General features: G+C 39.0%; 5 protein-coding genes, 1 long non-coding RNA gene and 4 other non-coding genes across 13 annotated transcripts; 4 read left to right on the top strand and 6 right to left on the bottom strand.

Annotated features, from left to right (window-relative positions):
• Positions 1–317: 317 nt before the first annotated feature.
• LOC121957425 (solute carrier family 45 member 4) lies at positions 318–44,325 on the bottom strand. Its single transcript, XM_042505996.1, has 14 exons — positions 43,394–44,325; positions 16,887–17,075; positions 13,014–13,193; positions 12,608–12,798; positions 12,325–12,511; positions 9,318–9,773; positions 8,940–9,211; positions 8,661–8,822; positions 7,736–7,835; positions 7,550–7,630; positions 7,335–7,465; positions 7,125–7,193; positions 5,734–5,888; positions 318–4,881 (listed from the first exon to the last, which is right to left on the bottom strand). Exons 1-14 carry the CDS (start codon positions 43,719–43,721, stop codon positions 4,701–4,703), a joined length of 2,682 nt encoding a protein of 893 aa, XP_042361930.1. The 5' UTR covers positions 43,722–44,325; the 3' UTR covers positions 318–4,700.
• Positions 44,326–44,340: 15 nt separating this feature from the next.
• LOC121957427 lies at positions 44,341–69,344 on the bottom strand. Its single transcript, XR_006106773.1, has 3 exons — positions 69,222–69,344; positions 66,469–66,551; positions 44,341–44,627 (listed from the first exon to the last, which is right to left on the bottom strand). It is a non-coding gene; the product is annotated as an uncharacterized LOC121957427 (long non-coding RNA).
• Positions 69,345–74,771: 5,427 nt separating this feature from the next.
• On the bottom strand, positions 74,772–103,919 carry dennd3a (DENN/MADD domain containing 3a). Its single transcript, XM_042506965.1, has 30 exons — positions 103,739–103,919; positions 99,075–99,163; positions 97,856–97,999; positions 97,555–97,690; positions 96,357–96,472; positions 96,148–96,278; positions 95,941–96,052; positions 95,677–95,796; positions 95,391–95,489; positions 95,148–95,267; positions 93,841–93,953; positions 93,254–93,409; positions 92,992–93,088; positions 92,756–92,859; positions 91,457–91,662; positions 91,209–91,368; positions 89,871–90,027; positions 89,424–89,646; positions 87,530–87,609; positions 86,467–86,646; positions 86,124–86,294; positions 84,157–84,286; positions 83,690–83,797; positions 80,755–80,852; positions 78,206–78,360; positions 77,788–77,854; positions 77,555–77,627; positions 77,324–77,442; positions 77,031–77,168; positions 74,772–76,314 (listed from the first exon to the last, which is right to left on the bottom strand). Exons 2-30 carry the CDS (start codon positions 99,156–99,158, stop codon positions 76,120–76,122), a joined length of 3,792 nt encoding a protein of 1,263 aa, XP_042362899.1. The 5' UTR covers positions 99,159–99,163; positions 103,739–103,919; the 3' UTR covers positions 74,772–76,119.
• Positions 103,920–105,510: 1,591 nt separating this feature from the next.
• trnah-gug lies at positions 105,511–105,582 on the top strand. The gene has a single exon. It is a non-coding gene; the product is annotated as a tRNA-His (tRNA).
• Positions 105,583–106,130: 548 nt separating this feature from the next.
• On the top strand, positions 106,131–106,202 carry trnah-gug. The gene has a single exon. It is a non-coding gene; the product is annotated as a tRNA-His (tRNA).
• Positions 106,203–108,659: 2,457 nt separating this feature from the next.
• On the top strand, positions 108,660–186,599 carry ptk2aa (protein tyrosine kinase 2aa). Of its 4 annotated transcripts, XM_042506100.1 has the most exons (35): positions 108,660–108,820; positions 128,412–128,438; positions 136,359–136,603; positions 138,393–138,562; positions 140,598–140,685; positions 140,928–141,007; positions 142,849–142,911; positions 145,956–146,010; positions 152,847–152,987; positions 153,542–153,619; positions 153,748–153,855; positions 154,721–154,838; positions 155,735–155,765; positions 157,566–157,630; positions 157,959–158,045; positions 161,070–161,087; positions 163,619–163,675; positions 167,279–167,376; positions 168,333–168,417; positions 168,512–168,612; positions 169,579–169,694; positions 170,041–170,141; positions 170,551–170,640; positions 170,735–170,939; positions 171,453–171,564; positions 171,670–171,744; positions 173,853–173,960; positions 174,585–174,695; positions 178,491–178,553; positions 179,120–179,159; positions 180,337–180,440; positions 182,763–182,918; positions 183,163–183,243; positions 184,673–184,758; positions 184,854–186,599. In XM_042506100.1, the coding sequence occupies exons 3-35, from the start codon at positions 136,403–136,405 to the stop codon at positions 184,969–184,971; spliced, it is 3,210 nt and encodes a 1,069-aa protein (XP_042362034.1). In that variant the 5' UTR covers positions 108,660–108,820; positions 128,412–128,438; positions 136,359–136,402; the 3' UTR covers positions 184,972–186,599. The 4 variants fall into 4 exon arrangements, with proteins under 4 accessions (XP_042362034.1, XP_042362031.1, XP_042362032.1 ...); XM_042506097.1 differs by lacking the exons at positions 108,660–108,820; positions 128,412–128,438 and adding an exon at positions 133,121–134,100; XM_042506098.1 differs by lacking the exons at positions 108,660–108,820; positions 128,412–128,438; positions 157,959–158,045 and adding an exon at positions 133,122–134,100.
• Positions 186,600–187,933: 1,334 nt separating this feature from the next.
• Positions 187,934–188,006, bottom strand: trnav-cac. Its single transcript has one exon. It is a non-coding gene; the product is annotated as a tRNA-Val (tRNA).
• A 1,029-nt stretch (positions 188,007–189,035) lies between these two features.
• On the bottom strand, positions 189,036–189,108 carry trnav-cac. Its single transcript has one exon. It is a non-coding gene; the product is annotated as a tRNA-Val (tRNA).
• Positions 189,109–189,956: 848 nt separating this feature from the next.
• Positions 189,957–196,901, bottom strand: sf3a3 (splicing factor 3a, subunit 3). Its single transcript, XM_042506101.1, has 17 exons — positions 196,678–196,901; positions 196,516–196,563; positions 195,822–195,874; positions 195,563–195,668; positions 195,396–195,468; positions 194,464–194,555; positions 194,287–194,369; positions 194,029–194,167; positions 193,868–193,936; positions 193,702–193,769; positions 193,385–193,492; positions 193,206–193,275; positions 192,958–193,122; positions 191,510–191,620; positions 191,296–191,386; positions 191,149–191,204; positions 189,957–190,238 (listed from the first exon to the last, which is right to left on the bottom strand). Exons 1-17 carry the CDS (start codon positions 196,771–196,773, stop codon positions 190,161–190,163), a joined length of 1,506 nt encoding a protein of 501 aa, XP_042362035.1. The 5' UTR covers positions 196,774–196,901; the 3' UTR covers positions 189,957–190,160.
• Positions 196,902–200,314: 3,413 nt separating this feature from the next.
• Positions 200,315–270,979, top strand: LOC121957836 (ubiquitin-conjugating enzyme E2 E2-like). Its single transcript, XM_042506623.1, has 6 exons — positions 200,315–200,442; positions 206,501–206,698; positions 213,928–213,978; positions 256,295–256,427; positions 263,664–263,811; positions 270,262–270,979. Exons 2-6 carry the CDS (start codon positions 206,508–206,510, stop codon positions 270,357–270,359), a joined length of 621 nt encoding a protein of 206 aa, XP_042362557.1. The 5' UTR covers positions 200,315–200,442; positions 206,501–206,507; the 3' UTR covers positions 270,360–270,979.
• Positions 270,980–271,366: the final 387 nt, after the last annotated feature.

The raw sequence follows: 271,366 nt of genomic DNA on the forward strand, positions 1-271,366 counted from the left end.
GTTGCATAATTACAAAAAAAAAATAATAAAAATAAAATAATACATTCAAGTTTGGTTGGTCAAATTCAGATCTAAAAAATTTAAGTAGGGCCCAGAAAAAAAAACAGCAACATCCAGAATACCCAGGGCAGGTCACGCAACTGAGGTTGAATGTTTTGACTGAATAAATCTGACTGACGTCTGAATTATTATTTTTGTTATTGTTATATTATTTTTTTTTTTTTTTTCAAAAAATGCTTGAATATTTAGACCAGTTGAATTTGAATCTGGCTTTTTTTAACTACTAAATTGAAAGAAAAAGGGAAAATGGTGAACAAAATAACTGATTTTTTTAATCTGAATTTGTGAATATAACAAAAAGAAAAAATCAGGTTTTGAAACTGCAACTCAAGAAATTTCCTATTATAATTTCAAGGAGGTAAATTCAGAACATCTACATTTTTAAAATAAAAATATTTCAGTGTTTTAAAGTTCATTCAGTGTCAAAATGAATTATTCCATTTCAGTTCAAACTGAAATATTCATATCTCTTATTTGCTTTCATAAAAAGCTCCCGTAAGAACAAATACAACAGCTTTAATTTAGTTATTCTTTTGGAAGCTAAGTGAAAAGTGTCCTTTATAGCTAGAAAGCTCAAAAAATAAATATCAACAGTATTTTTTCCTCCTCTTGCAACAGATTTCTACTGTTTTTGTTTTTACTTATTATGTGCAAGTTCTGTGCAATGTAAGACACCCCTAACCCCCCACACCAGCTTGTCAAACATCAAAACAAAAATGATTTCGGCTGAAATCACTTAACATTCATAGACTTTGTTTTTTAAGTCACAAGATGGAATCAAAGGTAAGAACTCAATCTCCCAGCAGGCCTTGCTGCTGACTGGACATTCCAGAGTCTGCGGTAAATAAAAGGCTTGAGAAATGAAGAACACAAAAACAACCCCGAAAAAAATAAAGACTTCCCACTGCATTGGAACAGAAACACTCAAGTTGCACTTCAAGTATTCGAGGACTGGAGTTTCTCGCCTACGCTTTTAAGTGTCGCTTGGGACGACGCACATCTCACTTTCCATACATATGAAAAGCAACGAGATGTGTGCCGTCTGAAACTTTACCCCAAAATGTGCAAAATCTAGAAAAAAAAAAAAGTCACATGCTTGTTGAAAGTGTACTGACCCAGACCGAGCACAATGCTTCAGCTTAAAGAGTACATGTTGGTTTTTTTTTTTACACATTTAACAAAAAAAGACACAAACATCCAGCCATGCATTAGAAAATACATCCCTGACCTATTAGGACAATAAAGAAAAGAGCTCGAGTGATTTGTACAGAGTCATACTTTGGTGTTCCACACATGCATATTGCTGTTGCCGCATGCAAACCTCCCAAACCCAAAGTCTTTTTTTTGTTGTTTTTTTTTTAAATCTTCATGTTTGTCATTATACTGAAGCGTCCATTATTTAGTTCAGAATGTTTTATTGCCCTAGTGGTAACAGAAACCATCAAAACTCTGGCATCTGTACCTCCTCGTCTTTCGTCCCATCACTGCTTTTTTTCGTCCCACTACCACAGCCAGAGCAAGGTCAACCCCGGAGGATAAATACTCCCTCTTTACTCTGCTCCAAGTCTGACTGAATGTACCTGAAATGATGGAAGGAATCTATTCTGATAAAAACTGACACACATCCAAGTGAAAAACAACCACATCACCAGTGAGTGAATCCTCCTCTAAAACCCAAAAAATAAAAACAAGTTTCTCCGCTAAATGCTTTGATACACACTAAAATAAAAGGTTCTTTCATCTGTAAATGAACCCACCGCAATTTACATTTCTATTCCTTTCGGTTTGCATGTTTCAGCTGATTGAGTTGAAAGGAAAACTGACCCAAATCACCACCACAAACATCCCTGCTCTGCCCTGCGCACACAGTCCTCTCCCCGGCTGATTAACGGACGCTGTTATTGCAGCAAAAGATCTGATTTGTCCGAAAACAAAAGACACAATAAAATCTTAAAATTTTCAATTTGTCTTTCTTGGTTTTTTTTTAAACGTCCAGCATCATAATCTATTGAAACACTTCAACGTTATTTTATCGCTCTACACTCACATTAATAAAGATTTAATTTACCTGCATGTAAATACATGTATTTTTGTAACCAGCCCATTAGTCTGATCATCACTGTGTATTAATGTTAACAGGGTTGAAGTAAAGCTAAACTCAACAGTTTTACTTCCTCCTCCACTGTTACGCTCGCTGCCTCTTGCCCTCAAGAAACAGCAGATGCGGCACAGAGAATCTCAGGCGTCTCTTACGACATTAAACGAAACGAACTGAGGCTGTTCGGGTCAAGAAATAATGTAGTCTGGTCCTGGGAAGCTGGATTTTTAGTGATTAACTTTTTTGTGAGTGATTTGGTTATTTTGTCATTCTGGCAAATTATTGTTAATTTGATAAATTTGGTAAATTATTCTTCAAGTCGACTATCACCAAAACTGTAGTTAAAAGGAATGTTTCTCCCACAAAATGACAATTTGCTTATCGAGCAGTCACATTGTGTCACTTTTAATTTGTGAATTAAAACTATTTATCGCTTGCCTTCTCAGAAAATGTATTGATGTTTTGGTTGATTGGGGGCATTTAAAGACACAAGACTGTATCAAAACATCTGGTTACAAACTCTCACGTAACATTTGCATTGTCATGAAAACCCTCTCTGCTCTCTCTTCAAAGATTAGATTAGACTCCAGTACTACGGTTTTACAAATTGTCATTTTGCAGGTAATCCTTAAAAGAATTGCAATTTGATTTTACTCAGTTTATTTGATTTTTAAGTCTGCAAAGACTTGAAGAAAATGTAAAGTCTGCTTCCAATTTTCTATCCATGAACCATATTTTGGATCAGGTTAAAACATGCATTTCCAAACTTGTAAAAATTAAAATTTTACTTAAGTTAAAATATTTAAAAGACTAGTGTGGCATTTTGGGAAATGCTCACCAAATGTGTTTATCTTTTTTGAAGTGAAATCACTCCTCCAGTCCTCCTTTTATCCCTCCGTCCTCTTCTTTTTTAAACATCTAGTCCGTATACAACCCTCAGATGTAATGAGTATCTAAAACACCATATCATACTTATATTTGGCCCGATACAGTGGAACCAAGACACCTAAACCAGGAGCAAAAATCCTCCATGTAACAAGCCTAAACCTGTTATTATAGGCTACTAGTTCTCTTATTTTGTCTCTCACACATAGCAGATTTTTTCATTCAATATATCGATCATCCATTCTAATATTCTTGCGTCCCATTCCAGACTCTGACGATTACTGGTAGAGTTACTGGACCCACTGGAAGAGAGGAGTGTCAGGAAGCTCCGTCCTGCTTAAGACGAGCAAATCAAACATCCCCAGAGGATTTCAAAACAAGGCTTTTGTAACTGAATGTTCTTCGACACTCATTCAAACAATGGCTCAGCTAATGTGCAGTTAGTGACAAATGTCGTGCTAATGGTGTTTTCTAAAAAAAATAAAATAATAAGCAATAGGAGAGAAAGTAAGACTCCACATGTCTCTTCCTCTCTGGTGTTTGGTTTTTCTCTGCTCCTCTAACACGCAGCATTAGATTATTCCAGACGAACAAAAGCGTCATTCTGGGCCCTCGATAAATCATGAAAATAATATTTGGGATTGTAATGCCCTGCATACTGCACATATTGCATCTGCATTCTTTCTAACCTGGAATTTCACTCAGCACACATCTGTTTTCTTCACCCTCAATATACAGACAACTTCTGAGCAGAGCCTCAAATGAAAGGCTGAATTAAAGACTTTAGCGCTCCTTACACCAGGAGGAGGGCGAAAAAAAATAAAAACTCTCAATCAATCTGGGGACTCAAAGATCGATCATCCCCCCCCAGGAACCAGGCTTCGGGCTCTTCAGAACTTTCAGAAGTCTCTAGAGTCTTAAAGCTACTGTCGCAGAGTGCTGTAAAAGTCCCACAAATCCGAGTGTGTTATTGGGTTTATTTTGGTGAAAATGTCCGCAGACACACACACGCTCTCTCTCGACGATCTCATTGTCTTAGATAAGGAGTCAATCAAGCCGATTCCACGGCGAGGAAGAACAATTTTCAGCATTTTTGAATGATTGCAGCTTCGAGGACTTGTGTTCATCAACAACGTTCATTATTCATGTGTTCATTCGATTGTGTTGGTGTGTGTGTGTGCATGTATGTGCGAGTCCCCTGAAGTTTCCCGTCCAGGCGGCTGCTCAGTAGCACCTCCTAGAGGCCCTGAGAAACAGAGACAACCCCTCCTTAAAACCGAAACGGATTTCTCGCTTCTGGACAACTCTGACGGATCAGTCAAATGTCCATGAGGGTGAAAATGGAAGGAATTTCTTAGATGGCTGAAACAGGGACCAAAATGCTTTTGTCGTAGTTGGTCTGGTGAGACACTGGTCCCACGTCAGATTGAGTTGTTTCCTTCAGCAAATCAAGACACAGCGAATCAGAAAAAAAAGGCCTGTCAAAGCACGAACAGACACCAAGAGTGGACACCAACCACTCTCCTCTCTCCTCCCGCGTCTGTAAACTCCAGCACCACGAGGACGACAAGATCCTAAAGTCTTTCCATCAGCGACCAGTTCAAAAGTGAATTAAGTTGTTTCTGCAGCAACATGTCTGTCAGCTTAAACCAGCCAATCACAGAGCAGACTCATTCTCCGTGTGACAGGAAGTAGTAGTGGAGGTGGCTTTGCCCTTCTTGTTGAGTTTCAGGAAGCTGGGTTTCTCTGCCACCACGGTTACAGCCACATCGTTGCTGTTGGGATTTTCCAGCTTTGTCAAAGATCGTTTCTCCGAAGCTTTGGCTGATTCCCCGTCCCTGTCAATCATGAAAATCAAAACTATAAGGACTGTATTTTGGGCTTAACCCTCTAAAATCTGAGCAAAATGGCTTGATTTCTTTCAAACACATAGGGAGAAGGCAATGCGCAACTAAACGACACATGACACAAAAAAAAAGGACTTGGTAAAAGTTAAGCAAAAACAGAATAGTCAAAACTAAACACGCACAAGAAAATGACCAGAAAAAAAGTATATAAAATATATATATATATATATAGTAACATAATATTAAATACATACTTAAAATTATTATATTGACATTTTTCCCTTTTTAAAACTTATTTTCAGGTCATTTTCTTCATCACTCTACTTAACTAATTTGCTGCAATTCGTGGGATATTTCTAGCCAAGTTGGTCATTGCCTTTTTCCCCATTGTTTTTGAAAGAAATCAAACCAATTTGCTAAGGTCTCAAAGGGTTAAATAGCTTGTCAGAGACTTCTGAATGCAGCACAAGAAAAGTGATGTGGACCCAGGTTTCAAAGGGTTTAAGGAATAGTCTGATGTGCTCATTTGCAGTCTTGCTAAGAGTTTTGGGTCAACTTATTCCCAATTCACCCTTCTCAACAAGAAATCTGATCAGTGAACATGGTCAGTACAGATGTTTGGCCCAAATTATCTAAAAATGTGATAGGTCGATTATCTCAACCTGAGCGAAAAGAATATAAACACTTAAAAACATTAAGCTTTAGGTAGGTGGAAAACAGCCTCCACACTGGTGGCATACCGCCTGCCATGTATTGTATGTTATACATTGAATATGGATAAGTATCTGCCACTTTAAAAGATCCAAATCATCCCTTTAATGACAGACCAGTTGGTTTTCTCACCCATTGTTTGGCGTTGGGTAAATGACCAGGAAGAGGGCAGTAAAGAATCCGAGGAGCGAGCCCCCGGAGGCCACCATGGGAATAACACGAACGCTGCCAACTGCCTCGACTACAGCACCCAGAGCTGAGGCCACCAAGATCTGACTGATGTACACCTGCAAAATTACAAATGATTACGTGATCAATAACAGGCTATTTGTCATTGTCATTATTCACTGTTATGTGGTGGTGCTCGTTTTGGTCGGCCATTAGCAATCCATCACGACAAATCAAATGCACTTTTTACTTTAACCTACCTCAAGAATAACACTGTGCAATACTGTACATTGTGCAATATTGCACCGTAAAACTTCAAATAAAAGCCTAGTCCCAATTAAACGCCCAGTCACTTTTACAAGCCCAGTGTGTCTCCACCTTTTGACCACCTTTTCTGGTTGCCATGCAGTAGATAGATGTTATTGTATCGTGCAGAAGTTCTTTGGATGTATGAGACCTGCTTGTTGGCTACCAACTGGAGATAAAGTTAGTTAGCTGCTTAGGTCACGTATGTATATATATGTTTAAACTTTTGTTAGTATGGACGTACTACACACAATATTAGATTCTCTACAATCATTCAGTTAATTTTACTAAAACCATGAGCACCTGAGAAGACTATTACTGGCATAGCAAACTAACGATGTACAAAAAAGAGATTAGTAGATGAAGAAGACTTTTTTTTTAAGTGAAGGAAAATTGTCCTGTGAATCATATTCATTATTATACATTTAAAATCATTTTGCAGATTTATTATAATTTTATTATTATAATCATTATAATTTCTCACTTTCCATTTTTTATTTTTCTTACTCATTATTGTTTTTTTTGTTTTGTTTGTTTTTTGTTTTGTTTTTTTACGAATGTTCAGTTATTTTTGTACTTTTCACAGATTTCTTGCTAACTTTGGGGTCATTATCATTACAAAGGTTTCAAAGGGTTAAATGAATAATTTGATTGTATTTCCTATGCTACGCTGAGCAACAGTTTTGTGTAAAAGGAAATAAAGCCTGTCCCACGTAAACACCTGTCCCAAATATAAGCCTGTTGAGTTCAATAATTTAAGCAAATAATAACCTGGGCTAATAATTGAAGTTTTACTGTATTTATGTTGATAGTTGTTAAATACAGGTAAAATTATTTTATCTATGTATATCCTCCTTCTCTATACTTTATACATTTTATATTCTCCTTTCCTTTTTTATTCTATGTTTAATGTTGCACTGAGCTGCTGTAACAAGTGAATTTCTCTAATTTTATCTTATCTTATCATAATACCGTCCTTTCAGCATACTATGGCATACAAACATGAGTGTGTGCAATAAAGATTTCATAAGGACGATATGAACACTCACCTGGCAGGATAAAATTGCACAGTCGATGCCAAAGCCTCTGCGGGAGTTACCAGGACTGTGCCTGATGTACTGCAGGAGGCAGAGACAGTTATTGAAAGTTATAAATAAAAAACAGCTTTTCACATACGGGGTGTTAAAAAAACACTGAATATCACCAGACTCATCAAAACAAACAAACAGATGAAACAAAGAAGACGAATGTGTCTGCACCTCTTTCATTTCGTGATACTGTCCCAGCAGAGCATACGGACAGTAGGAGATACTCATAGAGACGATGCCCATGCTGCTGATCATCACCATGGCAACATACACATTCGGGAAGATTGCCATAACAGCAGTTCCTATGGAGGAAAATAGAGGAAAATCGTCTTAGTAGCTGCTCACATGTACTTTGTTTGAATCTATTGCTGTACTGTGGTTCATACCGATGGCGAATGCAAGAGTTCCCACGATGTAGATGACTTTAATGCTCAGGTCAAAGTTGTCGAGGTACTTCTGAAGGATGGCTGGAAGAAATTTTAATTGGTTAGGGCAAAGTTGAATGTTGAGATGGAAAACAATGCAATTTACAGCCAGAAAAACAGTTTGAAAACAAATTTTTTGTGTGTTACCTGAGCATGTGGCAGCAGTCAGGGCATAGATAACCAGTCCCCAACATCCCATCTGAACTCCTTTGTGATAATCCTCCAACAAAGTAGAGTTAGCAGGAGCCTACGAGAGAGAGAAAATCAGTCTTTCACTGAGCTGTGGATTAACTAAGACAGAGACAGAGTTCAGTTCATATTAAAACTGCCGTAGAAAGCTTGACCAGACATAATAGAATAAGAGACAAAGTCAAAAAGAAAAGAGACAGTTTTGTGGTAGCTTCTTTTTGACAAAAATTCAGGGCAACAATTATTTAGGATTTGTCGTTGCAGACATTCAAACACATCCACACATGCATAATAGTTGACGCAATGTCTGATAAACTGTTGTTGGGTTTTTGCTTGACTTTTAACTTTTTATAGATTTTTATAGATAGATTTCACTACATTTTTAAATGCAGGACGAGTCTGTTCAGCAGAGAGTGAAGGCTCTGCAAAAAAAGCTTGTGTTTAGGTCTTCAGTAGTTCTTTTTTTTTAAGTTTATACCTTGAATATTAATCTTAGCTTGAAAAAAAGGTACATTTCTTTGCAAAAATAAATGTAATGCTGCAATATAAACAAAATGTTTTTTTTGTAATGTTGTATTGTAATGTTATTTTATGTAAAATTTTTCTCACACCAAATATATTCTAAAAGGCCTTGGAGCCCCTAGAGGGGGTCGGGACCCCCAGGTTGGGATGCGGTGCAAATAGAGATTATGTAATGCAGCAGAGAACAAATGTAATGCAGCAGAGAACAAATTTTGCAGTAAAATTATGATTACTCTCACTTTATTTTGAAATGTCAAATTCCCACCTTGACTTTGACAAGGTCATCAAACTAATTTAGACTGAGGCAGTTGTAGGGTTTTATCTATATATAAAGTGTATGTCTGTGTGTGTGTTCTCCTACGGTTGGATCTCCATGGTAGATGACTTGTCCCATGAAGTCAGTAAAGAAGACGGCCTCGGCGATTATGGAGAACCAGGTGAGCAGGTGACAGGCGCACAGTCGCAGCAGCTCCGGAGGCATCTTCAGCATGGAGAGCCACAGCAGACGCACGGTGGTCTCAACCTGAAGGCAACAGATAACATCAGACAATATCCTGACAGAAAGAGACACTGAACATACAGGGAAGACAGATAGGCCTTGATTGTTGCCATGGTTACAGGTTGGTAAAATCCTCCTCACCTCTCCCTCTTCACTCTCTGTGTCTCCGCTGGAGGAGTTGGTGTTTCCGCTGCGGTGTCTGTTTCTCTGTCTGTGCCTCCTCCTGTGTCTGGCCTCCACTTCGTACAGGTCATTCATGCTGCGAGACGGCTTGATGAGGAAGGCGGCGTTGGCTCGGCGGTAGCGGTACCGGTGGCTCCCTACTCTACCATAGTAGGAGAAGGTGCAGGACGGCTGACGGTAGAAGATGTGACGGTGACGTGACTGTCGCATGGGAGCTCCAGTACTGGCAGCTGGAGGAAGAGACAGATTACTGATTAAAATTAAGTAGCTGTCTATTTATTTTATTTATTTTATTTTCATTCTCGAATCTCAAATTGCACATAACATGAAAACAACCTTTGACCATTCCAGCACGATGTGCCTGTCCTTTAGAGCTCAGCCTGTTCGTGCTAACTCTATCGGGATTCGTCACACTGGCTAACAGCCGCCCATTCAGCGTCCGCTGCTCATTGAGCTGATTATTCAGCAACGCCTCCTGACCGTCGTCATTTTCCATTTCCTGTAAGAAAGCCGAGAGACGGGAAATCCTGGGGTTGGTAGGGTGCGTTTGGTGGTTGCTGCTTTGGAGCAGGTCCCCACTTCCCGCACTGCTGCTGCGTCTGATGTTGCCGAACCGGGGCGGCGGAGTGCTGCGGTTGGGGTTGAAGAAGTTACTCGTCAAAGGAGGCGAGCCGTGGTAGGGTGAGAGGCGGTCAGCGAAGATGGACGGCTCTATGTGGCACAGGAACAACGCATCATGGTCCAGGTGGTCAAGAGTGGCGTCTGCCATAGCGAGAACACTGTCACTTTTACCTAGAGACAGATGAGGAGAGCGCTGATGAGTTTAGATGTGACGAATTCAGAGAAAATGATCAACAACGAAAAGGAAACTATCGGAAACTAACGGTAGCTGGTTTCTGTTGAAGATTCTGTTGCTACAGCAACACCGACTGGCACAGTTCCACAACATCCGCAGATAATTAAAACCTAGATACCTCACTGGCCGCTGCTCTAAGCTCGCCGCGTGCGTCTGCACAGGCGCCATATTGGGGAAGTCAAGATCTGCTCGTAAACAAATACATGTGTATTGAGAGATGCAGATTTCACTACAAAGCCGACTGTAACTCACTTAATTCTGAACTCGTTTTCATTTGCATTTTCTGCTACTTTAAATTTCATGCAACTTCAAATGTAGTGGAAGTATGAAGTTGAATGAAATTCAACTTGAAGCATGAAATTTATAGTAGCAGAAAAAGCAGATTCAGACTCAGACTCAAATAAAAGGCCAGTGCCTAAAAATTGTACTATAGTACTGTACTTAAATAAATTTACTTTGTTTACACGCCATCATTGGATGTTGCTTAATCATAAGTCAGAGCCTGCATGTCCAGCTGCTGTGGCTATAAAGAGGATGATTGCCTCCAGTAACTGAAATTAAGTCAAACAAGTAACCAATATCACATTCCCCTAACGATGTTTATTCTAAAACAAATTTTATTAAAATCGATTCAAAATGAATCGTGTTACAGTCCATTTTTTAGTGAAATCTTTATCTTTCAACACGTGTATTTGTTTACTACGAGATCTTGACCTCCCCAATATGGCACATATGCAGACGCACATCAAACTCAGTATCTATGTAGCCAACATCTATGGTTATATCCACTTTTTTGTCTGAGACCATACATGTATTGCAGGCATTTTTATCCATCCCATAAATGCCCTTGTTGGGGCATTAGCTGTTGGTACTTATTTATTTGGGATTATTCTGCTTTGTTAATTTTGTTTTTCTGTCAGCAACCAGCTGTCTGAAGCTAATGTGTTGCTAACACAATGAGTGGATGGATGAACTGAAATTTATCTCAAACTTTTGAAAGAATGAACACATAAACATACAGACAGATCTGAAAAGGTGTAGGAAGAAATGCACACTTATTAAACCTCACCCCTTCTCCAGTTATTGAAAAATAATGTCCTGCTTTCATATCCTAATAAATTGAATTTCTTTAGCCTATATAAACTCTAAATAAGTATATTTAAACTATAAGCTATATAAACTAGCCTATATATTACTATATGTAAACATATTTTCATTACTTACATGAAAATAGGAAAAGACATATTACTACAAAACAGCACAAAATAAATAATCATACAATATCTCATTTGATGCTTTACCTTTGGTCTAGCTGTTATGATTATGATATCTAATCATTTTTCAGTTCTTATCACTTTTGTTTATTTTGTTGCTCAATGTTGTTTTCAGAGTTTCAAAACTGCTGACAGTAAAATGTTATTGAAGGTGTGTTTTGTTTTGCGTAGCTGTCCCGATGTGTGGGAACAAAAACACGCAGACATGCAGTTCTCTGTATGAGAACTGGTTGAGAACCGCTGATTAGAGACACAGATACGAGATAAGACTCTTATGTTCTTGTTAGATTAGGAAATTAATTAATCAAAATGGCCTCAAACTATCTACTGTAAGTGGCAGCGGATAAAGCTAGCTGCACTCTCTAAATAACAAGGAAAGGAGCATAATTGCTTCCTCTATGCCTCAGAGATGAAGGACCACGAGATACTGCTATTCCACACTTGACTTTCGATCCTCAGTTTCTTTGGATTTTAGCTTTTACTTATTGTAATGTTATAGATTGTCGTCTATTTTTGTCAAAAGAGGCTGGTCGCATGGACTGTTTGATTTATGGTTTGATTCTGGAATGGGCAACTACTATATGTAATAAGCCTTATTTTTGTAAAAAGATAAGTTAAAGAAAAGAAAATTCCAAAATGCATCCTATGAGATTTTTTTTTCAAGAAGTTGTTTAACAAAACATTAATTCCAAAAAAAAAAATCAAAACTTTTCTAGAGATTTTAGACAGGGTATTTTTTCACTTAACTGTGTCGTCCCTGGCCTGGAGGAGTTAACTACCGTTTTGTTGACTTCATAGATGCTGAATGAGGTATTTTATGTTCACTCTATTGGTTCCATTTGTTCACACGCTTGTGTCTTGTGCTTATTTGTTGTTGTGATTTACAGTAAAACAAATTCTTAACTATTATTTGGATAATGACGCAAAGCAGTTTCAGGTGATCATCAGTCTCAGAAGTCCTCTGATTGGATAAGAATAAATTGAGGCAGTCTCTGTTTGTATATATACAGTATATATAGAAAAGTTTTGACACTGCCATCATACCTCATGAAGATCTGAAACATTGTTGTTCTTTTCTTCTTCTTTTTTTTGCTCAGTGAGTATGTGTTTGGTAAACAGTACAGTGTGTGTGAGTTTCTTTTTTGTTTTTTGGATTTGAAGGGAAAATGTGTCATTCAGATTCAGCAAAAGAGGCAAAAGTCTGTGAACTCACTTCTCACAAGCTCCATCTCTAGGAAGTCCATGTCCATATCCCCACGCTCTGACTGGTCGTCTCCATAGGGGTCATAAAGATCGTAGCTGTCCAATGTTTCATCCTCTCCAATCAGCTCCAGCTTGGGGGCCAAAAGTCCAGTCCTGCCATTGGCTGATGGTTGTGGGTTGGGGCGATCTGGAGTCTCCTAGTGAGAGGACAGAAAACAAATCTTGGAGTTTGTTTTTTCTTTGACCCAAATGTATATTTACAGTGCACATACATAAACACACAAACGCTGTACCTGATCCAGCCTGTCATGTTGTGGCGAGTACTGCTGCTCCTCGATGCTGAGGAGATGTAACACCACAGAGATGATGAAGAGGATGGCAGCGAAGAAAAAGAGGATCTGTTCCTGGGACTTGAAGGCTGCTCCGAGGAAGGTGTGCGTCCAGTCTAAACCTCCGAGGGCGTAGCCGACCGCACCACCAAGACCTGCGCACATGGACAAAAGTTTAGATGCACCAAAGAAACATAAGCAGTAATGAACTGTGTCTAATCTCAATTTCTCTTGCAGCACGTTTATATCAAATTTGTCATTTTTGGGAGCACTACAAATTATAATACATTGTATATTTATGTGTATTAAAGCTACCACTGTCATTTTAAAATCTTGTGAAAGTTATATGTGTGTGAGGTGTTAGTTGTACCTGCTGAGGCGGCATGGATGTTGAGTGCCATGTCTTGTTCCTCTGTGTCCGCCACGTCTAGCAGGTACGCTCTGATTGGTCCCTCTGTTGCGTCTGCACAAAAGTCCAACACCACGACCCCCAGCACGGTAAGAACGATTCCTATTGGTTGTCTCCCCTGCTCGTCACCAAGCGACAAACCTAAAGGAGAAAGACATGAATGGGTGAAGACGTTGTTATTTGTCAGTGAAGAAACAGACAATAAAAGCTGTGATAGATTGATGGGCTTTTTTTTTTTTTAAAGATCATTTTCATTTTAACATTACAGTTTTTAGATATGATAGATGTAGGCATGGGACATAGATTTCAAAAAGAACCAGTTTACCCGAAATACAAAATAAACTGTGAAGGCACCATGAATGCTGACAGGTACATACAGGTTTTGGAGCAACATATGCTGCCATCCAGACAATGTTTTTTTCAGATACGTCCCTGCTTACACAATAACAGGACACATTCTGCAAGTATTTCAATAGCTTGGCTTTGCAGAAAAAGGGTGCCAGTACAAGACTGGTCTGCCTGCAGGTTAGACTTGTCTCCCATTGAAAACACATTATAAAGTGCAAAATGTGACAATAGAGACCCCAGACTGTTGAACAACTACAGTCCTTTATTAAGCAAGAATGGGAAAGAATTTCTCTTCCAAACCTCAACAATTAGCATCCACTGCTCCCAAAGGGGACTTCACATAGTGGTAAACATGCTCCTGTTTCATCTTCTTTGGAACGAGCTACAGGTATTACATTTAGAATGAGTAAATATTTACAAAAAAAAACAATAAAGATATGTGTTTTTTGTTTTTTGGGGGTTGTTCATACATTAATTTATTTCACAACATTTTAGATATATTTACGCACGTAGAGGGATAACTGGGAAAATATTGCATACACTGTCATTACTATGACAACATTTATATTGGTAAGTCCACCCTTTGCATGGTCAAGGGACCACGTTAAATAGTTTCAAATGTATGAACATCTTGATATATCGCAATGTTTGTTAACAAATAGGACAATACATGTCAATATAAACAGATTATTTTTTTACTCTGATGTGTCTGTATTCAGAGCTGCACATGTGATCAATAGCTGATCACTGAGTTACAACGACTGCACAACACAAACACAAAGAAGTACACAAATGGGTCACTGCACATTTACAATACTGCTTTGCATGTTGTGAGTGACCTTGTGCGTCTCATTACATCTCTGTGACCCGTCCTGCCCTCGAGCTGCTCAATAATGTGTGTTTGTATCTGACAGCGTGCAATTGTATGTATGATAACAACACAGAGTGACATGGGGAAGCTTTAGTAGTGTGTGTATTCATGTGTTTGCATGTGTGTTTGTGTGTGTGTGTGTGTGAGAGAGAGAGAGGGCGATGTGATGCAGTATGACTTTACAAAATAAAATTCATTAACATCGGAGGAAAAAAACGTTCATAGAAGGAACAGCAGAGTGTGCGCGTGTGTGCACGTGTGTGTGTGTGTGTGTGTGTGTGTGTGTACTTGATGTGTGTGTGGGACAATGGAGCTGTACAACTCACTAGCCAGGCAGACAGACAGGAAGTGAATTGTGATTGGTAGAAAGAGGGAAGCAAACAGGAAGCATTTCCCTGTGAACTGCCTGCTCCTGTGTTCCCATGTCAACACACACACACACACACACTCACTCACACACACACACACACACACACACACTCCTACACAGGTTACAACAGTTTTCCCATGTCACCCTGTGTTGTTCACACACATTCATATATATATACAACCATGGAAACGTAGTCTTTCTGTAATTTCTCCCACACTGATACAGGTCACTGCTCTTTTCCCATGGCGACCTCGCCGGCAAGGTACTCACACACACACACACACACACACACACACACACACACACACACACACGTGCCCTAAAACGACCTGAGTGCCAGCCTCTGTATAGAAGAATGAAGGTAGGACAGAGCAGAATTGAATAGAACAGAATAAAATCTGCTGACATAAAACAGTTCACACAGCTCTCGTTCTTGTTATTTATAACTCCTTTGACAATTCATTTCGCTTTGTTCTATTTAGAGACAGTTAAAAAGGCCCAGTCTCAGGCTATTGTTGCACTGTTTCACCCATTTGGCCCACGTCTGTACATGGTACATGTACAATACTATATAAAAATAGCTGCAGAACCAATCAGATTAAATGTCAGTTTGTCTGATAAATTCAGCGACACAAACGTGTGTTTGTGTATGTTCATGTGTGTATAGACACACACAGTAAATGACATTACAACCGGAATATGCTATGCTGATGAAGTTAACCCAAATATCGATATCTGTGTGACATGATTGACAGCTGATCGATTTCATTGATTGAATCGGTTGAATGTGGCCTTGGAATGACATCTGGATGATGTAATAAGCTGAGGGTCAGACTGAGGGTAACATCAGTCTCTGTATGAGGACACACATCTCAGAGGAGCAAGCTTTCAGTGAGTGATGCTCCACTGAGGCTAGAAAGAAAGCTGTCTTTTCCTTTTACTTACATTTTGGCACAAGTGCATGCTGGGTAAAACAACAGCATCTGCATTGTCAGACTTAAGGGTTCAATTTCCTCTATGGCCGTGAAAGTCTCTCGTGGTTAAAACAATGATGTTTGGGAGATTGCACTGTTAAACCTCTGTACTTTGTGGCCAGGCAGTTTCTCCCACTTGTGTTTTTTTTTTTTTTTTTTGTATATTTGATTTCAAACTGGAATAGCATTATAAAAAAAAAAATGTGTGTCGATTTGATTTTTATGTGTATGTCTTTCTCAAATGGTCTGCTTTGTTGTTAATAAATGCCCAGACACACCAAAGCCACATCAAAGAACTATTGAAACAAAGGCTAAATGTTGCATCGTGTCATGTGTCTTGGCCAAAAACACAGCACAAAGACTACAGCGAATGACCAACTACCATGGACACTCTGTGCCTGCATGAGAGGACATAACTCTCCATACCAGCATGTGGCCATAGTCTGTATTCATCATTAAAAACATGAAACCAGAAGGCAGACATGAAGGCTTCAATACGCTATTAAGCAAGTTAGCACATTAACAACACAACGATATTCACTGTGCACACATGAACAATGACACAAATATTTACAGTTTGTGCTAAAGACCTCAAAATCTAAAAAAAAATTAATCTTACCTAATATAAAAAGTGTTTTTTTTTAAATTCAGACCCTTTTAACTTGAGTCATATGTTTGAGTGATATCACCAAGAGAAGGGCTCCACTGAAACGGAGGGCCAACCAGTGCTGACTGTGCGGGACAAACTGCAAAAACTAAGACTAAGACTAAAGACGCTCACTGACGGCCCGACATTGTCAGACTGCCGACCTTTGGCTTGGTGTGTCAGGGCCTTAGAAAGCAGGTAAAACACTTTTTACAGATTCTCCTTAAGTGAGGTATTAGTAATAAATTTAAGCCATAAGTACCTTTTTATGAAAAAAAAAATCACATTTTCCACACACCTTACATGCAATTCAAATGTTTAATAATGCCCTCAACCCCTTTAAACCCACATAAATGATATTGAAGTTTATAAATAAATAAAATGATAGGAGAACTTAATCATTGCTCACTAGTATGTGTCTATATATTTACATAGAGTTTGTCATTTCTGGATCTTAACTACCAAGCTACCACTATGACAGCTCTTCAGTTGACTGACAAGATTTCAAAAACAGATCAAATGACCAGAGAGAAGCAAAATACCTGATAAACAATTTGTGCTCTCTTCCTCCCTCACACACAAACTTTAACGCCTTTATTATAAATATCAGTTAACACACACTCACCTATCAGCGAGCCATTCAGAAACAGTGCCACTCCAATAAGTGTCCCGATACAGAGAGCCAGGATGAACGGTCTCCTCCTTCCCCATCGCAGAGTGCAGCGGTCGCTGGCCGAGCCGATCAGAGGAGTGAACATGAGGCCGAGGACGGGACTGAGGAACCACGTCAGACTGTAGTACTGCTCTGGTAGACCTGCACACACACACAGACAGACAGGTTTATAGACAGTGAAGTAAACAAGTAGAGAGAAGTGTGAGCTCTCGCTCCAGGGATTTAAAATTGATACAGCTGATGAAAGATAACCAAAAAAATAAATAAATAATTGAAATTTGACCATTGAGTGTTTCTGCTTTCCACCAGGGGGTGCAAGTAGCATCCTAATTTGAGTGAGACTCATCCTTTTTAACATGGTTTATGTTAAATTAAACTAGTTTCTTTTTAATGAAATTAAATATTTACATATATATACACAAACCCTGTGGTTCACAAGTTGACATGGTAAATAGTCAATTGTGGTGAATTAAACTATTGTACCTTGAAAACAAACACAATAAAACATCAATCATTGATGTAATCGCGGTTTAAGGGATGAAACTTTTTTTTTAGAATATGACTTCATTTATATAATTAACCAAGTTCAAACTTAAGAGTGATCACTGTCTGGATAACTGAATAAAACTATGGCACTGTTGCTCACGTTAATCAGAGTTATGTTGATGACAATCTGATGATTTAATTTATAATATAACAAAAGATCAACATTTTTAGGTAATTCCTATTTATGATCACAATGTAGTTGCAGTCACAGGTGACGCACACAGCAGCCGTTGTGTTTGTGTTGTCGCCTCAGTTATCTGCAAGTTGACATGAGACTGACTTTTTCAACACCATCTGTTAAAACACACTCAAAGAGGAGAATGTCACGGCAACGGTACATAACAGGAGGGTCTTATCTCGGGTCTAATGAGTGTCTGTGTGAACATTCACCATGGATTATCACACAAAGGACCGCAACAGCTACACCTGCATTCAGGTCAATGCAGAGAAAATGAATAGGAGTGCGGAGACTCAAGTTTCTCTGGCTTTTGTGAGTAACAGTCAAAACATTAAATGCCCCAAACAAGAGTTTGTCCATCAGGATTATTGTGATTATGAACGCATAAAAGGCTGAAACTAATGTGTTTGTGCTTCTTCTGTTGAAAAAGATTTAAAGCTGTGCTGTCATTTTCCTGTCATTTCTGACTTCTGGCACTTAAATAGTCTCATTAAATTTAACTGAACTTGAAAGCAGGAGCTCATAAGGAGTAACAGAGAGTGATACTGGCTAATAGCACAACACAGATGAAGGGCAAATAACTTTTAAAGCCTTTAAAAGATTATCCATTTTCAATTTGATGGAGCAGCTTTAAACTAGACTGTTATGTGCATTTGACTTTGGTACTAAGCACATCTTTCATCATTTCTTGTTTAAAATTTCCGTCGCCGGAAACCAGGTGAGGATCGCAAACACACATCGCATGACAGGATCCAAAATTAGGGTGGATCAATGGAAATTACTTTGTTCCTTTAGCTGTAAACATCCCACACACACATACACAAACACACACACACAAACACACACAGGGTGGAAACACATACTTAACACCCTTTGCTTTCAATAGCTCTCAATAATATCCAACAACACCTTGCATACACAAAGCTGTCACCAACTAAACTAGTTAATTAATACCTCCTAGAACTGAATTAAAGCAGCCGCCAGGGCAGGAGACACACCGCTTAAACACACACTCATTTACATTAACTGTTCGCACATGACCTGAGATCAGAGCTACAGTAAATGGTAACATAATATTTCTAAAAGTGGATGGAAATGTTTAAAAATAATGTTCTAAATTTACTAATTTCTGAAACATTTATTATCTAGTAGCCTTTTTCCCATGTTTTTTGAAAGAAATTGCAACAATTTGCCAAGGGTTAAACTTGTGAATGGTATCTGAGAGAAACACAAGGAAAGTAATGTCACTCCAGGTTTCAAAGGGTTAAATAATCTTTCCTTTTTTTTATTAAATAATATTTGATCAAATTCAGACATCAACCATATTTAAAACACAGTTTAACACTGACTACAATGAACATATTACAGCTGTACTGGATTTGATCCCTAAAATGTTGTGAAATCAGGACATTGAGAAACACGTACCAACAGATTAGACTAATTTGAATCACAGGTGTCGTCAGCCAATCAGGATCGAGTATTGCGGTTGTAGCTGGACACCTGTTTTTGTAATTCAAGTGGGTGTGCAAAAGCTGAATCATGTTGTGTTCATCAAAGCTGTGAGTCACTAGCAGACTATTAACTCATCTTTGCTTGTGCAAACTTTGTGAGTTTGTTTTACCCCCAAACTGTTTTCTGTGACTGAAATCTGGCAGTTTACATGTCCTCATTAGACCCTTGCTTGAGGCCAGGTGTCCTAAAATGTTTTTGTACTTGACAGTTAAAAAACCTTGCCTTAATGTAGCTGATAGCAACTGTATCAAAGAATAACATTCACAGGAAAATTATATTGCTAGCAACTGCTGAAAACTGGAGGATGTCAAATAGGTTAAATACATTTAATACAATTTCCAAACCAGTGTGACATTATGTGCAGACTATAACTTATAAAGATTGCCTCCAATTTTTCACACCAGCAGCAACACGTCTTTAAATTCACCCAAATCATTAACTTTTTAATTTGTGAAACGGCATTAAGACCACCATAATTATCTACTTTAAAAATATTTTGAAACTCACATTATGAAACTGAATTCATAGCCCAAGGACATTAATTTGTAGAGATAATCTCTAGTCTGCTCTTGTCTATTGAGCTCATAAATCAAACATGTTTTTTCAGTGCCAAAATAACATCAGACTATGCCCTCAGACTCATGATTTCACTGAGCTGCTGAGAGGAGGAAGAGGAGGATGAAGATGAGGAGGAGACAGACTGTCTTTTAGCTGAGTGAAGTCAGCTGAATCGCAGATAATTAAATCAGGACTTTATCATCATCTCACTGTCAAACTGCTGCTTAATGTGACTCAATAAGAAAGAAGACAAATACATTAAATGACATTTGGCCGCCACACTATCCTCCGCATACTGAGACAAGAGGCACAGACATCTGAGTCTGTCCAACTCTTGGTAATGTCTCCGCCTGCAGTTTGAGGGTACGCCAGCCTTAGTTGGCTCAAATAATGATTAATGGCTCTACTTAAAACTTTGGTAAATACACCTTTGAACAAACTTAAGAAGTTTGTACAATTAAACAAAGTGTTCATCATTTGCAAACTGATACATTTAATGATTTTGCTACTCAGGAAATTAGATTATGTGTGATTTTTCCATTTTATTTTATTTAATGGGGACAATGCACATTACATTTACTGCCTTATTTGAGCGGGGGCGATCAGGTTGAGGTTGAAGAATCTACTAACTGTAAAAACTACAAATCCAGACTGTACCACAGCTCCAAGGATTTAATATGTATTTTAGTTTTGAAAAGATGTTTTTATAGAAGTAGACCTGATACGCTTTTTCTTTTTGTCATATATATAATGTGATAATGGTAGATGTTGAGACAAGCTGAAGTCAGCTCGGGATGGATGTTTTTTTATGGTAATCTGCTCCAGGCACAGTTCTGCAAGTGTTTGCAGTGTCTGCAAGGAAACATGTAAACTTGGCCGCTGATTTCTCTCTCTAATTTCTCCCCAATTTCGTATCATATTCCTGCTTGGGCATGCTTGGTTGTGTTTAGAAGCTTTAATTGGTGATTTTTTGACGTAAAAAGTTCCACTATACTCACTTACGATCACTCCCTGGCTACAATGACGGTGCAGAGACACTGAGATATGGAAGAAACGGAAATGCTGACCAATCAGAGCAGACTGGGCTTTTTCAGGTGGGATATTAAATGAGACGAAGTGTCTCAGGCAGAGGATGAATATAGCTGTTCGAGCACAGACGCTATGAGGAAAATGAAGTGTTTTTCAGTCATTAAGTCATATAAATATAATCTAGTAGCAAGCATGAGCCTGAAAATGAGCCTTGAGAGCTCTCCTTAACCTTAATCACGGTTCAAGATGTATTTCTCTTACTGAAAAAAAACAGGCTAACCTTATTTCCTAACAGCACGGCAACAGATAAAAAGGCATTTTTGTGTTTGTTCAACTCTACGTAAGAAGCAAAAGTAGTGTTATTTCCAAAGAGTATTCCTGTAAGTGACTGCAAGCCCTAATCCCATTTTTACTTTTTATTAAATCTACAGTAATCCCAAAGGAAGAGAGACTGCAGCAGGATCAATATGAGGAAGATGCCACTGATATTTCATTCCTCAGTGAACAAAAATGGAAGAAAGATGGAGAGCAAGAGCAAGTTGATGGCCATAATTTGATTGAGACAACATTAGACTCTTACACGTTTAAAATGCCCATTCATATTTCGACAAATATCAATAACAAAGTGCCATGGCGTCTAATTATGAAAAGCCTTTGTAAAAACGTCCCCACTTCCTGCAGGAGTTACAGTCTGGGGTGTGATCCAGTCTGTCTGGAGAGTTCACCTGCTGACTGAGCCAGTATATCCAGTCTAAGAATTTGACTGGTTCTTGGCTGCACAGGAGACATATATCTAATTTGTTTGGTAAATTCAGGGAAGTTTTGCATGACTCAACACAGTCAGTGTCTTTGAGTGTGATGCTGATGGAGATTTTGTAAGTATTTGACATTTTCTGGAAGTTTTGGGGAGGAGGTTGTTTGTTTGCAAAATCCTGCTGTTATGTGAAAACCTCCCTGCTGCAATTATGGCAATGTTCATGTTTTCATCACATGTTTCTCTAAGACAAGAATGATGGTCTTGTGTGATGCTGAGCCAGAAAGTTAACAAGATGATTTCAAATGATAAAACAGTACAGCTTAATTTGAAATGTCAAGTTACAACACCAAAGCTTCCAAATGAAGTTGGGTATTTTCCTCATCTATTTAAATTATGTTCCACAGTCAAACTTAGGGGATGACTCGTGTGGTCATGAGTTACTGAAAAAGTGTCACCTGTGCAAACTATGGCTACGCTCATGCTCAATTAGGATTCATTGCTCAGATCCAATGAACCCTAACACTAACCTAGATTCCAGTGCGAACTAGTCAGAGTCCTGAACTGACCGACATGCACAACAAAAACAATCACAAAGACACAGCACACACACACGGAGGTAAACATGGAGGCTACAGAAGTCAGTGTTTACAAGTGTTGAATATAAGTCGATGTGAAGCGGTAGCCAGTGAATTTGTGAGCAAATTATGACGAGAACAAGGAGAAAGAGAGACAATTTTGTTATTATGGCTTCATGGAGATTGTGGGAGTCCATCAACATCTTAGTCTTCAAAATTTCTTTTAACAGACAGATACAAAAAAATAATGTTCTTCACTCTGAATATCAGCTCTTCTCCTCAGGCAAACAGTCCCTTTAAGCAGAAACAACCGCTTCAGAAACTTCTTTGTCCAGCTATCCATTAAAGCTCTCAACACCACTTAAGCTTGAATGTGTACGGCTGTATTTCTTATTTTGCTGTTCAGCACAATATTATTGTAATGCGTGTTTGGTTTCATGATACGAATGTGCAACCGATGAACGTATTTGTTGTTTTTATTGTTGTATTTTACTGTGTTTGGATGAATGTGTTGATATTTTTACTGTTTTTATAATGCTGACACTGTGAAGTTCAAGGCAAATTTCCCACTGGGACAATAAAGTCTATCCTTTCCTATTCTTGCTAAGCGATGGCTGTTACCTCTAAATGGAAGTGTGTGTGTGGAGTCAGAGCCTGGAGCTGTGGGACTGTGACTCAGTAGTTTCACTGGAAAAGATTTGCAAGGAAAAGCATCTTCTGAGAAACTATGTAGGAGTTGGGTGTAACTGGTAGGTGACAAGGTGGATTGCCATAAGTCATCTGATCTTTTTGTATTAACTGATTCCTATCATAGCATTGTGATTAATGTCCATCTAGAGTAACGTAAAAGGCACACGTATTACGATATGACTGTTCACAGTGACTTTGACTCAAAAATCAGCCCTGTGTCTGATTTAGGACAACATTTCAAAGTGTCCCAAATCAAAATGAAAACTATCAGATTACATGTGTTTTTGCTGTTTGGTGCATGCCACATTTTTGCCTTTATGTCTTTGTCAAAAGTAGAAAAAGGACAAGAAACATGGGGAGAGAGCAACAGACATCCCCAGCAGGAATTCAACACATGCACCTTTCACCACTCGCATTGTGTCTCAGAGTCACTTTGCCCTCACTTGAAACTTTTACAGGTCCTGTCGCTGACTGTCAACCTCTGTGTTTCTCATGAATGGGCCATAAACAAGTCTTAACCCCTGTCGCCGTGGTGACCAGGTCTTGGGAACCCTGTCACCACAGAGACTCCATCACCTTCACTTCCTGGCTCCTAATATGGATGTGTCATTCACACAGGGCTTCCTGTTGTGAGGTTTGTTCAAACTAAGGAAAGCTTTGTTTCTCTCACATTTATTTTTTCTCTCTCACACACACACACACACACACACACACACACACACACACACACACACACACACACAAAGCTATGGATAAACATACCCGGAAAAATAAGACACTAGTATGCACACACACACACACACACACACACACACACACACACACACACACAAAGAGCATATACACAATACCTGTTACAACTCAAACACAGTCATAAAGCAGGAGACAAAGCAGCAGATAGGAATCTGTCTGTCTGTGAGTTTGTCAACATAAAAACAGGAAAACAGTTTCTAGTAAACAGTTACACCCCTCTCTCTCTCTCTCTCTCTCTCTCTCTCTCTCTCTCACACACACACACATACACACACACACATGCAAACAAAACAAAAAAACTCATCTGCAAAATAAAGACATGTCTCTGTTCCCACAAACACACACACAAACAGACATACTGTACAGTCTTACAGATCCATAAGAAACACACACACAGCTGTGTTCCCACACACTTCTACTGCTGTAGGTACACACACATACAAACACACACACCGGGAACAATACAGAGAGAATAAAGTCACAGGAAGTATTTCAGAAAGTGAGAAAAAGAAATGAGAGACAGAAAGAGAGGAAACAGGGAGAGAAGGAGTGTGAGAAAGGATTAAGATGAAAGAATTTTTTTAAAAAAAAAAGGGAGGACAGTGAGGAAAAGGTGAAAGGAGGGAGGGAGGAAAACGTGGAGGACAGAGAGAGGGAGAAAGCCGAAAGGATGGAAAGACTAACTGATAGTGTTCATATCCAAGCAGTCAGACGGCTGTGAGCGTAGCTGATTGATCGTGGGAAAGAAAAGTGCACAATCTGCTCCATCCATCATCAAAGTGTTCATTCTACTACGCACATTTCCTCCACACACACACACACACACACACACACACATTAAATATGGAGCTCAATGTGTGACTGTTGGAGTACAGACTGCCCATTCATCACAACTGCTGCACAGTCTTTATGTGTGTTTCTCCACGTAGCGTTTGCACTCAGGAATACACAGACAGTAAAACTTTGTGGTTCCACTTCTAAAGCTTAAATTTTTAGATAAAGTTTGTTTGACCTGGGAGGAGAAATCAGTCAGATACTGAGTTTTTTAAACACTTCAGGAGGAGAAAACAATGTGTTGTAGAACCACAAGATCCAGAATTTGAACTCAAAAGGAGCTCAATTTTTTTTGCCTTTAAACTTAAATTAGCATTTTCTACGGTGTATAACTGCAGCCTCCTTGAACAAATGATGCCCAGTGTTTGAATGAGATCAGTTGATAGAAATGTTACAAGTTCTCTTAAGCTGCAAATCTTCACAACAGTCCTCTCCTTGTTTTTTACGGAAATCCTGGACTGTTTTTCTGTTTTGGCATGTTGCACATTAATAGCTCTGAAAATCGAAGTAGCATCAAAACATTTTCTTCATTAAACTTGTTTGGCATGTAGTAAATATCCTTTTTTTTTATATTCTTGCTGATGAGCATACAAATATTCCCTAAACTCAATTAATAATTTATGATGGCTACCATTTCTCTGAGCAGGATTGACAGATAACATATTGAGATGAGCTGATTTAGATTAATGGACAATGGGGTTTATCTGGTTTACGTGTTGTGCGCAACGCACTGCTGGGAGATTTAAAAAGCAGCCGGCAGCAGGTAGCAGCTAACTTAAAGAAGACATGCGACTTAAAATGTCCACAAATTGTAAAGACATTGAGGTCTGCAAGCTCCTCACCGGACAAGCAGAGGATGGGATCAGCCGCCACATAAGGGAGACAGTAAATGATTGTTATTGCCATGTTATGCCGTTGTTATTGTTTAAAAAGGGCTGCAGACGCACGTTATATGTCACATAAGACGCTTATTTTGGTAAGTTACGTATCATTCCCATCACAACTTTTTTGCTTCTGGGACACCAGCAAGCTGTCTAAAGTTACACGCTGGGACGTCATCCATCCGTCCATCCACTCATCCATCCATACATCCATCCATCCAGAGGAGGAGCTGGGACGACATATTGCCGCCAGTGTTTGTTCTGTGCAAAAATACAAAGGCGATATAGAGTGGGGATTTCGTAGCAGCCCTGCAGGATCTCTGTGTAAAAAGGGATTTTAATGAATGCCCCTCCTTGCACTCAGTGGTATTTTTTTATTATTAAAGACTGTAGGCTTTAAAGAATAAGGCATGTATACAACATGTATACATATAAGGATGTGTGTGTATAACATTTTAATTGCATTTTATGTGAATGATGTTTTTGTACCTTGTTTTTTTATATTGTATGGTTTGGTATTGTGAAGCACTTTGCACTTTGAGAAGTGCTAGAGAAATAAAGTTTATTGTTATTATTATCATTATTATTATAGAATAAGGCTGGCAATAGTCCTTTTTTTCTTGTTGTGAACAAACTCTAATGAAAAGTCAAAAACGAATAATGACTTCATCTTTTGTCATCTATCTTCATATTGAGCGTCAGTATATCCACAGTCTTATATAGCTTTTTCCTCTGAGCCATAGGGCTCTATTGTTGTCAAAAAGCTATTAAAAACACATCTATGAGTCACACCTTTGCACTGTGTGACATGCTCTTTTATTAGAACAATCATGGGCACTTTATTTTCATTAAATCCTGCTGCCTTTCATACTCACCTTTGCACTCAACGTGCAATAATCCACTGCTGAATAGTTCCCTGCAAATGAACTATTTATTACTGTTTGAGTATTGTTTAAAAACTACAGAGAAAGGTTTTAATTACTTTATTTTTTTTAAAAAACAAAATAAAACTAAACATTTTTGACCTGCTTTTAAATGAGAGTGAGACGGTGTTGAGAGATGATCTAAGTCTTTTTTAGTCTTTTTGTGAGATTTGTTGTCAATAAAAAGAACATAAAATATTATCAAACTTATCATTTAATCCATTTTCTTCTTAATATTTTCCCCTCACTGCCCAACCGCTTCTCCAACATGCTGACTTTAAAAACATCTTACACCACTGTCTATATTTTGGGTAATTTTAATTACAAAGTGAGTATAAATTCCCTTTTAAAAGCTGAATCCATGCACCATGAGGGATATATCTTTTCTCTAACCACTCCATTTCTTTCTGACTTTTCTTCTTCACCTCTCAGGACGATAACAATGTTATGTTTCTATCCGGTAAACAAAGTCCCTATCACTCACGTCTCCACCCCTCTCTGCCACCTCACTCTCCAAAACAAAAGTCCGATATCTTTTTCCAGCTCCCATAAACTCAAACAATCCAACTTTTTCCTCGAGAACCCACAAACATCAGCCTCATTCTCTCTTTCTTTCCTTCTTCTCTTCTCTCTTTCTGTTCCCATTCTCCCATTAACACAAAACAATCCTTTCATATCCTGCGCAGGCGTGAGAAAACCGCACGAAAAATGACAAGCGTCCCCAAAAAACAGCCGGAGAAACGATGTGAAAGTGAAAAAGCAGGGCAGAGGTCATGAAGGGAAGAAAGTGGGCAGGAAGGAAGGAGGGTGAGAGCGAGAGAGTGAGAGATGGAGAGCACAGAGAAAGGAAAAGAAGGAAGCAGGTGTTTTTGATTAAACAAAACATGAGAAGTGAGTCAGGTGTAGTTCAGAGAGTAGGAGAGAAAGCGGTTAAATCCCACAGATGGACTTTGGGAGCAGATTTTAAATATTATATTAAATATTATTCTATTATTGATAAGAATCTGGTTGAAGGTTTCGTGCCAACATGAGAGCTGCAGGCTGTCTCTGCAGATAAATAACAGTTTTGTATATGTATCTGCTTATATCAGATAAATCTAAAATGCTGCAAACATGCTGCTGTCAAGGTTTGATACCCATCAACAATATTTGTCAACTACAGAGAAACCAAATAGTATTTTTTTGATTATGTGTATCATTTAGACTGCAGTTTAAAACAGACAGTTCACCCCCCCCTGATTGTAGTGCTGTTGAATCTAGATCACTTTGGTGTTTTACTTCCTATTTTCCTAATTTCCCTGTGGACATTTAATCCTTTGAAACCTGATTTCTTTCAAAAACAGAAAGAAATTAGTAAAAAGTACAAAAAAATACCTGAAAATTAGATTTCAAAAAAAGAGACAGAACTGACCTAGAAAATATGTAATTATGGTCATTATAAATATAGGTTTTCCCTTGCCTGTTTCTTTTTCCCTAGACAGTTTAAAATTATTTTCAAAATCTACTTATTTTTTGTAATTTATGAAACATTTGTTACCAAGTTGCTCACTGACTTTTTTTCCCATGTGTCTGAAAGAAATCGAACAAGTTTAAATAAATTTGAAAAGGGATCCGAGAGCAGGAAAGTGATGTCACTAAAGGTTTCAAAAGGTTAAAGATTTAACATTATTTTACCTCTGCACCTTCAATCCTTGAATTCAACCATTTTCTTATGAATTGTCTTGTATCTGTTTAATTAGTTTTACATGCAGCACTGTGCTACAGCATGAGGTCATCGCGCCTTGTGCTATCTGCAAACTTCAGCCGACATTAATGGTCTCACGGACAGCAGAGTGGACAAAGGAAGACGCAGAGACAGAGAGGGAGAGACATTAAGAAAGAAGTGAGTCATTGTGCTTCCCAGCAGTAAGAGATGGTGAGAACATCAATTACACAACGCACACACACTCTCCAGCAACCATACACACTCACAGGACTCACACAAGCTGCACAGGCAAGGTCATCATTAACAAAGTGCTCAGCACAGTGAAATACTGAGTGATGAACGGCCGTGTGTGGCTTCGCTGATAACATCAAACTGCCAGTGAATCAATGCAGAAAGGATGAGTGATAAAAAAAAAACACAAATTGAAATACTGTAAGAGGACACTGTTTTTTGTTGCTGTTTTTTAAATATCCATTTTAAAACTATGGCACAGAATAAAACTAAACCCAGCCCCAATTTTTGCTTTTTCTCAAAAATATAATAATTTTCTGCCTCAATAAAAAACAGAAACAAAAGACTTCATCATTCGGGAAGTTTTTACCAGGAGCCAAATTATCAGGTCTCTTCTCACCAAAACAAACTGACCAAGTGATTTAAATAGATTAAAACATTAAAAGACGTAGTTAGGTCGGTTACGTAGGTTAAAAAATCAGTAAAAAAATCAGTTTTTCTTTGATGATTTCATTGGAGATGGCTTGGAGGTTTTAACAGGGAGCTGAATTATCTGCAGGGGTCTCTTTCTTTCCTAAATGAATGGACCAGGTGATTTAAACAAGTAAAAACACTATATAAAGCAGTTTCCACACCAAAAATAAGTGTTTCTCCTATGGAGTTCAGCACAGAAGAGGTTAGAGCAGAGCTGCTGCTAACATTTGTTCTGCTTGTTTCTCTGAAAACATAAGATCCACACATGTGATGACTACATTCCTTCATCTGGTTAAACAGTTAAAAAAAAAAACAAAGACATAAAAAGTGTATCATAAAAATGTTTGTTTTTTCTTGTGCATTTGCCATCAGTGGGTTTTTTACTGTGTTTTTCACACTAGTCTTCAAAATCGATTGTTAACAAATGTTAAAAAAAAAACAAAACATAATTCTAGTCATTTTTTGACATTTAACTCAAAAATCATACATATTATACCTTCAGATTATGGTGTTTGTTGTAATTGTTTAACCTTGTGTTTTAGATTTAAGATTCTTTTATTCTCTAATTTTACTTTAAAGCTCCTGAAAGGTGCTAAATAAATGTAATATGATTATTAATAATATGTCTTGTCAACACAGACTGTCAATGTCATTCCTTAGAGGACACGGAGGATGGGCTCTACTTTGCACACACACACACACGCAGCTTTGTATTAAGTGAAAACTGTTTTTTTTAGTCATCCATTCAGCACATTTAACACAAAACAGGGCGCTTGTTATCCATTGTGTGTGTTTTTCTGTGCATAGGGGTAAAAACACCAACTGTCCTCTCTATGTAAAAAGTGGCATTAATATTACATGAAGCCTGCATGTATGGACACACGCACACATGCACACACACACAGCTGCTTCTAGTCAGCAGAGTTATGTAACACCACTGCAGTAAACGGGCTACCTCCCACTGTGAGAGACACAGACAGAGGGAGAGATCGAAACTGAGAGGGAATTTTAAGGCGTGAAATCTGGTGAATGCTGATTTACAAACATTCAAATGTATTCATTCAGCTCTCCTTTAATGCCTCTACCATCTGCCAGTTACATTAACATACGACCATCTGTGACTGACAGCAGGGAGGCGGGTCCTCTCACTGAGACTGACCTATCACACACAGGAGGCTCCACACAGCATCACCGACTGCCCTTTTGCTGCCTCAAAAGTGATCAATAAAGCAAATCAGCAGAAATGAGTCACTTATGTAACCGCAAATACAGTCGGGTCAGCAAAAAGTCTCTATAACGCTGCATTTAGGTGTCAATTAAGAATGACCTTCAACTCATAATGGACAATTGGCAAATATATATCATGTTAATGGTAAAACCTCCATCTCTCTGTCATAATGTTTCTAAATTATTATAACAAAAGTGATGTTTTCATTGGTTCAATTCATGCAGTATGAAATTTAGAAGGACCCAGGGCTGCTGAGCAATTTTCTGATGCAGTAGTAAGAATATATTTATGGTGTTTTTTTCATGGTTTGTTTTCAACATTATTAGCCTTGCTACTCCTGTACCCTTTCCAAGGTGCATTGTAGCAATATAAAACAGAAATTCTGCCTTTATGAAATACCAGGTCTATATGAAATATCTATGAAATATCAGGACTACAGATGAAAATTTGCTTTGCAGCCACTGCATACATTTACAGTTATGTCCTTTTGTGTTTCTTTAAGCTCATAGTGGCATTGTAAATACCAAACAAAAGATACACCACCAGTGTCGCCACTGCATACACCCACATCACACTCTGTGGACAGGACACCAAGGTCTGGAGGGGACACCAAACAGCTAATGTTGATCAATCATAATCATAATTGTGAATTATTTAAATTTAGATGAAGCACAACTACAATAGGTACCATTAGACTATTAAAGGCTATATGATGTACGCTATATAAGGCTATACGATATACTTAATTGCTTAAAATAATAAAATGAAAATGCGCCAGGGTCATTAAGTAGAAAAAAGGTTTACTGGATAAATTGTCTCTCTTTCTGCTCATGCAATGCAGCTCTTTCTCTTGTGTCTCTCTTCCCCCATTCAGTCTTGTCCCTCTTTTTCATTTCTCTCTCTCTCCCCCTGTCCTTTACCTAAACTTAATCCCCTGTTGTCATTCTGTTGATTGCTACAATGAAAAAAATAGAATTTGGGTCTAAAGTTATACTAAAACCACGGAAAGCGAGCAAAGCTGAAATGGAGGGATGTGCTACGTCTATCTCTCCTGCACTCAATTCAGTACCAGGGACAGTGAAATGGTTTGGCAGGACAAACAGTACAAAAAGCAGCATTCTGAGTAAACTGGTGTGGTCTTTTGATGATCATACTGACATTATACTGACTTTCACTTTCAATGTCGTTATCTGTCACAGACATGACTGAGAACATTTCTGTCGATGACCGTGCTGTTGAAAATGCGGTAGCTTGCAGGACTCCACGAGTGTAGTATCAGCTTTTAGTTATGAATTTATAGTAATCATAGCAGCAAGCAGCTCTGCAGCAGCTCTGCAGCATCAATCAATGCTGTCTGTGTCACACAAACATGCCAACCACAGCAGTCAAGAGAGGTAACCATCATGCACTGCTCAGCCCGGGGTCCAGGCGTTGGCTTATATGCACGGATACCGACATGAAACAGTACAGCACCACAAAGCAATCTAGTTTAGCGCACCCAAATAGCCAGCGGCAGCTCGATCTAACTTACAGCCGTCATTTTCTGAGGCTACAGCTGTTTTACTGTACCATTGTTGTTACTCTCAGTCAGTCAGTATTGTTTGAGTTGTAGGAGATTCAAAGTTAGCCAGAAAGACACATCTGACCTTGATCACTTTGTTTTCCATGGCTGTTGTAATGTTGTTACTAGAAACAATGATTTAAAATCATACATTATATAAAGGGTCTGATGTAATTTGTAAATATTTAAATCACATGGAGACCATGACAATAAATTTGGTAAAACACCCTGACCTTCAATACTTTTGTGGGAAAAGATATACATTTTTTTACAGCAAGCACACGATCAGTGCTCAAAAAAATGACACCACGTGTGAATATGGCACACTTCCTTATGATCAAAATGTCAGTCAAATAATGTAAATTTCTGAAAAAAAAATGTGCTTTTTGGGGTTAGTTTTTTTTCTTTATCTCTTCTCTGCCTTTTTATTATTAATTTTCACGTGTCTATTGCTAAACAGATTTTATCCTTTTTAAATTCAGCAGTTGAATGAGCATAAATGCCTTTTTATACACAGCTGCAGTTGAATGTAATAAACTTAAATAAATAACTATGACATTTTTGGCAGACCATGAAAAAAATGCCATCAAATACTTATGACCTTGCACCAGTTTTCTTAGTGTTGTCATTTTATGTAATTTCTTTTATGTAATCTAATGGAAACTGTATTTAGCAGATATATAACTGAAAAAGATGATTCTGTAAGTATCCATCCATTCATCCTTCAAAGAGAGCGAGCGTCAGTGAGAGAGAGCAGATGTTTTTCTACTCCCCTTCTTAAATACACACACATATAATAACCCCGAGGCCATCCATTACTGGCTGCTATTAGGGCTGTGTGTGTGTGTGTGTGTGTGTGTGTGTGTGTGTGTGTGTGTGTGTGTGTGTGTGTGTGTGTGTGTGTGTGTGTGTGTGTGTGTGTGTGTGAGCGCGTATGTGAGTGAATGTTGTGCTGTTGGGTTTTATAGATTTTCTAGTCTGTTTAGTGTACGAAAGTCCAATTTGTTCTGAATTTTATGAAAAATAAACTGATGTCAAGTGGAAAAATTACATGGAAACAGTAATTACTCATACAGTGTATATTCCATACTCAGTATGATCCATTTGCCCCCAGTTTTGTGGCTATTATTATGATTTGCACTTTTTTCACTATTACTGTAAATGTGGTAATTAGATCATAAAACAATATGATTTTAATTTTTTTTTTTTTTTACTTTGGAAATTTCCCTGCTCTCGTTTGACCAACCAGCACCTGCAAATCGCAGGTGTTTACGCAGACAAACATCTTATTTATCACAACGACACACGGAAACTCCACCTGAGCGTTTGTAGAATAAAACAGTTAATTTACAAATTACAAAATATTCTACGAAATTATCTTTAAAAAACAAATGTAAAGCTAATGTATGGTCCTTTTGTTGAAACGGCATCCAGTGTATGATTTAGATCATACATGTCAAAGTCATCTCTCAATATCTATCTAAAGCAGTTGTTCCAGTCTAGTTCAGCCATGGGGTCCAGATTTCTCCTTAGTCATTAGTTTGAGGTCCATATGTTAGATAAATTACCACATATTTAATTTCATTCTACAAAATGTCAAGAACATGTTGGCTTAGAACAACACAAAACAATAAAACATATTGCAAGAGTAATATGACATGACACTTCAAAATAAAAGCTCTGTGCCAGAAATTCACTGTACTTCAAAATAAAGTGTGTTTCTTACACACTTCACAAGTTCACGAGTCACTTGCGGTCTATTAAGAATGGATATGGGACCCACTTTTGGACCATGGCCCACTAGTTGGGAAGCACTGATCTAAAGTTAGCATTCACCACCATAAGCTACCAGACCCATTAAAGCTGTAGCAGGGAAAGCCCCAGCGAGTGTACTGAGCTGAGCAGGGACATGTTTGTTTTTTGATTTTGAATTTAACTGTATAGTATATACTGATGTGATACTGACACTAAGAATCTAAAATTAAAAATGTTATGATATTGTCTGGTTTTATATTTAATTCACAATTCAACTTATTTTTAAATTGTCTGAACTCAATGTTTTCATAAATCAGTCATTAATTTTATTTTAAGAGGGCCTATTTTACTCTTTAGAGGTTCATACTTGTATGTTGTGTTCTCATAATTTAATGCTCAAAAAACATTTATACTGTTTGCCGAACACCTGCATTTACCCTCTGACTGAGACGCCACGTTTTAGTGCCTGTCTCTTTAAGCTTCCCTCCCGAAAAAGCCCAGTCTGCTCTGATTGATCCACATTTTTGGGTCATCAGTATCCAAAAACACATGCATGATCTGTATCAGTTCTCTCTGCATTTCTGTACCATCATTGCAGCCGAGGGAACGAGTGTAACGGAGTATAGCGGCACTTTCTACCATGAAAAATCCCCCATAAAAGCTTTTAAACAAGCTGTTCCAGCAGGAATCTGATCCGAAATCAAGAAGAGGTTAACAACAATACCAGCCGAGATTACATGTTTCCCTGATGTTAGCATGTAGCTACATGTAGCAGTGACGGCGGAGGAATGCAAACACTTGCATTAACATGCCTGAAGCAGATGACCCTATAAAGAAATCCATCACCAGCTGACAACTGCTTGTCTTGAAAGTAGAACAAAATGTTGGACACAGACAGTCCAGAGCGGTCTGAAGCCTGAGGATTTTGGATTAGAGACTATTTTTAAATAAGTTTACCTCATTATTTGCAACACTACCACATTAAATATGAATATCTGAAAATGTAAATCAAAACATAAGACATAAAATAAGGGAAACCATAAAAGGTCTCTTTTCAGTGTATTTATAAGATTTGTTTATGTGCTCCTTATTTTATGAACCTGTGTCGCTCTTTGGCGACAAATAAAGCAAATGATTGATTTAACTAGTAATCATATAACAACCCTACAACAATAGTAATTGTTATTTTACGGCCTCTGTTTAAAGAATCTGCTTTCCATGATGTTTCTTTGTTCCTCGTCATCATCTGAGAGCTCTGTGGTGGTTTGTTTTTGATGACTTTACCTCCCTGGAGGGGGCGGGAGGGTGAGAGCAATGTGCTGACAAACAAATACACACACACACACACACACACACACACACACACACACACACACATTCAGCTCTGCATTCCTCACATATCTTACACTAATAGCACACACATACCTAGCTTATCGCCTGTTGCATGGAAAAACACGCGCACCAACATGAACTCACACAACATGGCTTTGTCTTAAAGTTTCTGCTGACTCTGCATTTACATCACAAATACAAACAAACACACATGACCGCGCCACAGTTCCTATTACAGTAGAACCTTCTCGGCGACCCCCCAATAGTCCCCGCACCACAGTTTGGGGACCACCAGCAACAATCGCCACATAGCGGTGTTACTGTTTGTCTTGTCTTTCATTGCATCTGAGTTACACCAATAACTCTACCCTGCAACTGAGGCGATGTTAGCAAATAACCCTTTTTTTATACGTCTCTTTGTTTGCACAGAGATAACAAATGAATAAAGTTACTGCAGAGATTATATGAAGAGCTATGAATAGGGCGGCTTTAAATAACTGACCAGACTGATGTGTTTGTCTCTCTCTCACTCTCTGCAGGCAGAGGTGTAAAAAGATAACGGAGGAGCTGAGGATTGTGGTTAAAAAGCTTCACAGGTTGGCGAGAATACAATTCACATTGTCACTGGCCCCCGTCTCTCACTCATAGATGTTTTTTTTTCTTTCTCAGATTACTTCATCTGCACCTCGATGCCTGCTCCTGTCTGCTGCTACCTCAGGCACGCAACATTTTATCCACCTACTCCGTCCTCCATCTACTCTGTCCCATGAATGACTGGGTCAGATTATGGTGATTAGTCACCGTGTGACATCAAGCCAGTCATTTATATAACCCTGTATTACGCTGTCTGCAAGGTCATCTGCTAGATTAGACCAGCTAACATGATAGGATCACTCGGTGGATTAGGCTACCTGGGATGCTAGCGTAAACAATCCAAAATCAAGCTGATTTGCTGCACAAAACATGCATGTAGCATGCAACACAGTAATCTAATTTTTGTAAAATGCTGAATTAGATAAATTATTGATATTACAGAGATAATTTAGCATTTAAAAAACACCGACAGCTAACATTTATAGCAGAACTAAATTAAGGAGCTATAGCATTTCAGAAATGATAAAAGCAATGGCTTTTTGCATACACATGAAACTGCAGATGCATGACAGGCACTTTTGTCGACTTTGTGGTTTCCTGCCGAAAACACATCAAGCAGCAGTAAAGAGTGAGCTGCAGCGAGCTGCTATGCGGTGTCTATAGGCCATCACACACCAAGCTGTCAGCTGTCCACCAACGTTGGGCCCTTGTAGCCACGGTGCGCTCACCACCATTGGCCCTGATTGACCCTCGTTGGCTTTTTTTCCACCGATTCAACATCTTAAGCAGCGTCAGCATGTCATTGCTGAATGAAGTCATTCTGATCGGCCATTGAGCTCGGTGCACAAACAGAAAAGTGGAAGGGAGAAATGTAAACAAATACCTAAAGTCAGGAGGGAGTTCAAAACAAACTTGTTATATAAGAAAGGTTGTTTTTTTCTAATTCTATTGAGCTCTCTCAACAGGAAAGTTTCCTGGTGGGTTGTGTTGTTGTTCACTGGCGCACCGTTAACATGCTTTGTTCTGTTAATGTGCTAACTGGCTAACTGGCGTCATGGCGGTCTTCCTTCTTTCCTGTTTTGAGTGACTATTACAGACAACCGCTATCTGCTGGTATGGCGTCGTATCTCCTCTCACGCAGGCGCAGAACATACCTACTTGTTGGCTGTCAGTTTGGTGGGTTTCTGTGCAACATTTTGTCCAAGACACGGCGACATTAGGGCGACGCAGCAGGGGTGTTTTCGTCGCTGCTCTCGGATGTTGGCTTGGTGTGTCATAGCCTATAAGAAAGCCACTGAGAGCTGTGGCAGTTTGATTTGGCAGCGAAGTGCAGTTAAAGTAAAATTTGGGGATAGTTGGACCTTAAGTGGCAAACTGTGGCAAGAGAATACCTGCAGCAAATTAGTGAGCACAGTTTTGTGACTCTTGTGACGAACAATATTACAAAGATGCTCCTAAAACACATGAAGACACCTCTGGACTGCAGAAAAATTGAATTATTGCAGCAGTTGCTTGGTATGTTTTCAGCTTTATGGCAGAGATGGGCCACCCTGCCTGTGAATAATACTGCTGTGTGAGGTGTCAAACAGGGGACGCTAAAGCGAGCAAATCAAACAAAGCAACAGTCAAAACACTATCACAGAGAGCCGAGGCTTTCAGCAGCAGAACCTGAATGAATAGAAGGACATTTCCTGTTGGATTGTAGTAATCTCCTTTAGTAAAGCCGAGTAGGCCTCCAAAGACGGATAACAATGTGGCAGAGCTGCCAGCTCTGGACTGTTTTGGGTACCACATTGGTGGCATGGCTCGAGCTGTATGCACAGCTAGTTGGTCAAACAAGCAAATAAACAGATTGAGATTAAAAGAGACTAATAGTGAAAAAGCGTCCTTTGGGTGACCTTCAGATTGTCCCGTCCTGATAATAAGACTCGTGTGGTTAGAAGAGAACATGCAGCATGACATCTTGGAGCCAACATTTCCAGAAAGGTCAATAAAAATACAACAAGCTTTTGAAAAATGAATCAACTATGTCTAATTAAATCCCCTAAAAAAGAATATCTGGCTTCAGACCTTCACAGAAGAAAAATGTCTAAAATTGATCCCTGAAAGTGAAAGAATATTGTGTGCACCAGAAAATAATTAAACAAAATGATCAACTTGTTACAAGATTTTGGTACAATGAGAATCAGAATAAAAAAGTGCCACATTGAAATTGTTAAAATTATTTCATCACTGAAGTAAAACTTACAGTTCATGGGCCAAATCTGGAAAAAATGAAAGTGTGAGGGGAGGAACCCCTGGGATCCCTGATGGCAGCCCGGGCTAAGCCCTCAAGATCCTAAGATCCTAGAAACGACCCTCAACTGTTTGGGGCTGCTGCGACTGGCCTCAGACTCAGGTCGTTTTACAAAAGTGGCCCCCAGACAGAGAAAGTTGAGTATCTCTGTTCTAGCAGCTTTTTCACATTTCAAGAATATAATATTCTTTTCCAACTTACTTCCTACTGTAACAGTTGATAAGTGCGTCTTTCTGTTTATTTTGTTTGGGTTTTTTTTGGGTTGTTTTTTTTTTTTTTTGTGGTGTGTCATGTTCTAGGTTAAGGATCGGCTGGAAAACAGGTTAGTAAACAGTAGAAAGCAGCATGGAGGCTGGTGAAAATGTTACGGTGGTTTTTGATCTCTAATTCATTCAGTCTCTCTTTCACACTCAGTGCCAACTAAATTTGGAATGATGTTCGAGTGCTGCTCGGATGGAGTTAATTTGTGATGGCCTGTCATTGCACTGCACCAGTAAAGGGTCTAAAATTAGCGCGTCAACCCTGGTGTTGTGTTTCTATCACTGCCAATCAGAGCTGGGTTAATAAATACTCATGCCAAGGGCAGACACATTTATCCTGGGAGTGAATGCAGATTGTAACTTTTCCCACTAAAAATAAAATCCAGATATTTTTGGAGTTTTTGTCCTGAGGTTAAGTGTCAGCATTAAACTGATGTAATTTTAAAAATGCCTTGTGCTACATAATGACATTTGCTGTATAGAGTAATGGAAATATATATTGAAAATATTTACCTCTCACTCTCAATAGCACCCAGGGCTAATTACTGCTGTCGTGACATTACATTTACCTGTGTTAATTCATGTTATTCTGAGCCTGGTGTCTGTAGGACCTTTGTGTCCAGTGACGTCTCTAATCTAGTGACTAGTGACTATGGATAATTCCTGCATTTAATATGGAGCTGCTGCAACTACACATTGATGCATCAGTTTGTTGACAGTTTTTCCTTCTGACTTGTCTTCAATGAGTATCATGGCGCTTTAACAGCTTCTCTGTGCACACTTTGAGCTCAGAAAGCTTGCTGTTACGTAACGCCTCGTCCTCTTAACCAAAAGAATGGCACAACACGCCGTCTGCACTCATCACCTCCTCCCTCCTTGTTCCCTCTCCCTCTCTTTTCACTCCTTATCATGTCTTTTAGTCTTCTTTCTTTTAATTGACTCATCTCATCTCTTGCTCTTACCTCACTTTCAGCTGCATTAAGTCATTAGGTGATGCTCTTACTAGAATCAACTTAAGACAGTAGTTTAAATATATCTGGAGGAGAGGCAGGATAAATCAAAAGCCACTGCACGGAGGGAAAATCTTTACAAAATGCCCCTGAGCTGCACGGGTGGGGGTCTGTTCTCAATCATCTTCTTATTATGGGTGATTGGTTCCTACATGAAAACAATATTTTCTGCCAATTTTAGATCTCTGGCTTATTATCTTTGTGCCTGTCTCACTGGTTGGAAGGAGGCGAGGCTCAGTTCGAAAAGGTTATGTGACTGCTCCATTAGTTTTTATGTATGTGAATGCCTTCAGGGTAAAAGTCCGTGCCCTCGTATGAGTGACTGCTGCCAGGAGTTCGGAGACAAAACAGAAAGAGCTCTGCATGCTCTCCACGCAAGACCTTGTAAGGTAGAACTTTCTTATCCGTTCTCTGGGTTGTGTAAATATGGGCTCCTAGACCAAACTGTGTCTGCTGCTCACACACACTCACTAACACACACACTTTTGCTCTGACCCCAGTGTTGTGGGGTTACACACACAATGGTTTCACTCAGGGCGAGCCAACCAGCCTGCTATCCAGCTAATTCCAGTAGCTACAGTCAGTCTCCAGCATGAGCATTAACCGCATGCAGAGTGGGGGGGGGGGTTCGATATTTGTTATCCAAAAATTTGGACCTCTGCCCGCAGAGTTGGAGGGCGGGGTTTGTTGTTTGTTTTCATCTCACTAGGCCTGTTTGTTTGTCTGTTTGCAGGCTAAACACACGAATCAATCTACACAAACCCAGCCATTGTGGCATGAATTGCATGAGAATTTTTAACTTCTGAATGGATTCACGTGGCAAAGTCAAACCTACGAGCATGGATGTCTTAGAAAAACTGAAGAGAGGCACAAAGTGATTCCACAGAAAGTTGGTACCACGTTTTCAACCTGGTACCCATTTTCCCAGGTTTTTGCCCAAATGTTTAATGGTGACTGGCTGATTGTTGATCTTAGAGAAAGCCTGAGGGCTGAAAAAATCATCATGAAAATAAAATAAATACATATGAAGCCCGAATGTGTGACACTTGTTTTCTATGATCAAGTGACTAAAGGGAACAGGAAGTTTTGAAACTGGACCAGTATTGAGTGACAGGGCTGCAGTCAGCAGCTGCAAAACAGCTGCAATGTAACAATGCGATGCAATTATGCACCGTCACTTTACGTTAACTAAAAGTGCTTATTTTTGCAACTAACAAGTCCAGATATTTATTTGAAATGGCTGCAAACATAACGGAAATGATCCCTACAAAGATAGACCTTTCTTTGAAGAGTAAAAAATGTTTTGTTTGACCAAAAACACCCCAAAATCACCATTGCCAAATCCACCAGACTCCAATTAAGTAACCAATAATTTGGGCATGTATTGAGCCACCAAATTTTCACATCTTACTGGGTGAATTAAGGGTATATTTTAACAAAACAAGAGTTGGCGATTGCTGGAAAAATGGAAAGATTAACCGGCTGTTGCGAGTTTTATGTTGTTTCTGTTGACTTTGAATGAAGTGTGTTATACGCAGCTAAAATTACTGTTTTTTTAAATGGAGTCTGGTGGGTTTGAAATTTGCGATTTGCAGGGCTGTGTCTTAAACAAAAAAGATATTACTTCTTCATTAAAAGGTCTGTCTCTAGGGATCCTTTCCAATTGGATCGGAATAGAAATAGGTCGTTAGGCCACATAAAATAACAATTAGCTGAAAAAACAAGCACTGTTGAACTGCGAACATGCTCCGTATGGAATGCAAATTCAGATTTCAGATTTCCTTTATTTATCATTTTTATTATGCAATTCCATACGTAAAGAAAAATGAATAAAGAAGTATGCAAGTCAATAATAAAAAGCAGAATACAAATAAGAGGATAAAAGTCATAATTAAGTTATAAGCATTAGGCTGCATCCAGTATTGAGTGAGAGGGCTGCAGAGTCAAATGCAGCCTGTTATGCCGCCGCAGCACTCTCACTCAATACTGGACCAATTTCAAAAACTGCTGTTCAAATTAGTCACTTAGACACAAAAACATGGAAAAATATGGTCCCAGTTGAAAAACAAAGTTACCATTTAAGACTACCTTAAACTTGCTCTATTACTTAACCAACAAAGAACTATCATCCAGTTCTGCAGCATCTCAACAGAGCATTTTAGCATCTTTCAGCTCACTGTTTTGGTTTTACAGCATTTAATTTTACTATTTTGGTTAACTACCGCTGTTCTCACCAGCCTTGTTTCCAGTCAACATAACTTCAAATGAATAACAATGTTGCTCCATGGCTGCTGGATGTGTAAATAAGCAACTGTTTGATAATAAATTCTGCATATCAAGTTAACAGATAACGGTATGTAAGTGTTAATTTGCTGTCTTTCAGCGTTAAGTGCAGTTACATATTATGGCTGCTTTCAGGTCAGTTTCCACAACAAATGTGCTGATTTACCTGTTAGCATTGTGATATTAATGCTAAACAATGGCTGTAATCTCACATCTCCTGTATTTTGTCATATTTCAGGTGCAGTTGTGCAAATATGTGCATCTCTAAAATGAATGTGGAAATCAAACATGCTGCACTTCTCCGCAATCTACTTCATAATTCATCTGAATGGAAGGCAATCCGTATGATCAGCGTAAAAGGTCAGATTGAATAGCAGTCAATTAGCCCAACATGAAAAGAGTGACATGACTGGATTAACTCTCCACAGCAAAGATGAATTGAAATGAGTTATGGCTTCATCTACTGTAGTTTCATTTATTTCAGTGAACTAATCTGTGGCAGTTGTACCTCTCAGTGGCTCTAAAATCTACTAAGAGGAGCTCAGACCCATCCTGATCTAAAAAAAAATGTTAGGCTAGGGCTAAAATTAGAACAAAAACATGCAGCAGCAACTCCCCTGGTCTCACACTACCACAGGAGACAAGCCTGATAGCAGGTTACTGTAATTTTGATTACATGGTACAAATTGTTTGCAAGAATCAGATCATTATTTCACAGATAATGTTTGGGTTTTTTTTTTTTTTTTGTTTAGATTTTTTAAAATTATTATTATTTTTAACATGTGGCAGATCTCAGCATCAAAAAATTTCCACAAAGCCAGTGTTTTAAAGTCTTCCTCCCTGTGGCGGCTCATCCTGGATGAGCCACGGTGGCCGCAGAGTGTCCTGCCACTCATGTCGCCTTGGTTATGTAAGCTAGGAGATCACGCCACTGAGGGGGAAGGAGAGATTTGGAGAGAAAAGGAAGGGAAGAGAGAGAAGGAGAGGGGATTGCATGGGAAGTGACTTTGAATTATAAACAAGGTTACCGCTCTTTCAGCCTTTTATCTCCATCCCTCTCTCTACCTCCCCTCATGTGCTTCTCATCCTCTCCTCCTTTTTTACTTTTCACACCCTTGCCGTCTCCCCTGAGGGCTCCGGTGTACTCCAGACGGATTTGGACTTGGCGAATTCTTTCAGGCTGTCAAAGACGACGCTAGGTGCAAATGACAGTGCGCTCACTGTGACTGGATGTCTGTCTGTGCGTATGTGTGTGTGTGAGTGTGTAAGCTAGCTAATCTCCAGGCAGATCCAGTGGATGTCCATCTGAACAAGGTGAACAGCAGGGGGGATACAGCTAGGCCAAGGTGTCCTCTGAAATGCCAGAACAACACTGGGACAAACAACGAGACACCCTGTTCCCGCTGCGGTGCTATATTAAGTTTACAGGCACTTTGTATTCTATTAGTTGCTCCTGATGCAATGTTCACATCCTGGATAAGAATAAGATGGGAATTTAGTTTATTCTTCATCAACTAAATGGTTGCAGATGGTTTAAAAATATATACCTTGCAAGAAAAAAGTATCCCTCCTAATCATCGTTAATGACCCACTGCAAGTGTGCGACAGTGTGTTTATTTGCTCCTCAACTGTATTTTATGATTTTCTTCTTGTTCTGCTGTGTCAAGGACGCTCCTGGGTACAGCATGCAGGTGATGTCAGGACTTTAAAAAAAGGTAAGTGACCCTGTGCTTTTGTATTATGTTGTTTTTTTTATTTTATTTTTCTGTAAAGCACCTTGAACCGACCTCTGTGTATGAAATGTGCTTTATAAATAAAACTCCCTTCTCTTTCCTAGAAATCTGTTATGTGAGGATGAAATACTTTCTTTGTTTTTGGTGAGTTAGAGGATGTGTGAGGTCCAGAGCATGGATTAAATGAGAACAAAGAACAAAAGGATTGTTTTGCAATTTTCTCTGACATTTACCACTTGTGTTTGTTTTTATAAGGGGTAGACAGATTATTGACCTAGACAATTATCGGGGCGATATTTGGCATTTTGCCAATTATCTGTATTGGTATTTCTATTTTAATGTTCGCCGATAAAATGTATTAATTAAAATGTGAAAAGAAAGTGTTAGCATGGGGGGAACTTTTACTTTGTATAATATCGGGGAGTTATTTATTTTATGTATTACTTTTTTATTAAAATTTTCACTTGACTTTAAACAAAAAAATTGCTTGAAACTTGCTGTAAATGATCTTAAAAGTTTCAGTTTTGATTTTAGAAAGTTTTGTGTTGGAGTTTTTTATATTCTAAATCTTAAATAGAGACATAAAGGTTTCCATTTTTATTGTAAATACATATCGTTTCCAAATATCGATTATTGGTCTCATTAACTAGTAAAAATCGGTATCAGCCCTATAAAACCAATATCAGTCGACCCCTAGTTTTTATGTAAATACAAAACATACATCATGAATCTGCATGTTTGCGTGTGAACTCTCTACTCACCTATCTGCAACAGCACAGGTGTCACCAGCGCCGTCTCCATGGCGTAGCAGAACTCCCGGCCAAACATCACGGCCCCGTGCATCACCCATCTCTTCAGGGGTATGCCTTCGACCGATCCCTCGCTTGCTGACTCCTCCCCACCTCGACCTCCTCCCCCTCCTCCACTGCCACCGCCGCCGCCCCCCAATCCATCCGCCTCGCCTCCTGCTCCTCCTTTCTCCCCATCCGAGCTTGATGCTGTGGTGCTTTTGGCGTTAACTTCGCCCACCAGAGATCCAACCTGCATAGCGTCGGCCTCTGTGTTCTGGGGAGGCATGGTGGAGGTCATGCACGCAATGGGAAAAAACGTGCACCCCCTCTAATACGCTGATGGATCTGAGAACAATCACCTGTAGCTACCAAAGAAAAAAACAATCCCTGCTGGAATTAAATCACTCGTAAGTACTTTAAAACTAAAAGTAACTAAGTTACAATCTTAACAAGCTACAAAGTGCAGCCTGTGGTGACTTGCTGAGAAGAATAATCACCAGCTGAGTGCTAATACTTAAAAAAAAATCTGTAACAGACAGTGCCTAAGCATGCAAGGTAATAAAACTGATCTCAAACTGAAGAAAAACGGATCTATTGTCTAGAAAAAAAACTCAATCAGCAAATCGGTTGTCCTCAAAACAAGTGGTCCTAAAAACAAGTAGTCCTCCCAAAACACTGCACGTGTTAATCCTCTCGGCTTTTTCCTTTGTCCCAGAGTTTAAAAAAAAAAAAAAGCTCTCAGCTTTCCAAAAGGTTTGTAGAAAATCCAGAAAAATAGAGGAAGCAGTTGAATTTTCACAGGAAGAGTGTGCGGTACATTCCAAGAGTGTGTTTTCTCCTTTCTGTGTGTGTCAGATGAGTATATGTGTGTGTGTGCGTGCGTGCGTGCGTGCGTGCGTGCGTGCGTGCGTGTGTGTGTGTGGTGTGTGGTGTGTATGTGTGTGTGTGTTTTATGGCTTTTTTGTCATTGAGGTTTCTCCCTCTTTTTCTTACTGTCTATTACAAGCTGTAAAAATCCATATAGAAGACCACTCAGTGAGTTCCAGAGTCATTTTGTGTATGGAGGGCTGGATGGAGGCCTGGACGACGGGGTGGGTGGGGGTGAGGAGGAGGCCTACGGGGGGGGAGAGGGGGAGGGGGAGGAGGGAAGGCAGCGTAGGTAGGCGGAGCTTCTCTGAAAATCCCCATCGATTGGCTGATCAATCTGGAGGAAAACAACCATCAGGTAGAGAAGCGTGGATCCACGGTGCAGGTGTCCCATTGGTCAAGAGGGGAGAGGGGAGAAAAAAAAGAAAGACATGACTGTTAGTAACTTCACTTTGAACATATAAAGCATGGGAGCTTTGCTGCATATGACCAAAAAGCCATTTTTTGTAATTTTTTTGTCATTTTTTCCCAGGGGTGACAACATAAACAGACTACATGAAGGCAGAGCAGCATGTCATTTGATGTGCATCACCTGACACAAGAAGAGGAAGAAAAAAGAAGAGGTGGATCAATCAATAAATCAAATTTTATTTATATAGCACCTTTCAAATAAATCGAATGCAATTCAAAGTGCTTTTAAGTTTGATTGAAGGAACAAAACCAAAAACAACATAGCAAAAGGTATGTTAAAAAATTGATATTTAAAAATACAACAAGTAAAAACCATACAATTTTGATTGTGAGAAGCTATGTAAAAGCCAGACTAAAAAGATCGGTTTTTAGTTTACGTCTAAAAGAATCATTAGGTGAAGGTACAGTAGCCAGGATGTGCTAATTCTGGAGGCAAATATTGCTGTTTTTCCAAGTTACAGGATGTAAATACTGAAAAAAGGACAACTAACAATTGGGCTTCCATACAAAACAGTGGCTGTGGGTGTTTTCACATACATCTGCTGTGCTTTGTTAACCCTTAAAAGATCAGTTTACCCCAAATCAAAACTAGATATTTATCTTTTTACCTGTGGTGCCATTTAAACGTCTAGATTGTTTTGGTGTGAATTCTAGAGTTTTGGAGATATCGTCCGTAGAGATGTCTGCCTTCTGTGCAATATAATGGAACTAGATGGCACTCTGCTTTTGGTACTCAAAGCGCCAATAAAACAAACAAAAAAAAAAAACACTCTTTCCAGAAATCACGACCCAGCTACTTAAGATATTACACAGATCTTGTTGTGAGCAGTTTCATGTAGGAACTATTTTCTTTGTACCAAACTACACCCGCCGACAGTATCACCATGCAGAAGAAATCGTGCATCTACTCATGGAGAAGATGTTTGGCATCCTCGGCTGAGCTGTAACAATTCGCAGGTGTAGTTCGGTAGAAAGAAAACAGCTCCTGCATGAAACTGCTCACAACAAGATCTGTGTATTATTAAAGTTAGAAACTGGGTCATGATTTTTGGACAGCGACACTTTGAGACACCTAAAGCACCACAAGCCGATCGCCATCTAGTGCCATTGTACTGGAGAGAAAGTAGACATCTTTATGGCAGATCTCTTAATCACTGAGAAACTCACTCCAAAACAATCTAGATAGAAAAGTAGCACTGCAGGTAAAAAGAAGAAATTTTTGATTTGGGGGTGAACTGTTTCTTTCATTTCCATCAATGCTGCCTGTAAAAGGTCACCAAGCATTAAACACAGTGAGATAGTGGTCAGTCAAAGCTATACTGTTTGTTTTTCTATTGACTGTATTTTCTACATTTAATGTATGAAATTTTCTCTTTCCTGCATTCGACAGCTTCCATCCATTTTTTTTTTTAGTAGGCTACACAAGCCGCACTGTTGCTGCATTTTCTATTTTTTGGCTTCACAGGTGTCACAGTTTTCCTTGTTTTTGTGCTTGAAAAGATTAAAAGATTTTTGACTTCTTACTTGTGATATCTCTCCATGCAGAGAACTCAAATCCAATAGCGTTTAGTGGAAATCTGTTTGCGGCTTCACAATGGTAAAATACTTTTCAATAGCCACATTTATTTGCAGAAACAACGTCACCCTGTGAGCCGTTTTTATTGAAACTTATTTTATCTGAAGAAAAAAGAAAATGTGTTTACATTAAGCTCTAGGGATAATCTTAAGAAATCAGGGCATTATATCTGGATAAAGAAGCTGCTAATTCAGGACACTGGGCGCCACAAACAAAATTCCATAGATCTTTATAGTATTGACCTGGAGGCAGAAATGTAAAAGATCAATAACTTAAAACTTGGACAAATTAAACCAAAACTAACTGCATAACCGAATACCAAAAGGACTAGAGAGAAAACATGTTTTTCTGCATTTTGGAGCAAACCGATCCACATGTTTAAACCTGGAGTTGTTTGGGGATAGCAACGTGCTGATACCAAATGACGATGTACACACACTCTCCGATGAAAAGAGTCCATTTTTAAAGATTGTAATTGGTTGGAGCACATGATTCACCATCACAGACACTTGGACAGTCTTTTAAAACTGGACGGGGAGGATGAAAGCATGCAATGTGTTTTATGTGCAGAAACGTTTTCACATTGAGCCACTGTTTCGAACAGAGGGCTTGTGTGTGTTTGGTGAGAAGATATGAGAGATATTTGATGGGAGAAAAAAGAGAAAGAGAGGAGAACGAGGGGTGAAGGCTTTCAGCGAACAACACGCCTCATACAGAGAGAGAAAAAGAGAAGCAGACGGCATGTATGTTCTTTACGATTTCCCAGAGATCTAAATTCCAGAGTGTGTGTTTTTGTGTCCAGCGGGCCACTGGATTATAAACCATTCGGCAGACACGTTTCGTCACACCCAACACACACTAATGCTTGCCACGTGAACGGCACACACACACACACACACACACACACACGCACACACATAATAACCGTGTTAAGACCCTCATCAAGAGTCTTAGGGAGAGATTGAGAAAGAAAACAAAATAAGAAAGAGGAGAGGAGGGAAATGAAGGAGGAAAGGATGGAGGGTTTGATCAGGTGGGAGGAATAAATGATGGAGGGAGCAATGTTAGGCAGAGGAAGAGACAGGAAATGCAAAGAATGAGAGGAGACAGACAGATGGACAGATGGAAGAGGGCGGAGGTTAAAAATATTTGTCTCTCCACCCGTTTCTTACTTTCTCTGGTTCAACTCTCCTCTCTATTTTCAGTGCTCTCACATGTCCCTATTAACATTCATGATGCACTCAAGATGTTCATGAATATTTTACACACACACACACACACACACACACACAGCCCCCTCCTCACCTGACCTCACACACTGCAGCAAATTACATAACAAGCCCCGCTCTTTTTCCAGCACTCATATATACATAACAAATACACACTAATTAAAAATCTAAATTATGTTAAAATTAGAGGACGAGCACAGAAAGAACACCACAACAACCCTCCGCTGTCACAGAGAGAGAGCGAGAGAGAGAACATGACGTACTGAAGCTCCCGAACTGTCAAAAAGCTCTATACAGAGCCGTGTCACAACACACAACAACAACAACGTTCAGATCTGGTTAACCAGCGATCTCCAAATACTTCAGTGTGATGGGAAGTTGTGATTAAATTGGGAATGGTGGGAACACACAAAAACAGGGCGGAGATGCTGAAATTTGTTTTTAACAAACAGCAAAGCAATGTAGTGCAATTTGGACCTGCAACACATTTGATATATTGATACATTTTGATGAAACAAGCAAACAGCGCTCTGTGCAGCAGGGGGGGCTTTAGGGCTCTGCAGGCTGAGTTTACGTTTGCTGTTGGATGCTGGAGACACATGTTACAACCAAACTCTTCTTTACTGCCCTGCAGTCAATGGACATAAGCTGTTAGCCTACAAAACCACTATAACTCTGCTAATGCAACCTGATATGTGTAAGTTTGACATATTAACTTATAACACTAATAGCACTATGACTGGCAAAATAGCATGGCTAATTATAACTGCAGTGGCAAAGACAACGTAAGCGACTAATACTCTTTTTTGGAAATCAATACATCCATTAAATGTATTTCATATATGTTTCTTACCACGAGTAACTGCAACTTCAGCGTGCTTTTCAGGGATGCATTTAGTGATTTGGGGGCTCCCAGGCAAATACCATCTTACTTAACTTGTCACCCTTTCTCTAACTAGGAATGTTGGTATTGTCAGTGCTAGAAGTACTCAAAACTTTTGTTTGTTGGAGAAGCTCATGAAAAAGCAACAATATCACTGGCCAGGAAATCGACCTGTGCTGACGGCATGTTTTTTTGTTGTTTTTTAACACGGCACTGCGCTACTGGGACGCAAATATGTGAATCTGTGCTCAGTTGTGTGTGATTTTTCTAAGAAAAAAAACAGGTCAAGGTTAACAAAAAAGGCTTAAAAACAAGCTGAGGTGCTACTATCCATCCTCACGTGACAGCACTATCTGGCCTTCATCTATAACTACAAAACACTCAGACACACACAAACAAAACAGCAAATGCTATCTGATTATAGGTCCATACACTTGTAGCACCAGTCAGTTGTTCTATTGTTTCTAAACGTGTTTACGCATTTGTGAGTGTGTTGGTAACCTGAGCGTGGGCTATATAGAATTTCACCTCAGCTTCTCTGGGAGCCAAAATAAAACAACATACAGTCTCACGCGACAGCGGAGAGGAAGAGAGGGAAGGTAAGGTGAAGGTGGGGCAGATGAGGTTGATGCATAAGGAGGGGAGGAGGAAAACAAAAAGGAATGGAAGTACGGTAAGAAGAAGCTGTAAATTAGTCATATAGAGTTGAAAATTTGCCAAACTATAATTACAGCCTAACAATTGTATGTCCCAGCAAACCAGTCAAGTGGCATATACAGCTAAAACCCATGTCTCATGTAGCTCTGACAGTTGACAGTGCCTCAAATGTTGCTGCAAACAAGCTACAAATTCTAAAATCTGGCTTCACACATATCTCAGCCCGGGCAGCACAGACGATCTACACAATCAGCACAGATTTAAGGTGGACAACCGAGATTAGTGTCACTAATTCAGTGTCTGCCCAAACGTCTCCCTGTCTGTTCGTGAGTTATGACATAATGGCCAGGAAAGTGTTTTTGCAGTTTTTTGATCTTTTGGATATAAAATGTCAGAATTTCCTAATTTTATCCTATTAGACGTTTATGTGAAATTTGGTCATAATTAACATATCGTAGTTGTCAGCGCAAACTTCTACATTTCACTATTTTTATTTTTGTTGTTTTTTTAAGTTACTTCTATTCATGATTCTGCCATTTCTCAACCAATGAAATGTATTTAAAAAAGCTTGTGACTAAACCTCTTATCTCCATTGGATCCTTTTAAGAACACAGCATTTTTTTCTAATTCCTGAAAAACAGCATTTTTGAGATAGGAGGTTTGCATCAGACAGCAGCGATATGAGTTCTTGGTCAAAAACACAGTTCGTGATTGTGTCCAAGTGGACGTTTGTGCCAAATTTTAGGGAAATTCCTGAGATATTACTTTCATCAAACTGAGACTGATGCAAGGTCACAGTGACCTTAATGTCTAATCAGTTATTTGTTGAGTCCAAGTGGACATTTGTGCCAAATTTAAGGTCATTTCCATGGGGCATTCTTGAGATATTATGTTAAGAATGGGATGGATGGATGTATGTACAGACGACCAGAAATGCCTCCCAAACATCTACAGCCCAAAAATCTTGATTGTTTTATCCTCAGATGGACAAAAAGAATGAAAAAGAGCCACATGCACAAGACGAGGAGGGAGGGAAAGGTGATGCCTGGAAAGTCCAAGGTCAGGGACAAATAAGAGTCTGTCGTTTCCTGTGTCTCACACATCAACACACACACACAGGCTCAACTCTGAATCTACAAACACACACACACTAAGCACACGTAACCAATGTCTATTTTAGTGAGCGTTTATTCTTGTGCCACAGACCAGATTACCTGCAACACCAGCAGGAAATCAGGGCAAGCTCAGCTATTCTCACTTCATCTACACCCTCCCGTTGTCATTCTTTATCTCCTTCTCCCTTCTTTTTTCTTTTTTGTTTTTCTCCTCCTTCTTTTACAGTCTCTTGTTCTTTTGCATGTAAAAGGTAAAAGGTGAGAAAACACACATGCCTGCTGCCTGCTGCAAGCCTGATCATGTATTGCACATAATGTCAGTGTCAAATAAGCAGTGATATGAATTACAAAAATGCCTTGCATGCTTTCGGCGCTCTTGTGCAACCTTCTGGATACCCTATAGGTGACATTAACCCATTTCTGCAGAGCAGTATGAGTAAACTGTTTTTTGTTTGTTTTTTTTTAATTGTCAAACCTGGAAGTAGCGTATTTAGGAATATACTGGTGACATGTTTTGAACATACTCATCAGGATCAACGGCAGAGAAGTTTGTCGACCCGATTTTACGTACATTTTGATTAGGTTTGCAACTTATAAAACGCCTGTATTATTCATATTATAACAAGGAGATCCTTTTTTGAATCTAGAGCGATGAATCTAGGAAATATTGACCAAAGAAAATACACTTGTGAGTAAATGATTTGGTCTTTGTGCGTTTGTTTGTCACAACCTTCTAAAACACCATCTCTAACCCATCTATTTGTATCTGGGCATGAATTTTGGTGTCACATGCCAGCAAATTACGTCTGCAAATATAACGCACAGCATAGCACTGACCCATATAGAGCTGGATATAGATTTCAAGGCTGAAGACCTCAGGATCAAGTTCACATTTGGCCGTGACCTGTGGATGTTTGTCCCTCTTTTATTTTCTCTCACACACACACAGAAAAATACACACAGTCAGTGAATGAAAATGAAGAGGAGTATTTTGTTACTGTGAGTGAGACACTTGGCAACAACTTTTCAAGCGAGAACAGATCTAGTGACTTGATTTGGTGGTTTTTTTTTTTTAGATCAGTCTCCTGTGAAACCCAAGAAATGACTTCAAGTAGTAAAAGAGATTGACATCAGAGGCAGAAAAGATGGGAAATCTGATTTTAAAAAACTGCCGCTGGGAGTTATAAGATGTCAGTATCATGTTTGTGCGGCTCTATTCATTTCAATATCAGTCTGCTTCTGATGAAACAAGACACTGCTTTTCTATTACTTACAATAGAGTGTTTATCCTCAAAAATGTGTTATTTTGTCTCCATCGTTAAATCAGCTGTTATGATGTGCATGTTGTCATTGTCAGGCCTAAACCTTGTATCTATTACTGTATCTACTATTTTCTTTTCTTTTTTGGAAATTAATTCTATTGGTCCCCCTCTACGTTTATCAGTGGGCTTTACCATTTCTCTAACAAAAGATCATGTCGATCAGAGAAAATGCATGACAAAGATCCTTTGGATGTTTTACCATGTCTCAACCAATGAAATGTATTTCAAAAAGCTTGTGACTTAACCTCCTATCTCCATTGGATCCTTTTTCTAGTTCCTGAAGAACAGCAATTTTGGAGACATTTTTTTGTTGGCGCCCAACAGCAGCGATGTGTGAAAATCTACAGCAGTATATCAGAGTATTTGGTGTTTCCATCATGTGCGGCTGCTTGTGACTTTTCCACTCCATTTTGGTCCTTTCTCCTTTTTTATATCATTCTCTGTGCCTGGAGTACAGAGACTCTTCAGTCTTTACTCGCAGTCTCTCTCCCTGTCTCTTACACACACATGCACACACACACACACACACACACACACACTTGGCAGCAGAAAAGACAGTTTCAGGACAGAGAAACATATAAACACACGGACTGCTAACTGCAAATCAACGCATGCACACAAACACGTCAACATTCCCAAGCTGTCTGTGATATTCCCATGAAAAATAACCATATTCCCAGCTCTGGGAAGCAGATGGCGGGGATAAGTACTACAGTGAGAGAATGAGAGAGAGAGAGAGAGGAGAGGGTTGTAAACAGAGACTGGATGTGTGCGTTATGGTGCAGTGCTGCTGCAGTGCAGAGAGTACAAGGGGGGGGGCACATGTGTATCAACGTGCACAAGCGTCGATGACAAATCCCTTACTCCATAACTAGGGCTTATATCACCATACTGGCTGGTATGAATATGACATAATATACCTGCTGTGCTCATGCTCTCCTGCTCTCTCTCTCTCTCTCTCTCTCTCACACACACACACACACACACACACACACACACACACAAGCATGTACATATCAAAACACTTATGAGGAGCGCCCACGGGCTGCGCAAAATAAGTCTCCAATCTCCACCTCACCTGAACCTGACAGCTGCTGCCTCTTAAAATAGAAGTAAAACGTCTTCATTGTTTCTGCACCGGAGCAACGACTGAGAGGGCAGTCAAGGTCAATAAGTCTCTCTACAGACGAGTTGATCAAGTTTTACGAGTCAATCTGCTGTAACAACTGTTGAGGGTTTGCAGTTAGTACATTTTCCATATATATATTTATAATAGATTATTAATATTATATATATATATATATAATAATATTATATATATATATTATATAAGTATATATATATATATATATATTATATAACTGTATATTTTAATATTTTAAGTAATAAACATGTACAGCTCCATTATGACATCGTTTTCAAATGCAAACAAGTCACTACTATTATCTGTGTACAACCAAGTAAATTCACCGCGAATGACACATTAAATATTTCTGATCCCCGTTAGCTGCTCTTCCTGGTGTCCACGCACAACAGAACAAACATGCACCACAACATATAACACATATTAAAAGTCCCAAAAAGAACATAAAGTAAAAGTCAAGTGAAATGTTAAAGATAAAGTTCACGAATTAACAAATGAGTTCATACCTCTTCCTACTCCTTTTTGAACATGTAAGATTTTTTTGTTGTTGTTTATTAGAATCTATTCATTAAGTTTGTGTATAGGTAATCATCCATTTCTGTTATTGCGATTTTGTTGATTTTCATCTTTTTTTGTTTTGTTTGTTTGAGTTGCTCAAAATAAATATCTATCAAATCAAAATCAAATGAAAAAACATCACAGCACATGAACTTTATTAGACATGTAGCACATATAAAGTCAGATTTTATAAAGCACATAAAAGCAGAGATGTTTAATACTAAGTATGCCACTTTAAGTACCTACTTGAGATAGGATCATTCTTTTACTCACGAACTGAAACTTTTGAAAACAAAAACAGGTGTGTTTATTTATTAAAATTTTACCTGAAAATTGTATGAACTCTTTAATCAAACTAAAGAAAATTACATTACTAAAACAACATTAAATGTTGTTTTTCTATAGACAGAAAAGTCTCTTGGTTAATGGTGGTTTTCAACTGCTGCCAAAAATGTACGATACAAAACACCAAAATCTGGTTTCTCCTGTATGTCATCATATAAGATATTCACACGCAGTTAGTGCATAATCCATTTGAGTTAAGCAAATCAGTAATTATATCTAAGGGTGTGTCACTACATTAGTACATTAAACAAAAAACTGCTCCTCCCAGTTTAACATGCCAGCAGACAAGTTCATTTTTACAAAAGTTCCTGCCAATAAAGAAATAATTAAATAAAAATCTAATGTAAGAAAAGGAATGTAAATTGGCCAAAAATGGAAAACATGCTCAGTTTGAAATCAGGCTTATTTTAGCCTATTAAACAATAAATTAAACATTAACATAAGAAAAATCAGTAAACTCTCTGTTGCTGATGATAATTATTTAAATTATTATTATTTAAAGCTATTTTTCAGGTCATCTCCTTGTTTGTTTTTGGTTTAAACTTTCTTTTTATTTTTTGGGAGAGTTTTCCAGTATTTTTCTTGTACTTTTTTTTTACAAATTTCTTGCTAATTTTGGGGTAATTTCTACCTTTAAGTCACTCATTACCTTGTTACCCTTTCCTAACAAATAAAGAAAAAACAATTGGCAAAGTTGCTGGTACTAAATGACAAGCTTTTTGTTGGTCAAGATGCTAAAAAATGGAGCTCATGTTGAAACAGGTACAAGAAATATGCAGCCAGTCTTAGCATAACACTAGCAAAAGTTAGAGAGGAGAAGTGAGGACGGATCAGAGGACTCTGCGGTGTGTTGTGTCAGCTAGCTTTGCAGCCAGTTATAGCCCAGCCACCCTGTTTATTTTTAGCCCGAGCTAATAGGCTAGCTCGTTAGCTGGCCCACATACAGTCAGTTCACACGTTCACACACGCAGCAGTTAGCACAAAATGCAAAAAAAAAAAAACATTGCTGGCTTTCAGCTTTTGTATGTTTTAGTCCTTCAGCTAATCATCTCTCACTCGCTACATTAGCTTTACTTCCACAAGCTACTGTAGGGACTGTTCTTTATTTATTAGAGGAGGGGGGTTGCTGGGATGTGACTTTGTTTTTTTGTTGTGTTTTTTTTTTTGTTTGTTTTTTTTCTTTTACCTTCCCTGAGGTAACAAATATTTTTCCCAGAGCCTCCTTGCGTGATTTTGATCTGAGGCGAAAACATTAAAAGGACAGATGAGATAGAAATGAATAAAATAAATAAATAAATAAATAAAAACCCCACACCAATAAAGATAAACAGGCCTACAATTAGAAGAATAAAAGCAGTATACACAGGGTATAAATATTAATAATAGACTATTAAGCAGGTTCAAGACAGAGTAAAAAGATAAATTGAAAGATAAAAGACAAATTAAAATAGACAACACGACATATAAAAAAAAGTCTGTGAAATGGGTTTTAATACTTGATTTAAAAGACGTTAGATTTCAAAAACTGACCCTCTGATGTTTGAAAGTGAAAAGTTTAAGACAAAATCCTGAAACTGGAAAAAAGCCTTGGTTTTTCACTCTTGGCGTGTATGCTGGTTAGTTAGTGCAAATGGATGATTTCTGGCCAAATTTTAAATGAGACATAGAATTAAGTGATTTTGATGATTTTTTGTTTTGTTTTGTTTTGTTTTGTTATTAATGGAAGCGTTTGTTCAACATAATGTTTCCAAGAACCACTAGAAATCTTAAAATATAACAATAATTTCCTATTTTTACAGTTTCTGGTTATGATAATTTTTTTAACTTTGGCAATTTTCAAAGAAGACAAGCTTTCTTAAAAATAAATACATTTAAAAAAGGCAGTTAAATAAATAAAAAAATACAGCCATTTAACGTAGTAAGCCCCTCGCCTAAGCAAAAAATAATAAACCTAAGTTCCTCCCCACTGTTTAAAAAAAAAAATTGACATGCCTTCTCCTTCGTGCACCGCCCTCTCCCAAATAAATAACAAACAGTCCCTTTCAGGTTTCAGGCTAAAGCAAAAATGTGCTAAAGCAGCACAAGGCCCCTATTCAGACAGGTTGATGGTGACCACAGCTTAAAAAAAACTGCACTATTTAATCAAAATATGATATTATTTCTTTGTTAGAGACAGACCTGTCTGTGGGCACTGAAGTAACACACAAACATACACACACTGTTTTCTAGATCCACTTCCTGCTGATCTGAGCCTGTCTAATCAGTTGATGTCAATGTAGTTTCAACTGTCTCATAAATTTAGTATCATTTTTATGTTAGCTAGTGACCCAGAAGTTTTCTATCCCCACAACTACTATGCCAACTAATAGCTTATGATTAAATGTAAAGATGCTGCATTAACTCCTGCAGGTCTGTGTGTTTGAAGCTGGATACAGTGAAGGTTTTGACAAGCTGCTGACAGCAGCCTTGGCCTGCTTCTACACCGGAGTCACGTTACTGGCTGTGTGTCACCCTCACCACATAACCACAAACACACACACACACACACACACACACACACACACACACAGACACACACAGAGGACTGTAGCTCAGCAGCTCAGCACCTCAAACCTCATCTGTGCCCCCCTTTGACTACAGTACCCCCTACCCAACATCACATTACTGCACCCCCTGCCTGCATCCGATCCCTCTGACCCTGAGGGCCTGCCCCCTTTGAGAGGGTCTGTGTGTGTGTGTATGTGTATGCGTGTGTGTGTTCATTTATGTGTGTGTGTGTGTGTGCGGGTATCCTCCCCCCTTACGGCCCCCTGAGGCTATAACCACAAGGGAGCAGCCAGCCAAAGAGGAGACAGAAAAGAGAAACTCAAAGGGCGTGCAGGGAGGTGATACAAATCTACTGGACATATCTCACAATTTGAGGCCGTCTTTTTTCCATCCAGCTATCAGTGTGACCAAGCACCATCTGTCACACACTTTAGTTTTCCCTTTCTCTGATCAAAACTGAAATAAAACCCCAAACCTGCCTCTAACTCAGCTCAAACCTCACTAATAAACAATAATAAAACCCCCGCTGCTTACCCCACGAGCCGACGTAAAGCAGCTAAACACTAAAGCACTGATAAAAAAAACTGTTCTCTTTTTGTACCAAGCTTCATTTTTTCACACCAGCTTCTTTTACTACTAGCCAAAAGAATTATAATTGCCTGCAAAGACCTGTTCAAAACAGCACAAGACCTAAAGATGGTGCAAGTCTTAACCCCGCCCACACGTCTTATGGAATATTCCACTGTTAAGCTGACACACACACACACACACACACAAAACACCCACCCACACACACACACAAAACACACACTCCTCATGCATGATACTGATAAAAGCCAACTGACTTCAGCAGCATCAAACTACTTGACCACACGCACAGGTTTAGTTCTCAACAGCAACAAAGTCAAATGATCAAAATGTGCAAACACATGAGGATTATCATGCAAACAGTCTTGCCCTGCAGTTCTGACATGAGCCAAAATATAAATCCTCAGTTATTATTGCATTTGAATTTACATTTTTGGTGCAAGGTTGCTCAAGCCTGGCACTGCTTTAACCACAGAGGAATGTCTTATTCTCCAGAATTTCCTGTTGTCAAGTCGACGAAAATAAAACCCACCCATCAGTTGTAAAAAAAAAAAAAAAAGTAGTTGTTGATATGAAACAATAGATGAAAGTAAGGTTTTCTGCCTTGTTTGTTTTGTTCCTCTCCTCACATGTTGTTTATTTGTCAGAGAAGGACACGGCTGAGGATTGGCACATGGAACAAATTTAGCTTTGGTTTTGTTATAAACCAAAGTGTGTCAGACAGTCTAACCAAACCTGCGGCTTAATACTCCAGCAAACATCGCCCATAAGCTGCACACAAACAGTCTCTGATTGAAAACTGACATGTCAGTAGACGCATGCCAGCGGCATCTATGCCACATTTTGATGGCATAAAATGCATTAAATCTGACTCCAGAAAAAAATGTCAATAATGTTTTGATAAGATGAGCAACAGATGAGTTGGGAAGGAAAAAGTAACATCCACAACTTCAACAGAAATGTCAGGTTCAGTCTAGTAAGTGGTTTTCCTGCATCTACAACATCATCCCACCAGTGTTTTCATCTGCAGCATCCACAACATTTTATGATCAAATCTGGCAGCAAGCTGTGGTGACTCATAATGGTGCTCGACTTTATCAAACGCTTCACCGAGACGCAAAGACCGTTCTCTGAGGACATTTTCAGTAAACAATCCTAAAAAAAATGTGGTGCATATGGACACCTAGTACAAAAACAATCCAAAAATCACATAAGAAATCAATAGCCTGTCCCCTAAAACACACAATCAAATCATTTGTCAGAGTGTTTAACCCAAATTGTTTTATGAAAGTGCACATTTCTATATCTGGGAGGCTGCAATAAAACCTACCACTCTGGCTAGTATCCATCCCACAGAGTGACAACAAAAACAAAACAAGCACATAATTAGACAAATAGAGAATGTAAAAGAGAAAAATGTTTCACTGTATCTCTTGTACAGTAAACTGATCCTTGTTTAACTGATATGTGATGCTGAAATGTATAATAATGTCAGTTTAGTGTTACTGCTGAAACTGTAAAACTGTGTAAAAGGATGTTCTTCCTCTTAAGCACGAAAATCAGACCAAAAGGGAACAAACGGGTAATTGTGTGTGTGAGTGTGTGTGTGTGTGTGTTCCCATTACTCTGAGTGCAGTATTACTAACAGTGTTAATGACATTACTGGCACACGGCCAGTTATGTCCTCTTGTCTTTCACCGCAGATACCTGACCACCTGTCCGTGTGTGCAGTCCCTTCCAGACGACTCACTCTGTAAATATTCAGCTAGTTTTACATGTTCATGTCTAGAAACTGAAGCAATCCTCACCAGAAAATCAATTAATAGATAATTGATGAATCAATACGCCATTTTTAAGCAAAAACATGCCCCCAAAATCCACAGGTTTCAGACTCTCAAAAGTGAATATCTGCTGTTTTTTTTCACTGGTATTAAAATTAATATCTTTGGATTTTGAAATGTCAGTGTTAGCAATGGAGTACTGACTGATTGATAAGACATTTTTTACTTTTGTTGCTATTTATCTAACCAAATATTTAGTAATTTGTTGAGAATGGAAATACTTATTTGAAATGGTCAGTTTTTTTCCCATTTAAGCTGGTCTGACAATCTGCTTACTTGGCACAAAATCACATTTCTGAAATATTCGATCACTTTGCCAATACAGGCATGCAAAAAAATACAAAAAATCCTACAAACAAAGCAGCATGCTAACCAATTATAGAAAACTAGGAGGTGAAGCTTTATAAGCAGTGGCTTGACAGTACAGCTGGGTCATATCTAAATATAACATATTAATACATAATGTTTGGAGTTTTCAAGGCAGTATTGTATCTCTGTAAGATCTTTGTATCAATGTGAAGATGTATTTTGAGTTTTCAAGTATTCACTTTTCTGCATTGGCCTATAATTGCATAAAGTTAAAAAGACAGGACTGATATTGGGATTTTGAGAGTGGACATCCCCATTTAAAAAGGCAATGTCTTTACCGCAGCGGCCACGGGTTCCACCTCATGGCCCTTTGCCGCATATCGCCCCCTCTCTCTCCCCCCTTTCACGCTCACGTCCTGTCCTGTCTAATAAAGGCAAAATGCCAAAAAAAAATCTTTAAAAAAAGAAAATCCATCTTGCCAGCTTTACATATTGTGCTTTTGTCCAATTAGTGTCCTGTAAGTAGCCACTGGCAACTACAGGCACCGTTCAGGTTTGTGCGACAACGGAGAGGCGACTGTTTGTTCAGAACAACGATGGCAGCTCCTTAAGAGGCTATTAGTGTACATACTGCAGTAGCATCAGAACTGGAGAGTATTTCTTAATTGAGAGAAGAGCAGTACTTAATGTATTACTTAAGTATTTACTGAAAGTGCCTGCCTTCTTACAGCCAGTTTCTAATGGCGGCTTCTTAGGTGGTTCTCTATGACAAACCAGCTGCTGCGTCAGGTTAGACCGCACCGTCAAAATCAGAAATCAACCCAACTCCACAAAAATTTTGCATTACAAATAACCTTCCTGTGCTCTCTGATGTCAGATTCCAAATATCCCACAAGAAATGAAGCTTAATTTGTAACACAACAGAGCCTGCTTTAAACTACACACAGATGATCAGCAGACATTGCGTGTGTGTGTGTAAAGATCGCTTGGGGCTGCAGACCAGTCTATCAAGACTTGTTCTGGATTTTTTAACGGACAAAAACAACATTCCAACACACAATGACAATCTAAAAAAACACAGAAGGCTGCATACCCCACCTTTCATCCAAAGCCTGAAAACAATGCTATAACTCATTAATAACGTCATGTAATTCATAACATACACCCAAAAGTTAAAAGGTAAACAAACTGTGGCACAGACAACAGAAGGATGAATAAGTGTGAGAGTACTGGGCGCAGCATGCGCTGCCAATAAAGACGAAGTGAAGGACACCAAAGATGCTGGGCACAAAGCAAATCTGATTCACTGCCAGTCATATCTGGCATCCAGTCAGCTCTTTGGTATTTTAATTGGAGAGTGGGACGTCAGTTTGTCCTGGGACAGGATGAGTCAGTGAAGATGAGAACAGAGATTGGACAGAACCCCGAGAGATGTCTTAAGAGAGAAGCTCCATTATTTGATTTAAGGGTGACATTACTGACGCAGGATAAAATGACTTTGAAAGCAAACTTTGTAGAGAGAAAACTTTAATGCCTGAAAAACTGGCTCTAAGTGCAAATGTTTCACAGCGACTCACTGACTGGCTTTAATAATAGCACGTATGTATTACCTCTCAAAGGAGGTCATGTTTTCGGTGCTGATGCGTCTGTTTGTTTGTTTCTCAGCAGGATTACTGAAATACCACTGGCCTGATTTTCATGAAACTTGGTGAACGGGTGAAGCACGGGCATAAGAAGAACCCGTTAAATTTGGGAGCAGATCCAAATCATAGGGCAGATACAGGAACTGTATTTCCCTTTGGTTAAACTTGCAATAAATGCACATACCTCTCACAAGTGAACATAACAACAGCTGTCCTATGGGTGAGGTTTTTTTTCTGGCAAAGAGATGACCCACCCTACTCTGCCTTCGATTGGTTTTCCCTGATAATATTACCCTCGTCAATTACACTCTTCTTGCTGAAACATAAGCAATCCAACCAACAAAGGTGGCGAGTGCTAGCCAATTAGGAGAGGAGTATGGAAGGTTAATGCCTTCACTATCCTAGAAAAAAAAATTGACATCCCCTGGGTCTAAACTAGGGAGTGACGTTTTGACAACATGTTATGGGTGCGACTGACCACAGACGATTTAAAAAGCAGCTGGCAGCAGTAAGCAGCTAACTCAAAGAACAACCCAAATGTCCAAAAATTTGGAAAACAATGAAGTTCGGGAGCTCTTTACCCTTCGAGCAGATGATGAGATCAGCTGTCATATAACAGACATGGCGGATGCCCGTTATTGCCATGTTATGCCACTGTTGTTTATAAAGCGCTGCCGACATGTTATATGTCACACTAGAGGCGTCAAGCCCGTCATGCCTCTTTTGCTTTCAAGATGGTGGCCTGCTATTTAAACTACACTTTAGCAGCACGATCCCACTGTAATTCAGTCCCTATGGTGCGATCTCTGCGAAAAAGGGCTGCTTCTAGTACTTGCATTGTGTCTTGAAAGGGTCTGCTGGTGCTGACTTTTCCAGTTTAGCTGCGTTCCTAATTCGGAGGCAGACAGAATTGTTTCTTCACACATGATTATGGAAAATCTAAAGAGAGGAATTCACACCTCTAAAAGAAAAAGCCTGAGTCAAACGCCAGCTCATTGTTCTGCTCTGACAGCAGTAATTAGGAGCACAGACATCTCTGATAAAGGCCAGTTGTTTTCTACATAAAGTGCTCTGTGAGATCAGGTGACCTTTAACATTAAATGGACCACTAATTACTGAGAGAAATAAAAAGATACCATTGTAAACAAGGTTGTTGGGGCTGGGTTTTTTTTAATTTAATATAAGAGGTTTTATTAAGAAGTTCATGGTATAAGAAAAAGCATGTCTTTACTGAACACTATCAGCTTCTGTTTTCTAATGACAGCTGATAATGTCAATGTTTTGGTTATTGCAAAAAGGTCTTTAAAATCAATTTAAAACCTCTTACTTTCAACAAACCAGTCTCCACACAGGGTCAGTTTTGCAGCTGTTCAATAGCCTTTAATCATATCACATGATCATCAGAAAATTAAGTTTTCCTAGTTGTCATGGAGTCAAATCCCATTTTTTACACTACACTACACTACATTTTTATTCTAAAAAATGGCAGAAAAAAACACTCACTGGCTCTGTCAATCATCTAATAGCTGTTGTGGTAGAAAGTTTTGCCAACTGCTGTTTCCAAAGTCACGAATAAAGTCTTTCTGAAATCTACAGGTGATAACTTGAACATCACTGTTATGTTTTATTCTCAAAAGTTGAACACATTTTTATTCATTCACACAGGGACTATAAATCCCCTTTAATCACTGGACAAAAATGCCCATAAGATCTGGCTTATGTCTTTAGTGGGAAAGTTTACAATCAACATATATTCCCAGAAAAAATGACAATGCAGTAGTCACGTGTATTTATCGGCTCAAGCTCCCACTTGCTCGATCAGCAGTGATGGAAAAATAACACGCTAAATTTTGCCCCTTTTCTGACGTGATTGACGATAACTTCTGCAAGTCTCTGTCATCTCAGATTCCATTAATCTTTCCAAATTAGTCAATACCACCTTTTGATTAGAGACTGGATAAGTAACACATATTCTAAAAGTAACCCCTGTCACATTTTCAGTGGCTTCCATGCTGCTTTCTACTGTTTACTAGCTCTGTTTACTGGTGCGTATGTGACCTCCAATGTGACAGAGACAATAAAATAAAAAAAATTAAAAAACGGGAATGGGAAAGGAGTCAATTGCCTATTTTGAGCGGGTTTTCCTGTGTTTACAAAGTCTGCACGTGTATGTAATGAGTTAAAATCACTTGAAACAAACTACAGAACTGAAGAGATTTCTCAGTGTGACTCTGGAGCCCAAGCCAAAAATAGAAACAGGCACAAATAAGAAAGACAGTTGAAGAAAGAAAGAAAAAAAGAGAAATGGTAGACAAGATAGAGTCGAGAAGAGCTGACAGGAGGACAAGAAGACAAAGTGGAAAGTCTCTATTCTTAGAAGACGTTTTGTGTTATTGAAAACCTCTCTGGCTACACAGAGCATCTGTGTGTGTGTGTGTGTGTGTGTGTGTGTGTGTGTGTGTGTGTGTGTTTCTTCTAACACAAAGCCAGGGCTAAATACAGTACAGCCATCTGATATTGACTTTGATAACAGTCCTCCACCACGAGAAAACCAACCAGCAATGCATGAAGTGCTGCTGACAGTCTACACACAAACAAACATAACTGCCTGCAGACACACACACACACACACACACACACACACACACACAGAAACACAAACACACACCTATTAGACAGCCGATGAATCAAACTGTCACATCTGCTTTCTATTTTTCCAAGACATAAATGTTAGTCTGCTATTGGAAGAGGAAGTCCAGAGAGGATAAAGCTTCAAAGCTAAGAGAGCCAAAGTTAAGAATAGTGGCGTTTTTTTTTTACCCACCTAGAAAGTAAACAACCCACCAGACGTGCGAAAGGCCATGCCAGATCTTTACATAATTCACATCTGAAATTTGCCGGTTGGATCAAAAAAAATTAAGGAAAAAAATGTAAACAGAGCAGCAACCTGTCATCTTTTTCCCTCAGCTGTTTGAATGCCTTGACTCCAAACAACACAACGGCATTTATAGCTGCAACAACTATGTGTGTATGTGCATGTGTATGTGTGTGTGTAAGAGAAAGAGCGATCTGGTAGAGATAAGGGGGGCTATCAATGGCATTGATGTAAGTGAGATGACAAACACACACACATAAACACACAGTCTTGCGCTCTGATCAGAGGTGGGAAAACATACTCGCTCCCTCTTTTCTTTCTCTCTCTCTCTCTGGTTTGTGTACAAAAACTTCACACCAGTATGAAGTGGGTTATCTACACTCAGGATCAGGGTTCAGGATACAAAGCCAGATCAGCTCTCTCTCTCTCTGTGTGTGTGTGTGTGTGTGTGTGTGTAATATATGAGAAAGACATAGATGCTGAGAGAGCAATAGTGTAAGGCAGACAGGATCCTTTGCAGGATTTTCCTAAAAAGGACATATATAGACTTGTCAAAATTAAACCCTCTCAATCATGACTTATGACTCATAGAAGTGTGCGGCGGTGTGTTTTTATGCAGCGACTCTACCATCTGCCCGTGTTTTCTGTGCTTGGGATGTTTATGGGCGTGTACTCCAACAGCACTCAGGTGAGGTTGGGTTTACTTAATCCTGCCAGCACCCTTGTACAAAGTCTGTGTAGTATCCAGTTGTGACCACATGACGTGGTAATTGCGAGTGGGTGTGCTTATGAGCTTCCATCATGAAGCAAACAAACATCCGAGGGTGAAGAAGAGGGGAAATTTACACAACGTTATCAATGAAAATGTCTAACTGGAGAGATGACAGGATTCGGGAACTTCTGTTGGTAAGGACCAAAGCTGAAATCTTAAGACAAATTCAAGGAACGGTAAGAGACTGTGATGTAATCAGCCTCATGTCCCATCTCCTGCACGCTCTACCTGAGTGCAGCTCTTTGCCTAAACCAAACGTATTTCCAGTAAGTGAGAACACTTCTGACACAATCTCCAGTTTACCTGTGTGAAAGAGAAACTAGACAATGTCCAAACGTGATTCTCCTCACATTGACTGGAGTTTATATAAGAAAATGGCTTAAGAGACACAGCACAGAATAAACTAGAGACATTAAGATGCAAAAAACACACAAAATGAATCTAGAGTTAGCTTTTACTTCTGCTGGTCAGCCAACAATCTACAAACTGCATAGTATACCTTTAAACCACCTCGGCAAGACGGTGGGTTTTGAGCCAAAAGAAAAAGAGCTGCATTTTTTGTTACTTTAACTTCTGGCCAAAAAAAAATTGCTTGGCTCAACGGTTGCTACAGCACAATGTGACATCATCCAGCAACGAGAAGCATTAGCCAATTAAAAACATGCAAGAGCACATTTGTTTTCCATAGTTGTATATTTTGCAGATTCACTTTGGCATTGTGGCCTTCATTGGACAGTTCAACCTGTAGAGAGTGAGTGTGGACTCGAACTGGGGACTTGCTCGATCAGGGGGTGCACCCCAAAATTAATTTTGGAAAAGAGGCCCCTGATGGGTACTCATATTGGCAAATATGGCAATGACAACTATAAGCTCATTTAAACCTTTAATAAAAGGTACTATACAGCACACAACTGCCCCCCCCCCCTCTTCAGTGGCATATGGCATCCAGTAAGTTAGAGCACTAAGCAACCTACCTGTAGCTAGTGTTGTAGTCAAGACCATACTAACTGAGACTGATATGAGACCGAGACCTTCTTAAAATGGTCTACAGACTGGTCCTGAGACTAAGACCAATCTCAAGTGCTACAACACGATCTGTAACTGTCAAAAATACATTTTGTGCAAGTGTCAGCACAATGATCAAGCATACCTCTCTGATAAGAAACTAAAGAAAGAACAAGAAAAGGAGGAAAAACGACACCCGGATGTGTTGGGGGGGCCTGGGGCTCCCCCAGAGTCTGGGATCGCCACTGTGCACAATAAGCATCTAAAATGTCCTTTCAGCAGGGCTCCCTCTCGTTTTAAGGAACCTGCAGGTTGCATCACCTCCCACTGAGACTCTCACGCTTCATCGTGTGGTGTGGAAACCATTAAACCAACAGATCTGGAGTTTCAGTGAGTATGATGTGGGCTCATAGAACGGTATTCAACAGCAGTCTGACAATGTGCCAAAGTCAGTTTGTAATATGTGGTGCGTTTTGTGTGTTTGGGCCACAAATCAACCTCCAGGAACATATTTATCTTTTTAAAGTAGAGGTCCCACTGTGATAGAATACTATGTGCAATACATGTAGAGAACATAAAGTTATGATCTGTGTTATAAATTGGCACGAAAGGAGACATATTAGGACATTATTTACATATTTAAGGAAATATAATCCAGTTCCACATGCAAAGTATCAAAATATTTGTATATGGAGGGATGATCAAAAGCCTTTGTGAATGTATGCATATGGCGGTGGACGCTCTGTTTGCACAACATCTGTGCAAATATATGTTGAGGTTCATGAGTCTCATGTGACTGTCTGCTCGTGATCTGGCTGTATTTTGCTGGTAATAACTCAATGCTGACTCAGCACCCGTTGATAGTCAGCACACATTTCATCAAGAGGAAGTCGTTTGCTTTCAGTTCAGCTGAAGCAGACTGTCTCGAACAACCTGAAACTCAGATGCATCACGACATGTCGAAAGAAAGAGGGTGACACGAAGGGACACAGATTTCTAAGGGAGAGGTGTTAACAGTATGACTGTGTTTTTGTGTTTAAACCAAGGGCGCTGCACATCTAAGTTGCATTGTTCTGCTCGTGCTAGTTGTGGTTTTAAGCAGAAAGAAAATAGAGGAATAACATCTAACATGTGTTGGCCATTTGCATCACTATTTGGGACCTTTGTTTTGTTTTTATGCAGCTTTACTCGACGAAACAGCAAAATAACACACAAAAAGAGGACTCTAAAATACAGAGTTAAGTGTGAATAAGAGAAATGAGTGCTATCTCCTAAGTGTTCATGCATGAGAGACTCACTAAAAGGCCTTGAAAGCTTCATAAATGTCGCTGAGACGTCGACGTTTTGGTCCAGGCTGCAACTTCAAGCCCTGCAGTCGTACCTGAAAAGCAAAGAGTTAAGATTCAGCAAATCAGCATAGTGCACACAAACTCAGAAAGTCAGGTTTTCCTGCAAGGGTGTAAGTTTTGTTTCAGCATTAGTGGGGGGACACATATGACACAAGGAGATTTTTAGCATCAAACACCAAATTTCTTGCACTGTGGATATTTAATATGCATAAATTCCGCCTTTTATTAATTAATTTATGGTTGAAATGTCTTTCATTTCATCAAAAGACCTCAGCTACTTTCATGTTTTTATTAAATGCATATGATCTAAATAATACGGGGGGGGGGGTGCGTAGCCTGCATTCTCCCCTCAGAATCTACGCCTGTGTTATACTATACATTAGATCAATACAGCACCCAACAGCACAGCAAATACGCACATCCGCTCTTACTCGTTCATGCGCACGAGCATGGAAATAAATCAGTAGCTGCTAATAAAGCAGAGCACACACAAGCCAGCAAAACACTTAATGCAAAGTCTCTCCCCCAGCACTCTGCCTGTGCACCTGAGATTTGATGGAGCTGCAGCCGTCCAACAAGAATATATCTACACCAAACTGTGCGCTAAATCAGAAAAAAATAGTGTAGAATCCTGCTGATATATACAGTAGTTGAGTAGCTTTAAATTGATGTATATTAAAATTTCTTCTACTCTAAATAAAACATTATTTTTAAACATTTTCTGACAGAAAAGGGTGCTTGAGCTGATATTATTGTGTTCATCTATACAGTTATTTACTGGACAAACCAATTAATAGTGTGCATCCCCGTTTTTTTGACCAACAGTCAAAACATAAAGATGTTCCATTTACTATGATAAAACACTAAAAAAACAACAACAACAAATATCCACATGTAAGAAGCTAGGACCAGAGTTTTTCTGGTACTTTTTAATAAGAAACTACTTTAATGACAGTCAACCTGTGCACCGATGCCTTTGGAGCTGTCCAACAAAGATGAATTTAAACAAAAATTATAAGATGAATCACAGAGATGTGTGTATAAACCTTCTGATAGAAACAGCAGATATGTGGATGTGTATTTAAGGTCCACTGAGCTAAGTAAAAAAAATGGTACAGAAGCTCTGTTGACGATTTAACATTGACACTCGCACTCACAAGGACACTGCCTTTGCAAAGTGAAGCAGCAACCATCCAACAAAGATACATTTAAACAAAACGGTATGCTAAATCACAGAAATGTGTGTACAATACCTCACACAGAAACAGTAAGTAAGTAAAGTCAAATTAATGTACATTAGAGGCTCTCTAAGCTAAATAAAACATGATTTTAAAATGTTTTTCACGACAAAAATGTGCAGGAGCTCTGTTGTTGATTTAATACTGACACTGTTATATTAATGCACGTTATTTTCTGGATAAATCAATTAATAGTTTGCATCCCAAGCATACTGACATCTTGAAATTGCCTGTTTTGTTTGACCAACTTAAAACCATAAAACACTAACAAAAATCAACAAATATTTACATTAGAGAAGCTAGAACCCGAATGTTTTGGTATTTTGCATAAGAGACGATTTAAACGACACTGCCTTTTCTGAGTGAAGCAACAACCATCCAACTAGATACATTTAAACAAAAACTGTACACCGAATCACAGAGATGTGTGTAAAATCCTTTCAGATACAAACAGTATATAAGTAGCATCAAATGGATGTATATTCAAGGTCATTCAAAGTAAATAAAACACATTTTTGCATGTTTTTGACAGCAAAAAATGTTCAGGAGTTCTGTTGACTTAATACTGACTGAGTATTATTTTGATGTGCAGTTATTTTTCTGAAAAAATCTATTAAGTTGCTTGCAAGCACAGTAAAACAACAAGGTGACAAATGCTGGTTTTGTTTGACCGACAGTCCAAAACACGATATTCAATTTACAATCCTAAAACAATAAGAAAATACTCACATTTGAGAAGCTAGAACCAGAGTTTTTTTGTGCTTTTGCTTCAGAAACTACTTAAATAACTAACTGCTTTATGAAATTATTGCAGACTCATTTTCTTTCTGTGGTACTACTGGTACTTTCAACCATAAATGCCATTATTTCTAATGTTGAAGTCTTACCTGCAGCCTGGTGGCACCAGCACCCTCAACTGATGACATCTAACCCATCAAAAGTAATTTATGACAACAACAAATGATGCAATAATTGCAAAAGTGGAAATGCCTAATGTCTTTAGAGTTATTGGCCCAAACATACTGGCTGCTCTTTTGTTTTGATTGGTCAGGTGTGTCTAACTTCTCCTTCCTGGTTAATTATAAAATATGCAGTGATGAAGGAAATGAAGCTACTCTTCAAACTGCAACCCCGAGCCTCTCCTGTGTTTCTACATCTTCTCCACATTCAGAAATGCTAATTATAATCACTTAATAATGACAGTAACCTAATTATAAAGCCTGACCTTTGTCGGGCTGTCTGCACCTCCTTCTGCTCTCTTTTTGTTTTTAACACAGGCCTGCACAAACTACTGTAAATGCCTCCCCCTCCTCCTCCTCCACCTCCTCCTCCTCCTCCTCCTCTCTGCAGCAGCAACCTGAGATGCTGTGTATTCCGCCTCCCGGAGCTGACCGACCTCGGCTACAAAATGTTTAATATTCGTCCCCTCTCGTCGCCGGTGCTTTACCCGGACACGGAGCTCACCTCGCCGGGTGGTGTCAGCCGCTGGCTCCGGTGTTTGTGTCCGCTCAGCCGTCGGACGGTCGCTCGGCTCTGCAGCAGCTTTTGTTGCATAGGTTGTCTGCTACTCCTGCAACTGAAGCCAGGGCTTTAAATACGCCTTTAAAGGAATATCTCTCGGAAGAAGAGACGTAGCGCTGGCTTCCGTCAACGTCACGGCTAATTTGCATAAATGGGCGGAGCCGCGGCGGTGGTATACAAAGCAGTCTGAACTCTTAAAGGTGAATACCGTAAAGAAAAAAATTTAGTGTCAGAAATTCATAGCAATCTTGTACTCAACTACAATTTTGAGGTATTTTTTGCTTGAAATTGTTTTATGCAACTTTATCTGTAGCATTATATTGGCATTAAATATGCAGCAGGGACAAATTTTAATTTTCTTTTTTTTTTTCTACGTTTAAAAAAATGACAAATAAATGTATCTTGTGCCTTGTGCCTTAAAGTCACTTTGTTTTAGAGGGAAATTAAACATATTTTCATCTATTAATCTGTCTTTTAATTTAGGCAATCTATTTTTATTATATCTTGATCCAGCTTTTTATTATTATCATAAATATTTCATGTTTACTGTTTTTGCTACATCACTATCTTCTTTTAAATCACTTTTGGAGACTTATTCTTATCAAAAGGCATTCCCATAATTACTTTTTAAAGGATTGGACTGCATTTAAGTCTTGCATTGCTGTGGTTGATTTTAAATTCAACCATTGTTTTTATATTTTTCTTTTGTGTCGAACATATATATTTGACGTGATTTTATGTGTAAAGCACTTTGTAACATTGGTTTTGACATATGCTAGAAAAATACACTTTATTATTATCATATATTTTGTTATTGTATTTTTTCCAATATGTTTTTTTGTTTAGCCCTCAGATAACCTGAATGTGTAACCCATATGAGGCGCAGTAGAGTCAACTACTTCCAGTTTAGCACTCAGCTAACTTAAACAGGGATAAAATGATTAAATTTTCTAGGCTCTCAAAATGCTATCGGACTGGATGGATCAAATCTCAGTAGTGAAACAAGTCATTCCTCAGGGGTTGTGAAGCACTGATTTACAGAACATCTCTTTCATGATGTACATTTATGAGAAAAAAGCCTTTTTGGGCCCAATAGCACGGGGGACCCAAAAGTTGTAGTTCCACTGTTTGGCCGACACGAAAACTGGCTTCAAATCTTGACATAATCCCTGGAGGCCTGAGAGATACTGAAATATAGTGGAACATGGAAACATGGACCAATCAGAGCAGACTGGGCTTTTTTCGGGAGTGGGACTTACAGAGACAGATGCTAAAACAGAGCGCCTCAGACAGAGGGTGATTACAGGTGATCCAGCAAAGACAGTATGAGGAAAATTAAGTGTTTTTTTGACCACAAAAGCATGCACACATATCCTAGTAGAAACCCCAAATACAAGTATAAATATGGCAATGAGCACAATAGGTCCCCTTTAAAGCTCTGATTATACAAGTTTGCATAACACTATAGGAGATGTCCCTGAGGGTAAAAACACATCTGATCTGCTCCCCAGCAGCTCAGGACCGTTGGGCCTGTTGGGGAATGCATGCAGCTATAATTTACTCATACTAATGTGACACTCCAGTTATCAAGAAAAACAGCAGTAAAGAGTGCACAAATGTGGGAAAACTTGTTTTGTGTGTGTGTGTGTGTTTGTGTGTTCGAAGGTCAGTGGGGGCCTAAATAGTGACATTTAAATTCTTTTGAAACTAATGTGCAGTTCTGACCTGTACGGTAAACACCCAGACTTACAGCTCTGTCAGATGTTATGCTGCTGGAGAGGTGATGTCCCCTTGATCTCTCTGAGCTCCCCTGCAGCTCAGGAGGGTTGGGTTTCTTGGGGATTGTATGACAGCTATAATTTGCTCACGCCATGTGACACTCCAATTATCAAGAAAAACAATAATAAAGAGCACTCAAATGTGGAAAAACTGCTTTCCAAGGTTAAATGCTTGAGGGTGATACCAAAACAGAGAGAAATAGGTCGTGTGAGATGGGAATGTGATAAAAAACATTTTTTAAAAAAATTAAAATAACAAAATAACTGACTTTTGGACATTTAGTGTCAGTCAGCTGAGACTAAATATCTGTATCCTTAGAACAGATGTTTTTCTACACTTCAAGAAGCAGATTCAATCAAAAACATCCTAAATCATCATCATCCAGTGTTAAATATCTGCCTGAAGTGAATAACTCCAGTAATTTGAAAGCTGTGTGTCATTTGTCATGTCCTGGCAGATGCAACATTCCTCTTCTATCCTGTTTATCCTGTCTGTCATAACCTTCAAAAACACTAAACCAGATGTTATCTTAAGCAAATTTAGTGCTGTGGGAATTTAACCTGTGACAGCTTGTGCTGAGGTGATGACATGAACAAATGAAATGTTTAAAATGTGGTTAAACCTGGTAAAGCTATTTGCAACTTTATTTTGTTTTCAATAAACAAAGTTTGTAATTATATTCATTCATTCATTCATTTTCTGTAACCGCTTGTCCTCGCAAGGGTCACGGGGGGGCTGGAGCCAATCCCGGCTGTCATTGGGTGGAAGGCAGGTACACCATGGACAGGGCCGATGTGATTATATTTTTATCATTATTATTATTAATATTATTATCAGTAGTAATAGTGGTAGTATTGTTATTATGAACACAATTTAAAATGCATAAATGAGCCACACTGTTGCAGTGAGTATGTTTATTTATTGTCATGAACATGCCTTATTTTCAATCCTTTCAATCATCCTGGTGCTGCAAAAACATGTATACGTTCCTAAGTGTTGCTTTTTTCAGTGTTATTACACTCTTCATAAATGATAACTAAATATGTTTTCTTTTCATAACTCTCTTACTTAATTTGGTTCTTAGTTTGTGGTGAATACTGTATATAAATATTTGCAAAATTTGTGAGCTTCGGGGGGTTTTAAAGATGGAAATCTTGTGTAGGACTGAAAAGGCTCAGAGACAAAGATATAAAGTGAGAAGTATTAACTGCATTGGTTATTTGAATGTTTTCAAGGCATTTATTGACAAAAATATTGAATTACACCAGTTTTATCCCGCAAAACTTGTCATATTGTCCAACTAAAGCATACAGTTCAGCACTAGCTGCTATAGTGCTGATGAAGTTGAGACAAGTTTGTGTAGCACATTTCAGCAACGAGGTAATTCAAAGCGCTTAATAAAAAAACACTGAAAGCAGAGAGACAAGGTGCAAAAAAGGGCATTTACATACAGTTAAAAACCCCATTTAAAAGCTAGAGTAGTAAACAAAAACAAGATAAAATACTGTATATTAGGACAGCTATAGAATATAAGGATAAAAGTTACAAGAAATGAAGATGTATTTGATGTAATAAAAGTCTTCAGCCTTGATTTTAAAAAATAACTTTTGTGTTTATTGCATTGAACTGCAGAGCACTGTGCCTCTGTTGACTAGAGTTTTTGTTTCAGCACTTTAAGTTGCAGCACAAACCACAATTGTGTTTCTTTTCTCTTGAATCGAGCTCCTGCTTCCTGTAACCAAACATTAATGGATTAAAGGAAACTGATTAAAAGCTGCAGGAGACACAGAAAACTACTTATCTTCCCCTGCAGCCGAAGCCTGAGCGGACCTGCACGCTGAGAGATTAACCGCTGCTTATGGCTTTATGTAACACAACAATGTCCTGCACACATGTTCACATCAACATACAGATTTACGGGAATAAAACTGCACGGAGCTGCACACTCACACATGCGCAGTGTTTGAAGGACTGGGAGTTCCAGTTCAGCTTTGACGTAAAAACATGCACAGGGAGGTCAGAGGTCACTCACAGAGCAGCAGCCAGACACAGATTCAGGTTTTTGCTCAGAGTCACCTGAGCATACGCATGAGCTGTATCACCTACCACCATCCGCATAACCCCGTACATTTAGACACAGTGAATCCTAAATTCCTACATTAATATGTGATTTCAGTAAGGTGACCAGAATCAGATACCTGAGCGCTTTTTATGTGTTTACTACATTTCCTTTCGGTAAAGGAGGTGACAGTGTGGAACATAAGCTGCAGCATCTAGTGCCAAGAAGTCATTTAACCGAACGACAACGTCTATAACAGAGGAAGAAGAATCACCCCAGGAAAAACGTGAGGGCTGAAAGGCATGCATCTGAGCAGCTAGCTTTACACATCACTCTGCCACCTTGCAGTCAGAGCAGAAGAAGCAAGGACACTGAAACAATCTTTCAAATTTAAAAATGTGCTGCTTTTCTTTGTCATATATGAATAAAAACTGAATATTGTTTTGCTTTTTGACTGATGACTGGATACAATAAAGACCACCTTGACCTCTTGAGAGTTATAATTGTAACTATGTTGTAATAATTTATAGACGAGGCAGTAAATCATTTAGCAAAGGCAATAACTGGCAGATTGATAAAGCAAAAAGCCCTTTTTTATTGACGCGTTTTGATCTGTAAAACTGAATTTCAGTCAACTCTTGTCAGAGAAAGTGCTCCAAGTTAAACTGTTTTCTTGCAATAAAACAGCACCCTCTTCCGGTGAACTGTGAGAAATGCAGAAACGCAGGGATGGAATTCAATAGTCAACTTCGATGATAAGCCAAACCATGAAAACCTCTGACAGCAGAACATTGTAACAAGATGATTATTGTCATTGACTTTACCTGTCAGTGGTTTTTATGTTAAGGCTGATCGGTGTAAAATCAACTGGAGAAAATCATCTGCATGCAGGATATCTGCATTAATAAATACATACCCTAAAACTTTGGATTGCAAAATGTTGTATAGAGCAGTAGTTCTCTGTCTTTTTGGCTAGTGATCCCTTCAAGTGAAGCAGTATCTGCTTATGAGCTATTTTTGCATTATTTCTTTTTTAGTATTTTCTCCTAGTTTTATCTATAAAAAAAAATGAACAAGGAAAAAGAACATAGGTCAGAGGAACAGTAACTCCAGACGCCTCTGCAACCTCCAGGTTAGACACCATTGGCACTCGGAGTAAATTGAAACTTGTCCCTGTTGAAAATGAAGACAAGTTGGAGACCTTCTTTATAAAGTGTGTATTTACATTGTTCACTGTTGGTTAAATATTAGAAAATCTTATTAACGGTTCTTGTGATATTTTACACTTTCATATGTTGTCTTATAAAAAAGTGAAGTAAATATAATATTCATACATCGATGGCTGAGATGTTTGCATTGTCACCACTTCAGTTTACAAATTAAGGTATTTTCTGTTACCAATTATGTACAATGTATAAATACATTAATTAAAGATAACTTTAATCTCCAAATGAACCTTATGTGATATGAACCAACATAATCCCACTTGTAAATTAAGACTCAGATTTCGTTAAAAAAAAGTGTCTCGAAGTTTTCCGAAAGCAGAAAAAAAAAGAAAAATAAGAAAACTTCAGTCTTTTGTGTTTCACTTGGTTAATAAAAATAACACTATGTAATAATAAACAAATTAAAATACCATAAAAAATGCAGAGAACACAGACGTCTACAGATTATAAATACATTTTCACATGACAGAGTGGCAATAATGACTTAAAATTACAAATAACTACATTTTTAACAAGCATAAAGCTTTTTATAGCCGGACTTGGCCTTCATCCCCCATCAGTCTGCATATAAAACATTTTGCATTTCCTGCTTAAAACCACTGACTCTGTAACACAGGTAAAACTTATCTTGTAGGGAAATAAATAGAAAGAATGTGGAAACTGTCTATAAATGAGGTAAGCATCTGATAAAGGAAAACAAAAAGCGCAAACACTGTGGGAACGGTCCTTTTTTTGTGTGTTTTTTATCAAATTGCAGCTGTTGTAGGACTCAACTTGTTTATATGAAACACATGTACAAGTTTGAGTCCAGCTCCTAACTTTGTATCGTCTTTCATCATATTTCTTGGCGCTCTCCACTGAGTATTGTCCATTAAAGAATAACTTCCATCAAAATAAACTTTCTTCAGGGCTTTCCCACGGTTTTCAGGGTAGTTTGACTCCTCTGAGCTGCAGAAGCTCACCTCAAAACACAGCTGGAGTTGAGGCTCGGTCACACAATGTTCCCACATAATACTGCTGTGATAAAACTCAGTATTAAACACGGTAGAACATTAAATAAGGCAGCATGTGGAATACAAAAATGAAAGCACTCTGTGTTAAAAAACAATCTGTCACATCCTGTGCCTACTCCTCTTAATTTAGTCTTCATTCGTCCTTCATGTTCACCAACAAATACTGTGTTAGCACTTGTTTTTCCAGCTGTAAATCACTACTTTATAGCAGGCAGCAGAAGACACTTTGTGTAAACTGGTTGCATCACATGACCACCAAGTGGTTCCTTTATGTCTCTGGGACGCAAAAGGAAAGTTGAGGTTGAGATTTTGATCAGATCTTAATTTTTTTTCCCGCTGTTTCAAAACCTGGTGTACTTTGTTGGCTCAAAGGAGGTCCCACAGAAGTTTTAAAGAGTAACAGCATTAAAGGTGCAGTCAGCGATTCTATCCCAATACACTTTTTTGCAAAATTTAACAAAGATACGCTTATGGTCCGCCAGATGTCCACTGAGTGTATGTGCTGAAAAAAACTAGGTGTTTATACACAATCCTGGCTCTTTAAATGGGAAACACTGGAAGTGGCTCAGAGCAGCCATGAATATAGAAGGAGAAAGGCAGTTGGAGCAAAAAGGATGGTAAAACAGAAGGAGCGCTGATGGGAGGGTTGTATTTGTTTTGGTGTTGAATTCAAATATCAACAATCTTCATCCAGAAGCAAAGACTCCGCCTTTAAGAAGTCGAGTTCCAACTTTAAATTTTCCACTTTCAGGCGGTCATCAGCTCTACTCCACCTTCCAGATGGCGATCTTGCCGTCGTGTTTACCAGCTCCGCTGAGGACGTAGCGATCCTCCGCAGAGCAGAGCGCTGTCACCCTGTCATTGTGGCCGTGAAGCTCCTTCAGGACTTGATGGCGTTCTGTCTCCAGGATGTAAATCTTCCCTTTGGCAGAGCTGCGGCCAACTCCGCCGACCCACACCTGGAGAGAAAAAGACATTTTTTTTAGAAAAATTGAAAAATTATGTCAGGGCTCAAGCTGTTTTCCACTAAAAATACTGGTGCTCCCTACTGAAACATTTCAGGAGCACCTCTTAAATTAATGTTCAAAGCTATACATTCATATTTTTTTCTGTTTAATTTCTATTACTGATAAATGCTGTGGTAATAAACAGAACATTTACAGAAATAAGCATGTGCTCTTTTATTTTAAAGGAAAAAGTCACAAACTATCACAAACTTACGTTTGATGGTGTTTTCTGGGGACATAAATGAAATTAATGTTTACACCTCAAGTATTTCGAAATGTAGACATTTCAAGGTTCACAAATGCAGAACTTTAATTCAGGCAATTTTCCAAATTAATATTGTTTATGGTGTCAGGTTTTTCCTTCATTAAAATGTTTTCAAGATTTTTTTTCCAGCAGCCCAAAATCAAAAAATAAAGTAATTTGCCCTCAAAATTTGATTTGTTCTTATATAATAGAGGTCTTTTATACTTCCTATGAATATTTTGCAAGTTGCAATGGTGCTTCTTGCAGAGGCACTGTCAACAAAAATGGTCCTAAAATGGGACTAAATAGACACACTTTGGAGCCCTTATTCTAGTTTTCTTTCATGTTACATACATGATGATGATGCATTTGTAGATGCTAATAAAGTGTTTTATGAATGTGTGCATCAGTGCTGTATATTAACCTGGTTTTTAACTTTGATCATGCAGTAACATCCGGCGCAGTCCTGTAGGGCCACGCGGTGATACGGTTTGGCGATGTCCTTTATGTGCCAAATACACACTTCTGCTGAGTCCGCACAAATGCTCCAAAGCTCCTCCTTCTAACACATACACAAGCACACAGAGGAGAAAGGGTCAAATAAAACACCACAACACACCAATGTAGAGACTGACAGACAAACTGTGTGCATGCGTGTGTGTGTGTGCATACATGCATGCATGTATGTGCGTGTGTGCATGCGTGTGTGCGTGGTACCTCAGGTAACAGCAGTATTGAGCTGAATGTGGCTGTTGATCCTTTTTGTTGCTCTGGTAAATTAAGACGATGTTTCAATGAGCCGTTCCTCCACACCTCCATTATGTTGTCCCTGGAGCCTGAGAGAAAGACAAAAATAAAAAGAGAGATTGTTCAATTATTTAATTTTAAATCGGCAACTCATCAAAGTTTTCTGTTGTAATGCTCAAACGAGGCGAGTGTGAAACTTACAGCACCAGAGAGTCCCGTTACAGCTGTAGACGGACTGCAGACGATCGCAGGAGAGGCGAAAGTGCCTCTTCACCTGAGTTTTTAGTAACACAAAAATCTTAGTTATGAAGAGAAACATTTTGGTTTGAAACAGAAAAATAACTAGATAAGCCTTTGACCTACTATGACCGTACATAATATGCACTTCTATTTAGCACTCGAGAAAAAGAATCATGTATGATGAAGAATCTGACCTGTAGTGTCGAGACGTCCCACACCATGACACTTCCCTCAGCACTGCAGGAGTACGCCACTTTTTGGCTAAAGAACATTGGATCACTTTGCATGTCACTCTGACTCAGAAATGATTTACATGAACGTCTGTATCTCTCTCTCTTCAGCTCAGTTCAATTTACAACAATTCAATTAACCAGCATCAAAGTTCAGAAACAAAATTGCAAAAGTATGAAGTTACAACACTGATGTACAATTTAAAACTACATTTAAATCATGAACATCATCAAAAGGTCACTTTAATGATACGAAATAAGCAGTGATGCATAACAAAGTGCGCTGATATTTTAAAAAAAGGAATTTAAAATAATGCGTGTCAAAGTTTTGTGACAGGATCTGATGCATTTTTTGTCAGTTGATGTGTGTGTATGTGTTTACCCGTATTTGTCCATGTCGAGCGCCAGTCCGGTGACCTCTGCTCTGTGTTCAGTCAGCTGTCTGTTACAGACCATGGCCACCATGCTGATGATGTAGATGACAGAGTCCTCGGAGCCCATCCACACCTGGTCCTTATCGACTCCCAGCATGCAGTTCTGAAAACAGAGACGGAAAAACACATTGCTGAACAGAAGTTGCAACTAGAACATAACAACTGGGCATCTACAGATATGAGAGAGTTATTGGTTTGACTAAATATGTAAACATTCAGGGACAATTTTGGGATGAATATAGCGAATTCCTAAAATATTTTGAAATGGGGGCCAAAGGAAGGCTGTTGAGAGGAGACAAGATAAGTACTCAAATGAGAACTACATAAATGCTATTTACTTAAAAAGTTAATTAATTGGGGCGTCCAGTGGCTTAGTGGATAAAGCAGGCACCCCATGAATAATGGCACTGTCCTATCCGCAGCGGCCACAGGCTCGAGTCCAACTCACAGACCCTTGCTGCATGTCATCCCCTCTCTCTTACCCCTTCACACTGTTGATCTGTCCTATCTAATAAAGGCAAAAATGCCCAAAAATAATCTTTAAAAAAAAAAAGGTTAATTAGTTAACTGACAGTTTTTTGATAGATTTATAATTTTTACAGCAAAACATGCCAAATTTCTGGTTCTGTCTTCTACATGTTGAGGATTTGTCGCTGTTCTTCACTGCTAGTTGGACAAATGGAGTTGAGAAAGGTCAACGCACTGTAAGTATGGAAAAAACATACATGCCAATTTGCTTGTCTTTTCTCAAGGTGCACTAAGTTAAGCTCTCTGGGCCACCAAACATTTAGTTGTTTTTTTTTTACATTTTATAGACCAAACAAGTCGCTGATTTATCGAGAAAATAACAAGCAGAAGGGTTTATGGTGAATATAATTGTTCATTATAGAAAGAAAGGATTATCTACAGTAGGACAGTTCCTTTCTCTGCAGATCTCTGCTTCCAACAGGTAAGTGAAGCAGGTATAGAGTAGATCAGTGTATGCATAATTACAAGCATTATATTGAGCTTGGTTTATACAGAAAGTGCTGTGTGTGGGAGGAAATTTGTTGTGCTATTCTTAACTTCTCCACTAGGTGGCAACATTGTCTGAAACTGTACTGACACACTGCCCACTCAGCACCAGCACATCTAATCTTAACGTTAATGTTTCTACGTTTATAAAGTTTTTCTCTTTAATTGATCATTATGAAGTAAATGTTAACTGCATAATGTAACTGCTATAGAAAGATGAAAAAAGTGAAAAGTTGGTTGCAGTTGTAAAAAAAAAATTTTTTAAAAACCCACAGATTTAAAAATTGACTGTCCACAAAATTTAACTACCATTTTTCAATGCTATTTTAATCACTGATCATACCGCAAGTAATAGAAGAGCGTGGGCCAGATGTTTAATGCAACCTGGGAATGAACTATGTGCAAAGACTGTGGTTGAGTCCAGAAAAAAACATACATACATACATACATACACACACACACACACACACACACACACACACACACACACACAGCAGTTAACATATTTCATGTGACTGTGACCTGCATGCTTGGTGTGGAGGTCAGTGATTAGCACAGAGCCTTAAAACTTTACACTCATCCTTAACTTCTCCAAAAGAGCTCTGAGGAACTCCAGCCAATTTTCACTTGTTTATATTTTGATAAGAAAATGTTGTGGCCATAGGGGGAACCAAAACTATTCAAAACACACCGTGCAGTTTTCTAAAACATGCACTGCAAGTATGAAGATAATACGGACACAGTGAAGCATAAAGGAATATAAACCTGAGGAAAACAGTTTTATCTGTATCTGATGTCAGTGGCATGCATGTGCTGCTGCTGATTCTGTCCACTGATGTGAAGAAGAAGAAGAACATATTGCCAAGTGTTTGCATTTATTTATAAGAGAACTACCGAAGCAATAAGTTCACAACATTAAGAATTCCAAAAGTATTAGCTAGCATCAACTTTTATCTTACTGTGAGCAATAAATATATGTATACATGTAGAGGATGAAAAATTTAAAAATTAGCTAATTTAAGCTTCTTCTTTCTCTGTTTATTTCAGCATTTATTTAGTCTTTTACTTATTTATTTTAAAACATTTTCTTAATGATTTATTCCTGTATTTATACATTTATTGATTTATTGACTGATTGATTTATCATACTTGGGTCTGTTTTTATCCTCCACAAATATATGCATGTTTTTCTGTAAACCTTTTTTTGTATTAAAACAATGCCAAAGTCCTCAAATACATCCATGTTTCACGTCTTTGTCTTACCACAAACGGCTTGTAAATAAACTTTGTCTTAAACAAATATTGGCTAAAAATTGTGAAAAAGAGATACAAACTAAAATACTTGAAGAGGTGTAACCCTGAGAAATTATGTTTACTTCAACCAAATCACAAACTTCAAGAGACTTTTGAAAAAAAAAAATGAATTGAATTTTTTTCAGAAATCAAAATTAGTGTGAGTGTAGCGTCTGTGTGATTTCTTTACCAGTCTTGCATTCCCAACATGGCACGTGTGTGTGAGGGACCAGCTGGAGGCATCAAACACCATCACCTTCCCAACACTCACAGACACCCATAACTGACCTGAAACACACACGCAGCATTTGTCAGTTATTTCTCAATTCCTTATCACAAACTCGTGGCCTACAGCTGGCCATGTTTACTCCTCCAGGAGGCCCAGAAGGAAAATGAGAATATCAACTGACAGTTTGAATGGAAACACTTCATGTTCATGTCTCCACCCAGGCTTCACCTAACGGTCAGTTTTGCTCCAACGTATTCAGCGTTATTTAAAAGCACCTCTGGCGGAAAGAAAAAGTAACATCCTGTATTTCATAGCAGGAGGGGCGGAGAGGGACAGTGGGACATAGAGGGGAGAGAGAGTGGAATAGAGAGGGTGTGGAGAGGAGAAGGAGAGAGGGGAGAGGAGTAGGAGTGCACTGGACACATGCCAGGAATTCAATTCAGTGACCTATATTCAAACCAGAGAGCCAGAGCGAGGCGGAGAGGGAGGACTTGAATAGCCAGATTTGTTCTTTTCACCAACAGAAATCTGAGTGCTGACTGCTATAGAGGAACTGAAACGTGTCTGTATATGAGAGCATCACTGAGTATGACTGTGCATGAGTGTGTTAGTGCTGGGGGTCAGTCTGCCGCCAGCCGGGCAACTAAGTGGCCCCAGATGGCCGGCCCACTGAAGGCTTTGTAGTTCTTTTTAAGCCGTCTTCCTGCCACGTAATGCACCAGTTTGTCTGTCCTGGTGTAATGAAGCCACAGGCCTGAATACAAAGGCTAAACAACAGTAAACAAGTCTAGTGTTTTAAGGTCAGATGTGATGACTGGGAATACCACATGGGTGACAGATTAAGAGAGAAAACACGTAAGGTGCCTTAGTTAAGTTTTGGGCTACTGAAAACTGCCAGAAGAGCCTTAATGCTCCTCTTACACGTAATTTTGTTCCAGTGACTGAAACTCTACTGCAAGGATAAATAACATTTTTTTAAAGGATGCTCCCTCACTTGGTATTTTTATGATACTGGAGAGAGCGCTATTTAACATATAATAATCCTAAAATCTCCTATAAGTGTTTAAATGCGTTAAAATCTGGTGACCAATCATATCTTAGCTGGAAGTTTCTGCATTCATGATGTTACTTGAGTTATTTATTCAGGTTTACTTTTAATCTGTCACTGGTCTATAAATTTTGATATCAGTATAAAAGGTATAGCTATTAGTCATTTCAGTATCTAAATTAACTCACTTCCACTTTTCAAATACTTTGGGCTCTTTGGCTCTCAGCAATCAACAAGAATCAGATATTTACCTGCTCAAAAGATTCTGACAAAATTCAGGGTAAATGTATCACCAAATGAAAACTGCATTGCCTCTATCAGTATCTAATCTCATACTTTTGTTAAATTTTAATCAGTAATAACTGAGTGCATTTTGGCAAAGGTATAGTGCATTTTTCATTTAAAAAACAGTGAACAAAAACATTTCAAGTGATATTCATCAGTCAAAGTCAAAGATTTGAAACATCAGTCTGAAACCACTCAGTCAACTGAAGTTTTTCAAGCCAAGGAGTTGCTTTTTTCTGTCAGTCAGTTTGCAGTGTACCTCTAGGGATGTTTTGGCTGCTCACTCAGGCTCCAAGACAACGTTATCGTCCGTCTCCTGCTGGGAATTGGTGAATTTACAGCTCACAGCAACTAATTATGATACAGTCTCTTTATTTGATAACTAGTGAAAGCAAAAAACCCTGTTTCACATTTCTTGTTTACTATATTATGTGAACATCGCTGAAACCCTGAACACCCCGCCAAACCCCATTCAAACTCTCAAACTGTATATGGGAAAAGAGGAACAAACCGTAAAATATTTGTACTGAGCAGCCAAATCTGATTCAACTGACATAATTGCCATAACTCCCATTGGAAAGTCTGGATTGTACAGTATATTGAGAAGATATACTGTACAATCCTTGAGGAGAGGCTTCCCACCACATAAATTCTTAAATGTCTATCTGACTTCCTATTTGCAGATTTCCTGTAAAGGAAACCGGAGGAGGAAGTGCTGTTGAGACACTTTATGAGCAGCTTTATGACGGCCTGTCTTTTTAAGCTGGAGTGAAACAGAGTGAGTAAAAGGTGATAACAAAGCAAAGGTCATGTGTGTGTATTTGCCAGTAAGTGTATATGTCAGTGACCGTGTGTTGGTGACATAGTTGAAAATGTGGATTGTGAAACTCCCCTGAGAGAAACCGGACACGCATCATCGCTGTGATAGTAAGAAGACTGAAGGGACTGCTTAGTTACACCCCATTCCCACCAAAATTAACGCATGCACATGAGATTTTCAAATACTTGTAAACCCACTTAATATGAGCGACTGTCTACATTCCCATGGCCAGTGAACTCACTGCTTTAGCACACATGTCTGCCTTTCTGTCAGCTGGTGTTTGTGTGGGGGGGTTGTTTTGTTGGTGTGCCCATGCAACATCACAGACAGGCAGGATAACGGGTAAACAGCAGACAGCAGAAGGAACAGAGGTCTTTGAAAACTTTTTAGTGGCCTCTTCTTTTTACATATCTATAACTTATTCAGTCTCTCTTTCAAGCTCGGTGCAGACGAACTAGGAATAATGTTTGAGTGCAGCTTGGGAGGAGACGGACAGTAATTAGTGACGGCACGTCATTGCATCTCGCCGGTTAAGGAGCTGAAATTACAGCACTGACTCGGGTGCTGTGTTCCCATCAATGACAATTAGACCTGTAGGCAATAAAAACCTGTCTCTACTGCAGAGCCATCTGATCCGGGTGTGAATGCAGATCGTACACATTCTCATTGCATTAAAAAGCCAGATGTTAGCGGGTGTTAGCAGTTTTTTTGTGCAGTGAGAATGAGGCTTTTACAGTTTGTACCTGGTGTGTACAGAAGCACATCTACAGCCTGAGGTGCAGCGAGCTCCAGCGAGGGGTTGATTTTGTGCTTCAGCGTCTCTGCGGTTGTCTTGGGAACCATCATCGGCACTAGAGACACACAAAGCACTGTTATAGAGAGGTAACCAAACTTTTGCAGGTGGTGAATACACAAACAAGCACAAAAAAACCCAAACAGCCATAAAAATCCCAACATAGCCTCTGATGAGTCATTATGTACTACTGAGGAACTTGTAGTTTCCAAATGATCTCAAACCACTCTTAACTGAGGGTCTTCAGTATGCAAATTACAACCAAACCCAAGTCATTTACCTGGTTATTAGTGTATCAGAGAAGCAAACAAAACTGAATCAACACAAACTAAATCTATGATGACAAAAAGGGCAGGCTTAATCATGCTCTAGATGGTAAGCAAACAAGACAGAATCTAAAACAATAATCATCACTACCTTCCATCTTGATGCGGTCAAAGTGAGCCAGCTTCGACGCAGCGTAGATGGCTTTACTGCTCTGAAGGCTGCCCACGACTGCATCCATTAACAAGGCGTTGGTCAGAGCCTGCTGCATGTACTGGGGGTCCTGGAATCAAAGAGCCATTATGTAAACTTCATAAAGGCATAAAAGATCATTTCTGGGTGGATTTATAGTCAAATAGATGTTCCCTCCATGACTGAAAGATTACATATATAAAAATATATTGAAAAAACATGAAGATGGACACTCTCTGTAGAAAAATGGATATTAGGGTGTGAAAAGTGGTAATGACACACTTTTAAATGTAAACAGGCTTTGATAAGAGCATACACTACAGAGGTAATCTTTTTTTCCTTCATTTCTCAAGTAGATTCACATTTGTACATTTTTTACATAAATAAACAGCTATGATTATTGACTGAATTTGATTTAGTGTTTTAAAAAACACAGTACAGCAGTTTGTAACAGTCATTATGGGGCCATGCTTTATCGATTCTCGTGATGAGGGCGGCTTCACCACAGGTGCTTTCCCGTGCGTTTTTGTTTTCTGTCTCCATCACAAGGAGCCTTGGCTGTTTCTCGTTGTTTGAGTTGACTACGTAGCCTGATGAACACAAAGTTTAACTGCAGCCTTTTGTCATAAGCTTTGAGGAGACAACATTTTTTCCATATATTGAATTTTAAATGTGCATGGAGCACAAACCTTAGGTCACCAGCTTGAAGCAGATGGGTTACCACCAGGCATACCATCATGCAAGAAAGTAAAAAAATGAATATATATATATAAAAAAGAATGGCTTTAGTTTTAATTCAAAGACCCAAAATGAAAACTGTAAGCTGACTACTTGATTTATAAAAGTCAATAATTGAATTTTTTAACAGCATTTGTATACAGGGTTCCCACACATTTTTACTAATGTTTTTTTTTTTGTTTATTTCCAAGACTTTTCAATAACTTTTTTTATTGTATTTCACCTAATTTTCATGAAAAACAGCATTTTCCTGTTGCACTCTTGATGTGATAGCACAGGTTTTTCCCCCAAAAGGCTCACAGTTTCGGCAATGACGCAAAGCCGGTCTGTTACGTTTGTTTCACACACGCAACGCAGCATTCAATTTCAAATTAGTTATACAAAGAACATACTTTGCATAATATTAGATACGTTTTGGGATTTTTATAAACATTTTTTACAACAATAGCCAAAACAATGTATATTCAAAACCTTCTGTTTATTCCAAATAATTTCTAATTTCATGACTTTTTCAGGAATTTCATGACTGGAGACCCTGTATAGGGAAGACTCTGTCCCGAGCTGTGATTATTATAAGCAGTTTTTACTGTACATTATCTATGGGTCCTAAAAAAGACGCAAATTCACAACAAAAAGTATAATATGTCTGATTATTTGGTTTAAATCTTGGTATAATACAGCTAGATTTCTTGACAAAACTCCTGCTTATCCGCCTCGCCAGACAAGACTGATGTCAGTCTACACTCATAACATACTACAGTACAGAAAATATGAAAGAGAGAAAAGAGAGTAAAAACGAGACAGAAATGAGAGTGAGAGATGTAACAGTAACAAGATCTGGTTTCAGAAAGGAAACCCTCTGTCTCCATTCAAGTGTTTGTGAACGCCCTAAGGAATTCAACCACACCTACCAAAGGTCACTGAAGTTCACAATGACTGGCATGCACACTCTTACACACACACACACACACACACACACACACACACACACACACACACACACACACACACACACAGAGAAACTTAGATAAAGGCAAGCTATGAGCAATAAATGCACATGATTACTCCACAAATTAGCTTTTATTCTCGTGCATTCATTCCTCTTAGATCCAGTTCCCCATCTCTTCCCTACATGTACAGTACACCTTCATACCGGCTTACACATACTCACATACAGCCTTCAGCTTTACCTTGTGTTGGTCAGCCATGTTACGTCCGGCCCACATCTCTTTGACCATCAGGTTCCACAGCTCTGTCTCTGTTTTCAAATTGGCTTCAAATGCCTCCTTCCTGCCCCGAACACGCAGCTTCAGGCTGGGGATTCGCAGGAGCAGAAAGGGAGCTGATGACACTTTCACCTCCTGCAGAAAGGAGGATAGAGGAAGACAGGATGTAGATCACTATACAGAATCAACATACACTGAAAGTGTTGCTCTGACAGCCTTTTTAGGCTTCTAGTCCTGACAGAGAGCACTTTTTTCGAACTCTTTCTTCTGTCATGTGTAAACACTCTCTCAAATCAAAAGGTCTCACCTCTAAATCTCTGTATTGTGCCACCTCCACGTATCCCGGTCGTCCGTCGGTCAGCAGGAAGAGCCGTCTCTGAGTCATGGCGATCTTCCCCACGCCACGGCTCGTCTTGACAGAGGAGGACAGCTTGAAGACGCACTCGCTTGGCTCGATGTGCTCTAAGACGGAAGCTGGCAAGCACACCTGAAAATCACATAAAAGCCAGTCAGCTGATTCCACTGACTTGTCAACTCATCAAGGAAAATCTTTTCAACAAAACAGGGTTTCATTTTATTGACCTTAATGTTAAAGGATGTATTAATATACTAATGTATCACTATGCATTACTACAGCAAAACAATTTGTGAAATTGCACCAGAATGTGGATTTAACAACCTTAACAGTTTATAATAATAACAATAATTTGAAATAATTAATTAAATTGATTAAAAAAAAACTGCACCTATATAAGCTCTCTTGTCCTTTTACTTACCAAAAAAAACTGATTTAAAAAAACCATAGTTATACAGTGTGCAGTGAAGATAAAGTCAATTGGTATTATTAATTAAAGGTTTCTGTACACTGTTGACTCTTAATTACAGTCGAATTTAATCATAGCTCACATACTGCATTATGGTTTGAGCTGCATAGTTTCTTAGATCTTATTAAGATTCTTTCTTCCTTTCCTTATCATCAACAGATTTTTCCAGCAACACAAAACATGATTTATTTGAATCTGTCAAGACTCCCGATTCTCTATCAGACATATCAGATATAGGGGATATTGGCTGTGAATTACTGTCAAACTGTAACACAGTCTTTATCTCTTAAAAACTGAATATTGAAATAAACTAAATTAATACGAGCTCTAAGTTACTGATGTTTCCTAACACTGTTTGTACTCCTGTAAGCAAAGGTAAAATAATCTTAGAATTTCAATTATGATCAGCTGACAAGTGAAAAATTGTTGATTTTCCCCTTATACGTCACACGACTCATTGCACTCTGTGAAAAGACCTGTAACTGAGTGTATGTTCAACATTTGGGCCTTAAAGTTGTATGTTACAAGTAAAACCTGCACACAGACCTCCTGTGCCTCCGCCTCAGTCTCCTTCCAGATGGTGTAGAAGACTCGAAACAACTCTGGACCAACCTGCTTCTGATGACCTGCAATAAACAAACACGCACTTTCAACATTAAGTCTCCAGCATTACTGCTTCAGCAGAGCCAGACTTGGGACACTAAATTTAGACACTATATTTTCATCTTCATTTACCTGGAAATGGTTGACTGAGCAACATGGAAATGCTTGGCTTCATACTGTCTCTCACACACACAAAGATCTGGCAACAGCTATTTTTCTATGCAGTCTAATCTGCCAGCATGGCTGCAGAGTCAACAGTTGGGGGTTGTCGTCCTCGCTGTACATTACAACAATGACTACATACAGCTCACAGTCTGTGCACTCTCCCGTAACCAACCAACCTCCCATACATACACAGCCCTCTGCTAATGGCCACTGAGCAACAGTACAGCTCAGTGAAGGGCACAGTTTAATAGAATTTTTTTTTCTTTTATCAAATTTTCACTCAGTTTCATTAGGGCTCAAAATAAACAAAGCAGGACAATTACTTCATATTGTCCACAGTCTCAGCTGACCTCTGTCTAAATATCCCTCTACAATGACTTAATGAAACCAAATTAAAGTGATTTGTGAGGTAGGGTACTCTCTAGTGGGACTTTAGAGCCGATTGCATCAAAAACTCATTATCTCTTTCACCACTGCAGGCCAAAAGAGGACAGGAAAACTTTATGTTTGCTCATTACACCCGGCAGGATGCGAATTCTTCTTTTTCCAATAACATAATATGGAGGGAAAGATAAGCCTGCACTCCAACCTTTCTTCCTGAAAGAACGATTTCCAGCAGGCAATTTTGGCCAAAATCTCAGCTTTTGAAAAAGTACCCCATCTCCCCCTCACCCAACTCCCAAAACAAATATTCCTCATTAGTCAGTCCATAGCTTTCTTATGACTCAAATATCTTGTCCTTCTTGTTTACATGCCTTTACCAATCCAAGATCACAGGAATGTTGTCAGGTCACTGCGGCTCTCCTGCTGGCTTGCTGGCACGACCTTGCTACTGGCTGCTCCTAATTTTGATAATGTATAAACTCAATTTCGTGTTTAATTCTACTCTGTGCAAGAGCATCCTCTAAAATGTAAACTAAAGGGATTAATAGCAAAATACTGTATGCAGCTATTTTCATCAGAATGCTTAATGTCGTGTGTGTCAAAGTCTTTTCCTCCATTAATATGTGTTTATCGCATTAGACAGTGATTGGCTGTCACATTACTGATGTATTTACTATAGCTCGCCCAGTGTACATTTAAATCTCTGATATTAGGGAAGTGGACAGACATCCTACAATACAGGAATGGGAAAACACCTCCCTAGTGACAAACTTTGTGCAGAAACAAGTCAGTAACATCAAGGTCCAACATTTTAGGGGATGTGAACATAGGAACAGATTTTTGACTAGGGGGTCCTTAACTTTTCAATTAACCATTAGCCAACAGCTAGATGCCCATAAATGACCACTGGAGCCCTGGTTACACCCAAAACAGCAAACAGCCCTGCATGACAAACTCTCTTTCTTCAAGAAGTGGTGAGGTAATGATTAACCCGAGGAATAAATGTTTGCCTGGAAAAAGGGGGAGGGAGGGAGGGGTGTGTGTGTATGTGTGTGTGTGCGTGTGCGTGCGTGCATGCGTGCGTGCGTGCATGCATGCGTGCCTGCTGAGGCAGTGAAAGACGCCTTGGAGTTGAGAAAAGTTTTTCAGGAATGACTGCTTGATCAAAAAAATGGGGGAAAAAAGTCTGAGTTGCTCACACAAATTTGCATTTACAGTACATAATATGAATTTTACTGTATAAACACGCACGTACATGTACACATATGCAGTATATTACACTACTTACCCACAGTGAGAGCGTCAAAGAGTCTATTTATGGTTCCTTGGTCTTTTACGATGCCGGACTCCTGGATACATTTCACAAACTCCTCCAGCTGCATGTATTTTTTTGGCAGCTGGAAGCGCTTCACAGCACCTTCCTCGTGCCCTTCGCTGTTGCGTTCACGTTCCCGCTCCTGGTCCCTTTTGACCCGACTGATGAGGCGTTTCAATTCTGATCGTCTGTCTGCCTGTGGAGAGATTCTGTCGATTACTATTACAGTGCTAACTCTATGCGGTTATAATCATTAGAATCGTCATACAAGTTCTGACACAGCCACTGTATGGTTACTTTAATTCATCGTGACCAATATATACGATCAGGTGCAATTGATGCAATCTAGATAAGTACATCCAGATATCACCATTTACAATTAGTAGAATAAAACAGTGTCCTCATTCATGATGGACTGACCTGTTGCCGTTCAGCTTCTGGCAGAGAGTCAACCAGCGACTTAACCATCTGAGAAGGGAAGATATCCGAGTCAGTCTTATAAAGACTCTGGAAGTCCTCCAGTGCATCCAGACGCCTGTTGGACACAGTGTTTACCAAACCCCGCAGGTAGTGGTACCTGGAAAGACAGATAAACAGGTGGAGTAAAATGTCTGACAGGTATGTCTGTCTCAGAAAACCATGTTTTGGAGCTCTGGAGCCCGAAGGACTCAAGTCAGACATTTCTCTGCTCTCATTAGCATCGCAATACATGTCTTTCAGTTTAAATAAAGGCAGTGATTTTTAAGGTTTCTGTTATTCTGCGGTAATTTTGTTTGTATAATTATTTGTTACTAAACATCGTTTTTGGTGTGTTTTATACATGTTCCAATCCTAAGGGAATTGGTTGAACAATCTTATTTATGATTGATTGAAGTCTTATTTATGCATTTTTTTGTGAAATATTAGCTATCAACAATTTTTTTAATTGTGGATAAATTACTGGCCATGGCTTTCAACGCCTTACAAAGCATTGTGAAAACAAACAAAAAAACTAACAAATATCCAAATCTGAAAACTGAAAACCAAATACCTATCAAACAAACAAATATCTGGATAGTCACACATTCGGGTCCAGCTCTATTTGCAAGGATCATTCACTTTTCTACAAGTCAGTTTTTTTTACTCAAGATGTAAATAATCTGTGAGGAACTTTATTTATTTGCATTAAAAAGGTTTTGATCTGGTTCAATGAGTTAGGTTATTTTAATGAGTGTCAAACTTAGCCCAGAACAATTCTCCAGTGAATTTCTAAATTACTCACACAGAATAATACAGTCACGCACCACAGCGTGAATGTTTAAAGAAATGTCTCAAATCATGGAAACATGACTTGTTTTTTCTAGTTTACTGTAAGACCTATGACTCAGCAGGAAATCTGACAGAAAAGTCTCAGACAAACAGAGTAGAAAATAGTAAATTTGTTTCTCTGAGATTTGCATGAACAGATTTGAGGTTTAAACAGAAGCTAAAGCAAACAAGTCCTAATTTAAGTGAGCAAATCAGGCAATATCTTTTTTTTTTTTATCTCATATTAAATTTCTGAGAAGATGGTTAGTGAGGGAGTCACCATCTAGAATTCATGGTTCAGGGAATAAAACTTAATATTAATCTGAGTGGGTCACATGCAAACACTGTACAAGTAATATTTATATGCTGTATCAGCATTTCTTGATAATGAAACAATTTAAAGTTTATTCAGATATTAAATATTGAACTTTTTTTCAGGTGAATAATAAACAGTGCAAATCCTCACAGTACCTGGCCAGCAGAGCAGACTCCTCAGCTGGTGTCGCATTAATGGCCTTCCCCAGGGAAGAAACCATGTCAGAATAATAGTTCTGGACGTAATGATAGGCCAGCGGAGGAGGGAATTCTGGGAGGCGGAAAACCTTCACTGCTTTCTGATGAAACTTCAACCCTGGAAGGTGACAGAGTACTTTTTAAATAGTTTAGACTCTTAACTGACTTGTGCTTTCTATTCATCTATTTCCTCCGTTAGTACTGACCAATATCAGGAGTCATCTTCCTGAGCGAGGCTGGTCTGGTGGAGCTGATGGAGGCCACAGTGTCGTTGCCATGCTGCTCCAGGTTAGGCAGGCTGGCTCCCAGCCTCTTGCTCAGTCTGTCGTTAGGGCTGGCGTAGCTGCTGTAGCCGGTCCTGGACAGATCAGACATGAGAGGACGCCGAGGAGTCTCCGTCATCGCACGATTCCTGTGGGGAGACGAGAAAGAAACACACTGTGAGGTTGAGGTCGTGTTTAAAAGGGAGGACATCGCTAAGTTTTAAGTAGGTGTAATTATGATCATTGTCAATATTTCTATCAATTAAAGGGCTGTTGTGTTTAACAAACCCAGATGATTTATTTTTTGCGTTATGTTTATAGAAAAAAAATCACAAGTTATTCAATTTATGAGTGTCCTTATCACCTGAAGGCTTCTTCCATTTCTGAGAAAGGACCTTAGTGTCTCCTTCACTGTGTGCATTTCTCACTCTTTCAGCAAAATGGAAATGTATAAGAACTGAATAAAATCTGTTTTTTTACCCCTGCTTTTAGAGATGCCCCCTGTTAATCTGACAATTATTTTCTCTGACAGTAGATTAATCACTTGGGAATAAAAGGTGATAGAATTAAAAAATGCTTTTCTCCAGGTTAAAACTTGACCTACTGTTGATCATCTCATTGTTTCAGCTCTCCCAGGCAGTGTTATAGCATCTGAGATCAGTGTTGATCTCACTTTTTGAAGGTCTTTATTGCATCTCAACATTATTTTGACTTAATCTCTAGATTATATCGTGACCAGACAAAACCACAACTTTGTGAATATCCTTAAATAATCTGAGTGTTAAATAAAGATGGTTAAGTTAAGGAGAGCCGATGGTTTACATGTTCCATATTTTATTGTAAGTGTGTTGTGCGGTGTGACTTGCACTGGTCTGGTCTTGGTCTTGACTTGGTTTCAACCGCTTAAAGTCTTGGCTTTGTCTCAGTCTCAATACACTCTGGTCTTGGTCATGACTTGGTCTCTGTTTAAGTGGTCTTGATGTCAACACTGCAACCAGGTTAAGCAAGTAAAACAACTTTGGGGCAGCCCGAAAATCAGTAGCAGGCTTCACAAACTGTTTGTTTCATGTGAGCTGAGAATTCTCACTTAATGTGTAACCTTAAAATGTATTATCACAAATTTCGAAATATACATGTTCTAAGTCTGCAGCAACTGCAATTTTTCAGCTTAGGTTGCACCTTTGTCCCCTCTGAGGTGCCTGGTTTCTGTCCCCCGATTATGACATCATACCAGCGTCATACCTGTGTGCATGGTTACGTGTGCTCTGCTCCATTCGGCTGAAGGTGTCCCGTTTCCTGTTCAGCCTGTCTCGCAGGAATGAGTGAAAGATATGCGTTTCTAACACCTGGGAACAATAACAAAGAGAAGCATACAGCACAGACTGTCAGTGTGTGTGTGTGTGTGTGTGTGTGTGTGTGTGTGTGTGTGTGTGTGTGTGTGTGTGTGTGGTGTGTGTGTGTTAAATGCATGGCAGAACCTTCTTGTAAAAAGGCTGGTCTGCTGCCTCCCTGGTCCTCAGAAACTCCTCACTGTTAAAAACTCTGTGTTCATGGTTTAAAAAGTCCTGTACACCCCTGACAAAGTGATGAAAAATGACAGACAGAAAAACAGTTAAACAAAGCATATGGAAAACAAGAACTAACATTAGTCTATGTATTATGTGTTGTTAACTTCTACCTAATTACCACTTTATTTCCTACAATCACAATTATTTGTAAAAACTGCTCACAGAGCGTTACCTGAAGATGTTGACCACTAGCTCCAGAGCGATGTTTTGTATCTGCGTGTTGAGGCGTGTCTGCCAGTCTCTGCGTTGGCATCGCAGGGCGTTAGCATCAGTGCCTGCTCCAAGATGACACATCTCCAAGTCATAGTGAAGCTGGAGACACTCTGCCCTACACACACAGACACTAAGTATGTAAGCATGAAACCCTGCAGACTGGCCTTAAAGAACTTTTACTTAACTCAGTCGTTCGGACTTTGTTCCCTTTGTAATTTGATTTAGCAGGTATTTAGGAGGGAGATTTAATTTTGGTTTCAAACCTGTTCCAGCTTTGACGTGAGGCTCTGCTGTCGGTTTCAGTGTCAAAATTATTCTAGTAAAACCTAAATTCTGCACCATAAAAAGTTGGTACACTTTTAAATATAGTGTTTCTCACAGAAGTGAAGAGAAGAGAATTTACAGCCAGCAGTTTACTTTTACAGTGTGTCCGTGTGTGTGTGTGTGTGTGTGTGTGTGTGTGTGTGTGTGTCTGTGTGTGTGTGTGTGTGTCTGGGGGTTGTTGATGATGGCATTATTCAATCATCATGGTCTGAAACCATTGACCTACCAACTATACCTCTGGCTGCAGCTGAGAGCTTTATATCAAGGTAACACACATGCACACACACATACAGACTCCCATCATCAACATTCACCAGAATTAGCTCCTCTGTCTCCTATAGACACACACGCACACACACATGCACACGCACACGCACACACACACACACACGTGGATGTACTGTAAGTACAATGGGTACAATTCATTTCATCACAATCAGACTGTGCCCTGCTCTGTCAGACTAACAGAACAGCTACTGTTAAATATGTTAACTAAGCTACTGTAAGACACCGAATAAAGATGAACGCAGCGGAGAATCAGCAGTTGTCAAATGCAGCATGTTAACTAAAACAAGACAACTGCAAATAGACTCGTCATTTTCAATGCACACAAGCAATTTGCATTTTTTTGCAGGGACTTTGCCATCTGCCTGGATTTTCGCATTTTCTTCTTACTTATTGTGTTCAGAACATTTATGGGTGTGTACCTCCACGGCACTCAGGTGAGATCGGGACTTGATAAAAAGGTAAATATAGCGAGGTGAACCACAAAATAACAGTGACTCTGGGGTTGGCTTTCATTTTTTACTTTCACTAGCGAGGGTGTTTACAAACAGTAACTGACAATCCTGAGTTATATAACGATAGATCTGATGTAAACTATCTTGTCAAGTGCTCTGCGCTCTCTGGGAAATAGGCAAAACATTATAGGGGGTAACTGAAGTAATATGTATTTATTTGAGCTGTGTATTGGCAAGAATTCAGCAAAATGATATGTATCATGATCCTGGGGTTACGATTCAAGGTATTGCAATACTGTAAGCGAGGCAATATATTGCGATTATTAAAATCAAATTTTTAGCAAACCTGTCAATGCTAGTGGTGAAAACATGACACAAAACTAGCTACTATCGAGAATCTTTACATGCAAACTTTTGATTATTGAGTATTGAGTATCACAAAACATAGTATTGCCATATTCAAGTGTATTGATATTTTCTTATACCCCTAATATTTATTCATCAATTCCACTGGCTTTGACTATTACTTTTAAACAGTCATTGCTGTCTAATAAACGATACACAATCCAGTCATAATAGTGTCATGTCTTTCCTATTATAGGGAAAAATAACAGTTTGGATATTAACTTTTAATCAACTAAGCTAAAATCCTAAACCATTGCTCTCATCATATTGGAACAAGAAAGTCAGATTTGCTGACATGACTTGACCCAAAGCAAGAAAACAAACACCAGAGTCAAGCCTCGATGCTGATACGGCAGTCTGTAGTCAGCAAAATTTTGTACTCACAGCAGCAACTTCTTCAAAATGACTGATGTGACAGCCCATCAGGAAGGCCGTAGGAGCCATGAGGAAGTCCAGCATTCCTCGAGCCAAGACAGGAACATAGGGCTGCTGCCAGGACAGAGGCTGAAAGAGATATCAAAGGAACACATGACAGATAAAATGACAGAGGAAGTGTCAGAATATATCTTCAAAGTAAAACATTTTTTCTACTGAAATTGTAAGACACAATGTTCCTGCTCCACTGACCTGCAGGTACAGAAGCAAACTCTCAGCGACCAGAGTGAGTCTGGCCCAGTCAGCAGAGAAGAATACCAGCCTCTGCTCTTGGAGGAGACAGGATAACACCTAGAGAGAGATGGGCCTCGTAGGGTTAAACAATCATAGACTTTTTTTTTATATTAAGGATGCACTTTATTTCTTCAAAAATGACCCATAAACATAGTCAAAGTACCTTAATGTGACTAAATAAATATATTTTACATCACTTTATGACTTCTTCTCGTGTTTGTATGTTGTGATTATTCTGCATTACCTGAAGTAGTGTTGTGTGCGTGAAACAGAGGAAAGGAAGATGCAGGTCGATGTCAATAACAGGGCTGTCCTGATCCTCCCTTGATGGAAGAACCACGTGGAGGGGACGAAGAATGAAGGACTAAAACACAGAAACGCACACATTACTGTAAAGCTCTAGCAACTGAAATTAGTCACACACAGAGAGGCAAACACAGATAGAGTGAGGGTGAGAGAAAATGAGAGATGTCTCAACTGAGACAGAGAGGAGAAAGTGTTTTCTGACCACGTGTAGCTGTCCAGGAGGTGGCAAAGGGACCAAGGACAGCTTGGCTGAAAATTCCTTTATTGTCTCCTCAAGGTCCGCTTGTCTTGCTGGCCGCAACTGGACCAGGAGACTGAGAAGGAGGAGACAGAGATTAGCTTGTCACCTAATCTTTAAAACCAAGGTCAGATTATCGACTGATTTAATGTGTTTAATATAAATTATTACCATGACAAGCAGTCTCTCAGAGCACTGTAGTAGGGAAACTTGGAGATGACACACACAGCAAAGGGTGTATAGAGACGGGACTTTGATGAGGTCCACCTGTGGCCGTTCTGGATAGAACCGTCCTGACAGGACTGACAGAGCAGACAGCCAATGAGGAACAACTGTCTGCATTGATTGGATTCAACATGTGTTTCTGTTTGTGTCTGTACCTGTACAGCTCTGTAGTACTGCACGACAACTCCATGGGTTCGGTTCCCAAACAGGTCGGTAAAAACCAGGAAGTGATAACTGTCTTCTCTCTGCTCACTGGCTAACTGAAGACCACCTACATAAGTGGAAACCAAAAAGTCTCAAGATACATGTCTGAACAGAGTTGAGCCGAGCTGTGTGTCGCGTTCATGTCAAAAAGCAGCTCACGTAAACATCCAAATCACAATAATGACAAGAAAACTCGGGTTTTTGTCCGTATAATAAAAGAAACACGCGGTTGGAAGGTAAGTGCTTATTTATGCTCAATGTTTGATACGTATACAGACACAGATGGAGCCTGCTATCAGTACTCTGCGTTTATTTGCCCAAATTTGTGCAAGTTTTCTTAAAGGTTATGGATATGGACGAAACAAAGAAGCTCCAGCATTGTATTGCAAGCGACCATGGGAGACGACAATGACATTTAAAAGGTAGAACGGGACAAACTGATAATATAGTGAAAAGAACTGTTCATCCCCGTGTATTAAATGGCCTCACTGACAACTGTCGTCCACAAGGCTGCCTCCGTTAAAAGTTACATTATTATGGCCTCCTCCACCACCGTTCGTTTGTTATCAGAAACTATGGACTCCACCGTCTACAGCCAACTATTGGTTGTACCTGTACCATCATACAGGACAAATTGCAGTATGAGGGCAGTGACGTTTTCAAAGTTTAAAATGGACATATCTATTTTTGTACATCAAAGGAGTATAAACGAGCCTTTAGATGGCAGTGCAAGTCTGCATACCAGTGGATAGGTTTGATGTGCTATCTGCATTGTGGACTTTTAGCAAGATAGGGAACAATGACGGTAGCTACTGAGTAAACATATCAAGATTACGACAAGATTGTGGTCTGGGACTTTGTTCTGGCAAGATGGTGATGCATGATGGTAACCATGGTGCAGCAAGATCAGTCACATCGTCACATTGTCTAGTTAGACGTTTAGAAATCAAGGTTTGGACAAGTAATGTCATGCACTGAGAAAGTAGGCAAAGCATACCAGGAAAAAGAGGGAACTTGTTGCTGAAGATGCAGCCACTGCCCAAAAACGTGTTGGTAATACTGAGGTAACAGACTGTTGTATTTACAGAGTAAACAGATTTGTCACCATTGTGTTACTCAATATAAACCCACGGAGGAAACAAACTATACCGGGGAAACAGAGCTGCGGCAAGGCAATGAGGTCCAGATCCTTTGGGACGCTGATGTCCTCTGTTGCTGAGGATGTTTCACTACGATTGGTTGTTTCTCCATTCGGCACCGCCTCTGCAGTACGATCTCGCCTCTTCTGCAAAGAAACGGGAAAACAAGGATAGTGGATTTTTTTTATTTTTGAATGTGACAGACCAAGAGGCCCGCTAAATGTGATCTTGCATCCAAATACTGTCTCAAACTTGCCGTCAATGTATGACGTCGTATTTAGAGTTTCAGATAAAAGCTGTAATTCATTTACCTTTTTGATGAAGCTCCTCCTCCTCTGGACACGACTGAAAGCCGGTCCGATCATGGTTTCCTTGGAAACAAATGGTGGGGCATGGACCTGCAGTACCTCAGCTTCCAGCAGGGGGAGTTCACTTAATTTACTCTGCTGGTGAAGCTATGACATGGTTCGGAAGTATTTAGTGTTAAATAGTTTGAAAACTGAGAGGTCACTGCACACATCAACAATCATCACAAATATTCTAATGTCTTAATAAACTGCTTGTTATGCCAGACTGTACATAAAGACAGATGACACAGTATAGGTCATAAACCCCGCCCCCTCCATGTTAGCAAATAAAGCTATAAAAAGGGGGCATGACATCATGTTTGGCGGCTGTCTGTGCCAATCGGTGTGCTTTTGATAAATGGCACTGCTTACGACTGAGTCGGATGAGTGTATGGGCGGGAACTTGATACCTAAGCTCCACTTCCCGATCACTACTAAGTAGACCAAATGATGTCATAAGCGCAATATGGTCTCACCCGTAACCGAGATATTTTGGCTTCATTGTTGTTGATTGGAAAGACGTTGAAAGGCATTGTCCATCTTTACATACAATCACTGAGCTGTACCTTCAAGTCACTGACTTTAGTATAAAATGTACAACAAATACACAAGTATAAGAAGAACCTGTGGTTTGGTATATTTGAATCATGACTCATGAAGACTATGTTTTTTTTATTCACACTGCATATAAAATATTCTTAAAATATGTGTTTTTGCAAGTCAAAAAAGTCAGAAATGAATAAAGATGGTTAATTAGCAGGTTTGTGGTATTACTTACATATTTAATGCAACTGACCAATCAGATCCAGGCTGGGACTACCTGTTGTACACTACAAATGTATCCTCTTTTATCTTAAGATTACAGGCTATTCTGTACTTACCTTTACTGAACTTTATTATGCATTTATCATATGCATCACAAGCTTTTATTCATTGAAAAAAGCTATTTCAAAATATGTGTGTTATCTGTTGCCATGTACACCTGTTCATATTTTGGAGATTACCTGCCCAGGTGCAAACGATCCATTCAATATTAATCTGATAGCAGAGGAGTTAAAGTATAGATATAAATGAAATACTGAAGTCGTAATCTGTCCGTCTGCATACTTTGTCTGACTTTTTTGTTTGACACCGTGCACATGTTTTGCTTCTGTCTTTGTGTAAATGTGTTGTGTATTCATACCTGGTATATGTCTCGAAGTTTATCACTGGAGGCTCCAACCACCACACATGCCTCCAGCAGTCCAGACGGGAGCTCTGCCATCATACACACTGCCAGAAACACACACACAGTGCATTTAGATGAGGTGAGGTCATCATCACAAAAATGTGTCAACTGTCAGCAAATTCTCTACAACATTGGTACCAAAGTACATATTTATATTTCAATATAATATTGTGATGTCTATCTACCTATCTATCTATCTATCTATCTATTTCTCAGTTATTCAAAAACAGACATGATCTCACTGCTTTATCTGTAAAGCATTTCCTAAACTGAATTTAATCATAATGTCCTAAAATCATATACATACAAACATACATACATACATATATATATATATATATATACACACACACACTATATATATACACACACACATATATATATATATATATATATATATATATATATATATATATATACTGTGATAGAAGAGCTACAAAAATATGACCCAGTATTGATATGAATTACAGAGCATCTGACAACACTGATGACGAATATAGCAGAGTAAGCTGTGGCCATGACTCACAAAAGATTCCCAAACCAGACGCTGATATTGCTGAGTTTTCCAAATGACAAACCAGAGCTTGAGCAATCTGATTAGTAAAATATAGAATCTGCTTGAAAAAAAACAGCAGAATCTTTACGTCTTAAAGGCACAACACACCCACACGCACAGACAAATCTCTTTTCCCGCAACTTCCTCCAGATGTGTGCTGACACACGAACACTTAACATCTAACGTGCCCTAACACACAGACATCAGTTTTGTCATCAAAATCCCAGATGGGAAAACCAAGTTACCACTAACAGTACCAGAAAGTGAACAAAGATGAAAACACTACTGCTGTGTAATGCATTTTATACCAGATGCTTTTTAACACTATTAGTTATATAAATTATAATTAGTTATTTAATCCCACAAGACATGGTGATACTGGAATTGTTGATGTTGAGGCTACTTTTATATATCTCTATTTTTGCAGGGTTTTTTAATTTTTTTTTTTTAATATAATTTCAGTTATTTTCAAAAGTATATTGACTTCTCTGCCCACTAGTTTACAGGTTTTTAGGTATTCCTAATCCAATTTCCTCACCAAGCCTCACTTGTAGTTGTAGTAGTAGTAATATTTTTATTCAGTCATCACACACAACACAGCAAAGACAAAAAATACTTACAATATACACTCTAATGTACAATAAGTATACATTTTGGTAACAACATAAAGTAATTCATGTACGGTGATAATGACTGAAAAGGTATAAGCAGAAGCACAATGCATATATAAGCCAGCCCAATTGAGCTGGCATATATATCAAAATTATATCGTGATATGCGCCCGTTTACTTTTCAAAATCAAATTTTTTTGGGCCGATATCTTTTCTTGATTCAGGTTAATTTCTTAATTAAGTTTCTCTCATCTACGGTTAATGTTTCTCTTAAAAAATACACTAGAAGTACACGTCAAATATACACCAGTTGAGCACTGTGCCCTTTGTTGTAAAGATGGAAGTATCAATAGGTATCTACAGGGGTGCAAACTCATCAGCAGTGAAAAAGGTGACAGACATGCAAAACCTGGGGTCAGGGGAAGAAAAGATTTTTTTTTTTTTTTTAATATTAGCTTGAAAATATGGATTTCTAATCAATTTAAGCATGAGGATACATGGAAAAACACCCTAGAATAATGTAGTACAAAAGTTTAAAAAAATAAAAGGATCGACATGAATCTCACAAATTATATATTTTGTATTCGAAACAGCACTTTCACCAAAAGGTGCCAGGTTTTCACCCCTGTGAAGGTTCCTAAAAATAAATCTAAGTAGCATTAGTGCAGAAGCACCTTCTTGGGGTACACAAATCCATATTCAGATGTCATCCACACAGAGCACTGCTTTAAATCCTTATCAGTCCACATACCTATCCACCTACAATCTGTCTATCTGTCTGTCTGGGTCTGGCAGGTCCATAAATACACATCTGACTTGCATTAGTTGCAGCTCCAAGCAAAACCCAAGGAACTGCACGATGTTAAATTTTTCTCAGCCATTCTCTCATGTCTTTCAACACTCTACCTCTTCTCTTTCTACCCCTCTAATCTCACCATCCCACTTTTCCCATTTTTTCTACTTTATCATCTCCTCTTTCATCCCACATTTGTTCCCTTCTTTTGTCCCTCTTCTTTGTTTTCCCATTTCTCTTCTATCCTCACCTTCAACACGCTTGCTTTCTTTCTTACTCTCAGTCTTCAGGCCATTCCGGGTCTCTGACTAACTCCCCTGCTGTGTCACGGAAAACACACACACACACAAACTTAAGTCATTTACTCACTGAAAACCCCTAAATTTGGAAACCCAGTGTGCGTGTGGGAGCATGTGTATGATTACAGTTCTCATAAACGCAACCAATGTCCATCATTATAGTACTTTTATAACCTCTCACACAAATGAACTGGCAGGACGGTATCCTGCACGCACACACGCGACACACACACACACACACACACACACACACACACACACACACAATATTATTAATATAATACAGATGTCATGCATGTGAGACTGAGACAGACAAACTAAGAGAGTAAAAAAACAATTACAAAACAAAAACACCTTCTGAATGAATAAAAGCAGTGCTTGTGCTTCATTACTTTGCTCCAAATTGTTTTCAAAACTTCTATAAGCAAAACAACACTGAGTGGAAGAACTTTATCATTAATATACCTAACATTAATGTAGTGGCTTGAGTGGGGAGTGTGTTGGGGAGGTAGCCTCCATGTAGATGCTTTAAACAAGTTTGTCTTGATATATTTTAGAGAGGAGGCTGCTATGATGTAACCAACAACAGTTTCACCAAGCAGTTGTTGGTAAGCAGGCGTTTTATAGGACAGAAGAAGGCTTCCTCTAAAGCAAAGTATGCTATGATTTCTGTGCGCCCAGACAGTTCTGTCTGTGTTTGTTAACTTGCACCAAACATTTCTAAATTTAGAAATCAGATGGTGTTTTAAATTGCAAATTGGCACAGTCCAATGGGCAGTAAATGGGTCAACGTTTGAGTTGACCCACTGAGTTTCTTTGCGATAACTTTTGTACAATAAGGCTTCATTTCGGTTCAAACCTGTAAGCAATGTTAAATTTTTAGCTTCAAACTTTAAGTATTCATCTGTGTCTATCTTGCACCTCGGAGCTACACATTCATCTACATTTCCATTGCAAATGGAGCAGCCTCTGACTTTACATCCTAGTAAATCACAAACAACGTAGTGCATGACCGCAGGTGTTTATTGAGCAGGACACAGGAAGAGGGTGAACTCTTTAAATCAGTGACATGGCCCTTTAATGGGATGCAGCCAACATTTACAAGCTTTTGGCTGGTGTGTGAGTAAACTTGAGCTAATCACTCATGACCTGAACCTGTAAAAACAAAATAAATAAATGCATGCTGTGAGAAAGCAATGATATATAGAGCCAGTCTTTGAAACTGTTTACTGCTTTTTCTACAAAGCTGCTACTAAGGAATAATGACATGCAGTGGTGGAATGTAACTATGTAGATTTATTCAAGTACTGTACTTACATACAATTTGAAGTACTTGCACTTTGCTTGAGCATTTTTTTTGTTCTACTTCAACTCCACTAGGTTGCAGAGACAAGTATTGCTTAAGGTTTGTCAATTACTCCACCACATTTACCAGAAAGCTTTAGTTACTTGTTACTTTCAGATTCACATTCAGAAAACTTTATTGTCTATTGTGACAGAAAATCATCTCAGATGTGGCTCAACATACAGTGCTAAACAAATTCGGACACGAAACATACAGCATGTGTTACTAAAAAAGAAAAAGAATAAATGCCTATTGCAAATAATTTAGACATAACAAAAATTACAATATACTACTGTGTACAAAATGACGTGGTGTTTATGTAAATGTATGGATCATTCCCTTTTATTTAAGATGTTTATGTCATTGGGAATGAAGGAGTTTAATAAGTGTTTTTCTTTGCCTTGGGGACTTTATAGCGGTGACCTGATGGTAGTAGCTTTAAAGACTTATGCAGAGGATGAGTGGGATCTTTGGTAATGTGATTGGCTCTCCTTTCAGTTGCTTAGATATGAAATACTGACAATGGCGTTTGGGTTTTACCACTTATTTTACTTGCTTGGTTAATGATCAAAACAACCATAAAACAAACACAAAGAGATTTTGATTATTGATACAACTTAAGATAAGATAAACTAAGATTAAAAGGATTTTAACTCTTTTGCTGCCTTTTCTCATCTTGCTTCTTATTTTTGTTGATTTGGCGGGCACACAGAAAAGTACCAAAAATGAGCAAGATGTGGTGAGCCATTTCTCAGATTTATAACGTAAAGCCCAAATGAATACGAACAGTACAACTGGGTCAGGTTAGCATGCGGTATCAGTTTCACCAAATCGTCTTTAAGACAAGCTGTGTGTCACCGGCGGTAACATTAATGTTAACACACACACGTTAGGACACTTTATAACTACAACTGACAACTGACAGTGCCGTAAAGTTAACTACTGCACATGAAACTGACTTTTTAAGACCAGTCGAGTGAGATTCTTGACACAGCAGCGTTAAAAAATCACTCACCTTTTATTTACTCGATCATTTCCACCGGACAAACGGTTAAGTCACACCGACGAGAAGTTAGCCGACGTTAGCTCCAGCTCGCTTTCACAAATCTGTTAAAAAGTCTAAACGTTATGCGCTGACTCCATTACTGTCTCTAACTTTTACAGTACGCTGTGATTCAACGGGTACTGACACACACACAGTGTGGTTTACCGCTGGTCTGTCAAACTCAGTGCACCTCCATGGTCAGCTGGATTTCCCGCATAATAAATTTCAAAATAAAAGCTTCTATCTTTTGTACTTCCGGGAGCTGGGTAAAGCGTCATGACCCCATCTACTGTGTGTTTAGTGTACTGCCATTTGTGACGACAAATTAAAAATACATTTTATGCGGTTAACAAGCATATATGTTGAACTGCCAAACAAATTATTGAGGCCCACTTTATTATTTATCACATAGAAAAGCAAATGCTATACAAAGAGAAGTATTTTCCCTCTTCTATCTTCTTTTTTCTTCTGTCCCATGACAGTAAGGGCTGTTATAATACACAAAACTATACACATACTACACACATTAATAATAATACTAATGCTAATATTAATACTACTACTGCTTTTACTACTAATAAGAATAATGATAATGATAATAATAATAATAGAACATAGCACTTTTAAGAACAGAGTTTATAAAGTGCTTTGACAAACATGGCAAAGCAGTAGCAACAAGTTACTTGCAGAGGTAACATAACTATAACAGCCAAAAAATAATGCCAAACTAAGACCAGACAAAATTTAAAGTAGAATTAAACAAGAGAGAAACAATAACAAAACAAAAATAACAATAACGGCCCATACCAATAAGAGTTAATAAAATTCAATTAATATTAGCAGTAAACACAGAAATAATGGTACTAATAATAGAATTAAATATGATTGAGACAGAATAAAAGAATGAAAATAAAATAGATTAACAAAAATAGACAACATAACATACAAGCAAGTTTATGAAAATTAGTTTTAAGGAGTGATTGAAATAATATGCTGACATACTTATTGTAAGCATACCCTGTCATGTGCGCACATAACTAAACGGGTGGACACACACACACACACACACGTTAGGAATAGCGAATCCAGTTGCAGATTAGAAACAGGGATTATGAAATTGTGGTTTGATACAGATTGAGGTAGAACACAAAGAGAGTTAGATGTTATGATTTGAGTCCAGTCTTTACATGTATAATATATTTTTAGTTTTATTTGATAAGTAGACAGATTAGGCCTATAATCTATAATCGGATTATAATATTCAGGTGTTTTTAAAATTGTAGTTTTTTGGTTGTTTTTTTGTTTTTTGTTTTTTTTTTTTGCTTCCCTTCATTTATATACATGGGGTGAACACAATAATAGAAACCTGTCACCATAACACAATAAAATTCAACAGTACCCCAAACAAAATTACATCTTCCAAAACCACCTACGATATTTCTGACAGCTAAACATAATACACTCCATGAAAGCAGAATTTGGTGTTACACTTTAACATGTACTTTATGAAGATGTTTTATTTGTTTTTTTATTGAATCAATCCTGGTCTTTTCCTTTATTTGCTGCTTTGGGTCACTTAACTTAAAGCACAGAAACAGGTTGCTAGGCAGTGTGAAGGTTTGCAGCAAGATCGCAGGCACAAAAAATATTAAAATAACATATATATGAAAAAATAAAATTCAGTTTTATATCATCCAACAAACTCTGTGATTTCGATAGCAACAACACGGAGGTAATGGCTCGCCGTGATCGTATAGTGGTTAGTACTCTGCGTTGTGGCCGCAGCAACCCCGGTTCGAATCCGGGTCACGGCAGTTGGTTTTGACCCAGAGAGGGAGCCGTAACGATGACAGACAGCGTGTGAACCATGCAGCGCAAAACAGTTAGTTTCTGCATTGCTCTCTCAGAAACTGAATTAAAGAAGGAAAATAAGCAATCACCAAAGTACAGCTGTACAGCCTGATCAATTCCGCAACAATGATTATCGTTTCCTCCTATATTTGATAGACCTAGTCACTTTTGTTTAACTTCTGTCATGGTCAGACACGGAGAGAATTAAAAAAACATGAAAGTAGAAGAATGCACATTCACCAGAATGCAGGAAACTAAGTTTTTGATGCTTCAATATTTCTAAGGGAGGACCTCAAACCCAGCTTTTTAATAGGTTAGGCTATATGCCCCCTCCATATAAAATAAAGAGGTCTAAGGTTCCTCCAGGGTTCTAACAAAATTTAGCGTTGGACTTAGACCTACAGGTCGACAGGTAAGTAGGCCAAATTGAATGGACTCGCATCTTTTTCAGCTCACCATGGCATAAACTTAGTTGACATGCCTTTCCGCGGTTACAAGCGACAACCAGCCAGCCGTGATCGTATAGTGGTTAGTACTCTGCGTTGTGGCCGCAGCAACCCCGGTTCGAATCCGGGTCACGGCAGCTTATTTTAATGGATAGATGAGTACCCTGATTAGGGGGCAGCGCATGGGAAGTTGTCTTGTTTGTGTTGGAAACATGGTCAGAAGGTAATTTGCAACAAAAGAAGGAAATGCCCCCAAATCATCAAGATATTAGTAAAACAATAATGATAATAAATAAATAAATAAAAAAAGACTTGGCAAAGTGCTTAATAATCTGTAATTATTCTGTAACATAATTCCAAATATGTAATCATGATAATTTTAAATGTAGTTTTTCCCTAGCCTTTTTCTTTTTTTACCCTAACAGCTCAGTCAGAACAACAGATTTGATCATGAGGTGATGTAAATGATGGGTTAATTTCTTGATGTGAATACCCTAGCAGTTAAGAAAAAAGTCACTAGATCAGTGATTTACAACAGCATCACATGATCTGTTTTTTAAAGAATAATTGCAAAGTTTTAAAGAAGCACAATTTAACAAAATGTGGAGATTATCCACAAGTTCTTAACTCTGCACCAGTATACTAGGCTACGTGGTTTGAATGTAGCATAGGTTATATGTGGCCATACAGACTTGTGTGTCAGATATTCCCCACCACGTAGGGACCTTGGGACCAAAAATGAAAGATATTAATGTTTTTAGAAATTTTGGCTTGATGGAAAGATTCAGGAAGTCCTGAAAACCATTACGGTTCATGTATCAGGGAACATAAAATGGGAATACCGGCTTATATGTGGAAATCCATACCCCTGGGCAATATTTAACCCAAATGTACTGTGATGGCAAGTAAAGACCACCAGATGTCATCTTTGAACCGGTGCAGCGGAGAGGGGGGCACATTGATATAAACTGCACTCCTTGAAGAATACTACCTGGCATTTAGGTTAATAAATGAGAACATTATACAAGCTACAAGTTGCAAGATTCAATTTATAATTAAACAGGCTTTGACATGACATATTTACTTTGCAGAGGATGTTGTCATTTTAGTCAGTCATGCAAGTACATGAGTGTCTAACAATTTAATACCAGGGCTGTTAACTGATTAGGGGCCCCAAAAGCCCTGAGATCACTCATATCAAGTGGTTATATGTAACTTGATTAATTGCAGATTTGTTTAGATACCACTGAAGTGCAATAAGCTATCATCTGATCCATAATTCCTTTATTATCCTTTATTATGACCCAGTATGCCTTTTTACTCTTCTACTGTTTTGTTATATCAAATTAACAAAGAGTTTATACAAGTAGGCTTACAGCTGCAATGATTAGTTGATTAATCAATCAGTCAATTCACAGAAAATTAGATGCCAACCATTTGATAAACATTTCATTCTTTTTTTCTGTTTTTAAGTGATTTTTGGTTTGAAGGGATGATATTTTCATTTTTTTTGTGGTTTCATTTTTTTATATTCCTCTTTTAAAAACACATGTGTGGAGGTTGTTTTTTCCCCATATTTTTATTTTTGAAGTTTTAGGTGTTATTCTAATTTCTTTTATAATTTTCACTTTTTGGATATTTTTTCTTTTTTTTAAGTATTTTGAGTTTGGGGTTGCTTTTTCTTGTCTTTGTTTTTCCTTGTAATATTGAGTTTTTTGGAAATCAAGTGAAATGCCAAATATTCACTGGTAAATATTAGGCCTTGAACGCCATTAGATAGTCTTAAATTTGGATTTGTGAGGTTGTAATTGTCAAAAATATTTGATCTTATTTCATTTATCCAACCACCCACTCAAATGAGTCAATCTCTTCTGCTTTTTGGTGTAACAAACCTTTAAACCTACCACTGAACATGATCCTTTACTTTACACTTGCACATAGCAAAACATAGATTAACCTGCACAAGACCACATTGTTACCTTTACACTCTAATAAGAAAAAACATGACTTGATCTGCTCTGACCTCTTATGCTTTTAAGGCCTATTAGGCAGTAAGAGTCATCAAATACTCTTAAATTTGAATGTTTGAGGTCGTAATTGTGAAAAATATTTGATCTATTTTTCATTTCTTCAACCATCCATCCATTTCTACTTGGAAGTTTGTTTTTTTTTTTTTTCTTCTATTTTTTAATATATAGATTGGCCTTTCTTTGACCATTTCCTTCAAATTAAAAAAAGTTGTTTGTTTTTTTTTAATTATTTCATTTTTTTATGTGTGTATTTGTGCTTTTTTTCTTAAGATTTTTCCAAATTGGGTACTTTGACTTTAATTAGGCCGACTTTAAATGCATTCCCTGATTATACGTACTTACTTTTACTTAAGTAAAGTAAAAGATCTGAATACTTCCACCACTGCATGCCAAGTATCTTCACATTTATTCATTCATTCATTCATGGGTTGCAGTTTGCTGTGCCTGAGGCGAGGCTTTCCTCAGAGGGAGTAGTTTCTCTCCCTCTCTGTGAGTGAGTGCGTCGCTCCCTGCAGCGGCCATATTGGAATGCTGGATGTGGAGGGGAAGCAGGAACAAGCGACGGGAGAGGGAGAAGGGGGAGAGAGGCAGGAGCGAAAAAAGCACCAACAGTGACTAGTCCTAGCTCTGTAACTGAAATAACGGATTATTCACCGACTGTTAACAACTTCTTCCGCCGGTAAAGTCAACACAAACCTCCCGGACGTCTCCTGGAGCAAGTCAACGTAAGTGGTTGTGTTTTTTGGGGGGGATTATTTCCAAAGCTAACGTTAAAAGAAAGTAACGTTATGGGATGCGGCTGCTTTAACGTTCGTCCTGGTTAGCCGTTTCCTTTCCCGGGTTTTAAACTCCTCACTTTTCTAGAAATGTGTGAACAACTATTAACTCAGCTTAGCTTTACAGCACGATAACTAGGACGTAGTTTTACCTTTTTGTAAGTTGTAGCAGTTGAAAGGAAGAGTGACCCACTGCCACCAAACTCGTCGCCACAGTCACATGGAGTGAATGTGGAGTAATGTTAACTCCGGTAAATAAGTGAACAGGATTAACCTACATCTAGCTTCTAAATCTCTGTCTTAAATACTTTTTGTTCCCAGTGTCAAGGATACAAAGCTGTTTGGTCACCTTGATTTCCGTCCCAAGCAAACTGAACTCTTCCTTTCTATCTTAATGGACCAGTTATGTTTCATTTTTTCCACTTAGTGTGTTTCTGAGGACTTTTATAAACCCAACTAACCAATATGGCCCAGTTATCTGTCCCAGTTATTTAGGTTTTTGGCTACATAAGTGTGTTGCTTGGTTAGGTGCAGGCTGTAATATGATTTGCCTGCCTACACTCGCTTTCATTCAGCTGTTATTAACAGGCTAATCAGGTGTGTATCACTTATTCATCCACAAATGTAATATTGCAAATCAGAGCTGAAACAATAAGTCAAATAATGGATTGTTTCAGTTGCTAAGCCAAGCAAAATGCCAAATATTTACTGGTCAGGGTCTTTGGTGGGTCTTAAAAGAAGAATAATTGATTGTTTCAGCCATTTAGTCGAGCAAAATGCCAAATATTCACTGGTCACCGTGTCTGCTGGTCCTTTAAAGTTGGATAATGAATTGATTCAGTCGTTTAGTCAAGCAAAATGCCAAATGTTCACTCGTCAGGGCGTCTGCTGGTCCTTAAATGTTGAATAATGAATTGATTCAGTTGTTTAGTCAAGCGAAATGCCAAATATTCACTGGTCAAGGTGACTGCTGATCCTCAAAAAGTCATATAATGTCTTATGTTCAGTGTAATTAATCTTAGCCCTTAACAGTCATTAAATAGTCTTAAAAATGAATTTGTGAGGTCGTAATTGTCAAAAATATTTGATGGTATTTCATTCTTCCAACCATCCATTCAAATGAGCCAAGCCCCTTTGCATGAAAATCCACTTTTCAGGTGTTACAAATCCTTAAATCTTTGACTAAGCCTAATACTTTACTTCATATTTGCACATATCTTTTAGCACAATGTAGATTAACCTTACCCACTCTGTTAACTGTATTCTTACATAAAACCTACCTCTTCAAAGGACAACATGATTGCCTTTATATCTACTTGCAATGCTTAAAAAAGAAAAATATGATTTGTCCAAATTGGTCTTAAATGTTGCCAAAAAGGTTTTCCAAAGCATTCTATTTAAATGTCTCACACCAGTAGACATCCTGACTGGTTTTAGCTTCTTAGATGGGATTCGCTGCTTTTTCAGTTTTATATTAGACTTTTAAAGAGATCACCCACGGTACCCAGATCTTTCACATTTTATAAACAGTTATTTCACCACTCAAATACATGAAAAACAAGTCTTTGGTCCCACCACTAAGAACCTCAGATTGTTGGTGCTGTTCATTCATATTTTCTTGAATGATGGAGCATCTTTAAGTTCTCTCTCTCTCAAAAAAAAAAATACTGGTGTAAGAATATTTTTTCCCTTTATCTCTTGTATAACAAAATAATTACATGGATATAAGTAAATGCGTAGACGTTTAATGTCACTAAGTCCAAGTGTAGAATCTCCAAAACATGCTGTTTCTGCTTTCTGCATTTCCCAAGTGTGAAAGATTGCTTGAGCCTGATTTCCCTCTACTTCATATTCAAGATGCGAGAAAATGCTAATGAGTTGTGTTATCTTGAGGCCACTGAGGCTTCAGACCTACAGTATACTAATAGGGGTGCCGTTCTGCGCATTTTGAGTTGCAAATCTGTGGACAAGATACACTTAAATCAGGAGTTTGTGCACTGTTAGTGTAGGGAAAGCAGAGTTTCTTCAACCCTTTGAAACCTTGGGAAATTGGCTTGATTTCTTTCAAAAACATGGGTAGAAGGTGATGAGGAACTTGAATAGAAATGATCCCAATATTAGCAAGAAAATAGTCAAAAGTAAATGAAAATCACCTGAAAATTTGCACAAAAAAACAACAAACAAAAAAACACAGAATAAACAAACAACATCAAATAAATAAATAATTAAAAATAAAGAAAATTTATGAATATGCTTATTGAAATATAGTTGTTGCAACATTTTTCTATAATTACAAAAAAAAAAATCCTAACTCTACTTATTTCTTGCAATTTGCTGGACATTTCTTTCCAAGTTGCTAATTGCTCAAAAACCAAGTTGCTGAGGGTTCAAAGGTTTGAATACCTGTGAAAGGCGTCTGAGTGTAGCACGAGAAAAGTGATGTCGATCCAGGTTTGGAAGGGTTAGTTTATGCTGTGGTTTATGGATGCACCTGCTAGTCCACTGTTTGATTGGGGCATTCAAAAATAAATGTAATTTACTTAAAAAAGCAAAATTCTTTTCATCTGAATAATAGCTGTTGTGGTGAGAAACTGTCTCAAGAGGACGCCCTACAGACACGACTATAAAAAGCTTAAGTTTTAATGGTTTGTCTCATATGTTGCTTGTTCTAGACACATGGCACTAAACGTTTTCAGCTGCATCCTCTAACCAAGCAATTAATTTAAATGGTATTGATTGGAAATGACATTCACAGAGCTTTCCACAAGTCTGTGGGGCTATTTTTTAATTAGCTCACACTGCTAATTAGCTTATCCACTTGCTAAGCTTGTATTTAGTTCCACTCTGGCTGCTTTTATTCAGCTCACTTACCGTGACCGAGCTTTACACCACATGCTGCACTACTTTTTTCAGTGATTTTTGATGGTAAATTTGTCAAGACAGTGACAGCTTACTATGGCAGTTTTGCCAATTTATACAAATGATAGCACACGGCCTTTAAGTGGGACAGATACAGTATACCGTTTGTCTTATTTGATTACATTGAGATTCATTTGATTCATGTGCGTTTGAACCACGTGGTGAACTACAGCCTCAGTCTACTAATTTGGCACCATAGGACCAAAATGAATGCAGCGTAAATCTTTTATCTGGAGTCGAAACATATTATTACCTTCAGTATGTGAAGCAAGCAGAAAACAACGCTGACATTCATCATGCGGCTCTGGGCAGTCCCTTCAAATGGACCCTCTACTATAGTTTTTAGTGTTTTTTTTATTTTTGCATTAGTGTGGACATGTAAGTTTAGGCTTTTGTGATAGATGTCAGTAAGTTGGTAGGAAATGCACTTCACAGAGAGCTACACCTTTGGTCCTGACACGACTCTTCCTGTGGCTGTACCACAGCAGGCTAATACAGGCGTGGCAGTAGTGTGTGTGTGTGTGTGTGTGTGTGTGTGTGTGTGTGTGTGTGTGTGTGTGTGTGTGTGTGTGTGTGTGTATGCGCTTGTGTTTCCGTGTGTGTAAATTGCAGAGCAGTGCAGGAGGCCTGTATTTATAGAAACACTTGACTACACTCAGAGATCTTACAGGAGCAGTCCATTGCATTGCAGAGAACTCTACTGTTTGTATTCTGTTTTTTCATTTTATTTCCACTTTTAAGTACGAGCTAAAAACATTCCTTTTTTACACTTCCTACTTCACCCAGTGTTGACTGCAAACTTATTTAAACTTGATTTTTTAAACTCATTTTAAATAATCCTTTTGCCGTTGTACTTTTTGTCTGTAATTTCGCTACTTTTTTTTAGTGATTTTAAAAAATCATTTAGTAATTATTTGTACTTTTTATATCTTTTCCCTTTCCTCTTTTATTTTAAGTCTCTATCCTTTAATATGTTTTATTGTATTGCTTTGTAAAGCATTTTGAATTTTCCTGTTGTATGAAATGTGCTTTACAAATAAAGCAGCCTTGCCTAATTCCTGCAAGGTTCATGCTCTGTTTTGGTCCCAACTTTTCTATTCTTTTGCAGTTATCTACTATGTATTCTACTCAAGCTTGTTCTATTCTAGACAGACAGACAGGCAGAGAAACTGTAGAGAAATAGACAAGAGGGTAACAAAGCCAGCAGTCTAGTGTCAGTAGATTGCAGTATGTGGTGTGACTCATAATGACTCCAACTAGTGATACCAATCACTGCAGACACATGTTGTGTGTGTGGAGGTCTGTAGATGCCCTGAATAAGAGTATGTGGGTCCTTAGTATGTGTGTCATGAGGAAATCATGATGCCAAATTAAATAATTTGTCTTGGCGATAAAGAACAACTCTCAACTTTGTAGCTTGAGCATTTTTTAAAAATAAGTTGTTTTCCTAGCCAACAAGGTGGCATTTTTACTCCCAGTTATTGGTTACTTCTTACCTACTGTGTAAATACTTGCAGCTGTGTGGAGGTCTATGCAGTTTCCTCACATTTTGCACAAATGTATGAATGCAGGGTTCCTGTGAATCCTCAAAAAGTCTAAGAGGCATTGAATTATTTATCTAAAAATAAGGCCTTAATTAGTTGGGCATATCTTATATCAATTTTTCAAAAGTCTTAAAAATGGTTGGACATGTTGTGTTTGTTTTACGGTTTTGCTTTGTAAACTTTGAAAGTAACTGGTATCATATTTTATTTATTCATGATTTATTTTTATTATGTAAAAAAAATTGCAGAAGTTCTCTGGCATAAACGTTACCAAAAAAGTATAATTTATGCTACAATAAATATTTGGGTGAAATGTCAGTTGATGTTTCCTTTTTTATTCAGTTTTGGGTGTTGTAAAATTTAATTCTTGGTGGTATTTAAAAAGTCTTAAGAAGTCTTACCTTAAAGCTGTTATTTGCAAACTTACCTCAGGAATCAAAATCATGAGTGCACATTTGAATTGAGGGAGTAGTGTTATTTGTCTTGCACATGAAGTATGACTAACTTTTTGTGTGTGTTTGTGCAAGTGCAGACATGTATGTGATTGTATGAGTGCTATAAATTTAGCTTCTATCTCCCGTTGAACTTATTCCCCTGCATCCTCCCGCATGTGGTTTCAGCTGTGAAGGAAAAGCAGTGTGTGAGTGTTTGTGTGTTTTTGCGGACAGGAGGCTGAATGAAGGTCCATTCCCTTAGCTTCTGGATTGGTTGCATTCAGGAAGCAGCCCCCACACCCCTCCATGCACACACACACACACACACACACACACACACACACACACACACACTCACAGAGCACTTACTGTACATCCTAAAGCATGCTGCGTCCCTCAGGAGCTGAAAGGAAAACGCCTTCTTCCTCTCAGCAGCAGCAACACTGCTCAGACATCTCTGGGTGTTTATGTGTGTTGGTATGTTTGTGTGTACCTGTGTGTGTGCATGTTTGCGCATGCTTGTTTTTGTGTGGTTGTGTACTGTGATAATGACTGTGCACTGTGATAATGACTGTGTTTACTGAAGATAACATGAATGAACACTGTCTTGGTTTTGTCAGTTGAAAACTTTTTTGTGCTCATCATAACTTGGTTTAACAATATGTGTGTGGATTCTTGAGGTTGAATTTTACAAAAAGATGATATTACCCAGAGAGTGGGCATCTGCCACCAGCAGTTGTTTGTATAATTGTCAGTGCGTCGTCTTCGATGAATGAATTTTTCCCAATGATTAGAACTGGGGCTGATCCAGGCATTTTTTGATTTAAGGATGAGCTGTATGAGGTGTAAACAGTAAAGAGAGCTGCACTTGTATAGTACTTTTCTATCATACACAAAGTTATCATACACATTATTTCTATATTTTGAACTTTTTATGCTAGTTTTATACATCGTATATTGTAGCATAAGGCACATAGTTTTATATTTTTACACACTTAGATCATTATACATATTTATGATTTTAAATATTTACATACTGGTGTAAATTAATATTTAAAAATAATTAGTACTATATATATAGTATATATATATATATATATACATATATATATATATATATATATATATAAAGTATATCTGATTCCTTATTTCTGATTTCTGACCATTCAAAGCTCTTAAACAGTACTTTTCACATTCACTTACATATACACTGATGAACACGGCCACTGTAAAACCTGCTTATCAGGTTTTTTAAACATTCATACACATTCACACACAGATGGAACAGTCATCAGCAGCAATCTGGGGCTCAGTATCTTCTCCAAAGATACTTTGACATGCTGGAGTAGCCAGGGATTGAACCGGCAACCTTAGGATTTTTTGACAACCCCCTCTACCTCCTGAGCCATAGCCGCTGTAGATGGCCAAAGTGTCTCTACTTCTCTTACTGTGCAAAAATGAAGCCAAAATATTCTGTATATGGTTACTGCTATGTTGCGCTTGTGACATCATTTGGAGCCAGAGTCTGCTCTGTGTCCGACCGATTGCGACCAGCTCAGATAACTATTTAAAATTAACTTATAAGAAACATGAACAAATGTTTGAACAAACGTGTGATAAGAGCTTATTAAAATGACAGAAACCATCTTTGGGAAAAATTTATTTGCCGTGTTCTTTGATCTTCAATCCGCTAACATGAAGGAGAGGCGGTATATGATCTGTACGGCAGCCAGCCACCGGGGGATGATCGAAATGTTTTGGCTTCGTTATTAGGGAGATGTGATGTAGATCTTTATTATACAGATTATAGGCTAGATGCATTTCCAATCAATTGTTTGCTCTGGTCCAGTGGCCAAAAACTCCCAATTGTGCTACTTGAAGACTTTGTGAGTAGTGTAATATAGTGGTAGTATGAAGTAGTAATGACATAGTTTACTTTTGGAGTGTCTGTATGTCAGCTGTCAAACTCCCACAGTGGGATTTGCCACACATTTGGAAAGGAATTCACTAATTTGCTTGTACATACAAGAGCCAACCATTTCAGAGATAAAATTTCTGCAGAATGTTGCAACAGAAATTATACTGATGCATCCACAATTTTTTTTTTATAACCTGAAGCTGTGTTATACCTCGGTTGAACAATGTAACTTAAGGATTGTGTATGAGTGAGTGTAGTTGGATTTATTGCAATCTTGATGCAAGTCTTTCTCAATAGATGGCTATGTACTGTACAGTATGCTTTATTTCTACGCAGTTGCTATAAAAACATGCATGAGTTTAATGGAAGACAGTATTTTAGCAGGTTGTCTGGCCTCGTCCAAATGCAGTCTTTTTAGAGTGAGTGTAGATGGACCACTGTGCAGCGTAGCATTCTTACTGTGTGCACCGAAATTTGCTACAATGGCAGGAAATGACATTGTAGTTAATGACTTGTCCCTCCTTGGGCCATGCACACACAAAGATGGACACACACACACACACACACACACACACACACACTTAAAGTGAGCAACCTTCGATCATGCAGGTCACTGGTGCAGCATGTCAGCGAGTGATGAATGGAACTGGAGCACAGCGATTCCCTCTAGTGTGTATATGTATATGTATGTATGTGTGGGTGGGTGCCTGTGTGTGTGTGTATGTGTGTGTCTGTGTGTGCAGACCTCAGACTTCTTGGCTCACAAGCAAAATGACTTGACAATCTAATGACCGCTCTCTTGTACCCTCAGTTTTCTCAAAGCGAAGCAGTGACTGACCTGCAGACTACAAAAGAACAATTACGACCACAGATATTGTAAATAAGTTGCCCTTCTCTCTCTCTCTGTGTGCGTCTGTTACTGTGTGTGTGTGTGTGTGTGTGTGTGTGTGTGTGTGTGTGTGTGTGTCGTGCTTGAGCGGACAGTCAGTGTAATTACATTGCAGTGAGTCAGAGAGGGAGAAAGAAAGAAGTAATTGTTGGGCTTTGTCATATAGACACACAGAGAAAAGAGGTGGGAGGAGCAGAATAAGCTGGGTGGAAAAGAGAGAGAAAAAACAGACGAGACAAGAAGAAAGGGTCCTAAGATGTACTATAGCACTAGATTCTTAAACACATTAAAACATTATCATTGGACCTGTGTGTGTATACAAAATGCGTCATTACCTACTGCACATGAATCTTCTTTTAGCTTTATCACTAGCCCCCACACTGTGCCTGTCCATTTGTTCAGCTGTCCACCAGTTGCAATATCTCAGGATATGTCTCAGACATCAAATGCACTTTGTTCACGCAACAAAAACAGAAGGAGGTAATTAGTGACTCTGTAGTAAGAGAAATAGTTTGACATTTTGGGAAATATGTTTATTTGCTTTTTTGCCAAGAGTCATATGAAAAGATGGATATCACTGTCATATGTGCAAAATAGAAATGAAACTACAAGCAGGTAGTTAGCTGAGTATTAAGTCTGGAAATGAAAGCTCAGTAATTTACACAAAAAACCAAAATGTAAAAGTTACCCCTTGTAAAAGTTTATTTACATTTCTACTTTTTATTGGCTGAAGGATGTCTTGGCTGGGTGCAGTTACTTCCTGAACTTCAGTGGGTCACTGGCAACCGCTGGCAACATGTCCTTTTTACACTTTCAGTTTTGCAGATATTAAACAAACAAGATATATGACAATTACACCCAATTACACAGATCCAAGTGGACTGAAGGCAACAGTTTAATGCTTTTATGTTTAAATTAAATTCACAAGTGTTGAGTAACTTGTATGTGGTTTTATTAACTAAATGAATTCAAACTTTTTTTCCTCTGATATTGCAGCTCAGTCATTACGCCAGCTTCTCTTTGACAATGTCTTAAGACAAAGAAGAGATATTGATTTATCATTGGTTGTGTATACCAGTTTGAGTGACTCTTTCGCAGGTTAAAGCTGGACATAAGCGAACAATCAGACAGAAAGAGCGAGAAAGAGAGGGAGTGAGTGAGAATGAGACCAAGGCAGACATCAGTGTCTGCTCGGCCAATCATATGACCTCATCTTTTCTCTAGATTCATGCACAGCCACACACCCATAAAAACACAGTCATAATAGATCTCAGGGAAACACACACATGGGCACACACATGTATCAGCAGTGACACACCTGGATACAAGCCATAGGTATGACATCACACACAGTTACAGACTGGTCTGCTACCATAAGCTAGTGCTGCTGAGGTCAGATGTGGGTATAATGCCTCAGTTTGTCTGTCTGTGTGTCAATGTATGTGTCTGTCTGTGTGATTAGTCACCAGCAGGGACTCTCCTGTAACAAAGGTTCATTGAAGAATAGTCTCAAGCCTGTCTCTTAGTCTGCAAAAATGTGTTTTCCCCTGTTTTTAGACTATTTCAACATTATATCAACAATGGCAAACACTGGAAAACTGGCATTTGTTGATTTTTAAAAGTCATACTTAATGGGGGTGGCAGAAATCTAGACATGGCAAAAAGAGATAAACAACAACAGAATTTGATAACACACCCTCTTCCTGCAGGTCATTTCTTTCCCTGCTCTGTCACAGGCCCCACTGACCACACGACCATGGTCATATGCAAATGCTTCATATGGTAACCCAGTGTTTCCCATACATCGATTTATTTAATCACATTTAATTGTAGAGTTGCTTGCAGCACGTTTGCTCAGCCCCTCCACCAAAAAAAAACAAACAGAAGCCACCCTGCTGTCTCCTCACTTCTCTCCCCGCTGCTGTGGACTTCCCTCTGAATTTAGCCAGTGCAAATCCACCCGCAACGGGTGTCACATTAGACTGGTGACCAGTGGCAGTGCTCGGTCTAACCTGTTAGCTGGGGAGAAGTTGAGGCTGTCTGTTCCCTTGGAGCTGGTGTTTGCACTGGCTGGAGTCCTGTTGCTGTGGTCTCTGAATAGGAGTCCAGAGCTCTCCTCCAGACGAGGTGGTCTGTAGTGGTGTAACACTGACGCTGCAGCTATGAGTCTTTGGCAGCGTTTAACAGATGGCTAAACTATTGGCAACATTTTCTCTCCATCTCTAAAAACTTTGCTGATATTGACATGTTTTCTTTGTCATACTCTCTTTGGGAATCCCTTTTTGATAGGTCTTTAAGTAAATCTGTTTCCTTTTTTTGGTTGCTTTGCAGTGTAGGCAGTTGTTGTCAGTGCCAGAATAGCAACTTTCTATACAGGATTTTCCACCATTGAATCACAAAGGGACATGGACGCCTTCTCTTTGAAATGATCTGTGATTGGCCAGAGTCCCATCCCATCCAGCTGCTTGAAGCTGATGGGAACATTTCTGTACAGATAAAGAAGTTCATTAGGTACCAAACAAACAATACTGGACTGTTGGATTAGGAATGGGGCTGATTGTGTACTTTCCAAAACTGTAACTTATGGATGGAATACAAAGTATTTTTATTACTTTTTTGATGTTCAGGCAAAGTAAAGAAGCCCATTAGCCCTTACAGACCCAATTTTTACAAATATATTTGAGGAAAAACAACGCAAAGTGACAGCAGCAGCAGCAGTGTTTCTCTTGCACTACAGAACACATTACTTGAAAGTACAACACCACTAGAGGGCGATGTTAACACACCAACTCATCAGGCAGAGATCTAAAGGACAGAATTTAGATCCACCTTCTAAATGAGAGTCAGTATTGTGGGGGCATGTATGTGTGTGTATGTGTGTGTGTTTGACATCTTGGCCTACTAATCCAGTGGCCCATTAATCTGCTTTACTCCTGAGCAACTCTCGTCTTGTCTGTCCGCCTGTTTGCTTGTGTGTGTGTGTGTGTGTGTGTGTGTGTGTGTGTGTGTGTGTGTGTGTGTGTGTGTGTGTGTAAGAGAGAGAGATCTTGTCTCTGTCATGGCTCATTCATAGTTAATGTAATGTGACATACTGGTTATGATATTAAGGATCAATGACAGCCAATTGATTTTATGGTAGTTTGAGCCCATTTTGAGGTCCATTTCTGCAGGCACAAACAGTGGAAAACAGCCATAGAAAGGAAAGTTCCAGCAAGAACAGATTTCTGCCTTTGGGACAAGGATGTTCATGCTCTCAAATGCTGACTTACTTCGTGTCTTATTAGTCTACTGTGATTCCGGACAAAAGTGTTGGCATAAAGATTACATCTGTTACGCACGTAAGTTCTTAAATAGTGTTTTATTTTGGCAGCCAACACACAAAATACCAAAAACAACAGAGATTTCTGACCACGGCTAACATACTTACCATCTGTATTAGTCCTGACAATTTGATATACATAATCGTTTTGCTGCATATCTGGTACAAAATGTAATTGGATGAAATCTTTAAATGAAGACTGTTAAATTGTGATAAATAGTTGAGAAATTACAGCCTAAGTTAAACTTTTCGAATCTGCACAGACCAAAACATCCTATTCCTGTAACTTACTTTTAATGTTTTTGTTTTTTTTAATTATGCATTCTTTACTAGTTTCAAGTTATCAAGTTTCATGATTTAAAGCCTGGGTTTACCACCCTTACTATCCCTGCTTTTGATTTGATTATAATACAATTGGATACTGGACTAAACAAAGTTAGTGGAACAATTGGCTGTTATTCCCTTTTTTTTTGTTCTGAAGATTGATGATTTCTGAAGGATAATGTTGAATAGAGAATATTGCATTATGATTAATTGAGGAGCGCCTCAGGGGCGCATGTGTGTCAGAAAGACAAAATAGCCAAAGGCATTACAGCTCACACTCTTCTCCCTCTCTTTCTTTTATATCACTCTCAGCTCTCTACCCCCCCCACCCCCCACCCATATGATTTCCCCCTTAACTTTGTCTTATTTTTTCCCATATTGTCCTGTTATTATCTGTATTTTATGCCCCTTTTCCTTCGTGTTTCTCACTCATATAAAGTTGTTGCATCGTGTCTTTTCATCTTTTCTTGTCTCTCCCTCCTCACTTGCTTTCCCTCTGAGTCCTGTACATCTGGCCACCCCTCTCCCCCTCCATCCGTCTCCTGGGAGACAAAGACTCCCCCTCCTCCTTCCTTCTTTTCTCCCTTTTCGTCTCCCTCCCCCCATTTCACTGTCATAGGCTGCATACTACCCCTCGCTCTCTCCCTCTTCCCTCCCCTGCTCCACTCCCACTCGTGCTGCTGTGTATCCGTGTACTAGCAGTAGTTGTAGTAGTAGTAGAGGGAGGAGGAGGAGGAGGCTGGGTTGTAAGCTTAAGCTGACATTAGCCATCATTACTGAGTTAGCTGACTAGCACATCTCAGCGTTAGCCCAAAGACCACAGGAGCCCGGGATTTTGGATTTTCCCAATTTAGCGGTCTGTCAGAGGGGATTAGACTCTTCTCTTCTCTTCTCTTCTCTTCTCTTCTCTTCTCTTCTCTTCTCTTCTCTTCTCTTCTCTTCTCTTCTCTTCTCTTCTCTTTTAAAATGGAAGGATTATACCATGGTAAGATTTTAAACATACAGTATTAGTGTGTATGTGTGAGTTGGTAGTTGCATGTGTGTCAGTGCATGTGTAAAATTATATTTAGTGTGTGTTTAAAAATGTATGATTGAGCATTTGTGTTTTCATTCTGTAGCCTCCAAACTCAAAGTAAGGAGATTATGTGTGTGGCAAACACGCGTGTATGTACAAATTTCTGAACATACTGTTCGTATCAGAAAGGTTTGGTTTTGAAAGGTATTAAGAAGTTTGGCTGATTTTTTTGGTTTCTTGCCATGATTACTGGGACTGACAGAGTATAGATTTAAAAGTGTCTGTGATAAATGCATATTTTTGGAGATATAATAAGGATGATTAAGAGAAGGCGCCAGAAGAGGTGTGAAGATCACCAATTTAAAAGGATTTATAAAAAAGTTTGGCTTCACATAATTAAAAAGGATTGTTGATGAAGTAGTTTTGCTGTAATTATATAGTGATATAGTAGTGATGATGTAGATGAGCAGGAAGAGGAGGCATGTGCATGTAAACGTGGATCCAGTTGATTGAAACTAGAGCTACAACAATGGTCAATTAGTCAGTTGAGAGTTTTGATAACTGATGAATCACTTTCAGTGAGGTTTTAAATGCTCAGATTTGATAATTTAGTCGATTCTCTCTGTTTTATATCATTGTAAATAAAGCAATTAGTAACAAGATGTGTGAACATGTTGAACTTGGGCTCTGGATATTGTAACAGATATTTTTTCCACCAAATGGTTGAGTAACTGAGAAAATAAATGGCTAAATACAATGTTACCCACAGACCAAACAGAAACCTTTCCAGCATTAATATGAACATTTAAAGCTGTTTTATTTTGTTTATTATCCGTCACCCTTACGATGAGGGATTGTGTTTGTATGTGAAAAACGGAGGTGTTGAAGTGTGCATGTGTGGTGATGGAGGTTGGCGATGCCTGTGTGTGTGTGTGTGTGTGTGTGTGTGTGTGTGTGCACGCGTGCGTGCTTGCGTGTGTAGGAGTTGAGCAGTATGTGTGAAATGATACGTGTGTCAAATTAATAGGTTCTGTTTGAACATAAGTGTGCATCCTCATGTGGAGTGTTTCCCACGTGGCTCCATGTGTAGGTGTATGTCAGATTGTTCTATGTCCATTGATGTGTGTGTGCGTGTGTGTGTGTGTGCGCGCGTGCATCATAAATGTAGGCAGGAAGTAACAATCCCCCTGTGGCGTTTTGTTTCTAGGTTAAATCATCCATATTTCAGTGTTTTTAATATTTCGATCTTGGTTCATAATTGATGGAAATTTTCTAAATAAGAAGCAGAGCTACACACACATAGACACACACACACACACACACACACACACACACACACACACACACACACACACACACACACACACACACACACACGATGCTGCACTTTTACCTGCTGTAACATTTAAGAATTTTAGTAGATACTTTTTCAGATGTGATGATGGCTATTGTTTTTGCCACTAAAGGCCCTTAAAGATGATACAGGAGATAAAAGTGCACTTACAAAAAGTGAACTTAAGTCAAGTTTAAGGACTTCACAGTTCACACCCTGAATATGGAAAAAAAGAACATAAAGAACATAAATTCTATAAAATAAACATGAACTTGACCATATGAAGAAGCCGAAGTGTATGTGTTGTTGGCCATGTTGGCATAGTTTTTTATAAATATATTAGCATGGTACTACCCTAATCTAACAGAGCATGGAGATGAGCTAGTAAGAATTTGCTTTCGTTGGCCAATCAGAATTGCTTTGAGAAATCAAATGTGAAGTTACCTGATTTCTGTAGTTTTCCCTCCTGCTTCAGCTTGGCTGCTTCATTTTATAGCCTTGTAAACCAGCTCCCTAGTGTTTGCTCTCATACAAAATGAAAGAAGAAATTCAATATTTAATGCTGCGTTTGATTTTCTTCTTACTTAAAAAACACGTTTTCATGTAAATATATGCTGAAAGCCACAACAGGGGCCTCAGTTGACTTGGTCATTAATGTCAGATGTGTTTTGATTTATGTAAAAAACAGAGTCTGGTATCATTGGAAAAAATTAAATTCAGAGCGTGCGCTATCTCACCAGTTCATTCGTCCTAAATCTGCTGTGATGAATTATACACAGTGTATCTGCTATGAGTGTGATACATTAACATGCGTGCCGCTCCAGTAAGCCAGTTAGCTTTATCACTGCACCTGAACTATACACACTTGAGTGAATGCGTGTGTGCCAGTGTGTGCGTTTTTGCAGATAAATGTGTATGAGCAGTCATGCGTTCACGTGACCTTATTATGTTGCATGCATGTAGGATTTATCTGGAGTATGCATCATCTGTGTGTTGGTGGGACTTTGTGCAATGCATTTTATCTTGTGTTCATGGGACAGGATTTGAATGATTGCTCTATGTTTATTTAAATGTGAATAATGAGAGAAAAAGCACACATGCTTCTGTTTGAAGTCATAACCTTTAGTATACAGCTCACAGTGACAGTTTTTTCTATGTCTTTCTATGTCTCTACAACACTGGCTTGTCTTCTGTAATATGCAGTCATAAAACACATTATGTGTCACTTTCAAAGTCAAAACGGTACTCAAAGCCTGTCCTTGCAACATATATTTTCAAGGACAAAAAAGCAAGTGTGTGTGTGCGCTTGATTCTATGCATTTGTATGTAAGTGTGACTGGCAGGTGTGATTGGTGCCTCAGGGGTTATGTTGTTGCATCGTAAGACTGCACGCTCCAGTAACGCCCCATTGTCCAGAGGGTCACACACACACACACACACACACACACACACACACACGCATACACACACACACAGGCGTGTGCCAGCTCAGCTTTAACCATTAGACACAGCGCAGCGAAGCAGAACAGCTGACTGCTCTCATCAGGTTAATTCAGTTGATTCTTGCACAGAAGTGTTTCAATTTTTTGTGGGGAAAAAGAACATCTGGCTCTTTTCCTCCTCAGCCTGTTTGATCTGTCGCTGTTGTGATGAGCTGCAGAAACTTTTAAAAATTTCTCAAACTTTAAATTCCACCTACTGAACGGGACAGCTGCTGTTCGTAGCTGCTTCAGTCTCTCTATTTCACACGAATCCAGAGCAAAACAAAGCTAAGTGTGTAATGTCTGGATATGCAAAACAAGGAATTCTGGAGAAAAATAAACAGATGTAATGGAAGCTCTTGCTAAAATAATGATGAAAAACATCTGGTTATACTGTAAAAACACATCATTTTGCTCTGATACCAGTCATTTCAGTTTGATGATGGAGATTTGTTCCTTACCAAAGCACACCTTTTTTTAAATCTCTTTTTTAATATTAATGTCAAATGCATAAAAAATGACTTTGCTTTTTAATCTCTCATCTTAAGAGCGTATCGTCTTTAATTTGTGTCTGCAGCACAGGGAAATGTCTGACTCTCTGACCTCCCCCAGACTGAATTTTATTTAACCACTGATTTGAGAGCAGTAGTTTAGACATCATGGCATAGCAGGCTCTGTCTGAATTGTTCTGTCTAATTACCCTTACCAAAAAAACCTGTGATTAACTCGCAATTATGCACAGCTTGCAGACATCAAGACTTTCAACCCTGTGTCTGTGTAAATATACTGTATTTAAAGGTGTGTGTGATGGTAGCTGACAGTTTGTTTTCCCATTTGTATTTTCAGACTTTTAGTGTGCAAAGTAATATGAGTAAGACTACCCTCATACCTACCTTTATTGAAGTACCAACAAATATTAAGCAACTGCAAATCTGTATCCAAAAAATTCAGTTTGTGTTGACATTAATCTGAGTTTGTTTTCTCTTTCTTTTTCAAGTAGCTGTAATTCTGAGGGCAACTGTTTGTGTTTTGGCAGAAGACTGACTGCTTTTGTGCTGCCCTAACTCTTCTATGTATTTTGCTTCTTACTCCTCCACAATAGGTTGAATAGGTCACAAACCCAAAGTGAGCAAACAGTTGGAGTTACTGGGAGGGCATTCTTCATAGATATACCTTGAGCAACAAATGTGGATTTAAGAGCAGAAATTTGACAAAATCCACTAAATAATTTGTGGGATAGACACTAGTATGTGCATAAATCTAAGAAGTGAATCCCGCTCCTCTTCTCTCCTGTGTGTCTGGTTCTTGAGGACAGCTTGAGGAGCAGGTGTTTTGGGCTGCCTGCCAGTCTACAGACCAAGTGTGTGTGTGTGTGTGTGTGTGTGTGTGTGTGTGTGTGTGTGTGTGTGTGTGTGTGTGTGTGTGTGTGTGTGTGTGTGTGTGTGTGTGGACCCATGGCCCCCTTTGATATATGTGCAGTGGAGGCTGCGAAACAGTCTGGTATGTAATTAGCACCATGCTAGTACTCCTGTGGGATATTCTATAGAGAGAAAAGTCACAGAGTTATTGTCAACACTTTTTTTTCAATATGATGTTGCTAATGACTTAAATAAAATGTACAACATTAAACACAAAAAAGTCACATGTATAAAATAGCTCTGGACTGAAAATTCACATATGCAAAAAGAGTTTTCACTAATTATTTGTATAAAGATGGCAATATTTTTTTCTTAGCCCTTCAGGTGCAGTCTAATCTTGTTTCTTAGACATGAAAAGGCCACAGTCTCCTCTGGTTTTTGACTCTAGATTATAGCAACGCCAGTGTGGCTGCAGATGTCAGACCACATAGCACTTAACTCACATAGAAAGCTCACAACAGAGATGGAGAAAGACAAATGTGTGAGCAGGCATTGGACAGATGGTGTGTGCAGGGTTCAGATCTACATACTGTAAATGTCATTATAGAATATTTGAGACTAATGCAGCTCCACATCTGTTTAAAGTGCTTCATTTTATCTGGGTCCCCAGAGTGACCGCAGGGGGGGCACCAAATTATTGTTTGATAATTGTTTTGAAAATTATTTATCTAAATATTAGCAAAGATAAATTTGCCCATTCAATAAAAAAGAAAAACAAATAAACAAGCATTGGGTATCAAAATGGTGATGAACGGCAACATGTTGAAATGAGAGGAAAATAATGGTCCTTGGAATTACAAATAAGTCTTGCAAAAGCCTTATTTTTGTTGTCAGGCAGCAGGCTGGATGTACTTGCATTGTGACTTAAGACCATGTCAAACGGAGAGATAAAGACACTTAAATATTATATTTCCTGTCTTAGCGCCTTTGGCATAATAACCAGAGCTTGTCATTCGAGCTTTTTGGCTATTGCAGATGTGTTCTGAGAAGGGGTGCATTAACAGTTGTCAGATAAACCTAAATTTAAATGTTAAAATTAAAACTGAAAATATATCATCTTAAATATTAACATTGTGTTTGCAGAGAGATAACATAACGTTCTCGAAGCATGTTATATAAAAGCTGCAATTAAGATGTTGTAGCGGACTGACAATAGTTATCTTACTGTAATCATGTTGTATTTGAGTCTTTGAGTATTTAAGTAACTGTGGGGTCCTGGTTTCATATTACAAAGGGGTTGTCGATAATATACACACCATGAGTCACCTTTCTGGTATTTCCTTTTGGTTTGTAGGGTTCCTCTTACCATTACATCATTTTTCATTTTTTTGACAACCCCTGCTTTCATTTTTCACTGTGTGTGTGTGTGTGTGTGTGTGTGTGTGTGTGTGTGTGTGTGTGTGTGTGTATGTGCGTGCATGCTCACCCAGAATTTGTGTGTACATCAGAGTGTCTAAAGCACTAGGCACTTATCCTCCTGACCTCTTCATGCACACAGCCGTATCACTGCTCTAACTGGGAGTGATAGGTCTGGGTGTCAAGTTTTCAGAAAGCCTCTCCTGGGCTTCCTGTGGGAGTTTGGGAGCCGTAGTATCGATTTAGTGTTGTGCACCAAGCCTCAATAATAGGAGAAGGACTGTTACTTTCACTTTTAACTTCAGATGAGCATTTTGTGTAGTATTTAGCATCTAAATATCAAACTTTGTGTTAAAGCATGCTCTCTTCGTAGTAACCAGAAAAAAAGTCCCATTTAGTACATACTTTTACAGTGCAACATAATCATGCTTAGTTTGACAAACACTGGTGCAGAGTGACTATTCCACTTCCTCTAAGGAAGTGGTTCTCTAAAACAGTGGTTCCCTACTGGTCCAGTCACAGAGTCCATATTTCGGTAGTCATTAGTTCAAGATACAAACATTCAATAAACTACCTCATGTTTAATTTATTTCATAAAATCTAATCAAGACTTTGGCTTAGAACACAAAGAAATGAAACATATTGCAGGAGTAAACAGGAATGGCACTTCAAAATAAAAGCTCTGTGCTTGAAATTCCCTGTATATTAAACTGAAGCGTATTTTATACAAAGTTGTCACATTCATGAGTTACTTGCAGTCCATTTAGAATGGACCCATGACCCACTTTTGGACCATGACCCACTAGTTAGGAACCGCTGCTCTAAAAAAATACATGTGAGTGTCTTTAGGGGTCTTTGTTGAGAATGGTTGTTACATGTTGTTGCATTAAGAGTTTATTTGAATCTGTAGGTTGTAGATCAGTCGACTCACACTCACCTTCAAATTCTAATAAATGCTTTGCCTGGGGGAGAGTGTCAACAAGGCTGAAACTGAAAAAAAGGTAGACATCATACTTTATAATTTGCAGCCATTCAAAAGCCATGTGAGCATGTTGAAACCCCAGTAATGCACTTTTACTTAGAAGCCAGAGAAACTTGTTCCAGCCTTGTATTCAAAAACCTAGAAGCATAAAAACGTTGCACCCCTTAATGTACACCCACATGTCATTTTGTAGTTTGCCACCAAACAAATGCAAGAATGTAGACTGCCACTGTCTTAATCCCACATCTGTTTAGCACGAATCCATGAACATTTCCCAGTCAGCTAATTAGTTTAACCAATAATGCTTCAGCATATCTGCAGCGGGTGTAAATCATGCAACAATGGTATATTGATTTGTTTAAAAAGCAGTCAATATCCTGTTGACTTTTTAGCCAGATATTGATTGTTTAAATGAAGCTATTTGACCAATATCGTGCTGCAGACAGTCGTATCCCTTGTGTAATTTACATTGAGTAACTCATCTGTGAACACCTGCTGTGGGAAAATATTTTAGCTACATTTTTGTTCTTACCTGTTGATTTCTTTATTCAGTGGCTCATACTTTAACAAATCCAGCTAACTCTGTTGTTTCTGTGTTTATCTTTCAGATATTTCCAGGATTGCCTACTACACAGGTGAGTCACTGACCTTTGTGTTTTGTACACACCTGCTACAGCACCGAGGATCACTCAGCTGCTTCACTCACTAATACAGAATGTATAGCAGCTCAAGTGTGGTCAGGTCACCACAAGGGGTCCCTAAAAGGGAGCCGCCAAAATTTATTACTGTGAAACTACACTCAGTGCATTTTTAGCCTCAGAATTAACTGGTCCAGATGCTGTCTCACTCCTCTTCTTCTCCTTGCAGTTCTTTAACTAATGCAATCAAAGTTACGACCAGTAACTACTATTAGTAACAGCATAAGGTTTCAGCATGACCTTCAATATTGATATCACTGACGACGTGTAACCAATCAAATAGTGTTGCGGGAAGGACATTCAAACAGCAGCATCAGAGCCAAAGTACCACATTTTTCAATCTATGTATTTTATCAGCTGTCTGATTAGTCACAAAAAAGAAAAGAAAATCTGTATATGATGTTGACTTAATTGTCATGATATGACTTAAGTTTGTAAATTCCAACACATAAATCACTCAATGAAAACGTAATAAACTCCATGACAACTAAGCTTACCTGTAATTCACCGATCAAGACCATGACATGCAGTCAGTATCTCAGGAATGTAAGAATGTAGTAAGTGGACCTTATGTTAATATTATTTTGTGACAGATGTGAATCAGATTCATTTTTAGTAATTTATTTCCTGGAAGAGATTACTGTCTGACTAAGAACAAGTGTCATGATTATGAACATGCTGTGGGCTAAAGGCCCTCGTTAACTACCCTAAAAGAAGGTCACTTTGGTATCATTTACTGTTTTTCTTCTAGAAAATGGGCACAGTGGCAACATTTTGGGGAAAATGCTTATAAATTGCATAGTGGGTTAGAAATTGGTGGATGTGCTTTATTGTTTGACATCCTCTTGTGAGACGTGAACTGTTGCCATATTCTCAGGAGCTCAAGCTGCTAATCTGTGTCAGTGCTAATGGAAAGATACACTAATTGCACATATTTGCGTGAGTCATACTTGTGCATGTGAGACGATTAAACCAGTGGGAAAACAGAAAACAAACGTGTGGGTGTGTTGGTCTTATTAGTGCAGACAGGGGTGAGGGAGAGAGAGTGGTTATCGCTTTAGTTTGAGTGTGTGACTAATTGTAATTTTCGGTGTAGATACCAGAAACAAAATATGCTCTCTGAAGACAGTTGAATGCCAAATTTAACTCTCAACAACCCGAGGCTTAGTTTGTTTTTTTTCCTTTTGTATCACAGAAATGAAATAATCAGGGCATATGCATGTGTCATGGCAAACATGCCCTGAAAGAAAGCCTTGCTGGCCAGTTATATCAGATGGATTAAGTTGCCAGTGTCCTGCTTTTTCCATTCATTGGCAGCTGTGAGGAAGTAAGGGAATAACAATTCACAATGCAGAGGCAAAGGTGGACAGGATGTTTTCAGAGGAATTCCAGTATATGTGCTGGTGGTTTTGTGTTTTTTTCAGATTAATTAAAAGACTGTTTTGTTCCTTTACGCCATGGGTAATGACTTTCTGGTGTAGGGTCTTAATCAGTATGATCACGCCATTGTCCTCAGAAACTTCTCATTGGACCAGTGATTTATTCATCGTGTATTTATTTATTTCAGCAAGGCCAGAGGGGATACACGTCATTAGTGCATGTCATAAGTAAAACTTGGAAATATGAGATAATAATAGTAAAGCTGTCAATGCCAACATTCACGTGACTCAAACACAGGAAGAAATTGGGGCTGCAAAATTAAATGAAATATCCAAATTGCGGGATCTGCATTTTTTTTTTTTAAAGTTCAAAACATACCATTAAAAATGAAACACTGTAGTGCTTCAGAGATGCCTTGGCCTACAAATCATATTTTAGATGTAAGTGAACATGCTTGTTTGGTGTAAATCACATCAAAAATCACATCATTGTCATTTGTATTTATTTTTAGTGAAAATTAAATGCCAAAATGACAATTTCTACTAAAACTGCAACTTGTATCTCAACCCAATATTATTTTTTTTGCATATAGTGCAGCCCAAGAGGAAATGGAGATGATCTGTCATCTATAACATTGAATATAAAAATGAATAAAGCAACATAAAATAACAAAAAAGGCCCAGCAAAACACCATTGACACAGCTGTTTGTTGATTTAGGCAATCGTTATGTGTCAGAGTTCATTTCAAAAGTAGTTTGACACTGTAACATGTACATTTTAAGAACAATGGAACATAATTTTTAGTGGCTGGTAAAATTTTACAATCACTAGTAGCTATTTGGTGGTGGACAAAAAAGTTAATGTCACACTCTGGAGCTGTGACTGTAAGTTATCTTTGATATGCAGGTATAAAAAAAACAGATGTTTTATAGTCACATATATTTCAAACAGGCTCAGCTGCAAAAATAGTAATGTACTAGAGTGAGGTGTGATGTTGATTAAATGCAGGAAACCTGTTTGGATTTATGCAATAAAATACATTTGAAATTTAAAAAGCTTTTGAATTTTAACTTCAAGGCATGGATGTGAACACACTGATCATTCACTGAAAAAACCCCCAAATGAAACGTATGCAAGAATACACTTCTGATGTTTACCTGCACCTCTGTGTTTTTCTCCTGTGCTAAAATAATTATATGTTCACATTAACACACAGCGAGAGAGAACCATAGGGAGAGAGAGACTCTGGCACAGTCCCAAAAGAGCGCTTCCCATTCATGGCAACATCCGGCCCTCTGACAAAAGGCTTTCAATAGTATACACACTCACACACACACACACACACACACACACACACCCACGCACACCCTACTAAAACCCCCTGCGCCCACCAGATTTTCATAACAATGGCCAATGCCGAAAATGGAGCATAAATTTATAGCAAACCCACACGTGCACACACACACATACACACACTAAACACACACACACTTACATACACGCAATGTATCATTAAGATTTCAAGTTTGTGTGACTTTGCTGTGTGCTTTTGTGTGTGTTCAATAAGTCGTTCAGGTCTGTTGAGTTCCTCAGTCGATGTGCTGGGCTACATAAATGTCCATGTGATTAATGGAGGCTGGCATCTGGTCAGCAGTAACACTCATGGCAATAGGTGCCACTCGCTCTTAGGATATTGTAGGCATGTTGCCTTGGAGATGAGCCTTCAGGGCAGCACCTCGAGCACTCTGAGAGCTGGAGAGAGTGTGACCCCCAAAGTACAGGCTGAATGACTTTGAATGTGCAGTATGAAGTGTGATTGATTGAGACCTTGTGGTTTGGAAGTGGATTGGTTGGCATTTTGCTAAAAGCTGCTAGTTTACATGCTGGGCACAGCCAGGGCAATGGCTGTGTTGGCAAAAATGCTGCTTTTCCCTCTTCTTTTCTCTTTAAGGTTTTGGAGAACTTTTTTTTTTTTTTTTTTTTGGAAATGTATTTTCATCCAGAATATTTCAGAGGACGAAGGTTGTATAAGTTCCTGTAATTTTCCTATCCGTATTAACTGAGTTGGACTGGGGCTGCAGCAAATGATTATTTTAATTGTTGATTAATCTTTCTTTTTTTGATTTAGTGATTAAATGTTTGAATCATAAAATTTCAGAAAATAGTGAAAAATGTTTAGTGTGTCCCAAAGCCCAAATGATATCCTCAAATGCCTTGTTTTATCCATGACCCGAATATTTTCAGTTTACTGTTAAAGAGGAGTGACGAAACCAGAAAATATTCACATTTAAGAAGCTGAAATCAGAGAATTTTGAAACTGATTACTGACTCAAACTGATTAACCAAGAATCACTTTAGTTGGCAATTAATGTAATAGTGAACAACTAAACAATCAGTGCTTACAGCTGTGTTTTGGGCTGCCAGAAAGAGTAGAGCTCAGGGGATTGTGGCAATTTGCCTGAGAGTTAAAAATGCATGTTGTTAGTTACAGCTGCAACTAATGATTCTTTTCATTGTTTATTTATCTGTTGATTATTTTCTTGATTAATCGATGAGTTGTTTGGTCTTTAAAATGTCCGAAAATGTCGATAAATGTTTCTCAAAGCACAGGATGACGTCCTCAAATATCCTGTTTTGTCCATAACCCAAAGATATTCAGTTTACTGTCAAAACCAGAAAATACTGAAATTTGAGAAGTTGGAATCAGAGAGTTTTGACTTAAAAAATAAAAATCTAAAACTGATTTATTGATTTATTGTTGCAGCACTATTAAAAGGTGGAAAGTATGATGATATATTCAGCTTTACATGGGCTCGGGAGTATTGTATATACAGTGGAGATGATGGAGATCTAAGGTGGTTTTGATTACTTTTTCTGTCCCAGTTTTCTATAATCATTTTTGTTTTGTTTTTTACTTTTATCTTCAGTGAATTTGGCACTGTAGATGCATCTGGTAGTATCTCTGAGTAATAAAATAAAGAGATTTCTCTCCTTTTTTCTCCTTTCTTCTTTTGCATGTCATTTATGATGGTAGCAATATTGGCACAACGTAACGGCTGTTCTGAGGTCAGCTTCATAAACAGTAGTGGGAGTTTTTTTTTCTTTCATTGAACACAAGAGACTAGGGAGATTAGCATATTAATAGTTTCTAGCTCCTCCTGCTTCTCCAGCAGCCGTGTCTCACTCTCGATCTCTCTCATTTCCCACTCTACTTTCTCTCAGTTGTGCTGCTCTGTCCTCTTTCCTCTCATTCATCCTGAAACAATCGCTGCACTTCTCTCTCTCTCTCTTTGTCCCACTGTCTCTTTTGGCTTTGTTTTTCTGGCTCACTCTTTTCTGTCACTTTCTTTTTCAAAGAGAAGTTAACTTTCTGTTGGTTTATCACTGAGCACAGTGTGTGTCTCTCCCTCTCTGTGACCGCTCACTAACTGAGTGTCCATCGGATCAGCACCGTACAAGTTGGATTGTGAACTTTTGCTGGAGGGGTAGTCCTCTCACCATCAGGGACTCCACCGAGTGAAATAAATCCGAATCTTTTCCTGAGCGACGGCAGCTTGACTCTTCCTCGGCAACTGCGTAACTATGGAGTGCAGGCATGGGGCAGAAATTGGGCAAAAAACAAACAGTGTGTTGTCATCAGAGAGGGGCCGCTGAGGAGCAATTTAGAAGTGGACTGAAAAAGAAGAGGAAGCAAGTTTGTGGATGAAACTGACTTTACATCTCTTGGGATCTTTCTTGACTTGTGCAACTGCGGATAACAGGAACAGGATTATGAAGGCAAACAAAGATTTTTTTTCCTGTTGATGTGTTTTCTGTACCATCTTTCCACTCTGTACAAAGTGTCAACGGACCAGAAAATTGGCCTTTTTGAGGATTACAGCTCTGGAACTAACTGCTGGCTAACGAAGCTGTTGACAAAAGTTGGAGACAAAGATTTCAGCCTTGGAGACAGAGAGTGTGTGTGTGTGTGTGTGTATGTGCGCATCTTAATGTTTGGGTTATGTGAGTGTGCTCTTGCAGTTTGTCAGGACCTTTGTGTGTGCGTGTGTGTTTATTTATGTCACTTCTGTACACGAGAAGTTCAGTGTGTGAGTGATGCGTGGCTGCGAGGCAACAAGCTGTCTGTCTGTCCTCGGTGCAGGCAGACACAGGGACGGACAAACATGTGTTTCCATGGCGATGAGCGGCTGTAGCCCCTTCCCCATGTGTTGGGACAGAGGTATGAATGAAATCTCCTTGACACACACAAAAACACACAAACAGTAGATTGAAGCCCCTCCACAGTGTGACATCTGACTCCATGGGAACTGACTTGGTGTACAGCCAAAGCTACCGTTGCTCCGCATGAGTTGTGTGTGTGTGTGTGTGTGTGAGAGAGAGAGAGAGAGAGAGAGAGAGAGAGAGAGAGAGGGAGGTTAAGGCCATCGAGATGATTTGTCAATATAAAATTCATTTGACATTGGCAGAGTAACATGGAAGTACATATTTATTTTACTCTCTCAACAGTGTTACAGGCTTTTCTCTCAGTTTTGTGTGTGTGTGTCTGTGTGTGTCCGCTCTTTCCGTCTCTTTCTTCCAGGTGTAATTACCTGCTAGAACATATCAATTTTCCTTTAATGGAGGAGAGAGGAGGAGAAGTGTAGGACGGAGGAAAAGCAGAAAGAAAGAGAGTGAAAGAGATCTCACTATCTTTTTCTACACAGTGTCATTACTGCAACACACACACATTAAAAAACACGTCACACAATGAGACACAGACACAGAAAAGGTACTTCTTGTCGGGCATTCCCAGATGAAGTTTCCATGAAATTCCAGGAAGTGTGTCAATGTCGTGACTTCTTTTTCAGGAAAAACGTCAGCGTGAGATGCATTGTCTTTTTTGTGTCGCAGACACACAGGTGTCTACATATTAGAGCCTTGACCCTGACTGTAGCCTCTCGCTGTCTTTATTTCTCTCTCTGGTATTTCATTGTTTAGTTTTTTCATCTTTTCAAAGAAGTGTCTTGCCAAAAAACATCATATTCCAAAACAGACATTTACTGTACAAAGGTTATTCTAAGTAAGACGAGAGCTAGCTTTTAAGTCCACAGTGTATCATAGAGAAGGCAAAAACATGTCGCATCAGTCTGTTATTACATTATATAAACTAGAGCTAAAACATTAGTCCATAATCCATTAGTAGATTCACAAAAATACTTTTAATTGTAATAGATAGCTGGTTTCCATCATTTTTTAAGCAAAAGTGCCAAACATTATCTGGATCCAACTCCCTAAATTTTAGGAATTGCTGCTTCTTTTCATCTGATTGTGAATTATTTATTGATTCTTAGAAAGGTTGGTAGGACAAAATGGGCATTATGATGTGGAGCTAAAACCAGTGACTATTTGATTAGCAGATTGTCAGAAAAGTATTTGGTAACTATTCAGATAAAGTAATAATTTATTATATATATCTTTTATATATATCTATTTATTTAATTTTTTTCCTTCCAGCTTCTTAAATGTGCAGATTTGCTTATTTTCTGCATTTTATATAATTGTATAGTGAATGTCTCTGGTTTAGGATTGTTGGTTGTACAAAACAAGCAATGTGACAATGTCACCTCAGGCATTAAGGTAAACAGCGTATTGACCAAAATATAAATCGATGTATAAATTTCCAAATTAATGAGTTAATTGTCTTTAGTCCTCATACAATGTCCCGTATGTGTGCGTTTGATAAGTGGTAGTCAGTGTTTGCATAAGCGAAGTTAACACTACACAACTTTCAAAGTTGTCAGATTGCTGTACTGTTCACATGACACAACTTGCTGTCTTGTAATTGTGAGTCTGGAAGTCGTGTTTTTCGCGCGACATAACTGAGTAGCAACAAGGGGTGACATACTAATACACACCAGGAGGAATCCCAGATGTGTATGTCATGTGATGTGCTGATCAAACCAAAACACACAGAACTTGTGGCTGCTTTGAAAATACCACAAATTCGGGTAGACTGGTGAAAAAGTGACAAAGCAGCGTTGCTAGTAAGTTATTAATAGTCTAACTTACAGAAACGTTGTAAGCAGTAGTCCACCCTCCACAGTCTCTTCCCTTCTCGCTGTCACTTTCTCTCTCTCCCTCTCAAACAAACACACTCATAAACAAACCTTGGAGAGGGCCGCAGCATTTAGTCCTCATCTCTGCCCTCAACCCATGTCTTGCGCTGTCATTGGCTGTAGCTTGCTGACAAGGTCCCCAGCAGGTCCAGATATTTAGCATGCTAGATATAAGGGGAGCGTCTTTGAGGCAGGGATGCAGCAATGCGAGCACCAGTTTGTGAGCATGGAGGGAATGCGGATTTGCCTAAGATCTGGGGCTTTTGTCGGGAGATCCAACAAAATATCAGCAAGCAGAAAACCAGGGCTAAAGTCACGTTGTTTTGACATTAAAGCAATGCTTGTTTTACTGATGTCTGATTTTCTCTCTCCTCTTGCCCAGAATATGACAGACACCTAGCAGCAGCAGTGTCAGCAGGGAAAACCATGGCAACAGCCTACCTGGACCCTAACCTGAATCATGCCCTGCTGGGAGGCGCTAAGTCGAGGCTGAGCGCAGGGGGGTCGGACCGAACCATGGCTGGCTCCGTGGACAGGGTTTTGAAAGTCTTCCATCACTTTGAGACCAACACTGAAAACAGCTGCTGGTCCTCCAATATCAGATATGGAGATGCAACTGATGTCCGGGTAAGAAAAGACACTTGTTTTATTTCTGTCATAATGTTCTGAGTGTATTTATGGTGACAAAATACAGCAGACGCCTTATAATTACATGCAGTCCAAAAGGGGTTAATTTGGATAGAGTTGGTTTCATTCTACATTTATCCTACTGTCAACAAATCCCATGAATAGTACAAAGCAACAACAGGTTTATGTGCCTCTCAGGGCTTTCTCGGTTTCCTTTTCTGTCTATGGCACTCATCCCCAGGCTCATTTGTTCCTCGCAAAGACGTAAATCTTAAAAAATGGGTCACAAGAATAGAGCTTCATTCTTACACAAGACTAAGAGTCTAAAGCCATAGCAGGTCAGTAAGGCAGCACTTTAACATTTTCAAAATGACAATGCTAACATTCTTTTCGCAGGTATTTTTAATTATGTTCACTGTGTTAAGTGTCTTGTGTTAAGCATGCAACAGTTTCTCAATCAGCAGTGGACAAAGTACAGCTAAGAATGATGAGAATGTTGCAGGAATTTGGTCATAAACCAAATGACATTTTCTGTTCTGATGATGCACTAGATGTAAAGTCTTTGGTCACGAAGGCCATCCTGTGTTGAACATGACTGCTTGTGTCAAAATTAATGGCAATCCATTTAATAGTTGTTGAAACATTCACTCAGAATCTACAGATGTCAACCTTGCAGTGGTGTGAGAAAAAAAGTCAGGGATTCATCATAGTCGGTTTAATTCGTCCCCATTAATGTCAGTGCAAAACTTCATGGCGATCCATCCAATAGTTTTTGAGATATTTCTGTCTGAATCAAAGTGGTGACCTGACAGACTGACATCTTAATAGCCAAGCTTGCATGGGTAAGTAATTGCCTAAACAGCTGGTCACCATTTTTTAATTTTTTTAATTTCCGAAAAGGGAGTAATAGTGCATTTGCTGGCAGCTTTGACCCCTATATGTTCAATGTACCCTCAGCAGTAATCGTCAAGGTGGATTTCTGCAGTTTGCCCTCAGCTCAAGGTCCTAGCTGTCTGCTCTGATAAAGGTCACTCTGCACAATGAGAATATTTTTGCTAGCAAATACATACACCCTCAGGGGACACTCTGTGTGTGTATATGTGTGTGTATAAGTGTATCTATACTTAGCAGTATGCTTTTAGACCCACTCCCATGATTCGCAAACTACTTAGCACTGCTCAAACTTTAGTGGTCGCTCAGGGTACGTCAGTGCAAATCTCCTCCTCTCCCCTTCCCTGCTCTCCTCTCCTCACTTTCTCCTTCAGTATCTAGGTCAGACCCCCTAGCGCTGGCAACACACATGGTTCTGTGAGCATTATCATGCATGTGTGTATGATGTCTGTCAACTTGTTTGGGTGGGAACGTCATGTTAAATCGCTTGAAGTCACCTACACACACACACACACACGCAAGCAGAGACACATGTCCTCATTGACCTGATGCAAATTGCCAGACATAAACATGAGCACAGTTGGCACACTGAGGATTAGGCAGACTGACTTCTTTAAAGACTAAGTAACTGTTTTTGTCCACAGGGCATCTCTATTTTATTTAGCAATCACTACACTGATATACATGTACTGAGCCACCACATCTCAAGAAATAACTGTAAATGCTTTTTATTTTAGCCACTTAAGCCCAATACTTCAATAGTTAGGGCTATATCTGCAGAATTTTCATTAAATCCTTACATGATATCACTGTTAATTCACATGACAGTGAGTGTTCAGGGAAAGTGGGTTAAAAAAAAAAGTATATCACAATAAAGTTGTTCAATCTTCATTTCCAGGGAATCATCCAGAAGATTCTGGACATCCACAAAGTGCGCTGGACGTCTTGTTTTGGCCTGCGTCTCAGCAACAGCCAATCCCGAGATCAGGTGCACTGGCTCCACCCTGATATGGGCGTGTCGCACATCAGAGAGAAATATGACCAGGCACGACCAAACGAGGAGTGGAGGTGAGAGAAGAATAGAGTGTCCGTCATCTACTAAACAATAACTACATTTACATGCACAAAATATGAAGTTTTTTTCCCTTATTCCAGAAAAAGGCATTATTTGCACTGAGCTGTTTACAGGGCCAATGAACATTTATATTTTATATATGAATTTATTCCACTTCCTGTTAATATGCAACCTTGTATACTGAGATTAACGTACCCTATTGCCAGATTGCTGGCGAGCTGGTTTGTGTGCAGCATATTCTTGACAATGCAAAGAGCTGAATGTAAACAGGCAAGAAGCCGTGTGTTGCAAACTGCAATAAAAATCCAAGTTGAGACACATATTTCAAATGTGCTGTATATATGGCCAAATGTCCCTAAAACTCAAATAATATCGGCATATCATACTTAATCGGAAAACGCTTTATTTAGAAAAAGGCCTAATTTGAAATATTCAAACCAGATATGTGTACATGCCCTGTATCAAATTAGAATAATGGTAGAATATCAGTGTAAATCTAAATACAGTTCTGTGTTTGATAAGCTGTCATTTTTGATAATGGAAGATATGTAAGATTATATCAAAAACTGTAAGCTTGTTCAATGTCACAGCTTCAGGCTGCAAATTAAACGCTCGTGTGACACTGAGCTGTTGTTTTGCAGTGAATTTATTTGCCAACAGGCAGAGCGGTTGTAAAGGTGTTGTCAGACCAGATTTTCTTTGTGAAATGTATAGCTGTGCGGACGGGAAAAAGTGTTGTGAGCATAAACGCGAGCGTTAGCGTGGCTAGCAGGATAACGACAGCAGTCCACACAGTTTTAATCATGCAGCTTTCTATAGCCAAGCCATGGCCATCGTTCTCTGCTGCTGGTATTTTATCGGCATGTGAATCTCTTTAAATGAGGACATGAACAATGAGTATTTCCTGAACATAAGGTCTGTCCCATTTTTTTTCTCAAACTGGCTTGACATTGGAAGTACTTATAATTTTGTCTTTAAAAGTTCAATCACATTCTCAGATCTTGCTCCGTTCCTCATAGAAATGAATGGGGACAGAAAGTAGGGCTGCCAACAGACAAAAACTGAAGATAGTATATAATTCAGATGTGAACATGTTATCATTCCAAAAAGTTACCAGATGTTGCAATTTAATTTATTACAACGTCAGACACAAGTTGTTGTCCAGCTTGACTTGAGACTGGCAGGTGCGTGCATGTCCTTGAAGAAAGCACTTTTGAGAAGTTACACTGTATAACCATTGTCCAAGACATTTAACATGATTTATTTGGCTGTGTAAATTTAGTCAAAACCACCGTCTCCTCAAACAGCTAGCTTCAGCAGGCTGCTCTATTGTACACCAAAGTAGCCAAAGTAATTTATTGCAAACAACGTCATGAAAAATAGTGCGACCCGTCTGTTTTATGATGACGGGAGGTTTTGTGTGCGTGGTGTGCTGCGTGGTTGAGTTGGTTTGGCAGTTTGAATGTTAATGCACTGGTATATATTATGTTTATTGTGACGGTCTTGGTGCTAATGCTATTGTGAGGTGGAGACCTTTTGCACTTGGGACATAAAAAGAGAGAGAACCAGATGCCTGCTTTGTCTGACTAAGTCAACAACTCTCTCTCTGGGTCTCCTCCACTGATTTTGCAATCACACTCCTTATTTGCATTCTTGCATATCATTTTTTACCCACCGCCTTCTGTCCCTTCCTCTTTCTGCTCCATTTCTTTGCTCTCTCTGTTTCTCCTTCTCATCAAACTTTCTTTAATCACGTTGTTTCTGTGGTTGATTTATTTAATTTAAAAAAATGATGTTCCTTTACTGGACTTAAAATCTTTTCTCCTTTCCACTGCACTTGGTTTATAAACTGACTTTTTCTGTTGTTTTTACCACATAGTAACATCTCAAACATATCACTGACTGTATCCCAACACTTTTTTTTCCAGTAGAAGAAGCTGCAAGTTGCTGTACAATATTTGTTTTTGCTTCTTAAATTGTTCAAAAGGTAATGTAACACTCGCTCTTCTTTCTTCTTATCTGCTGTAGGTATGAATTAAGGATCCGGTATCTTCCAAAGGGCTTTGTGCAGCAGTTTACAGAAGACAAACCTACGCTAAACTACTTCTACCACCAGGTACACACAAACAAACATATGCAAGCTCTCACACACACATCGCCACCGGGACACACAAACACATTTAATATTCTGCCAGCAGATAGCCAGCACTGAGACATATGGCGCTGCTTGAAGGACTGTGTGTGTATGCCTTTGGGTAATCTAGGTCAGCAGGACTGTGTGTTGTTGTGTGTGACTTGTTGTTTGTGGTTATATATGTTTTAATAATCATTTTTGTGGTGGGTATTTGTGTCCCCCAGGTGAAGAATGACTACATGACAGAGATCGGGGAACAGGTGGAACAAGATGTTGCTCTCAAACTGGGCTGTCTAGAAATCAGGTGGGACTTGTTTAAACTACTGAGCTGCGGCTCTCTCAGGACTCTGCGCTTAAATAACATTTACCTGCATTTCTTTTTATATCAAAAGCAAAGTTTTTTCCCATCAAAACAAAACTCATTCCATCTAATTTGCCTTAATGAGGGGCTAAAGGAGCAATGTGTGGGATTTAGTGGCATTTAGCGGGAAGGATTGCAGATTGCAACCAGCTAAAGCTTCTCCTGATTAGGAGTCCTGCAGTGTTTATTGTTTGGGAGGTTTTTACAGAGTGCCAAGATATCTGCAGAGGTCTCCACCGAGTAAAGCAATTTCAGGTCACAAATCAGTGTTTGTCTGATGCTGTTTGGTTCGTCGCAGACGGGCTGCTGGCCCAGCACCTGCTTATGTGTGTGCACTTTTTTCTCTGTTTACTTAAGTTTAAGGCGTTAACTTTGTTGACTCAAGTTTTTACCAGGAGCAGAATTATCTGCAGAGGTTTCTTCCTCTCCAGAATGGAGAAGGCAGAAGGCTAATTTTTATTGACACCATTAATGATCCAAGGCTTTATCGATACTTTTCTATTATTTGGTGGAAAGACGAGGTGACAGTGCATTTTTAACAGAACTGGTTTTGCTTTTTTGCTTAACTGTTTTTTTAATATTGCTGGGAAAACAAATTTCTAACCCAAACAACTATATTATTCAAGTCTCTCCAAAAACTAACTTTTTTCCCCTGATGTTACATTTAAACACATCATGATGAAGTTTTATTTACCTTTGACTTGGAGCCAACCTTGAACACATCACAGTAAAACCTTATGCCACCTTGTTTATTTAGCAAACTTGCTCTTATCCTGTCGATTTCAACTTGAATTTCAACACTGGATTGATTTTTAACTGATGGGATTTAGTACAAATTTTGGGTGTGCTTACCACTGCTGCTTTGAGTGGATGATGATGAAGACTATGCCGACTGTGTTGCAACAACTGACGGAGTTTTTTCAACCCATAGATAGTTGGAGGTAATGCATTTAGGTTTAAGTTGATGTACAGTCAAAGTGTGCTGAACAGTGATTGGATTTAAATGTCGTGACTCGATATGTAACTCGAGATGTAATTTTACGTTATAGGACCCACGGTACTCGACAGCAGTATCGATAAGCTCAAACATCATTGATTTTTGATCCCCATCCCTACTGCTAACTACGGTGGTCAGCACAAAAATGCAAAAAGACAAATGGCCCCATCCAGAGACAGAGTTAAGTTTGCCCCTTCCTGCCTACTGTAGAAATATGACATTGCAGCATGGGGGACTCTTGATAAGGACCATCTCCCTACGTAGATATAAATGGCTCATTCTAAGGTAACAAAAACACAACAATTCTTATTTTTAGGTTATTAAACGCTAAACAAAACATACTTATTATATTACATTACGTTTCTGCCAGTGTATCCCTCTTAATTCTACACACTGGACCTGTAAAGCGATATCCTTGTCAGCTATAATTGTTGTCTTTACCAGATGAGGTGTTTTGCTTCTCAGCTAAAGTGAACATTCTCGCCAACATTTGTGAGTGTTCATTATTTCAAAGAACAGTTATTTACGAACGTAAAAAACCTCCAGGTGTAATTCTGATGTAGGACACAATCCAGATTATGCTGGTTTAAACAAGTTGTTCTTCACAATAAAAAATGTTTTGATCTCTTCTATTTTTTTGGGAGCAGCTGAGGTTTTGCCAGGAATCACTGTCCTGCTAAAGTTTAAAACCTTTTTGATACACATTTAATAAATAGTCCCTTTGTGTGTCTTTAGTGGATGTATCTGACCTTGTTCTCTCTCTGTGTCCTGCTGGTTTTAATTCCAGGAGGTTCTTCAAAGAAATGAGAGGAAACGCCCTGGACAAGAAATCCAACTATGAACTATTGGAGTAAGTATTTTCTCCATAGAACAATGTCCTGCAGCAGCTCAAAACAAACAACAGACACGGAAAACAGAACAGAAAAACAACGCAGTGTCTCAGTTTTAGGTACAGGGTTCCTAGAAATCCACATAAGTGGAGATACAATAGAAAGAATTTTAGTAAGAGTTTTGGTATTGCACAAAAGTCTGGAAAACATTTAAGAATTTTAGTTCAATTTTGTTGCACTCTGAGTATGATTCGACATGTTTTTACATTGACTGCTTCCCAGAAAGACTACAGTGTTTCTACAATTATCGTTTCAACACTGTGTTTACTCAGTCACTTGATCACTTTGTGATATTTAATACTTATTCATTTTAGTAGATTTATTTGGGTTTGGCTGCTCTGTGTTTTAGCTCCCCGTTTGCTCCATGTGTCGCTCCCTGGTAGATAAATGTCGATGAACAACATTAGCAAACTCTTGCTCTAACGAGGCTTGGCTCTAACGTGGTCGGACTCTAATGAGCTGCCCTATTCCAATGAAGTCTTTCTCTCTGTCCATCAGCCTAACGAGCCCTCCAATTAACTGAGAAGAATGCCTTCTGTCTGTCCACTGACAACTCTTTGTCTTCATCCTCTCAGTCCTCCTCTGTCTGTCTGTCTGCTCTCATCCCCTTTTTTTGTCCGTTTTTTCCCTGTGTTCCTCCTCTCTTTGTTTTTTCTCCATCTCCCCCTCACTGCCTCACTCTTTTGATTGGAAAAAGATGTTGTGTCATGCATATTTTAAGCCAAAGAGAGACGGAGAGGGAAAGTGCCGTCAGGGCTTTGAACACACCAAGCTGACAGTTGGCCGTCAGGGCTCGTGTTGAGTGTCTGTGGTCGATCACCGCCCATACATTTTGGGAAATGTCTGGTTTTTTTTTTCTCTGCGTGTTCCTTTTTGTTCTTCAAATAGCAATAGACCACTAAAGCACTTTATTTTTAGGGTCCATACTTTCTGAATAAGTCCCTTATAATTTTCAAGAGGTTTCCAGGAAAGAGTCCCCCCCCCCCCCCTTTTTTTTTTTTTGCCTCTTCTGGGCTTTACGCTAACAATTAATTGGAATTAATCAACTGGAAGTCTTCCAGTTGAACACTTGTCTCTTTTCTCACCCATAATTTTTACGAATTACATTGATATTTCCAGGAAACCGCTCAGACATTATTAGGAAATTAAAGACCCATATTTTCAGTTTGTTTTCCAAGTACATAATAAAACTTTCTCAGCAGATTTGCATTAGTGTGAAATATTAAGCTAGTTTCTTTTTCTTGCATTTCCACACAGTTTTCTGACAAGTTAGTTCCTCTCGTGCAGCCACAGAACATGTGTGCATGTTGGAGATCAGCTGGCTGTAGTTGGCTGTAGTCCCTGTGGTTTGAGTGTTAATGCAACGTGTGTGATCAGCCGGCCTTTGTCTGAGCTTGTTCTTTGAGGTCGGTGTGGTGTGTCATCTGTCAGTCCTTTATTCACTGTATATGTTTTTGCTGCCTGCTGCTCCTTTGATGACATCGCTTTGATTTTTGAGAAAGAACAGATTTAGAGGTCACAAACAGCATGTTTTATGGAGTTCTCCTTTCAAAGACCTGATAATAGACTGCCCACATCCAATTAATAGTATCTGCACATATTTATCAGAAAAGAGAAAACCTCAAAGGGACAGTACACCCCAAAATAAAAAGAATAACATATTTTTCATCCTCATAGCTGTGGTGCCATTATTCAGTTCAAGATGGCAAGTGGTTTATTGTGCTCAAATGGAAAGTAATTCATTTGAAAAACTCAACATCTTCTTTTTACAGAAATCATGACCCAGTAACTTAAGATAATCCACCAACCTTGTTGTGAGCTGTTTGATATTTGAACTATTTTTTCTCTACTGAACAAAACCCACCAACTGCGCAGAAGGAAGTAGCCTCTACTCATATAGATGAGAGACTCGTGCTTGTGACAGCGCGAGATGTAAACATGAATAGCATCCTCCTCAGCTGAGCTGTAACTTTAACTAGCTCAGTGGTGCTTAGTAATAAATAATAATAAATGCATGTTTTCCTCTGTGCGGTGATTCGGTCAGAGGGTGTAGTTTGATAGAAAGAAAACAGTTCATCCTTGAATCTGCTCACAGCAAGGTCTTTGGATTATCTTGAGTGACAGGGTCATTATTTCTGGAAAGAGACATTTTCGTTGAGTTTTTCAAATTATTATTATTTTTTTTACAAGCTACAAGCTGAGTTCCATCCAGTTCTGTTATATTTGAGAGAGGGCAGAAATCTCCAACATTTTGAATATGACACCGATATGATCTATATTGATAAATAACACAAGATAAAAGGAAGAATAGGTATTTTGTCGTGAATTGTCCCTTTGAGCTGAGATAAATCTTTTAGTTTAGACAACCACAGAGCAGCTTTTTTTATCTGTGATTTAGAATTTACTCAACACAATCTGAACTGCTCTTAAAATGAAATCCCAACCGTTTTGTACGCCGCACACTGTAATAATACCATAACACTAATTGACTGATATTTGACCCATGTTGGAGAAATAGGATGATGTCAGCTCTCAGCCTTTCCCCTACTCTGTCTCCTCTCGTTCTCTCCTCCTCCTCCTGTACTTGTCTTCTCTCCAGAGTAGTTTGAGTCATTAGCCGGCATCCTGTTTTAGCTCTGCACATCTTTCTTTGTCTCTGTGGTCTCCCTCTTTGTACTCCTCTCTGCCTCCCTCTATCTCCCTCTTTCTGCTCTCCCTGTTTTTCCTCAGCCCCGTCTCTTAGGAAAAGATGAGTAGCGCTCTGTAGAGTCAGCACTTAGTCATAGCTTTCTGTTTTCTGTTTCTTGTCTTCAGTTGCCTGTCCCGCTTAACTGTATCTGTCTGTAGCTGTTGTCGGTAATTTCTCTGCGGAGGAAAAAACAAGCTGCTGAGATCAGATAAAGATAGAAGTGGTGGTCGATTAACATTCCTCAATGTAATTACAGCATAGTAATCATTCTGCTCTCTTCCTCTTTTATCTCTCTCTGTCTCTCTCTTTCTCCAGGAAAGACGTTGGTTTGAGGCGTTTTTTTCCAAAAGACCTGTTGGATTCAGTCAAGGTGAGAATAATGATTTTTGAATTGAGATCAAAAGAGAGGTGGAGGAGTACACGCAGTAAAACATGTCAGGCTGCTGAAACAAACACTCATGTGGAGGAAAATAGTTCAGTTAAAGAGTCTCTGATCAAAATTTGGGTGAGGGAGCATTCTGCAGCTGCTATCATAGTGGCCCATCTGCTTCGCTGGAGCTGCTCAGTTACTAAAAGTAACCAAAGCCTGTGGTTTATAGGCAGCTCCCCAGTGTGAGTGAATGCTGCTTTGAGCCAGTTTTCTGAATGTGTTACTTGAAGTGTTGTCAGACTCAGGCCAGCCTGGCTGACAAAGTGTGAAGCAGTCCAAGACTCAGCAAGACTGAAATGAAATCTCGGCCAACTAACCAGCTCAATTTTGATGAATGGAGACGAGAAAGGGAACGAGTAGGAAAATATGACACTTTTACCAGAGAAACAACTTACATACTATATATAGATGAGTGTGATGAATGTAGTTTTCGTCACTGAAGAATCCCTGTTCTGTAAGCCTCACCAAGGAATAATTTGACACTCTGGGAAAAACCCTCACCCGCTTTCTTGCTGAGACGTAGATTAAAGATCAATACCACCTTCATATCTTTCTCGTAAATATAAAGGGCCTGACACAGGCTCAGGCTCACAGTCGGTATATGCCAAAGAATTTCGGGACGTCGGTGAGCATCTCTCGCCCTAGTTTTGTCTGTGTTTCCTGCACAGTTGACACTAGTCAGCCCTTGTTGGGTTTTTTTTTGTCAACACAGCAAGTTGAATGGATGTCAGGCCAAGCGCAGTAAATAAAATCACTGATAATCAGTTCAGCTCAGTGCACAAGAAAAGAAACACAAGTGGGAAACGTTAAAAAAATGACTTAAGTCAAGAGATTGAAACAAACATTTTTTTTAGCTATTGAGTTCTTGAGCAGAAACCGTTATTCATTTTTTGTGTTATGCTTCGCGAGCACACAATGAATATTATTTGTCCTTCCAACATTAGTGGTGCTGTTTATGTGCTAACTGACATCTTCAATCCAGCCTGTTGGTCTTCTGGTTTCCCTTTTTAAATAACAAATTCAGAATACCATCGCCTGCTGCTACGTAGTTATTTCATCTCACGCAGGCGCAGAGCGTACCTGCTAGTTGGCTGTTGTCTTTGCAGTGTATTCATGTGCAGGTTTTTGGCCAAGACACAGCTGACATAAGCTGATGCAAGAGTCAGCCTCCCTCGCCACGAGTTCTTTGATGTCGGTTTGGTGAGTCTGGGACCTAAGGCTACAGCCAGCAGCTGATTATCTTAGCCTAGCACAAAGACTGGAAACAGGTGTAACAGCTAGCCTGGATTTGTACTGAAATTTGATTAAATCATCAGCACCATGCAGGCAGAGTTTTGATAACTTTGATTTGGAGTAAACACACATGTAAAAAAGGTTTTTGATATAGTATAGATGCTTAATTTGTAGTTTGTCAGATTAGGTTGTGTATGAGATGGCTTGGTGCGCTTGCATAGTGAACGGTGTCTGTGTCAGTGATAAATTTACGGCACGCGTTTATGGGGAGGGTCTTGATGTGTGTGTGGGTGTTTGTGTGTGTGCGAAAGAAAGGCCCCAGTGACCCGAAAAGGTCTTAATGTCAGCAGGCGGGCAGACAGATGCTCTGCAGAGGGAGAGAAACTGTGTTTGTGTTTGTGTGTGTGTGTGTGTGTGTGTGTGGGTGTGTGTGTGTTTGTGTGTGTGTGTGACCCTCAGGTCATGTTTAAACCCACTTTCATTTTCCAACAATGAGATGGGAGGAGGAGGCCACAATGTGCATCTCCTTCTGGGGCCCCCCCCTGTCTGTCAAGCCATGCTGACTCCCCCCTCATCACCTATTTTACCTCCTCTTTGCTGTCTCTCATTTCACACTCCTTTGGTGCACATGACAACACACACTCCCCTAAATCCTGTTTTATAATGAATCATATATGGTGTGTTTATTTGTATGTGATACATTAAAAGTGCATTTAACTGAATTTAAGAAAAAGAGAAGGAGTAGAGGTATTGGTTACATTTGACATCATGAGTTGTGTAACAGTGAGCCAATTTTTTAATTTTTAAGTTGTTTTTCAAGCAGAAATGCCAAATGCTTTCTGCTTCCAACTTTTGAATTGTAACAATATGATAATAATCAGTATATCTGTGAGTGGTTGAGTGTTGGCAGGACAAAAAATGTGGTAAGACATCACATTGGGCTTTAGGAAATTGCAAAGGCCTTTTTTTTCAGTTTTCTGTCATTTTAAAGACCAAAAATAAAACTGATGACTCAAGAAAATAACCCTTACCTACAGCCTTAATAAGTTGCTTGTGGCTTGAGTCTGCGTGCATAATTATATCATATATTAGCAGTTAAAAACAGTTATGTTAATGATAAGCAAATAACTGTCTGACACATCTGCTCTTATATACATACAGAGAGAGACACAGAGGGAGAGCACAGCTGTCATTTTTACGTTTCTGTCGTTTGCTCTGGTGAAAGAGAATGGTTGTCATTTAATGGGATTATTCACCCTCAATGGACTCTACTCACACACACACACACACACACACACACATGCTCACAAACCCCAGAGCAGATGGCTGTGGTAGTAAACAGTGACTGATGTTAGCTGTGGTGAAAGCTTTATAAAGAGCAGAGTATGTTCATTCATATTGACAGGCTGGGCAGCAGGTTTAGTAAAACTGACCTTTAGTGGCTTTAAGGATCAAAGTGTGATCGACCAGCTTGAGCTGAGGAGTCTGCTTCCCCCTCTTCAGATTGATAACTTACTGAATTCCCCTAAACTTTATTAAACCAAGGATTAGCACAAAAAGCTTCGGCGATACTGCAGTGAAATTTATTGTCACATTTTTTAATGAAATTCAATTAGTTTGGTCATAAATCTTTGAGTATTTTCTGCAGCAGGGTGAAAATGTGTTGCACATATGACGATGACCTGAGTGCACAGTCATCAATGAAACGTCTAAACAAAACCCTGAAGTATGTGTGTGGATGTGGATATGATTATATTTTTTTAACGCACTATTTAATATCGAGGTCTTTAAACTAGCTAACTTTGGAATAAAGACCAAAGTGGATCGAGTATATGCTCACATGATTTACGTAATGAATACTTGTTTAGCTCTATAAAGCTTTAAAATGAAGACAGGAAGGTGATAAAGTATGTGGAGAATAGTATTTAGTATTTACTGAGAGCATTTTTAGAAGTGTTGTTGATGTCCGTTACTTGTTCCAATTGAAGAACAGACTTGCTTCCATTTTATTAAATGTATCAATCCACACGGAGACCCCACACAGTTTTTTTTTTACACTTCAAATCTATTTTTGTCGTGCTAAGTGAAGCATGATCTGCACACACAGCTGTTTAAATCACACAGATATCCCGCTCTGTATGTGTTTTGAACTCATTTAACCGAATCTGTGTTGACTGATCAGCCTCACAGTTTCTCTGGGCTGGGAAATATAAATTTATAAAACAATACATACAAATACTATTGATTTCATCCCATGGAGCCGGCATGATAACTTTTTTGGTTTTAGTAAATTTCTGCTGTCAGTCAGCTTGATGAGGGCAGTTGAGACAGGCGCTGTCTGCTCAGCTCCGCAGGAGCTGCTGCAGACCGATAACTGAAACGTTTACCAAATACAGAGTTGATATGTTTTGGATTATTGGTCTGATACTCTTGTAACTTTGGTTGTGTGCAGAACCTGCCACCAATATGACATATATTTATATTTCAGTCATTCACTAACAGGCTAGTGGTGCAGTTATACACCAGAAACTAAACAAACAGGACCATAGTGTATGTATCATAGGACAACATTAATATGCAGTATACTGTATATGTTCATCAGTATTACTGTCCGAACACACCACTGAATTCAGTATCGCTACGTTTGAGCAAGTTGAAAAAACATTTTAACACTATTTCCACCCTGATTAAGACCTGCTGAGGCCGCAACCAGTCCCCGTGCCTGAAGAACGGTCTGTTTTCTTTAACAAAATATTTGAAACGTGTTGAAGCGGAAAGAATGGTTTTGCCATGTAATAATATTGGACCAGACTGATGAATTTTTATAAAAGAAATTAAAAAAATACACTCTTTGTGACTGGTCAGCAGAGTGAATGAACTAGTCAGCCCTGTAGCTACAGTGACAGTCAGCATGGTGATGGGGAGAGTGATAGCCACTCACAGTACTTCCTCTCAGGAAGGGTGGACACTTTGGAATGACAGTATCTGTATGTGCTTGTGTGTTTGTGTGTGTGTGTGTGTGTGTGTGTGTGTGTGTGTGTGCGTGCGTGGGTCAGTGTCGATGAGTGGGGAGACGGGCGCGGGAATTCGAGGAATTAAAACTCTGATCCTATCAAGAACACACATAAGCACATAGCCATTATATTCTGTAATCATTTGTGTGTTATGGCATCTGTTGAAACGACACACACACACACACACACACACACACACACACACACACACACACACGTCTGCACACAGGAACATTGTAGATAAGTGTATGTGTGTATGTGTGTGTACTTGATTCCTTCAGGCTTAATGAGTAGACAGCTGGTAACAGGGCTCTGTAATGCTGAAATGTATTGTAGAAGTAGAGATATTTATGCTCTTATTTACAAAATTCTAATTATAAAAGATACAATAGAAACAGCTAGCGGCTCAACAAAATAGATAATAAAAAATAATTAAGGCTAGTCCTAAGAATTAATCCGTCCTCAAAAATGTTCACACAGCAGGGGTAACAAACTGAGCATCGCCTGTGCCTCATTAGTGACCTTTCATCAGTCAGTTGCTTGTGTCGCAAAATTAAAGTCAATAAATCAATGCAATTGATTCCTTTCTGGTTGTGATTTTAATTGTTTAGCTGTTCATTTATCTCGTGTAGAATGACCTTAATGTGAGTGAACCAGACTACTGTAAATCCACACATGCTTTTTTAAGCCTGGTTTGTAGTGAACTAAATCCTCTCTAATCTTTATCTTAATCTATATACGGAGAGCTATTTATAGTTTGTCTGCACTGTACGTGTACTTGTGTAATGTGTATTTTCACTTAATGTACTAAGTGTTTATGTAGGGCTCTGCATTATATCGATATTATACCGATATCATGATATGAGACTAGATATCGTACTAGATTTTGGATATCGTAATAACGAAAGTGTTGCATTTTCCTGGTATTAAAGGCTTTATTACACACTGATGACATTTTCTGAACTCACCAGACTGTTTTAGCTGTTCTATTATTTGCCTTTACCCATTTAGTTATTATATCCACTAGGGCTGGCGCAGTGTTTTCAATACGCAATTATAGTGGTCAAAAGAGTTCACGCTAACAATATTATCACAGTATCTTAACAAAATGATGAAAAAAATCAAGCAAATCCATCTTGACTGTGTATTTTTTGTGTTTTGTCTTTTTTGGCAAATGAATGACACTCAAAATACAACTGTAAGGAGTTGTGTGAGAGTCTGTACCCATACGTGCTCAAAAAGAGCAATTTCACTTATGGATATTGAAAAGGCAACCTGAGCGCGATTATCTACACAATATTATCATATGTGTATTATTAATATGATATACGTAATATTTCACTTTAATATATTATGGTTTTGGTAAATACCAGAACATCACATAGCCCCTAATATCCAAATTGAGTTCCCCAGAGATTACTTTTTCTGTAGGTTGAGGGAAAGTTAGCGTCGTCCTGGTTCCCTCATCACAAAGCCTATGAGATTTTTCCATTAGATTTTGGATTATTGCAGAAAAGAAGCCCTGTTGCCGACAAACATTTATGATACTTACACGTTTTGTTCAGCAAGATAATCTTCACAAATGAACACCACTTTCAGGATTTTTTAAGCTTAAATGCAATTGCCTGAAGTGAAAAGGAGTATAAACAAGAGTGCCGAAATGCTGACTAATTTCCAGGTTTTAGGACTTATTCCTAGGTTACCCTAATAATAAAGATTATTATATTGTGAAATGCAAAAATAGTCAACCCTGCATGATCGTAGAAATATCAACATTGATATATTTGATCAAAAATATTGTGATATTTGATTTTCTCTGCATCGCCCAGTTTGTATGTGTTTGGATAATACTCATTTTAATGTCCTCATCACGATTATAGGAGGGTAAAAAGGGGGTTAAAAAGGTCATTTTGTCATGGTGTGTTCCTCTTCATATAAGTCATAATGTTCAGTCATAATGATCAGATGAAGGATGGATGGAGGATTATGTATGTGTATGTGGGTTTGTGTGTGTTGTCCATCTTTATGTCTGGAGTGATGAAGTATAGAGAGGATTGTAAATGACAGAATAAATGTTCCTAGATGGATTTTCTTTCTATCAGCTCCCCATCTGTCTCTGTGACATAACTGACCTAAAAAAATCTGTTCTGAGAAACACACGCTAAAAGTCTCTATGAGCACTTACCTATAGTGAGATCTGAGTTACATTACACATGATCGGGCAGATTCTAATGTTTAATCGAGTGGTAACCAACAGCATCAATCTGTCTTTGTGAGGATATTGATCTGAACTAATAGTGGCCCTGGAATGAAGTGCTGAGGTCAATTTGATTGGAACCAGAGTGGACTATTAGTCAATCAATGTTTTCCTCTCTTAGCGTCTCTGTCACTCTGCACCCACACATGCAAATACACCGCACACACATCCCTCCTCTTTCTACTCACAGTTACAGCCAATCTAGCGGCATTTTTTAAAAAAAATAAAATCAATTTTTTATCATAATTCTCCCAATTTTCTCCTCTCCTCAGGCTAAAACTCTCCGTAAGTTGATTCAGCAGACATTTAAGCAGGTGGCCAATCTCAACGATGAGCAGTGCATCCTGAAGTTCTTGGAGATTCTTGCACCGATCTACCGCTACGACAAGGAGTGCTTCAAATGTGCGCTTGGGGTAAGTGTCATTCATTGCTGCCTCGAATGTGTTTGCATGCAGACTGAGAGCTCTGCGGTGTTAGGCTGACCCCTTTTGGTGGCATCAGGTCGTGCATGTATCCAAGATTTGGTGCTGTGCCCCCAGTCATACAGTATGATTCATGCTATGACTCTACTAATTAACATGCACAATTCTTAAGTACACTGTTTTTGTGGCACTTATGATTGGAACTGTGACTGTGACCATTTCTATTACTGACATTTCTATATTTTAATGACTTTTTTAGTGGTTGACCAAGCTTGCTCCTTTTCTTGACACTTTCAGATGACCTTCATTGTTTCTTTTACTTAAACTTTTACTGCTGATCAGGATTGCTTTTAATCAAGATGGTTATGTGCTGCCATTATGTCCTATGTGCCTTTTTATTGTATTTTTTAATTGTTTTTTACTGCCAAGTGCAGATCAAATTTCCCTTTGAAAGACAATAAAAGCTCTGAACTCTTAACTCATGCTGTCTTTTAATTATCATTTAAATGTCTTTTAACTTGTGCCCCTGCTCTTCTCTCCAACAGTCCAGCTGGGTGATTCAGGTGGAGTTAGCTATCGGGCCGGAGGAGGGGATCAGCTACCTCACTGACAAGGGATCCACGGTGAGTTCCTACAAAGTCTGCATCATACTACACAGACAGGTTTAAAATAGGTTATAAATGGCATGTAATGTTCTGCATCCTAAACACTGATCCACAGATATAACTTGTGTTTCTCTCTCTGTCCCCAGCCCACCCATCTAGCTAACTTCAACCAAGTTCAGTCCATCCAGTACTCTTCAATGGAGGAGAAGGACAGGAAAGGGATGCTACAGCTCAACGTAGCCGGAGCTGCTGAGGTACTACTCCCCCGTGTGTCTGTCAAGTCTGTCATTTGCCTGGATGTAGATATTTGCTCTTCATTTTGTTTTCAAACATGAAAAAAGTTGAAGAATCTCAAAACAGTAACCTGTATCATTTTAGCCACCTGATTTTCATATGTGTTTATCCCGCTCTATCACTTGTTTATGCAATCTGCCTTTATTGCACACTTTCCCTCAGTTGGCCTCAAATTCAGTTATTGAGTTTCCACCTTTTCAAGATTCATTTCAACAGTAGAAGAGGGCACTGTAGGAAGTATATGTACAAAAATTTTGGAAGTGTAGTTGTTTGTTTCTCTTCATAAGAATGCAAGATATGACAGTTTTCTGTCCCCTTAAAAGCAGTATTATTGGTATTTGTTTAGTCAGTCATGATCAGTGATGACAGCTTTGGCCTTTAGTGGACACCAAAGAGTGACCAGAAGCTGTGGCCATTGTGGCACGTAGCTTGGTTACACGGCCAATGTGTGTGAGTGAGTAGCTGAGATTGATACAGAGATTAACTAATGGTTTTCCATGTATAGATTTCATATAATGGTTCTATTCATAGAGGAAGGGTTTCGCAACACCCGCAGCTGTATGAGTGGAGTATTTCTGTTTTATTGGTTTTCATAGTATTGGATTTACTCACATGCACACACACAAATACACACAGACACACTGTGAGAGAGAGGAGTGTTCCCCTGACGTAAGGAGCAGCTGGAAACCCCCACTGTGCTGTTATGTGTAAGAGCGCGTGTCTTTGGGGAGAATGGCTCTTTGTAACAGGCCTGCCACTGTGTGTGTGTGTGTGTCTGTGTGTGTGTGTGTTTGCTTGTTTGTGTGTGTTTGTGTGTGTTTGAAGCCTCTCACAGTTACGACAGCATCACTGACCATGGCAGAGAACTTGGCTGACTTGATTGATGGTTACTGTCGGCTCATCTCCATGGAAACTCACTCCTTCATCGTCAGATTACAAAAAGGTATAAAAACAGAGGATCCCGCCTCTCTGTCCCACCTCTTTAGGATTATGCAAAATATATTAAAATGCCACCCTGTAAGAGTGTTTACATTGTTTTTTGCTCAAAAATATATTGTCAACATAAGGCTCTATAATCCAAATTTGTGCACTGTGCCACTAAATTGCCACATGCTAGCTTCAGGAATTATGATACTAATATCAACAATATCCTAACCCTTTATGCCATTATAATATTGAAATAATAATTTCATTAAGCTCACAGTATTCTCGAAGTATATCAAAATGTGTAAAATAGCAAAAGTTTCTTGTGATTTGGACATTGCAACAATCAATACAAGTAAATTAATTTATTTGTTATATTTAAAAGGGACCGTGTACAGCTCAAAACATAAATGTTACCATTTGCTGCATCATACCAGATTATATCTTAGAGCTAATTTGCCATCGCTGTCCCTCGGCAGGTCAGAACAAAGACACAGGACAATGACACAGTAATATTAAGATGTACAAGAAGGAGAGGAAAAAACACACACGACAAATAACACAATATAATTGAATATAAAGAAGAAGACACAAGACAGACAATACAACATTAAACTACTAACAAATAAGCACATCACTTGCAAAATGCAACATAGAAAGCTACACACAAATTGTTATATCTAGTTCTGTTAGTTTTTTCTGTAGTTGTGCAGTGCTCCTGTTTAATAAATACTATGTGATACACTGAACTATAGCACCAGTCCTCGACGGTAGACCGGCTGAATGTATTTGAAATGCCTCTGTTGCCTGTATGAGGATTATATTTTGTATGCAGGGGTGTGTTTTTTTTTTTTAACATTTATTGTGCTTCACATTTCTTGTTCTGATCTGACGATGTGTGTTTTTGTCCTCTAGAGGGAGAGAGAGCGCTGCCTTCCATCCCAAAGTAAGAACCTGTCTCATTCTCAGTATTGTTAGAGTGAAGTTTATTTTGTAAAAGTCTATAGACAGGCTTACATCACAACTTGAGTTATCAGGTCTGTCAGATAACATGTTGGTTGTCTGAAGTGATTTAACACTCCAGTCGTACAAACCTGACATTTCTTGGTCAAAAAAATGATATGTAGAAGATTAAATAAACACACTTTCTAAATCAGTGTTTGCTTATAACAGAAAAGGGCTGGCATGCGGTCAGGCTAATAATTCTATTCTTAATGCCCACATTAATGAAAAATAGCTTTTCAGTCCATGACCTTGTGTGTTTTGGACATCAGTGCAGCTCTGCTTTAAAATAAAAGGTGATCAGCCTCCTCATTGTTATCTGTGAAATTCTTTAGACAACAGTTCATCTGAAAATAAAAGTGCTAAAACTGCTCCCTCATTAGTTTTCAGTCCAGAAGCAGTCTGGAGTACATTAAAGAATGTGATCTTTTGCAGCAGATTTTGGACAGACTGTTTGCACCATGCCACAGCAAATTACTCAGGCTACTTACTTCAATTCAGTTGCTCGACTATGTTGAATAGTTCAGTGGCAAATTCAGCTGACGCTGGTAGCATGCTCGCTGTGTAACATATGTAGTGCATGCACAGTGGTTCGTACGTCTTTAAAGTACGGTTGCAAATTGTAAACTCTTAATCAATTATAGATAAATTAACAATCAATTAATTGAATGTTATTTCTAAAAAAAATGTTAACACTTTGCTTATGCCAAACAATGACAAATGCATTTTTATTCCCCTAAATAAAGCTCACAGCAACGTATTCATATTCTGTGAAAGCTTTGCATAGCTTATAGATTAGTCATTAAAATTTTGCATGTTCAATTAACTCCTTAATGATTGATTAATTGATTGTCATTAATCGTTATCATCCCTACTTTTAACATAATATTTCACAAAATTGGCTACACACCTGGTAGGGAAAGCGCCTCACTTATCTGTTCCCGTGTGTTTTCTGTCCTTTTTTGTCCCTATAATGTTCCATGCACATTATATGAAATTATATGACAGTTCACACACAGTGTGTCTGTATATAAACTACATCAGAAATCAAAAGACCAATCAGTTTAAAAAAGGATTTATTTCTTTTATTAGAATAAAATAAAACAAAACAAAACTGGGATAACTTAATTGGAGCTTTTTTTTAGGGTGTTTGGCTCAGAACTACATGGTCTGGCTCTGGATTTTGGGTGGGAAACACTGGTACTTTGGTACGTCGCTGAGTACCTCGTCTTATTAATCTGTGACTGTAGAAGCGTGAACGTTGTGTGTTCACATTTAACTGTCCCTTGATCAAATTCAAACACAAACCTTTTGCTTACTTTTGGTCATTTCAACTCAAATCTCTCCCTCTCTTTTTTTCCTCCTCTCTCGCTCTGTCTGTGGTCAAATAAGGAGATAAGTTTAGGAGCCAAATATTTTCCACTTAGGGTTTTCAAACACTTGGGCAGTCTCCTCCTCTTTCTCTCGGTCTCTCACTCTAAGTTTCTTTGCTCTGTGTCTCTTTCTCTCTCTGCCTGTTGTGGTCTGTGATGTAAAGATCGTAGTAGAGCTCAGATGACAGAGACAGAGAGACCATGGCGAAGGCAGAGATAACTGAAGCACACGGGGTTAACTTACAGACGCAGTTTAAGAATCACTGATATGTTTGTGGAAGAAGCTTTGGTTTAATCTAGGTATGTTTGTTTTGTTACATCTGCTTCGACTGTTGTGTAACCGTTGTCTAATTTGTTCAACTCTTCTCCAGATTGTCCAATAATGAGAAAAAGTTAGAAGCAGTCAGGAGTGGAGTAAGAGCTATCTCCGTCTCAGGTAAGATAAAAAAGATCACGCACACACACACTTACAAATTGACAGGTTTAGGGGAAACATGAACAAAGTCAGATAGCTTCCTCGGCTCCAACTTCTGTCTTTCCATTTCCTCCAACATCTGTTTTGTCTCTCTCTCATCACTCATTGTTTCGTCCTCTGTCGGGACCGCCTCTCCCTCTCTCTCATCCTCTGTTCCTGTTTTTCCTTTGTTTACTTCCTCCTCTCCCCCCTCGCTCTTCCACACATCTCACCTCTCTCTACTCACATCCATTCACTCTTCTTTTTTTCTCTCACACTCTGGTCTTCTTTCCTGCCTGATTGGCTGCAGAACTAGTGACATCGGCACCTCCTAAGCCAACCAAGGCGCGGCGTTTCCTCCTCCCCTTTGTCTTCTGTTCAGATTCACCGCCCAATGGTATCCTCGGCTCTCACTGGACAGTCAGTGGAGGAGGGTGTCCACAAAATTGTGATGTGGCGGAATAAAATGCCTGATTTGATGATCATTGGGTAATGTTGCTTTGCAGTAAAGACGGTGTGCAGAAAAACCTCAAAAACCTCTGAAATCTGAGATGAATTTTGCAGAGTGAATGCATTTTAATAAGTGTAAGTTGTTTGAAGTATTATTTTGTGTTTCTGGATTTTTTTATAGCACTTATTTGGTCCAGAAAAGTTGAAAAATTTGACTGTTTTGGGCAACCGTTTTAGATTTTCACTGTTTTTGTGTAAAATCAAAGGTAATTTAGATGTAATCAGTTTTATCTGCTGCATCACAATCTATCAGATTTAAAGGATGCCCTCTTCTACTAAACTATCTGTGTCCTCAGTGCCTGAATGCTTTGACTAATATAGTCTTATGCTCTCTCACACACACCCACACACACACACTCAGACACACACACATGCTCCAACCACAGTAACTGCTTGTGTGCTGCTGCTTATAACCAAGCCAGTTCTATTAAAATAAGACTGGGAAACAACTGGAAAAGAATTGTGCAGTACTTTCTAACATCAAGGCTTTAAAAGGCATGTTCAGCTGTGAGTCTACTGCTGACAAAAGGCTGCCAAAGACAGATATTTATTCTCTGTAAAATACTTTCATCAATGCGACTTGAAGTAACCGGCCCTGACATACAGAATAAAATGGTTCCCTCGAGTCTCAGTTCTGAAAATGCCTCTGTGTTGAGGTCACAGTTTGGTTATTTTTAATCATAATTCTTAGTGTTTCATGTTGGTTAATTCAAAGCGACAGAGCCTAACTCGAGGAAGGGTGGCCAAGTGGTTAGAAAGATCGTTCCGTTTTAAAGATTCTGGTTCAAGCACCAAGTCTGCCTCGTTAAAGTGTCCTCAAACAGCTGATCAGCTCAGGGATCTAGTTATGGTAGTTGGAAAAACAGTAAAAATGTCTCAAATTCTTAAAAACATAAGCAAATAAATGTCATTGAGTGTTGTGATTCTACCAAAATTCTCTCCATCTACTGTATGTTATGTGTACTGCACCAACATAAATGGGTGAGTACGTGTCCTTGTGTCTCCCTCTATGGCTCTGGCTCGGTTCCTCAGTAGCTCGCAGGACTGCTCAGAGAAAGTTGTGGATCTGGACAGCAGCTGGTTTGTTGTTGAAACGTAAACAAACCATCCAAATCTTTTTCTGCTGCAGGCTCCAAAAGTGACACGCAGGCATGGTCGACATCCTACTTTTTGAATTTAAAATTGTACTGTGAACTCCGATAAGCCAATTGAGCTAGTCTTAACAGTGTTATAATTTTATATTTATTTGTAAAGCACTTTTTAAATTCACTAAGCTGATAAAGTGCTTCACAGGATTTAACTACAACAACAAAACTTTGCATAAACATAAAGCACGTTAAGATGGAAAGCATTATTCAAAAGGTGTGAGAAAGAAAACACTTTAAAACAGAATTAAAGCCACTAAAACCAGGTATGTGTTAAGATTTGTCATTGAATCCCGAAGTTTATGAAGTCTCCAGATTTTCTAAAGGGAAAACACAATAATAGTCATTTTTACTAGATAAAATAGATATTTCAGCACAAAAATGCAAGTAGAGCCAAGAGCAAGCAGCAAAATGTCTTCACTGTGAGAAAATTGGAAAGCTAAGCCAAAGACACTGGTTGGCAATACAAGGATTTAAAGACATTTTTGGGAAATTTGCCTGCTTTGCTTCTTGTTAAGAAACAGATGAGAAGAATGACACTACTCTCATGTGTCTTTAATATGAAGCTACAGCCAGAAGTTGCTTAGCTAAGCTAAGTAGAGGTGCTGGTAGGTGGATTTGACAAATTTGGATAGACTCTGCAAGGAAGCAAATGTGTGTATATCCTAAAATGTCAAAGTCTTCCTTTAAGAGCTGGAGTAATGCTGTCTCTCCTCCTTGTTTGGGTTAAAATTTTTAAGAGACTGTTACAGTAATCCAATCTAGTCAATACTGCTGTGTAGTTCCACGTTTCCCCTGAGAATAAAGCATATGAAACCTTAAAAACATACATAAAATAAACATTTTTTCTTTATGTGACAAACCTTGATCAAGAAGTGAGCGTTAGGGTCTATATGGGGTTTTTTTGGCAGAAAAGTGCTGGCAGGGCACTGGGGAACACTTCAACCCAGCGTGGAGCGTTTTTTCGATGAAGTGGGTTTTGTTACTGTGACACCAGTATCTTACCTAACGTTAGTAAGGTAGCGAAAATAAGTGTTGTTGTGATCATTTCTAACTGACATCAAAGCGCTTGGAATAGACAGTAAAGGAGCAAAAGTGACCAAACCAAAGCTTCTCTGAAAAATTCAGACATTTGCAACTAAAAGTGCTCAAAGCAGCTGCACCAAAGTGTCATAGCGCTCTGAAAAACCGCTAGATGCAGCGCCTTTCTGTAGGTGGCAGCATATATACGCATTCTCCTCACTGGAAACAACCACAAAAAGGACAGAAAAATTGCTATGTGGAGACTCAGCTGTACTGGGCTCTCTGTTTACGTTGCACCGCTGGATCTCACATGTCACACACTGCTGCTTCCACCGTCTGCCAACCTTACATTAACTCCCCAACTCATAAATATTTACAGCTCGACGCAGGCATCATACTTTATTGAAACCACACTGGAGTTCAAGCGCTGCTGTTTCTTGCATCAATTCATTTCACCTACATGTGTCTGTGCAGCCTTAATAAAAGTTGTTAACTCTGCTCTTTTTCACCAGAGATATTTTGGATCTCAGCTAACTGCTCGCTGAGTGTTTGGCTTTGCATCTCCCATGTTGTTTCAAGGCTTTTCATGCTCTAACCGCTCTCTCTTCTCTCTCCCTCTTTTCTCTGCTCTGCCTTCTGCTTTTCTCTCTCTCTCTCTTCTCTCTCCTTGCTACTTTCTCTCTCTGCTCTCCTCCTCTTCCTCCTGCTGTCCCGTTTCCTGCATGCTCTCCTGGACCCTGCAGAAGATCTTAGTGGGGATGGTAAAGTTATGCTGTTGTTTATCACTCTCTCTGTCGTCCCTTCTTTATAGTCCTCACTCCACCAACACAACATGCAACCTCCCTGTGGTAGGGTAGCGTGTGTGTGTTGGTGTGTGGGTTGATGTTTATGCATGCATTCCTACATCTTTAACAAAAGCGCTATGTGTTTGTGTATGCACTGTATAATGTTCCTTTAGCTGAATGTGTTGTTTCTCATGTTTCAGTGATCGGAAACATGAATAAATCACCAGTTAGCAGCTAAAGTGGTTTACCGTTTAAATGTCGTGTTTTTAGGATGTTTGTGTCGCAGTCTGTGTGTGATTATTTCTAAAGTGGAATGCCACTAAATTTCAAATATGTCTGTTTTAAACCACAAGAACGATACAAAAAAAAGCAAAATTTGGAAATTAAGTGGTATTTCTCTGTAAGGAAACTTCTCCAAATCTTTCTCTCTCTCTACACGCACACACATACACACGCGCACATACACACGCACACAGAGGCTTCACATGCGCACACACACAAGCTAAATCATGTACATGTGTATTCACATACATTCATGCACACACTCATACACACACAAAGTGGAGTAGGGAGAGGTTTGCTGGATTCAAGTGCGGGTGCATTCCTGGCTATAATGGGCAAACTAGATCTCACACACACACACACGCACACACACACACACACACACACACACACGCCGCCACTGAAAGCAGAAAAAGACAGAGTTAGACCAGTAAAACTTAGAAAGGGTTGACTCTTTAAAACAAATAACAAACCACATTTGAGCGAATATGCAGCAATACAAACAATGGACTTCAAATTGAGAAATATGTATAACAACAATCTTTATAAATGGAATTGAAAACATTAAAGTCCTTTGCAGATTTAAAGACACCAAAGAAATTAGAAATAGTTTAAAAAACAGTTTAAAAACAAGCAAGTGGTGTGCACGAAGACCGTCTTTGTCATATGAAACTCTTATGACAAAAAAACGCAGGTGCTCTTGAAGCATGGTCAGAAAAGGGTCAGCTCATGAGAGGAAAAAACTGCGATTTCAATTGTCCCTGCTGCACGCATGAGTGCCTGAAGTTTGTTTTTTCATCACACAGTTTAAAATCAGCTGGAATCATTTTATTATTACACGTGAGGAAACATCAACAGGCCTGGCCAGGTTAAAAACAAACAAACAAGTGAAACATTTTCCTGTTGCTGAAATGTGTTTTATCGAATAAACCATGACTGATGAAAACCAACTTTTATCTAGAAGTCCAGTTAAGTTTATTTTGTCTGATAAAACACATTTTAGCAGTAACACAGTCAGCAGAGCTGTTGCTTTTATCCAGCTCATGTAAAGATATTTTTAGAAGCTCATTAAAGGCTTTCCTTTCCTAAATCACACACAGCAATGGTTGAGCAAAAGTCATGCCTGTTTGATTAAAAGTTTCAACTTTTTCCAGCCTTTTCTCCTCTTTGGATATTTGACTGGATATTTTAATTTATTGGCAATCATTAAAATAAAATGCCGATACAGATAATCGGCAGAATGCCAGACATCGTCCCCGATAACCGGCCACGCCGATTATCTGTGGACCCTTATTATTTATTCCACCTTACATCAACAGCTAGACCTCCAGCCGGTTGTGCTTTCTTCAGCTTGTTCTACATGGCTGATTATCTTGAGAAAATCATCCACGGACTTTAGAAAAGGATTTCTGATAAAGTTATGGACACGTTCCCACAGAGCCCGATAAATCCTGGGCAGAGCTGTGAGGGTAGTGCTCAGGACAGCAGATGTTTGACTCTTGTTTCCAACAGCTGAGTCTGCACGCTGATTTTATTTTAAACACCACCATCTGGTTAGGATAGACTCTGTCCATCCTTCCCTCTCTTTTTCCTGCTGGCTCTCTCTTCTCCCCCTTCTCTGCCTATCTGTCTGAATCTGCAAAGACTTGATCGTAAATGTTACCATTTGCTTACATGGCAGCTAGACCCGCTATTTCTTTCTCTTCCTCTCTCTCTTCTAGCATCCTTCCTTCTGGTTTTACTATCTTTCATTTTCTACTTTCAATCTCTCTCCTTTCTGTCTCAGTCTTTTTTCCTCTCCCTCCACTCTTCCACTGCCACAGTTACTCCCTGCAGCCCAGCTGCTCTCACACAGACAGATATGCACAACACATGCTCAGCTGACACTCTCCGCCAAGTGTGTGTGTGTGTGTGTGTGTGTGTGTGTGTGTGTGTGCAGAGAGAGAAAGAGAGGAGCTACGTGGGTGTTGCTTTGCGCAGGAGTTGCTGAAACTCTTGAGTTAGCTCCTTGCTTTATTTCTTAGTTTTGTCGTGTAGTTTTGTTTCTTACTGCACATGTGTTTGTGTCGGAGACCATTCCATAGCGGACGCACGGTAAACTGAACATGTGCATGACTTTACTATTGTTTCAGTTTATGTTATTTTAGACTCCTGTGCCTGTGTGTGTTTCTTTTTTAATTCTCATGTGTTTCCTTTACACTGTTTTTGTTGATTTCATGTTACAGAGACTGATGACTATGCTGAGATAGTTGATGAAGAGGACACATACACCATGCCCTCCAGTAAGTGACTTATTCAAACTTTTCTGATGCCTAAAATCCACCAACTCAAGTAATTTGCACTCAAGAAAACAAGCTTCACTGCAGCAAGAGAACAATATCATAACTGCTGTTGTTCTGTCAGACGTGTACGTTGTCAACCAAATTCATGACGTTCTGCTGTTTAATAAGCCGAGACTGGCGTGAAACTTGTAACACTCAAACAGGCAACATCAGAAGTTACATTCAGTCAGTTAGCGGCTAAAATTCGAGACAGTTTCAGCGTCTTATATAAACAGCAGAGACCCCGGCTGGAGCTCGGAGAGGCTTCAGCTCAGACTGTAGAACTCTGGTTGGTTAGACGCACATTGCATCTGTCAAATTCATTCATATGTTAGTCAAAAAAAACCTGAATGTGATGGTAGGTTTGGCTGCAGCCCTGTGAGTAATGGTGGTTTTAGCCCTCTGTTCCAATGTATTTAATGTGGATGTTTGGGCCGGTACAAAGTGCTCATGTATTTGATTGCGTGGCCAACTTTGAAAATGGACTGTGTTCTCCTTTTCCTCCCACAGTCTTTTTCTATCTTTTCTGTGTCTGGCTTTATTTCTTTGTCTCTTTCGCTTTGCTTTTTTTTTTTTTGGTCTCCTTCTGTCTGTGACTTCCTCTTAACAGATTTTCTGCAGACATATTTTCCTACTCTGTGCCTCACTTTGTACGTGTGTCCATGTCACACTGTCTGATGTATAAAATGAAGCTGTGCTGCAGTGATAAATATAAAGCAAACCTAACCGTTCACCATTCTGTGGCAGTATTCATTCATGAACTTATTAAATAACTAAACATCATTTAAAGAGTGAAATGGGTCAATAATTAGTGCCTGTAGATGTGTGTGTGTGTTTGTTTTCTGAGCTATTTTCAATCTTAAAGCAGCTGTCTGGCTCTCTTTCTTTCTTCATCTCTCTTTCTTCCTCTTTCTCCCATCGCCAACACAGTCAGCTACGGAGTAGTTGAAGGTAAAGCTCCCTGTCTCTCTCTCTCGTACTGTCCGACCAAAATGTCTTGAGATTTTTAAGTTTTGTCCTTTTTTTTTTTTGTCCCCTAATTATAATACAGGGGAATATCTGCCTTGTTACTGCATCTTCCTGCAAGTCAGTTTGTCAATTTAAACCCCAAAATACCAAGTAATTTACTTGAGTATCAAAAATGTGGTTTTTTTGAGTAGTTAGGAAGCATTAAAGCAAAAACAAATTCAAACACCCAAGGTTCATAATATCCAAACTGTTGTTGACTTGTGATCGTCGCCGTTTTGTAGAATGCAGCTCATTTGGGTCTTGTGTTGAAAACAAAGTTGAAGGCCAATCCATAAACAATGTAAGATGTTATTTCATAAACAGGAGCAAAGCGATCTCACAGTACTTGTGTTGTTTGTTGGCTTAGTTTAATTTCACCATCATGTTGGGTATGACCTTTTTATTTCGTAATCATGAGTTATTATCGTGGTGGTATGTTGTTGTTTATGTCATATGCGGGTTATTTTGTTTATGACGCAATTAATAATTTCCTGCAAATCAACTGCTGTGCGGTTAATTGCAGTACATTTCTTTGTTATAATGGAATGGGTTTTGGTTATGCCGCTGGCGTTTGTGTTTATCTGTTAGTTGAGTCAGATAGCTGCACTCTGAGTAGACGTAACTTTAAAGGAAAACCCACAACATAATTGTTTGTACATCAGTTACTCACTGCATGTCACACTGAATTTGTGAAAAAGTGTTGTTTTCCCGCATGCTTTCATGGTGAACAAAGAATCTAAAAACTGAAAAAATTCTTGATGATTTGGAGTAAAAGCGGCACTGCATGTAACAACAGCAAAACTGTTTAAAAACTCACGCAACTCGTGCTGTATATACTAAGTCTCAGTTATCTAGTTGTATGTACAGTACTTCCCAAACACATGCGTTTTAGCTAAAACCTGAACTGTTTAAACTGAGTAGTGCACCTGGGAAACCGCGTGCATTTGAACTCTGTGTTGCCATGTGCGGGACCGTTCATGCGGAAAAGTTGATATGGAACTCTGTACTTTTATGGGTAACGACCAAATTACGTTGGTACTACCGAGTACTGATTCACATTAAAATCCATTGGTGCCAAATGTCAGTACCTGAGAATGCATCTGTTTAGACAAGAGACGAAAATGCCGGAAAGCTCACGTAGCCTGAAAGACAGCGTGGCTGGCATTTACATTTTTGTTATCGCCAAGAAAGTGAAGTACTAAAAAAAAGGCAGCGTTGGTCACTGGTTCCGTTTTAAATGTAACCAGACCACAAACATATTATGCGGAAGTGTTTTGAAAATGGTATTGTTCTTGTAAAATTGCATGTGTCTGGAAGGACTTTACATATGACCAGATAAATGAGACTTGGAATACACAGCATGAATTGTGTGAGTTTTTAAACAAATGTTTTGATATAGTTTAGCTTTCATTAAATGCATCCGCTTTAACTCCAATTTCTGAAGAATTTTCTCCATTTGTGGATGCTTCGTTCATCACATGCATGCCAGAAAAGAAAAAAAATCTCTTCACAAATTTAACAAAACATTGAGAAAATAATTGATATTCGATGTATCATTTTGTTGGCGACGTGGAACTGGATAAGTTCCTTATGGTCAGCGTCCTGCGTAAACCTCTTGAACTCAGTATCTAGTATGTTTTTATGGCGTTTGGTTGGCAGCTGACATTTATGCACCTCTGTAGAAATGTTTCATGACCTTTTCAGTAAGGCGGAAATATTGATATCACAGAAATGTCAAAGCATGTGGATGTCAGTTGCAGAAACAACAGCTTTCATTCAAATCCTGTTGGGCCCACTCACTGAATATCAAAAGGTTACTGCAGACACAGACACCATAACAAATACACTTCAGATCTAGTGGATCAGTTTGTATTAGTGTTTCGGATATTTCACTCAAAGATCCAGACCCGGGCGTTCTTCTTGGCTTTGCAAAGTGTTTTAGAAATGGTCTCTGGATGTTTACATGCACGGAGCACTCCAGTCAATTAATGATCTGACTCAGAACAGCTTGTTTATGTGTCCCCCTGTAGCCCCTGTTTTCACTGTGTCAGTATACAGGAATAAACAGATTGGGACTCTGCTGTGCATGTAAACAGATTCTTATGAACCTTAAATTTTGCTTGTTAAATGGGTTTACTCTATGTCGGTGTGTTTGTAATTTTGTGTGCATGTCAAGTCAAGGTTTGTGTAGTTAGAGGTGTTAATGGAACGGAATATAATCTGAAAGTGCAAACCATGGTCGAAATGTTGTTTTTTTTGTACATTGTTAATGGTTTATCTTAGTTTAATCTTATTGCCAATGGTTGGAGTTTACCAAAAATGACAATAATTTGGCTTTTCAAAGTTTCTTGACTTGATTCCCCATGATAAAAATAATAACCTGTACCATCCAAATTGTCTGGTCCTGGTAAACCCCGTCCATGTGGTCTGAGAGAAGCATGTCAAATGTAATGGGTGTTTTCAGTGTTTCAAGTTTATGAAAAACAGCAGGTTAACGTATAAATCTCCCTCTTTACACTTCTTTTTTTCTCCTTTTTTTCTTTCTTATTGTCTCAGCGCGGGATTATGAGATCCAGAGGGACAGGATAGAGTTGGGCCGCTGCATAGGAGAGGGTCAGTTTGGAGATGTGCACCAAGGAGTCTACAACAGCCCGGTATGTGGATACACACAAACACCAGCTTTTTGTGTAGCCAGCAATTAATGAATGAATCATATGTGGGACAACTACAAGATGCAAAAAAGGCATGGCAAAGGTAAATGTTAAGGTAGTAGTATATAAGTCTATTAGTTACTCTGTTATTCAGCTAACAACAAATAATTAAAATAAAAAGTAATCTCAAGTCTGCACCCTAAGTCCTCCTCCTAACTGGACATGATACAAACCAGTAGATATCAGATTCTTTCAGGTTTTTTTTTTCCAGTGAAGAGGCCCTAACCTGACGTGTTGTGTGCTTGAAAATCTGCTTCACCTGGCTCTATTTTTGTGATGTTTTGTGCACTTGCTCCACCTTTAACCTATTTTCTTTTGTCGAATTCAACGCCGACAACCTGGTGTCCCAATTCAATTTCCGTTTTAACTCTAGTCCGAAGTCAGCGTGGATGAATATTACAGCCTATGTAATTGTAAGCCTGTATGAAATGTCACAGTGTACAGATCACAAAAGCGGTCATCATTTTTCATAATTCTAGCTGAGGAAATGATTAAAACTTAAGAAATTGACATTAGTTATGAATAGATAACTCAGACACTTATTAGCAGAGGGAGAAATAACATTGGCTATTATAGAAATAAAAATGAAATGAATCCCTCCATCCATCAGTTTTTTTGTCCGCTGTGTGTTTTGAAGGTGTAGCACTTAAAAGTCTGAACAATTTGAGGTACAAATTATTCTTGTCCAAATTAATTATTACAAGATTTTTTTCGACGTGTCTATTGATTGCATAAAACATTACATTAAACATTTTATGATTTTTCATGTTTGTTACATTGTGATATACTATCAATAAAAAATACTGATATAAACCCCCCTTTTTTCCTGTATTACCTTATTATAATATCCTGTATTACCTACCATATTATGCTAACTTGTCACTAACTGTGTTGTGCAGGACAAACCACCTCTGCCTGTCGCCATAAAGACGTGTAAGAACTGCACATCGGACAGCGTCAGAGAAAAGTTCCTACAAGAAGCATGTAAGACCGCACTGTGTTTTTACTTGACTTAGAAAACCAGGACGCATTTCACACATGCTGATCGTGTTAATGTGTGTGTTTGTTCCCCTTGCAGTGACAATGCGTCAGTTTGACCATCCTCACATCGTCAAGCTGATTGGCGTGATCACAGAAAACCCTGTGTGGATCATCATGGAGCTGTGCACTCTGGGAGAGGTACGTTCTTGTATACGGGCTGAGTGAAGTGTGTGTCAGCTCTTTTCAGTTTACAAAGGAAACTGTTCGGGTGTAAGTCATGATATTAGGCGCCTGGAAATAGCTTGACCTGAAAAGCCATTAAATTAGCAAAAAAAAACCCAGTTCTGTAAATACCGTAAAACTTCAAATAAAAGCCTAGTTCTAATTAAACGCCCAGTCCATGAACTAGTCTGTTGCGGTGACACATTTTGACAAATAGAAGTTCAATAGAAGTTCGGTCTGGTTGCCATGCAGTTTTATTTTTATAGAAGTTCTTTGGGTGCATAATTTGGGTTGTTGGCTACCTGCTGGAGATCATGTTTGTTAACTGCTTAGATCACGCACACAGTATGTATGTATGTTTTGACTTTTGTCAGTATGGACATGCGACACAATAAGTTAGCTTGGTCAGATTCTCCACATTTCAGTCAGTCAGTTAATTTTACTAAAACCGTGAGCACCAAAGAAGATGGTAAAGTGAATAAGAAAGATGCAAAAAAGAGGTTACTTTTCAATTTTACTTTATTTCCTTTTTTTCTTTTGTTTGCTTGGAATTATTTTGGCAATTTTTCAGGTAATTTTCTTGTACTTTTTATAGATTTCTTGCTAACCTCTGGGTCATTTCTGCTTTTTGTTTTTACCTTCTTCCCATGTTTTTGAGTAAAATGAGGCCAATTTGCCCAGGTCTCAAATGGTTACATAAATAATTTGATTATATTTCCATTTTGGCTGAGCAAGTTTTGTATGAAAGGAATTAAAAGCCTGTCCCAGATTGACACCTTTCTTAAACAACGCCTACTGAAAACGCCTATTGAGTTCAGCGATTTAAGCAAATGATCAACTGGGCTATTAAATCAAGTTTTATGGTACACTATATAATTTTTTTTTTTCTAACTTGAACTCACCGCTGTTTTTCTGTTCCTGTTTCTTTCTCTCTGTCTGCAGTTACGTTCGTTCCTTCAGGTGAGGAAGTACAACTTGGATTTGGCTACTCTCATTCTGTTCGCCTACCAGCTCAGCACTGCGCTCGCATATCTGGAGAGTAAACGCTTCGTGCACAGGTAAACACACACACAGGTATTCACACATGAGCGATGAGCTGATTGCAGTTACATCAGCAGGCACTGCGGTTAATTCATCGTTCGCGTTTAGTCATAAAAATTAATGTTCTGATGAAAGCATAAAGATTTAATCATAAATGGAGCAGAAGCATACACATAACACTACTAACTTAGTTTTGATAAAGTGAGGACTGGTGTCCCAGAGTAATGGTCCTCTGTATTTCAGAGCATGTTGTCTGAGAGTTTTGTAGTGATAGGGAAAAGTTACCTAAAAGTTCATTTATTTTGGCAGTACATCTATAACATCTGTGATTCAGGCCTAATGTGAGCCGTTACTGTCTTACAGGGACATAGCAGCACGCAATGTGCTGGTCTCTTCAGTCGACTGTGTGATGCTCGGAGACTTTGGTCTGTCGCGATACATGGAGGACAGCTCGTACTACAAAGGTAATGATACTCAAACACCAAACTCTCTCTCACACACACACACAGCTTTGTATTTTGTTATAACATATTACATTTATTCACAAATGTTTTCATTGTTGTTTACTCTTATTTCTGAGCAGTGCTGACCTGAGACCAGTTAGCAGCCCCAGTTACATTTATAGTTTTGTGCATGTGACCAACTTTTCTGGTTGCCAGTACTTTACCACCACCAACAGGTCACATCAGGATACTGCAGTTTAGCTGGACTTACTGGCACGCTGTCTTCTTTTAGTCCATAACTCTCTGGGTGGCTGCAGAATTCACCAGCAACGAATGACAAAGTTACAAAGTTGTGTTTAGGAAAATATTCTTTATTTTATCTGTAATGCTGATTCTATGGGGAATTTTAATGTATACGTGTTTGTCTCAGCTTCTAAAGGTAAACTTCCTATCAAATGGATGGCTCCTGAATCTATCAACTTCAGAAGATTTACCTCTGCCAGTGATGTCTGGATGTTTGGTGAGTTATGATTATTTAAGCATATATTAGTTGCTGTTATTGAAAAATATAGATAAAGTCCTGAAGAACTGTTTCCTCCTCTGTCTCTCTATAGGTGTGTGCATGTGGGAGATCCTGATGTACGGCATCAAACCTTTCCAAGGTGTGAAGAACAACGACGTGATTGGCAGGATAGAGAACGGCGAGCGACTGGCTATGCCTCCCCAGTGCCCGCCCACTCTCTACAGTTTGATGACCAAATGTTGGTCGTACGATCCCAGCAAGAGACCGCGATTCACCGAACTCAAAACACAGCTCAGGTAATAAAATGTTTTGTGATGATAAGTGCTTGCCTGTTGTCATGTGTTAAATGGTAATTACATTAAAGGCCATTAAACAAATACTACAGTAACACCGTCTGTAAGGCCACTTGCATGTTCCACGCTTTTTTATGTCTTCAAAATTACCATGTGTAATATTTCTTAAGTTATTCTATCAGTAAAATTAAAGATTAAAAGCAAGTTAGTTTGATGAACTCTTTTTAGCATGTGATTTCGCATACAGTACATTAACCAAATTTTAATGTATTTTATCCATATTGTCTAATTTGAATGTCATCAGTGTTGGAGCTGTTTTTTCCCAGATTACCAAGATTTTTCATTTGGATTTAATTTTTTCCGATCATAAATATTTTACAAAGTTTTCCCTAGTTGTCATCCAAAAACCTGAATCTGTACCAAGAAATATGTTTGAAGTTTTTTTTTTCCTATTGGTCCACCTATAAAGAAGCGAACTATTTTTTAAGATGAGTCTTTTATGTGAAACTTTTAAAGCACTATACTGGAGGAAGAGAAGCTTCAACAAGAGGAAAGACTTCGTATGGAGATGAGGAGACAAGTCACTGTGTCCTGGGACTCTGGAGGGTCTGATGAAGCTCCGCCTAAAGTAAAACTGAATTATTTCTGACCGTTTCTCTCGGATTATTTGTTGGATCTCATTACATAAGTTTGACACGGCTGATGAGCTAACTGTTACCTCTGTGTTCTGCAGCCCAGTAGACCGGGTTACCCCAGTCCTCGTTCCAGTGAAGGCTTCTTCTCCAGCCCTCAACTCAACCACTTCTCGGTACAGCAAACACACTCAAACACACTCAGACACACTCAGACACACAGCTCTCATAGTGAGAAAACTGTGCTCCTCTGTTTGTTCACATACACTGTGGCTGCAGTAGTGTTTTCCGCTGTTCTCCAGAGGTTTTAGGTGGCAGCAGCAGCAGAGCTGCAGAGAAGAAGAATTCAGGACTCTGTAAACTCATACATGAATCAATAAGAGCAATAATAATATAAACTCCTCAGAAACCGTGGTTGAGGAAGACACCCGTGATACTAACTGAAGAAAGATATACAGTATCAGAAATAGGTAATAAGATAGCAAAATATGTTTTAAGAAAAATAAATGTGTTTGTGGTGAATGCACACGTTACTTATGCAAGTATATGATCAGGTTAAAATGCGCTGATCTTTTCATTGGTTGTTTTTTGAGAGATTTTTTAAAAATCAAAACTGTTTTGTTAATATAGGCTGGAAAAACATAACACACAACATATAACTTAAAAAAAGGCAAAAAAGTCAAGAAATATTAAAAAAAAAAAAAAAAAACAGCATTAAATCGAAGCACTTCAGCAAATCAAATATTTAGGTTAATTTTAATTAGCAATTACTTTTTTCAAAATAAATTGACTTTGCAATGTATTTTGAACTTTAAATATAAATATTCTGTATCATGTTAATTAAAGATCTTGGTCAAATGTAGGTTATGCAAAACACTTTTTCTCTGACTTCATGTTCATCCTGCGTCACTTGCCTGGTGTAGTTGTAAATTCCAAAAATCATAAAGAATTTTATGTTGTAATTCTGTGCATTATTTTTTCGTTTTACTTTATGGAGTTCTGCTCTAAGAGAACTGCAAACATTCATTATATCATATTTCAAGGTTTTCGAAAGGTTTATGGATAAACAAAACAAGATATGACATCAGATATGATATCTTTACATTAAAAAAAATAATTTTTTGACTCTACTATCTCCACTTTTGTACTGTATTTGCTGTGAAGATCATTGAGGCTTGGCAGAGTGGCAGTAGGCACAAAAAAAAATTTGTAGAAACGCTGTTTTCAGGAAAGGTGGATCAATCACAAATCTTAAAAACATACGTAGAATTTTTCATCTATAAATCATCTTTATAAATCTGTCCGAGTTGTGCACTGTCGTCAGAATAAAGGCCGACCCAGTAGTGTCAGTATTGAGTCTGAGTGAACTCACAGACTGCTGGAAGCGAGCGCTGCATGTGTCAAAGTCAGAAAGAGAAATGTGAAGGCTGAGACTCTCAGTGCAGTTATTCCTCTCCTCATAAACCGAGCAGACAGCAGGCATTTCCTGTAGTGCTCAAAGCCACACACGCACACACACACACAAACCAAAGCCACTCTCCAGCTCTTATGGCAGTAGACAGCTCTCTCTCTCTCTTGTCCTTATAAGGAGTGTATAATTTGAACTGCTATTTAAGTCAAACTCGATCATATCACACGTAAGAATAACATCTGTATGTTTTGGAAGCACGTGTTACACACCAGACTGAGAGCAACCGAAATGTTGTACAAGAACTCCCATGATTCTTTCAGGCGTTGTGCCATATCATGACTTGTAAGTGTTAGTGGGATCAGTGTTAATATTTCATAATGATTCCTCGATATTCACTCTCACTATGCTGTTATTCAAAGACACTTACTGAGTCTGCCTAAAATGTCAGTAATGGATTTTTTTGGAATATCATGATTTTTGTGTTATAATGTAAACAGAAAAGGAAATATGATATGTTCTCAAAGGAAATACCAGTCAATTTACTCTTTAATAACCTTGATGTTTGTACCTCTATTATACCTGTTTGAATGTTTTTAAAAATGTTCCCATTTCCTCTGTTTTATTGCATTTTTGCAGCTTAAAAATGACACACATCAACTGATTTACCTTTACATTCTATAAAATTTAACCACGACATAGCTGGATTCTAGTTTGTTTATTTGCTAATATACCTTATATTCCAGCGTTTACTCATAGGAATTAAGTATTTAAAGCAAGGTCTTCCTCTCCACTGTTGTTTCTTGTTACCATTACTGACCATTTTTTTATATTTTCTCCATCTGTCCGTCCATCTCTCTGCCTGTGCACCTGCAGCCGTCAGCACATGGTGGTGTAGGAGGAGTAGGAGGCAGCTACCCTCCGACTGATTCCTGGAATCAACACAGACCTGAACACACTGCACTGTGGAGCCCCAACATGGAGGTACACACCCTCACTCATAAAGGACACTTGACAGCGAACAAATAAATTACATCCATGTCATTTTTCCCATAAAAACAAGCGAGACAGTCCTGTGACATCTGAGGCTTTTCAATTATCTGCCGGCCATTAGAGAACCACATGTATCACAATGTGCGGAAATTTTTCTTGATCTTTCGCTTTGCTGCACGCTACCACCAGCCTTGCTAGAAAACACGTAATAGATGTACCTGAATACAGATTAGGTAGGACTTCTGAGTGATGTAACGGGCAGCAGCTGAGCCTGAAATAACCTGGTTCTCAGGTTTAATGTACTTTTATGTAATTCACTCTTCATTTTGATTAAACATAGCAGGTGACATGAGGTGCTGGCACTTCAGCTGTACGGTGAAGTTGTTTTTTCCAGCAGACCGCAGCACTCTGTGCAGGAAAATAAAGTAACTGCAGTCAAAAAAAAAAATCAAATGCTTGCTGTAAATTTTACTAGACAGTGTATTTAAGATCATCAATCACTTGTCAGCATATAAAGATGATGGAGGTGATCATTTTGCTGTCTTTAAATGACTGAATGTTGAATAAAAAAGTCAAAAGAGAAACTTCACATTCAAGCACCCGTGTTCTCCACAGGACGGTGGATGCGTCGGCCAGGCGATGATGGAGGAGAGGCTAATGATGCAGCAACAACAGATGGAGGATGACCAGCGGTGGCTGGAGCAGGAGGAGAGCTTTATGGTTATGGTAACTGTATTCATATGTAATAGGAATGTTCCTAACGACTAATTTACTTGGAGTTTAAATGGAAGTTTTAAACTCATTCGACAAGTCTGAAAGTTAGAAAACACTCAGAAATCTGTGAAGTTAAACTTTTTCTGAAAAGAAAGTATTGCCAATATTATAAAAGCCATTTTTAATAACCAAGTCGTATTTGAAATGCCACTGAAATGTTTGGCATATTGCATCGTGCATTGTAAAAAAGTTTCACATCATCCTACAAAACATAACAACTCACTAAAAAAAATGTTAACAAATTAACTTTCTCATGGGTAATGTGTGCATGCAAAGACACACTCACACACACACACACACACATCCAGGCTTCTCAGGATCTCACAAGTGTCCAAAAGCACCCCTGTCGTTCAGCCTAGTAAGAAAACATTCACCAGTAACGAGTGTGTGAAGTTGCATGGACGTGTGTACGCAGTTCCATCCATTGGATCTGAGAGTGTGTGTTTGTGAGTGTGTGAGAGACAAAGAGAGAAAGAGAGAGCCTGATATCAGATGTTATTCTTGCATGCTGATCCAAACTGCTCCCTTATTCCTCATCTTAATATTAAGTTTAACAGACTGGTATTTATAATGCTGACAAGTTGCAAGTTGCAACATTTCATTGACTAGTATACAGATTTTGCACATCTCTAATATAGAAGCTACAGCTTTCAGGTTTTGTCTGTGGACTATAGACTTATTATGACTATTGCAGCTACCAATTAGAGATCTGCTTCTATGACAAGTTGACAGCTAGCCATCTATCATTAGCTGTTTAATGCTGGTCGTTTGTCTACGAGCGTGGGGTCATGGGATGTGTTTTCCACTTCGTAAAAGGTTTTTATGTGTATTGTTGCCAGGTGTGCTGCAGAATATCTTTTTCAGATCTTTGAACTGGCTCCTTTGTGTTTGATTTATCTCGTCAGACACTGAAACATCCCCAAAAGGAGCCAAATCGCTACTTTTTGCAAAACAAGTCTGTTTTTCATCTCTGGGCTGCTCAGATTGTGTCTCTTCTTGCCTTGATGGGGTTCTTCTTCTTTTCTGAGCCAGGTGTAGGAGAGAAAAACACAGAGATGAGTGATGGGGAGAGATGTCCCCGCTCCTTATTTATTGCTTCACAGAATGGGAAATCTCTTAGGAAAGACGGGGCTGACTGAATTGCTGATATCTTATTTGTTATTTGTTATTTGTTAAAACCATGACATCATTTCTTTTTCCTGGCTTGTATGATCCACCTCTGCACCCACCTTCAAAAAATTCTGGTAAGATTTAATGCTGAGGAGGCTAAAAGGAGGCTTATTCCCCTGCTGCTGTATGTCTTCGACTTTGGACCTTCAAAGACATTGACAAGTGAAAGGAAGCGTCCTTCACAGGGATGAATAAATAATCAGTCATCAGCAGGAAAACCTGTTATCAGCTGCATTTCTAACACTTGATACATCTCAGAGGGACTGATGTGCAGCCACTGCACAGGGATTTTTCTTTTCCAATTATGTATTTAATATTCTTAACATTTAACAAACATTTAAAAGATAATACAGAAAAAATAGGTGCATAAAAACTTGCGTCTGTAAATTCACATAGAAACTACTTTTTGATTTCACATCAGAGAAACCGTAAATGTTTTAATTATCAAGTTGAATATGACCTTCAACTTCAGGTCTAAAAAACTTGAGTCTTGAAGTAAACTTGCTGCTGATAATCAGAGGTGGGATAATGTTATTGTTTTGCAAGTCACAGGTAAGTCTCAAGTCTTTGCACTTAAGTCCCAAGTCAAGACCGATGAGTCCCAAGTCAGGTCCCAAACTTTCAAATTTGAGTCCTAAACAAGCCATAATGTGCCCTCGCCGAATGTAATGCCATTAAAATCAGTATAGATTTGTTAAAACAAGTTTGTTGGGATTTGTTGCATCTCCAATTGTAATTTAAACCCACACATTTTGCGCACAGCAATCTGTTTTTGTTGACCACCCTTTAGTGTTTGTAAGCAAACAGAATTATCTTTGGTATCATTTATTCTCACTGGCTCTTCGTAACAGGACCTTAGTTCTTCTTGGTTCTGTCCTGTAACTTGACTGGATGTTGTTGGATTGGTTCAGTCAGAGTAGATCCGGAAAGTTATGTGTCGACTTGCTGGGAGTGAAAAGTGTTAATATCAGTTGATTCAGGAAATGAAGGGAAATTTATTGATTCTTGGCACACTTTTTAAATAACATACCTTTTAATCTTAGGGCTTTAGGGAAGGTATCAAGTGTTCTCAAGTGAAAAGGCTCAAGTCCAAGTGAAGCTGTGAGTCACTGTTTATGAAGTGGAGTTGCAAATCTTTCTTTTTATTTTGACCAGTCTTAAGTCATCAAATTTGGGGTGCAAGTCTGACTCGAGTCCAGGTCATGTGCCTTGAGTCCACACTTCTGCTTAAAATACCTACAAACATGAATGCAGGACTTTTACATGAAGTGTAGTATTTTTTACATTGAAGTATTAATACTTTTACTGAAATCGAATATCTCAATACATCTACTGCTTTAAAGTACTGTCTGAAGTTTAGTTCTAGGAGTTAAATGTGGATGCGCACTTTGTGAAAAACTAAAAGGAGGATCAGCAGACGAAGAGCATGCAAACAGAAAGCAATAAGAAAGAAGGAAAGTAAGGCCTGAAAAGAAGGAGATGGCGAGGAGGAACAAGAGTGGAGGACAGAAGGAGGGAGAAAGGAAGTGGGATTGGCATGAGCTGTGGAGAGGGTGGAACAAACGAGGAGTCACCCATCAGAGAGAGAGAGAGAAACGGAGAGAAGGGAAACAGAGGGAGATGCAGAGAGATGGAAAAAGTGGGAGGGAGGAACAGACTGAGGGAGAGAAACAGAGAGTGAGGCGGTTGGATCTTTTCTCTGCAGGATTTTGTCTCTGTGGCTCAGTGGAGCTTTTCCTCCTCTGGAAAAACTTCTCTTTCTCTGTCTTTTCCTCTCCCTCCATTCTTCTCTGACTCAGTTTTTCTGTCTTTCTCAGTTCATTTCTCGCAGTCTCATCCTCCACGTTCTTCCTCTCTCCGTCCGTCCCTTTTTCTTCATCACTCTTTCTCCCTCGATGTCTTAAGAGTTTCTCTGCTTGCATCTCTTTCTCTCATACTTTCTGTCCCTCTCTTTCCGCCCTCCTTTCGATGGCCTCCACTCTCTGCTTTCCTCCTCCCGTCTTCTTTAGCCTCTACTCTCCCAGGATGCATCTCTTCAAGGCGTGCTTCACCAAAACGGTACTGAAACAGAGAGAGAAGCAGTTGGAGTCATGCTCAGGTTTTAGTGGCGCCAATATGGACTGGATTTCGTCATGTTACTGTTTCATGCAGATTAATTGGCGCGAGCAGACTGTCAGGAAGTTGTCTGTGTGGAGAGGATTGTGTTTTTCTGCTGCTCTTTATCCTGACTGACTTGATTATGATGTTAACTTTTTGAGGCAGTTGTTGATGGAAAAGTAATAAAAACTTTTTCAGGTCGTATTCATCGGTAGAATTCATGTTTTGCAGAATCATTTTTAGGTTAATTTAGCATTTTTCTGAAGAAATGTGTTTGTTAAGGACCAGATAACTCTAGTTGCTTTGCATTGACTTCTAATATCTGCAAACTGTAGGTTACTATCAAACAGTTTACTGTGTTCATATTTTCTGTTTGTTTGTGAATGTCCGATGCTTTTTTTTTAAAGTGAGTCCAAAACACAGCCTTGGTTATGTGTTTTTTTTCCCCATTAAATTTGTCTTTCTGTTTCTTATCTGCAGAAGGCAGAGTCCAGAAACAGCAGAGGAAGCATCGACAGAGAGGACGGCACACTACAAGCACCGGTCAGTCACTGTGTGTGTGTTTGTTTGTGTGTTGATACTCAAAAGTGTAATTGGAGAAATGCTGAAAAGAGGGATAGAAAAACAGGAGGAGAGCGATAGAGAGTGAAAAAGTGCAAGAGGGAGGCAGAGGGAAAGTATTCAGTCCGACTGACTGACAGAGAGACAGACGGAGGAAACACAGAGGCTGGGAGAGGGAGAGAAAGTATTTCTGTCTGTGTGCCAGGGAGGGTACTGCCTACACACCAACCACATGACCACAGAGGGCTCATGGGAACTTTAAACCCAGAAGCACTGCACAGTTTTACTGTAAATGTGTGTTATAATGTCCTAAAGCTATTCTAAGCATTGACCTTATCGTCTCCACACTGTATCAGCTGGAGCTGAGCAGTGACGGTGCTGCTGTCCATGTCAAATACCATCGGTGAATGTGGTTTATTTTCTTAGGTGAAGTCAGTGTTCATTTTTTTTTAGCAGTTTTTCCTCATATTCATTTGTATCCTTTTATGATTTAGGATAACTGAAAGTTTTACCTGTGTGTCCATGTGTGTATGTTTGTCTCTGCACAGGGTGGAAGCCAACATATCTACCAGCCTGTAGGGAAACCAGGTGAGAGAACCAGCATACAGACATACTCAAAGGGATAGTTTGGATGTTTTGAAGTGGGGTTGTTTACTGTGGACAGAATCAAAATGTATTTTAGCCACCTAAATAAACCCATTATCAGTTAAAGTGTACAGTATTTTAAGAATATTTTCACAGCTTTACCTCGCCGTGATAAGCGATTTCCAAGAGGGAAATGAAGCAGTTATATCTCTTCAAAGTCACCGGACTCCATTGAGGAAAATAGAAATTTAACATGGCAGAGCACGGGAGTTGCTGGTCTGCCTCTCTACCTCAATCAATTAGTTTGTTTCTTTTAATTGTGTGACTTATGAACATAAACTAACTAAGTGATCGAGGCAGCTGTAGACCAGCAGCTCCTGTGATCAGTGCTGTCAAAGAACTGTTTTTCTCAGTGTAGTCTGGTGGTGCTGATGAGAGCATAGATGGGGAAATGCAGCCATTAACCACAAAAAGAGGGCGATAAAAATATTTTAAATATAGCATACACGTAAAGAGATATTTATTTTTTAGGTGGCTAAAGTATGTTTTGCTGCTGCCTCCATACACAGTAGCACATTGTTTAGCTTCCATGTCAGTTCTCCTGCTGCTTTTCCAATGCTGAGAGACATATGCTGTCAATAATATGCGGACTATGGATGAGAACCTCACACAATCCAAAATTCAAATCATCCCTTGAAGTAAAACAAGTGACTACACAGTTTAAAAATCAAATCTCCTCTGTGTAAGTGAAGTTCATTAGTATTATCAGCTAAATGTAGATTAACTATCAAAAGTAAAACTACCTGTTGCACAGAACTGCCATGTTCATACTGTAATACTGTAGCTACTACTTTATATTATTGGAGGATTATTATTGATGTGTTAGAATTAGCTTTACCTCAAAGTGCTTCAACAATAAAATGATGCTAACATGTTTATTAGTTTTTACACCGTTGGATAGTTATATCTCGTATTTCATAAACTGATCACACTTTCTGTTGAATCGTAATAGCTCAAAGTAGCATTAAATGGAAAAACTCATAGTAGAAGTACCTTAAAATTTTATTCATGTAGTAAATGTTCATGCGGTCACCAATTCACAGCAGCATAAAGTAGCTGTTGGCATGCATCATACTTCCCTCCGTACTACGTCACATACTGTCATGCTCCTATTTTACAGAACATGTGGCTCCTCCGAAGAAACCGCCCCGCCCAGGAGCTCCTTGTCACCTTGGCAACCTGGCCAGTCTCTGCCCTGTGGACAGCTACAACGAGGGGGTCAAGGTACTTTATATATGCAAACATCAAAACCTCATCACAGCTATGAACAATGCATCCCCAGTTCAAAAAATTACAGCAGATTAAAATAATTTTGTGGACATTATTTCCTCATTTTGCTCCTATTTTTTGCAACTTTTCCATTCCAGCATATTGTTTTTGAGTTGAGTTCACAGCTGTCTGGTATTTTGCCGATGGGTTGCATGCTGTGCCACGGCATGCCTCGCCTGTGATCGGCTCTGGCCTAATGTGCTGTCCCTCTTCTCTCCCCCTGTGCTCCCCCTCTCTCATTAACATCCATTCACTCATCCTGTTTGTTTCCCTTTCACACCCTGACATCATCTTACTCTTTTTCCTGCTTTTCTGTCACTCTGCATCCATCTCTCCACCAATCAAAATGTTTCCCCTCCCATCACAACTGCTGCACTCCTCAATCCCCCTCCATCTCCTCCCCCGTCCCAACCACACCTCCCTCCCATCTCCTCAACCTCCCCATAGCCGTGGAGGGTAAGACGATCTCTGTGTCCGTCTGTCGTCACCGTAGAGTTAGAAATAGTTACCATCATCATTATGCGCCGAGAAGCTCTCTGTTCTCTATTTTTCTTTACCAGAGGCAGAACAAATGATCAATATTGGCATATCGAACACAATATTTAAGCTTGACCAGAGAAGTGTTTGTGACACAATAATCTCATGGTCATTAGCAAAGATGGTGAAGACTGAGATGTCAAAAAGCTCAGAAGTTGACTTTAGAGCTGCGGAAACTAATAATCACATGTTATGTTTAGGTTTGTAGCTGCCTGAGTGCTGTGAAAAAATATCCCTGGTAAAGGAAAATAAAATCAAAATGTCACCGTAGCTGTTGTTTTTTTTCTTAGATGAATAGACACATTGTTAACTGATAGCTAAATGTTTTCAAGTGCATCTTTAGATAATAACATAGTTACATTAGTTATTAACTGATTACATAAATCTAAATAAGGCTGTGGGATATGGTTATCTTTAACATCATGCTGAAACTTTTTCTCGTTCACAAGCCAACCAACCTCACAAGCACAAAAAATCAACTGCGGCCGAAGGTGATTTTTCATGCTGAGGCGTGTCCTCTGAGCTCATTAAAGGGGCGGCCTGAAAATCACCTCAGTCGTGCTTTAATTATGTCCCCGCCTTAATGGCTGCGACTTAAACAAAATCAGTTAGGCTCTGAGGTTTTGTGAACATTAATTCAGGGTTCCCACAGTCATGGAAAACCTGCAAAAGGCATTGAATTTCACAATCACATTTTCCAGGCCTTGAAAAATCAAAGTCAGGTTTTGAAAAAGTCACGTGTCATGGAAAACCTCCCACATAAAGTAAAATTGACAGCAAATTCATTTTCTGTAGCTGTCAGTGTGACGGAGCACCATTATGCGTCAGTGTGTGACATTTTGTTTACCATTACATATGTTTTGTAATTTTCTCTCTCACTTCCTGTATGCCAGCTATCTAAAATTATGTCAAAAACCTTTGTTATGGGTCACTGAAAAGTCATGGAAAAGTTTGGAAAATGTGTCCATGAAAATGTATGGGAACCCTAAAAATAAAACCTGCTTTTTTTTTTTTCTTTTTCCCCAACGAGGCCAGAAAAACAAAAACAAAGACCAACTCTGATGTGTGTCAGCTTCTTATCCACTCGTTAAAAATGCAAGTTTAAACTTTCAGCGGGTACACAGAGCTCACAGGCCTTTCTCACAGCAGGAATTTGAACTTGCCATAGCTTGTCATAGAAAAGCTCAGGTGTTAGTAATAACTCTAACGATTACTCTGTTGTATTCAGTGATCCAGTTAGAGTCGCAGAAAGCAAGCATGAAAGATACCAGGATCCTGAAATCAAAGCAGCTAAATGGAATTTCCGCCATCATTAATGTTATTATTTACACCTGTGTTGTTCCTAGTGTGACATGTCGAAATGTCTTTTAGGGAAAAGGCCTGTTGGTTCAGTTCACTGTGAGGAAAACTCAAACTGTTGTTTAACGCAGGTGTAACTTTGAGTCTGTCGCTAGGAAACTGACCCTGTGTGTGTCTGCCATCACACTGTACTAACAACCCAACACACTCCTCTGTCACTGTAGAGACGTCAAGAAATCTAGTTTGTAGGTAGAAATGCATGAAGACGGAAATAACAATGAGGCTTTTTAGTGTGAAAATCTAGTCAATACTGCCCCCCAGTGTGTCGTCAGTCTAACTACAGTCATCCTGTCAGCTGAAAGAGTCTTTCTTTGAGAAAAAATGAGAATTTTCTGTTTTCAGTGGCTCATTGTAACGGTAAAACTTTCCTCATTGGTCCAGTTGCAGCCTCAGGAGATCAGCCCGCCCCCGACTGCCAACTTGGATCGTTCTAACGACAAAGTGTATGAGAACGTGACAGGATTGGTCAAAGCTGTGATTGAGATGTCTAACAGGATTCAACCCGCAGCCCCAGAAGAGTACGTCCCAATGGTCAAGGTACGATCAATATTCACTTTCTGACAAAAGTCACAGAAGGTACGACAGCGTGATGCACCTACAGTGATCTTAACTCTCATTTTAGCTCCCTCTAAAGTGATAAAAAAATGTAATATTGCCACGCTTTATGCCCATTCTCGTAAAGTGAGTAGGCAGAAGTTAGAGATCGGTCATCAACAGCTGTAAATGTGCATATCAACTGAAGACGCACGCGAAAATATGTGCGTTTCTGTGTGTTTGGTAGGAGGTGGGTCTGGCGCTGAGGACTCTGCTGGCAACAGTGGATGAGACGCTTCCTGTGCTGCCAGCCAGCACACACAGAGAGGTAAACACACACACACACACACACACACACAGAGAGAGAGAGAGTTACATTTTCAAAACTGAATATCTCAACACTGAAACTCAGAGTAAAATACACTTTTACTTTTATACATATAATCATGCTTTAAACGCAGTGAAGCATTTTCTTTAACTGTCATACGATACACAAGATGTTTTGTTTATCCGATCTGAGTCGCTGCCTGTTCGCTGCAGTGAAACATAAACTCTAACTCCCAGTTCCCAAACTTTGCTATAAGAGCAGAACAATGGTATCGGGATACAGAAGTGATGTTTTTAATCATTAGTTTTAAAATATTAACCATTAAATCTACCTTGACTCTCCAGACTATAAGAATGTTCATTGTTGAAGGATTTGAACACCCTCACAGGTGTTTCCATTTCTGCCTGATTGGACCTCTGCCCAGGCTGAAGTTGGGTGAACTGCGTACTGAAGTGGCCCAGAAGCTTTATCCTATTGATTTTTAAGGCCTTTTTCAGACCGCCTACTCTATTTTTATTTATTTTTTTGACATATCCAGATTGATTTTAGAAAGTCTGGACAGCAGAAAACAAACGAAATGCAGTTTTTGCCGAGCTGATCCAAACCACATTCAGAGGTGGCTGAAAATGGGATTCTAATGGGATTTCTATCAGTGCATCTCAGTCTAAACACTTAAATCAGATTTCAAAGTGTTTTTGTACAACAACAAAAAAAACAACTACATCAAATCCAGAGTGACGGCAGTGCTGGGCAGATCCACTCTGCAACAGTTGGTGGACAGACGACAAAATAAAGAGTTTTGAGGACGAAATGATGGATCTCTTTTTAATAATAAAAGTAATGACTTTATTATAGCACCTTTAAAAGCAGAGTTTAAAAAGTACTCTGACGAGGAAAGCAAAAAGCAGAAACAGGATACTAAGAAGACAGCACAGCAACAGAAAGCCCAACAGTCTTAACTGGACACAAGCGAGACAAAACTAGAGTAGAGTTAGAATAAATATTAAAACAAAAGGACAAATAATACAAGATGCAGGACGCAAAATGTCAATATGAAGTAATACAACTAAAAAAAACAAAAACAACAAAAGTATTTAAAAAAAAAACATGAATTATTAATTAATTTAAAAAATAAGAAATTATTTTTTTAAAAAAACAAATGAAGAAAAATACATAATTAAAACAAATATTTGTCATACTTACCTGTTGGAAAGCTGCAGTTACTGACACCCACGTCATTACCATAGCAACCCACGCAGATGTTTGGTGATTCTGGACACAGATCTGATCTGATTGCTCGCTTTAAGAGCCTTTTTTTAAGATCTGATCAGAGAAACAGATCTGATTTGTCTGCAGTCTGAACAAACCGCAGCCTCAGTTTCTTTAGCCTTTAGTTTCTTTCTTTGACTTTTCGTCTGTGTCGTCTCAGATTGAGATGGCTCAGAAGTTGCTGAATTCAGATCTGGCCGAGTTAATAGCGAAAATGAAACTGGCCCAGCAGTACGTCATGACGAGGTACGCACACATGCCACACGCCTCACTGATGATGATGATGATGATGATGATTTACTGTGCAGCGATGGCCACACAGTAACTGTTCTCTGTTTCAGTTTACAAAAGGACTACAAGAAACAGATGCTAATGGCAGCTCACGCCCTCGCAGTCGACGCCAAGAACCTGCTGGACGTCATCGACCAATCACGACTCAAGATGATCCGTCCGCATTAGTTCCTGTCGCCGTGGAGATGGAGAGCGCAGTAGCCAATCACTAAGAGAACATTGAGATGGATATCAGTGACAGACGGATTCAAAAATGAACTGATGGACAGCAGACATGACTGAAACAATCAGCGCCCTCCTCTCCTCCTGCACACATTCATCGCTTCCTTTTTCTCTCCGGCGACGCTCAACGTTTCGGTCAATATTGTGTTGTTTTGTACTTTCGTTGCATTATTTGCTTTTGTATCCAGAGAAACGCTCCTCTCCTGCATCATCGAAGATGATTTTTTTTTTTTAAATCATCCATTAAGACTCTTTAATCTTTGAAGAAAGTGAAACAGGTTTCGGAGGCTCGCTCGAAGGACTGCAGAATATTTTGGTGAATGGACGCGCCGAAATGTGCCGCACGAACACGACTAACACTCTCCACACACGCAGGATGTAACAACTGGAACTGAAGAGCCAGGACGAGGAGGAAAATGAAGATGACATGATAATGTTGTTTAAATATGCTTTTATATCATTATTAATTATTATTATTACTATTTTCAGCCTCTGCTCTCACAGTATCTTCAGTTTTCCTCTTGATAATTCAGTGAGCAAAAATAATTGATTTACAGCAGTTCATAAATGTCATAATCTCATCTCTTTTCTTTCGTCTTCTTCCCTCTAGATCTCTTTATCTCAGGCATCAAGAGATGGCATAACAATGAAATATAAAAGCTGTATTTTGAAGAAAATGTCACAGGCCACTTTTTAAGTTAACTTGCATAGTAATTATACAAAGAAGCTATATTTTTAACACGTTTCTGAGGCATGAATTGCTAGTGAATAAGGGAGAGGCGTGAATGAGGAGGAGTGAAGGGACACAGGGGTGAGAGACAGAGGGAGGCTGGGTTTTTTAATTTACAATAGAGGTCCTAATTATTCTGTACTGCACTGCAATTGACTAAAAACGAACATTTCACTCAAATTATATCAGTTCACTCCGTATTTCTACATTTTCTTTGCTGCAACCTGCACGTCATTTTTGCAGTAAATTAATGTTTTCTTCATTGCTTGTTTTGCATATTGAAGCCAAATGTGTTAATTCATCTGTTTTAGGTTCCTTCTGTCCCGTTTGTCTTCTCACAAATATTCACTCAACAACATGCAGTGCAAGATTTCACTCTAAGCCCTCAAGTTTCCTTCGGTTTTATCCAGGAACTGGATTTTCAGGGATGTAACAAAAATTGAGTGAAGTTTTAACATAAATAATACTCTGCAGTTTCTTGTTTTACTCCTCTGAAACAAACACACCTTGAAACAGTTTTGGATTAAAGGCCAAAATGAGGCACAGGTCTCAATCATGTCCAACATAAGTTCTTTATCTCCACTTTTTTCCTTCCCTGTCTTTTTACCGTCCTCCACTGGAGTTATTTAGACCTTTATTCCCGCTCTTCTTCTGCTCCGTCACTCTCACATTTCTTCTTTTTCTCCCTCTGTTGCCACCCCTCGCTCCAGCCTCGTCTTCCTCTCTGATTCTCTCTCCATCCCGCTGTTCCCTCTCCCCTGAGGTGAGCGGTATTCTCAGGAAGGAGTCACATGTACAGTTGCTAAACCAAGCAAATAAAAACACTGTTATCGTTAAAAAATAATGTGAGATTCTGTCTGCTCCTTTCTGTGTGTCTGTCCCAAAACTGTGTGCATAAAGTAGCTATGACGGGCCCCAGTGTACGATAACACAGGAAACTTCTGACAGATTTGGCGCCTAAACTAGCTGCCAATTATTATATCATCACATGATCAAATGAAAGCCTGCCATTGGACATTATTATCATACCACCCAACAATCTTTATTGTCTATCTATATATTACAAAAGAAGGAAAATAAATTATAAATATTTTTGATAGTTTATGTAGAATAGGCGCTAATTTTGTTATCGATAGCCACAGATAATTAAAAAAGACAAACAAAAATGGCATGAGTTGGGCCCTTTTGATGACATAAAGCAAATGGCAACATTTTTTAACTTAAATTTACTGAAATTATTGAAACTAGTTACATGTAATGTGTTACTCCTCAACACTGTGTGTGTGTGTGTGTGTGTGTGTGTGTGTGTGAGTAGTCTAAAGTTGACTAATGTTAACATAAATAAACTAATCCTCCATTAGTCCAACAGTTGTTTGGTTTTTAAAGAAAAATGGGGGAGTAGCCCTGATTAGCTGCAGCTGTGGACACGTGACTCATCAATTTGCTTCTTCACAAACAAGTTGCAAACTAATGTTTGACAAAAAGTGGACACCTGGAAGGGGACCTGGAAGGGGACACCTGGAAGGGGACACAGCCGACTCCACCTGCCTGCAGCTCCGCTCCCAGGTGCAGCAGTCATGACAGTCAAAGTTTATTGGGTATATTTGTCCTCTGCAACACACTTAAAGGCGGAGTTTCTGCTAATTATGCTTTCTAGTTGATGGGAGGCTAATTAGCTAAACTAAAGAGGAGAAACGCAGTTACAAAGCTTTATAAAAAGGCTACTAAATGGACGTTAAAGTCTCAAAGTTCAACCTGCGTGGACTTCAGTATTCTGCTAACAGTATTTGTTAAATTTTCTGTTGAACATTTGACAATTTGTTTCCTGTTTTTTTTTGTTTTTTTTTCCAGCTATTGTCTCGGTCTAAATGTGCAAAGAGGATGACCATGTGCTAACATTAGCGTTTTGCTAGCTCTGAATTTGTGAATACACAATTCAGCGGGAAATGTCACATTTGACGCTTCAAACGACAAAAAAAAAATAAAGATTAATGAGGTCGTTAATAAGTCTGAGGGGAAAGTTGACTCATATATTCAGTAAGTTTTATGTGGTAATGTTAGATGTTTAACGCACACTGTCACACAGACGTACATTTAGCTCTTCACACAGCGTGTGGGATTATTTCTTTGTTGTTTTGTTTTATTTTCACACACAAACAAAAAAAATGAGCATAAATGTGTTTCCGCCCGGTTTCGAACCGGGGACCTTTCGCGTGTGAGGCGAACGTGATAACCACTACACTACGGAAACTGTTAAAAACTCATCTGTGACGTTATTTCCGTTTTTTGTTAGTGACTGAGAACAGCATTTTTAATTTTCCAGGATTAATTGGTCTGATTTGGGAAGAAACTGGGTTAAAAAAGAAAAAAATGTACCGGAAGATTACCTGAGAAAAATCAAAACAAACAAACAGGAAAGTAAAAAACAAAACACAAACAAAGGAAACTGCTTAAAAAAATCCCCTTACAAATTAAAGCGTTAATGGACGTGGGGTCTATAAGATATACACGGAGTCTGACTAATAACAGGAAAACAATCAGACACGCCAGTAGAAACCTATATGTAATGAAATCTAGTTTACTGCTCCAGTAAGTAGCTCGATCCTTAGTAACAATCTAGCAACGGACACGTTTTTCTAAATATAAGCTTTCTACAGATAGTTGGGTTTCCCAAACTAAATAAATAACCCAGATATAAACCCAAAAATGCTTGGCTTGCTCAATCTTGTTTTTTGCGATTAAGATATTTGCTAAAAACGTTTTTTTCTTTCCATAAAGAGATGTAACAACTATATCCACAAATTTTACCTGTATTTTTAAGTTAGTAGCTCCGCGTCGCCCTAGAGCAACAAAAAAAAAGTCAGAAATAATTTAAGAAAAAAAAAATCACATGTTGTTATCTAACAAAATGGTCTGATTCAAACCATATTTGATGGGTTTTATTCTTTCAAAAATGTTTTCACTGCAGTCACTCACTGAGCTTATATTAGTGACTCCCACGTTTCCCATCATGCCTAGATCTGGACTGAGTAGTTTTTATTTTGCTGTTTTACGTGCAAACGTGCAATGTCAGATTTTGTCAGTGTTTATAATGTCTGTTGAGAACATGATGGTTTATGTTTTACTCATCTTTCTGTGAATTTACTCTAAACCGTAAATGAATTTATTATTCATAAATTGGCTGTCGTTGTAATTCTTTGGCTTGGAAGTGGTATTTGAGTTTTTATGTCTTCTGTAATTATCTATATACTCAGTAAATATTTTGAAAACAATAAAAGTGTGTTTCCGCCCGGTTTCGAACCGGGGACCTTTCGCGTGTGAGGCGAACGTGATAACCACTACACTACGGAAACCGATATCAACGTCTGCATGAAGTAAGTGTTTTAAACTTTCTGGTTTTTCTCGGTGGCATGAAAATTAGGTTGATGGTGCATGATTTCCTGAAGTGGTTACTGTAAGTCATTTCTCGGTTCCCCGTCTTACATGACGAGACGCAAGAATTGTTTCCATTCATCACAAAACATTAGAAAATAGGATCCAGCGCGAGGAATACCAAAGTTTTCCTTTCAACAGTAACATCATTGTTATGGTCAGATAAAATGAAATACTGCCATCTGCTTTTTTTCTCCCCACATCTTTTCTTTTAAAAAAAACAAAAAACTTTGTCTTCATTGTGCATCGAGCGCTGTGTCTGGCTGTGAAACACCATAAATATGCTGATTCTTAAGTGTGTTGAGCATAAAATCCTAGAAATGTCTTAAACTGAAACACTGGGTGGATGTCTTACTCAAAAGACGTGTTTTCTGCAGTATCAAAGAATTAAGACTAATGTTGATTGTGACGTATAGTCTGATGGTTATAGTTTTATATATATGATCTTTGCCAACAGAAAACCTTTACTTGCTCTATTTGTGTTGCACTATATGTGATCATATTTTGGCAGACAAGGCTTTTGCCAACAGCAGGTTTACTCTTAAAAAGAAATATGACTATGTTTTATTACTCCAGTGTTAAACACCACCATAAAATCACAGTACACTGTCCTACATAAAGAGTTAAAATATGCTTACGAGTCAATTGCAACAGTAAATCAAAACACACTCCCAGAGGTCTGTCTCTGCACAGCTGCTGTTTTGTCTAAACACCGATAAAAATCCTTCTGAACACCACAATTTAACAAACAAGACATAAAGACAAACAGCACAGTGACAAAAGTACTCCGTTTATTATAATGATCAATGGTTGCCACATTACAAAGTTATCAAAGGGAGGAACGAAGGCGTTAAACATTACTACATACAAATAAAAAGAAACATTGGTGATAAAAAATATATCAAATTTTAGGACACTCAGACGTTACATTTTTTCCACTTAGTCTATGTGACTTGGTCATATTCGCCTCAGTCTACAGCAAGCCTTGTCTCTTCAGATCCTCATAGGTCTTCTTGTTGACCACGTTGCCACTCGAGTCCTCGTACTCTTCCTGAAAATCACACGGTCATGGAATAAGCATTACAGCGTAAGTAGGGGTGTCAGTTAATTTTGCTTTCAGTAACCTGACACCCATTAACCATTAAATCAATTCTTAAGGGAAAAAAACCTCAACAGCAAAATGTGAAACATACAGAGTTCCCACTTACTGTCAGGGACAAAATTTCAAAAAAATTTCCATGACTTTTTTTTTTTCTTGCCAAGCGTTTTTAAAACATATGATTCAAACTCTGTTATTACATAATGTAGCATCCCTCATGATGTGTTCAAAGACCGTCAAAAACTGGAATATCCAACAACAGTTTGTCTATTATAAATTATTATAAATGGTGTCATTTTGGAGATTAAGCCTTTCAAAAATTTAAGGGGAAAAAATCTAAAAGAAAATTGACAAATGTTAAAGAAAAAAAATTTTTAAAAAAGAAACATTTTTAAATAAATTAGGCCTATATATTGTAATCATCTCAATCGTAAATTGTGCTACCAAGGAGAAAAAAATATTTTATGAAAAAAGATTTAAGTTTTAAAGATAAAAGTTTCACAAATAAATATTGTTTGATTGCAGCAAAATGTATCTAGTGCACTAAAAAAAAGCAACTGACCTTATTATTCCACTAGGCTGCCAAACCATTAATTTGTATTTGCAATATTAATAATTTGTTTTAGAAAAACACTGATACTTTGTGTCCATGCAAAATATCACAATACTTTGCTGTATCTATTCCCCCGCCAGCTCTACTTGTTACAGTTTGTTCTTAATGTGTCACAGCACGATGTTATTACTTCTAAACTGAAGAGTAGCAAAATCATCCTGTGGACCAACACGCACAACTCGTTCAAAATAATCACTGCGGTTAACCCTTGATATCCCTGGTAAGGAAGCACTGCATCAGCGAACTCACCTCTGTGTCCGGCTGCCATCGCTCCGATGCTTTCTGGGACTTCAGCTTTGCCCACACTGAAAAAAAAACAAACACAAAACAGCTCTGAAAACTAGTTTCCAACATTCTCCACAGTCCGGATGTTCATTACAAGACAAAGACTCTTACAGGAGACGGCGTCCTCAATCTGTGTGACGTTGGCGAAGTGGGCAGTGTTGGGGATTCCCAGACAGCGCATACCGTGAGCGTGCCTCCATTCCTACAGAAACAAAAACGTACTTTCAGTTATTTTGTTCTGTCAAGTTGACCGTGAAAATCAGTTTACGACGCTGCAGATTTTAAACTCCCTCTGTGACAGTGAATCCATGACTCAACAACATACCGCAAAGTGCCTCTGAAAGGCTTTGGGTCCCCTGTACGTGTAGTTTCCACAGATCTCACAGTTGTAGTTGATGTTCAGCCCGTGGAGTTTATAGAGCCAGTAAGGAATTGGCTGGAGGGAGTAAAACAGCAGTCAGGAAACAAAGGAGACACTGTGACACGTCTACATAAAAAATAAGCAGCACGGGAAGTAGAGCATTGTAAGAGCGGGATTTTGCAGCGCCAGTTTGGATGAAGATTTAGATTGAGCATTCCCAAAACTGCTGGTCAGGATCAACAAGTACGAAGAGAAGAACAAACATTTTTAAGGACTAGAGGTGCAAACCATAGATCATATATAACGACGGACAACATGAAAGTTCCCCCAAAAGTGTAACATATCCTTCTCGGTCTTCCCCTGATGTCTGTCTGCAGTACAGGTCATAAAGCCCGCCCCCTCCATGTTAGTGAATGGGACACGGGCCAAACTCAAAACTCATAAATTTGGATGGTTTCTGACACTGAAAGTAGTTCTCATCAACCTGATGTTTGTTCAAGTGATTGTTTTTATGAGTTTGGTTTTAATGAGTTATACAGTTATACAAAACGGAAATTTTCCGCCATGATTGACAGATGTGTCAACCGATCCGTGTGCTTGTGTTTAAAGGCGCTGCTCGCGATTGGCCTGAGGGTGTTTTGGCTGGAATTTCCCCACCGCAGATATCACTCCTGCGCAGGCTCTTTGTTTTTGATTTTTGTTGCTCTTTGTTTGTTAATTATATCAACTGTGGACGCTAATGTGTTTTTTATGCTCTTTACAGCTCCTGCTGGTAAAAGACACGACCGAGAAGTTCATAAATCAACGTTACAGCCGTTACAGGTGATTTCAATTCAGCAGCGATCTGTTTTAAGCACATTAAAAGTCTATTTAGCTAATTTTCAGCATTTTTTTTTTCATTGATGTTAGGGATGCACCATTTGTGAAATTGGCCAAAACCAAAAGTTTTCTTGTTTGTTTTTTATTCTCCCTTTTGTGCCAGGTAAACGAATAAATCTTCATTAGAAAAAAATTACTTCACTGTTTTAAAGTCATTTAGTCCTTCATTACATAACCTTTAGATCAGCACAATTGTAATCATTTCTCATTTATTAAATAGCCTTTAACATTAAAACATCTGTTTCTAAAACCTTTTACTATATTTGTGTGTGTTTGTCAAATATAAGTAATTTATTTTGCTTTGAAAACAACAACAAATATTCAAGTTTCACACTAAAAAATACATTTTACAAGATATCACGAACGCATCATGAGAACATCAACAACAACACAACAAACTGGATCTAAATTTGTTCTGCAAACGACCTGTTTTGCATTCAAAACGGAGATTTTTGCCTAAAGGTGACAAAGTTTACACCTCTGAGGACATTTGTCTGTGCTGTTTTTGGTTTCGTGCAGAGGTGCAGCCTCACCTTGCCGTCCCAGCCCAGTGGCAGGTTCTTGGGGTTGTAAATGATCTCGTTGTCTTCGTCTTCGCTCTCGCTCTCGCTGAGCTGCTCCTCCTCCTCTTCCTCGCGCTCTTCTCCGGTCCTAGCCTGTTTCCTCTGGACGTTCTCGTGAGTCAGCTGCCTCTGCTCCTGTAAGCGCAGATGATGATCAAAACTGTCATGTTTGAGCCTACGAGAGTGTACGCTGTTAACCTCCGGAAATATTCACTCACCCCGAGGATCTCCACATATTCATAGACTTGAGCCTCCAGGAAGCCAATTTCCTTGTTCCTTTCTGTGTCTCTGCAAAATTGATGGATGGAAATGGTTATAAATTGGGTTAATGAACGCTATCATAAGACACCGTCAGCATTAGACTGATGGGTTTTTTTTTTTTTTTACACCCGTTTACTTTTTAGGGCCTTTGGCTTTGGGATTCTTGGCGAACAGCGACGGGTCCAGTGACTCCAGAGATTTTCCTTTCGTGCTGAAGAGCCTCTGAGCTCTCTCCTCCAGTGTCCTGTCCAACACACAGAGACACAGTCATTGAGCTGTCCCAGCTGCATCACGTGCCTCGACGGTAACCCCAGATTCACGAAAACTCCCATCAGATTTCATCTTCCATGTTTCATGTGATCATTCAAACCCAAACAATAACCTTTCCCTAACCAAAGGCTTTTTGTGCCTGAACCTAACCAGACCTTCAAAAACCGCCAATAACACCCTTACCCTCCACATTTCAGTCCCAGTGCCATGAGGGCAGACTTCAATCTGTCCAGACCCAAAGAGGCCAACTCCTGTGGAAAAGAATAAGAAAGAGACCGTCAGTACAAGCATGAATAGACAAGTGTTATTTTGAAATGTTAAATCTTCAAGCATGAGCACTGTGTTTTACCTCCCAAGAAGAAAAGGCAGAGAGGTCCAGATGAGCTCCAGCATGTGTCAAAGCACTACTTGTCTCTTTCTGCAATTAAAAAAAAACAAACAAAAAAATAGGTCATGTGATATGCACCACTAAAGCTCAAATCATCATCACATATGAGAAGGAAAACTTACCGGCCAGCCTGGAAAGGTCCCGTTCTCCCATTTCTTTTCAAAGTCTGTCAGGACTTTACCGTAGAGCTCGTTTTGGTCCAGCAGAGGTTTGACCCGGTCTGTGTAGTCCTGCAGATACTCCAGCAGCATCTCCAAATACCTGCACACACAGACACCACTTTGCATTTTCTCGTCTACGCAGATTTATTTATTTTCTGCTTCTTGTTCCACACAGGTGTCAGCAGTCGGTTCTAACGGGAAAAAGCACGATGGACCTACTTCTTGTATTCAGCGTTCTTCCTGTCCTTGGGGATGTCAAAAAGCTGGTCGAATGAAGACAGGTAAGTGATATACTCCAGTTTCTGTTGGGTAAATGTATACGTCATGGTTAGAAAAAAAAATAATACTTAGTTTGGAGGAACAACATGAGCGATGCAGACTTTAAGAGATCCGAACCTCAGCTCCCTTCAGGTTGATGTATTTCAGGTAGCAGTCGTGGAGGTCGAGGTAGCGGCCGTATCCTTCCTCATCTGTGAACTCCACCAGGTCTGTGGAAGATAAACAAAATCAGAAACATTCGTCTTAAGTTTTAGTTTGAACAGAGGTAGAGCTAACCTCCTACAGAACAAACCTTCGAAAGCCAGGCTCAAATGTATCACAAGACTTACAGGGTTCCTGCAGCAGAGGGCAAAGCAGAGCTAAGACTTTTTAAGACTTTTTTAATGCCACTCGGGATAAAATTTAAGACCAATTTTACAATAACCTAAACTGCAAAAAAATAAAATATATATGTAATAAAAAACATGAACCAACCTTTTAACAATTTTGCCCAAACACCTATTGTAACAAAAGAACATTACACTTTTGGTCCAGTGATAAAGTCAGATCTGGTTAGAAATGGGAAATACTGAGCTTTTATTTGTGATTTTTATTACTGATTTTGTGTGCTTCGCTGTGTATGTGGGATTATTCCACCGCTTTAATTCACATCATTAAGAGTTTAAAAACATGAATTCAGTAAATTATTTAAAAAATAACTAAATGTGACGAATTATTTTGTGATTTTTACAATGCGACGTCAGGAAAAAGCAATTCATAACATCCTACTTCAAATGTCTCAGTATTTTTAAGACATCTGAAAGACTTATTTAAGACATTTTAATACCAATTAAGGCCTTACTTTTAGATTATTCAATACTATGCCTTTTAAGACTTTTTAAGGATACGCGGGAACCCTGGATGTAGTGAGTGTGCCACCTAAACCTGGACTTTATGTTGGAATTTGACTTTGAATTAGGCCTTGATTTAAGCTAATTTCAGCTTTAAAAAAAAGGGAAAACAGCCAATTAAGATGAAATTGTTTATGTTGAAACTGGACGGAGACGTACTCTGAGCCTCCTCGCTGGGGTTGTCTCTGGCCTTCATCAGCTCCTCAAACTCTGCAGACATGGGGATGGAAATCTGCAGGATACAAACGATTGCATTATTGTTAATTCTCAATTTCAAAACGTTTACAGAGTCTTATTTGAGCATTCACAAATAACTGGTTAACTACCTCATTTGGGTGCTTTCTGTGAAACTCCTTGATCTGTTTCAGTCTGTTGTAGAACTCAGCAAACTCATTTGGTCCTGAGATCGCAGCAAGTTCATCCTTTCTCATTCTGTCGATGAGGGAAAAAAAGATTTTCTTGTTCAAGCTGAACGGTTAAGTGATTATTCTGCATGCAATAATCCATAAAAAGAAGTGATTATAAGTTGTATTCCCATTTCCCGATTGATAGAGCAAATTAAACTGGAACAGATTGGTCACTTACCCATCTTTGTCTTCGTAGGAGTCCCTGAGATTTGCGCTCACTTCCATATATCTCTGTCAAAAGTTAAAAAAAAAACAAAACATTAACATTAAACATGGCCATATAATTTACTGGACTCTGACCTGCGTTGCTCTCTTTTATATTAAGAAGGTGCTTTATTTTGTTGTTTTTTAAAAGCAAAGTTAAGTCTGATTTTTAGACAAATCACCTTATTCTTGTTGAAGCATTGCGGGTAAGTAACCACCTATACATTAAATTAAACTTTCTACAATCAAGCACTGATATTCAAAAATAAACCACTAATGTCCTAAATGCGGTCCCATGCTGAAGTAGGCTTTTATGTAGGAATATGGTTATAAAAGTGAGTTAGGTGGATCTTCATTTTATCAAAAGGTAAGTGCAAATATTAAGTAAAACAGCACCAGGTTCAGTGGTGAGTTTAAAGCTTTGTAACATAAAAAATGTTGACCTTCACATAGAACAGCTTGACTTAATAAAAAGAGATGAAAAGATGGATAAATTAGATTATTTAAAATGTTTGTGGAAATTAAGAACATGTGAATCCATTGGCTTCTAAGGCCTAATATTTATTAAATCAATTTAATTAAGAAAATGTTATTTAATTTATGATCAGTAATAAATCGCTGGCTAGCCGGTGCTGAATAAATAAAAAAAAAACTCTTTCTCAACTTACATCCAGCATTGCTCTTGTCCGATGGTCGGAGTTAATCTGTTCCCGCAGCTGTCAGAAAAAAATACAATATACATTTTAAAACACAAGTTAACTTGCAGAAGTCTTCTGTTTGCAGTATTGATTAGCAACAGTGCTAATGCTAGCATGGAGCGAATAGCTTACCGTAGACTTCTTGTGTAACATTTCCTTAGTTTTAGCATCCATTAGCCTCTCTTTCTCCTCGTGATAGCGACGCTGTTGCTCTAAAATTGTCTCCATTGTTTATAAATGTGTCGTGTGTTTCTTAAAGACAAGATAAGGCTTTTATTTAGGTAAAGTAGAATAAAGAAGAAGCCGCCTCCGCCGTGTCGGCTACGTTTGTTTTCAATGGCGCATGTTGAGGAGCTAACGTCCGTCACTGTACACAGCGTAGAGAAACATCGACCAATTAAAAGGTTCCGCAGTGGTGACATTGTTCGCACGAAGCATGGACAATATTATTTCTAAAATGTCGATTGATATTTTAAAAGAGAAATGTGATACCGAAATGTGCCAGGAAATTATGGGTACTTCTGTCTCTATATGGTAGTTATGATAAGACATTTAGGGGTCTACCTGAGGTGTTTTAATCCTTTAAAACCCAAGGAAATTGATTTCATTCATTATTTATTATTATTATTATATCATTTATTATGTATTTAAAAAAAACATGGGGAAGAGCAATGAGCGAGCAACTTGGTCCAAACCTTGGGAAGAATTAGTAAAAAGTCAGAAAAGAAAATTACCTGAAAGTAATCTAAATAAATAAATAAAATAAAATCACTTAAAAAATGCCAGGAAATTCATTTTGTGTTTTTTTTTTTTTTTCTGTAACAATTTTAAATTTATAGGTAAGAGAATTGTAAATATAGTTGTCTGGACATTTTTCCTCCGTTTTTTTAAAACATATCTAATAATCCCCTGAATATTTTTTCACCTTTTACCATTATTTCTGCAATTTGAGTGACTTTTTTTTGCCAAGTTGCTCATTGTGTTTGTACCCCTATGTTTTTTTAAATAAGTAAAATCAATTTTCTCATGTTTCAGATGCTTAAATGCCAATGAAAGGCGCCTGAATGCAGCACCTGAAAACTGATGTCGATCTACGTGTTAAATAGTTTGAGATATTGTTCATTTTAACTGCAGCCTATTAAGTGGCCCCAATGTTTTAGATTAATTCAAGAATGGGCCTTTGCCTCCCCGCAGCAGCAGGTCACCAATCCACAGGTTTCATTAACATCACTGCTGTAACAGGGCGGCGCGCGTCTGAGTTCCTGAACTGTAAATTATTAACATCCAGGAAATTGGTTTTTGAGATCTTGATGCCCACTTTCCAAATGAGACGGACTGTCAGTCTGCACTGTATCCCTCTCTTTTGCACTTCCTTTGTATCCTACAGCATCATTAAAGACTGCCGTAACGCTCCACAGAGCACATCGTTTGCGCGGACTCGCAGGAGCGCGCACGGAGGCGGTCTGATCTGTCAAGCTCGCGCAAACAAAAGAAAACATCGGGACTGAGGATTCACTGCCCAGTTCCTAAAAGACAAAATACTCATACTTTTAACCGTTTGCAACCTGGAAAGACGTCAGTTTTCTTGTACTGTAGTCAGACACTTTTTACTCGCATTTAAACAACGTGAGCAAAGTGGTGTGATTTAGATGAAAATTAAAAATAAAAACATATGGGTAAAGAAGCAATCAGCAACTTGTCTTGTAAATTGCAATTTAAGAAAAAAGTAGATGGGTGAGAAGAGAATGACCTGAAAATAATCTTAGAAAAGAGAGAGAATTATTAGAAAATTATAGTGAAAATATCAAGAAAAATGAAGCCAATAATAGCAATAGTAATAATAGGCCTAATAGCTATATTATTATTATTATTAAAATGATAATAACTATATATATATATATATATATATATATATATATATATATAGCTTTTTCAGGTCATCTGCTATTTTTGTTCTTTTACCTTTTAAAAAAATTGTGAATGTTTTTGTAACTTTTTATTAATAGTACTTTACTGCATTTCTTTTTTAGTTGCTCAATACCTTCTTTCTTGTTTTTGAAAAAAAAAAAAACAAGCCAATGTGTTTAGGTTTTAAAGGGTCAGTGAAACAGAGCAGTAGGTTACTATGGTGTATTGGATAATATGTTGTTTTGCAGCCAAATGATTTGAAAATTAAATCATTTATGTAGTCATTTACACAGATTTTTCTTAAATGTGAGTCATTTTTGATTTCGGGAGCATCAAAAAGGCAAAGCAAGCCAAGGTTTGACACTTTTTTAGTCCAGATTAAAGGTCTTTTCTCTCCAAGAGCAACAACTGAAACAACCTGACCATATGGAGGAGAACAGCAGTATAATGTTAAAAATTTCTATTGAAAGTTGAAAACTGACTGTCAGTAATTAATCATTGTTCCACATTGTTCAAAAATAGCCAACATATGCTACTGGCATGAGCACATTAAGAAGAGAGAGTGGGCCCTGAGGCACAGATATGCCAAAGGCCCCACCACTCTCCTACATCAGAGCAAGAAACTCAAAATTTATGTTGATTTTGCATCATTTTATAATGTCTTGCATCTCTTTGTTGTTTTCATATACCTTTTGTTGGTTGTTTTTAGACAAAAACATAAAAATAGAAAATGAAAAAGAATAAAAATAAACAAATGACAACAATATATTCCATGTAAAAAAAAAAAAGGATCTCTGTGATACACATTCAAGCAAGTATAATTTACCATAAATAAATATCCACATGGAATTATCATGCCATATAAAAACCTGCAGCAAAATCTCCACCAGTCTCCACACCACCCAAGTCTCTGCACCACCCAGTACCCCAGTTATGAGTCCCTGTATCATTTATCACCTTGTCAGCACATAGGACAAAACATTTCTTGTAGAAAAATCTACTCACTGCTGGTAGTCTACAAATAGAGATGTCTACAAGAAATCTTCTGTCCCGTGTGCTGTCAAGGTGATAAATGATATGGTTGGCTATGCCAATGCCTGTACCTGAAGCAGTGCTTACATGTGATGCCACTCCTTCATAAGTCAGTTTTCCCCCGAGTAGAAAAAAGTCTGAACACTCCCATGGTCTGAGGGCCACATTTGGCCAGACTTTAGACATGACTGCAAAAAACATTTAAAAAATGGCAATCGAAAGCGATATAGATTATAGTCAGTCAGTCATTTTCTGAAACCGCTTGTCCTCATAAGGGTCGCAGGGGGGCTGGAGCCAATCCCAGCTGTCATCGGGCGGAAGGTGGGGTACACCCTGGATAGGGTGGGGCCGACACATATAGACAGACAACCATACACGCTCACAGTCACACCTAAGGGCAATTTAGAGTCACCAATCAACCTGAGCTGCATGTCTTTGGACTGTGGGAGGAAGCCGGAGACCTACATATATAGATTACATTATAAGCAATATATTACAATAAAATGTCATTAAGAATAGAACAATTAAGCCATGAAAATGATTTTTTGTTGCATTGTGCAGTTGTGTAAACATACAGCTTAGGCCTATATGCAGAATAGTGAGGCAGAAATAAGAAATAACCTCTTATATAAAATAGTTTTTGTCTTTAATTCAGTCTGACTTTATTTATAAATGTATCATCTCACGCACGCAAAAACAAACAAAAACAACAACAACAACAACAACAAAAAAAAAAACAAAAGCGCGTGCTCATTCATACCTTTATTTTGCCAGCCCAAACCGGAAACGCTTTGTGTAATTACAGATGACGTGACAGTGGCGGTTGGCACATTCTCTCGCAGTCAGTCACAGCAGCGGCCGGAGAGCAGCGGACAACCAGCGATACGGATTACGGAATATACAGCGGACATAATAACACATTTCCCCCGCAGCCGTGCGTCCAGCCTGCGTATAAAGGTGAGCAGCCCGTGTTTTTCTGTAAAAGACTGAACTCCACAAAGACAACAGAGGTTTATTACGTTATCTTGTGGAGGGAGGGGGCGGCGGTGGCGGTTGGGGAAGAGAGGGGGCATCCATTCTGTCTTTTGTGCTGGAGCAGATTTGGCAGCGGTCAGCGGGAGCTCTGATGCTAGATACGGTGTCGGATAAGTGTGCTGTCGAGCTTTATCTTGTTTTAGCTGTACCGAGATGTGTAATAACGAGGCTGTCTTGATGTTAACTCCTCGCAGATAGCCAATAAACCGGGGGGTTGGGTGAGTGCTCGGGGGCGGGGGGGCTCCTGAACATTAGCCCGATAGCGTTACGTGCTTTTTCTGCGTGGTGCTTAATAGAGAGCACGTCTCGCCGAACTCCGTTTAAATATCACTCATTTTTAAGGCAGTCTTCTTTAATAGTGTATTTAAAGTCCACATGAATGCCTTCAAACACGTTTTAAAACACGGTTAACAGCCGCTGTTTGATTCGGTGTACACCCATTGCACCAAATGAAAAACAAACTTCTGTAATAGATCGCCAGGTAGTCATTACATTTAATGAAATTTGATGGAGGTTTTTCTGGTACAGGACATACACACCAGGTCCAATAACTACAACAAAACCTTACACCAAAACTATATTACAAAATACACACTATAATATAAAAACAGTCACAAATCAGCCTTAAAAGGATTCAAAATATCCTTTGTTGACCCGATTGTATCCAAATATTTTTAAAAAGAGTTAAAAGAAAGAGTACAAAATACATCCTCTGGAAGCTCATTCAGTGCTTTTACTGCAGGAAGTGTGAACAAGTTTTTTCACTTTTCAGAGGCACACCTTAGTGGAAATCATTTTAATCATATCATATCATATCATATCATATCATATCATATCATATCATATCATATCATATCATATCATATCATATATCAATTATTCCTAAAGTGGATAACAGGCTCAGCCCAAATATCATGTATTCTGTGAACAAACTTATACACCTCAATCATGTCACCTGCGTGTCTTCTGTATGCTATAGAGTTGGTAATTTTCTTCATCACTCCTCATATGACACCATTAGTTTAGTAGCTCTCCTCTGAACTCTCTCAATGTTTCTGTATATTTTAATTTATAAGGACACCAGATTGAACTTGCAAATTCAAGATGAGGTGTCACCAGGGATTTATACAATGGTAAAATATTTCTTTGCATACATTTTGAAAAGTTTCCATCTGAAAAAGGTGAGCTGAAATAGTGCAAACTACATGTACAAGTTGAAATGTCGCTTTTTAAAGAGCTGGTTTGTTTACAACATACGTAAATTTAGAAAATGTTTAGTAAAAACAGATTTTATGACACCTGCTGAAAAGCATGGGCCTATTTTAGTAGTTGCCAGAAGTGAATTTGACATGTTTTTTTTTTTTTTTTGTGCACAGAATGTATAAGGACTGTGGGTTGTCTCTGGGGTGTGATTTCCTTTTACTGGACTTGATAACACACAATTTGGCAAGCCTCACTTGCACTGTAAAAATAAACTAATTTCTTTTATTTTCAGATTTAAGAAACAAGGCAACAGTACAAAACCAGACAAAACATTCCCCGCCCAACCCCCTATTACAGATTTACCTTGCCAAGCGTGTCAGCAGGGTCAGCTAAGCAGAATTAAATGAGACCTAACAAAACATGACATGAGAGACATTACATAGGTAAATATCCACAGGGCATGCTGTGACAGTTAGTGCGTCTACAACAAGTCTGGGTCAGACTGAGAGAGTCCATGTAGTCAATATAGGATTGCCATATCTTGATAAGCTGATCATATTTGTTTCTCAGAATGTATTTTATTTACTTCAAAGGTATACATGTATTCATTTCTGAGAATCATTTTGACAAAGTAAGAGGGCAGTCTGATTTCCATGTCAGAGCTAAACATTTTCTTGCAACAGAAAATGCAATCCTGACGAATGTAAAAAACGGGATTGCTACTGAAATTTAGACCAGTGACTTTACCAACATAACTTGGAGACGCTTATAATAGAAGACAAGTTATTACATATTTCCAAGTATGCTGCACTTTCTCACATATCCAAGTAGCATGCAAAAAAAGTGCCTTCTGCTGTGCCACATATGAAACGCCTTTTAGATATTTATGCAACTTCTGAGAAGTGAGATAGTATAATTTTGAATTTAATGGCTGCATAAACACTTTTTTGACACACATCTTCTCACAGGGCTTCATCTACGGACGTGTTCAAATCTGATTCCCACCGCTCTTTTGATTTATGTATATTTGGCGTAGGGAACATCTGAATTAACACATTGTAAACCTTGTAATCTCAAATTCAGTAATCTTAAAATTTCAAGGCAGTCCGGGCAACAAACTTTTTCAAGTTAAAGCTGCTATTTTATTTTTTATAGTGTATGGTTATGGATGAGGTGTTTTGACGGTTTCACACCTGAAGAGGAAAAACATTGCACTAAAGATGTAGCCCACTGTTCTGTCTGCAACTTTTACTGCATGCATAACTGGAAACACACAATTTTCGACTTAATAACACCATCCCCTGAGAGGACTCCATCCACCAGAGCATGTACATGTTATGACCTTTGAAACAATGCCCCTCTATATCATCCTAACCCATATAATCCCCCAATTATCTCCCATATCGGCTCACTACCAAATGCAGTTAATTACATCAGATAGGCTGTGTGCAGTGGCTGTTTGTCAAATGTCAGAAGCCGCGTCAGCTTGCCAAAGCCACTGTCATGTTTATTGAGCAATCTGTCCTTACTTCTGCCCAATTTGATATTCATTTCCAGCAAAAAATACCCTCACACTCATTCGTCTGTATCATACATTTTTCATACCGGACCAGGGGAATGCAAATAGAGGCATTCACCTTGACGTTCGCACGCACACATACACACACGCACACACACAAACACACACACACTCAGAGTGATGGAGGAATTGGATTTAGCGAACATGACCTTGTAGGTGTCGTTTATTATCGAGACTCAAGTCTTGGGACCAGCGGGCGTTCAACTCGACTGATTCTGAGGAAGAGTGGTGAAAGATCTGTGGTCTGTATTAAACTTTGTACCCTCTGTGGCTCCAAATGTAGCTCTGTAGAGGGTTACAGAATAACCTCTCACGAGGTGGAACGACCTCAGTAGTGATGCAATAAGCCATTATTTTTTTTATAATGGGTTAATGTATCAAAAAAATCAGTGTGAAATATCTGCAAAAAGTGGAAAGTTGTGAAAAAGGTTTTCTTTGAAATAAAAGTAGATTTATAATTGGGGTAAAGCTGGACTTTTGTTTAAATTAGTGCAACTTTTTGAATAAAAGTGAACAAAAAAAACATGCGGTCGGCATGATCTTCACTGAATTTATGAACAAGCATCACCACAGTGTGAATTATATTTATAGATACTGCGTAAATGATCAAAAAGGATGAAAAATGGAAACTCCCTGAGAAAACACACAAATTGCACATCAGGAAGCATAATTAGCTATAAGGATACAATTTTTCTTTAACAATCTTTGTTGTTTTAAATTATATTTTTATTTGAGCTTCGAAATATCTAACTTATAAATGAACACAATTGCTTTCCCAAAAGGAAAAATAAAAGATATAAGTCAGTCTTTTCAGTGTGAGAGGGGCTGTGAATTCCTTTGTTCACATCCCTATTACAATTAATGTATTCTGCAGAGTTAATGTCTTTACCAATTATCTGGCTCACGTTCAACAACCTTCTCCTAGACTCTCTGGCGCTCGCTTGGGGCATTCCCACAAACAAAATATTAATGCAGGGTGTCAAACTTATGGCTTTAGTGCCAGAACCAGCCCGCCAAAGGGTCAAATCCGGCCCACTGGATGACTTTGCGCACTAATATTGATGCACTTGTGAAGGCTAAAAAGTGCCAGGTTTCCGGGGCAAGTTAAACAGTGAGTAGACTTCTTCCTACAGAATGCTGCTTTTAGAGGATTTTCCATCCTGACCAAACAATGATTATGGCCACATTTAAAGATATTAAACACTGAGCAAAATATTATATAATAATATATATCACCGTATTACTAAATCATTGTCAAAATTTGTAAATGCCTTGTAAAGCAGGAGATAATTGAGCTGCGTCCTCACTAGCTTCCACTTCAGTTTGTTGTGGTGATGCCAGCATGACTACACAGGAGTAAAAATATAAGCAGATGTACGTAGTTGACTCACTAAATGTAGAAAAATGTTGAGATAATGTGTAAATTTCACTTATTTTCTTAAGACATCTTGGGCATCTGTTTTGTAAAAGGATAATTGTTTGCAGAATGTGCTTCTTTACACCAAAGTCCGCAAACACTTGTGTTATAGGTTATTATGCAATGGTTTCACAGGCCCGGCCCACATGAGATCAAAATGCGCTGTTTCTGGTCCATTAATAAAAATGACTTTGACACCCCTCATTTAAATTGAATGTCTTTGTTAGTCAGACAAACCGAAGACGTCACTTGACTACAATTTTTACAATTTTATGACACTTTCTAGAGCAAATCAGTTAATCAAGAAAATTAGCAACAGTTTCATTCTTAATGACAGTAATCGTTAGTTCAGCTCTAAATCTAATGAATGCATTTTCTAACCTAACCATAACCCAACATGCAAGTCTGATTCAGTATTTCTTTTGAGTCCTGACGGCAGATTTTCCCAAATGCAGTTGGTAATAATTTAAACTAGGAGTTTCAAACTCTTTTTAGTTCATAGGCCACATACAGCTCAATCTAATCTCAAGTGGGATTAACCAGTAAAACCACTGCATAATAAATTATAAATAAAAACAACTCCTTATGTTTCCCTTTCTTGTAGTGTAAAGAAGTACATTCTGAAAACATTTATCCATTTACAAATACATGATGAACAGCCTGAGGTGTCTTTGGAAAAATTACTGCAATGTCAACAATATGTCTTAGTTTTTCCACGTGCACTTATACATTTCCTCTCCTGTGGGGTAATGGTGGCATCACGTGAGCGAATCTCTCGCTAAATATTCTATTATGAACGATATAAACGCTACATTAGATACTATACAAATGCCCTGATCATGATAAGTAATAAAATATGCATCTAGTGCTTCTGAAATGCTTGTCAATTGTGTCTAAGTAGAGAGGGAGAGAGACGAGCAGACACACACACTCACACACAGACACAGATACGCAGTCAAAGACGCCCAAGCAAGCAGGGACAGAGAGACGGGGAAAGGGGCTCTCCATGTAATTAGAAAGGAGCAGAGAAGGAAAATTGCTGCTTACCAGCGTGGAGAAATGTGCTCCTGGTGTAAATGGCCAGGCGACTGCTGACGGGCGGCTGCACGACAATTAACATATTTGGGTGTTTCCGTGTCCAGTGTGAACCCGGCGTTAGCTTTCATAAGAGCATCAATATTTGGTGTGCAAAGTCATCCAGTGGGCCGAATTGGAGCCTTTGGTGGGCTGGTTCTGGCCAGCAGCCATATGTTTAACATCTCCTGATGTAAATGAAAATAATGGACAGAAAATTCTTCAATAGCTACTGACAACTGATGAAGTGTTTTTGGGAGGTGCTTTGCCTCTGTTTTTGAGAGCAGACGGTAAAGAGATGACAGGAAATGAGGAGAAAGAGATGAAAAATGACACTCAGTACAGGTCTGTGGCTGCGGTCCAAGAAGGGACATTACGGCTCGTGCCAAAACTCTCTTGCCAGCTTCTTAAATGTGAGGATTTGCTTCCTTTCTGTGTTTGTTGTCTGGATATCTCCTGTGGTTTGGACAGTTTGTCAGACAAAACAAGATGAGGATGTTACTGGGAAGAACCATTTATAAATGAAACATGGAAGCCAGTTCTTTGCCTTGGAATTTGGAGCTTTGCGCAACCATTCAAACTCCATTTAAAAGGTCCACTTAGTAGGCTTTTGCGGGCCTTTTAACCATTTCATGCAGTCTTCACCAGCAGAATGACTTTGCTGTCGTGTATGTGGTATGCATAACACTTCATGTGTGTGTGTGCAGTGTCAGCATGTCCAGTGAGGTGCAGCCGAGGCCGGACGACAGCCCCAACACCAGTGGGGGAAGCTCGGATGCCGAGCAGAGGGAGGCGGCTCCACCGGAGCAGCCGGGCCCCGAGCAGCGGGACCAGACCCAGCCCAAGAAGAAGGAGGCCAAAATCTCCAGCAAGACCGCTGCCAAGCTCTCCACCAGCGCCAAGAGGTAGATCTGCTGCACTGCCTCTCTTACACTTAGTGTGCTGTGCTGCCCTGATGGCTCTGTTCAGCCGTTCAAGTGGTCGTCTGTTGCTCACTTCTGTTGTTGATTTTATTCTCCATCTTTGGTGCTAGGTACTCACTGCTGTGTTGTGATCTGGTTTTTCCAGAGATCGTCTGTCAGTCAGAGCAGCGCAGGCTGTGATTTTCTGTTGCCGAGGCTCGGTCAGCGCTGAAGTGATTAGCTGATTAGTTGCACAAAAGTAAATAAGCAATTTAAATGTAATAAATCATTATTTTATGGTCACAGCTTCTCAGATGTGCGGATGGGCTAATCCTGTCTAATATCAAAATAAAATAAATATTTCTGTATTTAGGACTGGAAACGGGTGATGTGGTTGGTGAGTGTAAATCGGTTGAGAGAAAATAGTTCCTACATGAAACCACTCATAACAAAGTCTGTGGATTATCTTAACTTACAGGGCCATGATTTCTGAAAAGAAATTTTTCAAATGTGTTTTTTATTTTTTTAGCTTTGAGCACCACAAGACAAGTGCCATATATTTCCATTATACTGGAGAGACGGCAGAAAATCTTTAAGGCAGATATCTCCAACAACTCACAAAAACAATCAAAACTGCTAAATAGCATTACAGATAAGAGGAAAAATATGTGTTTGTGATGTTTTAATGTTTGATTTTGGGGTGAACTGTCCTTTTAAAGGCTGCTTAAACACAACATGCACTGTTGGTATAAAACACATAACTTCATTCAGAGAGAATCACTGCCTTAATTGTTTTACTTTAAACACAACCCTGGCATTTTTGCCCAGTTTCCTGATGTAACACAGCACTGATTCAGTTCATGGCAGGTTGGCGTTGGACACGTCAGGGTGAAGGCACGGGATATAGCAGCGGTTTTTATCTGATTGGGCAATAAGCTTGGCAGGCAGCTCAGCCAGTTCAGCTCGTGTGTTGATGCTGATACCAGAGCTGTTGAGAGAGATGTTGTTATTCTCCACAATGTGACACTTATTGGCAGCTGTGGTGACAATAGGTGGTAGATGAACAAGCCTGCTTGCAGTGCTAGAAGCAGCGTTGCCAAAATAAAAGCACACAATTCAGCGTCTCTATTTCAAATCATACGAGCATGTGGAGCGTATTGTAATCCAACCTTAAAGAGTGGGTGGAGCCACTTTAGTGCAACCAAAGGGGCATGGCAACATGTACTGCAGGTGCCCATTAAGTGCTACAGCAGTATGCAGTATTTATTTATGTTTCTGTGTGGCATAGGTGTTGCCGGAGGCTTGGTGATGTACTTATGCTCTCGGTTGCTAACTGAACACGTGGGTTAACGGCTGGGTTGTACTAGAAAAAAAGTAGTTCCTACAATGTGTTGTCTAATCACTGCTGAAATTAAAAGTGTTTACATATGTTCTTACAGCTGGGCACACAGAGTGAAAAGCCAGCTGTCAGAATGACATTGGGTGATGTGATATTTAAATATGGGAAAAAGACTTTTTTAGACTGTCTCTGCCAGAAGACATTCATAATGTTACACTCAGTTGTTCACATGTAAAGAGACAGAAATAAAAAAAAAGAATTTGAGAGAGAAATTTAAACCCTAGCTGGCTGTGAGTGTCGGAAAAATACAGAATTGGGTTGAAGTTTTGCTGTGCGATTTGACCCTGAGGACCTGGGTATGCTTCAAAAAGTAGTAATAAACTAATTGAAGGTGGTCATCGTAGAGACACAATAATAATCAGCGTTCACTCGGGTGTTGGAGTGGAATCAAAATCAGAATACTTTATTGATCCCTGGGAGAAAATTGTGGTTTGTTACTATCACTCTGATGCCAGCAGAGAGAATTATCGCTATTAGAAATAAGTACCAGAACAAGTATATAAAGATACAAATGTAAAAATAGAAATACAGTAAGAGTAAACAGTTAGCACAGTATGTAGATATTTAAAAATAAAGTATGTATTGTATGCTGAGTATGTAAGTGTGCAAAAATGTAAATATAAAGATATAATATTCTGAATGTGTAAAGTGTGTAAAATATAAAACTGTGCCTTTTGCTACAATGCAATATATAAAACTAGAATGTAAGTTAAAAAATATAAATATATGTGCAAAGCTACAAAAATGAACAATAAAGATATACATAAGCAAGAATAACAGTAAGAATATATACAATATATACAATATGTAACATGTTAAATGAAGCCAACCTGTGACTGCAGAGTCATTTGTCCCAAGAATGAATGCCAGTTGTAACCTTTCCCATTAGAGATAAAAGCCAGATATTAGTGGGTTTTAATGGGTTTTTGTTTGGTGGGAAAGGGGCTTCTGTTTCTTAACTCCCTGGGATCTGTAGGACTACTTTAATGAAAGCCTCTACATTTGCACTTGCAACCACCGTGCACTCGATATGTCCTGGGAAAAGACTGCTGTGGCCCCAGCAGACTGTTAGAAATAAATACAGCAATGACTTCTTATCGCCAGAGATGGCTACAACATAAAAATTAAGGACCTCGAGGGTTACCACTTTATAGGAAGGTTGACAGGCACAGTGTTATTTAGTTGCTTTTCAGTGCTACTTCCTGTAATAAATCACCGGCTGCTCCACACACAAGCCAAAGCTGGCGTTTTCCATCATAAAAACTAGACTCAGATGATATTGACTTATTTGCATTTGTCAAGGCATGCAGAATGTAATAGTTTAGTGCTTGCAGTGACCCGAGGGATTATCAAATGCAATGAGCTGTGGAACATTAGAGAAAGCAAGTGTTTGCTTAAAGAGGCCATGCACGAGCACGAGGAACTCACAGTATAATCAGTGCTTTTCCCCTTTGGATTCCCCGGCCTTGTTCATTGCACCACTCTCCCTAACAGGTCCCCAGCTTCAGCCGTCAAAATGTGCCACCTCAGGAAATACTGCAGATAAAATTACACAGCACGCACTCAAGCTCAGAATGACTCCATAACCGTGGAGATTGTATTACAGGCTCCTTTGCAAATATATGTCTTTTTTTCCCCTCCGTCCCCGAGTGAGTCGTGTGCAGTCATTTCCTCACAGAGGAGAGTTTAAAGGAAATCCCCCTCTGGATACTCTTAGTTATGTTGTGTATCATCAACCAACCTATGATGTTCTCTCCATTACAGGAGCACTTTTAAGAGGACGTGTTGTAATTGACATCTTTGAACCTACATTCCTTTAGCTGGCCTTATATCCTTAAGTGAGTCATTTTCTTTTAATATTTATTATGTGATTTGGAAAACGCTTTTACTCCTTAAGTAACTGTAAGTATTTTTTTTAAACTGTTTGTCTTCAGGTTATGCTTGATTTACAGAAATAAGCTGCTGTTTAGCCTGTCAGTACAGCTGTCATTACTCCTAACCTCCACTCTGCAGATTATTTATGTATACAGTATGCAGTACTGATAATTTACAGTAGATTTTCTCTTCAGTGTATAGTTAAGTAGAATTTGAAGATGTTTGATGAGGGACTTCTCTCTAAAGCAGTTGTGGTGTAATGTAAATGAGCCTCACGTTGCTTTGCAGTGTGACTATCGCAAATCCATTCACTGCCGTGTCGATGCTGAAACAATGTATCATGTCAACATCGACTGCTTGTCTTTCTTCTCCCGCTCCCTCGCAATAGCAAATTATTTTTATGTCCTGGCTAACAAACAGCTGAGTGAACAGACAGCATGATCAATAAGAATAGTCAATTACTTTTGTTTGTTATTTTATGGCATTCTTGAACGTTTTGAGTCATAGCAGGGAAGCATGTGAAAACAAGATGCAAGGGGACTGGAAAAAGAAATCAAATCTTTTTATTTGTCAACACAGAATATCCGGTGTTGGAGCTTGCCTCCTCTGGAGTTCGAACTTGGCAAGTTGAAATCTGAAGTCCACACTTTACACTTTGTGTACCCTTTGTAATTGGGACAGCATTCCTGCTGACACCAACAGCTCAGCCAGATCTGATGATCAAGCTTCAACCTAACTCTACGCCGTCCCCAGACAAACCAGTTTGGCAGCAATAAATATTAGATTTAATCTCTAAGGCCAAAGTTTATCTTTAAAAGAGAATTGTATCTTAACATTAAAAGCGCTCTGAAGATATCGTTGTCGTAATTGAATTACCAACCTCCTGTTAGTGGGTCCTCAAAACTCTGAAAATGTGCATTACTTGGACAGAATAACCATGTTATAAATCTAAATGTTTAGATAAATTCTGTGAAACAGCAACAATTTCACCACAGTGTTTTGTATCTGTTCTGGGGCTTTTGATCATATCTCATGATTACAAGGAGATGGACATGATTGGCCCCTGTAGATAGTGTGCAAGCCACGAGCGTGCACGGAAGCTGTCGTGCTCTCAATGAGTTGTTTGATGCAACTTGCTCAGGAAGTGCAACTTGATTTTCCTTTTTGCATTTACCTGTACAATGACCGTAAAGGTAAATGCCACTGAGCATGTGAACAAAAATTCTGTGGCTAAGCAAGAAGTCAACGAGTGTTATCAGAAAAGTAGGCTGCCCGACAACAGTAGTAAACATCTCCATACTGCCAAACGTTACATTTTACATTACCGTCGCTTACCTCCGTGTTGAAAATATTTTATATTCCTTTGTTTCCCCCAGCTTGCCACTCTTTACATGAATTTGTGGAGGGTATACTTCTTTCCAAGAGTTTAAGACAATTTGACCATTCTTTTGTCTGAGTGAAGAATCATAGGGATGTCTTTGTGGGCGAAACCTCTCGGCCAAACTACCATGATGAGCTAAAAAGCAGAGTGTGCACAGTGGCCAACTAATCACAAAAGTTCAGAGGTGCGCATCAGCACAACCAAGTACCATGAGAACTTTCAGAGTCTTCGCGCTCGAGGTACAGAGGGTGATGACTTCATTTTCTGGTGCATGAACCTCACACTTGGGACACTACAGTGAGCATAAACCATGCTTAAAGGGGAACACCACCTAAAATTAGAATTCCAGTGTTATTTCCATGGCCAAGGAACATTCAATCTATATTTGTGAACATCTCTCAAAACCAGACGACACAGACTTGTGGTGTCAATAAGTATAAAGTCTTGAACTGCCCCTTAGACAAGGTCTAATGTAGGTGCCTGTTTATGGACTCACTGAATATTTGTTTTCTCTTTCTATTCCAGATGAGCTCTATTCATTGTCACTACCCTATGACATCTCAAATTTGAGTTTTAGCACTCATGTTTTTGGATTTGGGAGAAGTGTTCATTTTTACTACTATTTTTGGACTGTCTTAGATCCTAGTAATAAGATGTATAACTTTTGAAAATGGGTGTAGTTCCCCTTTTAAGAAAGCCAAAAATAGACTAGAAGTACTCAAAATGCCCTAAAAAAAAAGGGAACATCGACAATTCAATGGGAACTGGGCAAATTTTATCTACTGATGAAGATCGTGAAAGCCCCAGAACGGGTGAGATTGTGTCTAAAAGATAAAAACAACATTTATAGAATGAAATTGAAACCCTACAGTTTAGGATTGGCTCAAGCTTTAATAACGTGCTCTCAGTAGTTTTCAATAGATTTCACTTTTTAGGTGCTGTGATTAAAATATTAAGCTTGCAAGTAATTCCAGCTGGGTTTAATTAGCTCCTTCTCAAAGCACTTTCACATTTCACTTTCACTCCACAGTGTGGAGGTCGGGAAGATGCGATATGTTAATGTTGTTTTTTCCCAAAGCTTGTGTCAAAACTGATTTCTGACAAGTTCTTTGAGACTAAAATACTTCCACATTCACACAAACTATCTTTGCCTGATGGAGGGGGCGAATGCCGACTACGATTAACCCAAACATATCCGCTTCCACTGTCAGTGTTGATGTGTGTAGTTGAACTAACGTAGCTGCCAGACTCATTTTTTTAGCAGTGTTTTCCATAGCATTAGAATAAATGTGTGGTGGTGCCTCTTTTAAATGCGTGTGTGTAGCTTTTTATCATTCTGTGTCCCCTCTATGAACTCTGACGTTTATGCGGACTCCATGAACACGACGCAGACGGAGCTTTCCGTGAGATCTTTTTTTTTCCTCAGCAGCAGTTTGTGAGTCACAGGGTGGATAATTGATCTGTTGAGCTGATCAGATCAGATTGATGGATGAGAGGAGCAGCTGCTGTGAGTAAATGCAAACTTTTAGACTCGGCAGAATGAACAGTTAAGTTTCACTTACACGTATGGACAGACGTCCTGCTGCTCCAGAGTACACCCTGCACGCCAAGAATGTGGTGCAATGCATAATTGAATAGCATATATACTCCCAATAGTGTTTCTAATAACCAGTCCAGCTCCAAAAATAGAAAATCTATTTGTGCCTGCAGCTGTTTTAATCATAACAGGCTGCAACAAGAAATGAATGTGTGGGAAACCCTTTTTATTATTTTTGGAATATTATTGAATTTAGAAAATTCCAAAGAGGGAAATTTAAGGTATAAACTGTACAAACTTTTCAGGGTGCCCAGAAACTCACCTGATAGAGCAGGTGCCCCATGTACAAAGGCAATGTCCTTGCCGAAGCAGCTGTGGGTTCGAGTCCGACCTCAGCCCTTTGCTGCATGTCCTCCCCTATCTCTCCCCCCTTTCACTGCCATCACCTACCCCATCAAATAAAGCTGAAAAGACCTAATCTAGAAAAACTACAAAAATTTTTTGTGTTTTTTTTTTTTGTTTTTTAAACCAAAGAAAATCAAAAGCACATTCAGATGAAACCCTTTGAGTTGTTCTGTCAAAGTCTGTAAACAAGGTAGAGGTGGCGTTCTCTGCATGGACACAATTACAGGCGTTTATAGCTGACTAAGTGATTGTAAAGTCACCTGGTTACTGGATCCTTGCTGTCAAATCACAAACATAGTTATGTAATGGATACTTAACCAGTGAGAAATCTGACCTCTCTATTCATTAAAACCTTAATTATGTGGTGTGATTCTTTTATCTGACACGCCCTGTTGACATCAATGTCAATTCATGCCCATGCGGTTTAAGAAAAAGGCAAATATTCAGCCTCACGTTGATCTTGCGTGACAGCACTCATTCCTGTGTTCAATCACAGCGCTCAGGAGCTCATTAGAAAATCAATGAGGTATTCAGTGTATGCACTTAGAGATTGATTTTACACGCAGGATTTATATAACTGTCTCTTTTTTGTGTGTTTGAGGCTGATTATAACACAGATCTTCCTCTCGTTTCAGAATCCAGAAAGAGCTTGCAGAGATAACCTTGGACCCGCCGCCAAATTGCAGGTAGGAGCCTGTTGATTGTGTGTTTTCAAAGGGCTATTTGCTCCGACACCTGAGGCACTTTTGTGCGCGCCCGAGTGTGTATGAGCCTGTGTGAGCCGTGTGAATGGATTGTGCCGGCTCAATGAGTCACATGAATAGCATAGGTAGATTATTGTGCCGTATTTGCACCACTGTTTGCTCAGGCTGAAGCATAATGAATGGACCCTGTACATGGATTGGGAGGCTAAAAATAAAATAAATAAATATCTGTGCCATTAACCTGATTGGCGGTGTTTACCATTAGGATCACTGTAGCAAAAAGGTTGTGTTTGCTCACACTCCCTAAGGGTGGGAAAGACACTCTGCTGTGGCTCGACTGGTTTATTTTCCTCACAGCGTGGTGAAAGACAGAGGCACGCTCCTGTCAATCAAGATCTGAGTAGGAGCTTTCATTTTGCGGGGTTTTCATTGAGTCAGCGTTTGGTATTCTTCTCAAAGTGATGACTGCAGGGAGCAGTGTTAGAGGGCGAAGGGGAAGGTGGAGGTGCGACTTTGTAAATTTTAACTTAGAGCAGCTCAGGCAGCAGGTCACTGAAGTCCAGGCATTTCCTGTAGCGCTGAGAGAGCAGGTGAGCTCACTGATGCATGGGCACTCTCGGGCCTGTAGGCTGAAAAATGTTGGTCACAGCTGGATTTAGTCACTCCAAATATTTTTACTCAATGCAAAAGTACGCATGCGCCGATCCAGTGTTTTCTCTTCCAAAACCAATCCCGATTCCTCAACTCATTGCTGTTTTTTTCTTATTTTAAAATCTATAAACCTCACTGCGTGGAACTTATTGGGATCATTTTTATGTAAGCTAACAAAGAGGGGTTTTCTTTCCATAATATTTTATTAATAGCAGAGATCTTACCAAATCACATAATAATAATAATAACGATGCACATCGGTTACATCTACACACATTTGGATCGTATCATATACATTATTGTTTGCATGAGAATCATGTCAAAGAAGGAAAATTAACAGTCTATAACTTATTTTCGAAGACAAGGTGCGGACACCCTTTCTGCAATAGATCAACAAGATCACTGGGGAAATAATCATAGTAACAAAACAAAGGGGTTGCCATATTATAAAAGATGTTCACTTTACTGGGATGTTCCACAGAAAAAACCTTGTGTGTTTGTGTTTCTCCCTACCATTGTGTAATCGTGGAAGGCTTCTCCTGAATCCACTGGAACAGAATATATCGCCTCGCCAGACGCAGAAGTTTACACATTAAAGTCAGATGTCTAGTAAATAAAGAGAGCTGTCCCATAGGTATACTCAGAAGAAACAATACTGCGTCTAATTCAATTGTTTTGTGGAAAACTGAGCTAAGCTCCTTAGCGACGTTTTTCCAATATCTGGATATTAAAGGACTGCCAGACACAGTGGTAGAAGGTTCCTACTTCTTTTTTACACTTCACGCAAAAGGAGGAAACATTTAGTGAAAGTGAGGAGTATACTGCACCCTGTGCAAAATTCTGTGTTGACTCTCCTAGAGTCTATTGCATGTAAATATTTTCTTAGCAGATATAACAATGAGTTTTTAATTTCGCTTAAGTATAGGCGGAGACATTCATACGCCATCATGCCTTTAAGACTTGGGCACATTGTACTTCTATTTACTTCTATTATTATAGATAGTTTATAAGACTGTTATATCTATATCCATATTTATATATGTGTGGGTGTGTGTGTGTGTGTGTGTGTGTGTATCATCATTGCTATACCTTTTTCCCACCAAATTAAGCGCATATATGCAGGATTTTTAAATGCGTAAAAAAATGATAACCCTACAATCATATCATTTTGTGAGCTCGCTCTAAAATCACTGAACGCACAGTGCAGCAGGAGGAGTTTCCATGACTTCTTTTTTTCCTCCGTCTCTGCAGCGGCTTGTCATTCAGGGGGTGGATGATGCAAAATGCTGTACCATAAGTTTTATCGGCATATGGAACAATGACTTTTTTGGCCGTTTTTGCCGCATGCTATAGTTTGGCATTTTTTAACATACTATAGTTTTCAACATTTTAATGTGTGGGAAACCCTGGATCAGTATCATGAAAGATCATTAACCATCAACAGTGAGTCAGATATCTGTTCTGCCCTGCTTCTTCACCAGTTAAATCTCTCACTTCATCAACATTTATTCCACCTGCAGTGTGAACTTGGGAATGATTGCAGCAATTAAAATCTTTTCTGTGGGAGGAAGACTAGAAGAGTAAACCTCTCAGGTGAACAGTTGCATCCATTATTTAAGATTATTTTCTCCTCTATTGTAATGTTTGACAAATGCTACCTGTTCAGCACCTGCTGGCTCACCACGTTAACTCATCCACAGGATGTAACATTTTAAAAAGCTTTAAAAAAGCCATTTCCCCTTTGAAAAGTTATCTGCAGACAGCTTCATAAATGGAGTTGAGCCTCTCACCTGTCACAATAGAACAATTCCTCAACCGGGCTGCTTTCACTGTTGCGTACACAGTGTACAGTCGAGGAATGACAGAAAATAACTTGTTTTTATGAAGGCACTATCTGTCACAGTCGGAGAGATCTCCTCAGCGCGTCGCAGTCTGTTTGTCGGCCCTCCGATCTCAAAGAAGGGGCTAATCTGGCTGAAGCAAGCCATTATGTTTCCTGACAAAGGGCCAAACAGCAGAGGGGGGAAAAGAAATTTCATGGGAAGACGTTTGTATAGAAAATGACATTTTTGTGTAAAGGGAGGCTTCCTTGAAGAATGTCCCAGCTGAAAGGAGCCCTCATGACGAATGGATTGAGCTCGGCTGCAGTCGGGAGTCCTCAGTCATATGTAAAAAATTAGGCTCAGGCTGTTGGAGCGTATTTCAGCAGCAGGCGGAGATACAAGCCAGCGGAGGAGCGGCGCTACTTGAAATGTAGATTTCTGTATTCATATGCCCCTTGGGGTATTTGCCTCCCTCTAAAAGCTGCCGATTCCCCCACAAGGCTGTCACATCCCTGGTGTTTGATTTACCCTTCACGTTACACCACAACAATCCCGATTCCGCCTGTTCTTTTAGTAGCGAAGCACATTGCGAACATTAAAAACTTCTGCCGATATAAATTCTCTTAAATCATACCGTACCTTCTCGCGCACAGTGCCTGTTTGTACAAAAGGCTTCACGTCTCCCCGGCCCTTTCTTCACCTACTAATTGATCTGACAGTGTTAAATAGGCTGTGTTCGCTGAAAGACATCAGATGTGAGGGGTTATGAACGGACGCTGTGATGCAGCTCATTACCCCACAGGCTTCAGCTCTTTTTTTCCCCCCCGCCAGAATAAAGCACAGCTCATGATCACAGACGCTCCTACAAACATCCTCTCGGACTCATTTTTCTGCTTTCCCTCCCTCAGTAGAAAGAATGGTTCTGTAATCCCTCTCGGGACTGGAAATAAAAAACACACCTTTAACTTTTACTAAGACAGCACGCCTTGTTTCAGAGATCATTTGGCTTCATTTTAAAAGGAATTAGCTGATTTTTTTGGAGCCATATGAGGAATATTTTTCATCATTCTTTTTAATCATCTTTGTCACCCTGCCAGGGAGTAATTAATTGAATGTGACAAGCACTCTGGAAGGGTATGTAAATAGCCCCCACACCAGACACATTATATTAGCCCGGTGCTTGGTCGGCCTTCCTGGCTCTGTGTGTGTGTGTGTGTGTGTGTGTGTGTGTGAGTGTGTGTGTGTGCATGTGCGTGTGTGTGGTTTTTTTTTTTTTTTTCCATAATTACCATATCCTTTCATGATAGTCCTGGCAGCATTTTGATAAGAATCCCCCATCGGCCGAGGAGAAATAATGTGGATTCCAAGGGGGGATTGGCCACGCTCTCTCTCTCTCTCTCTCTCACGCTCTCTCTCTCTCTCTCTCTCTCTCTCTTTCTCTCTCTCCCTCTCTCCTTCGTAATCCCAGAAACACTTTGTGTGTTCCCAAGGAGTATCACGAAAGATCTTAGGAAATGAAAAGCAATAAGGCAGAAGAGAGTGTCGCTGCAGAATGAGTTGAATGAGAGTAATGTAAATTCATCCATGACTATCGGCTTGTAGATATGATTGACTCAAACACAACTCGACTGTCGCTGTCTGCCATGAAGCGCTGTCTCACTTTCTCAAAGGACAATGATAAAGTGGTGCAGGTTTTTGCAGCCCAGGCTTGAAGTTAACATCGCCCTGGCTCCCTCAGTAAAAATCTATGGTGATATTTCCATTGGATTTTGGATTACTGCAGAAATTAATCTCTGTGGAAAACAAAAGTTTACCATACTTACATGCTTTGTTCAGCATGATAGTCTTCACAAATGAACACCACTTGTATGATCTATGAAGCGTAAATGTAGTTGCCAGAAGAAAAAAGTAACCATAAACCTATAAATAAACTACATCACAGTTGCACGACTGATACGTAGCGGCCACATGGAGACAGCAAAACTGTGCTTGGTGCGTTGAAAATCTGTAGTCTCTTTTAGCCACTTCTTAGTAACCGCATTTTTAAGACAAATTAAAGTTCATAATTCTCGTATGGGGTATTAACTGTGTAGAATGTGTGCAATGACTGCAGTACTGTATATAGATTGTGCAGTAATGTGTACAGTTTCTAGTGTATAATAAATAGTTGTTGATTCAGGCCATATTTTTTATGTATATATTCTCCTTTTATATATTTTTCTGTATTTATATTTTTCTTTTTTAGATTTTTTATTCTATGTTTAATGTTGCACAGAGCTGCTGTAACAAGTACACTTCTCGGGCGTGTGGATCGATAAAGGTTATCTTGTCTTATCTTATCAAGAAAGTGGTTGAAGGAATGAAAGAGGGAGGCTGAGCTTGCATGTTCCAACAAGTCCACCATCGATATGAAACTGTGAAAAAAATCCTGTTTTGAAGCAAAATGACAGGCGGCTCCAGCTGTTTTATTTTCCTTTTTTTTTTTTAAACACACTCATTGTTGTATCAATTACATGAATATAGTCCATTTGTACTGGTTTACAAAGGCTGGAGCCTTTTCCACTGTGTTTTGAGGACGATGATTATCAGAAGCATGTGATGTGCAAACTGTTTTGTGGTGAAAGCAAAGTCACAAGAAAAAACATGTAAACTTTAGTCCCTGATGGTTCATATTTTGTGTCAGTAAATTCTTTCATTTTTGTCCAAAAGTCCCATCTGGTCATTGCAGCACATGGGAAAGTACTGGAGATGTCCTCTTGGTCTTGGTGGTGCCAGCTGGACAGTGGAAAGTAGTCTGACTGTGAGTCAAGAGTTAATGCTTTTTCTTCCAGGATGAACAGACAGCTTTTGTTTTAGTAAAAGGCAGAAAAGATGTTTCATTGGTGCTGGTGAGGTATACAGTGTTCCCAGCAGTGACTTTCCTTATGCATCTTTTACATAACTCTCTGTTTTGTGAGAAGCATCCGTCTCTCAGCAGCTGTTACAGTTACGAGAACTGTAATACATCAAAGTCATGAATAGGAGTTTCATTTCAGCAGCACATATAAAGATTTCTAGTCTGCTCAAGTGTCTTACGCTGCCAGGAGAAAAAATTTAAAGATGTCAGTAAAATGGACCATATGAATTACATTCCCCTCACATTGCCCTCAGTGGTCTCGCAGTGATTGACAGAGGAAAAATTAGTGGAGGATGTTATTGACTCCTGAGCTGGGCTGCCTGTCAGCTCCTTTCTGGACATAATAAATATAAAATAAATATAACTGGAGCTTTTACTACAGAGATGATAGATCCAAAAGCCAACAAAGTGTACAAGTCAGAAGCAATGGAAACACATTTTATCCATGGACTGTGAGACGTCTTTTACTAAGATTAGTTTTAAACGGGGGGCTTTTTGGATTAAGTGGCATTGTTAGCCAATAATAAGGAAAGACTTAAATCAGCGATTTGGAATCACTTATAACTGGATATGACAGGAGTTTTCGAAAACATAATCCATTCATAAAGTGGTCCAAAAAATATACTCCAAAATCTATTCAGAAACTCACAAGAACATTTTCCACTCTCATACTAAACATGCACCAATCCAATTTTTTCCTCCTGGATAACGATTCTAATCCCCCAAAACAGAGGATCTCTAAACACCAAGTAGCACCATTACCAGTTGTCTTTATTCTCCAAATTTAAAATCAGTAACCCTGAATGTGGAACTGATTAAACTCATTCTTCTATGTCTGTCTGGAGACATTCATACATCAACATCCTTGTGCAATTTGGAAAATATATACGGTTGAAGAAATTGTAGAAAGAAAGATAAGATAAGATTATCCTTTGTTGTCTCCCTCAGGAGAAATTTGTCTTGGACAACCGAGAGACCCAGGCCACATAGCTATAAAAACATCCTCCCCGGATCCACACAAATACAAATACAATGCGTCTACTTCATAATGGCAGAAAAATCATCGTGCTGAACTTTTCCAGCACTCACAGCAGTGCGATCACTGGTGTTGTGTACAGATACAGCAGCAGTGATCAGAGTGGGTTCTGCACTCGCTGTCCTCTGTGCGTCCACAGCACAGCTGAGGCAAAAGGCAGTATTCACTTTCATTACATACAGCTTCTCGTGAATGTTTTCCCACTCAAACCAAACATTATCTGCCACAATGTAGCGTTGTGTTTTTGATCTCCAGTTGCTTCGACCTTAGGGCCAAAATTCTACATTTCTGTACGTCCAGCAACAGCCTGTGTTTGTCTTGAATCCCACAAGTGTAAGGTTTTTCAGTCCACTAAAATAAGACTCTAGGTATGTCATGAGACCAGAAATTTAGTTGTCGGTACCAATTCCAGTGAAATTCTAACAGTCTCAAAACCCAATTCAATACCACGGTAAAAAAACAAAAGCAAATGAATAAATTCTATCTGCTTAAACATAATTTAAATTTTATTGTTAATCCCTGTTGATTCGCCTCCAGCACAAGCTACTAGTCTGGCTCATGAGATTTCGTAGGCAAGGAAACATATATTAATTTCTAGCCTACAGTATGGTAACAGTGTTGTTCAGCACTGGTACACGTAAGATGAGACAGTTGGTCTTTATGTTAGGCTGTTTGTCCCACCTCTCCTCCACTGTGATTGGACAGCTGGGTAAAAGTGACAGTGATGAGGGCAGCTTTTTACCAAAAAAAAAAAAAAATGCTCAGTGCACACTAGAGGTATAAATTACAAGTTTTGTCATGAATCAATACTTAATCAATTCTTTGGACAACAATTCAAATTCAGTGGTTTGCAATCGATATGAGACAATATCAGTAATTATCGTCATTGTTTTTTTCTTGACTGCTTGCCATTGTCTGCCTGATGCTAGATTGCTAGCATTGTCTTAGTGATTAAAAAGGAGTTGTGCTCAGACATAGTGACACAATTAGAAATTTCAAAATAAAGGTGCATCTCAAAGATGACGATACGTATCAGTGTTTTGACTTTGCTTCGATTATATTGGATCATTGCTTATTGAATCGATATATTGATCTAGAACAATGTGTCATTACACCCCTGTGTTACACTGCTGGCATTTGTATCATCCCATTGCAAAAAATTAACAAAATTTGGCGGCTTCAGGAACAAAGAAGACTCGAGGTGGAGCTGTCCCTGCACTTTTGGCTGTCTTGTTGTTGATCTTCTGTGTTGGTATTTAATGGCAGTCTAGGACACTTGTAGGCGTGTATGCTTCTCTGTCAGGTCTGGAAGAATTTCATCCCCAGCACGTTACTAGAAAAGCACAAATACTGTCACATTTTTACAATTTTGGCTTTGACTTGGAGCCACAGTATTCATTCTTGCTCTATAGACTCTGAAAGGCATGTTGGTTAAAAAAAAACATTGAAAAAAGTAATAAAACTATCCAATAGTGCTTTGTCAGATATTTGACAGAACTGCAGCTTCAGTCCCGTTCTTCTGGCATGTTGAGGTGAAGTTGAAGTGGTTGTGTGAAGTGATCGGGCCTGTTGTCCAACCCTGCAGCATCCTAGCGAGAGCTTCTGTAGCTGTAGTGGTCCTGTCAGATAAATGAGAGGAGGTTCAGTTATTAGGAAACATCCCGCAGTGAAACAGCCGGCTATAGTGGGCACACCAGCTGTTCAGCCAGCGACTTAGCGCTCAGACTAAAAGCTGCATTTGTTCATACACAGACACCAGGTGGAGGGCGGAAAGACAACTAAAATATGAATACAATTATTACTTCCATTAACTAAAGGCTATATAAGAAAGCAGGGTGTGTTTTGTGTAGCATGCTGTGGCGATGAGTGTGTTTGGTTGACAGTGCTGAGGCTGTGAGAAATACCTCAGGTGTAGCTACCATGTAAGCTCACTGGTTATGGGGTGGATTATAATAACAATAAGCTGTTTTATGATAACAGTGCAGTTTGAAATGATAAAACAAGGTCACTGTATACCTTTACATCACTGCCAATGGTATTTTTTTTATGATGCTCGTCGGACTTTAAATAGCTGTAATATTTCCTCAACACGGCTGTTACATCAGAGGTGTCTTCCTCAGTCCAGCTCAAGGTTGCAGCTCTGGAGAAGTCCTCACTGTTATTGACAAGGACACTCGACCTGCTCGTCATCCTCCTTAGCCTGTGTAATATTAGAAAGAGGTCACTCTGATATTGCTGTTTACTTTGAAAACACACAGTTGACTTTGTGCATATCAATCGATAGCTGCTGTAAGAAAAAAAAAAAAAAACTATTTCACTAGTCTTGTAATTTTTGGTCATGAAAATTCTGTGATAAGTTCTTGATTTTATTCGCTATTCTTAGCTGAAGGGCTTTCCAGCCCAGGGGCCAGAAGATAATGTTGGCATTGTATTTTTCTTTAAAGGATGGATACATCATTTCTGTCTTTCATACATATTATATAAATGTTTCAAGTGTAGTGTTTATTTTGTCATCAGGAGATTGAGGGGATTGTTGATGATATGTTACCTTGGTGAAACTCCTGCCAAGCTGCAGATCACTGTGGACCCCCGTGTAAGACCAATAAACAACAAAACTGGTTGTAGTCAAAAAATTGATTGAAAAAATTAGGGGTGGGAATCACCAGAGGCCACATGATATGATATTATCATGATACTTAAGTCATGATACAATATTATTATTATCATCGTGTTGCAATATACTCAGTATTTTGATTACATATATTGCAATTTATTACCTTTTTCATCTGCTAATAATATCCCAAAAGAAACCAACTTAAAATGCAACTCTGCTCATTTCATTTCAATCATATTTATTGCAGCATATAGTATCTAGTGGCCTGTGGAAGCAATTCATTTTAGAAGGCAAACAAAAATGTAACTGTATCTTTAATATTAATGATTTATATTGCATTTGTGTGTTGATATGATATTGCCATGCAAAAATATTGAAATACTATGCTGTATCAATTTTTCTCCTACAAAACAAGATCTTTTCATGCCTAAACCTAATCATGGATTCACCGCTGTTTTGTTGAAACAGAAACTTTCAATGTATCTGATTCATAATATTATGCAAATGTAACATATTACTGAACTGCAGCAATGTACTGTGTCAACATTTTTTTCGCCAACTTAGTTGGGGCTTCCATTATTTAAACTAAAAGGCCAAAAGTATATGTTTACTCCTTTCCACATCCACACCCCATTTCTTTTCTGTCAGTTGTCTAATGAAGACATAAAATATCCCCACAATCCATCCCCTAATAAAACAATATGAGAGGGAGTGCTGCACACCTGCTTTCTAATTTGTGTAGCTCTACATGTTACCACAGGCCAACGCCTTTGCATCTTGCATTGTACATTTATCTGTATGTTTCCATTGATTGTGCAACCAGTCAAATAAGAGTCTGTCAACAGTGACTTTGGTGGTATGTGTGAGTTGAAAGCTTGATCAGATAGTACTATTGAGACATCGGCTGATATGAGTACACTAATAGGTTTGCATTGAAGTATTCAGGCTTCTTTTGTTCCCTTCGTCATTTTTAAGATGCAGAGTTTGTTATGAAGACAATTTATGTACGCTCATTAAGCGTAAATGTAATAAATGGTTCAGAACACCTTTGACCCTTTTAAACCTTGATTGACATCAGTTTTCTTGTGCTACGTTAAGATGCCTTTCACAAGCATTTTAAATCTTTTAAACCTTAGCAAATGGCAATGAGCAACTTGGCCAGAAATTTCCTGCAAATCGCAAGAAATCAGCAAAAGGTGACAAGACAATGACCTGAATATTTGCTAAAAGAAAAAAGAGTGAGAAGCATACAGAGAAAATTATAAGAATTTTTTTTTGAAAAATACCAGACAACTTTATAATTTTTACTTTTTGTTATTATTATACATTTTATTGAAAAATGTATTACAGAGTGGTTTTTTTGCACTTATACTTACCGCTCTTGTTTGTGTCTGTTTTTTAGTCTTTTTATCATTTCTTCTTAAGTCCCTCATTGACCTCTTGTTTTTTTTAACGGATCAATTTGCTCATGTTTCAGAGAGTTAAAGGAGAGTGATATCTGTTGTATTTTACCAGCACTCATGGAATACCTGTTGCTCAAAAATAAAATGAAAATCTAATTAGGTGGTTCCAACTAACTTGTTTGTCTTCAGACAACTCTGGAAGTATCCTTGATTCAAATAAAAAAAAAAATGGTTTTGTACATCACATGTGCTTTGAGAATGCTGTACGACACTTAAAGTTCGTATTCAGACACAGACAGATGCACACAAGCGGACCATTCACTCCAGTGACTCTATCAGGGATTATGTGGTTGAGCGTCTAATGGAACATTTACTGCAGTAGGGGGCTGCTCAGGGCCACTTTGCTCTCCTGTAAAAAAAAAAATTGAACAAGCTGTAGATAATATCCTGATCTGTCAAATCACTCCAGATTTGTGCAGTGGTGCCGGCTACATGGGTAGAAGATTTGGACAGAAAGAGAAAGAGTTTTGAGAAATCATTGTCTTCTAAGCTCACAGATTGTTTGAGGAAGAAAAATAAAGAATAAAGTGGGAGCTGAGCTGGGAGTGACAGAGAGAGAGAGAGAGAGAGAGAGAGAGAGACTACCCATCTGCTTCACAGAGGAAACAGCAGAGGCCCTTAAAGATTTCTGCAGCCCCCCTGCAGGGAGACGGCACTATGGAAATACTAATTATTATCCATGTCTTCAGCCAGATTTGCTCTCCCACTGGCTGACTGTGAAACCCTTCTTTATATTCACACCTTGTACAGCTCTCACTCTCTTTACATCCCCCAACCCCCATCTTCACTACCTTTCATACCTTTGCTACCAAATCTTGTTTAAATGCAGCAGTATTTTCCAGTCTTTTCTGTATAATAAGAACTTAAGATTTGCTCGAGGTAGTTTATCTCTCACAGGAAACATTCTTGGTTTTATCTTTGTCACAGTCACACTATTATCACGTGGTAATGCAACTGAAAACAGAATAATCTGAAAAGCAGGCGTCGACAGATTATTGGCCTGGCCAATTATGTGTTTAAATTGTTATTTTTATTGATTGTATTTTATATTCTATTGTATTTCTGTTATTCTGTGTAAAGCACTTTGTGAGTCCTCTCTGTGAGAAGTGCTATATAAATAAAATTTACTTACTTGCTTACTTACTAACTTACTATTATCGGTATCAGCGTTTTATTTTAATGATCGCTGATAAAAATTAGTTAATGAAAAATTGTGTGTATTAAACTCAACCAAAACCAGAAAAGGCAGTCTGCAGTACATGCAAAGAAAGTGTCAGCATGAAGGAACTTTAACTTTATAAAACCTCTATTTTTATTCATTCATGTTTTATTTAAAAGTTTCACAAAAAAGTTGCAGGGAACTTGCTATATATGATGTCGAAAGATCCAGTTTGATGAAACATTTGTGAAAGGCATTTAAACAGTTTTGTTTATTCCAAATTCTAAATTTCAACAAAAATATTTCCGTTGTTCATTAGTTGCTGATGTCAAATATCAAACGTGTCTTAAGAAAAAAAAATGTCATGAGAACTGGCAACGACTCCATCATAAAACATATCATAATATGATTTTCTCTGCTCTCTGACAACATGAAATGACCCATACTAGAGCAGACTTGGTCCAACTTGGTCCCATCAGTCGTCCTGCCTAAATCGTATGCAGAATGGGTCAATGTTCGATTCCCGCCTCTGCCCTGCTGCACGTCATCTTCTCTTTCTCCCCCTGACAAGCAACAACTGCCCTGTCCTGTCAAATAAAGGAAAAAAGCCCCCTAAAATAATCTTGTGTCCTACAAAAAGCTATCACACCAGCTTGGTGTCTGAGCTGAAAAAAAAAAAGAAGTTTTCTTACCCATTTCAGCAACTGATCCTGATAAACCGAGCTTTTTGTTTTACATTTTCCTGATTTTCCAAGCTCACATTCTATATTTTTTCCCTCACATTCACACCACGCTCTAAAAAACTGCTGTGAAGAGAACCCGAATGTGTTTGATGAATCACCTGCTGAGCTGAAATCCTGATGCATCTCATCTCGTAATAGTTGCTAGATGATCACTCACTCATTAAAAACATGGCCTTGAGCTGTTTCATGTAGAACCACAGTTTGTTTTTTTTCTAAAGCTTAATATCTCCGTTGTTATATCTCATTAAAATACATCTAAAAAGAAACATGTTTTTATCCTGCAGGTTTTTTTTTGTGCTAAAAACACATTTCATACAGTCACTGCACTTAAATTTAACCATCAGACAGCAGGTGAAGGTTGGATTTGTGTAAAGGGACCCATATGTGACCTGAGCAGCTGGTGTAGAATATTGCTGCAGTGTTTCTGGAGTCTGTGATCAAACACAAAAGAGGGTGCCCTTGCACTTTATGTGTGTTGGGGAGTTTTCTTGTGTGTAAGGTCGTCAAACTGCTGTAGCGGCAAACATCCTTTTTGTAGCCATTTTTTAAAACCCCTCTATACTCCTTGATCTGACATTTGTAGAAATAATCATAAGAAGCGTGTTTATTGGCTGTGTTCGGAGAGGCCTTGGATCTGGCGTACTGCTGTAACTGATTCTACACCACTTCTTCCTCGCCTGTCTCTGCTCCTCCATCCTCATTCATTTCCTCCCCTCTCTTGTCTGCAGTTTGCTACAGCTGACTAAGCCTGTCTCTGCAGTGGTGTGTGTGTGTGTGTGTGTGTGTGTGTGTGTGTGTGTGTGTGAATGAGGTCATCATCAGTGTATATCAGCTATGCACATCGTGTCTCTGTGTTGGATGAATGATTAGCCTCTCATTAGATATGCCGTCCTGTTCTGTAGAGGAAGGACTGCAGTATCCTCCTACAGCGCCGCTCAGTCTGTTACAGAAACACTAACATATTCTTACTATCTACACACACACACGTACAGTATTCAAACAGACACACTCACACATAAATGTACCACTTCCTCTCCTACGCTTAAAGAGGAAATTTCATTCATGTCGGATACACAGAAACACACTTTGACTTCCTGAGCATTACCCATTAGGACTTGACTGATACATCTAGCCATAATTGGTCTTTTATGAAAGGGGAGCTTGCAGACATGTCGTCCACTTCTGATACAATGGTTTCTCCCAGAGTGCAGCCAGATACCCGCAGTCTGAAAGCATTCGTTCAACTGATAACTACTGTTTCTTTGATATGAACACTTAAAGGTAAAAGCTTTCATAGTTTCGTCAGTCTAGGTTTAGGTAGACTGCTTTAGTGTTTCAAGACTGTGTAATTGCTGTTCCAAAGGCTTTTATAGCCTACAATAATACACCTCAGACTGAGTGAGACTTTTTCAAGTTTCCCTGTGTGCAAATATTAATATCAGATAATGATTTGTGTCTCAAAAATGGATCCAGATGTAAAGAAATGATAAAACCCACACTGGTTAAATCCTGGCAATAGCGGGAAAGAAATGTCCTCCACTTTGTGCTGTAACATTGTTGCTCTCTGTAGCTCAGTGATGCACTATTTATGTATTTGACAATTGACTTTTCCAGAGAAATATGTAAGATAGAGGGAGATTCTATATTTTTCATAGTGTCCATAAATCCCTTGAAAAAACCTAAACAACAATGTGTTGTCCATCTCCCAATGCTATCTGACTTCCCATGTGTGACAGTCAGCTAGTGATGCATGAAAATGAACAAACAAGTCCTTTTGAATGACTGTTTAGTGTCCAGTATGTACTGGGTCAGTTTGTCAAATGTCCGAGTGCTCATTAATTCCATAATTCGAGTTTATACCTCCGCCATCCTAGGCCATTGGTGCATTCATGTGCTCCTTGGACGGTTGGTTTTTGGCGTGTCAATGACCTTTGAGTTGTAATTTTGAAACACTACGGGCACTACAAAAATGTAGCTGGTTGAAGACAAGTTTTGTGTGACGGGCAGCATGAGCTGTCAGTCATTTGTGTCAACTGGCTGAAGTTAAGCTAACATGTTAGGAAGCTTAGTAATTAGTCTGGAGAGCTTTATTTCCCTGTCAAATAACTTTGTATTGAACAAAATGTTCAACAATGGTGAACAAACAAATTGCAGACAGGGGTAAACAGAACACTTGAGCCAAATTGCAGCAGTCTCAGTAAACTATAGTGACCGGCCATTGCCAGCCCCGCTGGCAAGCGTTAGCTCGCCAGCTCTGCAAGACAGTTGAGTCTTTACATCACCACTACCAAGAAGACAACCAAATATTTGGCACAGACATGCAGATTTGCCACTTTTTGGCCTTGCCACACCACCATTTAAGGATAGTGAGCAGTGCATGCATTGAAAAAGACAAATAGATCAAAACATGAAATAAACTGGCTACCACCAGAAGAAAAGTGAATGTGTGCTACTGTATAAAAAATGAAGTAGGATAGTGCTGCAGAAACAGAGCTCAGAGAACTCCTCTGTGTAAACACAGTCAAAAAATTGAGATTTCTCCCTCCCTCCAGAGGCTCTGCATTCCTCCCATCCCCACCTGAGCTGTCGTGCTGCAAACATAATTAAGAAAGCAAGTTAATGTGAGTAATTGAACATCAGCTCCTCTGATCTGCAGAGGAGCGGCTGAGTCATGTGTGCGTGGCTGGTTAGTAGCCACAGTCTCCTGTCATCACAGAGATAAAGCAGACAGCTGACAGAAACAGTCATGGGTGTCTCTTTATCTGCCCGTGTTGTTACGGCTTAACTCAACCAACCAGTTGTAAGAGAGAGAAGATAAGGTGAGCTGCGCTCCACTGACACCATCGTGCACCGCTGAGGCCGATACCGCTGCAGAAATGAGTGGCCTCAGGAAAGCCTGTAGATATTCTGCACAATCTGTAGTGTTGTTGTCTCTGTTTTCTCTTTTCAGGTCAAGGGTCAATATTGATGCCTGACAGACAAATTTGCACACTGCTTTTTAGGTTCCACTGGCATTTTGTTGGCCAAAAAATATTTTTAATTTCATTTTCAACAGCAGGGGCTGTCCATTTTTGTACAATTTTGAATTAATAGAAAGTTGAGTTCAGTTGCACTAACAAATTCATGATTGTACCTTTAGGCATTTTAGAGGTAGTTGAGCTTCTTCTTGTGCAGCACCACTACAAGCTCAGCAGTGTCTCGCTGTACTTTTTTAAGTTTAAGCTTTGATCCTACATGATATGAAAATTTGACATTACAATTATACTGGCCAAAATCATTACGACTTATGATATTATCCAGACAATCATCTAAACATGCTTAGAACTCTTAAAATGGCACTAAACATACTGAAATCACTTTACAGTACATCTTTGGTTTCATCTCTTTTAGTGATAAACAATTTTAAAAAGCCAGGCTTTTTAACTATTTAAAATAGCATAATATTTTCTAATATAAAATATTTAATGCTTGATTAATATCCTTTGTGTTTTTTGAGTTTGGTACGTATATGCAGCCTGATTTTGCAGTCTCTTTTATTCTTGGTTGCCCATTAGTATTTTTGCAGTCCAGTTGCCAGAGAAAAATGTTTGCATTGAACTTTTCTGCAAACCACAGATATGTTACATTTGTACTTTCTATACACTTTATATCAACATTTCTTAAGTGACATAGTTCTGGTTATATGTATCTAAGCTGACTTTGTCACATGGAGGTAGAGGGGATGGTGGATGGTCTGAAACAGATGTGAGATGGCTGCCACGTTGCAGACCACTGTTTGAAACCAAGAAAGAACAATACCTGGTGTGTGTGTGTGTGTGTGTGTGTGTGTGTGTGTGTGTGTGTGTCTGTCTTTTCCTAACCACAATTGAGTGGGTTTTTGTGCTTAAACCTAACTACACTTTGACCACAGTATTTTTTAAGAAAAACAGAAAAATAAAGTCTCAACGTATCAGTTACATAATAATGTAAAAATGTAACATATCCCTGGTTTGTGCAATGCCTGCATTTATACTGGTGATTAAGCTGCTCTTTGGGTGGTAATGGACACAATATTCATAATTATCACGAAAATGGAAATTCACCACAGTTAAACTGATGAGAATTTTTATTGCAAGCTGTGATTAACTGTTATATCCTTAATTAGACCATTCTTGCCTGGCCATAGGTTTTTTTCACAGCATACATTTTGACGTGTAGTAGCACAAGAGCAGATGTTTCTAACAACATGATGACTCTGTTCTATTCAAGTATCAGTTTAATCCAAATGATACCGTGCTGTCATCTGCAGGGTCTATTCTGGTCCTTGCTCTCCCTGCATTTTTCAGAGATGCAGCTGCATGGCATTTACAAAGACTTGTGTGCCCAGTTCGTTGCACTTCTAGTCGTCACTATGCACTTTTTTTTGTTCAGTGTCTTCTAACTAAAATGTGCATGTTTGTGCTCTGCTTTTTAATTGCCCTGCTGGGGATAGATAATAAATACGGAATTGAATCAGAAGTCCATGTGTGGATCACCCCACCACCCCAGGGTTTCCCACATATTCATTTATTTGTGGTGGCCAGCTCCGATTAAAACATCTGCTGCCACGTATTGATTTAATTTCATTTTAGCTGGACTGTTCATTAGGTGTGGAATATATACATATATAACATCTGGCTATGCATTGCACCACACTCTTGGAGTGTTGAGCGTACTCTGGGCACAGATGGAGCCTCTGAATGCCAGGTGCAGTGAAAGTGAAACTTGCCAGTTTAATACACTGGGTCTAAAAGTTCTTTCACTTTCACTCTCCTCTGCAGCAGTTGCTCCTCATCCATTCATTTGATGAGCTCTGACTGCCGCAACAGCTCAGTTATCCACCAAGTGACTCAAACTGCTGCTGAGTAAACTCATGACAAGTTCTGCCTGTGCTGAAAATATAGATGATTATCCAAACCAACTCCATGACCCTAGTTTGTATAGCGAGCTTTCTCTGACTTGTCAGAATTCCTACTGAGCCATAAAACTGTTTTTCTTAGGCTTAACGCTCTGCATGAAATTTTCTTTGACAAGTAGAAACAACAAAGATCTCTTAACTATCCAAAACTGTTTTAAATAAATATTTCTTCTCAAGTTTTGTCCATTTTTTTGACAGATAAGTGTGAAAATTTTGAAGTGAAAAGAGAAAACTTTAAAGTGAGACTTCAGATTGAGGCTCTTGAAGTGTTGAAATGTTTCTCTTAAAATCTTAAGCAGTGGGTAGCTTTTGGACCATAACCATGAATCTGTATTCTATAACTGGTTCAGTGTCTGTTGGTCTGCTCCCATTGAGCTCCCACAGCTCCCACTTGGCTCCCTCTGTTTATTTTCCATTTCTCATACCCAGCCAGTGTTCTCTAAACTGCAGTGCTGCTGAATCAATAGTGCAGTGAGAGCCAGGCTGCACCCACAGACTCCACTGTAGCATACACTTCACAGCCGCCTTAAAATCGGGCCATAATGTGTTCTAGTCAGCAGACAACGCCACGGCAGGCGTGGGAATGATGGAGTTTTTTTTTACGCTCAGGAATTGTGTTCCAAATCATCCTGTCTCTTTGCCTCTCAGGCAGCTCTAATCCCTCTCCGCTGCCTATCTGAAAAGTATCTGTAGCTCTTATCATCAACCACGAAGAGTATTTTCATTTACTCAGTTGCCTCAGCTGTCCTCGCTGCACACACGTCTGCCCTTGATAAGATTAATTAAGCACTCAGTGCAAAGATAGTTGGAGTTTCAAGGTAGTTGTGCTGCGGCAAGCCGACTGTAGGTCACCTGCACGCCAGATGCAGCACTATGGAGCCTGTGGGAGCCATTCACGCTACTGGCCTTCCCATTCTGATACTAGTCACTGCACTGGCAAGGCCCTGAGCTAACATTAATCATAGAGTGTGTTTCATAGAAGGCCGTGGGAGGAAGTGGCAGATTCCCCGTACCTCGCCTGATATTCCTCGGCACAGTAAATCTCGGGTTAATTGTCTCCATGCATGCCTCAGTCGGTTTTCCAGCTGATGTGGCTGCGCTAGCTGTTGAATTCTTAATGTGCCCTTTTGTGGTCAGCTTTCAGCAGCTATCACCTTCAAGCCTTAGCTCTTAATGGGGGTGGCTCCCCTTTTATTTTCAAGGCAGTTAAGCTGGGGGGAAAAAGCATCAATGCTGTTTGAAGACGAGCTAATGGATAGGCGTAAATCATCTTGTATGGATCCTTTTCATGAGTCTCCACAATCGGCAGAATAAATGTTGGCATTGTACGTTTCTGCAAATCATGGATACATTATAAATACTTAATGTTATTAGGTAATGGATTTGGAAATACACTTTTCTTTACCTTGTGGTTATCGAATGGTATAACCGCTTATTTATGGTTTGAAAAAGATAAAAGATTAAAGAAAACCTCGGCTTTGGGGGCACAATCCTGGCTGGAATTGCAGCAATGTTTTGGTAAAAAAAAACCCTTTCCAAGCACTGTTCTGGCAGGAAATCCCACGATTTTTCTGTAAAAAAAAACCCAAAAAACAAAAAAACACTGCTTTTTGTGGCACTGTCCCGGCAGAAAACGCAGCAACATCTTTGTCTCAGCAAAGATAAAAAAAGCTTTGCACGAACCGATCACATCTGGAAACGCAGCAATGTCTCGATAAAAAATCAACTCACTTTTTTTGGCACTGTCCTGCCTGGAAATGCAACAATGTCTTTATTAAAAAACAAACAAGCAAAAACCCCTGCATTTTGCACAATCCCGGCTGGAAATGCAGCAATGTCTCAGTAAAAGACAACCATCTTTGACTGAAAACCTGCTGGACACAGTATTGACAGATTTCTAAAAACCAACAATTTTTTTTGTTTGATGGTTTCGAGCAGTGATCCGAAGCTTTTACAAGAGAGGCAGGTGTCTCGCCAACATGACATGCCATCCACCATCCCCTCCAGCTCTAGAGTGTATTGTTCAGTCATTGAGTCAGCTCATACACTACGTCCCCTTTGAAACGTTGCAATGATATTTATGAAACACATAAATATAACGTTATAAGTGGTTCAGAGAAACATCCGATGCCAACATTTTCTTTTGCCAACAGGGCTGCACTGGGAGGACATGTAACCCCTTTCCTGCAGGGGTGAGGGGGTTAGCGCCTGCCTGTGGGCTCATGTGTGGGTAAACTGTAAAATCTTGGCTCCAGTACAACATAGTTCCAATGCAGCGAAATGCAGCGAAAGGCTACGGTGAGATTCCATTTCTGTTTTGGCAGGGAGCTTTGCACAGGCGGCCAGGCCAAGCCCCCGGCCTCAGCAGCCAGTCACCACACACACTGAGGATCAGCTTCCTTCCAGGGCTTTGATTTCATTCAGGTGATGAATCCCCAGCAGCTGACTCTGAGGGAGGGGCAGCAGGCCACCAGGGTCTTGTGTCCAGTACCATCAGATCTAAGACAGTGTTTCCAAAATATATAAAAAGGACTTGTTGATGCCATGAATTGATGGCAGAATTTCATAATCACATTTTCCAGGCCTTGAAAAGTCACGGAACTAGTAAAAATCATTGCAAGTTTCGGAAAAGATCATGAAAATGTGTTGTGTGTAATACATTAAATTATATTAGAGTAACATAACATTGAATTTTTTTTTCTGTAGTTGTCAACGTAAGGTAGCTCTAATATGCATCGGTGTGTAACAACGTTTTGGTTTTTATTTGTTCATCAGTTTCTTCATTTTCTTCCCACAATCCGTCTCTCCCTTCATATATGCCCATGAGGAATGTCAGGTAATTTTTAAGCACTTGTGGCTAAGACGAGAGGCACACAACTTTAATGGGCTTTAAATCTGGAGTTTTTTACGGGTCCATGAATGCAGCGCAGGGGGAGCTGTCCATGAGTTGTCTTTTTCCTCAGCAGCAATTAGTGACTCACAGGGTGAATAATGATCTGCGCCTCCATTCAGAGCCGATCAGATCAGATCGATGGATCAGAGAAGCAGCTGCTATGAGTGAATGCACATTTTTAGACCCGCTGAATAAACAGTAAAATTTTACTTTCAATGCGCCTGGCATTCTGCTGCTCCATCTGTACCCAGAGTACGCCCTGCACTCAGAGAGTGTGGCGCAATACTTTGCCTAACGACATATATTTCAATAACTATTTGTGGCAACAGATGTTTTAATCGTGGCAGGCCACGACAAACTAACAAATGTGTGGGAAACCTCAAGTCAGCCAATATATACAATATGTTGCGATGGTAAAATACCTCCCTTAGAATCAGGACTAGATTTGTAAAAGATGAATTTCAGCCAGTATGTCATCACCAGAATTTTTTAAACTCTCAAGTATCAATACCCTTTTTCTCCTTTTAGCTTCCAATCATGCACATCTTAATGTATGAAAATCCTGCAGATTTCAAAGCTTCACACACAACACCTCCATCAACACATCTGTATTCTATCTCATAAATGATCAAACTGAATTCCCTCAAATTTAAATGTTATGTGGGCATCTGCTAAAGAGACATGCAAGCACTTGTCCCTCTCACTCATAACATTAAATCAAGGCTTCTGCAAAATAAGTTTTATGATCCATCACAGATGCAGGCTATGAGAGAACTGAGAACTCTCCACTGCTCCCTCTTGCATGTCAAACGCCAAATATTGTGCTAGCATTACGTCTCTTTCTTTGAATGGAGCCATTTGGGAACATTTACGTAAGGGAGACCTATGTTTGAAAACCCAGAAGCTATTATTTCTTCAGACAGACGAGGCCATAAATGTGACAAAATTGCATGTCTGAAAAGGGCTCTATACTCAGATTTTGATTTTAGAAGATTGACTCAAAGACATGTTCTTTTTTCTGCTCAGCACAGAGTGAATGTGTCTGTGCAGGAGAAGGAAGGACACAGTGAATTATAGATAGACTGAATGTTTCTGGCTGTGAGTGATTGCAGTCTATGGAAGCCCATCTCAATAGAGGAGCGACATAAAATCAATGCTCAGAGTGCAACCTAATCAATGTTGCCATGATGACTATAGGGAGGGCACTGAGGGATTGTTTTATTTGGTTAGCCTGGGAGGTCACCCTGTGTTTAGTTTGATGCAACCTGTCTTTTGACAACAAGCTCAGCGTGGGGTGTTTTATAATACTAATGTAATACCACTGCAGCTTTGACAGCACTGTTTGCTCGCTCAGACTGCTCAACATGTTTCTCTTTCACAGCAACTTGGCAATTTTCCTCAGTCATTTAATTTAGTCCCAACAGAAAATGTGTTCATTTCTGGGAGAGCAGCTTGCTATCAGCTCTGAATACGATATTGAAAGAGCAGCTAAAGAGTAGCTCAGGACATTTACGCACAATAGCGAGCTGAGTCGGCAAGTCTCAGTGACCTTGGCGTGTGTGTGTGTGTGTGTGTGTGTGTGTGTGGGTGTGTGTGTGCGTGTGTGTCTCTTGAGGACCGTGTAATGGCACAGTCAGGTCTCGCAGAGAGGCCCGAGGAAGAAACTGATATATTATTGAAGCGTTATTTGACTTCATCCCTAGACTTCATCTTGTATAGATAATAATAGCTACACTTTACTTGAAGTGATGCTTACAAGGCATCAGAAGTACATTACAGTGTGTGCGTGTAGAGTACATGGAGATTAATGAAATCAGGGGACAGTGTAAAGCTCAGAATCCGACGAAAGTTAAGGTGGGCTGACAGAGTTGGAGTACTTTTCAAAGTGTCTAAGGTGACTTTCACAGCTGTAGTTTGATAGTTTTCACCTCAACTTGAGAAAAAAACCTTCAAGCTTTTCCTACACACACGCACACACACATATATATATATATATATGTATATATATATATGTATATATGTGTAATTTCCACACTTCATTGGCAATTTATGCATCAAAACACTGACATTTTCCCACACATTTTTTCAATTTTGGCCTTAAAAGCATAAGGAGATCCAATAAACTGTCTTATTAACTTACATTAAAAATATTGTCACCACTTACCCTTGCACACTTCAGCTTTTTCCTCTCTTAGATATTTACTGACAGTTGATGTGCTGTTTATCTTGCAACTACTTTCAGACATTTCACCTGACATTTTAACTGATCACATTGCACACACTTGGACTCTCCAGTGCTTCCACTTCAGATTAAAATAAACTATTTTTCTACAGGTGCGTCACCTGACATTTCAGCTGCGTTCACCTCTTACCCTTCAACTGACAACAAGGGCTGTGACAATAACCACATCACCGCAATAGTGTGATGATGAGGTCCTCCCCATTATTGCCTTTTTTTTCTTTTTCTTTTGAGCTGATATAATTATTTCTTTGAAAATATGCTACTTTGGCTCAGATGCAGCCCTACTGTCTGCAGTCACCACTCTGTAATCTCGCTCTATGTCCCGCCCATCCCACCTATGGTCCCTTCCTTTCAGCTGTCGCTTTATACGCAGGTGTCGATTCAGTTCTGTTGCTACCGCTGCTGCTGGTTTTAAGGTGAGACAACTCTGTCGCCTTATTCCGCTGTCGTACGTTTTATAAAAAATGGTGAGGCGGAATAATGGCACAATATCACTCTCTTGATCAGGCAGGGTCAAAGGGTCTATACGCTGCTCTAGCATCAGCCTCATGCTGATCCCGACCTAATGAGATAACAAAGACCACCTCGTTCTTGATTTTAATTCATCATACTGTTTGTTTGCTTTCCCACTTTTCTGGAACATGTGGGAATAAGTAACGTGCAAATTTTCACTTGAATATACGTTTATTTTGTCACAAGGAATGACAACATGTGAAAATAGTTGTATAATGTGACTTCAGAAGGAGCTTTGTTCAGTCTGAAAAAAAACAACCTCTGATCATATAACAGTGATGTCTTCAGGGTTATGTACTATTAGGCTTGAGACTATGCATTGTTTACAAAAGATTTTGGTATTTACCACCAGGCATGGAGCATCTAGCACAGACACTATTGAATTGCATTATGGGAAGTTTAGGACATTTTAGAGCTAAACTAAAAGTCAGCATATCTTTATTAGTGGCCAAAGTCTGTCGCTTGTAAATTCTCAGTCTTCATGGAAGAGCAATACGAAGTCACTGTAGCCGTTAAACACTCTTGATACTGGTGGAGGTTGTGCTTTATGGGGCACAAATATGGTTAACGGCATTACATGAAACTGAACGTAATTCTTTATTATTATATGGTTACAAAAGAATCTTTTTATTGGCCCCATCTGGGTGATCAAGCTCACAGCTAAGGCTTGGATCGGCCGGTACGCTGGACAAAAGTGGCCGTGGCAGTGACTTAATGTAACAGCTCATCCTGCAGCACAAAAAAGGCGCTTGAGTGTCGGATATCATTTTGTCTGAAGATAAAGAACAAGCTGCATTTGTGTTCAGTGGGCTTCCTGTCGCTCCTCGACTTCTCAAGAATTATTTAAAGCGTAAGCTCTCTCACCTGCAGCGCTGTCTCAACATTTTTAGTTAAAGCATTTATTGCTTGTAGCATGAAGCATGAATGGTGGAGGTGACACTGGAGGCAACGCTGAATTAATTCCAAACAGAAGCTTCACCTCTCTGCGGAGCTCACTGTTGTGATGCAGCTGCTGGATTTTGTTCCCTGTCAACAAGATGAGACACTGCCGACTGCACGCACACAACCCCACACACACACACACCACCAGCAAATCTCCATCTTCTCGCCAGGATGGAATTTTATGCCCTCAGTTTTTTTTTTTTCAAAGAGGATGAAAGCACTTTGACTGAAGACGTTTTACAAAAGATGAAAGAAGCCTTTTAGATAAAAAAGAGTGTTTTCTGGGAAAGGAACATCACACTGGCAGCGGTCTGATTTTCTGAGGACCACAACTGCGGCCATGAGAAGTGACCTGATATTCTCTCGGGACTGACTTTCATAACTTGTTGCTTTTGAAGATTTTATTAGAACCAGAGTCAGTTAAAGTTTACACAGGGAAAGTGGTGCTAAAGGATATCATAAGAATTCAAAAGTCAGAATGCTTTGCTTTTTATAAATCAGATCAGTGAAAAAATGAAGAGTGAGATTTCGCCCAACTCTCCCCTGAATCGTTGAAGCAGATGTCAGATCCTTATAGCCAAGTGTTAGTGTAGTTCAGAATCCTGTAAGACACATACAGAGTTCCCCATCTTAGTGTTGTAGCAATGAATTAATCAACCCATATATTAGTAAACACCACACTGGGCAAATGTGGTAGTCAAGGTACAGGGCTTTGGATGTGTTGATCTGTGGAATGGATGTGATTTTTGCTTTTCTTGAGACCTAAAATGCTAAAAAGTACACTAAAAAATGATGTGGCTCAACAAAAAAACAATTTACATAATCTTTTTACGTTATGGCAGCCTCTAATAAAATCACATACAACAAACAAACTACATTGAGTGAGGAGAATTAGCATTCAGGTCCCTAACACAAAGTCTTAACTGTCTGAATTTGTCCAGGCACATTAATTAGTCAGAGGAGGGGACTTGAAATCCTGAACTGAAGGTGAAGAAAAGTTAAATTGTCATGCCAATTTCATTGGGTTACTACCACTTGAATTTTGTTTTAAAACAATTAAGGCAGAGATTTCAGTTTTAATTACACACAGTATTAGGTTGATGTAATTATCAGCAATTTTATGTCAACACAACTCATCAAAATAATGTTTGCAACTTAAAAGGGTTAGGTGTTTTCTGTTTCTTGCAGCGCAGAGCGTTTTTTAGAATTTAATGTGTAGAAAAAAAAACATTTTTTAATGTTTAAGCTACGGGCAAATAATCCTAAATAAGTAAGTTATCCAGGTTACGATAGAATGTCAAAACTAAAAGATGTTTTAAATTTTTCCTTTTATTCAAAAGCTGCACCAAGGCCAAGGCTAAGCACATGCGAAAGCCTCTAAAATCAATTCAGATTTCCAGTGTCTTTTCACCTCTCAGCACATTTTATACGACTTTATACGACTTCACGCCTTCAAGGGAAATAAGTCAATCAAAATATTCTCTGAGGTGCTGTAAGAGCTATCAAAGTTTGATTTACTGTTGCTCAATAGTATGTTACAGACCCAAATCATTACCAAAAGCTTCATTTGTTGCCAGAAAGTATAAGCCTGGAACAAATGTGCATCACTAAAGTTTTGGCCAATTAGGACAGATTTTCTACTCTGAGACTCCCCAGTGTCTGCATAGTAAGATTTTCCTTTTATTGGAAAGCGGTGTATGAGCCTTTTTGGCATCTGCACCAAATTCAAGGCCAAAACCTCTGAAAACTATTTAGATTTGCAGCCTCTTGTCACTTCTCAGCGCAGTTTTTCAATAAGATGGCTTTGCAGTATCAGAAAGTTGACTGGGAGAGAAAACTTCAAGCCTATTAATGTCTTTGGTTTCACACTCTGATGTTCTTACAGACAGCTGGTCCATAAAACAGGATTCACTGTGAACCGAAGCTTATTGGTCAGGTTGAAAATAGATTTTACTCCAATTCAATCTCAACATTTTCTTTTTAAGAACAGAGTTGGTTGGTTCTAATTTAGAATGAGAATGTAAATGTATTTTATTTTAATTATGTCAAATGCTATGAGGAACCCCTTTTAAACCTGAGAAAAATGGTTTGATTTCTTTTCAAAACATGGGAATAAAGCAACTTTTAAAAATCTGAAAATTTGCTGTGGGGAATTATCAGAAGTTATAAAAAATAGAGTTAAATACCCAGAGAACCATAATAGTATATTATAAAATATGTGACAGAAAGGCATGAATGAATTTTTGTGCCTGTTTTTTCTCCTTTTTTTCTTTTTTTGTTGCTTATTTTCAGGTAATTTATTGTGACTTTTTAGTAATTTCTTGCTAATTTTTGGGGCCATTTCTTGTAAAGTTGAGTTACTCATTGTCTTCTTCCCATGTTTTTGAAAGAAATCCAGCCAATTTGCTCAGGTTTCAAAGGGTTAAGCAATAACACACAAGAAGGAGTGCTGTTGTATTGAATGTCAGCGATTCTCTTAACAAAGCAAAACATCGCAAAAACCATTTTCTTGTTTTTATTTGGTTGTTTTTTCCATCTCCTCTATTTCTTCATTCCCTCTCTCTGTCTGTTTTATTGGCTGTAGTTCCTCGCAGCTAGTGGAGGAGGGTTAATGAATTGCCATTTCTGCACCCTGATGGGAATCATCAATGGCAAGAGCAACACTAAAGGTTATCATAAACACATTTGCCTCCCTTTAGTGGCTGAATGAGAGAGAAGATGAGGGAGAAATGACTCACATCCAACATTATCATTTACTTAAATTATTACTGTGGACGCAGCATAATAGGCTGCATGGGAGACATACGCCAACAAGTAATTGAGAAAGCATCAGGAAGTCATGCATGAAGTCACCACAGGGAGGTTATTTTTTAAAAGCAAAACGGTGGGATATATAAATGATTTCTGAGGTTTTATACATAGCCCTTGGTTACATTTTCTATGGCAAGATTTCCTACTTTTTTGGTACTAACTGAAATATGTCTGTAGCACCAATTCTCACCAAACTTGGCTGTAAATGCCTGGTCAGATTCTGCATTTTGTTTACTTATTTTCATGCCTCCGCGTTGGTGATAGCTGGGGCTGGAAGCATTGTGTTTTCAGTTTGTCTCCCAAAGTCCCAATGTGTAAGACATTTTGTTTGAAGTAACTTTGCACAGTACAGTGTCGAAAATTTGTGTGCACAACTACAAGTAGTCAATGATCTGCTGTTTTCATTTCACAGTAAAAATTCATATTCAACTTTCAAGATTGAGCACAGAAAATCTGAGTGTACAAGACACCGTATCGAAAAGCTGGACTACATTCTTTCCTTCTCCCATCTCCAGCTGATTTATTGGAAGAGTAAAAACCCATCTGTGTGTCTGCAGAAGAGTGTGTTAGAGCAAGGCTCCATACACATATAAGCTGAGAGCAGAGAGGGAGGGGCTGGAGCTAAAGCAAATACCCAAGCTAACAAAATGACTAACAGAAAATGAAGACACAGAGCTGGAGAATCCTTCTCCTCCCTCAGAGTCAGCAGTATGGCTGGGCTTGTTTTCTCCTGTATACTGTAATGAAAATAATGTTTCTGTCTTTAACATTGACAAAACAATTACAGTTTGCAATCTGGACTGGCACGCGTGCCCCATATGCTGCGTCAGGCAACACAGCAAACTTGGCAGCATACATACACTCACAGGCAAATTCATAAAATGATTGTGCAGATTTTGTGGCTGCTAAACGTGCACAACTGAGACGAAAAAAAAAACTGTGTAATTCTCAAAGCTCCCCCAACTGTGCTGCCAAGCAAAAAGGTGCTTGGTGCTCTTGTGTGATTTGCACGTATTTAGATTAGGAAATATGCATACATTTGGCTCTTTCACGTTTAAATTCCGTGCTTTATAGTATTGAGGAATGCCTCTGCACCTTGTTGCTCAGGACCTTGGCTCACAGTCTAAAAATGTCAGTTTTCATTGTTCGCCCTAACGCCAGAAGCATACTGGCTGCATGAGCAGTGCATGGCAGCAACCTCACTGAACTGCAGCGTTTTGCACGCTCGTGGTGTTCACACTTGGATGCATTGTTGCTGTGATGCTTCTGCAGAGCTGCCTGCTGCTATGTGTACTGTTTTTCCAAATTTTTAAGTACAAATTCCACTCGTTTATGAAGTCCGGCATCATCAACAACATGGTCCTGCAAACGTTTCACTATAAATTACCTTTTGTCAACAACTGATGAGATTCTGTCGAAAGAGACGATGTCAGAGGACTTTTATTTTGGAACAAGAGCAGGGAAGTTTGAGTAAAACAGACATCTAAGTATTTCCTCATCTCTGTGACAGAGAGAGACTATTAAACTGAAGTAAAAGGTGGTATAGACTCAATGTAATTATCAAAATGCCATTTTCACTGTCTATTTCTGCAGATAACCCTGTGCAGCATGCGGAAAAAAATCGGCGAGCTACCATTTTTCTAGATCTGTCGCAGGTGACAAGCCGCTGAGATGTGCCTGACCAGTGCTGCTCATGCAGGCTGTGTGGCTGCTCTAACTTGTTAAAACAGGCGCAGAAAAAAAAACAGGTTCGGCGATGCTCATGCACTGCTGACGCGGCCAGTGTAATTCTGCCTGAAGGTTATGGTCACACATAATCAAAATTAATTTTGGCAAACATTCATGTTCCATTCACTTCTATTTAGTACAAGCCTGGACCCTTTTCCTTTTTCATAATTTTATTCTCCACTTTAACCTCAATAGCATCTAGTCAAGTGTCACCCTGTACCAAACTACACCCTCCTCCCCATCACGACCTCAGTGTGTTTCATAAAGATAAGACATGAGATAACTAAGTTGGGGATGATGAGCTTTTCCCATGACTGCACTTTCACTTCTTGCCATCAAAGCAAATCATGCACGAAGCCTGAATGGCCTAACTCATTTCCAACTGCTCTGTATTGATGCAAATCTGACTCCTTATTTGAGACATCATAAGAAGGAGCTTTCAGGGAGTGAATTAGATTTGATGCCTGCCCATGAGCTGTCACTAACATTTAGGAACTAATCTGTGTCTTGATTCCCTTCATATGATCTCGTTGGCTAATTTGATAGCTTAATGTTTGTTGATTTGTCCCTGAAGGATGTACTCGGAGATGATGAGCCATAAACAAAGATGAATGTGTGAGGCAATGCAGTCATTTATTGGTCTTTTATTTTTATTCATTGGCTAAACAGTTTTCAGGTGAGTCAGGCAGCACTGTTGTGTCTGCTTTTACTGCTGTTGTTGTTTCCATGGAAATTCCTTTTGCTAGACAAAATGCACACACGCACACACAAACACATGCACCGAGTCACTGCAGGGATGTTATGTTGCTTGGCAACATGTTCAAGACAATAGGGAAGTGCAATTGGTTTAGTGCTGATTCAAAGCTTTGAGGGTGTTGGAGTTACACCAGGGTCGACCTTCCTCCAATCAGCCCTCATGCTGCCTGCTCTTGTCACCTCTGCTCCCAGTGAACTTGTGCATTGTGAATATATAGCTGAACCAAGTGAAGAGGGACAAAAGCCTGCGCAAGCCAGCACTTAGTCCTTTAAGCTTAAGCAACAAAGGAATCAAAAGAGCTTTTATCTCACGGGGATTTAAGCAGTTCACCTCTTTCTGGAGCCTTTTTACAAAGGATCATTCCCCGAGACCTTGAGTCTACCCTTCATTAAAAGAACTGACGTTATGCTGCTGGTTAGTGTTTGCTAATGAGGCTTTGAAACTAAACTGCAAGGAACACGCTCCAGAGATTCATGGCTTAATAAAACCTGCTATAACTAGGTGATTTTTGTCTTTCAGCCACCTGCTGAGTTTCCCTTAATGAGATTTGGCAGGTATTCTTGGAGCCTTGGGTAAATGATTAAGTGCTTTTTTAGTTAATTGGTAATGAAATGTGTTAGGGTGTAGTACACTGTCTGGTAAGCTGCCCAATCAACATCTTTGAAACTAACAAGGCTGTATGAAATGTCATCAGAATTAGCATTGTTAACTAAGTTATGACCACTAGCCATGCCAGCTAATATGGCTAGTCGTGCTAACAGTGGTAACATACTGTACTGTAGTTAATAGGGCTGCCCCATGAAAGTCAGAGATCCGAATCATCAGTCAGAGACCCCTCATTCGACCAAGATTGCTTCAAGTTAAGCAGTCGTGTTGTTCTTGGATTTTTTTGCAAGTCAGTGTGCTGCTCAGTGTAATTCTGGGTTTTGATCCCCAGATTTTGCTGCAGAGTAAGTGATCCATCTATGCCTGGAGTTTGCTCTGCGCTCCAAGAGTGTGATGTGATGAATAACCAAACGGTGTACATATTCAAACAGCACTTGTAAGGAACGGTCCACCTCCAAAAATGGTAAATTTATTTGTGGCAGCAGCTGTTTTGATAGTGGCAGGCCACCACACATGAATGAACGTGTGGGAAACCCTACATAGTGTTAGTATTACTACTAAACTGAAGAGCAAAATAAAGCTATAGGCCAACTATCAGGTCAAAAATATTCTCTGCAGTTAACCAATTCATGGTAAACCATTGACATCCCTATTTTAACAGTCGTGAAACATGATGAATCTTAAAACGTGGAATAATGGAGCAAACTTTCGGACAGTCCTTGCTCATAGGCATTCAGCGTGTTGCACTCAGTCGTATTCTTAGCCAATATCTGAGTAAAGTGTGTCTGCCTGTCAAAAGTTACAAAAATTCTCCTAGCTCCGACATTCCCTAATTCCACAGATCAGAATGAGTAGGGCATGGGGTTAAAATGCTGTTGGATTATCCAACAAGAACTTTACATGAGCTGCAGTTGGTACAAGATGTGGAGTACATTGCAGAGAAAGCATGGAAAAGCTCTTTTTTGATTTTACGCATTTCAGTTATACACAAAAGAAGCAACTGGCAATTATCCTCTTATAAAGTAAAATTGTAGCTTTAATTCAATGAAATCAATCAAAGCAGGTTGCTTTCAGGGTATGTCACTGACACGAATGGCCTCCCAAGATAAATGACAGAAGCACTTGTTTGAACAAATGCCCTAAAACGTCATGTTTGCATACAAGTGACAAAGCCCTCAAACAGACGCAGTAATTATGACTCGTGTCTGTCGAGAGCAAAAGAGTCAGATGTTATTATAAAGCAACAAATTCCACAGAGGGAGGAGGTTGGGAGGATGGATGGGACAAGACAGACTGTATGGCAGGAGATCACTGTTCATTTCCTTTCACAGTCAATAACACTGACCTTGATCTTTCTAGACCCTTAACCAGGTAGTTATTATTGTAACCATAAAAACGAAGGTCCCTTTACCTCAACAAAGCAGTTATTTGAACTCAAACCAATTTAACCCTGGTACTTGTTTTAATTCAAATCCTGATCTTTAATTAACCCTAAGTTGTTTCTCTCTTATTTAAACCTCCATCACAGTGTTGTCACATCACAAAACTGTTTTATTTTTAGTGATTTGTAACTGTTTTGAAACTCACATAAATGATGTCATCCTGCTGGTGTTGGATTCAGTTCAGAAAACGTTCTCATGTGTCATTTCAGAGGGCAGTCACAAATGATGCAGTTTAATTTGGAGGACTTGTTGCACCAACAGCTCTCACTTCATCTCTTGTTTGCACTTTGCCCTGACAAACGAGTTGAAGAATGAAAAAGTTTGAACTTAAAATCCAATTGCAGTGCAGTGACTGTGGTAGTGTTGCTGCTAGGCTCTGCACCAAAGGCTTATGCTTGACAAGCAGGCTCAAAAGTTGCTTTTAAAGTTTATGCCTCTGCTGAATCCACATACCTGCAGAAATGTAGAGATCAGGGGTCGTATTCACAAACATTCTGGGAATACTCTTAGAGAGCTCCTAACTAAACCCAGCAATTTCTAGCAAGGAGTCCTTGCCCAGGAAATGATTTAGGAAAATTCTCAGAGCAACTCTGAGCAAGTAAGCAACAGAAACTTTTACCTAAGTGAGAGGTGTGGTTGACCCTTTTGCTATGATGCATTCTTTTAACAGATGTGATTGGTTGTCACAGAAACACCCTTATGTGAGCCTGCAAGGTGTGGACACCCAGTGGAAATGAAATGAACTGTGTCACAATATGAGACTGTGAAAGTGCTGTTTTTGTGATCACACTGCTGCACTGTAACATTTTCCCAGCAGCCAAATATATCTTTGAGTTGTAATGACTTTTTTCTGGTGTTAAACTGTTTTTGCGTTGGTTGTTTCCAGGCAATTGTTTTTTGTTTTTTTTTTAAGCTGTTGAAGGCCCTTTTAGTGTGTATTGGGAATGTAAGTGTTTGAGTCAGTGCAGTGCCGTATCATTCGTCGTCAGGTTTTAATCCAGTTAGTTTGTAATCTGGAATGGGAGGGGGGATTAGCCATGCAGGCTGGACAGTAAGTAGATGGTAATGCTGCTAGTCGGGTTTCATCCTCCGCTGTCCTCTCCTCTTTGGTCCTGTCTTCTCTGCGGCAAACAGGAGCTGAGGCTGACAATGTCCTGCTGGCTTGTCTTTCTGAATCTCATTGTACATTGATATCTTGCCGTCTTTATAATTTCACCTCTGCCCTGCTTGTCAAAGGGTGCTATGAAATCTCAATCTAATCAGTCAGCCGTTTGGGTTGAAATTGTTTGCCTGCCAGGGGATGCTCAGTGGAGGGACAAGGACCTCATTTAATCCCACTGGGATGATTGAGTTAAATTTCCTGTTTTAGTAAGAGGGTTGTCTGAGCAGCAAATTATGATATTTTAGGATAATGACCATTTTCCCTTACTTATTACAGTCGAAACAGTTTTCTTGGTCAGTTTATTGAACCCTTTAAGGCCTGGAGCAACATCAGTTTTCTTGTGCCGCATTCAGATGGGTTTCAAGGGCATGTAAACATTTAAATAGAAAAACATGTGCAAACTGGTTTTATGTCTCTCAAAAACATGAGAAAAAAAGCAATCAGAGACTTGGCATGAAATGTTTTAGAAATCAAAAAAAAAAATGAAAGGTGAAAATTAGCTTTAAAAAAGTGAGAGAATCAGAAAATTATTACATAACTACGAAAAAGCATCAAGGAAAGTATAATGATATATAATGATAATTAGAACTGTTTATTTAAAACTAGGGAATTTACACTGTCATTCACACAACACACAACTCCAGTCACATATGAACAACATCCAAATGTCTGCTTTCCCTGACAGAGGTTCTGACTCTCCTCTGACTGGCTTTCTGTCTGCAAGCCATATTTCTTTACCTATTTGTAATAATTTGTGTGGTGTAACATATCTGTGTGCTCGCTGGTGAGTCACTTGACATTTACACAGTGTCCTTGAGTGTAGAAACACAGCGGATGTGCTTCAATATTAATAATAATATGTTGGTGAGAAATATCTTGAAGTGTTAAAGGCATTAAAGACTCTATGAGCAACCACACTGAGATCTGAAAAAATACTGCTGAAGTTTATATTTTGAATCTTTTAGATAAAATTCAAAATGGAGTGCCATGTTCTGGAAGTAATGACTAAAGGACTTTATTCCTGTGCATAGGTGTAGTGTAGAGGATGTCCTTTGAGGCAAATTATTGATTTTGGCTTATATAAATAAACCTGTTTTGACCTGACCTAAGCACTATTGAAAAAACTGAAGGGCAAGGGCCCATAGGTGGCTCTTGAACTTTTTACCATCTCAATCATGAGATCATGAAACCCTGTTTTATATATTTAATACCTAATACCGGTTTATATTATGCTCACGTGGTACATATCCTTAAACCTGCATCTTTAGATTTTTGGCCACTTATTTAGTTGATACGGCAAATGTGTTAGCAAACAGTTTCCTGTTTACACATCTATACGATACGATATGTGATGATATATGTTTTTGTTATGATTTGTCTGGTAACTCTATTTAAATATCAACAATAAAAAGCAAAAGCAACAGGCGAGTTACTTTATTAGGCTACAAACAAGACATCTTTCATGAAATTGCACTTTGTTTTGACTGTATACAGCAACTGAAAGAAAACACAATTAATCAAAAGCTGAAGCAAGTCCTTTTCACATCCCACCTACTTGAATGATGACAAAATCATTATAATAAAAGGAAAAGGGTTTTGCAGATATGTCTTTGTGCAGTTGTCCCTAAATCCCTCTCTTTAAAACTGTTAGTATATGTTGACTTGACAGAGATGGACAGCTGGGGCTCCTGTTTGTCACTCAGCCTCATTAGCTGAATTGATTAGCTAACGCAGTCATTGATACACCCACAGGGGAACATGATAAATGATGCCACTTTGAGCACAGAGGTCACAGAGCCGCTGCTTACTCAAGAGGCTGCTGCTTCAGTCTGAAATCAAGTGAAATCGTAGCAGTTTTATCAAAGGTTTGTAGGTTTTGTGGAGCTTTTTCTAACTGATGTTTTAGCTGTTTTCATGCCTGAAATTTCAAAAAGCTACGAGTCATCGGTACTAGGAATTGAACTGGAGATGCCTGCGTGAGTTTTTGAAATCTTTTCTTTTTGTGTGGTTCGACTGTTTTTAGCAGAGTCACTATGACGTTTTATATCTTGTGCAAACAAGATATGGATCTTGCACGCATAGGATAATTACTTGTGCACACATGATGTTACAGACCTAGGGCACTTTATAGTTGACAGAACTTAATTTTTTTTTCCCCCCACAAAAAAGTCCTTTGTCCCAAATGGGAAAACAGAATCTTAACTCCTGGTCCACTTTCTTTTCTTTTGTTTCATTTCATTTCATTTTATTTCATTTTATTTCATTTTATTTCATTTTATTTCATTTTATCTTTCTTAGCAAAAGAAAAACCCACCCTAAGTTTTCTGTTAGGCTTGGGGGCTACCTAATTTTTCATACCTTCATACCTTGCTGAAGTTTCACCGGGGTATACGGTATATGACTTATAAGTGAGCTAAATATTGTGATATTTGATTTTCTCCATATTGCCCGGCTCTAGCTACTTCCACTTAACGACTGATTGTTTATTGTCCTCAATAACAAAGCATTATTAGCCAATGTGTTCAATCACAGACTGGAGATAGAAGTTAAGAGAAAGCACAGCGTGTCCTTGAAGATGCTGAGCGATCGATGCCTTTTATCATCCTGTTCCAGATGTGTACTCAGTCCTGGTTCATGGGTCTGTCTGTTGTGTCAGCCTGAGGAGACTGAGGCTGATGAGAGGAATTGGGAATGATGAAGCTGAGTACACTTGTTCAGCAGTTTGTCTCTTAGTCCTTGTGTGTTTGATCACTCTGTTTAAACTGCAAATTGTTTGTGCTGCCCCCCCCCCTCCCTCTCACTGTAAGCCTCTCTGTATATGTGCATGTGTGTGGCAGTGGGATTTGGCTCCGCTGGTCTCTACTTGTCACAGAGATTTTAAAAGTGTTTATTATTGTGACTTCACAGAGCTGAAGTCTTTCCCAGAGGTCTGTCCCAAAGCAGGACGGACTGCTTGCATTTTTTTCTCCCTCATTCTCTTTCTCTCTCTTTGGTGTAGCAGTGATTATATTCATCTGTCAGTGTAAGTGCTGAATTTTCGGGTTAATTTCCATACTGGTTAAAATAATGACAGATTTTTAATTTTTAAAAAGGAAACACTTTTTCATAAATCTCACAATATGTAAATTAGTTTTGTGTTTGACTGGCAGCTGATGTTAACCATTTTTCATGCTGTGTTGAAATTTCTAGCGAAATTGAAAATCTTGATTCACAAAGCACAGTGGTCTTACGCAGCGATAGGATTATTCTTTGAGATCATGTTTGATAAATGACTTTTCAGAACACCTGTTATTTTTATGCGGCATACCAGCTGCAGCCGCTGCATGAAGCATGGTGTTTTAGGGATGTCCGTATACATTCATATGTACATGCTATTCTCGATGCGATATCCCAAGAATGCCTTGAGGGAATTTCTTTAAATGTGGCATGAACGTCCATTTGGTCTCATGAATGAACTGATTAGATTTTGGTGGGCAAAGGTCAAAGTTCAAGGTCGTTGTAACCTCATGTTTGTCCCACTCTCATGAACTTGATATCTCAGAGTTGCCTGGAGAGAATTTCATTACATCTGGCACAAACATCCACTTGCTCTGTTCGGTCCTGGCATTGACATGGGTCTTGGGTCATCTGATCATCATTTTTCATAAGCATACATATGAGCATAAGTGTTATCACCCCAGTATATGTTAACATGAACACTAATATTCTTCTATTATTCCAAATATGACAGTATTCTGAATTTAATACTGGTCACGTAAAAAAAAATTCAGTTGAATATTCTGACATATGGGATATGCTTGTATAATTTGGGATTTAGGACCATTCGTTTGACATTTATGTTTTTTGATATATGCAAATATTGCATTGCTGACCTTTACAAGGCAAAAGTTCACAGAATGAAAGTGTGTGTTTGCATTAACAAGCAAGTCTGCCACTGATGAAAAAACTCTGCAAAAATCTTATTTTGGTGCAAAATGGCACAAGCAGCTCCAGACATTCCACTTTTCCATATTGTTATGTAATAAACAATATTAGGGAACGTTAATTGGATTCTGTATATCTGCATGTAAATGGAAATAGTAGAATATTCATATTCATCAGACATGTAAATGACTCAGTAGGAATTTCATTTTTCAGAATAAGAGCAGAAAACAGAACATTTTGTGCATGTAAACGTGGTCACTGAGTCAGTAAGCTGAAATCAGCAGTTACCTTGAAGCTAGAGAAGGTTAACATTTCAAATCCCCAAACATTTTAACAAATCCCCAAACTAGCTGGAAAAGTGTGTAAAGAAAAGTACTCTCTGCTCCCTTAACAACCACTGTGGAGGTGCCCTTGAGTGGGACATTGAGCTCCCAGCTGCTGCTGCTGCTGCAGTACAAGGCTGTGATTGTGTCTGTCTGAATATGTGTGAGCAATGTGTGCAGCAGGGAGCTGCTGTGAAAGAGCACAGAGCACACTAGATGTTTCCTTACTAAATAAAGGTTTAAACAGGTAATCTGACATCCTCCCTACCCCAGGTGACTTAGTATGCTGTTGTTTCTCTGTGATGCCTTAACATGTTGCCACATTATGGCTACTATCTCAGCCACAACTGACACCCACTGAGTTCAAACGTTCGACACATTCAGCATTTCTGTGCTAAATAGAGCAGCTCTCAGTTTTTCTGTAAGCTGAGCTCTGAGAAAACACAGCAGTCTCAAACCTCTTCGCCACCAGTGAAAGTTCATGTATTTTATGTTGCTCTGTATGTGTGTGTGAGTGTGTGTGTGAGAGAGAGTGCGTGTGTGAATGTGTTGCCTCGCCTGAGTAAAAATAGTTTTCAGGAAGAGCTACAAGAGAGATGGGAGGGAGGAACGAGTGAAAGGTAGTCTGAGATGGTGGGGTCGGGTGATCCAAGCAGTACTTTAAAGGTGTTAGATGGCACAGCAGTCAATAGTGAGAGTAAAATAATATTGGATTTCAAAAGTAGTAGAATATTTATAAATATACTGTACAATACCTGTATTTGAGTTTCTGGAAGAGCTCTAAGATAAAAATGTGCAGCCAGAAACAGTTAATGAACAGCCTCCTCTAATACAAATCCTTTAAAGGCCATAACATCCCCGCAGTCAGAATATATAACATTAATCTGAATGTGCCTGTTTTTTTCTGACCATTGATAACATCTTGATTTTAACTAAGGTTTTAATACCTGAAGCACAACTGGATTGATTAATTAATCTCCATCCAATTCTGATTCTATTGATTAAAAATTAAATTACACAGACATTATGTTAAGAACACTGCACTTCAAATTTATTTTTAGGATTTCATCACCACATAAATGCAAGCAAAGTGAGGCATCACAGAAAGCGACAGTCTGTAGTTATCAAAACCTAAAGGTATTTAATCCAACATCCAAAATATATTCCATGAGAGTACATTTTCACATTTCTGATGATTTATGAACTTGTGGTCTATTTTATTTACTTGGCCTATTTTATACAGAATCTGAATCTCACTTTGAGTTACTTTTGTTGTTTACAACCTAAAGAAACTAGAGATCAGTTTTGTTTAGTTTTTGATGATTATTTTAAGCCAAAGTGTTCGATTTATACAAACGTAGTAAATTATAACACTTGCTTGTTCTAAAACTCAGTAATAGCCAAATGGAGAGCTATTTACCTTCATGTGTTCATGTGACAGAAGGGTGGGGGGCTACAGAAAATGCTAGTGTGCTTGCTCTATGAGCCCATGGATGTGAAAAATCCAGCTAAATTTCAATTCTGATCATGTTATTAATTTACTACTATAAAATGATTTAATTATTTTGTCTTAAAAAAGAGCGGATACGAGTATTGATTAAAAACTGCACCAATAAGTATTGTTGATAATTTTAGTAGTATTAATAAAATTCTAAGGATACCTATCCCTATTTGCTATTATTTGTTTTATTAACTTAAAACAAACGTTTTTTTTTTTTTTTTATTGGATCCCTAAATTTGGGATTATAGAATTGCGAGTGAGATATTTTACCAAGAATAAGTGGTGCTGATTGACTGCATCTGACTACAGACTGCAAGCACAATATAAATGTCTTCTTGTGTGGGATGGGGTGGAGCACAGCATGCCTCCAGCTATTTAGGAAATGTTCATTGATTTTTCTTTTTTTTTTTTCTTTTTTTGTAAAGCTACCTTCCTCAGTCGGTAAAAATAAACAAAATCAGTTCAGAAGGGAAATCTACACTTTACAGTTCATGTGGTAAATTCATCATTTTATTTTACAGTGGTCTGTATAAAGAATTTACAGTTGCAAAGGAGCTAAAGGATACAGAAACAGTCTCATCTTAATTATAGAGCTCCTCTGGCAGGGTGCTCTTAGTGCTCCAGGCTCATTAATAATGACTTATAGTGTGGAAATTGACACCGTGGGAAATAGCAGGGTCCATCATCACCATTCAGCCTTCTTTATGAACAGGCATCTTTTTCCTCCGGCTTGAGTTTTTGGTATATTTGAAGCAGATCCTGGATTCTTAAAGATAATTCCCCAGCAATTGAACATAGAGGCAGTCAAGTTGCAAGATGATAAGAGAGCATACCCCGAGGTGAATCTTGGAGGTGTGTGTCCTCCGTCATTTTGACAGGCCTAGGCAGGTGGTAAAAATAAAGAACCTTCTTTACTGGATCCCAAATCTGCCCTCCTGTCAGAGCAGCTTGTACCAGGCTGCAGGAACAGAAAAAGGAGGTGCTGCTGGCAGAGCTCTAAACATTTCCAGATGCTGCAGACAGAACTGTGGGAACTTAATGGAGAGAAAAATCAGTGGTTGGCCAAATGGGCCTATAGGATGCTTTTAAATGTGTACCTTGCAATAGGATTTTACTTAATGTTTGGTTTTTTGAGGTTTTTCATCTGTAGTTTGTGGATTGAGCTTAGCAATAGTTGCTCTGGTGTGCTGATGTTCATTAAAATAAAACAGGCTTTTGTAACAAAGTTGACTTTCTGGTTTGTCACATAGGATACATTAAGTGTAATAGAGGAAATAATAAAAGCAATAATCATTGTAATAAAAGCTCTGTGTTTCACTCAGACTTTTATTATTTTATGCGTAGAAAAGACCATAGTAAAACCCTTAAACTCCTAACTGAAACTATTTATTTTACTATTAATAATACTCTTTTTCTAAAACAGAGGTGTGTAATAAAAATCACGCAGTAAAGATAAAACAGTAATCAAGCAGTAATAAAGTAAGTAGAAGATATGAAACATATTAAAATAGACAAGAAAATGGGAAACACCCAAAATATCGCCCTTGCTGTGTAGTCCCTTATAGGTAATTATAACAAATTAAAATAAATTCTAAAACTAACTATGAGCCGCTGTAACGAAGCGTAAGGGCAGGGCATGGCTATGAACAGATAGATGCTTTATTTTGTAAAAATTCTCCTCTTTTAATGAAAAAATAATCCACAATTCCAAGTGTTCCATTACTTTTGAATGTGTGGGTGCATTTCTCTGTTTCCAATTAGGTAGGATCATCCTGCGTGCTAGAGGGCTGATAAATGATACCATAATGCTAAATCTGTTTTTAGCTGACCTCCATTGGTTTAACTTCTCACCTTGCTGTGATGATGTACTGTTCTCCAGGACAGTATAATATCACAGCTGTTTTAGTGCAGCACGCCATCAGCAATGGTGAGTGCGGTCAGAGGTGAAACAGATTTAAAACTTGAAGGGTTAGCAAGATACTGCTTTCAGTTTCTTTACAGGTAAGTTATTCTTTGATATCAGGTGTTGCAGCAATCTTTAATATGTTAGTTTGGTAGACATTCAGATGAAAAAACAATTTGGTTCATCCATCTCTAAATGCCTCGGAGACAGTTCTAAGAGCTCATAGTCTCAAATCCAAATTGTTAGGTTTGAAAGAAGGGTAAAACTAGGTATTATCTGCATAAAATTGAAGAAATTAAGTACCTGCTGATGATGTTACTTCAGGGTAGCTTATAAATAGAAAACAGTATAGGACCAAGTATAGAGCCTTGGGACACACCAGAAGACATTGGTTAAACAGAGGAAAATTAGTTTTTCAATTGTGGTCGAAGACTTCCTGATAGATAGAACCTGTCAATAAGTATGTCATGGTCTACAGTGTCAGTCTCCGCAATCTCAGTAGTGTCTATCAGTACTATCAGTACTATTCGATTTAAGGGCCTGTGACAAATTTTGGATGGATGGATGGATGGAATTAGTAAATATCCTCATTGTCTTTTTCTTTGCTGACTGGCTCTAGACCACTACATGCAAATTTCAAAATAAAGATGCATCTTAAAGATGGCAATATGTATTGATGTCTTTGCATTGCATGGGATTACTACACTACATGGGATTGTTGATCACTGAATAGCTATAATGATTCATATCATTGCATCATGACACTCCTCGTAATTGGTAGAAAACAGATTACATTTTTAAAAATGCATTCTTTTGATTGCAAGACATAATGGAGCTGCCAAGGAACCAATTTTTCCAAGATTTTGGGAACAAAATGCAGTTTAGAGATGGGTCTGTAGATGCTTTGGGGGAAGTTTGGCTTTTTTAACGTGTTGAAATATGTGCAGGTTTAGTGCCAGAGCAAGGAGAGCTGTTAAAATAATAAAAAATAATAATAAAAGATCAATATAGCCTCAAAGGGACCACAATGAAAATAAGCCTTAGGAATTTATTGTGTTATCTTGACTTCTTTTTCTTTCATTCAAGTACTCGCAACCTTGGCTGAGCTTGTTTTCCTTTTCAGTCTAAAATAAATTGTCTAAAATATCAATCAGTCACCATATTTTGTCATTTATTTAACCAAATCTGGCAGTGCTGCTCTACAACCAAACCATTGGCGTTTAAAAATCTATTTGTCACACGTAGATTTCTACATCAATGTCACATAAGGCCACAGCCTCATGCCGAGCAGAGCGATTTATTGGCCCTCTTGTCCCCCGTCGGCCCTGGTACACTATCGCTCTCCAGGACTATTTTTATCCATCCAGGAGAACATGTCGGCATCCTTTCCCCGGCCCGCTCCCATAATTCCTCTCTGTGTCCAAACACACGCTGACAAGAAATAGGTCTGCAGTGGCCCGGTGCTTTACAACAGGCTGCTGTTTCACATGAACAACTCCACTCACACTCTCATCTTACATTTATGTACCTCACACACGCTCTCACTCACTCGCTCTCCTTCTCTTTCTCTCTCTCCTGCTCGCTCTCTCTGGCTTTCTCTCTGTGTGTAAATGATGAAAGTAAAAGTAATACAAGAAACCGACAGGGGCATCTGGCCTAATTCCAATAGAAAATGGAATTGGATTAGTGCCTCTCTTCGCACAGCTGTGTGTGTGTTTTTTTGTGTGACTGTGTACATGTGTGTGTTTTGTGGCAAGAATCAAGGCAACAATGGAGCTCAGCAGCAGCCAGCTGCCCAACGGTGAATCGCTGATGAACAGTGAGGAAACAGAGCCGCCACTGCTGCTGCCGCTCATCACCTTCCTCTGTGTGTGTGTGTGTGTGTGTGTGTGTGTGTGTGTGTGTGTGTGTGGTTTTGAGTGTGTTGTTTGGTGTGTGTTTCATGCTTGCCTGCATATCTCAGACAGATCAGTCATCCACATGACATTGATCATACTCATCATTTCTCCTGGCTTACAGATGCAGTCTTTGTTATTTACACTGTAGTAATGTTGCATAATCTTCAAGAACTTTAAACGGCAGCTGTGTGCAGCTGATTTAACATCTGATAATCACACACTATTTATTCAATCCCTTGCTGCTGCAGAGAAAATTGAGTTACAAGATTAAAGCGTCTTTTCCTCTCTAACGGCTGCATGTAGATTAACTGTTTTCCTCTTCTCTCCCTCAGTGCCGGTCCTAAAGGAGACAACATCTACGAATGGAGGTCGACCATCCTGGGCCCTCCAGGCTCCGTGTATGAGGGTGGAGTGTTTTTCCTGGACATCGCCTTCACACCAGACTACCCTTTCAAACCACCCAAGGTGAGCCTAGCCTTGCAGCTATGCAGCGCCGCCCCCCGCTCCTTCACCCAGAACTTTGAACAATGTCACCATTGTCCCAGCAGGCTGTCAGCGCTTAACCCTGTTGTCCAGCAACAATGACTTGTTTAGGCTTCTTCACCTACAGCACGTTGGCAAAATAATGTGCAACAGCAGCACAGAGAAATGACACTAGTGTGAAGACAAATGATGGGCCTATACTCTTCTCCTACAGTATAATGTTAAAGAAAAGGGAGGTGTTATTTGATATTTGTCTTGATGTCAATAAGCCTTGTCTGAAATTCCCACTGTTTCTGTAGGAACCAGTAGTCTTTCATCTAGCAAAAAGTGGAATGAAAAACATTACTTGCCAACCTTATTTCCATAGCAAACTCTAAACAATATTTCAGTGAACATGTGTGTGAATCCGGCTTTGAAATCATGTTTCTGCTCTGCAGTCGAGAACACGGGTAGTTTTTTAATTAACGTCAAGTGAGCATTAACAGTATATGTGCATCTCTTGTTCAAGAGTTTTAGAATGACAACCGTGTCTAGATTATACATATCCGTCTTTTGTATTTTATTGGTATAAACCATAGACTGCTTAAAATAATGGACATAGCCACCGTGAAGTTACCCATTGGTTTTTGGATTCCCACTTTTCAGCCTCGAGTTGACATTTTGACCGTCATCATGTTGGATTTTTGGAGCCAGAAGTGACTACACTTGTAACCGTGGTTAAATGGCTGAGATGACATTAATATTAAAAATGCATCACAAAAACGTTGAGTTAATTTACTGGAATAGGACTAAAATTGATCTAATTCGATCAAAAGACTAAGAAAAGCTGTAAAACATTGAGTCACAAATGTAGAGTTTGATTTTTTAACAAGACTTGGCAATCTCTTGAACCGTAATCACTGTAGTTTTTATCAAACAAACAGGAGAAAATAGTAAGTTTGTAGGGGACTATTTTCATCAGTAGATTAATCCACATTTTGCGCTCTAGTGAGTATTTGGGGCAGCAAGACGATGTGTGTGGGACTGAATCAAAATAAACTACAGTGTGTGTGTTTGTGGTAATGAAGGAACATGTCACCCAGTGCAGCTGTGTGGCTTATTGATGTGTTTTTAATAGTCTTTGGACAACAGTAGAGCTCTATGGCGCAGAGGAAGAGGATAAATCAGGCTTTGATACCAACACAATAATTGTTAGTGGATACACTCACTGTTTGTTCAGTTCTGCACATGGGATTTGCTGACAAGGAGAAAAATATAGAATTTGACAAGAGGTAACCTTTAACTTTCTTGTTATTGTGTCCCCTTTTGATATGCTAGCATTCAGCAGCATTTGGCTTCCCTCCAGTGAGGCTGTGGGTTTGTGGGTATGTGTGTGTGTGTTCTGCTGATGCAAGTGTGTGTCAGTATTTACACATTAGACTGGTTGACAGCGGTTGCCACCTCTCTCAGTTTGAGTTGTGCTTCGGAAATATGTCTTGGTTTTGGTTTCAGGCCTAGAAATACTCGCTTTCTATTAGCTATTTAGAGACACATGTCATGAAAAAAAAAAAATAAAACAAATAAACTGGAAAATATTTTAGGATATCCACCATGTTTGTCTTGTTTTAATATGGATCATTCATCATGGACTTGGCTTTCTTTGGATCGTGGTTCAGAAGTGAAAGAACTGAAAGCAACAACAGCACAGATTTGAGATATCATGTGTGCAAAGCTTGACCTGAAGGCGTTCCTCAAGGAAAGGTCAGCCAGTCACCACAAATATTGGGATTCAACCTCTGGGGATCATGAATATTCACAGCAAATGTAACAAATCAGTTTTCATCATACCTTTTAACAAAATTGGGGACAAGGGTAAATTGACTGTGGTGTTCAAGAAAGAGTTGAGCCCCGTTTTACAGAAATGCATGAAAAGACTACCACCTCTTAGTGGTGGCATGTGATGTGTTAATGGAAACAACACTGGTTCAACACATTCTCATCCCAAGTCATAACATATAACTGCTTTGCAGTGGACTTTGCTTCTACATATTACACTCTAGGTATCTGTCTGTGTCTCCTCTTTACGTTCCAGTATGCCAATATCGTATGTCAACACAAGCACATAAACATATTTCATATATTTACACATTTAAATCAGTGATTTACATTAACTCAATAAAACTACGCAGATTAAAAAAAAAGTTATGTGGAACAAAGTGAAATGACAGGAAAAAAGGATTGAGCATGCCTTTGTTTGCAGTGCCAGCTTTTCAGACGCTTCCTGTGTGGAGTAATCAATCTCTTATAGGGAGTTTGGCTCATTCTTCCACACATACAGTCCCTAAATCTGTAGGATTCTGGGCGGCCCGCCAGGCGAATCTTGATCTTCACTTTCTTCCACAAATATTCTAATGGGTTTAAGTCTGGTGATTGACTGGGTCAGTCAAACACCTTTATTTTCTACCTCTAAAACCAATAACGTCCTCCTTTGCATTATGTTTTGTATGTATTTGTTACCATTTTTTAATTTCAACTCTTTGTATTCCACAGTTGTTGCCTAAAAAGACACTGTAGCCTTGTGTGAATGACTTCCTGATTATTTCTATCTGTCGTATGTCTCCCATGATAATTTAAGTTAATGATAAAGTCGGATGTGAGTCACTTCTCCCTCATCTTCTCACACATTTGGCCTCTAAAGGGAGGGAAATGTGTTTATGGTAACACTGACACGTTCAGGAAGTTGGATTTATTTTGTTAAATAGAAGAAAGGGTTTGCAGAAAAACATTTAAATTCCTCAACCTTAAAAGAGCCAGTATCGGTATAAGTACTGAAATTTAAGCATATTTTAAATCAGTGGCTCCCAGTGGGTGGCGGTCCAAAGTGGATTGTTTAGGTCCAAATTAAATGGGCCACAAGTGAAATGTGAATGTGTCAAGTTTGTAAAAAGCACACATTATTTTAAGTGTAATGAATGTTTGGCACAGAGCTTTTATTTTGATGTGCCATCTCTGTATATTCGTGCAATATGTTTTATTTCTGTGGTCTAAGCCAACATGTTTACATTTTGTGAAATACAATGAGCTATTTTATCTAATGTGGGGACCTTGAACTAAAGACTAAGGAGAAATCTGGACCCCGTGGTTGGACCAGTTGGGAACAACTGCTTTAAATGACCCCCAGCTCTGATTCACACAATGCAAACCAGAGTCAAAAGGGAACTTCAGTGGCGCCCAGAAAAACAAGTGGCTTCCTCTACCTGTAGACTAAATAAAACTCCCTCTGCTGTAGATCACATTTGTGGTTTGATTGGCCATTTCATACTGAAAAAAATGTAATGTTTTTACAGTAAATCATATCTATTGTGAATTTTGTTTCAGCCCTGGGTATAAAACTTAAAGTCTGGTGGAATTCATGACTCCCAAAACGCAACAATGTTCTCTTCGTTCCCTCCTGACCAGCTAAAACTGCCTCTTTCCTGGCAGTCCCCGCTGAAGGGGAAACTGAGCTCGTCTTAACTCTTGGCCTCCTGCTGCCTTGTTTTTCCAGTCTGGCTGTGAGCTGTGCCATCCAGCAGCTCACCGGCTCACAGCCACCAATCCGACAGCTGCAGCTGCTCACTACACCGATTGCTCACTAATGTTGGGATGATAAGGCCAGTTAAGGCTGACACTGACACTCGTAGATAGAGGTTGAGGGTAGCACGGACATTATTTCAGTATTTGTGTTTTGGTCCAAGGTGAGTCCATTCCAGGGCCTGTTGAGCTGAACCACCCAGAGACAGAGAGAGATTACACTCCTCTAACATTATCCCCCTATATCAACTCTAATTTCCTCATGGCTTTGAACTCGATTTCGCAGCACACTTTATCTTTCTCTGCGTGATATCTGTCTCATTCTCAAACTGTTTAACGTGCCATGAAGCGCCATAAAGTCTGAGACTTGAGGATGATTGTCCATTCAACACATTTCCTCCTTTAAACCAAGCCTTTCTGTTCTGTCTATATTGAGGTATGTCACGATGACTGCCTTGTCATCAAACTGTGAAGCAGATCAATTGCTTTTCATTTAGTTTGCCAAAAATAACTATTAATGTGGACATTGTAAATGAGTAGAAAAGAGTTAATGATAGAGTAACATGTTTTTTTTTTTTATAGCAAAGCCAAATATGGACCTTGGGTAGGGAACTTCTGCGGCTTGCAGAACCATTGAAAGGTCCTAATATCATAATATTTACAAGACTGACTCTAGGGCTGGGAAATATGATGACATACAGTGTGAAATAACACATTTGTTGACTGTCAGGGAGGTTTTGATAGCGTTTATAGCAGGTAGGTTTTCCTTCAGTGTCTCTGGTTGTGCAGAACCATTGTGGGAAATTCAACAAATCAGTGAAATTTGAGATAATGGGCAAATTCAGTTTAGAGGACTTAAGAATCGATGTGATGAAACACCTTCATTTTTCATTTAATTCACAGAATTATCTTGAGGACAGGCATTGCCATCTGTACATGCTCCCCAGAGGAGGAAGTTTTCATTTTGGACTCACAGTGGCGGATCATTGTAAAGGCGACACGGGCAGGGCCACACAAAGGGGGGTACCAAAATTAAACCTAAAAATCAATATTTATTTATTTCAAATTGGCATTTAATAAAAGAAGAAAAAAAGACACTCAAAAGAATCGAACAGAAGTATTAGGTCAAGCTGGAACACTTAGTTGATTGAAAGATAATGAATCAGCACCTATTTTGATCATTAATAAATCGTTTTGGTAATTTTTTAAGCAAAAATGAAAAACACTTGCGGGTTCATACAACATTTATGGTCAGACAAAAGCCATCCAGGGAGCAGTACAAAAAAAAAGAAAAGAAAAACAAAAAAGATGACATTCGCAAATTAGCACACACCATATTCTTTTATTGTTGTTTGTAAGCTAAGTTGTTTATTTTTTGTCTTATTTATTGTTTCTTTTTTGTGCAATAAATACAATACATGTAAAAGATAATAATATTAATGATGATAATAAAATATATATATTGGAGATTGGGGGTGAAAACTTGCCTTGGGCGCTCAATCTGCACAGTCCGGCACTGTAGACACTCCTGTAGTACTTCCCTTCAAATTATCCGCCTTGATATAATATATTGAAAACTAATGGTGTTTAGATATTCATATTGAGGTTTTCTGTGAGAGCTGCATTTGCTCTAGCCACACATAAATGTGTTCAGATCAAAATGAAAGCTGCTTGGTTAAAAAAATAGAGGATACAGAGGTTGTGTTTAGAGGCAGAGGGATGAATCCATAATACAGAGGGGATGCAGGATTAGACCCACAGCTTTTGTTAGGCGGAGGCAGCATCATAATCTATTAGCATCAGCCATGATGGGATTACAGGCTGTTAATGAGACCACACAGGCTGGCCAAGGATCTTTTTCATGGCTGCTGGGCTGCCAGCTTTAGCATGCCACCGCTAACTGGAGGTGTAGAAACAGAAGAGGAGACCTGCCCTCAACCAGTCACCATCAATCACCTCATCTCCTGTCTGCCTTTGCTTGTCACATCTCCGGAAATACTTTCATGTAATGAAAAGCGGCCTGTTTATTGCTCTGTCTGTCTGTCACGAATCAGCCGGCATCCCTGCAGTAATACCAGTGTGGAATGTGAGGAAGAGAGGGCTGGGCTCGCATGCGATGGTTGTTTGTTTCTCAGTCGAGAAGGAGATGTGAAGGGAGGAATGGCGAGTTAATGAGAGGATAGAAGAGGGAAGAGCAAGAGGAAAGGCTGCAGTCGCAAAGCAAACAGAGAAGGGGGGATGGAGCACGAGCTGCTGCCTGTCCTGGTCAGCAGGCTTCGTTTAGGGAAGCAGAGGTCAAAGGTCTCTCCTTAATGATGTTGTGCTCCCTGTGCTGATGTTAGGCTCTGCTGAGCTCCACGGGACTCTGTTCACTTGACTGGTGACTGTGGTGATGAACAGAGACGGTCAGTATACATCATGTATCTCAGTCAATCTTCCAAAATACTGACCTTTGCATCCACTGTAGAACAGCCTCGGGTATTCAGATGGAGGGGAGATAAGGCAGATGTTTATTAATAAAGTATGATTTTGGCAGCCATCCATTATAAGGTTGTATGGACTCAGTCAGAGTCAATCAGAATTTGAAGGTTTTATTTTCACACCTGACTATTAAAAACGTTTTTTCTGGAATTATTATTCAGTCCCTCTAGATTTTGCAGTCTGTTTTTGTGATGGTTGTGGCCTGAAATGCCTGAATTCACAGCAGCTTTTCTAAAACATTGCAATGGCAGTTGTGGTATGCAGTTGTATTTTTAGCCGTTTTTGTAATGAAATTCAGGGGACAAGTGGAAACTGCAAATGCAAAGCTTATGATTATGTAGTTTCCCACAGAATTATAATCTATTCACGATATGATGCAATATGATACGATACAATACGATACGATACGATACGATGCGATATGCTTTATTTTCCCTGGAGGGAAATTTGTCTTGGTCTCAGATACTGCGCCCATAAATGCCTTCACAGTTACAATAAAACAAACAACATTTGAACAAAACAGCTCAAGGTATACCAAATCAGATTAAATATATATATATACAAATAAATACAAAATATTGCACATACTTTGCACATACCACACATTGCACACACCCCATTGTTGAAATAGCATGGAACTATCCCTGCAGTGTTAAGCAGCATTGCTTAAAGGTTTGATGGAGGTAGGAACAAATGAGTTTTTAAAGCAGTGGAGATTGCAGCGGGGAACTCTGTATCATCTGCCGCAGGGCGAGACATTATTTGTGATGGTAGGCGGTGAATGAGAGGGGGGCAGCAACATCTGATCACCGATTATCAACTGTTACTGCCGTTCCGAAGCAACGCTAAAGGATCTTCTCTGTAAAATGCAGCTCTACATTGAAATAAGATTTGAACTAAGTTAAATAGTTAATAAAAATAAAAATTGTGGCAAAGTTGAGGTGAATGGACAAAATTTTACAGAGTAAACACAGAGTGGTTTACAGATGTTCCTGTCCTAAACACATAAATATTGTTTTATGATGAATTAAAAAAAATTCTATCCAGGAGTGTTTGAAAAAAGATGCCCACTATCACTAGTCAGATGATCACAATATGGGCATTATGCAATTTTAATCCAAAATGATGGTAGTTTTCCTCTAGAAACCAATAAATTGATCTAACTCTCTGACTGTCTGTGTCTAGGTGACGTTTCGTACGAGGATCTACCACTGCAACATCAACAGTCAGGGTGTGATCTGTCTGGATATCCTGAAGGACAACTGGAGTCCTGCCCTCACCATCTCCAAGGTCTTACTGTCCATCTGCTCCTTGCTCACTGACTGCAACCCTGGTGAGAGCTGCAACACACACACACACACACACACACACACACACACACACACACACACACACACACACACACACACACACACACACACACGCACTTCTCCTGTCATACACTTCCCCTGCTACATTTAGCTTCAGGAGGTTGACTGACATGTCCATTCTGTGTGAATAATGTTCATAGAAGTGTGTCACTTTGAGGATAGACAAGCAGGATTAAGTGATCTGAAGCCTTTTCACACGGCACCTGCAACACTGCTCTCCTCATCTGTCTAAGTTAGCACCACTGAGCTTTGTTTAAAAGAAAAAGGGTCTTTCTGTTGTGTAAATGTTCCATAACAGCTCAATTCAAACATGAATAATTAGCCTGCAAATTAATTTCAGTGATCTTAAAACAGCAGAACATTTACATCTAAGTGCATTAACCTTGTGCTTCAGTGATGACTAAATTAGCTGGGTGGAAATATCTTTCCATGTTAGATTTATTTTAACAGATATATCAGAATTGGCATATTATGGCGAAAACACTAAAAGATATGTTTGCAGGCTATGAAATTTCCTATTCAAAACAGAGACAGAGACATTGTTGTGTTTTTTTTTTGGCATAGTGCCACGAAAACATTGTTGTGTTTCCTGCCAGGATAATGCCATAAAAAGCAGATATTTTAAGCCAATACATGATCTTTTCCTAAGCATAACCAGGCTTTTTTTGTGCCTAAACTGAACCCCTTGTTAACCATAGTCTTATTGAAACATTACGTTTAAACCCACTACATCACAATGTACACATGAACAGGGTTCCCACGGTCATGGAAAACCTGGAAAAGTTGGGATATTTCACAAACACATTTTTCAGGCCTTGATAAGTTATTGAAATCATTGAGAATCGTGGAAGAATCGTGGAATTTTATTGCGTATAATGAAATATTTACAGTTATCTTCCGTGGATAACCCTTCATGTAATCTAACATAATAACAAATTAAGTTTATTTAGCTCTCGACTTAATGTAGCTTTAATATGTATCTATGTGTGACAACTTTTTGTTTATCATGATGTACTTTTTTGCCATTTTCTCTGTGGCTTCCTGTTTGAATCTGATATTTGAAAAGTGATAGAATATTGAAAGTGCTCTAAAATTTGTGGAAAAATTTGGAAATTTTGTCCATTTAAATTTGTGGGAATCCGGTATGTAATGTGCCGATGGTGTGCAGAAACTTACAGTGCCAACATTTATTCTGGTGTTTGCGTTGTGCTATTAGCATTTTGTTAAAGGCACGCTGAGGCCTTTATCAACTGATAACATTTCTCTCTGATAGTCGTTACTATCTCAAAGAAAGGGTATGGCAGTTGTGTGCATGAGAGGCAGAAAAAAAGATTTCTGCACTTTCATAGCATTTGCATTCATCCTCTTCCAATATTGTCTTGTAAACAGTGAGCCTGTGTATTCCTCCATCCTTCAGTGCAGTTTAATCAATATTTAACCAGCACTGGCTGGCTAAACACAACCCTGCAAACAGCTGACACCATTCAAGAAGAAGACATCAACATTTTTAAAGCTAATTAGATCCATTATGGTCCAGTTTACCAGTAGAGCAAAGACCACCACAGGAGACACGTGGAATTCAATCTGTCTTTTATAGACCAATTAAACCAGTCTCTCCCAGTTTGACTGCCCCTCAGCTGCCAATACGATTAATGTGCATTGGTTTGAAGATTAAATTGAGCAAGCAGAGGTGATAAAAGCAAAACATGTGTCCAGTATCACAGCAATGAGATTTAGAGTGAAAGAACTGTGAGAAATGTGCCAGAGTGAGAAAGGAAGGGGAACAGGAATGAAAGGGGCAGGAGAATGACAGGTGATTTCACATGTGAATAGTGGGGAATGAGATGGCAACAGAAAAGAAAAAGCGAGGGACGAGGGGGGGAGAGGGGGGCTGATGGTGCTGATTGTGAAGACCTCTGATGATAGCTTGTGTCCTCTCTGCGGGGATTGCTCTTTGATAACGTAGCAGCGGAGATTCTCCCTTCGTGGGCGAAAATGAGAATAGCTTTCCCCTCTCCTCCTCTTCCTCCTCCACGATATTTTCAGATGTTGGTGAGATGAAATGAGCCAATTCCTTTAAAGTACGATACAAAAGAGACTTGATCGACACCCCGTCCCCACCAAAAAAAAAAAACACGTCACCCCTCCTCCGTGTTACCCACGCACTTTCTATCCGTCTTTCTGCCTCTTGCCTCATCAGAATCAGTCCGCTCGCTTCTCACCACTTGCTTAAGTTTTTTAAACCCAGCCTCAAGTGCCGAACGTGGGCTCCCGGATCTGAAATACCCTAAAAATATCCCTTCTTCCCTCTCCACCGCCTTCCCGTCTGAAGATTTTCTTTCCCGTGCAGGCGGGGATCATTGGCATGTAGCTCATTAAAGCGGGGGAAGGGGACGGAATGACAGTTAATCAACCCTCCCAGGGCTGCCGTCCCTGCCGTCATGCCACATTTAACCCTGCATCACGTCCCACAAGCAGATGTCTACCTGGGGCGTCCTGGTGGCTCGTGTGGGCTCAGCCACATGCCATGTCACAGTGTATCTGGGGCTCAAATCCAGCCCAGGGCTTCTGTCCAATGCCATTCCTTTTTTCTCCACCGCTCCGCCTGTCACAACCTCCGTGGAACCCAAAAAATAAAATTTTTAACAAAGCCAGAGGGATTCCTCCTCAGTGATTCCAGTGTCTGCTTTTTCCCCTTCGGTAGCTTCAGGGGTGTCAGTTGGTCAAAACGGCAATAACACATGCCTCACCCTGCCTTAAAGGAGGGATTTACTATCTGGGTTGTATCGGAATATGCGAGATAAAGACAGTTTATGTCCTCAGCTAGTGAAGCTCCTTTGTGCCGTCTGTGCAACAACCGATGTGGCTGAAAACACACACACCTAGTTGTTACAAAAAGGGCTGAAATTACCATAAAATTACTCCCACAGCTCACACAGTGTAATCTGTTTTATTATTATTATTGCACTGTTGGTCCAACAGTCCCAATATTTGCCTCATTATCTTCTGGAACTTACAAAACTCAGGTCACCCAGAAGACATCTGGACAGGGTGCCTTGCTGCTTTACGCTTAGTTCACACTGGATGCGGAAGCGCCCTGATATGTTAATTGTCGTGCAGCCGCCTGGCAGCAGTAGTCTGGCAGCAGTAGTGTGGCCTTTCACACTAAGAGCTTATTTCTCCTCGCTAGTCAGCAGCAGTCCTCCTTCTCAGCTCGTTTCTAATCACACGGAGAGCTCTGTCCCTGCTTGTTTGTGTGTCTCTGACTGTGTGTCTGTGTGTGTCTGCACATCTTTCTCCCTCTTCGTAGACAAAACTGACAATCATCGTGGAATTTCATCATTTATCATGATCAGGTCATACATATCATATCAAGTAGACTATTTAATGTGTTTTTGGGCGTTTGTATGGTGTTTTTAAAGGCCTCAGTATGCTGCAAACAGACCAGTTCCTACAGCATGTTGTCCAACTGTGTCTGAAGGTTTAAGTGTTTGTCACTGTTCACAGGCAGAGCCTCATTCTGGTTGTATCTCACTGCCTTCACAATCTCCCTGAAAAAAATCTTTGTTTTGAGTGTTTTTGTGAAGTTGACATGATGAATTGTACAAATGGGTATAACAATGCTCATTGTCAGGCTCTCCACACAGGCATTCACAGTTTTGCACTTGGTAGTACATATGATAAGAAAAAAAGAGAGCTTGAGATATTGTCAGTTTTAGAAAGTTGGCAGCAAGTTAATTCCACCATTGGAAAATAGTGTTTCAGATGCTTTAAGATTATTTAACAAGCTTTTAGCTTGAAGCCAGCTGAGGCCCGGAGCTCCTTCTTCTAATCTAAGAAGTCCTTAAAAATGACTTGTTGCATGTTCAAGCTGTCAAAAATATCTTATTCTAATCATTCTAGTAGCACACAGGCATTTTTTTGCTGCAATGGCAGAATGAAGCTGAATATTTGGGTCACTTTGACAGATTGACACTTTGACACTCATGCACTTTTCTCAACTTTGAACCTGCTGCTTACTTTTGTGTTGCTGTGTGTTTTATATGTTTGTTGGCACGTGTCTGTGTGTCTGAAATGTCTGTTTGTTTTTTATCTCAGCGATTTGATATTGTTTTTATTGTATTGATAGTTGTTTTTAGTAGATTTATTATTACCTTTTTATTTGCACAGAACTGTCACTCAGATGCACTGTATGGAGCTGGTGAGAAATTGCATTTTATTTAATTCTGCGTATGGGAATACTCAGTGAAATGAAAACATTAATTTTGAATCTTGACATTGATAGAGCAGAAACTGACAGTTATAGATAAATTATGATAATCAAATCCAGAGATTCCACGATTGTTTTCAATCAGTTTCTGCTCTGTGGATGTTGACACTCTTGGAGCGAGCCTCAATGGGCCATGAGAGGATCTGCCGTTTTGGCACTTTGCGTTGGTTTCATTTTTCAGTCTCAGTTGCTGCTTCACTTAAATTTTATGAGGTTGTTGTGTGCTTTACATATTATAAAATCCCTTAACCAGGGTTGGAAATTAGCACCAGCCACCAGCCAAATGCTGGTTAAATATGCAGATGGACACTCACCAGCCAAAAAAAAAAACAATGGTAATCTACTGAGTGTCTGGGAGATCTTGAAATCCACAAGCCACTATGGCAGGTGGACAAAAAAAAAAGTTAATTCCAACCCTGCCCTTAATGCAACTTTATGATTTGTGATGGTGTACTTGTAAGTTTTTCAGTTTTGGAAAGTTATGGAAATTGCTGGGCTGGATTTCTTTCAATATCCTGGCACCTTAAATTCATATGTGTGAAAAGAGCACCACTGCTGCTTCATCCACAATGGCAATCTTTGGGAGCTCTAACGTAAAAAAAGTTCAATCATAGCTTTCAAAATACAAATTGGTCAAACAAGAAGAGAATAATGCAGTCACTGACGTGATGATTCAGGACACGAAATCATTCACAAGCTTTCACCAACTGACAATCCCAACAGGATTCCTGCCTTTGACTCGAGCCGTCACCTCAGAAGTCAGATGCTTCCAGTTTCAAGCCACAATGCTATGATATGTAAGGATCCATTCATCCAGAAATATGGGCATAAGCCTGTGAAAACCCCCATCATTGAAACCCAAGCAGGGATTAGTGCTGAGGGGTGTTTGTGCTGCTTGCTCAGCCAAGCTCATCACACTGCTCCGTCAGCAGGCCGAGCCCTGCAGGAGACAGTCTGAAGCCAAGCAGAGTGCACGTTAGGCTCGAGGAATTTGTTTCCCTCGCCGTCACCTCAATGAGAAATTGACCGGCGGCACAACGAGTTGAGCAGCAGCACGATCAATAGAAGAGCCGGTGGGAATTCATAATGGTGGCCGTTGACTGACCGGACACGTGAGGTGTATCAACACACGGGACGGCACAGCTGCTGCCGGAGCCCACCATGATCACCTCTGATTTACAGCAGCGCGCACATTTTACAGTGCTGTCGATAAAAGTGTCGGCCACACTGTTCGTCATACGATACAAGCTTCACTTCAGACCACAGGAATGATAGAGCTCCGTTTGTTTGACTTACAGCTCCTCTGTGGTTTTCACCGGTTGTAATAAAATTCCCATGCATGCTGATGACCCAAGGTGGTTTGCCGCAAGTTTCCTCACCATTTTAGACTTTGATACACTGCGTCAGGTAATTGGATATCAACAGCACAGTGCGGCTGTTTGTGTATCATGCTGTATTCCCTAATAGATAAAATAGTACTCTCTCAGATTTTTGAAGGCATCCAACCCTTAGGAAATCTGTTAGTGAACAGGGTTCCTGCAGCTGAAGGCGACGCAGATCTCAGACAGAAGATTTTTTTTAATGCCACTCAGAATTAAGATCAATTTTCTAGTAACCAAACTTGAAGGACAATTTTAGTGAAATGCTTTGTTTTATTATCTACATCAAGTGTTGAAAAACAAGAGTGGAGTAACGGAGCACATGAAAGACAATGAACATTTTATATCATTATAAAAGTCTTCTATTTACTTTACCAACAGAAGTGAGAAATATCTGGTATTTCTGGCTGGTTTTCTGGGTGTTTTTTTTTTTTTTTTTTTTGTTTCTCAGTCTGCATGTAAAATTCCACTGCTTTGACTCCCATCATGGAGAGTTTAAAAAATGATTTTTTTTTTTACAGTTTTGCACAGTGTAACCCCTAATCAGATGTGCTGTCCCAGTACCAAGTGGGTTGCAGCAGGCTGGTATCGTTGGTGTATCTTTTTTCCCTCACAATCGTGCGATTTCTCCAACCATGCGGCCCACAAGGTGGACCGGTCCGTCTTTTGCATTTGCCAGAATCGCTCAATGGCCAGTTGAAGCCTGCTCTGCAGACACTGATTGTTATATTCCGCTCACTGAGTTCAATCCTCTTGTGTTACAGCCGACCCTCTGGTTGGAAGCATCGCCACACAGTACCTGACCAACAGAGCTGAGCACGACAGGATAGCCAAACAGTGGACCAAACGCTACGCCACATAGACCAGCACGACCCCTCCAGGACCCCTGACCCGACCCAACACACACACACCTCCGACACCTCCCCTCCTCCGAAATCTATGGAAGCACACCCGCTCCTGTCATCCACCCTGCCCCCCAACCCAGAGAAATGAACTGTTATTTGTTCCATGCTGACTTGAAAAGCTTCTTTTTTATACAAAGAGTCTATTGGGATTGTATTTTCCAATACACTGAATGTTGATATGGTCATGAAAAGCTTTAATACTGTTATTGTTCTTGTCGTTGTTGTTCTTATTGTTATTGCATTGTTTATAACATTGTTGCCACCCTCGTCATCTTCTTACCTAAAAGCGTGCGTGTACTATTCCCGTTCCATATGATGGTTTCATGTAAAATGATCATACTGAGTGAGTGCATTTAGGTTTTTTTCTTTCAGTGGTTTTTACAGATCAAGGTCAATATTAGTGCATGGCATCAGGATATGTGTTCATGCAGTGGACATGTAGTCATGTAGTGTATTATTTCTGGCATGGAGTGAGCCCATCACCATGTATGACGATAGTGGTAGTTTGCTGTACATTTAATGCCTTGTGAGAATACATACTCATCGAATACTCAATTAAACACTGGCTGTAATGTGACAGACCCCGTCTCCGTGTCGTGCTTTAACATGACTGTGGGTGCGATTACAGTGTGTGTGCATGCAGGCTCATCTCTCACCATTTCCTGTTAGAAATGAGTCATCACGGGCTCACCACTGAGAGTACTGATTACAGTAGTAAAATCCATTTTTTGTGAAATATTTCAAGAACGCCTTGAGGGAATTCCTTAAAATTTAGAACTAACATCAATATGAGGATGAAGATTTTGGGGTCATGGGTCAAAGGTCAAGGTCACTGTGACCTCATGGGTTTTATTCTTGTGAAACAGATATCTCAAGAACACCTTGAGGCAATTTCTTCAAATTTGGCACAAATGTTCACTTGGACTCAACGATGAAGTAATTTGATTTTGGTGGTCAAAGGTGA

The sequence above is a fragment of the Plectropomus leopardus genome, chromosome 18 (genome assembly GCF_008729295.1).
Source record: "Plectropomus leopardus isolate mb chromosome 18, YSFRI_Pleo_2.0, whole genome shotgun sequence".
Taxonomy (NCBI): domain Eukaryota; kingdom Metazoa; phylum Chordata; class Actinopteri; order Perciformes; family Serranidae; genus Plectropomus; species Plectropomus leopardus.

Excerpts from the sequence above, each read along its gene's own strand:
- LOC121957425 (XM_042505996.1), bottom strand. The coding sequence starts at position 43,721 with ATGACCTCCACCATGCCTCCCCAGAACACAGAGGCCGACGCTATGCAG. Across the intron at positions 13,194-16,886 it reads TCTGAATGGCTCGCTGATAG|GTTTGTCGCTTGGTGACGAG; the intron begins GTGAGTGTGTGT and ends TTTCTCCTTTAG. Across the intron at positions 8,823-8,939 it reads CAGAGAGTGAAGAGGGAGAG|GTTGAGACCACCGTGCGTCT; the intron begins GTGAGGAGGATT and ends TGTTGCCTTCAG.
- dennd3a (XM_042506965.1), bottom strand. The coding sequence starts at position 99,158 with ATGATGGCAGAGCTCCCGTCTGGACTGCTGGAGGCATGTGTGGTGGTT. Across the intron at positions 91,369-91,456 it reads GAAGATGACTCCTGATATTG|GGTTGAAGTTTCATCAGAAA; the intron begins GTCAGTACTAAC and ends GTCACCTTCCAG. Across the intron at positions 76,315-77,030 it reads TGATCAAAGTTAAAAACCAG|GTGTGGGTCGGCGGAGTTGG; the intron begins GTTAATATACAG and ends TTTTCTCTCCAG.
- ptk2aa (XM_042506097.1), top strand. The coding sequence starts at position 133,977 with ATGCGTGGCTGCGAGGCAACAAGCTGTCTGTCTGTCCTCGGTGCAGGC. Across the intron at positions 155,766-157,565 it reads GCGCTGCCTTCCATCCCAAA|ATTGTCCAATAATGAGAAAA; the intron begins GTAAGAACCTGT and ends ACTCTTCTCCAG. Across the intron at positions 178,554-179,119 it reads ACGGCACACTACAAGCACCG|GGTGGAAGCCAACATATCTA; the intron begins GTCAGTCACTGT and ends GTCTCTGCACAG.
- sf3a3 (XM_042506101.1), bottom strand. The coding sequence starts at position 196,773 with ATGGAGACAATTTTAGAGCAACAGCGTCGCTATCACGAGGAGAAAGAG. Across the intron at positions 193,123-193,205 it reads AATATGTGGAGATCCTCGGG|GAGCAGAGGCAGCTGACTCA; the intron begins GTGAGTGAATAT and ends CTGCGCTTACAG. Across the intron at positions 191,387-191,509 it reads CCTTTCAGAGGCACTTTGCG|GAATGGAGGCACGCTCACGG; the intron begins GTATGTTGTTGA and ends TTGTTTCTGTAG.
- LOC121957836 (XM_042506623.1), top strand. The coding sequence starts at position 206,508 with ATGTCCAGTGAGGTGCAGCCGAGGCCGGACGACAGCCCCAACACCAGT. Across the intron at positions 213,979-256,294 it reads GACCCGCCGCCAAATTGCAG|TGCCGGTCCTAAAGGAGACA; the intron begins GTAGGAGCCTGT and ends TCTCTCCCTCAG. Across the intron at positions 263,812-270,261 it reads GCTCACTGACTGCAACCCTG|CCGACCCTCTGGTTGGAAGC; the intron begins GTGAGAGCTGCA and ends CTTGTGTTACAG.